At 39.2% G+C, this 266,746-nt stretch overlaps 3 protein-coding genes across 8 annotated transcripts; 2 read left to right on the top strand and 1 right to left on the bottom strand.

Annotated features, from left to right (window-relative positions):
* The first annotated feature begins 399 nt into the window (after nt 1-399).
* MUC6 (mucin 6, oligomeric mucus/gel-forming) lies at nt 400-59,139 on the top strand. Its single transcript, XM_075048659.1, has 30 exons — nt 400-493; nt 5,330-5,507; nt 7,024-7,136; nt 27,994-28,234; nt 29,754-29,880; nt 30,946-31,033; nt 32,196-32,305; nt 34,174-34,381; nt 36,584-36,706; nt 37,674-37,794; nt 39,547-39,685; nt 39,849-39,953; nt 40,304-40,376; nt 40,646-40,783; nt 42,255-42,416; nt 42,968-43,062; nt 43,715-43,847; nt 44,752-45,001; nt 46,111-46,163; nt 46,268-46,377; nt 47,151-47,302; nt 48,048-48,189; nt 48,660-48,770; nt 51,439-51,624; nt 52,077-52,316; nt 53,253-53,409; nt 54,168-54,311; nt 54,832-54,894; nt 57,716-57,889; nt 59,078-59,139. Exons 1-30 carry the CDS (start codon nt 400-402, stop codon nt 59,137-59,139), a joined length of 4,092 nt encoding a protein of 1,363 aa, XP_074904760.1.
* Nucleotides 59,140-80,510: 21,371 nt separating this feature from the next.
* AP2A2 (adaptor related protein complex 2 subunit alpha 2) lies at nt 80,511-129,217 on the bottom strand. Of its 3 annotated transcripts, XM_075047874.1 has the most exons (23): nt 129,034-129,217; nt 115,231-115,299; nt 105,365-105,507; nt 104,537-104,730; nt 102,007-102,136; nt 100,918-101,019; nt 99,332-99,440; nt 98,677-98,827; nt 98,073-98,241; nt 96,786-96,923; nt 95,293-95,475; nt 94,173-94,270; nt 93,768-93,999; nt 92,752-92,925; nt 90,696-90,859; nt 88,876-88,953; nt 87,889-87,971; nt 87,029-87,118; nt 86,080-86,203; nt 85,185-85,301; nt 84,909-84,978; nt 84,116-84,250; nt 80,511-83,311 (listed from the first exon to the last, which is right to left on the bottom strand). In XM_075047874.1, the coding sequence occupies exons 1-23, from the start codon at nt 129,098-129,100 to the stop codon at nt 83,234-83,236; spliced, it is 2,898 nt and encodes a 965-aa protein (XP_074903975.1). In that variant the 5' UTR covers nt 129,101-129,217; the 3' UTR covers nt 80,511-83,233. The 3 variants fall into 3 exon arrangements, with proteins under 3 accessions (XP_074903975.1, XP_074903973.1, XP_074903974.1); XM_075047872.1 differs by lacking the exon at nt 88,876-88,953; XM_075047873.1 differs by lacking the exon at nt 88,876-88,953 and having other exon boundaries at nt 98,677-98,824.
* Nucleotides 129,218-135,247: 6,030 nt separating this feature from the next.
* CHID1 (chitinase domain containing 1) lies at nt 135,248-265,173 on the top strand. 4 transcript variants are annotated; one of them, XM_075047045.1, is made up of 13 exons: nt 135,248-135,308; nt 138,626-138,767; nt 140,186-140,335; nt 141,190-141,322; nt 142,308-142,352; nt 143,692-143,798; nt 145,282-145,343; nt 154,633-154,725; nt 183,560-183,661; nt 186,046-186,201; nt 259,424-259,504; nt 262,797-262,839; nt 264,913-265,173. In XM_075047045.1, exons 2-13 carry the CDS (start codon nt 138,642-138,644, stop codon nt 265,009-265,011), a joined length of 1,197 nt encoding a protein of 398 aa, XP_074903146.1. In that variant the 5' UTR covers nt 135,248-135,308; nt 138,626-138,641; the 3' UTR covers nt 265,012-265,173. The 4 variants fall into 4 exon arrangements, with proteins under 4 accessions (XP_074903146.1, XP_074903149.1, XP_074903147.1 ...); XM_075047046.1 differs by lacking the exon at nt 135,248-135,308 and adding an exon at nt 135,444-135,659; XM_075047047.1 differs by lacking the exon at nt 135,248-135,308 and adding an exon at nt 137,884-137,938.
* Nucleotides 265,174-266,746: the final 1,573 nt, after the last annotated feature.

Below are 266,746 nucleotides of genomic sequence, written 5' to 3'. Positions count from 1 at the left end.
GTTCTGGTGGGCTTGCGTGCCTGGGGCTTCAGTTTGTGTCCTTTTGTCATCCTTGCCCCTCCTTCAGGCGGGCACTCAAACTCGTCAGGTTAATGAGCAGTTTGTGAGCCTTTAGGCTTGGGGGTCATTCGTGGAGTAACTTCTCCTTCCCTGCAGACACGGCCCTTGTTTGATCTTTGTATCAGAACAGGGAGCTGTGCACCCTCCAGCACACCCTCCCCCTCCTGTTGCTGATGTCTGAGCTGATGGGTTTTTCACCTTTGTTCCTTGCTGTGCAGGGTTTGTCTTTAAGCAGAACTTGCCCCACCACAATGTTTGAGACATTAACTCTTTCATTCTCTCACAATAACCCATGGGTCAGTACTGGATGATGGGGCAGATGACACAAAACTGGGAGGAATGGCTAATATGGCAGAGGGTTGTGCTGCCATTCAGAAGGACCTGGACAGGCTGGGGAAGTGGGCTGACAGGAACATCATACAGTTCAACAAGGGTAAGTGCAAAGTCCTGCACCTGGGGTGGAACAGTGGCAGACACCAGTGCGGGGGGGGGCACACAGCTGAAAAGCAGTCCTGTAAAAGACCTGGGGGTCCTGGTGGACACCAAGCTGAACATGAGCCAGAGATGCACCATTACAGCAAAGAAGGCTAATGATATCCTGGGCTGCATTAGGAAGAATATAGCCAACATGTCAAGGGAGGTGATCCCTGTCCTCTATTCAGCACTGGTGAGGCCACACCTGGAGTGCTGCATCCAGTTCTGGGCTCTCCAGTACAGCAGAGACACTGACATATTGGAGAGTCCAACAATGGGCCATGAAGACAATTAAGGGACTGGAGCACCTCACATATGAAGGAAGGCTGAGAAAGCTGGGACTGTTTAGCCTAGAGAAGAGGAGGATGAGGGGAGATCTTATCAATGTATATAAATAGCTGAAGGGAGGGTGTTAAGACGATTGGAGCCAGGCTTTTTTCAGTGGTGCCCAGTGACAGGACAAGAGGCAATGGGCACAAATGAAAGAACAGGACGGTCCATCTAAACATAAGGGAATGTTTTTTTACCATGAGAGCGAGTAAGCACTGGAATAGGTTGCCCAAAGAAGTGGTGGACTCTCCATCCTTAGACATATTCAGAAGCCACCTGGACATGATCCTGGGCAACCAGCTCTAGGTGGCCCTGACTGAGCAGGGGAGTTGGACCGATTCCAAACTTAATGATTTTGTGATTCTTAGATGTTTTTATTCACCTTCTAGCATTACTTTTATAGCCTTTGTAATAGAAAGGAAATAAAGTGAAAAATATGAAAGCAGGAAGGAATAAGAGACATGCCAAACTGAAATTCAGAAAAAAATTTGAGGATACACTGTTTAAGATTATTCATGAAGACCTATTTGGATAGCAGGTTATGAAGAAAATATAAGATCATTCTCACAGCAAAAATAATTTTTTTTAATCCCACTCATAGAGAATGGACCCTGAATATAAACTTCGTGTTGTGTTGTAGAAGAAAACAAAGTTTCCATCCTCAAAATTCTCATAGCAATTACTAGATAATGCCTGATAATTAGTAATATATCTATAATAGCGTTCTTTTTTCCCCCACTTATTTTTAAATGGAAGTAGAGAACCTGCTTGGATACAAAGAGCCCAAATTAACTGGTAAGACCTATTAAAAGTGCCAAAAACCCAAGTCCTTTTAATTAGTTATGTATTGGGTTTGCGTGGCAAGGTTTTGGTAGCGGAGGTCTACAGGGGTGGCTTCTGTGAGAAGCTGCTAGAAGCTTCCCTTATGTCCAACAGAGTCAATGCCAGCTGGCTCCAAGACAGACCCACCACTGGCCAAGGCCAAGCCCATCAGTGATGGTGGCAGCAGCTCTGGGATAACAGATTTAACAAGGGGGAAAATGCTGCCGTGCAGCAGCAATTGCAGCCGAAGAGACAAGTGAAAATAAGTGAAAGAAACAACCCTGCAGATCCCAAGGTCAGTGAAGGAGGGGAGGAGGTTCTGCAGGCACCAGAGCAGAGATTCCCTTGCAGCCCGTGGGGAAGACCATGGTGAAGCAGGCTGTCCCCCTGCAGCCCATGGAGGTCCATGGTGGAGCAGATACACACCTGCAGCCTGTGGAGGACCCCATGCTGGAGCACGTGGATGCCCAAAGGAGGCTGTGACCCCATGGGAAGCCCGCGCTGGAGCAGGCTCCTGGCAGGACCTGTGGCCCCGTGGAGGGAGGAGTCCATGCTGGAGCAGGTTTCTTGGCAGGACTTGTGACCCCATGGGGGACCCAGGCTGGAGCAGTCTGTGCCTGAAGGACTGCACCCCATGGAAGAGACCCATACTGGAGCAGTTTGTGAACTGTAGCCTGTGGGCAGGACTCATGTTGGAGAAGTTAGTGGAGAACTGTCTCCCATGGGAGGGACCCCACACTGGAGCAGGGGAAGAGTGAGGAGTCCTCCCCCTGAGGAGGCAGGAGCAGCAGAAACATGTGATGAACTGACCCCAACCCCCATTCCCCATCCCCCTGAGCCACTGGAGGCAAGGTTATAGAGAAAATTGGGAGTGGAGTTGAGGCCAGGAAGGAGGAGGGGGGGGGGGGGGCGAGAAAGTGTTCTAAGATTTGGGTTTACTTCTCATTATTCTGATTTGATTGGTAATAAATTAAATTAACTTCACCAAGTCGAGTCTGTTTTGCACATGATGGTAATTGGTGAGTGATCTTCCTGTCCTTATCTTGACCCACGAGCCTTTCATTATATTTTCTGTCCCCTGTCCAGCTGAGGAGGGGGAGTGATAGAGCAGCTTTAGTGGGCACCTGGTGTCCAGCCAGGGTCAACCCACCACAAGTTCTTATTTCAGACAGGCAACACTTTACTCTGAAAACTCTCCTATAAGTTCAGCAGTTGCCCCAAAGAAATGCCTCCAAAAGATGTCAAGCAGCCATTTTCTCCACATCTGCTCTGCTTCAGAGGATTCAGTGTGGTCCTTGGAACAAAATTTATACAAATATCCTGAAAATTTCTTTAGATACCATAGGTACAAGATGAGATAAACTTGGCTGTTAGACCAGCAGTGTAAAGAAAAAAACGTACAGAACTTCCAGAGATATCACAATCTGGTATTAAAAACATCATCACTGAATGCAAGTACTAAATAGTGACTCAATGACTGCTAACAATATGTAAACATACTCTATCTATTGATTGCGTAGTTAAAGTCCTAGAAACTCAGCTAAGAGTAAACATTTTAAATTTTACTAGATTCCTTGATAAAAATTATGCTGGAGATTATCAACCTACTTAGAATCCTGGATTTCAGAGATAGCAATGTGCCTGTTGACCCTCTAAGATTTAAACTAATAATACTTACAGCCAACAAAAATTAAAAAACAAATAACCCAACCCTGAACACCACAAAATTACTACTGATCTACAAAATGAAAAATATTTTTTTAAAAAAATTCCTATTATTTCATTTCCTGCTCTTGGCCTAGAACATATGAACTCAACTTAATCTTCTTAGCATGATTGATTTAATTTACATCCAAAAAATGATGCTTTTTGACACCTCACTGGTAACTGGATTTTAATGCAGAGCATATATACTTTTGAATAAATTACAGCAAAGAATTTAAGGAAAATTAAGACTAACGTTTGAATAGTCAAAACAGACCAATCCCATGGTGAATTCAATTTGATACACTCTATCTACATAAATGACCTTTGTGTTTTATTAGTATCTCAATTATTGTGATGTACTTCAACAGAGAGTTTCAAAATTGCATGCTACAAATAAAGAAGATTTAGGTTCAAATTAAACTGGGGAAACAGGGCTGGGGGAGGTTTTCACTCACATGCAAGGATGTTATATCCTTCAATGTATGGACAGCTATAAAGACAACACCGTCTTTGATAGCTGTTATAATTTGTTTTCTACCAGCAGGTACCCAGTGTTTACCAAGATTATTTTTTTTTTTTTTTGAGACATCTCAATATTCTCATTATTCATAACAGATTTTAAAACCACAGTAGTAAAATTTGGTGTTAAAAATCAGTCAGGTTGCCACGCTCATAAAGGAGAACAAATGGAAGTGCTGTAGGCAGTGGCAACATACACAACACTGAGACAGAAATCACAAAAACAGACCCAGGCCTAAACCAAACTCCACTGGGTTCACACAGGTCAGCATCACTGGCAGACATGTATACTTTGGTGTAAAACAATTTCGGTATTGCCCAGTGCTTACCTGATGTTCCCACTTTGCTGCATGCCATAACCAGCCAGCCAGGGTGCACCCAGTCCCACCACACACTCCTTGAACCACTTACAGCAAGTATCCCTTCTGAGCCATGGCTTCAGGGAGCTCCAACAGACTGATCACAGGCATTATGGATCACGGGGTGATCACTGACTCCAAAAAAGGCATCTGAGGGACACACCAGAGGGCCATGGCTGTAGGGAGGTTTCAGAGCATGGCTTTCTTGGCCTGCTGACAACAGAGACCCCATTCACCCTTCAGCAGCCAGGGACACCTTCCAGCAACTAGCAAAAGAAACTCATGTTCAGGCAGTTCCCTATCTTCTGACAAAATACAAATCCTCAAGATGTACAAGAACAGGATGAGGATTTTAACACTAACAGTACCTCAGCTCATTTCCCCATGAAACTTGCCATCTAGGCTCTCTCTGGTATTTGCACATGACATGTCACAAAACACAGTGCCTGGTAAGCCACGTCAGCCCATTTCCCCCCTCAATTTTTTTCAAAGTACAAAGCACAGCATACATTTTGTCCACTTGCCTGCAATTTAGTGTGTATTTTATAGTATTCTGCCTTAAAAGAGGGCAGGTGAGTGCTAGAGCAGAAAACGGCCTCCTGCTTCCTGATAGCAGTTGCCTCTGGTGTCAGGTGCAGCCCTAAGGAGAGGCTGGGGCTTTCCCTGAGAGCATCTGGGCATGTGCAGGGAAGGGAAGGTTCTGGAAGTGGGGAGGGAGGGTTGCAGCAGAGTTGAGTGGAAAGTGCTGTGAGGGAGTATAGCCTGCAGGCAGCATAGTCTGCATGGTGCTGCTGGGAAGAGTAAGGAGCAGGTATGTCTTCTGAGAGGTGAGAGTACTGAGAACCCACAGGGGACTGTGCACAGGGTGGCTGAGGCCATGGAAGTTTGCTGAGGGGAAAATGTGCCCCAGGTTAAAAGGCTGTGCTCTGAGGATGCTGTGGGTGGAGTTGTGTTTACAGTCTTCCCCCTTTTCCCCTCCTATTAGTTTTTTTTTTTTTAATTGAAAGCATTCAGAGCCTTATTGTTTAAAATGGTAATTGTTCTAGTCTGTTTTTCAGGAAAACTCAGTTTTATTGAGAAGGCCGCTGTAAGGCCTCCACAGTCTGACTCCACTTACCACAGTGCAATATTGAAAGTTCAGATGCAGCTGGTTTTGGTTAAATTCTTGAGTCCGAGAGTTGAAAGCACTCCAGTACCAAACACACCACCCTATGAAGCACAAACAATTGCTGAAGGGTAGGGAATGTTACAGCAGGTGTTTGCAATGTAATTGTGAATTCTTAAGTCATTCCAAGTAAGACTATGACAAGGAAGCTGGGGTTTCCCCCCACCACCCCCTGCTAAAAGGAGCCTATGAATAGTCCAGAATTGATAGAGATCTTAGATTGTGGGGTTTGGATCATTTTCCAGAGAAATACTGAAAAATTAAGTGACTCACTGTATCTTGAGTAGTAATTTTGTTTATAATTTTCTGTGTGTTTGCAATAGTTCTGAGTTGCTAGACATAAATTTTGCCTAACAGTTTCAATTTGTGTGGTAGCTGGATATGCTGCTTTTAACATGGCTAAAGTGATCAGCTAACCTCTTTCAGGATAGCCTGCTGTAAAGGCATTTCATTATGAGTTTATCAGTTAAAATGGTTTGAGCTCACAAGACGGTTTTCTTAACCAGGCATCCCCTTCATGCCTGCATGAGCCTACATTGCTGTTGGAACTTTGAGAGTAATTTTCAAGACTTGAGTCTGTCTGAATATGCCACAGCAGCCAGCACAGCACAATTATGATTGATTAGCTTGGCTTGTAAGTAAGCCAGTAATGAATGATCAGTATTTAGTATAATGTTCAATAGGATGGGCCATCCAAATGGAAGAGTTAACTAGTCATTGGAGAGAGGGAGATACTCTTTTGCACTGTATTTCACTCCACACAAACAAGCTACTACAGCCATAATTACAGGGTTGGGTTGTTTGTTTTGTTGTTTGGGTTTTTATTATTATTATTCCACTGATGAATGCTTCTGTATCTTTTTGTTCAGTTAGCATCAATATTATTGGATAGTAGGCTTTCAGTGCTTCAGGTCCATCTAAGTTGGGCAAGGCTGAGAACAGCTCCAATGTCACATGTCAGAATGTCACAGATAATCACCAGAAGTCTTGGTTTGTCATATTAGAAAGGATGGAATCACATCTCAGTAACTTCTTACTATTTTTGAATGCTTCTGCCTATATTTGCTTTGGTGTCCATAGAATTTCAGTGTCAGAGAGGTGGGGGAGAACTTCAGTATTTTTTTCATAATTTGAAGTAGAAACCTGGTAAAAATTGAGCAATAAAAAAAAGAAAATGTACAAGCCTAATGTTTAGATTTTGACTCCAGGGCATTATGAGTTGAGTTTATCTGATCTACTCTCAGGTGGATGCTATATAGCTCCAAACTTCTCGCATGATCCCAAAGTAAGGATATCAACAAAACATGGTACCATATGGAGTACTCCAGTTCCCAAAGAGTACTGGAAAAAAAATCCCAACTAAAATGGGAATTTTGATTTGGAGATGCCTGTCTCAGACTCATGATTTCATGAGCATCTGCAATATCTTTACTGATGGTAAGTTGTTGGCACATTTCAACACTTGATCCTGGCAAAAGCAACAAGAAGTTGATTTATTAAGATCACAAGTCACAGATGCTTTATAACCACCCTCTTAACAGAGCCGGTATAATTTCCACAAGTTCTTACACTGTTCTGCTTTTGTAGTGCTACATTGGATACAGCAATTGCAATACCATTTTGTATGGGTGATCAGACAAAGGTTCCCTGGTTCAATGAGGTATTCCACTCAGTAGCAACCTTTAGCCACCAGTCTCAAGGTATGTTACTGGTCTTTATGTGGATCATCATTATTGTCAGATCCAGAAAGAGTTACCTTGTTGATCTTTTATGTCTCCCAAGTCTGCAGAAGACAGATGGGGAAACTATTATGTGTCTTTTCTAATCCCTCTTCTTTAATAATGTGTACATTGTAGATGCTGATACTTAACAGTACATACTTTAGTAATGATGACAGTTTCTTATCCTTCCCTCCTTGCAACTATCCGTAAGTGAACATTTCCTTCGTCAGAACCAATATCCTGACTGCTCTAAATCCAGATGCTTCAAAATGGGCTGAATACTTGGAAAGGCAACATGAAAAGGACAGATGGGTTGCATCTTCACTGATAATAAGCAATCAAAAACCCAGAGTCAACTTGCATGTGTATATTCTTGTATTTGTTTCCATTAGAGAATGTTGCTGTAAATATTTCAAAGCCTCAAACACTCAAGGATATCCTGATGTGGAGAATCCTCTTTGTCATTGTTGAGATACCTGTTCAGCTTGATGCTTGCTAAAAAGAATTTTAATCATGGTCATTTAACTACCTTCTACTGGTCTCTTTAAGGTTTGATTCAGCAAGTAGACAGTATTAAAGTGCTAAATCTTGACCATCATATGCAATGTGATTTTTCACATATTGTTAAAAAAATTAATCTTGAGAATTACAATCTCAGTGATGCAACTCAGTGTAGCAGTACAGACAGCATTGTCCTAAGTGCTCTGCTGCTTTCATCTGTGAAATTGGAAAGAACTTTCATACAGGGAAAAGCTTTATAGGCAATAAATGTGCCTTCAGAAATCCAGTGGATTCCCTATCTGACTTAGTGTTATGAAAGCAATTGTATATGAATGATCATAAAAATGATTAATGTCCTTGGCACAGATTGTCAAGAGAATGGCCAGGAGTGTTTATCTTGTTTGCTCCAAGACAAAGTTCTGTCCAAGTAAGAATCCCATGATACAGGTTACCTTAAGCCAGTGCCTTGATGTATTCTAGCATTGTCACATGAAGTTCTAGAAAACAGTAGAAAGCCTCCATCTCCTAACAGCAGCTGCTCCATTGTTCTTATTGCTTACTCTCTGTGCTTGCACCCCAAATAGGATGTGAGGAGAGAGGTCTTAAAAAAAACTGCATTCGGGCTTAGCCACTGTAAAAACTGCTGGAAATTACCATTTCCTCTGTCTCATTCAGGATCATTGTAACTAAGGAGCAGAAGATAGGATTAGTTCTGGCAAAATGGACAGAAGTGTTTCAACAGTTACTAATGTACTTTAGCGTAGTAACATTTTAATATAACAGTTTGTAGCTTGAGCCCTCCTCAAGTTTTCCTTTCTGCAGAAAAAAACTACCTCCATTTGTCAGTATAGGCTGTATTATATAAGTATTCTCACATAGCAACCACTGGCTACAAACAATTCTTTCTATTGTCTGTCATTGGATATAAGGATATAAGGCTACTAAACATCTTTCCAAGCAATGATGTGGCATTTTTATTGCTTGACTGGAAGAAACAGCATACATCTGGATGTGAAGTTTTCACTATATGGGAAATGGCAGGCAATGAAAAATGCTGCAGAGCACTTTCTCAGCAGTCCATTACAAGTATATGATATATGTCCTTTGTTATCTATACTGCCTTTACATACAATTTCAAATCCAATCCCAGGCCTTACCTTCAGCAGATTCCCTTGTCTGAATTCAGTAATCTTAAAAGCCTGTTGAAAGCTCTGGAAAAAGGCTGTGGTCATCAGAAATGCTCTTCTAGCAAATTGGTAGTCTTTTCAATAAGCTAACCTATAAGAGGAACAAGCCTACCTGGGAGCCAGAGAGAACTGCCATGATGCTCGCTACTTGTCATGCATCATGTGCAAGGCATTGACCGCAACATTTCTATTACATTTATAAATCAACTCCTTAAAAAAGAGCCCTGCTGCATACATCTTTCTCACCTTACTGAAATAATAAGAGATTGAACCAATACCTGGCAGACATGTAGTCTTGTTTCTCAATGTGTTACTGGAAGAACCTCAAGCAAGAACATAAACGTGGTACAGAAGAAGATAGGTATAGCAGTAGTAATTAGTAGGAATGCATATGTTGTTTGAAACCAAATTTGACTCAGTCCTCAAAATAAAGCTGTGTGAGAAGTCCATCTTCCTATACGAAGCCTAGCAGAAGTTAATGAGGATGGTCTGAGAATTAAACTGTCTTGCACCTGTGTTTGCTGTTCTTGCAGGAGAAGAAAGGATAACACAAAGAAGGTCCTCCCATTCTTTTCTGACTCTGTATGAAACATCTGACATTACAATGTCTGCTTCTTATTGAAAATGCAGAGGCTGCCAAACCCCAGAATAACCAGAAACTTACACTTCCTCAGTGAGGGCAAGGAATACATGACATTTCCTTAAATCTGCACGTTTACATAGGCACCACTCCACCACAGTGAGGGGTTGTAGTAATTGGTGAGCATATACGTAAACATTGTAAGCTCTAGCTTTTCAGGGAAGATCAATGAAACACAAATAAATTGAGTTCTGCCTGGATGTGTGTGGAAGATAGATAAAGATGATAAAAGAAAAGCTAAAGTTCCACTTTTTTTTAATTGTCTTTACATTCTGATACTTCTCAGATATAAATTTTCCACTGCTTTTGAGACTTGGGGAATATTACCTTTAAAGTACATGAGAGTTTTATCATGGACTTCAGCAACTGCCAGCATTCATGGGTGTATTAGTTTTGTTTAATTAAAAATATGTAAATACAGGAGCAGTTCAACTTGCCAGATTTCCCATAGGCAATTTCAATTTCTCATATACCTCATACTCTCAACAAGCAAGTACTCTGCTGATTCTCTGTTGAGAAACTAAGATAAGTATGCTATATACAGCTTGGCAGTCACAGGCCTTGGAACGACTGTGATGTTAACTCAAATGGAATTACTGACATCATACCAGAATTACACCAGTGAAACAGAACCTAGCCCTGCATTTTTTTTTTCACATGCTTTGGGCCACATTAAGAGCTTTGATTGGTCAAAGTTTTCAGTTCTGTATAGAGTTGTCAGCATCCCTGACAGCAGCACAGTTCTCTGGACTCTCCAGAAAAGGTAAAAAGAACAGTATGTATATACATACAATATGTATATGTATATACACTTATATACACAGTAACTATAGCAAGACTCAACATATTTTCCACCTGCTAATAATAGTTAAGTCATCTAGCTTATTTGGATAAGATCTTAGATGCATTTAGCAATGTATGGTCTGACTACTTAGGAAAATATCAGCATATCGCACTTTAGAAAATACATTTGGCAGATATCTTGTTCATATTGTGTTGTAGATACATAACATACATGCATGCTTTTGTTATTCCTCCCTCTGCTTGTAAACTGAACACTGAGAAACTAGAGATTTCACGTCAATAATTAAAGTAGTGGAACATGCACCTGAAAGGAAGGAAAGTTGAGAATAAAAAAAGTGGAGAACAACTAATTGAGAGTACCTACTACTAATTTAGCAATTACTTTAACAAAGAGCATAAGGGAGTAGTGATACAAGTGTAAGGACTAAAATTAAGTCTGGATCCTACCTAAGCTCTGTGAAACAGTTCTTTATATTTGTCCTGTACATTTACATGAGACACCCACCGCCTGACTCAAGGGGAGAAAATCCAGGCTTGAGATATTAAAGACATAACTACTTGGCACAATGCAGCAATGCAATGCTATATTACGCTCCATTTAAAAACTGAAAAATGAAGCTTCCAAATTGAAACTGGCAAATAAAGGCAATTTAATATTTAGTTCTCATTTTCCAACTGATTCTTCATACTTTATTATGTTTAATTAATCTTCCTTAGGAAACTCAGAGTCTTAAAAGTGCATGTGCACTTAATTACACAGAACTTTCAAATAGTGGGGGGTTTTCCCTATGAGAAAAAATGTTCTTACTGCAATAGTGTGACTGATAATAGCATATAGATTTGATTATACTTAATTGCACACAGAAGCAAAGAGCTTGCAGTCTGAGACTGTAGCATGTATTAGGGTGAAAAATGGGGACAAAAAAGTCAAATCTTTGTGAGAAAACATAGTGCTGACATCTTTATTCTACATGAAAATAAACACAAAATGGCTGCCAGTCTCTCCATGCAGTGAAGTCTTAATACATGAAATAATCAGCTGACAGAAAGACACATGACAGAAATACATCTGTCTGGACTAAGAGGCCAAGCAGCTATAAATAACAGTTGCAAGCTGCAGCTGCAGTTCCATCATATATTTGTACTAGTCAAAAGTAGACATGCAGGTTGTTCATTCTTGCTGCAAGAGAATGTATGATATCTATGAATGCATTCTTCCTATGATTCTCCATACATAGTGCTCCCTTGGCCATGGGAAAAATAGCCATACTGTCCCTTGTTCTTGGAACTGTATGCATGGAAACTACCTTCATTAATCCCTTCATGCTTTTTATACCCTTAACTTTGTTTCATTTTCACAATAACAATTTCTTCTGGAAACCGCTTTCCAGTTCTAATTTCGGAACCAGATATAAGTCATGTTTTTCAAACCTGTTCTATCATGATTCATAAGTCTAAGAGCTTTGGCAAAGTGAATATCTCTCTCTCTTTTTTTTTTTTTTCCAATCCAAGTCAACGAAAACACATAAAAAAAAGAAAAATAATCAGAATGTATCAAGTAAAGGGTAAACAAAAGTATATGCTTGACCATATTATCTTAGCAGATACGTTATATTAGCATCAATTGAAGACTGTGTTCTAAAATGCACACACATTAAAGGACAAGTTAAACATGTGATTGCCACTGACTTCCTGTTCCCAGCTCTTAATATATGTGTAAATATAGGTTTTATTTTTCTTCCTTGCCAGTAGAGGTCAAAGCTTGTACTTAATGGATTCCTGGTTCACACAATATATTTACTTTTCATTCCATATCTGGTAATAAAATCTGTCTGATTCTTAAATTAATAGAGCTGTGATGTAACAAGTGGCAAATAACTTTATTTTTTCTAAGTCCGGTTTGAATATCAATTACAAACTACAGATTTAGCTCAGCTGCATGGCAATTATGAGTATAGCAATTAGGAGAACTTAGGCTGTTTCCTGTTCATATGACTCAAAAAACCAAGTTCTGACTAAGCTAGAAACATTTGAACCACAACTGCTTTCATGTATAATGCTTTCCATGCATTTGCTGCTTCATATGAAGTCAAAATGCAAGCTGCCTAGGAGAACTGTTGACGTATAATTCAGGGTAATTCCTGAATTTCCCTTGGAAAAGGAATACTGATTAAATGTTAAAGCCTAAAAGCTGGAAAAAAAAAAAATTGACCTGCACTTTCCCAATTTTTTGCTCATAGGATAAATGTTCTCCATGCTAATACAACCCAGAGGACAAAAAATATGTTTGGAATTAAAAACAATAAAATTGGTATCAACATTTTCTATTTGGGAAAAAAAGGAGCACAGCAAGTTTGGATTTAGTTCAGCATAAAGCCTAATCTGTCTCTAGACTTTGATATGAGGTCATCATCAGTAGTCCAGAAATAGCAAGAAGGAATACCTTTATTCTCTCTACTAGAAGCAAATGAAAATGAGAGAATCAGTCTTCCTCTGCACACTACTCAATCACTAGAAGATAAATTTGACATTAAGAGATACTGCACAGATTTGTTCACAATTATAGTGTTTGAGGGAAATTTTAATTAAAAAGTCATACACGAGTATGAAGAGATAGAAGACAGACATGAATAAAGGAAACATTCCCTCTGTGGTTTCACTTTCCACAATTGTATCATTCTTTTCTTTTCTGTCAGCACTGTAGCTAAAATGACCAGAATTTAGGATTAAGTGTTACAGAACAAACTGTGCAGCCCAGACTGCTCCAGAGATCAGAATGCAAACCAGTTTGAGTCCAGCATCAACAACATAGAATTCAGGAGCAGAAGAAGAGAGTGTGGGAGATGAGAGCAGAGTTTGCTTTCCCTGTGTTCCTGTGCACAGAAGGGATAACGTGGTATCACGTGAGAGCGCACTCTGACACTGACAGGCCTTGCTTTGTTTTGTAAGGGTTCCTCCCCCCATGTTTTACTCCAGAAACACTTCAAATAAGTTGTCCAAGTTTGTCTTCAGGGCAGCAGATATGCTTCAGAGAACTGTGGGAGTGGCGGGCTTTCTCAGCCTCTCACGTTGGCAGGATACAAAGAGTAAATGACACCCGCTGAGGTCCCCACAGCTATAGGATCCGAGATATTCATCAAAGTGAATGCCAAAGGCATAAAACCAACACGGGGCGGTCTCGGGCCATTGTCCCTAACAAATTATAATTAAAGGTTAAGTACCAGTTGATGAAGTCTTTACCACTTAGAGGCATGTGTTTTAAATAATTTTCTACATTTTTTTCTTAACGAGTATATGGGAAAGACTTGAATTTACAGTCATTTAAGTACAAAGGTACTTTTGGAACAGTGTAAGAGTGCTACTTTTGGAACAGTGAAAGAGCACTCTTAGTTATAGCTTGCTTTGTATTCACTTTTTGTCTAAGTGCACAGTAAAACAAGAAATTAAATCCTCCGTAACACCTATAGCCACTGTCTCTGTACATTGCAACAAAACATAATTTACATTGTTAAATGAAATTTTTACATTTGAGTACCTGGTGTCAGATACCCAAGGAAAGCAGGGCTGGCTCCAAGTGAATGGCTGCCCTAACAGTCTACTCAATAGCATTTTTGTGGTTCTGGTTTGAAGGCTGTACCTGATAAATTCCAGAATTATCAAATATCCAGAATTATCCAGAATTCCAGAGCATTTTCTAGATACCGAGAAAGAGAATTCTCTTGATTTTGGTGACCGAAAGGAAAGCAAGAAGTGTGGATTTCTACTAAAACCATAAGGTGGATTATTTAGTGTCTGATGGCACAATCACACTGGGCTTCTTTTAGGTACTGTCTGGGGAAGAAGTTTAAGTGTACAAAAAGCATGAAGAGAGGCCAGTAGAAAGGCACACAGAATGAACATAAATATCAGGGGATTCTAAAGGTGGCACATAGGCTGAGGATAAGGGCATAGCTGGTCATGGGTTTTTTTGTGACTATTTCTCAGCCAGAGATTTCTTATTTACCACAATTGGAACATTCTCAGAGTATTTTATTGTCTCTATTTTACTGTCAGTTTCTTTGGAAAGCATCTTGGCAGCAGGGGCAACCAGCTGGCTATGCGGTGCCTGCCTGATTGCCTGCCAGCTACTCAGACAACAAGGCAGGAGCCCCTGAGAAGCAGCAGTGTTTGTGATCCTTTGCTCCGTGGCTGTATTACCTGAAAGATAACAATGAGAAACAGGCAGACAAAATGGGAGCTTGTTTTCTGATGTTTAGCATAGTAATGCCTGTTATGTTAATCTTTTGGTTTATTTTGAAGTAGTGGAATGGTAAGGAAATTACCTTGTGTAAGGTGAAGCACTAATGCTTCCCCATTTCTTTCTGACTTGACTAGTCATTGCATCCCTCTTTTCCTCCCTGTCATGTGTTCACAATACTGAATTTTCTGGCCTTTATTTAAAGAGTTTTTTGTAAAATACCTAATACTGACTACTTACCTTTCTTTAATTTTTCACTTAAGCTATTTTTTGTGAGAACAGAAGACCAGGACACAAAATACTCAGTATGTGTTACAGCATAGGAATATTTCCTTTTAACTCCTTTCCACTGTAGTGGAGGGATCAAAAATATGCCGCTTTTTTCCGCAATAGTACAGAGAAAAGGTTACTCAGTTCTTTTTTTTGGTTGTCCATGTTCAGGACAAAATTCTCACTCATGTGTTGTTTAAAGATTTGTTCAGTCTGTAGCTAAATTCTTTTTATACTAATAATTTGCAAATTTTGCATGAGAGGTGCAGTCAGCATACATTCAGTTTTCCCTATAGGAATTTAGTGTTTCTGCCTTATGTGGCAGAGATAATACTGTTCAGTCAAAATCTTGAGTGATATGGATGTGCTTCTGCTCTTATCGAACGCAAAATTCTTTAAGGAAAGTGAGATATTTCTGAGGAGCTTCCCCTTTTGTGACTATTGCACAGTGTTTAATCTTCCACAATGTGATCTTACCAAGATTTAAAAATTTATTAGATACTGAGGGAAACATTCTGTCATACCTATTGTGAAATTTCTAAGGCAAATTTGCAGTGCTCTTTTGGACAGGATACTGGATAAAAATTGGCCTGAATTCTCCTTCATGTGGCAATCCTATTTTCCAATTTCATGTTTGAAGGATTTCAGACTTCTTTCCAAGTCTGTATTCATACAAGATATGTTCATATATGAATATAGTTCAGGTATGCTAATAGAAAATAAATAGGGTTACCTTGAGACAGCCTATACCAAAAAAACCCGCACAAGTTTCCCTGGAATGTCAAACTTTCCTACTGAAATTTTACAGTCCATTTGATTGCAGATAGACACTGAGATTGCCCTGCCAGTCATAGTGAAGTCATAAAGAATAAAGAAAACCCAGTTGTATTCAAAAGCCTTATTTTATCTAATTCTGATACAGCATTTCTAAGATTCTAAATGTGATGTTCATTGTACATAAATGATGCTATAATAAATATTCTAAAATGTTTGTTCAGGGGCCATGGAAGTGGAATGTGGAATGTTTTCTTAGGGATCTTCATAAAAGCATCAAAATACTCTAGGATTGGCATACCTATAATTTCCTAGATGAATTAAACTGTGCAAGGTGTTCTGTTACTTAGTTAAAGTGTTATGACTCTCTCAATATGCATAATTTCTGGCTTAACATAAATTCCTTTGACATTTCAAAATCTTCCAGAAGTATACATGATGCTGGAAAGTAAACTATACCTAAATACTGAGAAACTTACTGGATAATGTATATGGCCACAATAAGCTCTGCTTACCTGTACAATGCCAGTTTCTGATGATTAATGATGTTAGTAAATCAGTTATAATTACAACATGGAAAAAAACCCCATTAAATAAAGGCATCATTCTCTCACTACAGCTGGATAGACAATTTTTCACAAAGCTCTTCCGCATAAAATAATTATCTATGTACTGTGGACTTAGTCACTTCTCATAGTCCTGCAGCAAATGCTTTTTTCTTGGTCTGGAGTCCTGACATAAAAGTAGTTGTAGACAGATGCTTTTGTTTAATTGTATTTACATCATCATTGGATGTCCTCATAAAATAACAAGTTATTTGTGTGTAGATGTGGTCAAATGTTCAGTGTAAAATTCTTTCTTAAGTGTCTGGGGTTTAATTAAACAGGGTTTTTTTCTCACTGAAAAAAATGTTCTTGATTTTTTTCCTTTACTTTGTTTTCTTATGAGGCAGATGCAGAAAATTTTTAACAAAAATTTTGGAATTTAGGGTCACAATTCTATTATTAACAACCATATACTTTGCCCTTCAGTTGCCAGGGAGGGGCAGGAAAGAAAAGGGAAAAAAATAAGGCAGACCTTCATTTCAATTAAAATTTAATGGTTTTATTTTAATTACAACCAGGTTGAGCCAGGGCTGAAATTACGTTAAAGGATAGTCACTGTCCCTCCTGTGCTTCTTCCCACCACTCAGAAGGTATAACTCTGAGAACATGGTGAGAAGCCAGTTTTTAAGCAAAGGAATGATACCAGAGAAGGACAAAACAATAGGAATCCAGGAAAGTAATGAATTACATCAAGTAAGTATTGCATAGGTGAAACAGGAAAGGCTGAAGAGATTCATATGGAGAGGTAATCCCTACCTTTTATATTTTATGAGGAAAGTTCTCTTCTAATTAGACTGTATTTTCTTGAAGTAATTACTGTGCTAGTGAAAAATGACAGGACCAAGCAAACAAAGTTGTTCTTGTATTGTGTCAGTTCAGTGATGGCAGTGATACAGTGAACACATGCAGTGCATTCAGTGTTTCACCTCTGATACGGAGTGATCTGAGTGTTGTAACAGAACTGGAATTGATCTTTTGGGATGTTGGTGGGAAGGTGGAGATTATCATCAGAGTTGCCAAAGTACTATAGTGCAATAGCCTTTCCTATCTCATAACACAGATTGCCGTCTGCCCTTGACAATGCTAAGGTGGTAGGCAAGAGCTTACTTAGCTCCCTTGCAAACTCAGGAAAGCAGCTGTACCATAGACAGCCCTTTTTACTAAGGCAAAGTTCATCGTTTTGCTTAAAAAGTCACACAAGGGAGACATGAACACAGTCACTCAGGAGAGTGAATAAAAGTTAAAGAAAGAAGAGTTAATAAAAAAAATCTGAGATGTGTATCTCTGTTCATTCATGCCTTACCATCTTTTATCCACACATTCTTTCCAGCAGTTCTAAAACTCCTGCACTTCATTCTCCCACTTTGTGTACTGGTCCAATATTATTCCTCTCTTTATCAGATGGTGATCATAATTTGTGTATTATTTGTCTTTTTGCTTATTGCTTTTGGGTATAATACCAAATTTGTTCAGTAAATGAAGTTAAATGTGTTTGAGCTGTTACAAATAGAAGCCATTATAAAAACCTTGTAAGAATGATAATTATAAAAACCTTGTAAGAATGATAATGAACTGGAGGACGTTTGTGTTCTTTCTTTTCTTTCTAAATGGCGTTTAGGTGTGTTGAACTTGATAAAGGGGAGATCCTGTTTGGCCGGTACTCTGCTGTTGCAATTTCTGAAAGCCATGGGAACGAGGGAGGGCATTTCAATTCTATATATAAAGCATCCAAGCTTGAAGAGGTAAGCCTAGAAAGTTGCAGCAGTGGCACTGCCCATTTGAAACAGAGGAGAGTACTGAAAAAACTCTCCAGTTAGGGCATGCATCATGTTTCCGACAGTAATACTGCTCATCTTCTACAGTTTTCTGCAATCTGCCGGTAAGTCTAAGATGCCTGTCTTCCTATTGGTATATGATTTGAAAGAAAATACACATGTATTGAAACAAAGTGTGTGACTCCATCATAATATTACAACACATGAGGTTCAGGTCTTGCTCTCCTTTCCCACAACCATCAGAATTAATTTTACACATTTCCTTCTCCCTCACTGCATCTTAAAACACAACTGCATATTTAATAAATACATGACTGAAATAGAACTATTTGTTCTTAACTTTTTTAAGAAATGTAGTTACTGATTTGTTGGATCATTCCCTGAAACTGGTTCCTTAGATACAGGGAATGTTTTTTTAATGGACTTATGTTTTGTTTCCAAGCTGCTGAGTGCCTGCATCTTTCAGATGTTTGTGATGCCATGCTGTAGTGATGTCATTATGGAAGCTGTATATCTTCTGTGTGGAGTGTTGATCAAAACCTTTTTCCTTTGTTAAACAAACTGCAAAAATTATTAAGTATGAGCTATGTGATGGCATTACTTTTTTGAAAAAATGATGTGATAAAAAGAATCCTGTGCTGGAAAACAGGCAAATAATAGCAGTCTAAAAATTTTACATGACTCTTAAAGTATTCCTCCAAATATTATTCAGTATAATTCTTTAGTCTTTTAAAGGGCTCTGTCTTACTTTTTTGATCCAGCCCATCTAAATATCAAGAGACTCTGTAATTTTTTAAAAAAGACTGACAAGGAAGATCATTGACTCTGTAGCTACTCTACTGCCTTACTCATTCCTCTTCCTGTAGTGTTTTCAATAAATTCCTTGAGAGTGAGCCTTTTTTGCCATGATTTGGCATTGCTTAAGGTAGTGGTTTCTTTTTCTCTCTTCTGTATATTCTCTGTAATTACCAATTGTTACAGTTCTGGTTTCAAGAACAGGTTGCAAGCTGCTAGAAGGCATACTTCACTTGCTTTAGTCTGAACAAAGTTAAATTTATTTCTTCTGTATTGTGTTTACTACATTTAATGAACCATATAGTTCAAATTGCGTAAGGACATGTATTACTCTTAAATCACTGACTTAAACTGTAGCACTAAAAAAAATTTAAATATAAGCAACTTAACCCTTTTGTAGACTCTCAGAGCCAATTTCTAATCTCAGCTATACTGTTATAAATCAGGTATAACTCCATTCACTGTATGAGCACCATTGTAACCAAGATCAAGTGAAGTACCTGAACATGGGTCCTAACCCCAAATGCAGATGCCTGCAAGTTCTTAATCTACATGACTTCATATGGTAGATAAGTAGATGTATTACTGTAAATACTAATATTTGCAATCAAATGGAAAATTACTGTCAACCCCTCCACAGCCACAAGCTTTATGTATAAACTTGGCAATTACAAATAGGGCCTCATCTATAAAGGATTCTGTTGTCTAGGATGGCACTTCAGTTGAATTTAAACATAAAAGCCTAACAGTAGGATCTAGAAAATTCTTACAGAGCAGTCTTCTCACTTTGGGATGTATCAACATTTGGGGGCCTTGAAGTGCCATGCGAGGTTGGAGACTATGAAAACAATTAGAGATTTCATTCTGTCAAGTAAGATTTTGAAATCAGACAATTTTTGGAGGCATATCTGAGCCATAAGAGGTTGGTCTGTATGATCTAAAACTGGCCAACATGCAGGATGCTCATTGTTTCAAACTCTAGATCCAAGTCTTGTCTCTTTAGAATGAGTTAAATCAAAGCAAGGACTCAAATTCTACTCTTCATGGATCTGCATCCAAATTCCATACCTTGAGTCTGTCTCTAACTAGAAAATATTCATTGTAAGGACATATATTTGATGCAGAGTCTGATGGAAACTGGAAGACCCACTTCCTCTTTCCCCTGGTAACCCAAGAAAAGGAGTATACATGCATTAGCCCAATTAAAAAAAAAACCTACAGAAATTTAAAACCAGATTAAAACTGTTAGTTCTAGCTTCTACTTAATAAGAGATGCTGATTCATTGATTAAATTGAGGCTTCACCACTTTAGCTATTTCAATAGTCAAAACTGTGCATGGGTCCTTAAGGGATGTTTGTGTACAGTTGTGATATTTTTTCTTACTGAGTATGTAACTAGGAAGTTACCTTGATTTATGCTGTTCAGCCATCTTGTTTTGCAAGAGACAAAGGGAGTTAATAATTTCATATTGAAGAGAAACCATCATGAACATGTACAACTGATGACTAGTATTACAGCTATGACTCTAGCACTACCCTTGCTGTTAAATTTCATTTTAGGCTTATATAATTTATTTTAAAGCTCTTGTCTTTTCCAGAACTTCTAACATTTCAACATTTATTTTTGTCCCAAATGAGAAGATAAAAACTGAACCCCTTACAGAACAGAAATCCTAAATTATTTCTGTTTGGAAGTACAAAAAAGATTTCATTTCAGTGTTTTGCACCTAATGGAAATGTTTTGTTTCCATTCATTGAGCTGATATAAAATACTTTGATTGAAGTCATTACAACATAAAATTATATTTCCCCATAGGGACGTCTCATAGTAACTGTAGCACAGGAACAAAATGACTTATTTCTTCACAGTAAGTCAGGTTCCCCGTCTGGATTGTATTGCTGTCATGAACTAGACAGACTGACCACACAGAAACTGCATTTTGACAGACATAATTCTCAAGGAAGTCGGGCTAGCTTGAGTAGAGTAGGAATTGAAAGTAAAACTTCCTTTATTTAAGAAAAGTGAAAGTCTATTTACAGTTCTATTGAGCTAAAGCAAAATCAAGTATTTCACGTCAACTCAAAATCATCTCATTTCTCAAAGGAAAACCAAATACTTGCAGTAATACTAAAGTGTCAGTAAGGAAGATTTCAGTAGTTTAGAAATCTCGTTTACCACTGGGACAGCCTTTTCAATGGAAAATTCCTAAATGGTTGCTAGATACAACAGCTGCATGGGGCCACAGCACTTGCTGCATCTATACAATCTGCCATTTCATGTGGTTGTGAATGGTTAATAACATTTCCAGGATGATTTTATTAATCTCTTCAGATTAAATGTGAGAAAAAGAACATAAATGGTGAGAATAATTACTGTACTGTAATTTGCTTAATAGTTTGATCTAACAGGATACAGAGTGTTTGGCAGATAGTCAGCAAATGGCTCTGTATTTGTTTTACTAGCTATTCTTTAAGCAAAACATTAAAGTGGATTTCATATCCTTAGTTATTTTCGGTATAACTCTTGCACACCTCCATATAATCCAGGATGATTATTACATTCAAATTTTTAATCTAAGTACCAAACCTAGGGTATTTGTAACATTTTGTAACTGTTTGGTATGCTTAGACTTGTGAATTTTGAGTTTGAAAAGCTTACAAATAAGCTTTGTAAACCAAACTGTCTGTTCTGATCTGAAATATGTGTCCATAAAGTATTAGACTTTTTGTTTTACATCAAGCTGTCTAGATAGATCTCACTTGAAATAAAATTTTAGGCATATCTTCAGTTCCTTCAAATCAAGTATCCCCTGAAGGCAGCTGTTAGACACTCTTAAATCCCATTAATGTAGTGTTTGTAGTTTGGGATTAAACTGTAGCAATTGCAAAACTGTTAAACCAACAATAATAGATTATTGAACTACTGGACATACCAAAACCAAGGGGTTCAAAAAAGGCAGCAGCAACTCTAGGTGTAAAGAGTGTTAGCTTGATAGCCACATAAACTGACTATTACTTTTTGTGGTGTACTTCGTGTGATGTGTGGTTCACTAGGAACTTGGAAGGACAGGGTAAGAAGCATGCTGTATTCTAGAGACACCTGCTGAGTTGCAGGCTGACCATGGAGGTTGTACTGAAACACTGGCAAAATTTCAAACAATTATTGGCCAGTGCTGGCCAATTATAGAGGACAAGGCAGTGTGAGTAGGATCTACAATGATTTTCTGATGAGTGTGTCAGACAGCGGTAGAAATTGAAGTGCTGGCCATGCAGTGAGTATAGCAGCTTGCAACTCAACAGCTAATGAGATCACTTTGTGCTATTGCTTTCTTGTAGAAATGTTCTTTTTTAGTTTGTCAAGAAGTTATTATGCAGGTAACTTACTCCAACTTAGAAAAAATACGTTACATTGTACTCTTGAGTTTCATTTTTTGTTTGTAGAGCACTGTCCCATTGAAATGGACACAATATCTAGGAAGAAGGATAGAGGGAATACATCTCACTGAACTTCTGCCTTGGCATTTACACTGCAGATAGTCACCTAAGGTTTCCTTTACACCAATGGAGAGAAATAATTTTTTGTGTATAATCCATTTGTTCCATGATAGACATATTTTGCAGACAAATTGTACTCAGCAAATTTGTACTTACTTTCACAGCCTGTGAAAAGAGTCTAGACAACTGGCAGAGATGAATGTCATTTAAAACTATGAGAACATTTGGGGTAGGAGCATTTCTGTCACTGAGCTTACATCCTTGATTTATTTCCCTTCTGTCTAGATATTCATTGTATATAATTCCACCAATGTAGTATTTTAGCTCCTAAAAGCTTAGATTAGTTTATCCAGATAACATCTTTTTCATTAAGTATTATTTCAGAGAAGAACTGAGGCATAGACTGATGGGGAAGTTTGAGCTGTCTGGATCTCAGATCCAAAGCAAAGGCATGGGCTGAAAGTCTTGTTCTCCAAATTGCCCTCTTGTGCCTTAATCTAGCCTCACATATGAGGCAGAACCTCACTTACTTTCCTACAATCCTTGAGATACCACATGATAAATATCACCTCACATTCAGCAGCACAGTGTGGAGTTGGCTAGAGAGTCTATTACAGTTAGTGTGCTCCCTAGAGGCTTTTACTCTCTTCCGTACATAAAGAAGCAAGAAGAGCCTGCAGACCTGTAGTATATATATAGATATGTATGTAGACTTGGCCTGGTTTATGTGATTAAAGAAACCTTCTGCCATAACATTTTCTCTGTTGCAGAAGATCCTAAACATATAATAGAGAATTATATGGTTTCTACATGATATTTGCTCCTCCTATCTAAGAAATATTGGACCTGACAAACTTCAAAAATGAGTAGCACATTTCTGAAGTAACCCAGGCCCTTTTTCCTACAGCTTGCTTTGGTTGTTACCATCCAGCTATTGACTTTACGAAAGCTCACTCCATGCACGCACCACCTCTGTCCCTGCACAGGGCTCACTACTTGTAGACTGGCTATGGCAGCCCTTCTCAACATCTGTCTTTCTTCACACTTTGGGCAGGAAGCAAGCTGCTAGGCAAAAGAACCTTTAGGTATGTATGAGGACATGGTGCAGTTGTGCACATGCAGAGGTCTGGGTTTGTGACAGAAGAGGGACCATACTGTACTCCACATTTGGAGTACACACATAAATATTCCTTGGCTTCTTATAAGCAGAATAGGCTTTGTGAAGAGGTGTGTGAAAGGGAGCAGGTAACAGCTTTCATCATTCTGCCTTAACGTGAGCAGCAAAAGCAACAACTAGGGCTGGGGATTTCCCATTCTTTGGCTACAGATCCCATGATTCTTGTGAAGAACATACAGGACATTACTTTTCCCATATTTTCCCAGTTTGGGCTGTTTCCTCCACTACTTCTACCCAGATGGTGTGTTGTGGTTTAACCCCAGCTGCCACCAAAGCACCTCACAGCTGCTCACTCCCTCTCTCCCACCCAGTGGGATGGGGGAGAGAATTAAAAAAAAGAAGTAAAACTCATGAGTTGAGATAAAGACAGTTTAATAGGACAGAAAGGAAGAAAATAATAATAATAATAATAATAATAATAATAATAATAATAATAATAAAATGGCAATAATAATAATAATAATAAAAGAATTGGAATATACAAAACAAGTGATGCACAATGCAATTGCTTACCAATCACTGACCGATGCCCAGTTAGTTCCTGAGCAGTGATCCGTCCCCCCAGCCAACTCCCCCCAGTTTATATACTGGGCATGACATCACATGGTGTGGAATACCCCTTTGGCCGGTTTGCATCAGCTGTCCTGGCTGTGTCCCCTCCCAAATTCTTGTGCCCCTCCAGCCTTCTGGCTGGGCATGAGAAGCTGAAAAGTCCTTGACTTTAGACTAAACATTACTTAGCAACAACTGAAAACGTCAGTGTGTTATCAGCATTATTCTCATACTAAATCCAAAACATAACACTGTACCAGTTACTAGAAAGAAAATTAACTCTATCCCAGCTGAAACCAGGACATGGTGGAATAAGAATTTTGAATAAGAATTCAAAAACATGAGGAAAGATTTATCCCACATTTTTTTAACAGGGAACATTGGATTTGTGGATGAAGTACAGGAAATCTCATATTGCATAGGATTTCTGGCAGCTTTTGGTAACATTTTACTGGTTGCAAAAGAATTTTTTATTACAAGCTGAATTATGTGGTTTTCCACTATAATTTCCATTCAGTTTTGTGTGGCAGGATGCAATTCATATGTGCGGACCCTGCTTTGACTTGTACGATATTTAAAAATAAATAAATATACAAATATTCAACTTCCTTGTGCTCAGAGGATAACTTCTTCCTGTTGTCTTTTTCCTTTCACAGCTTTTGAAGGAGATTATTGGCCCCATTTTTTTCTCCAAAAACAGAAAGAATCTCTCCAAAGAAGTAAGTGCCTGACCTGGTATTTAATGTTCACATTGCAACTATGCATAACAACTTCATTCAGCATCAGTTCTATATTGCAGAAGACACTGTGTAAAACACATAGTAAAAATAAGTCCTTGCCTCAAGGACGGTACCTTTTAAAGCATTAGTTTTAGAAATTCTGAATGAAGAGTTTGCCTATAAAAAGATGGTATAATATATTGTCTCACTCTGGTAAGTTTTATGCTAAATTGAAAGTGCTTTAGTTTGCCATGCTGAGGTTTTGATGCCTAAAGATAGAAACTGTGGGGAGTTTAGTAGCCTTCTACATTTAGAAATTTGCTGTTGAGGTCATTTGTGTGATCTGTTTGATTTTCATTCCTGCAGATTACTGCCTAATATTATTGAAGAATTTAGGAAATAGATTCTTTTGATGCTGCAAAATCCAGGAAATGAAATAAAGCTGATTCTCCATATGGGCTAGGTCTATGAGATTATTTTAAAGATTGCAGGTTAAAACAAATGTATGTGCAAGTGAAAGATCAGAATATGGCATAGTTCTTCCTCGCCTTTATAGCCAGCAGTCAATGGGGAGTCAGGTTATGGACAGATCTCTGCTTCAACATCCAGCTGTGCCAGCTGAAGCTATTGTTGCCACAGTTCTGGTAGTTTCCCAGGAGTTTTCCCTTAACTCCTAAGCATGGCTTGTGTGTGTGCAACCAAATCTGTAAGCAAAATTAACTCCAGCTGCCTACTTACTGCAAATTTGTGCTAGTCCTTCTGAGTCTTAAGAAATACAAAAGGTAGTTAACATACGACTATTGTACTTGCATAAAAAGGTGTGCCATGCCAAAGCACAAAATAATTAGCATATTATAGCTCTAAAGTCCTAAAAATACTAGCTATCAGAAGTACTGTTAGAAAGGCAAATATCATTAAAGTGTAAACTCATAATTAAAATGGTAAGTTTTGACAGAAGTGATTGTGGTATTTTCTGTTACAAAGAAATTTCACTTCAGTTTAAAAGGAGGCTGGAAGTACTTGGAAGCCAGAGCACAAGGCGGGTAAGCAGACAAATCCCAATAGCCTTGCAAAATCCCCTGAATTGAAAATAATTGGAGTCTGAGAGAATATCTGGGGAAGTATTCATGCTTGACCTGGTGGGACTCTTCCCTTGGGCAGTCTCTTAATGATCACTGCTGGAGTTAAAATACCAAGCTACATCAACCCTTGGTCAGAACCAATACAACTTTTCATGTTCTTCTCTGAAGAAATGTGAGGCGCTGACTTTTCAATTTAAATTTCATTCATTAAATATTTAGTTTTCCACATCCATGACAAGAATGAATAAATGTCATCATGCTATCATGATACACTGTATTTTACAGGACATGCTGTTCCTCTGCTAAGACAGGATACAGAAGGCTATAACCCTTCTGAAAACACACAATTTTCACTAGAACCTTTCTAAAATAAATATGGATATCAGTTCTAGTATTCTGAACAATTTTTGTATCATTCTATTTACAGACATTCTTCCTAGTAATCCATAATCTTAATGTTTTATGTTAAAATACTGTGCTTTACTGTTGCACATTGTTAAAAAGCAGCTCTGTGTACTCCAAAAGTTGCTGCATTTCAGTGGTTGACAATAAAGTTCTTAATCTAGTTTGGGGAAAATGCAGAACAAAAATGTAGAACAAAAAGAATGATATAAAATGCAAATTTATTATAATGAGAAGCATTTCTTTAGGCAGAAGAAGCAGAGTGGCTTGAATTGGGTGAATTCTCATTCAGCATAAGCACGGAAAAGCTACATGAAGTTCATCCTAAAGGTAAAAATAGCTGAGTACTTGTGATCAGCCAAAAAAAAAAATTCAGCAACTCATCTCTGTCTTCTGTCTGTTCTTACAAGAGGAACAGTAGGGCATGGATATACACAAATTAAAGGAAAATCCCTAGATGCCATTTAATAAAAACTGAACTCAAAAGACAAATTTATAATCTAGTTTTAAACTTTCTTGAGTTATTGACCTTCCAATTTGTTATTTTTCTCTTATAAGATTTAAATAAAAACAAGTACATTGAAGACACTCCTATATTTATAGAAAGGGGCACCTATTGCACTCTGACCATGTGCAACCCCAGGTAATCATTCATTGGCACGCTCTGAAAAAGCTGGGGTTTGCTGGTCAGTATCACTTAAGCACAATATATTAAAATAGCTGTAATTGGGCATGAAGGATGAATGGTAACAATTAGCCGATTCCTATTTTCCAGTCAGACGATCTGGACAGCACAGCAGCATGGAAGAGGAGTACTTTTTGCCAACAGGCAACAGCTCGTTGGGAAACAGTATTTTCCACATGACCTGAATAAAACCAGTAGCATTCTGTAGTCATTTCATCACTCTTAAAGAATAAAAAATGTTTGGGCTTTAAAGCAGTGAATACGAATTGCAGATAGACTTTGCTAAACTTAGCTGATACTTTGTGCTTCTAAGATACATTCTAAGGTACCTGAGCTTCATATAACTCCATAAGCAAAAAATAATTTAAAAATGAACAGTAACGATCTGAGTCTGGAAATACATAACCAAGGATTTTACTTACTTCAGTAGTTCTGTCAACTTCAGAGGGACTGTCCAAGTGCTTTAAGTAGGTATAGAAATATCTAACATCAAGCGCTGGAGTTGTATCTCTTTCTTATGATTCATTTAAACCTCCTAAGATCTGTCCATTCAGAAGAAAAGTGATTACTTTTTAAAAATGAAAACTGATTAAAACATTTCATATATTTACAAAGCTGGCTGGAACTTTGTCACACAAACACAGAGCCAAAAAAGTGGGGACTTACAAGTTGGGCTTTGAGGACTATCTTTGGATATCTAATGATCTGACTGTGCAATGAATCATGATACAGTGATGCCATAGATAGCTTTGTAAATGTTGTGCTTGAGATGTTAAAGGTCTCTGCAGTAGCAAGCTGTCATCTTTGCAAACAGATCGAGCAGACTGAAATAAGAAGGTAAACCTTTATATTATCCAAGAAGGAGACGGAAGGGTGTTTCCCAAGCTAGGAAGCTAAGGACCTCTCCTCTGCTTACAGTAAATAAGAATGTTGCTCTGACTCCAACTATTGTATCAATTCCTGACTTGAGATAAAATTTTGAGGTTACGAAAAAAAATGGCTAGGATGTTGTTTATGTAATTAATCTGAGTAGAAACTTACTAGCTTTTCATGCTATTTATATTTGAAACAGCAATCAGAATGAGCAAATATGCTGTTAGGAGACCTAAATCCATTTTTCTCTTTCACTTTTATAGTTTTGAGCAAGGATTCCTGTTCTACCTGGGGTGGAGGGCATTTTTCAACCTTTGATAAATACCAGTATGACTTCACTGGGACCTGCAACTATATCTTTGCAACTGTATGTGATGAAAGCAGCCCAGACTTCAACATTCAGTTCCGCCGTGGGCTGGACAAAAAAATTGCAAGGATCATTATTGAGCTGGGACCTTCTGTTGTCATTGTTGAGAAAGGCAGCATTTCTGTCAGGAGTGTTGGGTAAGATTCTGCAATGAATGGGGAAAAAAGTGTTTAAAGAAGGCCAGGAGTTATATAGCAGTTGCACTGAAGAAGACCATTTTGTATCAGAAATGAACTAACAAATTATGGAAGTTCATAATTTGAACCTAGCTGGACTCTACTCCCATTTCTTCCTATCAAGCATACTCTCTAGATAAGTATTTCATTTGCAGTTACTTGAATTGAGCTTAGAGTACATTTGTGTAGGCCAAGAGATAAACTAACCTTCTCAGACCAAAACAGCTGTCACATTGAAACTACAGTCTCCTGGATAGTACCAGTCTGCTTATGTTTATCTCTACTACAAGCACAGATGGGATGGCTTATACCCTTTAGTAGATACTACTTGAAATTCCTGTGTTTTGCTTAGAGTTCATTTGATTTGAGACTTAGATAACTCTGAAACCTCTGTGCTAAAGATAACACATACATAGAGTATAAGACATATATGAACTATACAACCAACAGAGAAATATTGGAGGGCCTTACAAAGAAGTCCTTGCTTATGAGACCACTAACTGTTCACGTTATTGCAAGGATTATTACATCCAAAAAACCAGTGTTTTACTGAGGAATTACACTGATAGGAAACTTTGGGTTCTGCGTCATTCATTCTTCTAGACAAATTGCTCCCATACAAGGAAATTTCTCCAGTAAAGTTTTCAGCATTTTTATCAGATAAGCAATGTTGACTTTTTGTCTCTGAGTACATGCAGATATGGGAAATAATTGACTGTGGATTGTCTGTATCTTATCGTAGTTACCTGGGTACAATAACCATCACAACAAAAAGACAACTTGCAGCTCAACCTTAATTTAGCAAACTGTATTTAGAAAAACTTCCTTTGTTAGTTTGTGCCTGTTCTAGTGTTGCACATAGCCCTGCTTCAGGTGGAAGGCTGGCCTGTGCAACTTCAGGAAGTCCCTTCCAAACAACTTTTCTATGATTGTATCACATTCTTAGTGAGTACTTAACAAAATATATTTGTACTTTAATGTTTTTAGTTTGTAGCTTTAGAATTCAGCCACAAGGATGAAAACCTCATTCTGCTACAACATTCCTATTATGGGTTTCTCTAACCTCGGCAGTTTTCAGTTGTAGCAGTAATTCCTATATTAGCAGGCTGTAGTCCATAGAAGCTCTTCAGGATAATCAACAATAGTTCTACCACACAAACTGTATTGTTACAAGTTCTTGAAACATATAACTATGCCCTAATAGAACCAAACCAAGTGAAGATGCCAAGTTCTGTGCAGACATTTTCACTATGATAATCCCTATGCAACCATCTCCTGGTGATTCTTCTGTAAAACTGCTGACATTCAATCAACAGAAATTTTAATGTATCTTGAAATTTTACAGTTACAAAGGAAAAAAAAATCTACTTCATGTTGCTACAAGTACTCAGATTGTACGTGTATTATATCTAAAAAAGATAACTAGTACCTGCATAATATTGGTATGAGAATTTCAGTCTTTCTTCTCGCCTTATTACAGTGTCATTAAGTTGCCTTACACCAGCAATGGAATTCAAATAGCACCTTATGGATGCAACATTCGTCTGGTGGCCAAGCTGAGGGAGATGGAACTAGTTGTCATGTGGAACAATGCTGACTATCTTATGGTTAGTAAAATGTTCTCATAAAGCAGAAGTGGAAAGTCTCACTGACTTACTGGAATGACAAGATCTCTTTAGACTTAATGGGTAGTTAACATTGGTAGTTAACTAAAGCCACCAATGCTGAGATTTGTGGATGCTTTCACAGATTTTCAACTTTCTTTAGACTATTCCAGCAGCTACGATGTTCTGCTAATGGGATGCTGAAGTTGTTTAAAGTTGTGTAGAATTTAATAGCGTATGCCATGGTTTTGCCAGTTCTACTGTGCTTCCCCTGGACATCTTTTCATTTCAAACATATGCTGCTACTATGAGTTCCTTTGTTTCTTGCCTTTTTCTGAATCTTTTCATGTTTTCCCTCCAAAATCCCTGATATATTTTAGAGAAGAGGATACATTTTCTCTGTGTGACCTGTGATATTAATGCCACAAAAGACACTGAATTCTAGATTGATAAGTTTGCTATAACAGGGAGATTCTTATGTAATAAATTGTCTGGGAGATTTACCAGCATTACTATCACACATATAACAGGAAATGCTACTGTGATGGGTACACACTGTATTCTAAATATAGTCAGGTTACTTCCTCTGATCTAAGGTTTTCATACTAATACATTGATTGTAGCCCGTGGTAATACTACCACCTTCCAGAGCAATAGATAATTGAACAACCTTCTTCTGAAAATAGATTTTCTTCCTGTAACCTTCAATTTTTTAAAAGAACAAACCTGAAATTTGTGCTCTGTCAACAAAGATATGAGCAAGGAAACAGCATCATTTCCTTTTCTACTTTTTCTCGCTCCTTAGAATACTATCCCCCTTCAATTCTCTGCAAATGTCTTAGAATCGTATTCTTTTATTAAATCAAAAAATCGCAACAATCACTACTTGCCTATTGGGAAAAGAAGTAACTGCTTCTAAAACTTCTCCTCCAATCAAGTCACTGAAATTAATGCAAAGGACCACCTTTAATTGGATCCTTGAATTGAATTTGTTTGAGAAAGGTAATGCTGTATAGATAATTTTACTTGGGGTGATCCCTTTAAATGTTCTGTTTTATTTTATTTTAGGTTTTGACTGAAAAAAAATACATGGGGAAAACCTGTGGAATGTGTGGAAATTATGATGGTTATGAATTGAATGAATTTGTGAGTGAAGGTAAGATCTAAGGACAAGTCAGATGGAAGGGGAACTAGTTAAACTGAGTCAAGGTGGAAATTTCATACTGTACTTATATTGCTCTGACTGCTCATTCAGTTTCAGAATTGAGTAAAGCACTCCCATAAGTCACCAACATACATATCATACGATTATGCTACACACTATTATTTGCTATGACAATAATATTGTGGATTCCTCAGACAAGTGATAAGGACTCTTTTATATTTTAGAAACAGATTATTTCTAAACACTCTTTCACCTAACTTTCAGAACAGTCTAGGTTCATAGCAAGGCACGGTGAGGGAAATTATTATGTTAGGCAGAAGCAAGAATGAGGCTATAATACAAAGAGCATAGTAGACAAGAACATTAACAAGTAGTGTGTCCCAAGAGTGGTGGATCTTTAGAACAAAATCGTTGCTGCTGAGGACTTGACATCTGCGCTATATGTGGTTTGGGGGGTTCACTTCAGAGTCACTTTAATCTGGTCTGTTGAAGTAATGCTCATTAGCAGTTGGAGCTTGTTACATGTGCTCTTGTATCACATCTTCCAGCTTGGTTTCATCTTAAAGGAACGCGGTATGCCAAGACCACTCCACAATGGAAATCAAATTGTACAGGGTGGGGATGTTTGGGAGATTTGCTTTAAAAGCACACTGCTAATCTGAACTACAGTGCTAGTGTGGAGACGTTAAATTGCACAGTAAACTAATCTCAGATCAACACAGCCAGATGCAGTTTTCTATACACATCACAGAAAAGAGTTCTAAAAAGTATACAATATTTTGGGGGTTGTGATGCGTTTAACCGCACATGTAGGGGAAAATATAAGAATGGGAGATGAGGAGAAGAGGCATGAATTAGCAGCTGGCAAAAGATAATACAGCTGGCAGAAAAATCATAGCAGCTGGTATCATGTAAGGTAGTAGATGTGATAGATTAGGAAGTAGCTCAGAGAAATGATCAAGGTGATAAAAGTATGCTTTACTGAGTAGACTCCAGTTAAAGGGCAAAAGAGGTAGCTGTTATCATCAGAAAGATTAATTAGTAGGACCTTTCACAGTCAAAGAGTAGAATCTGAGTTTTGCTAGATCACAGCAATAAGTAAACAAACCCATGCAGGCTTTTTCCTGACAAATTATAACCCTTCGATTCACAGGTAAAATGCTGGATACATATAAATTTGCTGCATTACAAAAAATGGATGATCCATCAGAGATCTGCCTGTCTGAGGAGATACCAATTTCCACCATTCCTCACAAAAAATATGTAAGAAAGATCTTCTTGGCTCTTCTGTTGCATGATTCTTAACAGAAGTGGAAAGGTAGATAGAAACTAACAACAGAGAGGCAATGGTGTCATAAAACTGACTTCCATGAAAATGGATAAAGTCAAAATTTGTATAGCATGATATGAGAAAGAAAAGGAGTTCTCTGCATTAAAATACATTTTGAAAAAGGCCCATGGGCATTTTTGAGGCTGGATTTATATTGCTCATATAAACCTACGAGCATTTAGCTCACAGCTTTCTGAAATTTCATGCAGGTCACCACAAGAAATTCATGATAACCAGTGAAGCTTTAAAGAACTTTTTATTGAACAACTAGAGACCTGACATTATAAGCTGTACTGACTTGAAGACATTCAATGATGCTTTAAACATACAGCCAGATAACAGCATTCGTAACAGGGTCAACCACTATCAACTGCTATCACTTCCAGTCCTAAATGAAAAGAAAATCAGCATACCTGAAACATGATGTGTCCACGTAACTATGGTTGAAAGAGGAAGCTTGGTAGCAGCAAAGAACAAAAGGGGTTCTATTTCTTAGATTTTGCAGATACAGGAATCAAAACCTACTTAGGATGATTCTGTTAAGTTGGGGAAGCTCGAATTTTCCTTTTCCACACAGATTTTACAGAATCACAGAATGGTTTAGTTTGGAAGGGATCTCTTCAGATCATCTAGTCCAACCCCTCTGCTCAAGCAGGGTCAGCTAGAGCAGGTTGTCCAGGACAATGTTGTAGTAGGTTTTTAGTATCTCCTGGGTGGATCTTCCAGGCTGAGGAGATGGAAACTCCATAATTTCTCTCAGCAACCTGTTGGTTTTTCTACCTAGGAGGTCATAATGTCACCATATACCTAATGGCAAGTGCTCATGGCTATCCTCTAAAAAACTTTTCACTTTACATAGAATGATCATGCTCTTTTATTCCGTTTGTGCTTCCTCACAAGAATATGATCTTACTTTGCAATCCTCATGTACTTGTTTGTATACAGTATATAGCAGAATGCTTAAGAAGTTTTCTTTTGAAATAGGAGATTTTTCTTCTTTTTTCCTTAATAGTTTCATCTTATTTTTCTAGCAATGCAAGAATCTCTTAGTTTGAACACAGAAACCATTCCTCTTGCTAAATTTTAGTTTTCATACTACAGAGGAAGAGCCAGCTAGAATCCTACTGAGACTCTCCTTTTCCCAGAATAGAAAAACAGAGAAACATTCTTTTTGTAGTATTTCTTTAACAAGAAAAGCGAGAATAAAGAACAGGAGTTTCTGTGGGTCCTGTGAGGAAGATACTTTTCTGAAGAAGAAGGTTGTAAATATTACTTGTATTCACACTGAAAAATTACTTTGATCTGGTAGAGAACTTCTGTTGGCTGGGAGGTTTAACCTTTTTACTTGTTTCTCGTTGAGACCTTATACTGCAGTAGGCAACGTGATAGGCAATACAGATGTATCAAATGTTTGCTCAAAGGGGAGTGAATGTTGCTGTCTTCACATTGGGGATGTTGGTCCTGAAACTGAATGTCCATGAGACAACACGCTCCCTGCCTGTAATGTTCTCAGCCATTTTTAGGGGGATGATGGTACTGAAAGAATGACTTAATTTTCAACTTAATGCGAAATGGAACTAATTCAACATATCAAAATCCTTCCATTATACAATGGATGGATATTCCCCGCTATTCATGAATTTCTCATGCATTTTAAGTCAAATACAAATTAATAAACTGTAGAGGGAAAAAAAAAGGCAAACAAACCAACAAGAAAATCGTAACTAGCAGTGATATTCTATTGTGGTTTTCACATGGGGGAAATACTACCAGGAACAATTTTCTTTCTCTTTTTATTTAGGCCATTATCTGTTCTCAGCTACTTAACTTGGTGTCACCAACCTGCAGTGTGCCAAAGGATGGGTTTGTCACTCGTTGCCAGCTTGATATGCAGGACTGCAGTGAGCCAGGACAAAACAATTGCACTTGCTCTACACTGTCAGAGTATTCGAGGCAATGTGCTATGTCCCATCAAATGGTGTTCAACTGGAGAACTGAAAACTTCTGCTGTAAGTTCAAATGTTTCATTCATAGGATATTGTACTTAACCTTGCTATATCTTACATAGAGGGAGAATTATGATTATTTGGAATTAAAATCAACTGATAGAAAAGTCTCTATTGTCTTGAATCAAACAAATTATTTTCTTAAGAGAACAGTGGTCTTTGGTAAAGCATTAAGGAGAGGATGGAAACCTCAAAGGAGAAGGAGGAAGCATGAAACATAGCTCCTACACCTAGATCAGTAACCATAAAAGAGAGAAACATTCACCGAGTGAAAACTGTTGAATTTCTCAGACTTCAACAGGAGACTTTACTCTCTCAGTACAGTTTTTTCATTACTGTACTTAGTAAATTTTTCAGTGAAGAGAGAGAACTGTTAAATGGCTTCTGAAGTCTTTGAACATTTTTGCTAACAAGTGCCGTAGCCCCTTTTATTCAAAGGAGATTTTCAGTAGTTCATTTTCAGGTGCTCAGCCTTCTTAATTACCACTACTGTTTGGAAGTAAATAGGAAGCAAATCTTCCATTACTCTCCAAGCTGTATGTGACTAGACATACTTTTTTTCAAGTGCCTGTTTGTTATGAAAGTTCTGAATAACTTTTTGCAGTCTTTTTGAATCCACCTGAAACTTCAGTCTATAGTCAATGTTATGTAGCAGGATTCATTGTTTTATAAGAGAACATGCTGATCATAAAAAAGTCAAATGTAACTTAAATTGATGTTGTTATTTCTATACCAACTCACACATTAAATTACCAGAGATGCAGCTCATGTCAAAAAAGAGGAGCGTTCAGAATTGACCTTGCTTAATATGATATTGTCCTTCAGAAGCATATAATCTGATCATATTTTTATTTATCCTTTATATGAATATATGATTATGGGTAGCAAATTTGTAAAGTAAATTGTTTTGACAGGAAAATATTTCTTCTTATCCCTTGATTCTTATGCTGTTTCAAAAATCTTTAAGGTTGGCTACCATCTAGATTTTAGCATAAGAATAGTGAAATCCCAGCTGAATTATATTCCTGAAGTCATTGTTTAACTTGCCATAGTCTATCATCTCACCATTGTTACTTACGAGGCTTTGCATCATTTCGCCCTCCCTGCATCTCTGGTGCCATATTCTTCTGTTTTCCTCTTGATCTTCATGTAGTGGCGCCACTCTTCATTTCTTGTTTTGTATTTAACATTGAGTTTTCTTTCATTCTTTTCTCATACTTATTGAAAACTTTCCCTACTAAGCTTCATTATTATCCCCGACATTATAAAATTGTACTTCTTTCTAAAATAATTTTTCCCCTCCTATTCTCCATCTTATATAAACTGGTAACCCATTTTACTCTTTGGTTGGTCTGCAATTGGTTTTGATCCTTCAAAACTGTAAACTCCTCAAGGCATTTATAGATCCAGATAAATAGTCAGGCACTGCGTGCATTCACGGAACTGTATAATAATTCTTACTAATCACAGTACAATAATAGCCTGGTTTTCTCCAAATCATAGCAGTTTTCATGTTGCCAGTAGACCATTACTAGGATTGGTAGTAAAATGATAAAAGGCAATGCTTAAAAAAAAAAAAAAAAAAGAGGAGGGAATTGGAACCCTTGTTTCCCAAAAAACCAAAGCTGAGAATCTAAGAATTTGCAAATAAATGCCAAATATACAAAGGTAATGAACTTTTTAGTCTTCATTGTTTCTTTGTCAGCCTTATCTCTAACTACCTCTATTTCCCCACCTCACTTATTTTTACTCTTTCAGATAAGGAGAAATCTCTGCTTGAATTTATCACGTAATAAAACATGTTCTGAGTTCCATATATTAGAATTGCTAGGTAGCTGCATTCTGAAAAGCAGATAATGTCTGAGAAGCAGGAACTATAAAGAAGATCAAGAGTTACAGTCTTTAAATCCTTCGGGTACTGCAGGAAATCTGATTTGTGATAGTTTATTAGGCTGCAATATAGCCTGTTTGCCATTCTTGGAGCTTCTGAAAGGAGTTTCTAGTAAATAGGCCATGAAAAATGAATAAAAGCTAGAGTGAATATGATGGTAATGATGAATATTCAGATGATGAATTGAGTATTGAGGCAGGATAAGAGAACATTAGTGCCAGAAATCACAAGGTCTTCTTCATCCTAGGTGGTAGACGAGAGATTCTTCAATGTTTACACTTCAAAAATATTAACAGTTTCACTGTTTGTTACAGCTGTGGGAAAATGTTCTGCTAACCAAATCTATGAGGAATGTGGTTCTCCATGTATTAAAACCTGTTCCAACCCAGAGTACAGCTGTTCCAGTCACTGTACCTATGGTTGCTTTTGTCCAGAAGGTATCATTTCTGTATTCGTCATACCCTAAATGGCCCATACAAATGTTTTTGGCATATATCCAGCCAAGTGGAATAGACTTTAATAATGAACTAGCAGTGCATTTCAGGGCATTGTGCTGCTAGATCTGCTATTTCTCAGGTAACATAACGTAACTGGAGTCTTGAATAGTCATGGTCCTTTGAGATCACTATTTGCAAGAACAGAGCTGTGAAAGCATTTTCCTCACAAAACCATGATACATGAGGGGATAATTATATGCTATCTGCTTAAAGTTCTGTACTATAATATACATTGAGTAAGCTTAATTAATTTCCTATCCCAAACAGGTATCTAGCCTTTCAGGGCACCAGCAAGAGGTAGCATACCTCAGAGAAGTTCTGCAATATTATGGGCATTTTGTAAAATCCCTTTAAAATAGTTCAAGATGAACTTCCTACAAAAATTGTAATTATGACTATCATTTACATTGTTTCTTGAAATTTCAGAACTGAAATACCTTCCAAGGTTACTGTGATGTGGGTATTTACATCAATATCATCACTATTTTATAGTAGTCAAAAGTAATGTGGTGTGAGCTACATATTTAAAACCAGACTTAGTACTCTAGGAAATAGAATGTGGCCATTCTTCAAAATTCCCAGCTTCAAGTGTCATAGCAAAAAAAAAAAAATAAAAAATTGAAAAAAATAACATTCAAGCTTACTGTTATTTCAAATTAAGTTCAAATTTCAAATGAAGACAATTGTCTGCACTTTCATATAACACAGTAGCCAAATGCTGTTATCACTTGAAAAGAGTCAGTTTTATTTTAATTAAGACAAAATTTCTTGCATGTTATATCGCTAACTATGGGCACTAGCTGTGCAAAAATAGCATTCCAAGCTGATTTTGGAAGGCATTCAACCTATAATAGCTTTGGTGCTAAGTGAGGATACAGAAAAGTATTTATTTTATCTTCTTTTGCAGGAACTGTTCTGGATGACATCTCAAAGAATCGAACATGTGTTCACATTGGGCAGTGTCCATGTACGCTGAACGGGAAAACGTATGCTCCTGGTGAGACAATGAAAGCAGCTTGCAGGACCTGGTGAGTAGCAACAGGTACCTTCATGAGTGGATGGAGAGTATCCTCACCAAGTGATTGGAAAGTTTAGCCTAACTTTTCAGAGGGCGGCTGTGTCACAGTTTAAGCTCAGGCAGCAACAAGGCACCATGCGGCCACTCACTTGCTCCTCCTCCCCATGGGATGGGGAGAAGAGAAGGATCATGGGTCGACGCAAGGACAGGGAGGGATCACTCACCAGTTATGGTCATGGGCAAAAACCAGATGCAACTTCACTCCTGATTTTCTCTACCTCCTCCCCACTAGCAGCACAGGGGGACAGGGAATGGGGGTTCAGGTCAGTTCCTCACACGTTGTCTCTGCTGCTCCTTCCTCCTCAGAGGCAGGACTCCTGACACTCTTCCTCTGCTCCAGCGTGGGGTCCCTCCCATGGGAGACAGTTCTCCACGAGCTTCTCCAGTCTGAGTCCTTCCCACAGGCTGCAGTTCTTCATGAACTGCTCCAGTGTGGGTCCTTTCCATAGGCTGCTGTCCTTCAGGCACAGAGTGCTCCAACGCAGGCTTTCCCATGGAGTCACGGCCATCTTCGAGGGCATCCACCTGCTCCAGCGTGGGGTCCTCCCCGGGCTGCAGGTGGGCATCTGCTCCCCCACTCCCCTCCATGGGCTGGGGGGGGACAGCCTGCCGCCTCCCCAGGGGCTGCAGGGACATCCCCTCCTCTGGCGCTCCTCCTCCCCTCCTTCTTCACTGACCTCGGTATCTGCAGAGGGGCTTCTCTCACATTCCAATCATCTCCCCCACTGCAGGTTCCCCTTCTTAAATATGGTCTCCCAGAGGCACTACCACCGTCACTGATGGGCTCGGCCTTGGCCAGAGGCAGGTCCGATTTGGAGCCGGGGAAGCTTCTAGCAGCTTCTTACAGGAGCCACCCCTGCAGTCCCTCCCCCGCTACCAAAACCCCGCCACACAAACCCAATACCAGCTGCAAATGTGTCATACCATCTCTGAGGCCACCTTTGAGTGCCACAAATCATACATTTGTAAATGAAGATGTATATGTCTCATTTCCTGATTAATCTGTAGAAAATAAATGCTCCTTCAGTCCACACAAAACAGTAGCATTTTTATCTCCTCTGTGAAAGTGGAGGTAAAATTAGTACAAAACAAATATCCAGTATTTAAAATTTCCTTCTGGCAATCTCAGCATTTCTGATAATCAAATCAGTGCTGAAAACTAGATTTCTGTTTTGCAACAGAAAATAATGACTTAAGACAATATTTTTTAAATCTGGAATTTTTTTCCAAAAAAAGTAGAGTAATTTTTTTGTGTGTTACTTCTTTTGCTATCATAATTCTAATAAATAATGGAATTTGATCCTCAGAACTGCAACAATGAATGCACTTTTCATGATTAATCTATTCAGGAAAGTTTACTGACAATCCATACCAGAGTTCAGCAACTTTGAATTAAGATTAACGTCTTCAACTGATATACACAGACAAAGAAAATCAAAGCATAGAAAGTATAAGGGGAAAAATGATAGAAATTACATCTTCCATTACTAGGAAATAGCTGAGTTTTTAGAATGTAAAGAAATTTCAAAACAATGGAAATGGAAGTTCAGAATATATATGTATGTTACACTGTGTTCACTAAACCAATTTTGCATGTTGATCGGCTACAGCAAAACTTCCAGACAGGAGGATCAAATCCTCTGCTGGTAAACAGCACCTTAGTATGAGAATAACCTTATACAGAATTTCTTGTTTTCCTCAGTAAATGTACAATGGGTCAATGGAACTGCAAAGACTTGCCCTGCCCTGGAAGGTGTTCACTGGAAGGAGGCTCCTTTGTTACCACGTTTGATTCTAGATCATACAGGTTCCACGGGGTTTGCACTTACGTTCTTATGAAGGTAATTTCCTGCAGTCTAGAAACACATTATATCAAATGGATATATTTTAGTCTGTCTTTGGTTTCCTATTGGAACACAAACTGAGGTCTTCCTACGATATACATTTATTCTACAAATCATTGTTATTCTGACACAGACTTCCCTTTTCACTATTTTCCTCCAGAGTTCCAGCCTGCCACACAATGGAACCCTAATGGCTGTATATGAAAAGTCTGGTTATTCTAATTCTGAGACATCACTCAGTGCTGTAATTTACCTATCTACAAAGGTAAGTATTCCCTCCACAGGTTCTAGCCAGCATTTCAGTAACCAGATTAGCAAAATAAATACTTAAAGTCATTGCTAGTAGCCTGAAATGAAAAATTATGGGGGATAGATACTAAAGGTACATTCCAGTTCATGCATAGACAGTAAAGTTTTCAGTTGCTGCATCAACTCAAGTAGTTAGAGTATTTCCAAAGTGAAAACTGAAAGCAGTATGGAATAATATGTGAGAAAAAGCTTGAATGAATCTTTCACTGTCATATAGGTCATTGACAATACAGTTGCTTAACTTAAAGAACATATAAATACCATCAGTAAGATAATTACTTTTGATTCCATGTCCTTTTCTTACAGGACAAAATTGTGATTTCTCAGAGTGAACTCCTTACTGACGATGGTGAACTTAAGCCTCTACCTTACAAATCAGGTGAAGAAAAGGGAATATATGTAAAATCCAAATTACATTAAATGTCTGTTTTACACAACCCAGCATCTTTTCTCCTGCAGCGCCAATAGCAGAGGTTTCAGAGGAAGGTTAACATGTTTTCCATTGCATCTGTCCCTCTGCAGACAGTTGTGTGTAGAAGGAGAAGACTTGTAGACAGAATGCTAGAACACTTACATATACATTATAATCATTACTTTGTAATATCCTACGCATCAAAATCTCATTTCTAAATTTCCTTGTTCTTTTAGGAAACATCACTATTTTCAGACAGTCCTCGATATACATTCAGATGTATACAACCTTCGGGCTGGAACTTGTAGTTCAAACATCACCTGTGTTCCAGGCCTATGTAAAAGTTGGATCACAATTCAAAGGCAGAACCCTAGGTAAGAAATCTAGTCCCCATGTGAAGGAGAAAATGTAGGGAGTGTAATTTTGAAAGCTTAGTACTCATCCTTTAAGGAGTAAACTTTCTTCTCCCGATTCAAAGAAAATACAACAAAAATACCTGCATTGGAAAACTGATGTGCTAAGAATTTGTTTTTCACTAATAACTTTAAAATTAATCAAAGAAATTAGATGGGTGACATTTTTCATTAGTAATATAATACTGTTCTTCACATGTTTTATGTATGCCTTTTTCAATATATGCTTCACTACGCAATGAAGGGGCAACAAATTAGTCTGTGTGGTCTCTACATCTTGGAGCACATGTTTCTTTTAACACAGTGTACGATGTCGTGGTTTAACCCCAGTCAGCAACTAAGCACCACGCAGCCGCTCACTCACTCCCCCCCCACCCAGTGGGATGGGGGAGAAAATCAGGAAAAGAAGTAAAACTTGTGGGTTGAGATAAGAACAGTTTAATAGAACAGAAAAGAAGAAACTAATAATGATAATGATAACACTAATAAAATGACAACAGCAATAATAAAAGGATTGGAATGTACAAACCATGCGCAGTGCAATTGCTCACCACCCACTGATTGACACCCAGCTAGTCCTCGAGTGGCGATTCCCCGCCCCCCACTCCCCCAGTTTATACACTACATGTGGTGTCACATGGTATGGAATACACTGTTGGCCAGTTTGGGTCAGCTGCCCTGGCTGTGTCCTGTGCCAACTTCTTGTGCCCCTCCAGCTTTCTTGCTGGCTGGGCATGAGAAGCTGAAAAATCCTTGTCTTTAGACTAAACATTACTTAGAAACAACTGAAAACATCAGTGTTATCAACATTCTTCTCATACTGAACTCAAAACATAGCACTGTACCAGCTACTAGGAAGACAGTTAACTCTATCCCAGCTGAAACCAGGACAACGATCACTGTAAACACAATGAGCCTAAGAATCTAAAAGCTTCTCAGCTGATAAGCACCAGATGGAGATGTTTATGTTTATTGCACAGCAACATTAGCCACAAAGGCATATCCTGCATTCTAATTTATATAGGGAATTACAGAGAGGCTTTAGCTTTTAAAAAAGTCTAAATGTATATTCTTTGTCATTACAGATTTTATATACACAAGAAAACACGTGTTAACTGCAGACGTATTTCATGGCCTTTCTCTTTTACATGATTTAAAACCATTGAAAAAGCCTTTTTTCTAAAAACAAGACAAAAACTTCTGTATCAATTTGTCATTGAATAGAAGTGGACAATCCTAACTTGATAAGGCAGAGGCTTAGTGACTGAATGTGTACATAATCAAGATTCTCTGGCTGCTTGATCTACAGTATTCAGTGACACTCCATGTAGAACTTTTGAATCAATTTTCTCACTATCATAGAATGAAACACAGACCATTGTGTACACATTCTTTAATTTTCAGCCATCCCTTCCATTTCTGATGTTATTAGGTTTGTGTGGTAATTACAATGGAGACACTACAGATGACTTCATGACTAGCATGGATATCATTGAAGGGACAGCCTCCCTGTTTGTAGATTCCTGGAGGGCAGGAAATTGCCATTCTGCTTTAGAGAGAGATACTGACCCTTGCGCTTTGAGTCAACTGAACAGTAAGTAGATGATCTTGTTGTAACTGATCTCTCCAGCTAGCTTTGACACTTCCATAAGCCCATACCAGGGGAATGAGAGAGTTTCAGAGAAGCAGAGACTGAGATGATTGAACATCACAAATTCTGTCACCAACAAGACTTTTCTGATTTCCAGAATACGTATCTAGTGAAAGCATATCAGATCCTGTTCTAGAGATCTGGGATTGAGATGGTGAATGAGAGGTTTTTGATGATATTTCCAGTGAAATTGCAATGTCCATGGATGTCTTAGACTTGCTCAGCTGTGACTGAAATCCAGGCTTTGCCTTCTCAAGTCCCTATTGCTATTGGTCTTAAACAAAAAGAAAAAAAAAGAAAAAGCCTTACTGAGCTGTTTGAACAAAAGTATTGTCTGCAAGCTAACAAGCTAAGAAGTTGTCCTTTTATTCAATAAATCATTGCCAAAAGCTCAGCTAAAGTAGTGTGTCCAGGATTTTTTTCATTTCTTTTTCATTTTTTAATTTCTTTTTCCTAACTTTCTCTGTTTAATGTCCATGATTTACTTTCATTAGAAATATCTGCTGAGACTCATTGCTCTATTCTTACCAAGAAGGATACAGTGTTTGAGAAATGCCATGCTGTGGTGAACCCTATTCCTTTCTACAAGGTAGGAGATTATGATAGATATTGTACAGAGGGAGTCCAAATATGGACCAGAATGTACTCATATACAGTATCCCACTCATTTGGATCAGCAATGCATAGAAACTAAGGAACAATGTGGTTTTGAAATTTATGTCCCCATCACACTAAAAGTCTGTTTGTTCATAAGCACCAGTCCTATCCCTATGAATCAGAAGGTATTTTTGCTCATGCTGCAGTTTTCCATGTCAACAACTTTAACTGTGCAAAGTATTGATTTTCCCATGTGCATAATTGATCTCATTATATTTGTCAATCTCCACAAAACATTTGAAAATTAAAAATGAAAAACAGTGAATAAACAAAGGCATTTTTTAGGTACTAAGTATATTTTATTCATGTCAATCAGGCAATTGATCTGATATTTTTCATCAGTTTTAGTTATGCAATAATATATATTTTGCATGGCTTACCTCTGCGATTCAGCATACAATCATTTAGGTTGGAAAAGACTGTTAAGAACATCGAGTCCAACTGTAAACCTAACACTACCAAGTCCACCACTAAACCATGTCTTTAAGTGCCACATCTACACGTCTTTTAAATACCTCCAGGGTTTAGTGTTCCCAAATGTCTGCTCCCCCATAACGGAGTACTGTCCATGTGTTGGGTTTCAGAGATGTGTCTACCAAGCCTGTAATTATGAAGAGACCTTTCCTTATATTTGTTCTGCTCTGGGATCATATGCACGAACATGCAGTTCTATGGGTTTAATCCTTGAGGACTGGAGAAACAGTATGGACAATTGTAGTAAGTAACCGAACCAACTCTTAATAGTCTGCCATCAGATGAATGCATGCCTACAGGTCTATCTGTTGCCATTTAGAATATTCCCATATTTGATTCACCTGTGACAAAACTGGATAAGAGCAAGAACGTATTTTAAAACTACTTGTTAGTCGTTAAAAAATAACTATTTACTGCTCAAGTAGGCCAACCAGTAGGTATAAAAGCTATATTCCCAGGGGCTGCTGACTTCACAGACGTATCATAACACAACAAAAAACATAAATGGTAAAGCAGTATTCTAAACAGTGTCCAAATCATCTTAAGTGTTATGAGGAAAGGAGTGAACAGAAAGAAGAGGAAAGCAGAAATGGGATAAAAGATACCCATCTTTTGTATACCCTTCTAGTCCTTTTCAGAAAAGGATTTTACTTTAGGACTACGTGAAAAAGATTACTCATATGCTTTAAGGTGAGCATGTGGATGCTTCCAGGACTTGATAACTGAGCGATGGAATAGACAGATAAATAAAGCTCTACTGTGCTGTAAGATGAGAAAGAACTAGGAAAAACTCTGGTTGCAGATGTGATTTTGCTATTTATGCAACTTAGACATAGGCATAGGTTTCACAGTTACTCAAAAATACATTGGTATTTCTGCAAAGCTTCTCTTTGCATTATTTTATTCCAAGATACACAAAGAAGCAGTAAAATATTTAACCTTCCAAAGAGCTACATGGTTGGTGTTAACCCCTGGTCTGCAATATTTTTTGTTAGAGCTCCACATCCACTGGAAGAGAAGCAATAGGAAGCATTAAGCATTGAAGCTGTTAACACAATATATGCAGCACATTATGAGCACAGTTTTCTTTCACAAGGAAGAGGATAAGTAAATGAAGTTTAACGTACACTCTTGTCTTGTTTTACAGCCATTACTTGTACTGGCAATCAAACATTCAGCTACAACACTCAGGCGTGTGACAGGACATGCTTGTCACTCTCCAACCGAGCCCTGGAATGTCATCCAACTGACATCCCTATTGAAGGCTGTCATTGTCCTGAAGGAATGTACTTGAACCACAAGAATGAGTGTGTTCGTAAATCTCATTGTCCCTGCTATTTAGAAGATAGAAAATACATCTTGCCTGACCAGTCAACAGTCACTGGTGGGACTACCTGGTAAGTGTGTGAAGTTTAAAGATTAACAAACTGAAAATGAAGATGAGGGGTCTTCATGTGTCTCTGTGGAGGGTTAACGGCAGTAAGCAGCTAAGCACCACACAGCCGCTTGCTCACTCCACTTCAGCCAGATGCAGAAAAGAATCAGAAGGGCAAAAGCAAGAAAATTTGTGGGTTGAGATAAAGACAGTTTAATAACTTTGTTATTAATAAGCAAAAATAAGCTTATTTAATAAGCAAAGCGGCATGTGCGATCAAAGCTAAGTAAGGAATTAATCCACTACTTCCCATCAGCAGGCAGATGTTTAGACATTTCCACGAAAGCATGAATTTGTCATGAATAACAGTTACTTAGGAAGACCAGTGCCATAACTCCAAACATTCCTCCTTCCTCCTTCTTTACCTGAGCTTTTATTGTTGAGAATGATGTTGTATAGTATGGAATATCTCTTTGGTCAGTTGGGGTCAGCTGTCCTGGCATTGTCCCCTCCCCACTTCTTGTGTAATCCCAGCTTACTCACTGGTTGGGCAGTGAAAGAAGCAGAGAAGGCCTTGACACTGTTCAGCAATAGCTGAAACAACATTGTGTTATCAACACCGTTTTGGTCACAAATCCAAAACATAGCACCCTTGAGCTGCTACGAAGAAAATTAACTCCATCCAGCCAAAACCAGTACAGTCTCCTTACTCTTAATAGCAAAGGTTTATTTTTTAAGACATCTTTTCTGCCCTTTCCTAAACTACAAAGATTCTTAAATGAACAAAAAGCATTTGACTTACCTTAAGCTTGGAAATGTTAAGGAAAAAATTAGAAAATAATACGTAAGATCCTAGCGCATCTGGACAGCTATATACAAACCTCAAGAATGACTTGATAGGCCATCAGAATAGTGAATGGCCTACTATTCATTTTCAAAACTGTTGTTACTGTATACTACAAAAAGTAAAGAGAGGCAAGTTGACTCACGTTCCATCTTGAAGGATGGGGAAGAGCTAGTAACATAAATGAAACATTTCCAATGGTGAGAAACATGAAGCCATTTTGCAAAAAATTAAAATTTCTTTCTTAGGAGAGAACTGCACTGAAATTCCTTTTTCCCCCCCCCCAGCTACTGCGTTAATGGGAGACTAAGTTGCACAGGCAAACCTCAAAATCCTGCAGGTATGGGTCTGATATGGTCTACTTAGAAACATATTCTTTTCCCCTATGTGTAAAATTGCTACTTCACAATCTCTCCAATGTTTGTTTTTCTTTCTTTTTCCTAGAAAGCTGCAAAGCTCCTAAGAAATATGTATCATGTTCTGACAGTTTAGAAAACAAGTATGGAGCTGCATGTGCACCTACCTGTCAGATGCTGGCTACTGGAATTGAATGTGTGAGTTTCATAACTCTGGGGTATTTATCCTCTTGAGAGAGGAAGAATGTTCTAGTTTTTACTTAGAACTTGACTATGTTCCTTCTAGTGAAATGAAAAGAGATATTTCTTCTAATGTGATACAGTTAATCATCAGACTTCTTTCCACAGGCTGTGAACACTAAAAATTTATATATATTAAAAAAGTTATTAAAGGAATTAAATTGCATGAATTAATAAATTAAATTCTATTAAATGAATAGAATAAAAATCTATTAAGGATTCTTAACTACATGGCTATCACCTCTGGCCCAGGTATGCCATAAGCTGCATGTCACTGGAAACTGATAGAACATGTGGTTTGTGATTCCTGTTCTATTCTTTCCACCTATCTGCTGCTGATGGTCACAGGATGCAGGAGACCTAGGCTAGGCAGACTTCTAGTCTGTCTTGATAGGGTTTTCTTATGCCTTTATATTAAAGAAACAGACTAATTGGAAGAATTGTAATAAGCTTCCTCAATATAAAGAAACTTCGGTTGTACTCTGTCTGAAAGATTGGTAGCAATGAAAGATAAAATTTTCAGATTCATAAGTATGTTTAATATCTCATATGACAGGTATATCTTACAACTTCAGTGAAACTGGTTCAATTGACTAGTGTATTAGTACGACAAAAATCACAAAACTGAAATCAAGTCAAAACTAGAACTTAGCACAGGTTCACTCTTGACACTATTCATATACAAGATAAAATGCATCTTACGTTTCTCTTCATTTTGCAATCCTTACCAGATACCCACTAAATGTGAATCAGGCTGTGTCTGTGCTGATGGGCTATATGAAAATCTCGATGGCAGGTGTGTTCCAGCTGAGGAGTGTCCGTGTGAATACGGTGGTCTTGCTTATGGAAAAGGTGAACAGATCCAAACTGAATGCGAGATCTGGTAAGAATCACACAATTTTCCACTGCGGAACCTCTGTTTCAGTAAACTGTACCACTACATAACAAAAGCGTTTAGCTGACAGGAGAGTAGGAAACGGCAACAGTTGAATGAAAGGAATATAGTGACAAAGCACAGAGGTGATAAAGAGAAGCTTAACAGTTGACAGTATATATGTATAGATAAAAGAGTCATGGTAATAGCTTCAGGGATAATTTCTGCCATATGCATATCCAGGAATATGGGCATTCCGTAAGGCCTGTAACTGTAAACATAAGGTTAAGAATTAACGGCTCCACCTAAATAAAGATGAGGGCATAATCTTCCTTCTTTTCTGTAGATAAAAGCAACCCCTCCAAAAAATTGTTTCAATTTCTTTAGTGGCATTCTCAAAGTACTTTATCCCCTTTCCAGTTACTAATCTAGTATTAAAAAATCACCACCACCTGAACTATACAGAAGAGTGACATCTGTTCTCATTAAGAGCAAAAATAAACAAGTTTTATATTCCTTCTTTCATGAAAAAAAGAAAGCAAAAATGACTTAAGATTTCTTCTTTATCATGAATTAATTTTCTAGGCAGTCCATAACTTTTAGTTATTGTTCTTACATTAATTGTAACTTGGTCACAGCGTACACAAGTCAATTAAATGAATATCTTATCTATAAAAGTGCATGTATCTAAAAAGAAGCAGATTAAGGTGGCATTTCTTTGAAATCTGAGTATGGTTTCTCTTCTCACTCCCAGCACTTGCACAAAAGGCAAATGGAAATGTGTTCAGAAGTCAAAGTGTTCCTCAACGTGTAATCTGTATGGAGAAGGCCACATCACCACTTTTGATGGACAGCGTTTTGTGTTTGATGGCAACTGTGAATACATATTAGCTATGGTAATCTGCCTCTTACTGCTTATTTTGGCAGTGTCTTAGCATCAAGAAATAGCTTGATTTAAATGGCTAATGAAAATACCAAGATGCATCTATAACCAATAGAACATTTTCAATCTTTATAAACAATGTGGTTTTATATTTTCTGCTTATTTCAATACTTAAGATGAAAAGACTTTACTTCTCAAAACACAGTTTTTTCATGCAATTACAACCAATTTTAGATTTAATAACATGTTTAAATAGTCATTGATATGTATGTATTCTGTACCAGCCAGCTATATCTTTTAGGGAAGTGATGTCAATTTGACTCCCAAATCAGAGGTTATCACCTCCCAAAACAGGCAGAATTAGTCATGACATGTTTAAGCTTTCTTTACTTTTTTATGCTTTTAAGTTTTAAAAGTTGGAAGACATGAGAGACAGAGTCTACTGGGTTTTTGTGCTTTTTGTGGTTTGTTTTGGTTTTTTAGGATGGCTGCAGTGTTAATAGACCTGTTTCCTCTTTCAAAATCGTTACTGAGAATGTAATCTGTGGGAAATCAGGGGTTACATGCTCCAGATCCATCAGCATTTACCTTGGGGTAAGATCTTCATTCTGCTGTTATCCAACTGAATAACTATTTTAAGCCTATGTTTGCTTCCCTTTTGGAAGCTATAGCTGTGTCTTTGAAGTGATGTCTTGTAAGTGAAATTGTGTGCCAAACCTACAGCTTCAGTTTTAGTAGGAAATGCCAACAGGTTTTTTGGTTTGTTTTTTTTTCAATTCTCATGTCAATGTTTCCGAAGTTCTTGCCTATATAGAAGCCATCAAATTTTGAACCTTACTGACTCAGTAGTGAATTGTGCAGTCCAAAGATACTGATTTCCCTCCCCACCAAACTCAGGAAAACAATAGTATAAAATTGGGGAATTCTCATAATGGATGATAAGCAAGATCTCCCCAAATTTCTCTAAATCCAGGTAATATCTGCAATTCAAAATATATCCAGACCTTACCTGAGATATACCCATGAACCTACAGTAATGAGCAGTCATGCTCATTTCCACTGCTGTGTGGCAGCTTCCACAATTGACTAATTTTTACTGTTCTCAGTTCTATGGGACAGTAATGCCCAGTAATATCAGATCATCTTAGAGTCCTTCATTATCTGACAGAGAGAGGAATATGGACAGATGAGATTTTATCCCAAGAAACAGTCGCTACAGCAGTACACATTTGCCACATTACTGACTAAATACTGGCAGTTCCAGCTGGTCAGTGCTGTGGTGAAAAAGTTTGTTTGCTTAGGATCCAGTTTCATAAATGCATGCTTCAGACAAACCTTTATGTTAATAATCTAAAAACTGAAACACTGCAGTATGGCAGGAGTAAAGTTGTAAGAGTAAACATAAGAGTGGGAGATAGTAAAAGAGCCTAAGACAGAAAGCTATTTTCTCTGTAACTTTTTGATTATTCTTAGGAACACATGAAAACATACTTCCTCTACTATGCTGGCTCCATGCAGATGTCCATATTATTTCCACCAAATGCAGTCACAGCACTAGCACATCTAACAATGAGGGTGGAACAATGATAGATATTTTTGTTTCCTGTGAAGATTTGCATATCCATACAAAATAATTCCAAGGGATTAAAAAAGCCTGTAAAATAGAATCATAGAATAGAATAGAATCATAGAATAGTGTGGGTTGGAAGGGACCTTTAAAGGTCATCTAGTCCAACCCCCCTGCCACGGGCAGGGACATCTTCAACTAGATCAGGTTCCTCAGAGCCCCGCCCAACCTGACCTTGAATGTTTCCAGGGTTGGGGCATCTACAGCCTCTCTGGGCACCTCTTCCAGTGTTTCACCACCCTCATCACAAAAAATTTCTTCCTTATAACTGGTCTGAATCTACTCTGTTTTAGTTTAAAACCATTACCCCTTGTCCTGTCCCAACAGGCCCTACTGAAAAGTCTGTCCCCATCTTTTTTATAAGCCCCCTTCAAGTATTGAAAGGCCACAGTAAGGTATCCCCAGAGCCTTCTCTTCTCCGGGCTGTAGAACCCCAACTCTCTCAGCCTTTCTTCATAGGAGAGGTGTTCCCTCCCTCTGACCATTTTTGTGGGCCTCCTCTGGACCCACTCCAACAGGTCCATGTCTTTCCTCTACTGAGGACCCCAGAGCTGGGCGCAGTACTGCAGGTGGGGACTCACCAGAGCAGTGTAGAGGGGCAGAATCATCTCCCTTAACATGCTGACCCACGGTTCTTTTGATGCAGCCCATGGTATGGTTGGCTTTCTGGGCTGCAAGCACACATTGCCAGCTCATGTCCGGCTTTTCATCCACCAGAACCTCCAAGTCCCTCTCAAAAGGGATGCTCTCAATCCCTTCATCCCCCAGCCTGTATTGATACCAGAGGTTGCCCCGACCCAGGTGCAGGACCTTGTACTTGGCCTTGTTGAACCTCATGGGGTTCACATGGGCCCACTTCTTGAGCTTGTCCAGGTCCCTCTGGATGGCATCCCATCCCTCGGGTGTTTCAACCGCACCACTCAGCTTGGTGTCATCTGCGAACTTGCTGCGAGTGCACTCAAGCCCACTTTCTATGCCTTTGCTGAAGATATTACACAGTACTAGTCTCAATACAGACACCTGACAGACACCACTCGTCACTGATCTCCAGCTGGACTTTGAGCCATTGACCACTAGTCTCTGGATGTGTCCATCCAGCCAATTCCTTATCTATCAAACAGTCCATCCATCAAATCCTTATCTCTCCAATTTAGAGAGAAGGATGTTGTAGGGGACCATGTCAAAGGCCCTACAGATGTCCAGACAGATGACACCCGTAGCTCTTTCCTTGTCTACTGATGTAGTCACTCCATCATAGAAAGGTCACTAGGTTGGTCAGGGAAGACCTGCCTTTGGTGAAGCCATGCTGGCTGTCTTGAATCACCTCCCTGTCCACCATGTGCCTTAACACAGCTTCTGGGAGGATGTGTTCCATGATCTTCCCAGGCACAGAGGTGAGGCTTCCAGGTCAGTAGTTCCCAGGGTCCTCCTTTCTACCCTGTTTAAAAATGGGGGCAATGTTTCCCTTCTTCCAGTCTCTGGGGACTTCACTTGACTGCCATGACTTTTCAAAAATAAATGGGAATGTCAAGACAGTCTCTAGTAGCACAGCATCTGATCTTCAGCAATGTGACACAGAGTAAGGAAAATACTGAAACTTGATAAGTTATAACATCCAGATAAATTTTCTTCCAGAATTTGACATTAATACTGCGAGATGAAACCTTCACTATTTCTGGGGAGAATCCTGGAGTACAATATAAAGTGAAAAAGAATGCCCTTCACCTGATGTTTGATATCATTATCCCAGGAAAATACAACATGACCCTTATCTGGAATAAGCACATGAACTTCTTCATCAGGATCTCCAGAGAAACACAGGTATGGAACGGCAGAATAACTTCTTCAGTAAACTGTCCTTCAGTTCAGATTGAACTGTGCATTTGATGACAGTTGGCTTGCCTCTCCATGATGGCAAAGGTATTTCAGAGATGCTACTAGCAATTAATTTCCATCATCTCCAAAACAGCAGAGATTTTCACTAGAGGCTGATTTTTAAGTGATTACCCTACTGCATTTAGGAAATTTTTGAGCTAGTGCTTGTATTTTTTATAACTGCATGGTTGAGTTTGACCTCTAAATGATGACAGTTTAAAGGAGAAACACATTCATCCGCTGATGAACAGAACCTCATGCATAAGACACTAAGAATGCATAAGAGAGTATTTGTAGATCTCATTCACTACTAAAGCACAAGAAACTCTCAGTAAGCAAAAGGGAAGGCAAGTAATTGTAACTTGCTGAACTGACAGTGCTGCTTTCATTTAATCTAGGAAACTATATGTGGTTTGTGTGGGAACTATAATGGCAATATGAAGGATGATTTTGAAACTCGAAGCAAGTATGTGGCATCAAATGAATTGGAATTTGTCAATTCTTGGAAAGAGAATCCTCTCTGTGGGGATGTATACTTTGTAGTGGACCCCTGTAGCAAGAACCCTTATCGTAAAGCATGGGCAGAAAAGACGTGTTCCATCATCAACAGCCAAGTCTTTTCTACCTGTCACAATAAGGTAAGAATTGATTTGGCCTTCTTTTTATTTATAGGCATAATCTGTATTCTTCCAAAACGCTCACACTCCAACACCTGATTTTCTCTTCCCCAGAATGTTTTAATAAAATACATATAAAATGTTCTACGGCCCTCATTTACATTAATCTTCATCCTTTCTTATTTGCACTTCACCACTGGTTTTGTAAGCACAAAAGCTAAGTATGGCATTAACTGATGAGTTAAAAATATCAGAATGAAAAAAGAATGAAGACTTAAGTATCAGAAATTTGTCAGTCTATTGATGACTGATGCTGATCAATGCAGTGTTTACTCTTTGGAAACCATTTAGCCTTTGTTAGAAAACCAAGCCTAAGAAAAGCCTGAAAACCCTTGTTCTTATCAGTAAATCAACAGCATTACTTAGAAGATGCGAATCAGCCCAAGAGCAAGATATCATCAACCTTCCTATTTGTTTTAAGTTGCCCACTTTAGGGAAATGAAGGTATCACAAGGTTCATCAGAACCAAGCCTTCTGAAGGAAAATCTCCATTTTCAGGAGGTGAAAATAAGTGAGAAATGTGGATAATGCTGCAGTGCTCATGCATATCCATGGAGGGTGTACAGCTGACAAACTTAGACACTTGTGCCTGAATGGATATGGGGGTTTGTGGGATTTTTTTAGCTGACTATACATAATATGTTCAGGACTAGTATGAATTTAGACATACATATGTGGCAAAACATCATCAGTTTCTATTGTTGATGTGGAGACACCTACATTCTTGCAAAAAAGATTTGTATGAAGTGGGATTGTAATTGCTTTCACAAGTGTTCAGAGGAAATACGAGTTACTGTCACTTAATGGAACACATTGTTTAGCCCAGGGAAAAACACCTTCTTAACAAATAGGCACAAAAGAATCCTACAAAATTCATTACTTCATTTTCCAATGCAGGTGAATCGTATGCCTTATTATGAGGCCTGTGTTCGAGACTCTTGTGGTTGTGACATTGGAGGGGACTGTGAATGTATGTGCGATGCCATTGCAGTATATGCCATGGCATGTTTAGATAAAGGTATCTGCATTGACTGGAGGACACCTGAGTTCTGTCGTAAGTTTCTTTAAGCTCTCTTTAAACAAATTTAAGAGATTGTTGTTGTAACTCTGAGTATATTAATATGGCAACACAGGTAACTGCTTAATAAACACCTCCTAAGTTGCATTTTCTCTATGGGCAAATAGTTGTCTTCAGTCACCCAGGTTTTGAAATCTGTAGTTTTCATTTGTACTAAATTAACCAAAATATTCTATCTCTTTTTACCATGGAGTAATGAAAGAGAAAAATAATGTGGTCACAGAAGGCAGATTGTTTCTTCTGCTGCCACTGTATAGCAAACTGTCAGTTAGTCAGCAGAGGGAGTATGAAATTGTAAAAGAATATGTTTCATTTTAGCTATGATGAAATCACCTTCTGTGTGGATGTCAAGGAAATAAAGACAGCTGTGTTGGCTGGAACACTGTAAATCAGGAAAAAGATATCAAGGTGTTCCAGAACACCATATATGGAGGAAAAAAAGAGGATGAGTGTGTTATAAATCAGTGCTACAGTTATCATCTTTGATGGTTTCTTTTCAACATTTCACTATATTATCCATTAAAAATTGTGGAAATGCCTGCATAGTGCATTTGCAAAAAAGAAACTGACTTCACTGGAGCATAAATTTCAATTTACATCAGAAGCTAACAATTTCAGTAACAAAATTTTTTATTCAAAATGTTTATTAATTTTGTCCTCCCTTTAGTCCTTTGAAAATTACATGCCATTAATTTGAAAAATTCTGATTTCTCTCTTGCTTTTACCTTTTTTAGCTGTCTACTGTGAGTATTACAATTCTCATAAAAAAACAGGAAGTGGTGATGCTTATTCCTATGGCTACAACAATGACAACTGCACCTGGCATTACAGGCCTTGTAATTGTCCAGATCAAAACTACAAATATGTCAACATTGAAGGTAATAAGCTATACTAGTGTAAAGCAGGAAACAGTAACATAGTAATTATTTTCAATGTTGTTTTTAAAATCAGTCATACCACAGTTAAGTAAGGTATTCTAATTGTTGCTATCTTTGAAGCAGTTTTGGTGATCTTTACCTTACTACTACTGCTTTAAATATATGATGAATTCAATACCTGTACTACATCTAGCTCAGCCTATCATGAAGAGAAAATCTCTGACTTGCACCAAATCAAAAGAATACTCTGTACTTAGATAAGAAAACATGCGGTGAGAGCAGTTAATATCTTGATTAGACAAATGGATATAGTTGGAGAAACCAAAAAAATTACTACATAGGCAGACCCTTCTTCTGAGGATGACATTGGAAATGCTTACCTGAATAGATGATGTTGCAGTTGATACTTTTTTTAATAATAGAAATGTAAGATATTAGATTATAATTATTATTATAATAGTATAAATTAAATGCTATTCTCTGAGAAATGTAAAACAAACTTCTCCTTCCCTTTCTTCAGGCTGTTACAACTGCTCTCATGATGAATACTTTGACCACGAGAAGGAAAGATGCATGCCATGTGGTAAGCAGTGACCTATATAGTCATTATCTTTCTCTACAGTAACTGGAAAACAATACTAAAACATTTGTGTATTCTCAAAGAAGGTCTTTTTCCTAGTACCTCTCAGCTGAGTGTTCATCCAAACATAACTTTCCTTCAAAGTAACCCTATTACTGTACTGCTAGTACATAAAACTTTAGTTGGTAAATAAAGGAATGGAAAGAACTAATTAAAAGAACGATTAGGGTAGGGAATGCTGTAATACAGAAGCTGGATGACCCTGACTGGTTTTAGTTAGCAACATGAAAAGTTATATTCATTTTAAATGTAAGTACTTTTCAAAATGTGGGTCTTCCTGAAAGCGTATTGGTGTTGTGATCTGCTGTGTGAGGGACTGGCCCAGCAGAGCTGTGGGTCTCAGATATATTCAACATCTTTCATAAAAAAAGAGAACCTATGGAAGAGGATCAGAACTAGCTAATGGACTCGACTTAGCAAATTTCTTTTTAGAGATTTTTTTAAAAAATATTTTAACTTATGGTTTATTACCATATGGTTTACTTCTATGAAAACCTATCTTATTAAATAATGTTTTGGATAGACTCTAGCTGCACAGTCTGGATTTTCATGCAGATGTAAAAAAACCTCAAGGACAATTTTTCTCATATTATAGAATTCTAACTTGTGTAACCAGGATCTCAGTTAGTGATCTTATTTACATACAAAAAACATGTTTCCATTATCCCTGAAAAGTGAGGTGCCCTTAAGCATAATAATCATGAGAAAGGTAGCAAAAACTTACTCATGTTCAGTATTATTATGAGATGTATTGATTTCTTTGTCGTTGTTTAAGTTCTTTGATGTGAAGTTTACCATTGAAATATGTAACTTTGAGCATTTTCAGGAATATCTCACTAATTAACACAATCCTTTGAATCCAATCTGAAATTTGCCCTATTTGGAACATTTTAATATGCTTTCGTTTACAAATTTAACCTGTTTTACCTTTACACAGCAGAAGATGAAAGAACTAGTACCACACCTGAAACATCTTCACCTTCAACAGGTTAGTTTATGTAGTTGACCAAACTAGTACTTACGCACTGATATATGTCCTGATACATGTTTATGAGGTAAGCAATATCCTCTTTTGCGTGATATAGTAGCGTCACCAGTTTCACATGTGTAAGATGCAATAATGAAAAATAACTTGCTATCATAATTACCACAAAAATTTTCCTAGAAATAATTCTTAGACATATTAAAAAAATAAATTACTGAGAGAACAGTGTTTCCTGAGTATACTTAGGCACTTCCAGATATCAGTAATGAAATATCTGTTAGTGAATAAGGACTTGTCTCTGATGGACAGTGGGCTTGAGTGTACTCGCAGCAAGTTCGCAGATGACACCAAGCTGAGTGGTGCGGTTGAAACACCCGAGGGATGGGATGCCATCCAGAGGGACCTGGACAAGCTCAAGAAGTGGGCCCATGTGAACCCCATGAGGTTCAACAAGGCCAAGTACAAGGTCCTGCACCTGGGTCGGGGCAACCTCTGGTATCAATACAGGCTGGGGGATGAAGGGATTGAGAGCATCCCTTTTGAGAGGGACTTGGAGGTTCTGGTGGATGAAAAGCCGGACATGAGCTGGCAATGTGTGCTTGCAGCCCAGAAAGCCAACCATACCATGGGCTGCATCAAAAGAACCGTGGGTCAGCATGTTAAGGGAGATGATTCTGCCCCTCTACACTGCTCTGGTGAGTCCCCACCTGCAGTACTGCGCCCAGCTCTGGGGTCCTCAGTAGAGGAAAGACATGGACCTGTTGGAGTGGGTCCAGAGGAGGCCCACAAAAATGGTCAGAGGGAGGGAACACCTCTCCTATGAAGAAAGGCTGAGAGAGTTGGGGTTCTACAGCCCGGAGAAGAGAAGGCTCTGGGGATACCTTACTGTGGCCTTTCAATACTTGAAGGGGGCTTATAAAAAAGATGGGGACAGACTTTTCAGTAGGGCCTGTTGGGACAGGACAAGGGGTAATGGTTTTAAACTAAAACAGAGTAGATTCAGACCAGTTATAAGGAAGAAATTTTTTGTGATGAGGGTGGTGAAACACTGGAAGAGGTGCCCAGAGAGGCTGTAGATGCCCCAACCCTGGAAACATTCAAGGTCAGGTTGGGCGGGGCTCTGAGGAACCTGATCTAGTTGAAGATGTCCCTGCCCGTGGCAGGGGGGTTGGACTAGATGACCTTTAAAGGTCCCTTCCAACCCACACTATTCTATGATTGTATGATGTACAAAATCCCACAGAAATTTCATCACAGTTCTTAGTGGTGACTGGCTGCATAACACTTCGACAATCTAAGAAGGTCTTCATGGAAATGTATACCAAACCCCTATAGCCTGATCCTGGAAAGGAATCTATATATATTCTGATTTTAAATTTGTTAGAAATTCCATTAATTCTCCTGAAGACAGATGGTATTGGGAAAACATTACACTGTCAGCTGTGTGAATAATAAAATACAATTTCATCTCTGCTTCTATGCACAAGTATTTCTGCAAATTTCACTTTAAAGTGATGAAGAAAAATGTATAAAACTTCTGCAAGAATTCCTGTTTAATGTATTCACTGCACATAACAGCAAAGGAATAGATGGCTTACTTCTCTCAAATGTTTCATCTGAAAGGTAAATGTTTTTAGTAGTAGTTACTACTAACAGTTATTAGGACAGTGTTTTTACTTCAAAAAATAATTTTCAATTTATATAGGTATATTATAAATAGATTATCAAGAACTATTTCTTATCCTTTAATTTTGATTTTTTTTCTCTTAGTAACAACAGTGCAGCCTAAAGTAACAAGAAGCTCTACCACAAGTACCCTATCAACAGTACCTAGTATTTCTTCTTCTGCAGCTACTTTATCAACTGAGACTACAAATCCAACAATAACATCAAAAATCACAGTTCCAAGACCTTCATCAGCATCACCTCTTGTCACAATAAAGTCAAAAACTGGTAGGTTTTTATTGTTACTGTCTAAAATAAATTATAGTAAACCCACTCTATACATAGCTGAGAGATCACTCTGCTAGGAAAGCATTGCAAGCTGTCTTGACATCCAAGCATAAGACTCCAAATCATGAAGTAGACAAAGCGGCTTCCAGAAAGGAGTTTGTAAACCAGAAATGTTCAGAAATGTAGATTGAATGTGTGGAAAGAGCAAGGATATAGACACTAGGTTAAAAATACAACGAAAAATCACTTGCGTGACTCATCTGAGAAGCACATTAGAAGTTCTGTAAGCAGTGAGCCAGCTCAGCTCCAGTTAGATATATTAGCTCAGTTTCAGCCTCTTTTCCACAGCTGGGTCAGTTATGCAGTTATATTCAAGGAGCGCCCAACCTATTAACTCTGAATAATGTAAGCAGACTCAAAAGCAGAATCACACAGGTATCAGTGCAGCAGCTTTGTCTAGGATTCTAGAATCCTGCTCTCATGAGGATGACTCCTCAGCATAAATTACTTTCTGATTCTGTGGCTCGTGGGGACTCACAATAACATGTAGCTTCCCACCAACATGCATTTCAACTAATAAGCCAGCCTGGACCGAGGCTATTAGGGAAAGCAGACTTAAAAAGAGGTCCAACAGGAGTCAAAGCACAACTTCAAAGGCTGTCATTGTGACAGATGATATGTGCACTGGGACAAGGAAAGTCCTATAGTATGATGTTATTTAGCTTTGTAATACAAAAGCTTCTGTAATACAGAAATATTTAGCTTCTGTAATACAGAAAGCTGAAACTGTGGCTGATTTGGAACATAAGGATAGCCAATGAAATTGTCATTTGGGCAAAGCCCATACAGACCTTAGCCAATAAGTGACAACAAAGCTAACTTCTTAGAAAAATTATATAAAAAATAATCTAATATAGGAAAAATACAGAAAATGAGAAAAAAGAAAGATATGAGGCAATAGAAAACAAATACGAGTAGAGAAAGATTTGGCAAGCTTATGAGAACATGAATACAAACAATTACACAGAAAATATTCAAAATATCAAGGGTGCAAACTGCGTCTCTGGAATATGGGTAGCTTGTTCATAATTTATCTATTTTTCATTATTCAATGTCTTGATTATTCACATTATATTATTTACCTGTACTCCGAAAGAACATACAACATCAATTTTTACTATGCCAAAGATGACTACAACCATCACTACCCCTTCCATAAGTACCTCAACAAAAAGAACCACGACCACTAAACTAAAGCCTACACCTGCTGCCTCATCAGCCGCTGCTTCGACAGAGACGGAACAAGTGAGGTTCACCACACCACCCTTCAAGACCACTATCAAAAAGGAAATAACAACCACCTCAATACCTACTGAAACCACATCTCAGATCACAACTTTCAGCAAGCCTAAACTAACAACAGTAGGTAAATATCACTTTTTCATACCTGCCAGGTAAAGCCATCACTCACAAGACACATATCAATGTATTCCTTATTAAAAAACCAAGCATTCTTTCTAGTTGTCTTAACATTGCAAATAGATAGGAAAGGACATGGATAACTGAAGTGTGACAAAAATGGAAATTTATGTGTCTTATCAATGGAGCAAGCATCTGACAACCAAATATCATCTTAAACGTAACATTTCTCTTCAAAACCATACTCTATACTTCCTCCAAATTTAGGCAAAATCTATATGCTTCAAAGTAAGTTCTTGAAAACTCACAGATGGCAGAATATGTGTTCCCCCTAGCCATTGTAACAAATTCTTCCAAAAATAAATATTAAAAAAGGGAAATTACACTTTGGGATGTCAGGTACTCCATATGCCAACAAGGACAGTCTACTCTGAGGCTGTATGACAACATGAATTGCTAGGTTAGCAACTGATACCAGATGCCGGGACAGTGTGCAGGGGGAAGTCTACTGTAGTGGGAGGGCAGGTGTACACTCTCTCTCAATCCACGCGTCCCCCACAAAGTACTGTTGGGGTGTACACATCTGGGTCTTCTTGTGCCAGCAATTAGAGCTTCCTCTAAGGAAGTATCACAACCCACTTCAACTAGGAACCTTACCAGCTCCCAACCATTAGTAATGTCCATTCTTCCTTACTTTACAGAGAGTGAGGGAACCCAAGCAACCACTCTGCACCACCAAGTCCCAGTAGGTGAGTAAGAGGGAGCTGAGAGATGCCCTTGGCCTAAGATACTGCTTTACTTACCTCAGTTTTCCTAGATGATGTTCTTGCCCAGTCTGGAATGCCTTGGAGGGGAGACACACATCCAGAGAGGTTGTTCTTCCCTCAGGAGCTCCAGCAAGAGGCAGGGGGTGCTGAATTGTCAGAGGGCATCCTTCAGGCCCAGTTCTTGCCCCATATTTTTTTTGCAGGGGGAGCCATTGTCCTGTTTCTCCCTCTTGCCCAGTAAGACACAGTGGGGTTTGGTCCTGCCTTTCTGACCCCCACCCATACCCTGGCACTTCTGCCTGGGAATTGCCCACCTCCTTTGCCTTCCACTCTTGCCCTGCCACCCTCAATCAACCTGTGCTTTTCTCTCTGTAGTTGTCACTCACAGAAGACCAACAAAGCAACACCTTGTGCAGCATCTCACCACACAGAAAACCACCCCTGCTACATCCGTCAGAGGCACCATTGTCCCAAGAGAGGCCAGCCCTGCCAGCAGCCCAGAAGTCCCACTGACAAGGATGTCTCCAAACCCCAGCTCTTTACCTGCCACCTCAGCCTCCTCTGCTTCTTCCCCCTCCTCAACTGTGTCATCGACACAGTTGAGACCATCACATCCTGGTAAGGCTCCCTCTTGCCCTTCCTGCTGCTCTGACTGCTCCTTCCAACTCCCACCATTCTCTCCTAAGCAGCACATCCCACACAGGCTTCGGTTTTGGTATTCATTCTCAGTTCCCACTGCTCTTGCCATGGGACACCTGGGACCCAGGCAGGTCCTGGGACTGGCCCGCACATGACCCTGACTGCATCCTCCTCCCTTGCCACTTCAGGGGTTTGGGCCTGGGGCACAGGCCTTTATCAGGGTACAGACATCTGTGAGTTCCTGCCCTACAGCTAGCAATGAGAGACAAGCTAACACACACTCCCTCCCCTTACAATGGCGCCCTGAGAATGCACAGTGCAGGGAACAGAAGGTAGTGAAACTGGAAACTCATCTCCAGGTTACACCTCAGGACAGTTTTGGGTGAGAGACAGAACACAAGGCATGCTCTCCATCCAATCGATGCCCAGGCCCCGGCACACACATGACAAGTGTGGGTCAACAAATGCCACCTCCTTGGCCAATGCTGACCCGGGGTGCAAAAAAGACACCACTGGAAAGTGGGCAAGAAAGTGTACACTCAAATCCAGGCTAAAGTTCTCCCACTTAGACCTATTGGGCTCCACATGCCTGAGCTACCTTGATGTTGAACTGGACAGCCTCATTTGAGGAGATGCCACAACATGCTTTCCCTAGAATCCTTCCCAAGACTCAACCATTCTTTTCTCTCGTCCCTTTCTTTGTAGCAAGGGAGCCAACCAGAGCTAAGACTCCAACTAGTAAAGTAGTAACAGGTGAGTGCTCTGGTCAGGAGAGAGCTAAGAGTCATCTATGGCCAATGCCTATCCCTTCAATAGCCACGGACCTCCCATGGATCCTATCCAGCACGGTCTGCACCAGGCAAAGTGTAGACTACCTATCAAGCAGTGGAATCGCACATGAAAGTAGAGATACCTCTTCCCTTCTCAAGAGCTCCAGGAGGAAGGAGGCAGAGAGAAATTACTAAAGGACATGCTTCAAAACGATCACCAGCCTGCAGTTCGCAGAAGCAGCAGGACAGAATGGAGCATATTTGGTGTCATGGGCCAATTGATTAACTTTTAAAACAACCAAGACTAGTGGACCGATCCTGCCTTGCGTAATAATATACTAGCACAAAAATTCTACCCCAGAACAGCTCACATAATTCGTGTTCCCATCTTGCTCATTGCCAACAACTGCTTTGTCCTTTCTCCCCGGCAGCCTTCACCCACGAGAAGACAACCGTGCCACACATTGTGCCACCTCTGACCACGCAGAAGACCACCGCCGCCACCTCCGCCAGCAGCACCGCCAAGACCTCTGTCTCCAGAGAGGCGATTTCTGCTAGCACCGCAGAAGTCCCTCTGACAAGGACGCCTCCAAGTCCCAGCTCGCCGTCTGCCCACAGCAGCCCTCTCAGCACCCGGCTGACATCTGCCGCCACTTCCACCGTCTCCTCCACGGTGGCGCCAACCGCCAGCCCCAAGCCTACGCCTACGACCCTAAGGCCCAAGCCCTCTTCCCCGACGACGACTGCTCCAACAGAGTCGCCTGCACCGGAGTCCTCCACACCCTCCACAGCCAAAACCAGCGCCCTGCCGTCGCCTGCTGCTTCTCCCTCCTCAACCGTGTCCTCAACACGGCTGAGCTCCTCACAGTCTTGTAAGGCTTCCTCCTACCCTTTCTGCTTTTTCTGTCTGTTCTTCTTCCCCGCTCTTACTCTTGTTCGTTCCTTCCTTTCTTCCTTCCTTCCTTCCTTCCTTTCACCCCTCCTTCCTTCCAACAACTTCCAGATCTGGTGCTTCCGGATTTGTTTTGGTACTTAGCCCTCCCTTCCTGCTGCCTTTGCCCAGCCTGGTACCTGCTGCAGCCCTGGGCCTGCGTACTGATTCTGGTGGGGGTGGAGCTCATTTGCGTTCTAGCAGGTTGTCTAGCGCTGTGTTTCAGGTGTGTGTCCAAGCTAGTGTTGACAGTGCACAAGTGCTTTAGCTATTGCTGTGGAGTGCTAGCACGGCATCCAGGACTTCTCTGGTTTTTGCTCTGCCTGATGGGGAGTGGGCAACGGGTGGGCAGGAGGTGGTCAGGGACACAGCCAGATTAGCTGACCCACAGGGTCAAGGAGATAGTCCACGTATCACAGAACGTCATGCTGAGTAGTAAAATGGGGGGGAGGGAGGGGGTGTGGAGTTTTTCCCCCAGTAGCCATTGCTCAGAGACTAGCTGGGCATTGGCCGCTGGTGGGGGGGGGGGGGCAAAGTGATTGCCTTTGCATCTTACGGGTGGTTTGGGGTTTGCTTCTCCTTTAGTTTCTTCACTTCTGAAACCCCTCTGTGTCTGCACCTGTGTGGGCTGTTTTGCTTTTACATTTCTGATTCGCTCCCCATTCCCACTGAGGGGCAGTGAGTGAGTGGCTGGCTGGGTGCTTAGCATCCAGCCAGGGTCAATCCACCGCTGACTGGCACACACGCTGGCCCCAACTGGGTCTAAGCAGGATGGAGAGGCTTAGGGAAGAAGCCAAAAGCCCAATCCTCTCTCTTGCTCAGCAAGACTCAGGGCGATACGGGGCTGCTTTTCTTGCCCGAGGCCCTAGCCCAGCGTTTCTTCCCATCTCCTTCACCCTACCCTCTTGGCTTGCCACCCTCAGTCAGCCCGTGCTTTCCTCCCAGCAGACGTCACCCACGAGAAGACAACCGTGCCACACATTGTGCCACCTCTGACCACGCAGAAGACCACCGCCGCCACCTCCGCCAGCAGCACCGCCAAGACCTCTGTCTCCAGAGAGGCGATTTCTGCTAGCACCGCAGAAGTCCCTCTGACAAGGACGCCTCCAAGTCCCAGCTCGCCGTCTGCCCACAGCAGCCCTCTCAGCACCCGGCTGACATCTGCCGCCACTTCCACCGTCTCCTCCACGGTGGCGCCAACCGCCAGCCCCAAGCCTACGCCTACGACCCTAAGGCCCAAGCCCTCTTCCCCGACGACGACTGCTCCAACAGAGTCGCCTGCACCGGAGTCCTCCACACCCTCCACAGCCAAAACCAGCGCCCTGCCGTCGCCTGCTGCTTCTCCCTCCTCAACCGTGTCCTCAACACGGCTGAGCTCCTCACAGTCTTGTAAGGCTTCCTCCTACCCTTTCTGCTTTTTCTGTCTGTTCTTCTTCCCCGCTCTTACTCTTGTGCGTTCCTTCCTTTCTTCCTTCCTTCCTTCCTTCCTTCCTTCCTTTCACCCCTCCTTCCTTCCAACAACTTCCAGATCTGGTGCTTCCGGATTTGTTTTGGTACTTCGCCCTCCCTTCCTGCTGCCTTTGCCCAGCCTGGTACCTGCTGCAGCCCTGGGCCTGCGTACTGATTCTGGTGGGGGTGGAGCTCATTTGCGTTCTAGCAGGTTGTCTAGCGCTGTGTTTCAGGTGTGTGTCCAAGCTAGTGTTGACAGTGCACAAGTGCTTTAGCTATTGCTGTGGAGTGCTAGCACGGCATCCAGGACTTCTCTGGTTTTTGCTCTGCCTGATGGGGAGTGGGCAACGGGTGGGCAGGAGGTGGTCAGGGACACAGCCAGATTAGCTGACCCACAGGGTCAAGGAGATAGTCCACGTATCACAGAACGTCATGCTGAGTAGTAAAATGGGGGGGAGGGAGGGGGTGTGGAGTTTTTCCCCCAGTAGCCATTGCTCAGAGACTAGCTGGGCATTGGCCGCTGGTGGGGGGGGGGGGGCAAAGTGATTGCCTTTGCATCTTACGGGTGGTTTGGGGTTTGCTTCTCCTTTAGTTTCTTCACTTCTGAAACCCCTCTGTGTCTGCACCTGTGTGGGCTGTTTTGCTTTTACATTTCTGATTCGCTCCCCATTCCCACTGAGGGGCAGTGAGTGAGTGGCTGGCTGGGTGCTTAGCATCCAGCCAGGGTCAATCCACCGCTGACTGGCACACACGCTGGCCCCAACTGGGTCTAAGCAGGATGGAGAGGCTTAGGGAAGAAGCCAAAAGCCCAATCCTCTCTCTTGCTCAGCAAGACTCAGGGCGATACGGGGCTGCTTTTCTTGCCCGAGGCCCTAGCCCAGCGTTTCTTCCCATCTCCTTCACCCTACCCTCTTGGCTTGCCACCCTCAGTCAGCCCGTGCTTTCCTCCCAGCAGACGTCACCCACGAGAAGACAACCGTGCCACACATTGTGCCACCTCTGACCACGCAGAAGACCACCGCCGCCACCTCCGCCAGCAGCACCGCCAAGACCTCTGTCTCCAGAGAGGCGATTTCTGCTAGCACCGCAGAAGTCCCTCTGACAAGGACGCCTCCAAGTCCCAGCTCGCCGTCTGCCCACAGCAGCCCTCTCAGCACCCGGCTGACATCTGCCGCCACTTCCACCGTCTCCTCCACGGTGGCGCCAACCGCCAGCCCCAAGCCTACGCCTACGACCCTAAGGCCCAAGCCCTCTTCCCCGACGACGACTGCTCCAACAGAGTCGCCTGCACCGGAGTCCTCCACACCCTCCACAGCCAAAACCAGCGCCCTGCCGTCGCCTGCTGCTTCTCCCTCCTCAACCGTGTCCTCAACACGGCTGAGCTCCTCACAGTCTTGTAAGGCTTCCTCCTACCCTTTCTGCTTTTTCTGTCTGTTCTTCTTCCCCGCTCTTACTCTTGTTCGTTCCTTCCTTTCTTCCTTCCTTCCTTCCTTCCTTCCTTTCACCCCTCCTTCCTTCCAACAACTTCCAGATCTGGTGCTTCCGGATTTGTTTTGGTACTTCGCCCTCCCTTCCTGCTGCCTTTGCCCAGCCTGGTACCTGCTGCAGCCCTGGGCCTGCGTACTGATTCTGGTGGGGGTGGAGCTCATTTGCGTTCTAGCAGGTTGTCTAGCGCTGTGTTTCAGGTGTGTGTCCAAGCTAGTGTTGACAGTGCACAAGTGCTTTAGCTATTGCTGTGGAGTGCTAGCACGGCATCCAGGACTTCTCTGGTTTTTGCTCTGCCTGATGGGGAGTGGGCAACGGGTGGGCAGGAGGTGGTCAGGGACACAGCCAGATTAGCTGACCCACAGGGTCAAGGAGATAGTCCACGTATCACAGAACGTCATGCTGAGTAGTAAAATGGGGGGGAGGGAGGGGGTGTGGAGTTTTTCCCCCAGTAGCCATTGCTCAGAGACTAGCTGGGCATTGGCCGCTGGTGGGGGGGGGGGGCAAAGTGATTGCCTTTGCATCTTACGGGTGGTTTGGGGTTTGCTTCTCCTTTAGTTTCTTCACTTCTGAAACCCCTCTGTGTCTGCACCTGTGTGGGCTGTTTTGCTTTTACATTTCTGATTCGCTCCCCATTCCCACTGAGGGGCAGTGAGTGAGTGGCTGGCTGGGTGCTTAGCATCCAGCCAGGGTCAATCCACCGCTGACTGGCACACACGCTGGCCCCAACTGGGTCTAAGCAGGATGGAGAGGCTTAGGGAAGAAGCCAAAAGCCCAATCCTCTCTCTTGCTCAGCAAGACTCAGGGCGATACGGGGCTGCTTTTCTTGCCCGAGGCCCTAGCCCAGCGTTTCTTCCCATCTCCTTCACCCTACCCTCTTGGCTTGCCACCCTCAGTCAGCCCGTGCTTTCCTCCCAGCAGACGTCACCCACGAGAAGACAACCGTGCCACACATTGTGCCACCTCTGACCACGCAGAAGACCACCGCCGCCACCTCCGCCAGCAGCACCGCCAAGACCTCTGTCTCCAGAGAGGCGATTTCTGCTAGCACCGCAGAAGTCCCTCTGACAAGGACGCCTCCAAGTCCCAGCTCGCCGTCTGCCCACAGCAGCCCTCTCAGCACCCGGCTGACATCTGCCGCCACTTCCACCGTCTCCTCCACGGTGGCGCCAACCGCCAGCCCCAAGCCTACGCCTACGACCCTAAGGCCCAAGCCCTCTTCCCCGACGACGACTGCTCCAACAGAGTCGCCTGCACCGGAGTCCTCCACACCCTCCACAGCCAAAACCAGCGCCCTGCCGTCGCCTGCTGCTTCTCCCTCCTCAACCGTGTCCTCAACACGGCTGAGCTCCTCACAGTCTTGTAAGGCTTCCTCCTACCCTTTCTGCTTTTTCTGTCTGTTCTTCTTCCCCGCTCTTACTCTTGTTCGTTCCTTCCTTTCTTCCTTCCTTCCTTCCTTCCTTCCTTCCTTTCACCCCTCCTTCCTTCCAACAACTTCCAGATCTGGTGCTTCCGGATTTGTTTTGGTACTTCGCCCTCCCTTCCTGCTGCCTTTGCCCAGCCTGGTACCTGCTGCAGCCCTGGGCCTGCGTACTGATTCTGGTGGGGGTGGAGCTCATTTGCGTTCTAGCAGGTTGTCTAGCGCTGTGTTTCAGGTGTGTGTCCAAGCTAGTGTTGACAGTGCACAAGTGCTTTAGCTATTGCTGTGGAGTGCTAGCACGGCATCCAGGACTTCTCTGGTTTTTGCTCTGCCTGATGGGGAGTGGGCAACGGGTGGGCAGGAGGTGGTCAGGGACACAGCCAGATTAGCTGACCCACAGGGTCAAGGAGATAGTCCACGTATCACAGAACGTCATGCTGAGTAGTAAAATGGGGGGGAGGGAGGGGGTGTGGAGTTTTTCCCCCAGTAGCCATTGCTCAGAGACTAGCTGGGCATTGGCCGCTGGTGGGGGGGGGGGGGCAAAGTGATTGCCTTTGCATCTTACGGGTGGTTTGGGGTTTGCTTCTCCTTTAGTTTCTTCACTTCTGAAACCCCTCTGTGTCTGCACCTGTGTGGGCTGTTTTGCTTTTACATTTCTGATTCGCTCCCCATTCCCACTGAGGGGCAGTGAGTGAGTGGCTGGCTGGGTGCTTAGCATCCAGCCAGGGTCAATCCACCGCTGACTGGCACACACGCTGGCCCCAACTGGGTCTAAGCAGGATGGAGAGGCTTAGGGAAGAAGCCAAAAGCCCAATCCTCTCTCTTGCTCAGCAAGACTCAGGGCGATACGGGGCTGCTTTTCTTGCCCGAGGCCCTAGCCCAGCGTTTCTTCCCATCTCCTTCACCCTACCCTCTTGGCTTGCCACCCTCAGTCAGCCCGTGCTTTCCTCCCAGCAGACGTCACCCACGAGAAGACAACCGTGCCACACATTGTGCCACCTCTGACCACGCAGAAGACCACCGCCGCCACCTCCGCCAGCAGCACCGCCAAGACCTCTGTCTCCAGAGAGGCGATTTCTGCTAGCACCGCAGAAGTCCCTCTGACAAGGACGCCTCCAAGTCCCAGCTCGCCGTCTGCCCACAGCAGCCCTCTCAGCACCCGGCTGACATCTGCCGCCACTTCCACCGTCTCCTCCACGGTGGCGCCAACCGCCAGCCCCAAGCCTACGCCTACGACCCTAAGGCCCAAGCCCTCTTCCCCGACGACGACTGCTCCAACAGAGTCGCCTGCACCGGAGTCCTCCACACCCTCCACAGCCAAAACCAGCGCCCTGCCGTCGCCTGCTGCTTCTCCCTCCTCAACCGTGTCCTCAACACGGCTGAGCTCCTCACAGTCTTGTAAGGCTTCCTCCTACCCTTTCTGCTTTTTCTGTCTGTTCTTCTTCCCCGCTCTTACTCTTGTTCGTTCCTTCCTTTCTTCCTTCCTTCCTTCCTTCCTTCCTTCCTTTCACCCCTCCTTCCTTCCAACAACTTCCAGATCTGGTGCTTCCGGATTTGTTTTGGTACTTCGCCCTCCCTTCCTGCTGCCTTTGCCCAGCCTGGTACCTGCTGCAGCCCTGGGCCTGCGTACTGATTCTGGTGGGGGTGGAGCTCATTTGCGTTCTAGCAGGTTGTCTAGCGCTGTGTTTCAGGTGTGTGTCCAAGCTAGTGTTGACAGTGCACAAGTGCTTTAGCTATTGCTGTGGAGTGCTAGCACGGCATCCAGGACTTCTCTGGTTTTTGCTCTGCCTGATGGGGAGTGGGCAACGGGTGGGCAGGAGGTGGTCAGGGACACAGCCAGATTAGCTGACCCACAGGGTCAAGGAGATAGTCCACGTATCACAGAACGTCATGCTGAGTAGTAAAATGGGGGGGAGGGAGGGGGTGTGGAGTTTTTCCCCCAGTAGCCATTGCTCAGAGACTAGCTGGGCATTGGCCGCTGGTGGGGGGGGGGGGCAAAGTGATTGCCTTTGCATCTTACGGGTGGTTTGGGGTTTGCTTCTCCTTTAGTTTCTTCACTTCTGAAACCCCTCTGTGTCTGCACCTGTGTGGGCTGTTTTGCTTTTACATTTCTGATTCGCTCCCCATTCCCACTGAGGGGCAGTGAGTGAGTGGCTGGCTGGGTGCTTAGCATCCAGCCAGGGTCAATCCACCGCTGACTGGCACACACGCTGGCCCCAACTGGGTCTAAGCAGGATGGAGAGGCTTAGGGAAGAAGCCAAAAGCCCAATCCTCTCTCTTGCTCAGCAAGACTCAGGGCGATACGGGGCTGCTTTTCTTGCCCGAGGCCCTAGCCCAGCGTTTCTTCCCATCTCCTTCACCCTACCCTCTTGGCTTGCCACCCTCAGTCAGCCCGTGCTTTCCTCCCAGCAGACGTCACCCACGAGAAGACAACCGTGCCACACATTGTGCCACCTCTGACCACGCAGAAGACCACCGCCGCCACCTCCGCCAGCAGCACCGCCAAGACCTCTGTCTCCAGAGAGGCGATTTCTGCTAGCACCGCAGAAGTCCCTCTGACAAGGACGCCTCCAAGTCCCAGCTCGCCGTCTGCCCACAGCAGCCCTCTCAGCACCCGGCTGACATCTGCCGCCACTTCCACCGTCTCCTCCACGGTGGCGCCAACCGCCAGCCCCAAGCCTACGCCTACGACCCTAAGGCCCAAGCCCTCTTCCCCGACGACGACTGCTCCAACAGAGTCGCCTGCACCGGAGTCCTCCACACCCTCCACAGCCAAAACCAGCGCCCTGCCGTCGCCTGCTGCTTCTCCCTCCTCAACCGTGTCCTCAACACGGCTGAGCTCCTCACAGTCTTGTAAGGCTTCCTCCTACCCTTTCTGCTTTTTCTGTCTGTTCTTCTTCCCCGCTCTTACTCTTGTTCGTTCCTTCCTTTCTTCCTTCCTTCCTTCCTTCCTTCCTTCCTTTCACCCCTCCTTCCTTCCAACAACTTCCAGATCTGGTGCTTCCGGATTTGTTTTGGTACTTCGCCCTCCCTTCCTGCTGCCTTTGCCCAGCCTGGTACCTGCTGCAGCCCTGGGCCTGCGTACTGATTCTGGTGGGGGTGGAGCTCATTTGCGTTCTAGCAGGTTGTCTAGCGCTGTGTTTCAGGTGTGTGTCCAAGCTAGTGTTGACAGTGCACAAGTGCTTTAGCTATTGCTGTGGAGTGCTAGCACGGCATCCAGGACTTCTCTGGTTTTTGCTCTGCCTGATGGGGAGTGGGCAACGGGTGGGCAGGAGGTGGTCAGGGACACAGCCAGATTAGCTGACCCACAGGGTCAAGGAGATAGTCCACGTATCACAGAACGTCATGCTGAGTAGTAAAATGGGGGGGAGGGAGGGGGTGTGGAGTTTTTCCCCCAGTAGCCATTGCTCAGAGACTAGCTGGGCATTGGCCGCTGGTGGGGGGGGGGGGCAAAGTGATTGCCTTTGCATCTTACGGGTGGTTTGGGGTTTGCTTCTCCTTTAGTTTCTTCACTTCTGAAACCCCTCTGTGTCTGCACCTGTGTGGGCTGTTTTGCTTTTACATTTCTGATTCGCTCCCCATTCCCACTGAGGGGCAGTGAGTGAGTGGCTGGCTGGGTGCTTAGCATCCAGCCAGGGTCAATCCACCGCTGACTGGCACACACGCTGGCCCCAACTGGGTCTAAGCAGGATGGAGAGGCTTAGGGAAGAAGCCAAAAGCCCAATCCTCTCTCTTGCTCAGCAAGACTCAGGGCGATACGGGGCTGCTTTTCTTGCCCGAGGCCCTAGCCCAGCGTTTCTTCCCATCTCCTTCACCCTACCCTCTTGGCTTGCCACCCTCAGTCAGCCCGTGCTTTCCTCCCAGCAGACGTCACCCACGAGAAGACAACCGTGCCACACATTGTGCCACCTCTGACCACGCAGAAGACCACCGCCGCCACCTCCGCCAGCAGCACCGCCAAGACCTCTGTCTCCAGAGAGGCGATTTCTGCTAGCACCGCAGAAGTCCCTCTGACAAGGACGCCTCCAAGTCCCAGCTCGCCGTCTGCCCACAGCAGCCCTCTCAGCACCCGGCTGACATCTGCCGCCACTTCCACCGTCTCCTCCACGGTGGCGCCAACCGCCAGCCCCAAGCCTACGCCTACGACCCTAAGGCCCAAGCCCTCTTCCCCGACGACGACTGCTCCAACAGAGTCGCCTGCACCGGAGTCCTCCACACCCTCCACAGCCAAAACCAGCGCCCTGCCGTCGCCTGCTGCTTCTCCCTCCTCAACCGTGTCCTCAACACGGCTGAGCTCCTCACAGTCTTGTAAGGCTTCCTCCTACCCTTTCTGCTTTTTCTGTCTGTTCTTCTTCCCCGCTCTTACTCTTGTTCGTTCCTTCCTTTCTTCCTTCCTTCCTTCCTTCCTTCCTTTCACCCCTCCTTCCTTCCAACAACTTCCAGATCTGGTGCTTCCGGATTTGTTTTGGTACTTCGCCCTCCCTTCCTGCTGCCTTTGCCCAGCCTGGTACCTGCTGCAGCCCTGGGCCTGCGTACTGATTCTGGTGGGGGTGGAGCTCATTTGCGTTCTAGCAGGTTGTCTAGCGCTGTGTTTCAGGTGTGTGTCCAAGCTAGTGTTGACAGTGCACAAGTGCTTTAGCTATTGCTGTGGAGTGCTAGCACGGCATCCAGGACTTCTCTGGTTTTTGCTCTGCCTGATGGGGAGTGGGCAACGGGTGGGCAGGAGGTGGTCAGGGACACAGCCAGATTAGCTGACCCACAGGGTCAAGGAGATAGTCCACGTATCACAGAACGTCATGCTGAGTAGTAAAATGGGGGGGAGGGAGGGGGTGTGGAGTTTTTCCCCCAGTAGCCATTGCTCAGAGACTAGCTGGGCATTGGCCGCTGGTGGGGGGGGGGGGGCAAAGTGATTGCCTTTGCATCTTACGGGTGGTTTGGGGTTTGCTTCTCCTTTAGTTTCTTCACTTCTGAAACCCCTCTGTGTCTGCACCTGTGTGGGCTGTTTTGCTTTTACATTTCTGATTCGCTCCCCATTCCCACTGAGGGGCAGTGAGTGAGTGGCTGGCTGGGTGCTTAGCATCCAGCCAGGGTCAATCCACCGCTGACTGGCACACACGCTGGCCCCAACTGGGTCTAAGCAGGATGGAGAGGCTTAGGGAAGAAGCCAAAAGCCCAATCCTCTCTCTTGCTCAGCAAGACTCAGGGCGATACGGGGCTGCTTTTCTTGCCCGAGGCCCTAGCCCAGCGTTTCTTCCCATCTCCTTCACCCTACCCTCTTGGCTTGCCACCCTCAGTCAGCCCGTGCTTTCCTCCCAGCAGACGTCACCCACGAGAAGACAACCGTGCCACACATTGTGCCACCTCTGACCACGCAGAAGACCACCGCCGCCACCTCCGCCAGCAGCACCGCCAAGACCTCTGTCTCCAGAGAGGCGATTTCTGCTAGCACCGCAGAAGTCCCTCTGACAAGGACGCCTCCAAGTCCCAGCTCGCCGTCTGCCCACAGCAGCCCTCTCAGCACCCGGCTGACATCTGCCGCCACTTCCACCGTCTCCTCCACGGTGGCGCCAACCGCCAGCCCCAAGCCTACGCCTACGACCCTAAGGCCCAAGCCCTCTTCCCCGACGACGACTGCTCCAACAGAGTCGCCTGCACCGGAGTCCTCCACACCCTCCACAGCCAAAACCAGCGCCCTGCCGTCGCCTGCTGCTTCTCCCTCCTCAACCGTGTCCTCAACACGGCTGAGCTCCTCACAGTCTTGTAAGGCTTCCTCCTACCCTTTCTGCTTTTTCTGTCTGTTCTTCTTCCCCGCTCTTACTCTTGTTCGTTCCTTCCTTTCTTCCTTCCTTCCTTCCTTCCTTCCTTTCACCCCTCCTTCCTTCCAACAACTTCCAGATCTGGTGCTTCCGGATTTGTTTTGGTACTTCGCCCTCCCTTCCTGCTGCCTTTGCCCAGCCTGGTACCTGCTGCAGCCCTGGGCCTGCGTACTGATTCTGGTGGGGGTGGAGCTCATTTGCGTTCTAGCAGGTTGTCTAGCGCTGTGTTTCAGGTGTGTGTCCAAGCTAGTGTTGACAGTGCACAAGTGCTTTAGCTATTGCTGTGGAGTGCTAGCACGGCATCCAGGACTTCTCTGGTTTTTGCTCTGCCTGATGGGGAGTGGGCAACGGGTGGGCAGGAGGTGGTCAGGGACACAGCCAGATTAGCTGACCCACAGGGTCAAGGAGATAGTCCACGTATCACAGAACGTCATGCTGAGTAGTAAAATGGGGGGGAGGGAGGGGGTGTGGAGTTTTTCCCCCAGTAGCCATTGCTCAGAGACTAGCTGGGCATTGGCCGCTGGTGGGGGGGGGGGGGCAAAGTGATTGCCTTTGCATCTTACGGGTGGTTTGGGGTTTGCTTCTCCTTTAGTTTCTTCACTTCTGAAACCCCTCTGTGTCTGCACCTGTGTGGGCTGTTTTGCTTTTACATTTCTGATTCGCTCCCCATTCCCACTGAGGGGCAGTGAGTGAGTGGCTGGCTGGGTGCTTAGCATCCAGCCAGGGTCAATCCACCGCTGACTGGCACACACGCTGGCCCCAACTGGGTCTAAGCAGGATGGAGAGGCTTAGGGAAGAAGCCAAAAGCCCAATCCTCTCTCTTGCTCAGCAAGACTCAGGGCGATACGGGGCTGCTTTTCTTGCCCGAGGCCCTAGCCCAGCGTTTCTTCCCATCTCCTTCACCCTACCCTCTTGGCTTGCCACCCTCAGTCAGCCCGTGCTTTCCTCCCAGCAGACGTCACCCACGAGAAGACAACCGTGCCACACATTGTGCCACCTCTGACCACGCAGAAGACCACCGCCGCCACCTCCGCCAGCAGCACCGCCAAGACCTCTGTCTCCAGAGAGGCGATTTCTGCTAGCACCGCAGAAGTCCCTCTGACAAGGACGCCTCCAAGTCCCAGCTCGCCGTCTGCCCACAGCAGCCCTCTCAGCACCCGGCTGACATCTGCCGCCACATCTACATTTTCTTCTGCTTTGGCCTCAACCACCATCCCAACCTATACACCCCGCACTACTTCCACATTTAGTTCTGCTAAGAGTACTACATATTATTCCTCTCAAAACACCACATTAACTCCACATGGCAAAACATCTTCATTAGTAGTTCCTACCAGTATCTTTGCCAAGTCCACTCCAGTTTTGATCCCAACTGTTTTATCTACAACAATTACTTTTGCTCCCAGTGTTATTACTACTGCTTCTACAGAGTCAGTTGAAAGAACTTCTTTGCGAACGACAACATTAACCACTACCCGCACTACATCATCTCCTTTCATCTCTAGACTTTCAACATCCTTGTCTTCTGTTGTACCATTAACAGTGCCCCAAGGTAAAGCACATCCATGTTATTTCCTATATCATGTTTTTGTTTTTAGCACATCTTTCCTTTCATGAGTGTATGAATTCTTACATTACATATTCTTTGGCTACAATACCATTTGTATGCACTGGTGCATTCTTTTCTTTTTGTCCTTTCTGCAGTTATTTTTTGTAGAGTAGTTGTCCAAAATCTTTGATTTTGTAATAGGTTTCCTGCTATATACTGATGTAAACATTAAAAAGTGTGAGTTAAGGAGGCTGAGAGGATGTAGACCAGGAGAGTCACAGAATCATTTGGTTTTTAATCTTAAAATCCCAGTAAAGCAATTTAAGAAAGATGCCTTTTATTTGGACAGGCTATCTCTTGACTTACCCTGCAGTCCTTCTGTTAGCTCTCATATACTCTTTCTGCACACTTGAGCATTCTTTGGTATCTCTTCTTCAGGATACTGTTTTCTCAGTTTTCAAGGTACAGTGATGTTTTTTGGCTCCTGTGCATAATTAAAACCTAATTATGTTTTAACTAAAGGAATACCACATTCTATAATTTCTGCACCATTTCATGTAAAGGGAGGCACACACAAAGCAACATCCTCGCTCCTGGTTTGAAATGGAACTGTCCTACTTTAGGATCTAAAGTACAGGAGTCAGGAACACTCGTGTGGTTGAACAGCAGATACCTATAAATTTTTAACGGTAATCTCTGTAGGTAGCAGAGGCCTAGTTTTATAGTCCTGTTTAGAAACAGTGATAGGTTTAGATACAGGTTTTATTCAACAGTTCCTAGGATATGGATTAACCCTTCTAAGAATAAACAAGAATGACATATGCACTGTTCAATCTGTGAATGGAAGGTAGATTTCCTGTGTGGTTCTTTTTTGTATGTTGTTTGTTTTAACCAGTATTTGAGGACCCACAGAAGAGTTAACATCTCAATTTCAGCTACTTTGCATTCTCTTTTGGGAGGGTTCAACAAAGGAGAAACTATCTGGAAAGTGTACATTTACCATATCATACTGCCTTCTTTTCTATTGCCTTCTCCACTGTCATATATCACTTTCACCATTCGTTCTCATTTTCTGTGTGTTTAACTCATAAAGAATGTACAACCTCACCTCCCACGAGTTACGGCCTTCACTTGCCTTGTCTTTTTCAAGAATTAGGAGGGACGTGTGGCATTATAATAGGCCTGCCCTTTTCTACTCTACTTAATAATGATTATAAGTATTTGCATCTTTTTATCTTTGAAGCACCTGTTAAAAATTTTTCCAGACGTATATGCTATTTCTTTAGTTGTTGCAAGTCTTCACACACAGTCCTCCATTCCATTGTTGCTGAACCAGAAGCTTATCTCTAACAGTGACAAAAAATGAACAAAGAGGAACACCATGCTCAAGTCATCCAAGACATCACCTACTGAGTCTTACTGCAGAAGACTGATTTACACAAAAGGTCCTAAATAGTCAACTAAGGAAACTGTATTTGTGGTTAACTACTACTCTCAAACAGTGATGTGAAAATTGATATATAACAGCGGGTACAGTCACCTGTAGCAGAACCTTTCATCTCTGTTTTCACCATTAACCTTGGCAGCAGTGCGCAGCTTGTACAGGTCAGTCAGCTCAGCCACAAGGCATGGCAGAATTACCTACCTGCAGAGCAAGCGACTGAATGCAGTCTGTCCTTCCTCCCACCATTTTACAAGTAATGCAGTACCAGAGAGGCTGGTTTCAGGGTGTTTTTTTAGCAGAAAGGAGGCTCAAATTGACTGTGTGAGCATCAGGAAATGACAGTTTGTCATAAGGAGATGGGATTTGCCCCACTCCCTTGGACCCTGCTTTCACAGACTGCATCCTCGTAATTTTCACCTCACAGAAGAGGAATCCAAGTAGGAACTCTCATAAGCAGGATTTTTCCCCAGTATAATTATGGTTTTGGTGCCTGTTTTAGATTTTGTTCACATTCTTTTTCTAAGAGAAGTGCTTCTGAACAGTATCTTCCTAACCATACCATTACTGGGTTTGTTCCTTGCAGTTAACAGGCAGTACCTCCCACTATTTATTTCCTAAGTTCAGAAAGCTGCTAACAAGTTCTTCTCCCTTCTCTGCACATTTTTTCAGCCCTAAACTGAGCCATTCTGGTAGCTTTCAGTTCAGAAAGATAAGTTAAATACTGGTCTAGCTCTTCATTTGTGAGATACAGGTATAGTACCTTAGTCTAGCATCCAGTTATTAGTTGCCTTCTTTTTCCAAGGACACATCCCCAAATTCCTTCTACAGTATTAACTGAGTCTTCCCTGAAACAATATTCAGGTTTCATCCATAACCTTTTTTCCAAGCAGGGAACCTGAATGTGCTCAGAAGAGCATTGTACAGGAGCAGCACAAGAGGTGCATGAATTGCCTTCATAGTATTCAACATCTTTGCTCTCCTTAATATAAATTTCAAACACAATCTTTAAACTCATTAGAAAACCTGTGTTTGCAGTCAGCTTTTTGCTTCAAAAAGTGCTTAGTGTCTTGCTGCAAGTCAGTAGAAAATGCAAGATCTATACATATAATCATTATCCAGTACAGAGCATTATACATTCCATCTAGTAAGGAAAGACTGATTGTGGGCAGGTATTTAAGTTGTGAACTTCTGGCTGCCTATAAATAAATAAATCCTTAAAATGTCTACATTAAGCTTTTTTCAAATAAGTAAAATCCATTAAAAAGTCTTGTAACTAGAAATAATTCCACCAGAATTAGCCAGCTGGTTATTTTATTGGCATCTTTGTGTTCTTAGCAATGGATTAGAGTTTTTTCCTGCTGGACTGAATTTGCACTATATTCTTAACAGGAATATTTTGCTCATTTGTAATTCCACCAACTTGCATTTTCTTAGTTGTCCTCCAGGGTAACTCTCTCATGCACCTTCAGTGCCTAGTTTAAAACCATCTCTTGCTGTGTTACTCACTTGTGACTTGTTAATTGTCCCATGTAATAGGAATGGTTTTCCATGAAACCCAAGTATGGAGGCTTTTGGCATCCAGCAAAGGCTACTCGAGAAGACAAAGATAAATTTCTGCTATAATATTTTCTTTTTACATTTGACAGAGCGTTGTAGAGAACTCAAATATGAAGAAAAAATAACTTACAAAGGCTGTTCTACAAATGTCACTTTAAGCCGATGTGAAGGATCATGTCCATCTTCAACAAAGTAAGGATAGTTGAGAGATTGTGTAGTACTAAAATTGTTTCTTTTTATTTGGCCATCTCTAAGTAGTGGTATTTGTTAACTGTCACACCTTTGTAATTCAGGGAGAAAAATGTGGTTGGCATCTATCCAGCAATATAACATTGCAGTGTAAGCCAGCTAGCTACAAACAACACTAATAAGGCCATTTAGTACTAGGGATTTACAATTTAAACAAGGGATGTTGTCTCACTTGAAGTTGGTGGGTTTTTTGTGGGTTTTTGTTTTTTGTTTGGGTTTTTTTTTTTAACAAAACAAAACAGGGACCAATACTGCAGTTTTGGGGGGGCTTTTTTGTTGGGTTTTCTTGTTTGTTTTTGAAGACAGAAAAGGTCAGTTAGACCACAAATACCTGTTTTCAAATAGCCAAGGCAGCAAAGTAAGAAATTTGTCTCACCTAAATACATAATGTCACTTCAGTTGTCTCATAACATTCTCAGGGATATTTTAGTTACAAGTGTGATGTCTGATTGGTCATTAGGAGACTACTCAGAGAATCAAGGCTTCAGTAAAACTAAAGTCACTGCAGCAGTACAGCAGAGTTCACAGTTATTTGGGAAAAAAATTAAAATTGTTATATTCCAAACAATCCAAGCAAATTACAATGTTCAAGAACAGGAAAGCAATGAAGAGTTTTGCTTTTGCAAAAACTAATTTAAATTAATGTTGAAGCTAAAAGCTATCCCCTTCAAAGTTCAGGTATCCCCCAGCATTTTGAAGACTGAGTAATTGACTTTGCATCTTGAGAGTTTTCAAAAGTGTTGTGAAGCCTGGAGGAAGATTTTTAGAGTTATTAAGGTTCATCACAATCACTAAGAAAGTTGTGGTTAAAAAAAGTTTTGTTTTAATTGAGACCAAGCAGACTTTTCTCCCCTTTACAGAGATTTTTCAAAAATATTTTTTCTGTAACTATCTGGTTCCCATAGCTGAATTCTAGCCTACATTTATACAACTATTTATACAACTTCCCACCAACCAAAAAAACCCCCAAAAGATAGGAGCAAGTCCATCAGCACAGTTGGTTGAATGCTGTCAGAAAAGCAACAGTATAACAGAAAAACAGTACTATCAGAAGAGAATCTAAATCTCATCTGCTTATTCAAGCTATCACTTCACCCACCTATTCCTGTTAGTTCAGCAAGATATGTGGAAATCTACCTCTGCTTTGTTAACTGACCTCACTCACAACCTAGAATCAACATTACAGTTGTGCAGTTTTCAGCTTAGATTCTGGTGCTGACAGTTCAGAGTAAAAGGGATTTTCCTTCCTCCAGGAACTGTGCAAAAGGAACATCCACAATTTAGCATCTTTGTTAAACAAATCATACCAGGGACCTTTTTGCAAACTGTAAGTAGTCCAGTGCACAACTTGAAAAAAGTTTATAGTTTATGATTTTCAGAAGTGCAAAAGGAGAATAGGGAAATCAAATCCTGTTAGTTTTCCAGTAAGGTCTGAGGTCTAACAGCTCTAAGACCTTTGAAAAGTCTCTGAACTCCTACAGTAGTCATCATGAGAACTTGAGTCAATTGCTGCTCTGTTTGTAGTTCTGTAGTTGACAGAACTGTTAAACTCTAAGGGTTGTGCTCTCCTCTCTAAACTTTCCACCATAAGAAAAAAAAAGTTCAAATACTTGAAAAGCTGCAAGCCTAAAATGCTGTATACAAATCCTAACTGATCCTCCCTCTCTTCAAACAGGTTGAATGTTGAGAAGATGATGGTCAACACAGCATGTGGCTGCTGTAGGCCACTGCAACTTCTTAAGAAGGAATTCCAACTACCATGCCAAGACCCAGATAACCCTGGAAAAAGGCTCATTACAGAAATAATCGTATTTGGTGGCTGTGTTTGTAACTTTGACAGTTGCATACACTAGCCAGACCTCCAGATGGCCTCAGATACCAATTTTTTTTTTTTAATTAAACACTGATCACAATTTAACATTTCCACAGCGACTGCTCATTGCTGGGAGTTCTCTTGTATTGATTACACGGGATAGCCCTGCAGTGCTGCTTCCTGAGCAGCTACCTGGAGTGTCAATGAAGTTAACTGATAAAATTATTCCTGATCAGGAAGGGGTTGGGGGGTGCAGGGGAGGAAAAAAAAATAATGAAGAACAGGCAGGGTGGGGTTTGGGAGGGAAGACCATGTCAGACTGTCTGGTCTTGCTCAGGGCAATATTTAACCAGAGAATAAGAACTGACCTAGGCACTGTGTGATAACAGAAATTTGACTTTTGAATAAAGTAGAAGGAATTGAATTTGCTAACTTATTTCTCATCATTTGACCAATTATTTTAACTGAAAATAGTCTGTTAGGTTCACTATAGTAGAACTAGGACCTGTGGAATAGCCCATTACTTCACTGGAGAAGAGTGAGGTACTGAGGTGACCTGTTCCCTTTTAAAGTGGAGACAAGCACTTGGTGCTTGCCATCCATACACAGCTGCTATCAGAAAGCAAAGCACTACATGAACCAAAAGCTAATTGTGAGGTTTCTATATGCACCCTTAGTGGGGTGGGACATTTCTAGAAACATCATTAACACAGACACATAGTGGCTTTCAGACAAAGCAGAAATTTGCAGGGTATTTCTCTGCAAGAAATCAAAGACAATATGTGTCTGACAGGATACAGGTGGCTCACTCACAAGCGGTTTCTACTTGCTGCTAGTATTCTTTACTACTTTGTTTGCAATTAATTCAAGAAAAAGTTGTATGAATGCACAAAAGCTCATGGTGCCCAGGTGCTTTTTTTTTCTTTTAGCAAGTTTTAGAGAAGTGCTAAGAAGCTGAAACATACATTTAAAGCTTGAGTGAGGTTATTTAGCAGTTTAGATACTCTTCTTTTACAGCAACATCAACTTTTTTACAAGTCCTGCCTGTGTTAATACAGGTGCATGCTTCATAGCCTCAATTACACTCCACTGTTACACCAGTTTACTGCAGCATGCACTATACTTACTGTTGTTAAACACTATAGGAAGACAGATGTTACATCAAGTGGGTTTTTGGGGTTTTTTGTTTTTGTTTTACCACTTATTTGTAACATGTGACCAAACACATCAAAACAAAAAAGCCATAAACACACTCAGTGGGGGAGCAGAAATCTGCAGGCCAGATAAGACTCAACTGAACACAACCCACCAGTAGTTTGCAGAAAAGAATTTACCATTACACATCAATTGTTCCATAACAACCATTTCAGGCAAGTATTCTTTACAACTCCATGCCCCCAGACAAAAAAGGACAGTTTGATTATGGTTCTAATCATTTATTTAATCTTAATATGTTCTTCTGATGAATATAGTCTAATATATAGTCTTCTATATGAAAATTCTCCACTTAATTTGACAAGAACTTTGTTTTATACAAATAAGACAATCACCATAAGTATTACATACTGGAGTGTAGGTCAAGAATGAACATATGCTACCTGTTTTGCTATTCAGTTATTTTCACATGTCAATGCCTGAAAATACTGTACTTAAAAACAATAACACTGTTTACTGCAGAAATTACTTTGTCTGCTTGACAGAATACATCACTTTGGTAAGTTAACCACTCACAAAAAAAATAATCAAGTGTTTGTCCTTAATTTGTTCACTTTTCTGCTCACGGCTTCATTGAGCTGACATTTAATACAAAGTGTGAGCAGTCATAAGCTTAACACAGTCACCACTGAAAAGACACTTTCCCCTCACCCCCATCCTTCCCATGTTTTTAATGCACATTTTAGCACAGATTGAACCAAAGCAAAGTGAACTGAAGTAGTGCAGTGTCTCAAGGTGTCCTTTAATGAGGGCACAGAACATTTTCAAGGGGACAAGATACACAACAGGATTTGAAAAAAAAAAAAAACAGAAACAGAAGCTCCTCCCTGTCTTTGCCAAGACTCCCTTTAGTTCAGCACATCAGATTTTTAATATAGCAGCCAACAGCACGATTAAGATAACAGGTGTAATAAAGAGACATATGGCATCCAAAGGACAAAACATAAGGTAGTCCATCAGTTCTTTGCCAACTGCCCAACCTGACTGCAGAAACTACTCATGAAGATTTTCAAAGACAAAGTGTGTGATCAAAGAGTCTCAATTAGCTACCTGAAACACCATAAAACAGCCAATTGTTCAAGAGAACTTTTGCAGAAACACCAGGTCTATAGCCAAGTTTTCAGTCATAACATCCACAGTTACCAGCCATTTCTGGAAAAACAAAAACAAAATCTCCCCAAATCCAAACACCACAGCCAAACCTTTGTGCCTCATTTTTCACCTGCACTCAAGTATGATCACTAGCCTTCAACCAAACCAAATTAATAATCACCCAGTTGTATCATTTAACTCAAAGCACTGAAGAAAAAAAGCAAGGCACACTCAATCATGCAGAATCCTGTCCCCTGCTGTGCACTGGGCAGCATGACAGGAGCCTCATTTATATATATTTTCAAGGTCATCACTATCACTCAAAACGTTTATTTCATGGGCACACTTGGCTGTATGTGCTGTGAGACACCAGTCCCAGGCTTCCTCTAAATAACCTTGAGGAAATCTTGATCTGAGCTTCACTTCTCATATCAGCAGTAGCTGACTTCATTCATCATGACCTGCAGCATTTGCTGACAACTGCCCACAGTTTCTAACTGCACTACCTCAGCTGCTTTGTTTTAGGAGCCTTTGTTGCTCCTCAAGGCTTGAAGAGTGTGAGCCAAAGTTGTGTGCACTTATTTCTGCAGAGAGGCTGCAAAGAGTTTGCTGATGTGGAACAAGTTACAGAGGCTTTGGTTGTAAAAACCACTATAAAAGCTGAACATTTTGGGGCCTTCTACTCTCAGTCTCAACACAAGTCTTCTACACCATGTTGGATATTTGTACCACCGCTGACAGACAGGAAACTGTTCAGATATCAGTTATTCAACCTCTCCAGTTTTAACATTACTGTGCACTGGGGAAAAACCCTACTATTTAAAGTTACATTTTCATCTGAAATAGTGCATGCCTTACGGCCCTTCAAGGGCCCATTTCTTCCCACATCCACTTTTATACAGTACCAGACTCTGCAGTTAGTTATATCACATCATTAGAACTATTACTTGCTAAATCTGATGGAAACAGAAAAAAACACAGGACAGAATATTCGACTTCAGTTTGACTAACAATGGACAAGCATGTACTCATTCACCCCCTACCAGAGAAGCTCACCTCATTATTTGAGATAAGCAGAAGGATTAAGAATACCTTTTGTGTTCAGTCCACTTTCCAAAGATCAGAAAAACATTAAGATGTAAAGGATTACAAGAGTAATACTTTAAGACTCTGGTTCTGTGGCATTTTTCAAATACAAAGATTGGTGACACTCAAATGTTCACTTTAATCAGATTCAAACACATCTTGGAATCTGCCCTTCCATCTAGTACAAGGCTTGTGGCAATGTTCAAATTTACAGAGTTTTGAGTCTACATTAACATCTGAATTAACCATTACATCGGTTTCTTTCAGCTCAGAGCAGAGGGAGTACCTGTTAAAGGCACTAAGGGAGAATGTTACCAGCCATTTCCAGTTGAAATCCTTGGTTACCACATATAAATCGATTTCCCTTTAACAAGTTTAAAAGCCTGACCTCTGCAAAAAGAAAAAGCACAAAACGGCACTCCCACCCTTTGTGTAACACACTAAAAGCCATTTTTAATGGGAAAAGTCGCTTTCCTGTACTGTACATTTTATAGTCTTAATTTCAAACAAGGGTCAAGTCCTATTAAGGCAGGGAGCCGGTATTGGTTAACACTGCAGTACTCAGACAGTGATGTACAAGACATTTATTTGCAGTATGATGACAGCGATATAAATGGAAAAACCCAAACTGACATGGTTAATATTAAAACTGTTCTGACAGCAATTCACATAATCTCTGAGATACAGCTTCTTTACTTGTTCGTAGTGTGAGCCTATACATCTGAAAAAGAACATAAAATATTATTTACTTTTTAAACACAGTTTGGCATCAAATGAACACACAGTCAGCTAGTGAAAGCTGCCAGTTACCTCTTACTTGTTTTGTTAGATTTGGTAGGAAAAAAGACCTCAAGTTAAAACATTCAGAGGCAGCCAGCCAAGTAATACAGCTTTTTCAAACCATAGGCTGGAGCACACCTTCAAACCCTTGTTGAAAGTTACCATTGTTCCAAAATTTTTAGGCTTTAACAGCAAGATGTTGTCCAAAATTTTTCTTTAAGAGGAGTAAATGTTGTGGAAAAGTCTAAACACTCTCTACCACCACTTCTTCAGAAGACAGGAGTCTTACAACCCAAAACTTATTTTTAGTCCTCAGTTAACTTTGGCAAAATCTCTATCAAAATGCTTGAGGAAAAATATTCTTAGCATTGTCTTTGTTTGCTTATGTTTTCTCTTTTAACCAATCATTCTTTTATTCATTTAAAATGGCAAAGGTAATTATCCTTAATTTTGTCCCAAGGTGCATAAAACAGAAACATTAAACGTTTCAAACCTTCAAGAGAAGGTGAGACTTCACAGAGTCTGGAATAATACAATGATGTCTTTCAACAGGAAAGAGAATTGCTATGAAGAAGCAGCTTACCAAACTGGGCCAGGATCAGCTGCTATAATTTCATTTCATATTGGAGTCTGCAGTCACAATTAGCTATTGCAATAGTGATTTTAAATAAATACCTTAAGAAGTTACAGATATTTATTTCAGACAAGAACTTGTATTTAAGCTGTAGATACTTAAACAGATTACCTGTGCCTGGAGGTTGGGTTCAAGGCGCAGCAAGCATCCAATCTGAGTAGTTTTTGTATGGATGATACCAGCACCAACAAAGTTAGCAGGATTGGGATCTACCTCCTCAAGTAGGGCTGACCCAAAGCCAATTATCTATGAAAGAAGCCCAGAAGATTTAGATGTGGGGACAACAGGACATCAATACCAATTCTACCCAAGCACAGCCACCACCAACTAGGAAAACAAGTAGGAAACTAATTTTTATTTGAAGTGTTCAAGACATTAAAGAATTATCCAATACCAAATTTATTACAACAGATTTTTTGAAGTGACAGAGTGACCCTGATAATGAACTGTTCCTGGAAAAAAAAAAATGGTTCTTCTCAAAAACAACCAAGAAATAAGTTAAATTCAACGCAAGTCTCTCCTGTTTTTGATAAAGCCATTTCTGTCTTACACTAGTCACTTCTGTTTTGCCTAAGGCAGCCAGTTCTACAAAAAGTCACTTGGTTTCTTTTCTAACTAGTAACTCTGGTCTAAATTAAGGCTTGAAGTATCTTCCAATTCAGTTTTAAGCACTGAACTGGTGTTTTCTTAAATAGCTTCAAGTTTTCAGCTGCTATTGAAAACTATCTAATTCAAGCCACATTGAGAAACAGTCCATTTAACCCAGCACTGCTAAGGGTCTGTTACACAACATGGCCCTACGCTTTAACAGGATGACGCAATTGCCATATAAACCAAAACGTACAAAGTTTGCTTATACCACTACCCTTACATTACGAATTAAAGATACCATACTACCACCCACCTTTGCTTTTGTGATCTCTGCATCCATCGGGTGTTTTGCTTTAAAGATATTCTGTACTTCTTGTTTTGGACTGCAAGACAAGGCAAGATGAATACACAGTATAACACCTGTACTATGTACAGCATTGTTCAACAGCAACTAATTATATCGGGAGAGTTTGTAACTCACAGGATTAAGTATGGGTTGGGGCATGCAGCAGCTACATTCAAAATACACCCGTTTTCTTCTCTTGGCCCACCACAAGAGCCCCAAGCTCAAGTACAGACAAAGTCTTACTTGCTCAGTTGCTTCCAACGCTGAAAAAAGTCTTGAGAAGACATCTCTGTCGGCTGGAAAAATTTATTCAGTGTGATGGGTAATTTTACTGAAAGGTTTTGAAATGTTCCACCATACCTGCATATGGAATAGAAAGAACACAGTGTATGCAGCACAGTGTCAGCAGTCTCTCAGCATAAATCAACCAAGCAACCGAAGATGAACACTAAGGTGCAATTGTTTGCAATTAAAATCTATCAACTGCAGATAACGCTATTTCTAAGATACAGTTTAAATCCACTGTTTAATAAATTTATTTGCTCTGCTTAGATGGCACATGAAAGTGAATTGGCAGAACTCCTAATAAGGATCTCGGTTTCAGCATAGGTTGTTATCTTTCTAGATAGCACCCATCAAAGGAGTGAAAACACATCCCTGTGAAAACATACCAGTAAGAACCACTTTAGACTAGAATAACAGAATGTAGCCCAGAAATCAGGATTCCCCAAAGGCTTATGTTGAGTGGACATAAGATTCTATTTGGCTGCATACATTTCCAGTCCATGTTGTTTGCAGAAGTGTTCTTGGTTTCCAGAAGGGAGACATTACTGCATATATTCCTGTCAAGATTTCTTAAGCAAACAGGAAGACTGCTGTTTTATACAGATAGCAGAAAAAGAAGTCAGAGACATTTTATCAGTAGTGGCTTCTTGCTTAGTTTTTTTGTTTGTTTTTTTTTTTAATCACATTGTTCCAAGTGGATTCCCTACCTCCCCTAGTAGCTTAAAGCTTAGGTAGATCAATTTTTCAAGTAAGTCATCTACCCAAGACAGCTTTATGTGTCCATATTCTACACTTCAGTCAGAGGACAAGGCCAAATCTAACATCCTTCACCCAATTAATTCATGTGTTTTACCTGAATTGAATGTTCAGGATTGGAGCTTCCATAAAGTCTGACACACATTCAATGTTCACAACCTGTTGAACCTGTGCACCTCCATCCACTGTGGGGTCAACAGGTTTTGTCTGAAGATTCAGGCATAAGAAGTGGTTAAGGAAACTGATCAATGAATTGCTAACTTTAAAAAAAACCCCGCAAATCCTCCAATAAGCTACATGAGGAATTAGCATCGTGTCCATTCATTCTCTACATGCTACTGAATATTCAAAACTCAATTCTTGTACAGCAAAAAAGTTTTGGTGGTTTTTTTGGGGGTCCCCCCATACTGACACACAGTAGAAGCAATAGCCCACACAATTCTCAGTTATTTGGATATTCTTAAAGAAAGATGCCCTCAAAAAGCTATGAAAGCACTGAATTCACAATAAAAACCACTGGACTATCTCATTTCAATGTGAACATTACAGTGACACTGAGTCAAACAAGCTTGATTACATAGTCTCCCAGAAATCCTAAATTTGCAATACCAAGCATCAAGGACAAACTGTAAATTAAGAGCTTATTTTAAAGTATCATCATCTTTATGTACATGTATTCTTCTACCTCCTTCTCAAATCTGAGGTTATCTGCTAACACAGGGCTTGAAGGACACCACATCTATACCCCTGCTACTTCATGACCGTGGAGAAAGCTACAGAATTGCATTACGCATTTGTCCAGCCTGATTTCTCCTTATTTCAACAGTAAAATTTGTGTTTGTAACCAGACCTTTAAGGAGAGAATCTTCTATCTCTGCTCAAAACTTGCTCTTTCTACAAGAACTTCAGACAGCTATCAGCAAGTTTATAATTTCTTCATGTTCAAGGACACCATGCCTTGATCCAGCAGCTTTATTATAATTTTGTGTGGCATAAAACACAAAACCCAAATAAGAACAGACACAGGTTACTGCATTTAAGGATATTTGACTGTAGGTCATCTGAGCAGATTACTGTTGGAGTAAAATTCAAGAACTGTGTTGATGTCTTATTACCATAGAATATGAACATACGTCCTAGAAAGAAAACAAAAGACATGAGGATTTTTAGGTATGTCATATGTAATCATACTGAACTACTTGTGCTTCAAGTACCTAATACATTGTCTTTCTACCTTTCTTTAAAACAGTGTTTAAAAAACAAAGCATAATTTATATGGTTTATCTTCCCAAGATATTCACAGTTCAAAATTAAATAATAGATAAAACAAACCATCAGTCCTCTCCCACAGTAGCCATCACACAGGCAGTTAAATAATCAGCAGAAGTCTTTTAGTTGCCAGAGAACGTTACTTTCTATATAAAGAAGCTATTATGGTACCAAGAGTGATGCAGAAGATCAATCCTAGTGCTGGCCTGTGTTTGATTCCCAGCTCTTTCCTAGATGTTTTTAGTATCTTGTGCATTAACGTACTATGCTAGACATGTCTGAAATGTCTTGTGTATCATATTACAATAAGCTATACTGTAGGATACAAAAGTTGAGGAGAATGGTCCTTTATAACCCTGGCTGTACCAGCCTTACAACAAGGCAGGAAGAGCTGGAGCTTACAGTACCACTTAACACTCCCATTTCATCTCAGCTACCAAAACAACCAAAAAGTTTAAGGAAACAAGAACCCACACAGAAGCCAGGGACACAAGAACAATGAAGATCTTAAGACAGGTTAGGTCTGAAATCACATTTCCCTCTTAGAGTAACTGAAAAGCAAGTCCTATGTGCAATATCATGCTGGCATTGCCACTGATAATGCAGACAGCTAACCACCTGGCCTGAAAGATCTTACCCAGGTTCTGTCGAAATTCAGATTTCAATCCAATTTGTAGCAACTGATTCTCAAATAAGACCCCATTATTTTTACACACAAACCTAGGGGAAGAGAGGGAAAACGTGTTTTAAATTGAGCCATATTAAACAATACTTAGAACCACATAATTCAGGGTTTACACAGAGGATGAAGATTGTGGTTAACCTAGAGTGCATCAGTCTGTGAGAGAGGCCTTTACAGAAAACTGCAGTTAGAAAAGACAATTTTACAACCAAAACCACCACTTGTAGGACACTAAAAGAACTGAAGTTATTTGATAGGATGTCTGAGAAACTATGAAGGAAGCCACAATATGCTAGATACACACACACACAGAGTCTATAAAGGACCAGGCAACAGACTAAGATTTTTCTTATTCATATTCTTGACAACTTCTGAAACTCATTAGGTTGGTGCAGAATTGAAAAGTTTGAAGCTCTGACCGTTTAAACCTGAAAGAAAAAAAGAATCCCTTGTTTTACCAGTTTTGTATCACAAGTCAACTGAGAGCTGTACTTTTTTTTTTTTTCCATTTTGAGAGGGGAAGCCCATTCTGCAGTGATTTCAGTCCTTTCTATCACCCTTCACTTAAAAGTAGAAGAGGTGGTCAGCAAACATTAGCCTTTTGCATACAAGGCACTTAAAACATACTCCCAAATCTCAGTACTTTTGACAAGTTACTTTTATGTTTTTCCTTTATTTGTGAATAGTTACAAAACTTAATATACAACTGACATTGCCTCATTTTAGAGCAGTGTGTAACAGCACTGGCTCATAAAGACAACTCTAACCTGTGTATTCATGAGCTTGTCAAAATCCACAGCATCTACAAAGGTGTTCTAGTCACAAGTCTGACAGTACATGTTTCTCTAGTTTTGCTGGTATTACATTAATGCACAATATAGTTTTGCTTTATAACTATATTCTGGAAGTTGCCCAGCCTTGCAAGGTTTTAGTATTGCTTACTTGTGAAAAAGCTCATCAGCATCATGCACAGTATCAGCTGGTTCCTCAGAAACTACCTCAGATGAAGCCAGGTCAGGGCTAGTTCAGGCAGCACAAAGGAAGAAAGGCAGTAGCGACAGAGATAGGAGTTAGTAAAGACAGCTTAGTGCTTAGTTATTTCTTTTACCTCCTTCCTCAAAAATGGCACTGCTGAGTTCAATGCATGAAAAATTTATTAGCTGCCCTAGCTCAGTACACCTAGAAAGGTTTTAGGCATTAGGCAATGTTCTCCCCCACTTCTCTCCCCCACCCCACCCCTCCCTGATTGTTAGGAACCAACAATTCTTCCCAAAGACAGGAGACAGCTGAAGGTGTTCAGTAGCTTAAATTTCTACCTCTTAAAGAACAAAGTCCTTTTAGGTGTTTAACTGTGACAGCAAAAAAAGTTTTAGTCCAAAACCATAAATGTAGATGTATATTAACTACTACCAATGTGTGCTTTGAAGCAGAGGTCTCATCAACCTCAGTGGCACTTCTATCTACAGCTGCACAGTCAGTTCTTAAAAACACACAAGTATGAAGTGTAGGCAAGAATATACAGGCACACAGAGAATGACTTACCCAAGTAACAGATTAGAAACAAAAGTGACAACAGCACTAAAAAGAGGCAGGAAACTGTAAAAGGCAACTTCTCAGTATCATTAGAGGAGCATTTCATCATCTATAGACAGACCAAGGGGTTGGGCAATGCTATACTTTCTTCTGCAGAAAGAGAAAACTCTTTTTAGGTAACTTCTGCTTATGAAGCTAGTAGAATTGGTTTCCTTTTTTTCCCCCCTCAAAAAAAAAAAGCTCTAACAAGCTTATGTAGCTTCTTGAAGTCTTGGGATTGTGTAGCACGATTAAGCATCGCTCATTGCCTTCCAAGAGAAATATAGGATTAAGTCTTAATCCCTGCAAACCTGCAACAATACATCGCCTAGTATAAAATTTTGATGAAAGTCTCAAAAATCCAGGCAGATTACTTTCACTAATGTCTTTCATATTAAAATGCATCGGAACTTTGCCATATCATTCAAAATTTGGTCCTCGACAACCGTAACATAGTATCTGGCCAGTAAGATGACAGATTTTTAAAGACATTCTGTGATCTTATACTATTTATTTCCAAAATTTTAGCCGAATAGCATTTGAGTGTAGCCACAGTGACTTTTAATATTAGCAGAATTAATAACACATTGCACCTACACTGTACTCGGTAATGTAATTCGGAAGATAATTGTATCAAATCACCTTAAAAAAAAAGCACTTGTTTTTTCCCCCCTTTTCACACCTGTTTGTCAGACAGTAGCAGAACAATTTAAGTATATCTTGAAATTCTGAGAGCCAGTATCTCTGGATATAATCCATCTCACTGTTCCATTATCAGCTTGCCATAACCAGACAGACACAAGAATACTTTATGGAAATAAGAATAAACATATTCTATAAACATGTAAGAATAAACATATCAGGCCAGATAACCCCCAAATTCAAGATATATTAAGATACACAAGCAGCTTAGTTTAACAAAGCAGCAAAACCAGCATGAAAACTAGGCAATACTGTGTGGCTAATATCCTCAGGTTGATTACTACAGACTCAATTTTCCCATGAGCAGAAATATTCAATAAAGATAGCACATCCAGCATAGAGTTCAAGAACACCTCCCTTGCTGCACAACTACCACCTAGGAATGCATTGAATAAGCTGGAACAAAACTGAAAGTTATCGCATGTGGTTTTTTCTCTGTTTTAACAGACAAATTATTCTTCAGATTCCTTACAGTGTGACTCAATTACCTCGCAAAGTTGTCATCAGAACCAGGAGCAAGAGGTGCAACTGCAGAAGCTGAATCTGAAAATACATCCACCAGCAGGCTGCCACTAGAGGACGGTGGGGGAGCTGAATTGGTGAGAGGGGCAGCACCCAGACCCAGCAGATCCGCAGATGGAGAAGGAGTAGACTAGGGAAGACAAGACACTTTGGTGTTACACTACAGCAAAACTATAACAAAGCTGTCTTTTGCATAGACAGCTCTGCTATGATAAAGTGACTCTCCCCACCGCAAATCAAGCTTTGAATGGATGTAGGAGGCTTCATGAATGCAGTTATCAACTTGCATTTCAACTTAAGGTTATTTACAGATGTGGCTTTCTTTTTTCCTTTGAAGAGAGTTCTGTCCATCTAACAGTTAAATAAAAAAACCCCACGATTCATCTGTGTAGAATCTGATTCTGCAGAAGAAAAGACAACAATATTTTTCTCCCTCTCAGTTTCAAGGGAAATTAAGTACTGCAGGGAATAAAATTCAAATGTGTTGCTTTTCTTTCAAGAAGAATCCAGCAAGAAAGGCAGTGGCTTTTACGCAAACCTAAATTAAAACATCACAGCATCTTTAAAACTGATTATCAGTTTAATCCTGGGTTTTTGAAGCTTGGCAAACCTTAGAAACTATGTAAAACGTAACCAGCAAAAAAGCAGAGTCTGTAGCTAGTTCCAGCTGCAAACACTAAAGGTAGAGGCGAGACCTTTAAAAAATTTTTTTCCCCAAATAGAACAAATCAAGTCACCAGGACAGAGTCATGCAAGAGAGGCTGCATATATGTGCCCAAGTCATGTGCAAGAACAAAGCACAGACTGTTAAACAAAATGTTCATGTATTAGACATTAGCAGCCTACAATACACCAGACATGCTGAAGGTAAGTCATGGGATGCATTTGGATTGAGGGTTACAAAAACAAAGGTTTCAAACAACTCAAAAGTTATCATATACTCCAAAGACTGAATTTGATGCAGTATAACACAAAAATTCCCTGGCAAAACAATTTTCAGAAACCAGCTGGTAAGAACTACTGAAAAGAAACAGTTGGAATTCCAATTTGAAATATATATATTCTTGGCTAAGCTAGGGTCACTAACATAGCAGAGTTTTACGTGGCTGTAACTCGTAAAGTGAAGCTCAAAGCATAATGCAATTTTAACTGCCAGTCACCTCAGTCAATTTGGCATGCAAAGAAAATTTGGCAACTTTTCTGCTGGAAAGGTATTTCTGTCCATTCAAAGATGTTACACTTGGAACATCTGCTCTTACACACTGCAATAACTAAGAGTTAAAGGATTATGCTTTAACAAACTGGGCAGGGAGTGTGCTACAGTATTTCCTCATCTTAGGTAGTCTACTACTACATCTCAAATGTAATTACAAGTTATGCTAGTCATTAAAACCAGAAACAAGTATTACATTATGGGAACAATTCATCCTACTAGCTTTAACTGACAACAAAATGAGAAGTTTCAGCTCAGAATAAATAAGCCTGTGGCCTTGTCTACCATAACTGAACTCAAACAGTACTGTCAAATAAACAGTAACAACATTACATTGATTTAAGGACACCTATGTTAAGTGTTGTCCACTTCTAGTAAAAACAGTAACAACCCAAAACAAGATGCAAAATATCTACCATGTTAGACAAAGCAGAGCAGACGACACTTCGAAATTCAAGTTACTCCCTTTAAATATGTTAAATTTTATCATCTCACCTTCACTGCAATTTCACCAGCAAGGAAATTCCCATTTCTAAGTTAACAGCAGTATATTTCAAAGTAACAACGTAAAAGCAATTTTTTTAGGCTGCAGATAATTTGTCCCCATTTACATACGATTTCCAAAGCAAAATTGCATCCAAGCATGCGGTGGGGGGAAAGCAGCTGTATGTTCCCCTGCTACTTTAGAGCAAACACCCATAGTCTTAAAACTTGAGATGAGAAGTTTTAAACCCCTAAAAAGCCACCTTAAGGTTCTTTTCTCACTTGCACAGTGTCTGAATTAGTGAAATAACAGCTTTTCAACTCACAACAGCACTGGCATTGACAGAGGCAGGTTCAGCACTTCCATTCATATCAGAGCTCCTCTCCTTTTTGATCTCTTCCAGGTCAGTAACTGTGCCCGGGCCTTTCTTCTTCTTGAGTTTCGCCAAAATAGAAGATTCTCTCTCTGGAAAGGGAGGCATTTCTTCCAGCACTGTAGCCTTATCACAGAAAAAATGTATTAGTTAAACTTACAGAAAAAGTCAAACCAGCTTCTGAGTCTTTGAAGAGATACACCCTTATAGATTGCATAAGGAAAGAGCAGAAGTAATTATCCACACAGAAGACAACTATGCAGTTTATTGTACAGTGATGGAGTAGACTTGCTTTAAAAAAAATATTTTTTTTAAACTTTCTGAAGTCCTCCCAAAGCAGTTGTTTAAGAGAACAGGAGCATATCACTTCGCTGGTACAGTGCTATTAAATTAAATAAAAAAAAAAGAAAAGAAAAAAGAAAAAAGATCATAGTAGACCTAATGGTCCTTAAGTCAAACAGTCCCAGACTGAAACCATAGAAGACTACCCAAGGATCTAGTCAGACCTAAGCATTCATTAGCTGTCAAGACTAAGTGTGCCATGCTCTGCATCAGGTTAAAACACTGTAAACTTCGAGACAAAAAAAAAAAAAAAAAAAAAATCAGCACAATTACAAGTTTCCTGCCTACTATCAAGCAAGCCTTCAAAACAGAGCACTAGCTTTTTGGTATCCGAGTACTGTAGGACCACGTACTACATCAGCTTTCACTGGCTTCCCAGCTCCAGATTAGCATGCTTCAACAGTCATTTGTCCCACTAAAGCAATAACAACTTCGGTTTTAGCTCTAAATTAAAGATGACTGTAGCTGAACTAGCTAGATTAAAAGAATCAGTGCCCACATTATGGATCCCTAATCCTGCAATAATATTTCTGAGCAATCAGGTAAGGTTTAGTGGAGTTTACTTGTTGACAGAAGACACAGCTAAAGAGTTCTGCAGAATTAAAAAAAATAACCTTTATACCTACCAATATATCAGTACTGGCAATAGTACTGAGCCTCAAATACTCAACAGCTCTCTGCTGCAACTCAACATCAGCATTCTTTAGCTGACTGTCACTGCGCAATACATCTTGAATGGTAGTTTTGATTTCTGGAAACAGGTTCACAAACTTGATGTAGGTAGACAGAAGCAGAGCTCTGGTAGGAACACTACACAGATGAAACTTGGAATGTAGCAAGTTGAACTGGATGAGGGGACTTAAGATGGGAAGAAAAATAATTTGTTCAGTTTTTGTAGACATGGTAATTCTTAATGCATTACTATCTAGAGCTGAATCTTTGTTAACTGGCCTTTAGGAATATTAAATAGACATTAGATCCTTTACAGAAAGTGTTACTACTTCAATTCAGTATTTTAGAAGGCGTTTTACCTTGATCTTGGATCACCTGCTATCAAATTTCCAAATTCTCCCAAGATGTAGCCACCTACTTTTACAAGATTCTCATGGCATGCTGGAGCTTGAAGGGCCTGTAAGAACACATTAAGAGTCATCAATCTGTAGTGTATCAAAAAAAAAAATTTTTTCTGTCACTTCCATGTCCAGTTTCCTAGTCTACATTCCTGTAAGAGACCATAGGTCTAGGCACTACAGAGCATTTACGAGAAAAGCATGATAGGTGGTATGACTTTATAGAAGAATCTCCAACATAAGTATTACTTGCTTAAGAGCACTCTTAAGCCCATCTAGCAGCACTGTGGACTTCTGAGGACAGATACAACTGCTTAGGTTAACCCTTACATCTTTAGGGGTGTCAGAAGGATGTTAATATACTTAATTTAAACCTTGCAGGAATGTGCTGAAGTTGTCCAAGACAAAAATACTGTCTTTGAGTATGAAGAAACACATAGCAGGGATGAGTTCTGAAAGTCAGCTTAAATATTTAGTAAAGAAAATTAAGTAGAAAGCCCATATGAAGAATCCAAATAAAGTCAGAGCAACAAGACCAGACATTTGAAAGTGTTCTCCTTTGATAGCTCAAATTCCAGTTTTATCAGATCCTGAACACAATGAATGGGTATATGCTTCCAGAAGGATTATCAAGTTATCATTTTGAGTGTTTTGGATTCCTGCATGCAGAAAACTTTAATAAAAAAGGCAAAATAGCCACCCTGTAAAAGGCTTCTATTTGTACTACATTTCAGTAATTTTCCAGGTAATGCAATTTCCTTACTAAGCCATCCAATCAATGCCATCCACCAAAATAACAAAAAACCCAGCATAACACACCCTGCCCTCCCTCACCAAAACCAGAACAGTACCAGGTGTAGTCTACATTAAGCCAGATAAGCTTCTCAACTTAATACAGTCACTGGCTCTGAAAATCTATGATGCTAGTCTTACAGAAAGCTTCAGCAGCATTTTGTGAAATATTCAGGATCATATTTCTCCTCCTCCCTAACATGGGGAAGCACACACACTTGCTAGATCATGTGGTGTTTACTTAATTCCTACCTCATTTTGAAAGTGAATTGAAAGCATTTATTCTTACCTCAAAAACAGTCTTTGCTGCATACCCTTGAACATCATCCCTGTTGATGACAATCTGAATAACTCGATACCATACTTCTTCACTAACATAGTCACCAGCAATGCGAATCAGATTCAAGATTGTATCCACATACCAAGTATAATCCACTGCATACTTCTCAGCTAGAATTGCAACTTTGAGAACCTGAATACACATAAAAGAGAATAAAGGTTGACTAGCTTCTACTATAAGCTGTGTATCAAGATTCACTTTCATATACACCTAGTGATACCCCACGGTAGCCCAGAAGCCTCAGCTTCAAATGCATCAGCTTGGTCACTTGCTCCCACAGTTAAGGTGAAAGATGAACATTTAAATTCTGTGCCAGAACACACCAGTTGCCAGGTACCTAATGATTTCCCCATAATGCATTCAAATATGTTGCATCTGTGGCTTTTCAACTGTGTACCTAAGCAATCAAGAGCAATTTATTGAACATTTTTTGTTTGCTATAAAACCACCATCTAAACCATCACTGAGACAGGACCAAATAGGAAACTGGAGACCTCTAAAAGAAAAAGAGTAGAAACTCAAGCTAGCATAGACAGACCAGAGTCTCCAAAATATAGCATGACCTGAAAAAGTCAGCTAAGATTTCTATATCCTGAAGCAAACAATCAGCACAGAAAGAGACATCCACATAATTTGTTATCAGTTGCATTTATACTGACCTATTCTTTTAAGAGTAGTAAATTAACAGAATGCAATTCACATTATCTGCCACATCAGGGTAGATTGCCAACAGCAACAGGACAGCACAAGAGGTAACTCAACACTGTATTCTATGTTAACTTCTTCACTCAAGAAACTTCAGCACTTAACTAAGCTAAATAATTACCATAAGTACAGGTTTTGGCTACCATTCTAAGAAGGCTTTTAAGTGAGTATTTCAACTCTTGCATTTTTTTTTCCTGCTGGGAAGGAGATAGTTATCATGCCTCTCTTTTAGCTGATTATAAGGTATTGTTTTGGGGGATCCTTAGACTGAAAGTTGTCACAGCATACACAGTATGAAGTTCTACCTACAAATAAGTATTTATCACACTAATTTTCGAAGCTATTAAAGAGTTGACTAGAGTAGAACATAACCCTCAGATCTAGAGATTGGATTTGCTCAAGCATTGATAAAATTCACTTTACTTTCTATGTGCAACACCCTGAGACCAAGATTAGTTTTTAAAATTCCTAGTTTCCAAGGGGTTCCCCGCCCCATTACTTTAATTTAAATGAAGAACATTCTTTGCTATTAGACTACAAACTTAGGGTTTGGGGTGGGGGGTTGGTTGGTTTTTTTTGTTTGTGTGGTTTGGTTTTTTGTTTGTTTGGTGGTTTTTTTTTTAAACCACCATGAAAAAGAATCTTTATCACAGACTGTGCAGCATCCCAATCAATAAATGATACATATGGTGCCAAAGCCAGCTATGAAAAAACTTAAGGAAACACAAATATCTCACAATTTCTTCTCTAATGGAATAATCAGCAGTCTCCAAGTAATTCAGCATTTCAGCCACAATCTGTTGGGCATTGCTTCGGTCACACATTGCGTACAGGAGATCTACAGCTCTTTGTCGCACACTTACATCTCTTTCAGTCTGCAAAAGGACACACAGCAAAAGGTAAAGATGATTTAATCTGTATTGGGAAAGCACATGCAACTTACTGAAGAGATGAAACTTACTATAATCCATAGTCAAATTCAAAACAAATGCATTTTCATAATCCTTCAGATGCACAATGAACTTGGATACGCCCTTTACAGAAGCTATGAGTTTTTCATGTTATTCTCACTTTCAGTCACCCAGAAAGAGGTCACTGGAGACTCAGACAGCTTCCTGCTTTTAGATAATATTACAAAAATTCAAATCATCAGGTTTTCTTTCTATAGTATATATATTCAAATCTGTGCAAGTGATGAAAGGAAGGAGGAGTTTGTACAGAATACTCCACTGCTACCCTAACTAGGGTGAATGAGTTTGTGATGCACTGGGTAACTGGCACCACTGGCCACAGATGCACTAATAAATGGCTGAAATTGTCAAATTGTCACCAGGCCAATGAGCAATTAGCTACCTGCAGGTTTAGTGTTGGGCTTGCCTTGTATCAACAGAAGCCCAGCTAGAACAGATAGGTACTTTAAAGTTAGACAAATGTATTAATATGCTACAGCATGAGCTTGGAAGAAAACATGTAAACACTGAAGTGTACAAGTAAATTTACATGCAAATTAGTATTCCTCTTTCGACTTCTGCTTTTTCACATAAACATGGCCTGGGAATGTGTCTTTCCGGTTTCTTGACTTTCTGATTCTGCAGTGGAAGTTGATCTGCTCTACTGCTCCCCATCACCTGCTGCAGTGAAGGAACAGTGTCTGACACCAGCAAGACAGTAATAAAACGAAGTCTTCCCAGCATTCTGTTTTGAAATTCCATGTTTTGAAGGAATTATTCATCTTCAGTCTACAGCTTGAGGAGATACCAAAGTGTTACAGGGGCCAACATCTACAAGTATTAGATTTACTAGTCAACTGCAGAAATAAACTGAAGCTGACCTCTATCATTGCCAGCACAGCAAGATTTTGCAGGATTAAGCTAAAGACCTAAAGCAGACTTCTGAGAATAACTCATTTGGTCCCCAAGTGTTATTAGCTTAACTGGGGACAGGGGCTTGGGGCAGTGGGGGAGAGGGCATTGAGATAGGGGAGAAGACAACACTCAAAACAGACTGCACAATTAAATATTTACCTTCAATGCATTGATAACTGTTTCTATGTGTGTTTTCACAGCCTCATGTGAGAATTCAGAGCTGGCAAGCGTGCACATGCTTTCCAGTGCTAGGTAACGCAAATTAGTTTCTCGGTGCTGCAAGAACTGACCTAGCTGGTTACAGGCACGGACTAGTAGATTTGGCTCACTGCACAGAACAGGAGAGAAAGTGAAAGTGTTAAAAGCAACAGGTTTGAGAACACCAAATACAGAATACTATTTCTGCAGTGGAAATTTCTTAAAATGCCTCCAAGTGTCTGCTAGAACACCCCACCAGTGAAACGACACTGTGAGCCCTGCTCAGACACTGTGAGCAAATAATCTTTGTTGGATTAGAGTGGTAGGGTCAATAAAAAACACAAAAAAAAGCAGCAAGAAAAAGCAATAAAAAAAAATATGCTGACAGCGACACAGTTCATTAATACTGTTCAGTTCCATTGCTGTGGATGTGTTCCAATCTAGCGAGCAACTTCATATTCTGCTCCCCATCCCCCCCAGTAAAATTTCATTTAGTGTTCAAGACAAAGCCACAGCTTTTCACATTAAAAAATCCTCTCATAATAGAATTATTCTCACAGCTCACCTGTCATGATGTATAATTAAACTTATTGCCTCAAACAGCACAGCATTCTTTGCATTTGAGTGTTGTACTTTTTTGGACTTTGGTGGCTCCTGCGCTTTGTTAAGAATAGTTTCCAGGCATTCTGTTAGACGACCACGTACCGCAGGGTCTTCTGGAGAAGAAGAAGCCATTGGACAACTTCATTTTGCTCAACACCTTAATCCCTACCTTAGGCCTTCCACCTTGCTAAATCTGAATAAACTGAAGTATTCTGATACATTAAAAACAGTTCACCTTCCCCCAACATACAGTCAGCAAAAGAATTCTAAGCCACAGTTCTATTTGGGTGAGAACAAAAGCCAAATGTGATCTGCGCTATAATATATGTCAAGGTTTTAATATAGTTGATAACATTAAAGAATGTTTAAAATAGCAGTTGCAACTTGTTTGTAAGATGCACACTGGTTTGACACTTTGCTTTAAGCTATGTGGCCTTTTGAATTATGTTGTGTTTAATTTTAACAGTCTGAAACACTCAAGAGTACGGACTTCAGCATCCTTGTCTTCAAGACAATGTGCTTGCACTTCAAGTTATGATAACACTATGGCACAATAGCTGTTTGGAAATAGGGTACTGCATAAAAAGAGATGACCGCTGTTGTGATTTGTGCATTACCTGGAGGTGGGTAGCACTGTAACAGCCTCAGAAGTTTCACAGATAACCAAGGAGCAGGAACAAAGTAGTATGTATAGTCCTGAAGATCTGTTGATGCAGAAGTTACGATCTGTAAAATAAGCAGACGGCATGTCAGCCACTGAAGTTAAGTGATGTGCAATCATGAGAAGGAGCCAAAGAACACTGTAGGTCACCTCTGACAGAGGCTTACAAAACTATGTCACTAGCAATGTTTAATTCAGTAGATTAATTAGGTGCAAGTTGTCATACTACAAGTATACCATCAAGTTCCCTAGTAATAGTAATTCAGTTTTACAGATACAGTAGTCTAGGAAGTCTCTTATTGAAAGCACACTTGCTTTTCTTAGGAATGAAGATTACCATCTTGTTAACACCAAAACGTTTAACCAGAAGCTTGACTTTCTTTGGTTCAGCAATTCATGGATTCAGCCAACAGAAAGCCTAAATACAGTGTTATAGTTGACTGCTGATAAGTGAACTTGGAATCCAAGCACAAGATACTACGACAACTAAAGCAGAAGGACCAACTGACACCTTCAGTAACATTCAACACTGCAGAGCAAAGAACAGATAGCTTTCCCAGAAGAAGTTTATACGCATAGTGAAGCGTGCTAAGGATTAGATTAGGTTTCAGATGAAGTACCCCTCTTCATGCATTTCTTTTCCCCCTTTGATTCTAGGATAAGCGTAAGTTTGGCACTGGCTTTGCTCAAAGAAACTATCTGATTCTTGCTGCTCCATTACAGAACAGCTATGCACTTCCTTCAGCACTCCCTTGCTTTTAAGTATTGGACAAAATCTTCATATTTGAAAATAAATTAAATTTCTCTGCACTACAAGTAATTTTGGGTATAATACCACATAAATCTGGGTCTAAAATACATTTGTGAAGTACTATCCTCCCACATCTTGCATACTTTCTGAAAGACAAAAATCAAACAAAACCATATGTAAGTTTTCCAGCATGAAGATGCTAACTTACTAAAATGTCTCTCCACTCCTCCCTGCACCTCCTACTCTTGCTTAACCCCCTACACCCATTTACAGAATATCAAATGCTTATGATTATTAACCTCACAGCAGCTCAAAAGAGGGAGAAGGGAAGAAGATTCATCTTATAAGAAGCTTAAAGTTAAAAGTACAGGCTGTATTTCTGAGGGTTCTGTGCAGAAGTTTGCAGGATCAGTCTTTGATTCAACTACTCTTTGGTGTTACAGTAACATAAAGTGAGGATTAAATACTCAACTGCATCATGAGGATCCTTTCAAATACAAGTAGGTGAGAGAGGAAGACATGTTTTTGCTACATAAACTTGGAGCATAGCAAGGATTACACCAAGAAAGTTTGAGCAAGCTAATACAGTCTTCTACCCTTGTAAACAACAAGTGTTAAAAAAGGTTAACTGAACCAGCTATATGAAGTGAAATTGAATAATCTTCACTTTTAATGGTACACTAAAGTAATCTGACCTAGAAAGCTGAATAAATAAGCAACAGTAAGCTAACCTAGAAAGCTGAGTAAATTAAGCAACAGTAAAGTATTATCAGGGTTATCATTGGACTCACTCTGCTTAATCTAGACACTGCCAAGGAGACTGAAGTTTTAAACTCTTCTGGGTTCTTCTGTGCCAAAGTGGTTATCAGACTTGTAGCTGCAGTAACCACACCCTGGAAAAAAAAAAACCCAATACGTTAGACTTTGTACCAGTTTAAGATGCTGCCCATTAACACCTTTCACTTCAAGTATTTTTTGATATACAACAAAACTAAGTTTATCCCCACGACAAAGCCCCACATTAAAAAGCCCTTTATTTGGCTAGCAGCTAGACTAATTACACATCTTCAAAATCCAACAGGATTTTCAACAGCATGATACTGCCATGCTTGTAGAGCATTTAATGCTATTTTTGTATTAGCTTTGTCTCATATTTGGATATTACATCTAAAATTACAGAGAGCTATATTTAAATAAAGCATGGATGCAAATTGTCTTATTACACAAGAGAAGCATGAGTAGAAAAAATAGGATGCAGCAGATCATCCAGGAAAGAATTCTGATAACCCAACATGAAGAGAGGGCTTTGTATAACACAAACATTTATACTACTGCAGACTAAAGCACTCTTATTACTGCTGAAGCACAAGTCTTAATGGCCTTACTTTATCAAAGTAACTAGACAGAGGGAAAAAACAAGAGACTCTTATCTAGAAGAACAGGTTTTTCTGAACCAGCAAGATAAGAATGACAACATGGATACCACAGGACAAGGAAGTCCAAGCACTAACAAATCAGGCCTCGCATTTTTTGTGCAGGTCTAGTCTTAAAAGGCCTAGGAAAATTAGTATTAAGCCTATGCAATATGACTTAGGATCACAAGGTACAAGGTTAATTTAGTTACAGCCAGAGCAGAAGAACTTGTGCGTACCATTCTTATATCTCCAAGAAAAAGGTAGGTAAACAAAGCTTTATTTAAAATTAATATAGATAGCAACTAAAAAGGGACAACTCCTTCCATTTCCTTCTGCAAGCCTGAAGAAAACAGCAAACCACTTGCTTGCAAGACTCAAGAAGAAATAAATTAATAGTGTATTTAACAGCAGAAGTGACATCATTCTCTATAAATAGGCCCAAGAAGCATAATGAAGCTGATTTACCAAGTGCTGGTCATTGAGGAGATGCACCACTCTAGACGTCCAATCTCCCATGGGGACAAGGTCAGGAGAAGTTCTATATAAACGGAGCAAGCATAAGGCAGCACTCTGCTTCACACTATCCATAGTATCTCTGCAAGACATAAATATGGATTTAAAATACAGTGGTTAAGTCACAGCAATACTTGCAGGCCAGCACTATGCTAGTATTTGTGCTGACTCAGCATCCCTAGCCAGGTAGCATCTTTCCAACAGAAGTTGAAACATTAAATTCATTAAATTCTTCCTTTGTTACAGTATTTTTTGTTCTTAGTTTTGTCCAGTAAGTGTAACTAGTCAAGTTTTCAACCATTACATAAGTCTAGTAGCCTCTATAATGATTCTTTGTATCTTAGAGTGACATTTCACATCTTTTTATCATAACTGAAAGTTCATCATTAGATAAGCACAAGCTCATCTAATCAGGAGCACAAGCTGCTTCCAAACTGACTCAAGTCAAACAGTTAAGGTACACTACATTATGCATGTGACCAAAGCTGGATCTCCTAATAGGTCCTGTGTATCAGATACAAATCATTAACTGCTCAACAGCTTCAGTACCTACAGCTAGCATGCAAGTCAGCTTGCTATCACCAAGCATGCAACCCACAATTCTATTCACCTTGCCATCCATGCTGCTGGCACAGAAATGGACCATTTTAAGAGCAGCCTGATACTATTCTAGTTCAGTGAACTCCCTTTCACAAAGTGGTCAATTAAGCATTTTGTATGTTGCACAAAGAGCTAAAAAATATACAGAGCATTAGCATTGATAGTTTTAAGAGGCAATTTATACTGTGCAATCTTGGTTAAATGTTCAGAAACCTCTACATCCCCAGTAGAAGTTCAGTCCACCTATTCTTCATGAATTTACCAGTTTTCCATAGGATGCAACTGTACCTCGGTTAAAATAAACAACAAACCAACCTATTCATTCCCTCCCCATCCTCTCTCTCTCCAATGTACATTCAAGCAAAGGGAGCTACACTAAAGTTGCAAGTGTAACTAACTGCTGATTCTGCATGGGTCACTTAGATATAACATATACACATACACGTTTTATATATATATTCTCTTAGAAATGCAGAAGAATGAGGCCCTGAAGGCTGATCGCAGAACATAAACACAGCTCAGAGTTCAAACAAGTCTGAACTGAAGGTGCTGCGCTCTGTCTATGATTGATAACCCTAAGGGAAATTTTTGGAACTTTTTAAGGTTAGCTTATTAAAATCCCTGACTCATCACTGCAATGTTGTTTCCACCATGCTACATGGAGAATAGCACCTGGCAAGGGCAGTGCAGGACAAGACAACAAGCCTGACAGGGCTCCAGAACATGTCACCTCTAAACCTGCACCCTTGCATAGGGAATTCCATGTCTAAGAAAGGTAGAATTATGGGTTAGATTCTCCCCCATTTCCTCTACTAGGCCAGACCCATACTGAACATCAGGTGCCAGCTGCTTATTCTTCTTTTACTGGCCCATACTACATTTCAGCTCTGCAAAATAGTAAGTGTTCAAGCGTGGCATTATAGAGACACTATTTCAAGAATTCAGAAGTCTTTCCCAAGACTTTTGCCACAACTAGATATCACGTTATATCCTTCCTCTTGTCGCCAACTCAGACAGTGCACACAATAGACACAGTCAGAGTTAGTGTTGCATAAGCAAGCACAATTCCAACGTTTACAAGCTCCAGTGCTTGACATTTAGAGTATTAATACATGAATATAAAAAAGTAACATGTTGTGCAAGAACTGTAAGACATTAGTTTGTTATAAAACAAGAACCATGCATATTGTAAAACACTTAATATCCGTAAGAGTTTAAATGCACTGTTTGCACTTGGACATTTTAAGTTTCAAAATAAATTAGCCCTGCAATCACAAGTTTCATTTTAGATTTACTTCACTAGAGTTCCAAACATTTGCCAGGTCTGTTTAGAGACTCCTAGCTATACAAAGGTAAAGTCAGAAAGTTGGTGGTGACTATTTGCCATTTACAGCAATTGCTGTTTACATGGCTAGTAGAGGAAGAAAGCAAGCTCACACAACAGAATATTCTCACATTCCTTATGAAGTCAGGACCATTTAAAGAGCAGCTTCAGTTTATAACAAAATTTGTAGTATAAACATCTGTTTAGGTTCATTTATTTGTTCTTTGCATCAGGAGAGATAAAGGAAGTAAAACATACACATTTCAGGGGAGTTCACTGTCACACATTTAAACAGAACAGAAACAGGATCAAAACGAAGCTGTAAAAGCCTATTCAAGATACTGATATAGTCTTAATTTCCATGTTGTATTTGTATGCTTATACAAGCAATGCCATGCTCAGGTATATCAAATTATCTGCAGTTACTGGAAATTGTCACTATTTGTGCTGCAAGCCCACAGCTGTATAGCTTTAAGCATGGATTAAGCTGCTGCAATGGAACCGAGTTGCTGAAAAGGCTTATCAGTGTTATATTTGAAGGAGGCATGTCATACCTACCCAGCTACAAGTATTTTTGGAATTTCTCCAGCAAATGCTTCTGCCATCTCCCGGCTACCCACATTAGCGATACAATGCAGAGCAAGTCCCATGAAGGTGGGGTTGCGGCTGGCCAGATCATTCTTGATCGCATTGTTTATTAGGCGAATCAGCTCACTGTTAGAGTTCACTAGTACGGAGATGAAGAGATATCCCTGTGATTCAGAAAAAGGAAAATGAAAATCGAATTTAGCTGACTTAAATTATGTTTTCTGTTAATGCCACAAGTAATTCTTTGGGACGTACAGTTCTGGCAGAAATAGCTATTTTGGCAGATATAGTTATTTAGATAGCAGAGCGAAGGCTAGAAAGATTAAGTAAAGTAAACAAAAATGATAAGTTTAGTGTTACCCTAATTTATCAGTTTTTAAGTGTTCCATCAATTTCACCATATACTCAAAAGATCATTTTAAATGAATGGGAGCAAATCAAGAACTTGGCTTATTATTCAGACACTAGTAGGTTACATGTACCTGATAAACACAACCTTACCTAGAAAGATTTAAAGAGACATTCTGAAAATTAAAAGGTTATTTACCTTTTAATGTAAGACTCAAGGCAGTTTCTTAACAAGAGTAATAATTTTATGCAGAGTGCACATATCAGCTTTTACAATTAGTACAAGATTCCCTGTGCACAAAAGTGGTTAAATTTCAGAATCACTGCTAGATCTAAAGTAAGGCTTTAAGATGGGGTCAGGGGAATGAAGCAAAGTCCTTTACAGACTATCCAGCTGAGGCAGAATATTAGACAGAATAGCTTATCTTTTATAGAGACTGAATTACTCACAATTTGTTTCTCTGTATATCTATTGGAACTGAGCAGGTTTACAGCCTCCATGTGACCAAAGTCAATGTCATGCCCCAGGAGAAAGATGAAAAGCAGTTTGCAGACATATTTTTTCTTACTGTAACCATCCAGAGCCTTGTCACCTGGAAAGCAAGGAAACAAAGAACAATTAAGCCTGTATTGTTCCTATACCTGGCTCCCCCACTCCTCAGTTCCACTGAGGTACCCTCATCATATCTTACAGTAACAAGACTGAACAGCTGTACCTAGCACGAACTGAGTTGTACTGAGGGACAAAACAAGGGTTCAGCTATTGCCATACTTGAATTTCACAAATTTTAAGTGTATTATTTCAGCTTTTATTCACTCCACAGTGAGCAAAAAGCTAAATATATCCACTTATCTCTGACTTAAAGGACTGTAAGTCTTCACATCATTTTTGTGCTAAACACATGAAAGTTATCACAAACCATCATCAACAGGTGCCAGACAATCAAACAACTCCTGCATTTTAAAAAAAATTATTCCCAGTCATACAATACAGGTAGCTTGTAGCTCTTCCTAATGATCTGAGACAGAAAAATGCATAACTGAAAAAGCTGAGCTGTTACTGAATCAACAAGACATTCACATGATTAAATATTTATCTAAATCTGAAATTAATTTGTAAGGAAAAAAACCACCAAAACCTGAAGCTTTTAGTGTTAATTCCATTTCCCATTATCTAGATACTAAAGGACAGTCATGACGATGCTATCAGCTAGTCCCTGAATTATCCTGCTATGTCCTTGAAGTATTTTCTTGCTAAGAAGCAGTACATATGTGTTTACCCAATTTTGGCTTTCCCATTTCTGTTAAGAGCAGCTATATGTCTACCATACAGGTTCTCTTGTTCAACCAGTTATCAAACCTTTATCACAGTAAAAGGTCTTAACACACTTCCTGAAGTGCACCACAGTAAAGAACTCAGTAGCAACAAAATAAAACAGTAAGTCTTTTTAAAAAGATAGAATGATAGAGCTATATCCCAAAGTACTGAAAAAAACGCATGAAATGAGAATACCACAAGAGCTTTAAAGCATTTGTAAAATGAAAGTATTCACAATTATTTCAGTTTTAGAAGAAAAATGCACCCTAAATAGGTTTAGCCTTATGTTGTAGGACTGCTGTATTTTAGAAGCTTGTAAAAGCTATGTGGAACAGTACAGCAGCTTACAGCTCCTCAAGCAGACAACTTCTTTTCCTGAAGAAAAGGGCATGTGAACATATACTTTTTGCACAACATTCTCTCCCTACCCCAAATCAAGAGATAAAGGAGTATCCACTAAATCAGGCAAGCCTGAATGCTAGCGAGTTCAGTCAGGGTAATAAAATTTTGATAGATGCTGCTGCCTAAAAGGCTATATAAGCACCTTAGCCTCTGCACTCTGGGCCCAGAATAACTAGTCTGTCAGATCAGTGTGTATTCCTTAGTGATGGGCAAGTTCAGCCAGAATAGTACTGCATAAAGTAAAGCTTAAATAAGATATCCCTAACTCATTGCCCTTACCAAAAAAGCTCAAAGATGCTTTTTTAAAACAAACAAACAAACCACAATTCTGATTTATGTAGTATGCAGCTAAATATTTAATACAGAATCTTAGTAGTATAGAAGTTTCTCCTTTGTCCTTCTCATCCACTGGTGCGGAAGCAGGTTTGATTTCTCATGCCACATGCATCTACAGCTCCCATAGATTTCACACTACACTCACTGACTGTATAAAAACAACAGAAACCTTATCACTATAAGCTTATAGTTTGTGAAGGAATGAGCACTACCATCAATGTGTGAAGCTATGTAACATTAGTGAACTAAGAGAAAGCATACTGGCACGCTGAAGTAGACAATGATAAAAAGTTATGCCTACAGGCTGCAACTATGCATTTTGGGGGGTTGCTTTCTGTTTCGACTCTAGAAACTTCTATTATTTAGTTTTATTTCAACTGAGAAAACAAATTTAAGCACATGACTGCCATTTTAATATGGACAAGGATACCCTTCAAATCTGAGTCTTTAGACACCCTTCATTTGAGGGGTTTGGTTGTTGGCTTTTTTTTTTTTAACCAGCACAGACAGCATATCAGTTACCAACAAAAAGAAGCTTTACCTTCAAGCTATTTTTATGCTGTGCAAAGAAAAGTTGCCTTCAGGTCCGTACCACCAAAGCCAATACACGTCACATTTTACTTAGATACATGAAGGAAGTGTTACTGAAGATACTCATGACAGTGAAATGCTGCTATACTGGATCCTCTGACAACAGCCAGCTCTGCAGAAAGCTGCCCAAAGACATGTTTTCTTTAAGTCACATTTACAGTTTGCTGCCATAACACTATTTTCCTGCTGAGCCAGCAAACAAGTCCAGGGCAGTATGCTTTACTAGACATCTGAATTAACATTAGGGAAAAACAGAGGGAGACATCCAGATTTGGGGGGAGAAAGTCTGGGGTTGGTTTTTTTTCCCCCTTCTTTGGGACCAATATGGCCAGAGGGAAGAGTAGATATTCAGCCATGCCAGCCTATCTGCTGTGGCCTTCAAACTATGGCTTGAGCAGCAGATGAACAAAGTCTTCTGTATTTATAACAGGGGAAATAATACCTCCTGTTATATTATTTTCCCAAGAAAACGGTACTCAAGAGCAGAAGCTTCTTCCCATCCCATCACGGTAGGGAGATGCAGATCAAAGACAGCTTGCTTCCTTAGGAGAGGCAAGAAAAAAAAATTAGAGGAAAAGGCAAAGTGACAGCTTTAGTTTTTAAACATTTTTCAGCTACTTAAGAAAAGTTTCTACAAGCTCTTAGGATTTGACTTTCAATTGGTCTTCTGCACAAGATCTGGAAGGAAAAGAAATAATCAGTGAACAAACCGGGGGCACGGGGGGCTTTATATTACTTGGCAATAAGAACATGCCAACTCATGACATGACAGCTGTTTGCAGGTGACTGACTAAAGGAACAGGTGATGCTGGATACCATTACCAGATACTATTATGATTCACAGAAGGGGACACTAAATAAGCTGAATCCATTTTAGTCAGTGTTCCTCTACTGGATGAGATCTACACAGTTGAGGACTTGCTATGGTATTTAATAGCATTCACACAATTAGTTGCTTCTCTGAGATACAAATACACAAAAAGGCATCAGAAAGCAGCTTCCACAGAAACTTTACCGTAAGTGAAAACCCCAACCAGTCTCCAAGACTGGAGTTCCTAGGAGTCCGAGATTGAACTGCAGCTGCCTGTTAGCGTACAATCCATCAGCAATACACAAAAGTCACAAGTATAAACCCTATTCTCTCATCTTCTCAAATGATGCTGGCGTTGCCTTTGTGAGATCAGAAGAGAAAAGGGAGTATAGAACACTGCAACCCAATTGCTTAATGAAGAACATAAGCATATGAAAGTATGTATACTCTAAACCACATTGACTTTCACAACAAAGTATCTTATAAACTTAAGCCAAGTAACAGTTACTAGAACTCTTCTTTAAAGCCTTTAGTTCCCAGCAATAATAGAACATCATTGTCTGTCCTGGTTTCAGCTGGGATAGAGTTAACTGTCTTCCTAGTAGCTGGTACAGTGCTATGTTTTGAGTTCAGTATGTGAAGAATGTTGATAACACTGATGTTTTCAGTTGTTGCTCAGTAGTGTTTAGACTATAGTCAAGGATTTTTCAGCTTCTCATGCCCAGCCAGGGCACCTGACCCAAACTGGCCAACAGTGTATTGCATACCATGTGATGTCCCATCTAGTTTAGGAACTGGGGGGGGGGGGGGCAGGGGTTCGCCGCTCGGGGACTGGCTGGGTGTCGGTCTGCAGGTGGTGAGCAATTGCCCTGCGCATCATTTGTACGTTTCAATCCTTTTATTACTACTGTTGTCATTTTACTAGTGTTATCATTATTAGTTTCTTCTTTTCTGTTCTATTAAACCATTCTTATCTCAACCCAGGAGTTTTACTTCTTTTCCTGATTTTCTCCCCCATCCCACTGGATGGGGGGGGGAGTGAGTGAGGGGCTGCGTGGTGCTTAGTTGCTGGCTGGGGTTAAACCACGACATTGTCTTTTTCAATTGCTGTGCTAGTTAATGAAATTTTAAGAGCATTGCAGTCAAAGGTCTCACTGTAGTTGCCTACCTCCAGCTGTGTTTTGAAGAAGTCTTTGATTCAGATTCTTATTGAAATTTCAAGTTTAACTATGCAATTCCTCTCCCTCCCAAGCAGCATTTACAAAGAGTTATAAAGGTTCTATTTTAAACATTACTAACAAGTCTCATTGCTTAAGTATGTGCTAAAATAGTACAGCTTCCCCCAGCTTCAAGCAAACATCCGAATAAGATCAGAAGGAAGTTTCACATGTTCTTTTATCTTTACTGCCATACACAATCATTTCTTTTAACTCAGCTCATTTTTAAATGCTTTTGGGAACATTTGCAAGTACTGCAAATCAAGTCAGCAGAAACAGGAAGGATTCAGAATGCACGTCAGCAGGTTTTGAGCACAGTGGGCATTTCAAAGGCTACTTGCTTTCCCTGGAAAGTTTTAGTCATTTTTCCAAGAAAGAAATTATTAACAGCTGATCAGCAAATGGTACTATTATTAAGAAAGAATTAGTACTTTCACATTTCTGTGCATCACCTCTCTACCATTTAAACAGGGAAGTTTGGGGTTTCATTGCTCATAGATCTCTTTCACACAGCCTTCCAAAAAGGAAGAAATAAGGCACAAATGCATTATGAGACCCTTTGGTTCCCAGGCAGCACCTTCTCTCTCTAATTTGGACTATGTGTTGAAAAACAACAGCTGCTTTTGTAACTAATTCACATATTCAAAAACCAGCCTGCTGCACAGCTACAGAGCCTGCTACCAGTCAGAGGGGACAAGAAGGCAGTTTAGTCCTGCGGGATGTTCACTGTGGGGTAAAGGGTAAGAAAGCCTGACAAGTCTAGTCTCACTAGCATCCAGATGATTGATTGCTATCTCAAAGACAAGACAATCTTCACTTTAAAAACTGCAGTCATGGCTTATGCAAAACAGAATGGACAACACCCTTAAGTGTTTCTTCCCATTCGGTGTGCTTCCTTCCTAGGTTGACACTGACCCATGTTCATGCAGTTGACAGCAATCCAGTACTATACTGTATCAGAAGGCCTACTACTAGCTTAGAGGCTAAGAAAAATGAAGTTGCTTTTTATGAATGCATCTACACCTTGAGACAAGATTTGTCCTTCCATAAGAGTGACAGTCCAAGCCCTCTAAATATTTGAATATATAGGAAAAGGAAAAAAGGAAAGCAGGCTGAATATTTGTGTTAGACAATCCATACAAATTCATAAGCTAAGCATTTAGTTACCATACTACTACCAACAGAAGAGAGTATTACTAGAGCAGCCCTACAACTCAGGTGGTATTTGAAGCCTGGTTTCACTTCCAACAATTCACTTTGTCAGTGAAGACAGCTTATTATCTTACTGTCTGATTGCCTTCATACATCTCTTAGATGATCAGAAGACAGTGTGACTAACCAGACTCATCATAAATATAAAGACTACATTTTCACAGCCTGCCAGGAAAGCAATTTACTGTTACACAGCTTCCGTTTAAAACAGGTATTTAGAGGTTTTCTTGAACTTCCTGCAAAGGGTTACTGTGTAGTTTGGGACAATAGAAAAGGCTTGCCTGAATTTGGGAAAACAAGTAAGCTGAAGTAAAAAAATAATTAGATTATCAACTAACTAAGAGATTATCAACTGACACTGGGGTACTTCCGCACAAGCCAAAAATCTGTAACAGAAACCCTATTAAGCTATCAGAACAAAACTACAATCTAATGACAGATCTGGAAAAAAGAACAAGCCTGAATCAAGCAGGGAACAAATTTCCTTTGACTGTAGGAACAGCTTATAGATTTGTGGGCAGTTTCATTAGTACACAAATTCTGCTCTGAGAGATCAAAATGACACAACAAATTAATAAACCAGATGTTTTTTCATTTTTTTTTTCCCACTCATTTACAAAGCAATTACGACAGCCAGACTTCTAGTTTGACTCAAGCATGGGAGTAAAATCAGCTTACAGTCTAAACATGTAAAACAAAAGGAATAGTATTTCTCCACTTCACACTTAACTCCTACAACTTCTGCTTTATTACACTGCTGCATTTTCTCTCTACTATATGCATCTTATCTCAGTTAATGCAGAAGCATTTAAAGCAACTGTCAAGGACACACTGACCTCAGAAATAGAACTTCCTCATGCTGAAACAAGAGACAAAGTCACCTTAAGTACAGAGATTCTAGATGCCTTCTGAGCTTGGAGCACAGAACCCAGATCAGAACCCAAAACCATAGCACACATTCCATCAGTTCAAGAAAAGTATTACTTTACCGGAGACATGCAGTCTCATCCCAGCCTGTTAAGTACAAAGGTACTTTAAATAGCAGGTCACCCAAACATAAGGCAGGTAACAGACTTGCTGGCTACTTGCATGACAGAACAAAAGTAGAAATACTTAGCCTCTGTCTGTAACAGTAGAAGAATGTATCTTGCAAGTTACATAGGGTGGGGGTCTAGACACTGCAACAGAGTATGCTGAAGAGTGTAAAGGTCCAGAGGAAGGGAAGGATACTTGTAGTATTCCAGTCTCCTATGCTAGTCTCAAGCAAGAACATATCCATGTCAAGAGGGACTACTGCCAGCCTTGCTTCTTATGGTCAGACTTTTCCCTGGTTACAACAATGCAGCCAGTCCAACAGCTGCATCTTTGGCCAGGTAATTAACCCAGGGCACCCCATAATTATTTAGCAAGGGACTCCATCTTAAGTTCACAGTCACACATTTGTCTTAATCCAAAATATTTAAAAACACTTTAAAAAGTCAGAGCTACATAAAAAGAAACTGAGTTAAACTGAATGATCTTCACTTAAACCAAGAATAAAATGTATTATGAAGGTCTGTTTATTTTTATACAGCCCTTCTGCAAGGAAGAACCATGCAGCACAAAGCCCTTGTAGAACTTCTGCAGCAGAAAGATACACAGCTATCACCTCCTCACACTCTCAAGGCCTCAAGCAGTTACACACGTTGTCCAAACTCAGCTTCTTCCAAATTGTGACATTTATGTCTAGTTTTCCTTCAGGCTACATCAAATTGTCTTCAGTTAAGTAAGATTTTTCACCTAAAATCCATACAAATTCAGTAATTAAGTAGCCATAATGAAGATCAGCTTATGGGAAGGTTTAGTCACCTTTCACTGAAGCTACTGAATGAGCACACACTGACATTTATTCAAAACTATTTAAACTGTGCTTAAAAGATGCTACAAAAGGTATGCAAGCTGAAGTTACTGTACTACTTCGCTGAAAGCACCTCCATTCTCTGATCACTGCCTGATTTGTGGTTCTACACAGCCAAGGGTTCCTATGATCATTTCTCCCCCACATCATGATTAACCAGGGAGGAATTTACTGTGCATGTACTTTTAATTATTTTTGTATTTAAGCCACAAAATACCTTGCAAAACTGAGGAACAGAACTGGACAGGCTTTTATGAACACAGCCAAACAGTAAGAACTGGACTATATCCCTGCAAGTCAGTAAACAGCCTTAACCATTATGAACTTTTCTGCAATTCCTTACTACATTCCTCTACGACAGCAAGTTTAACTCCAGCAGTGAAGTGAGCAGGTCTGACAGAACCTTCTTCATGCTTCAAGAACACTGGAACAGACAGCAGGCAGCAAGGTTCTACAGCAGCTTCAATAACTTTAAAATTTTTTGCCTTTTCAAGTTTTCAGACCTTCACTGCAAACTGAAGACTTAGTCTGTTCCAGTTTCATTAGTGAAAAATTGATTAGGTTTTGCAAACAAACTAAAGCTTGCCCATCAATCAAATCAAGATAAAAAAGGTGGTGTACCCCAAACTTAAATTGCTGAAAGAACTAGATTTCTGTGTTAGTGTGACTGCAGCAAGGTTTCCAACTACGCATTAGCCTCTAGTTGTTCTTGATCACAGAAGGGCATAGGTGGAATAATTGTTAATATATCTACAGATCAAGAGAAAACAAGCAGTCTTTGTGGCTGTATCTTCCAGATTAATCAACTTAATGAAATTAGTTGAAACAAAGTAACATGAAACTTGGACTAACCTCTTAAGTGTACAAAAACCTCTTAAACACTTTTTAATTAAACTCAGTCTCTATCTGGAAGATATACTTAATTCATCTAGCACAGATCTTGCTTGGAGATTAAACTGCTTTATTTAAAAGTTACAATTTTATGCTTATATTTACTAGGCAATAAAATGATCCCCTCTGATCACACAGCTGGAACTAAGAAAAATGGCTGTTACTCTTGCGTGCAGGTTTCTAGCAGACCCTTGAACTATGTGCTAGTTGCTCAGTGTGCATGCATACTTAGCATATGAAGGCAGTATCTGCTGGTCACTGTCTGGAAAATGGACACAAGCTTTAGATTTTGATTGGGTGACAGAGAACAGTCTGTAGAACAGGCTACGCAAAGCCTGCTACTTCTGGCAAAAATCAGACCAACATCAGTGTTAGATGGAAACTTTGCAATGAAAAGGAATTGAAAAACGATGTGACAGCATAGGGAGGTGACTAAACAAAAGTTCCTTTTTCTATTTACCCTAGAAAAGCAGCCATTAAAATTTCCTCAGTTACCCTACCACTGAAGTAACAAATCTGAATAAAGCATACTTGGATATCCAAGAGAAAAATGTTAGCACAGAGGCATGTGATGGCTTCTACTTTAGAAGCATTTCTTAACTTTTGAGTGTCTTGCACTGTGGTCACCTTTTCCCCTCCAAGCTGTTGTTGACACTCAAGTTTTTGCAGGTCTTCATATGCCTTTAAGAGACATACCACTTAAAAAGTAGCAACAGATCCCTATGAAGTTCAGGAAAGTTTTTTCAGGCTTTGTTAATGCACTGAGTTTTCCAAAAGGACACACTAGTCTAAGTCAGGATAGATAATTAAGGTAAACAGGTTTAATGTGAACACAGCAAATTCTGAAGCCGCATATGTGACCCCCACACTGCAACACCTTATCTAGCTACGCACACAGCCCTGTATCTATTTAAATGGAACGTTTGCCACAGCCACTACTGCCAGAACTCTATTCAAAAGCATCTCAACCACCCCCTCAGAATCTTTGAGGCCACATACACAACTTGAATACAGTTACAGCATGAGTTTTACCATGTGTTGTTTAAAAGTTAAATGCCTCCTGGAATGCATGAGGATGGAATTAATCACTGCATATCTTTTGCTTCATACAAGTAATTTATATTGCTGTTGCTTATGGGAGTGGTCAAGATGTATGGCATCATCAACTACATATTATCTTAATTCTGCTAGAAGATAGTCTAACCCATTACTTCCCTGAAGGGGTCAGCAAGGAGCAGGGAGCAGAGAGAGAGGGGAAGGAGAAGTCTAAACAGATACTGTTTTACCAGAAATAACTACATCCACCCATGTTTCTTCAGACTAGTTCACAGCCTTCTGGAAGAAAACAGGCTGAGTAGTTACATGGTAAGGATGCAAAGTATTAGAAAAAGTTTGTGAACCCTAGCTCAATTCTTTGATATAGGAGGGACTTTTCTTCTGTTATGGCCAAGAATCACAGGACTGTCAGGAAGTCCTGTAGTTAAGAGAACATTTTCAATAGTTATTCTAACAGCCTGCTCTAGCATTTTGCTTCCATCAGCAGTTGACAAAAAAGTCTAAATATGTAAAAACAAAACAAAAACCCATAGAGAAATGTCATATGAGGAAATATGTATAGTTTAGTATGATCAAGTCACTTACCTTTAAATTTTGACCGAATGTTTGCTAGTTCTTTATTTATCCTCTTTATCTCCGCTTCTTTACTTTTGCCTGAAATCAAAAGAACACACATCAGGATACAATGCTTTGGACAGCCCTCTGTCATGCTAAGCTTCTTTCCACCCAAAAATGCTGTGTGGACATACAAACATCAGGAGGAATTATTACTTTCCCTTTCCAGTAGTAAGACTAGATGAAGCTAAACATCACAGAGGTAACTTAAGCATTGCTTTATAGAGGAATTTGAGAAGCTAGAAGGACCTCCCTGTTTCAAGAAACTTTGCAGACTTTAAATGGTATCCGTTGCATACAATTAATCTGAGATGCCTTTATTACTGACTTTCACAAACACTTCAGTTTTTCTATTCCTTAAACTGGCAAGAGAAAACTGAATTTTACTTCCAATTTAATTACTAGGTTGACAGTTTGATTACTAGGTTTGCTCTGAAGGAAAGAGTCTCCTAAACACAATCTTACAAACAAACAGCTTGTGTTATTCCTCACCCTAAGGACAAGCCAATTTACTGCTCCTCTATTGAATGGTCATTCAGTTCAACAGCTTTAAAAACATTCTTAAGAGACACTGAACAGGAAAAGCAGTAAACTTATGAGTAGCCCAAAGACTCAAAAGACCTCAGACAGATAGGATACATGCCCAAGTTCAGACTTTCAAGATGCCCCATGAAAGTCACTTGAAAAAACAGAAATAGTTAAAATCCACTTTTTTTTTAGGTGATTTTACCACCTTAGGCTTCTTAGCACAGTCTATATTTCATATCAACTTTTGATTCCAAGAATAATTATTAGGATTTCTAGTGCCAAATCAAGTTAGATATCCAGAGAAATAAACTGCAGTTTAAAATCTGATAATGCAAGCTTATTCAAGTAATACTTGCATAGTCCAAACCAAAGCAGCTTATTACTTTTTAGCATTTTAGGTTTTGGTGATTGAGATTCTATAGAGGTCTGGGTCCATCTCCTACATGAGTGAGGATGGTAGGGTAAAATATCGAACTCTGGCATTATATTCAGTTGCATGAAGTTTGAAGGAAGCAAATAAAGTCCACTTCAGCTATACAGAACTAGCCATCTAATTGCACTGGAAATTCAGACCTGTTCCTACTCAAACTTTCAAGCAGTTTCCAAAACATCAACTAGCAGCAGAAAAAAACAACTTCCTTTACTCTTCATATCACATATACTTGGCTATGAAGGTTATGAATAAAAGTTTCTTGGCGCTGTTTGAAAATGATCCAACCTTATGAGTAGTGGGGATCAGATGCCCTGCTTTCACACCCCACCTTCCCCCACACCACTCCAATCACTACAGCCATGTCAGTGCAAGGAAGGTATGTGACAAGGCTTGAAGAGCAGTTCAGGACCAGCATCCTGAAGCACCTCCAAATCTCACCCCTTTCTTCCACACAACTCACAACATTTAAACATCCTACTACATTTGCATATCCAAACCTCCTGTGTCACCCAATGACTCTTAATCACCCCTTTACCATTCCAAAGATGATCTGACAACAGGCCAGATGAAAGGTGATTAAGTAACTCAAGGAAACAGGTGCCTCAGGATAGGTCAGTAGCAAAGTGTAAGGGAATCCCATGCCAAATACAAATTAATCCAGATTTTGTAATTTCTTGATTTAGACTCAAAAAAAGAAACTGAAGTTATGCACTTCCAAAACCAACTTTTGCATAAGATGCAGAAAACTGGTTTGTATTAATATGCCTATAATAATGGCCACAAGAATACAAACACGTGGCAAAACTAGCACACTGTACAAATGAAAACAAGTTAGGCCCAAAATACAAGCAACTCTTGGATTTGCCTTGTCATTTTAACAAAATACCTATAGATTTGCTTAAAATGGAATTTTTCCATTCTACAACACTGTTTTATAAAGGGGCACTGCTCAAAACACTGAAGTGCAGGGTGCCTGGGCAGGCGCTCCACATAGTAAAAAAACCCCAACTTCCCCCATATCCAACCCTGAAAAACTGCTTGTACCTACTTGTCCACTTACTGCTTTTAAGAAGTTAAGCATTTGCAGAGCTCAAGAATTCACGATACCTGTTCTGAAACATAACTTGTAGTTGCTATCTGTAAGCATCTTGGGTTTCAGATAAAGCAGGAGATATGTCCACAGTTTTAATTCCACCTAGAAACTCCAATTAACCTCTAAAATGACAAGGTGGAGATCACAGTATACTTCCATCAGTTTAAGATGCATCTGTTGGGATCACAAAGTTTAACCAGTTTTCACTAATACATTATGCAACATGAGTTTTCTTCTAGTTTAACATGCCAACCTAAAGTAACCTGGTTTTAAAGCAGTAACACTATTTACTCTATAAATAAGCAGCAGCGCATACAACCTGAGGCTGGAAGTATCTTCTACTATAGATTTTAGATTTGTCTTAATTGGATTAGATTATTTGTCCTGTGCACATGGCAGAGATACCAAAGCATTCATGTCTAAGATACTTGCCAGCGTTTGGAATTCACTACTAGACTGAAGCAAGGCTTTTGCTCCTGGGTCCACACTCCATGAAGAGGGCCACAGTAACATATGCCAAAAGGGTGCAAGTGTTTATGTAAATAAACAACACTCCAATTTTGTACACTAGCACTCTTTAAAAAGACTTGAAAACACTTCTCATTTTCAGCAATTCATCTGCTCCAGATGAAAATTTTCATTTTTAAAACTATTCAAAGTGTTACCAGTGAGTCTGGAGATTTTGTACTTCATTTAGATTAATGGGGCAGAGAACATTAACCTCAGTCTGGGATATTGCTAACCCAAGTAGGATATTTAATTACCTAAGTTTGGAAGCTAGGTCCTTGCTCTCTTTATCTTTAGGTTCTGTTTGTAAGGAAAGCACGCTGCAATATTTACTTTGAATTATTAGCTGCTGTTTCTCTAACCTCAACAATAAGCACTGATGTTAAAAACAGTGGTAGGAAGGGGGAAAAAGAGTAAGTACATCAGCCAGTTTTTCTTAACCCAAGACAAAAATCAATGCCATTGTATTTTTTTTTTTTTTTTAATCACCAAAACCTCTGGGCAAACCTTTCAAGCAGCATTATCTACCCATTATGCTCACAGATTATCAGTTACTGCTAGAAACTGGATTCTTTGTGTCCTAAGTAAGCAACAAAGCATTAAGGGAAGCCTGACTAAAATACTTCAGGAATTTGTGAAGTCAGCACCTTTGGTAGAAATGGACTGCAGCCTCAGCAACACAAAAAGCAAAATCCCACCCCCTGCGCACACAGCTGTAGCAGTGAGTTGACAGGAACACCCATATTAAACAGCAAATTCACATCTGAAGGTTATTCTCTCAAAGTTAAAAACTTGCACAGCATATGAAAAGCCTGTTTTGAATAATTCTTTCAGGTTGTTCTATTTTGAATACAGTATATAATCTCATCTAGAACTCAACCAAACATAAATAGCATAGCAACTAGCTAGTGATAAAAGTTTGACTCCATACATTGGAAATCCAGTTGAAGGATTAAGTCTTAAGCTGTCTCCTTAACACTGATTACAGTCTACACATGCCTGAAATTGGAGCTTTAGAGAGCAGCACTAGTACATTGCGTGTTGAATGTCACTGAGGACAGTCATGTAACAATGCTTAGGATAACTCATGAGTTAAAACCAGGCTGAATTATCTAGAAACAGATTTCCTGATCTCCAGCAGTTATGCTGCATGGTAACCTTATTCAAACTTACTTTATTGTTTACATTGGAGGACAACAAAGCAAAACAAAACCTCACAGTGGCAGGTAGCTTCAGTTTGTTCCACGTACAGGGAAAAAGAAAATAGAAGTATAAAAAAAAAAGGGACCAATTTTTACCTAGATCTTCTGTCCCACTAGGGAAGGGGGAATAGGAAGGGGAGCAGGGCTGTTAAAAGAAAATGGGTTTGATTAACTGAGAAGTTTTCATCACATTACTCAGCCATGGTAACACTCACTGAAGAATTTCTACATGTACATTTGATTTTTACCATCACTAGAAACACTCAAGTAACCTTAAGGATGGTTGAGAAGGAAGATAAGACCACTAATGATGACAGTTGAAGGAGTACTGTGCTGCAGAACTAGAGGCTTACAGTTCAAAGCTTGCAAAGGCAATTGCTCTGCCTCACTTCCATGCTGTTACACAGCTCCCAGTTTCAAGAAGTTAGAGCTGTATTCCAACAAAATATGCTGTAGCCAAGCTATTCAACTTTGCTAGGCTTAATAAAGGTCATGTCATGTGTACAAACTGATGGGTAGGCCAGTATTTAAGCCAGAGCACAAGATTATGTTCCACATTGGTTCAGGCCACATCCTTCTCACTTTAACTTATTCAAGATTTTTCCAGTTTAGCAAGACTATGATAAATATCCATAACAAGTTATTAAAAGAGGTGATTGCAAACCAATAAGTTGTGACTATTTTGCAGACGAGTCATATACTGTTTATAGCCTTACAGCCCTAGTATATGACTGCTATTAATCTTCTCCAGGATGAGTACCTGAGCAAACAGATACCCAGCCACAACACTGTCCAAGGCACTTACAGAAGTGATTACTTCATATTTGGCAGTTTGCCAGGCTTCAGGCTCCACTGTGCTGCGTACTGCCTTCATTAGGCAAGGTAAAATTAGTCTGCAGCATACCATTATCTTTAATTACCATCTTGTTTAACAAAGATAGACTGGGGAACATCAAAAGCCATCCAGCTCTTCAGAGAGCCAATTACTATTCTTAAATCTCTCAGTAGTCCAGGCTACAGTCAGAGCTTCAGCACTGCATGAATAACACCTCCATATCTCAGTTTGGAGTTTTGTATTACAATCTACAGAAAAATGAGAAAACAAGTTATGGGAAAGGGATCTGTTAAGTCCGTTCATTTGAAGAGAACACTTGACATACCTCAATACTAACTTGGCAGCAGGGTTGCAAGAGTGAGTGAGTGCTTCAAGGTTGGAATTAGTAGGCTGCTTGCGACTCACTTAGACAGTGACCTGCTCCATCAGGATTAACTTGTTGCTATACTAACTGTAGACTGCCTAAGCCAAGTCAGAGGCACAAAGTGCATATCTGCTGGTTAACTAGAACCACTACAAGTTCTTAGCTTTCATACAAACCATTTAGAGTCTGGTATGTTTCTTACCAAGTCTACACAATTATTTCCTGAAGGAACAGAGAAACACTTTTCTATACAAGTGTCTACACAAATACTGAGCAGAGCAGATTTCTGCAGGCAAGTTCTTGAGAGACAGGTGTATTGATAACATTTAAAGCAAAAAAAAATTGCTTCAGAAAAGTTTAGATGTTCCCAGTACTCATCTGACACCAATCTCCTTATGGCCAGCAGGCAGTGTAATTGAGCTCACCCAATAATTCCTTTAATTTGAATTTATGCACAGGTCAGAACTGTTATATTGTGTTACCTCATAGCCTTACTTGCCCTGTGGCCATCTGACAATCCTATGATTACAGATGTGCCATTATTAGAGTGAAGAACTATAAAGCATGTTGTGTAGGAGGCTCTATTAGCATAAGAAAAAGCTTGCCAGCATTCCGTCATGCTTCTTGAAGGCAAATAGTAGTGATGGTTACTATTTGTGGCACTACCATTTGTGTAACAGAACATGTCTCTCTATTCACATTCAATTATCGAACAGGACTTGAAGACAGGACAACTCTAGTTCTCTGTTTAGGAGAGCAGTAATACAAATACCGCTAAGGCTAAGAGCAGCAGCTTCTCCCCTGAACTCCGTAGTGGCTAGGAACACCTACTTGGGAAGAACAGAGTTCTTACACAAAAGATAAATTCTCAATTTAAAAGATGTTGTTAAGATGTTTTCCTTGACAGCAGTGAGTCGCTGTTTTCCAAACATAAGAATTTTTCTGTTTTGTAGTTTTCATTAGCCTCTAGGTTAGGAGCAACTAAGCTGATTGGTAAATTAAGTGGGAGAGACACCACAGTCAAACTGCTACTAACTTCCCTTCAGGAAAATAAGTTGATATATTTTCATAATCAGTTTGATTCAAGGCTATACTTCTTAAGACAACAACTCCATACTGTTCCTCAGCACTGCTTTCCTCCTGGCACACATATTCCTGCTACTATCTTGTACTGCTGCAGGTCAGATAGGGAGCCAAACAGCTGAAAGTAAGATTGCTTTATTTAATATCCAAAGAGGAACTCATACCAGCTTTACTACAAGCGATAATGCCAGCAGAAGACAGCAGAATACATGACGAGGTAGAGAGCAAGTTCACCACATTCACCATCCAAACACACTGTAGCTGGCATAAAGCAATCAAATTACACCCTTGCCTTTCCTATTGCTAAAGCAGCCTACGAGCATGATGCTAAGACAATGCATTCTTAAACCCTGTTGTCAGGGGACAGAGAAAGAAACTGGTTGAAAGAGGGGGCCCAAATCAAAACGAACACTAACATCTCTACAGTAAAAATGGTGCTAATACTTATAAGAACATATTCACACAAAAGTAATCAGTGCATCCATTCTTGCCTTTGTGAAAGAGCTTTTACAGTACTTACATCTCATATCAGCAAATTAAACCACTACTTTTACTTGCCAGCAGGACAGACACTCATGTTACAGCTCTAGAGTATAGATTAGCCATTTGCTATGCAGATCATTAGCTTCATGAAGTAAAACACCAAACCCATCCTCCACCTCTCCCCTCATCTCTCAGCTACTTATTTAGCACAGCAGGGAAGAAGGCCAAAAGGGAGGCACATTACACAGCAACACATTAGCGTGGTCTGTTTCCTGCATGCCTGCCCTCACATTACATGAGTTTGTCTGTGTAAATTCCTTCACTTGGCTAAACTATCTAGATTACTACAATAGAGGTGCAAGTTCCAGGTCCACCTGAGTATGTCTGAAGGAGGATGCTGGTGCCATTGTTTACAAACTCACTGTGCAAATAATCTAAAGAGACTACTATAAAATACTGTACCTTCACAAGATGGTAGTATGGCTTCAGTTTTGTTCAGAAATTGACCAGTTCAAGGCTGCAGACCAAGAAGCTTTTTGCTTAATGATGTATTAACATCCTGTTATGAACAAAAACATGAGTGCATGCTGCCCTTTCACAAGATATGTTTGATCAGAGGAAAGAATTGCCTGTCATGCTGAAGATCACAAAAGGCACAAAGGCAGTTGAAGACTTATGCCTTGGGACATCCCATTGTGATTAGATATCCATCACTACAGACAAAGAGATCAGTGACCTACTGATCACATTTAAGAACTCCGTAGAGTACATTTTCTAATATTCTGCACAGTAAGTGAACTACTAGCCACAGAACTGACTTCTTCCTCCAGTACGCTGCTAGAGATTTGTCCCTATAACACTTCTTACGAAACAGCAGGGAGTCACAGGCTTTACTGTAATCCAGTAATCCATTAACTCCTTGTCCTCATAAGGGAAGGGAAATAAATGCAAAAGAGTACATAGCTGCTTCCAAAACCTATCACAATTCAGATACTCTAATTGCAGCAATTTAATACAGTTTTAATAGTTTTAGGTGCCTACCATGGATGTTTTTTTTCTAACTAGGCACCACAAGTAAAGAGAAACACTACAGCTCAAACTGTGAAAGAGTTTGAGGATTAGCTAGGTAATAGGGTCTAGCTTAAGACCAGATCTTTCCCCAAATGAACTGAAAGCTTACTGAAAGCTCATATCTGAGTGACTTTATGACCTATAGAACATCTATTTGGCAGTTTAGCTGACAAAACAACATTGACTCCTATCAAAAGAGAAGCTTTAAGCTAAGATACGCAAAACCAGAAGTGCAAGGTTAGGCTACTACATAAAGCAGCTCTTTCTTCCTTGACTGAGCAGCATTTAAGTAGTCATTTCCTTGAACAGTATTTTCATGCTGTACAGTTACACTCCCTTCAACAGGGTAAGGCAGTATTTGCACTGATTCAGTACAAGTCACTGTGGACCCTCTTCTACCTTAGTTCACATTCGAATAATAGAAGAACAGTTTGAAGCTTATCCAAAGTCTCCTAGTTTAACTACCACTTCTAAACTAGTATTTCAGGGGCCTTAAAAAAAATCCTGTATCAGCTCATTAATTGATGCAGATACATAATGGTCTCTGCAATAGTCCTTAGCTTCCTCTTACCAGTCCTGATGGACAGCCTTTATCCAAAGGATTTCAAATTCAGCAGATATATTTTCCAGTGTATCTGATGTAGAGGTCAGATGTCACATGAAAGATTCTATCTCTTCACTGCCTCTCACCTATTAATCATCATCTTTGCCTACTCTACTCTTTTCTCAGCCAAACATCCACAAATTCAATAAGTGTAAAAAACCCCAAACAAACACCCCCCAAAAACCCCAACAAACAGCCCCTCAGAGTTTCATGAAATGACCAGAAGACAGAAAAGCCATGGGCAGAACACTAGTTTCGTTTTACACATCCTCCTCAGATTAATCTCATGCTAATTGTGTTTTCCTTAAATCAATCTCCTGCTAATAGTAGCAAGTGATGCAAGACTTAGTGCTCATGCTCTCACAGCTTTTTCAGGCTAGAAACTGTCTATATTAGGTGAGTGGCCATAACCTGCAAGAGAAATAGGAGAGCAAATCAAGATGCCTTGCCTTCAAATTTCTTCAGAGATAAGAAATCCAAGGAATACAAGTAATGAAAAGTAACCAACTGTCTACAGAAGTAACTCAAGCCCTACTTTAAAACTATACCCAATGCAAATAACTTACACCTTAGAGGAGCAATGCTGTAGCTTTAGCCTACACACTGAAAGCTGTATTACTGACATACAGCACTAAAACAAGCTGTAGGTGCCCAACTCACCCTATGTGAAGTTTATTTTACTGTGTGGCTGTTCTCATGGAGAACAAATAACTCTATACATACCCATGTGGTGCATGCCCCTCCCACAAACACAGGTAATACACTCCATTATCCACCATCCAGTCAAAAGGGTGATCATCGTATGATGAATTTCATGCACCAGCCTTTTTTAATCCCCACTTGCTCATCGGTAACCTGATACACCAGTCCCAATTCAGTGAAGCAAAGGTGCTGAAGTCAGACTTCAAGAGGCTTCAGCCTCTGGACACTCTTCCTGTCCAGTACAAAGAAGAATTAATGCATTAAGTTCTATGAGAAGAGATAGACCTTTAATATATCTGTTGGGCTTTATTTAAGGAAAAAATACAGCCAAAGGAGAAAGGAACAGTATCTTGGAACAGAACATATACAGAAACATTTGGAGAACAAACTAAAAGAATCCCTCCTCCCTCCGTCCAACTTTTAAGGTGTCACTGAAAAGGTAAGACAGTCATCTAAAGTAGTGAGGGAAATGAAGAACTGTCTTGTCTGCCAAGCCTGTGGCAAAAGCAGCTTTTGCCTCTACGTAGACCCATTTCATCAACACAAGAGTAATGACTTCCTGATTTTACAGTGGAGGAGGGGGTTACCAGTAGTACACTTAATATTGTAATAGAAACTATTTCTACACTGCCACCTCCAAAAGAAAGGAGAAAAGCAACCTTTCCTAGTTTTCAGAGTGAATAGCAGACAATATCATTGTTGCAACAGAATAGGTTGAGTGACAAGTGACTTAAGAGCAACTTCATCACCAGTTAAGCATAAAGCCATAAACAGACTCCTGATGATGTATGTCAGCTAAGACAGCTGGAGAGTTTATAAAGCACCACCTTGCATAAGCCAAATCACTTCAGCAGCTCTGCAGTACATAAATAGTATGTTAAATCTTTTTTTGTGTATTTCTTGCAGGAGTCCATGTCCTTATAACACATGGGGATTTTGTTCGGTTTTCGTTCATAAAGCACTTCACCCAAGCAGTGACAAGGACTCTTCCTGACCTGAATTCCTAAGTCTGGATGGCACTTCACCAAACCACAGGATTCAGAGCTTTCCAGCTCCACTACTACCACAATCTATCTTACAGCATAGCAACACCTTGCTATTTTCTCAGTGGGACACATTAACTAAGTGCTAATTAACTGGGCTATCTTAACCAAATACTTCAGTTCAGCTTTCAATCTATAGTTTCATTGTTTCTTCTCTGGTGTCTACGAAAGATAAGCTAAAAAGTTATTTGCTATACTATTTCATATATGTTATAAAACTATCCAACTGAGCAAGTTTCTAGAAAAGCCCATACATCTACTGGCAAGCTGTCATGCATCTAAAAGAGTTTTCTTAAAAACTTTTTTTCTGCCATCTGCACCAAGACCTCTATACAGAAAATACAGAACCTACAAGAAGCTGCCCTGAAACAAAATCCTGGAGAGCCATCGGGAACTGCAAGACAATTCATTTTCTTATACTACCAGATTTTGAAAATTCACTTGATAATTGTATGAATAAAGAACATTTTGCTTTGAAAGTGTCATGCAATATTACAGTTTCACAGAGACTAGAGCAAAGCCAAGGCATTAGGCAGCACTTTTGCCCCTTAATATGTTTTACAACTGCTGCTACAAGTAGTATGCTGACTTTTCATTTAAAAAGAAAAGCTTTACAGACTTGAGAAATCAGCATAGTTTAAGCAGACTTTAAAAAGTCACATCGAAAGTAATTCTTATATTCAAAGTCATATGGGGCATAGAAGCATTTAACGCACAGATCAAGAAGTTTAATAGATAACCCAACTGCCAAAAATATGCCTAACCAACAGAGACATGACAACCAACCTTTTAAGGACAGACTGGCAGTGCGAGCTGTTTGCTCACTCACAATCAACTAGAGTTTTAAGCACTGGAAACTGCTATGAATTAAGACTTTTTTGAAGCCTTGTGAAGGAAGACAAGCATCACTCTCAAATGAGTAATATAATACGCTTGTAAGAGAATGATGCATTATTTAGTGCTGCAGACATGGTAGGTACAAATGCCCAAAAAGAAGACTTGATGTAAGAAGATTAAACATTTCCAAAGGTAGACAGTCTAAATTTACATAAGTATCCCCCTGAAGTTTAAGTTATTTTATTACTTTGAAATCACATGCTGTGCATCCACCCGAGCACAGTTAGCACACAACTGCATTTTCATTTTTCAACAACATCTATAATGCAGATTCCTTACCTGTGCAAAATCTTTCAGAAAAAAGCACATGCCATGTTTCACCATTACTCAATCTGGAAGGGCCGTAGGCAAACTAAAAACGTCAGGCCCTTATGGTAGTATTACAAAGAGATAAATGAGTCCAACAAAGCCAAAATTAGGACTGAAATTCAGAATATCAGCAAGCATTTTGCACATCAGTGCAACTGTCAGATATTTAACCTGTTTCTAGCCTTAAAGTTGGATTAAGAGCTGCACTTGCTGTCTAGCTTCCCTCCCATGTCAAAACAGGAACATTTTCTTAGATTTACAAGTCAAAAGATTCCGTTAGCTAAGCAGCTGTTACATTTTGTTCTTGACAAATATCTAGCTCCCCACTCTGAAGAGGGAAAGATGGAACTTAAGCCAATACCAGTGCCTACAAAGCAGAGTCTTTAGAGAGCACTCTCAAGTATTTTGGGGAATCTTAGTCACCATACACCAGCCCATGGTTAGCTGGCAACACTCAGAGCTCCCTTAAAGGAAAAAAGATTCAAATGCCATTAGACACCTATTTGGAAGCTGCATAGACCACCTACTAGTGGGAACTATCAGCTCTTTTGCAGCTATTTGGAAGATGTAGTTACTTTCTTCATAATGAAGATGAGAAAAATACAAAAGCAATCACAGCTCCCAAATAGCTGTCTGGACAGGGACAAAACATTTGAGAAATATCAGTATTTGTTTAAACAGTGAATGTGTTAACATTTTATTTGTTTCACAACCAGGTTACATCTTTGTCACTCTTGCTGACACTGAGAGCATGAGAGATTTGTTGTCCAATCTGGACAGAGAAGTGGTTGTTCCATCAGAGTTCCCACAGTGCCTATGCACTGGCAAGCTTATGGGGTAATCAGTAGTTAATTTGTTCTATGTCACTCTACTACCTTCAACCTTGTTATTCCACATCTCTAAACGTAGGTTAGGAACCTAAGAGCTTGAATGTTTCTCTTGTATTCCCTTCTACTGAATTTCACCAAAAACAAGAGTGGACAAATGTGTTAACCAACTGCCAGACATAAGAGACATTGAAGAACAAAATCATACTACTTCTAGCTAAACGAATGAAAAAAATTACTAAAAAAAAAATGATGAGTAGATACAACAGCAAGTCTTAAATGCTAGGACACCAGGTGAAACTATGTTACACATGCAGCTTGCATAGAATACCAGGGCACTAGAAAATTTTCAGTAAATAGTTGGGCCAACAAACAAAGCACAAGAGCATTCATGTAACCTTGAACTGATACACAACACATTTTATAAGCCACCTTCTACACATACAAGAGTAAAGTCTGAAGAAACATAAGGACCTGCAACTCTGTTCTGAAAAAAACATTGAGACAGCTTCTGCTGTTAAGGAATATTAGCAACCTTGAATTTTACATACAAAGCCCCTGTTTAGATGACTAGAAGTCCAAATCATCTAAATTTAGTTTAACAAAACTCTGCATTTAAACAGTATCATTTTAGCCGTATAATTTTCTCCCCAGCTTTTTGTACTAGAAGTCATCAACATGAAGAGTTTTCCAAGCTGGTGTGGTTATCCCAATACAAGCCTAGTTAGATCATCACTATTTGCATTAAAAAATCCTCCAAATCCACTTCCACCTTCGAAAGGAAACCTTACTGCCATTGCTTTTAAAGTAGCCTCAAGTAATCTATAGACGCACACAGGTGGACAAAATAGAGCTGTTTCATCACACCAACCACAGTGACCTTAGCCCTTCCCCAGGCAATTCCTGCCACATCATACACTTAGATCTCTAACTCAGATTAATATTAAACTGCTATCACATGCAATTCTCAGTGAAAAAGAAAAGCTGAGCACTGAGGTGTGCCCCCAGACATACACCTTCCCCCCCCCCCCCCACACACACCAAGCAGCAGCACATTTTACTCCTCCCCCTGTGCTGCACACTCACAGGCATGCTCCCCCTTCATCCCTCAGGGGAGCGCTTACCCACACCCCTCTCCATCCCATTTCTTAATTACACAGATCCTAAGAGCTGATTTCTGACAAAGCAGAATTTTAAAGCCAATTTAAGCCAAGCTCAGGCATACCCACAGAAGGCCCTGCTCGCAGGCACCCTTACAGAGGCCTGCTTTCCACCGGTGACGTTTTGAACTGAAAGCCGTTCACGGATTTGGAAGCAGACCAGACGCTTCTCTCCGGCCCGCCACAAACCCACCCGCACCCCGAGCACACGCCGGTTTCGCTTCATCGCCTTATAAACAAGGACGACGGCGGGCACCAGCCTCCCGGCACCCCCTTCCACCGGAGCAGCCACCACAACACCCAGCACGCCCCCGCAACGGCGGGGAGAGGGAAGAGAAGAAAATACCCGAACCAACCCACCCAAAATGCACAAACCAACCCAAACCCACAGCCCAGAAGCCTTAGGCTGTCCCCCCCCCGCCCCGCGCCGCCTCCCCCGCCGCCCCCCAGGGCGCGTCGCCATTTCGTGAGGCGGGAGCGCTCCGAGCAGCCTGCTGCGGGGGGCAGAGGGAAGAGGAGAGCACTGGGGAGGGGATCGAAGGAAAGAAGCCCCGGCCCCACGGGGCAACGGCCCATGGCAACGGCCGGCCCGGCCCAGGCCCCAGCCCCACCGCGCCTCAGCCGCCACTCACAGTTCCGGATATCGGAGATGAAGACCGCCAGGCCCCGCATCCCATCGCCCTTCGACACCGCAGGCATCGTGGCGCACGATCACAACCGCCCAGCAACACGCCAAACCGCCACAACTACTACCGCCGCCGCCCGCTCTCCCCGCGGGGCTCTTCAGGCCGCTGCCACCGCCGCCGCCTCTGCAGTGCGCAGGCGCCGGGACGGCTCCCGCGCCCCCGCGGGCGGCCGGCGCGCGAGGCTCTGGCGCCACCTGCCGCCCGGAGGCGGCGGCGCTGCGGGCCGCGGCGGGCCTCCCCTCCGCCGCCGCGGCAGGCAGTGTCCCGGGCCTCTCCCCGGGTATCCCCGCAGGAGCCCGGGCGATCCTGCGGTCTGGGAGGGGTGGCTGCTCGGAGGCTGAGCCCCGGAGGTCGGCGGTACCGCTCCTGGGACACGATTACCAGTCGCCGCCATCGGGGCAGACGGGCCCAGGCTGACGTGAGGGGTGGCAGGCAGGCGGTCCTTCCCCGTGAGGGGTCGGGCAGGGCGGCTTCAACCGCTGGATCCGCGGGTGAATCCACTGCACGCTCCCTGCTCAGGAACGGCCTAATCCCTTCCTCTCCCCGTGCCCCTAATGATCGAGAAGCTTTATGTTTCTGAAGGAGAAATACCGGGCTTCGCAGGTGCCTCAGAGGGTGCAACTTCTGACGGAGAAGGAGAGGGACGGCAGATCAGAAGACAAGAAAACTTCACTTCTTCAGTAAGCTTTGAGCAGTCTGTTAATCTAGGATCTTACTTCTAAAATGTGGAGAGCGGGGTACAGACTCTCTATGGTACGGTACGTGAGATCATGCTTTCCACAGGGTGGACTGACGGAGGCTGTGCCTCGGTCCTCCAGCTCAAAAGCGGACCAAAACAGTGCACTGGATCTACTTCACGTACCCTGCATAGTCACTCCGAACGTTTGCAGGCCCAAGAGCTACTATATGCAAAGCCATCCTTTGTCACATACCCCTTGTGAGCCTGCTCTCAGTTGCATAAGTGACGCAGTTGTTCTGCGTCACATGTGGCGATTCACACTCCTCTGACTCCCTGGGCGTGCAGGCATGCAAACCCAGGGCCATGTGTTTCTCATGAAGGCTGCAAACATGCAGAGCGACACAGTCCCATGCCACATCTACTCCTGAGACTGAAAATATTTCAAGGTTAAACTGTCTTAAACATGCCAAAGAGGTAGGACTGCGCAGAGCATTTAATCTCATCAGCCAAAAATAGATTCAAATGGTGTCAGAACTGGCCTAGTCTGCCTATTCAAAAGTATGCTGAGAGTTTCAGTCATAATGCAAGTGACTAGTATACTTAGTGGATTATAATGACCTGTAGAATCATGGGGTTTAGGGCTGCTGGAGATCAATCAGTCATTTCACCTGTTTCCCTGAATATTTCAAGCCATTTTATTTCATCTGTTGTGTTCTGGTTTGGCATTTTGTTTTGTTTTTTTCTTTTTTCCCCTGAATTGAGCCCAGTATCTAGCTTTTAGCTACAGTGTGTCTTTCAGAAAGGCACTCAGTCTTGATCTGACACCATCAAATTCACTGTTTCCCTGGGTAGTTTGTTCCCATGATTAATCCTCCTCATTCAGAGCCTGTGTCTTATTTAAATTTATCAAGCTCTAGTACCTTTAAGGTAATGATACATTTTTCTCTCATAGATGAAGAACTACATAATACTTGGTACTATCTCTCTGATAGTGGCTGTACACCTCAGGTCATTTCTGAAGTGTCTGTTCTGCATGCTTTCAGGATACATTGTTACATATGCTTTTTAGTTGTGTAAGCATCTATTAGAAAAACAAGATGACAGTATGTGGTAGTCACGCATACATCCGTTTCCCGTGGATCCATTTTGTAGACCAAGTGCAACTACAAGCAGTCGTGCACAACTAGTCTTATATTCAACTCAGATTTTCTGCATCTGTAGGCTTACATGAAGAAAATTCATCTTTTACATAGCTTTACAAACAGATTTTGATGCTTAACAATAATTTCCATTTACCTTGAAGCTGAAAACTTAAGATGTCACTACGTAGGAGCTTCTGCTAGCCAAAATGTTGAACTAATTTCTACTCTTAAGAGCACAGTGACACCTAAAGGCTAAGTGTATCAGTCCTGTCTGGCTGTATTCCAGTCAATACTGCAACTGCAAGTCATGTAGGTACACTTATTTTAACTGGTGTCTTAAAATATTCTAGCAGAATAGCTGTGGCAGTACCAAGTTAAGCATGAGCTGCAAATTCTGCTTGAGAACTGGGGTAAATATTCAAGTAGTTAACCCATGTGGAGCTCTCTAGTTTTATAACTATACTGCTAAATATTTCATTTGAAGTGGCTCAGCATGCAGTACACATACCCTGGTTATTTTATGTCAACCTCCTTTGACTGACTTTTGAGGCTTTACAATATTCATCCTTGCTCCCTGTCTTCATTTTGCCTCAACAAAGGCTTATGCAATTATGGTGAATGTGCAGGTATATGTCTGCCCTTACTGCCTTATAATTTAGAACTTATTAGACCATTTCAGACAGTTTTGACAGGGAGAAGATACAAATTTTATGTTAATAAATGGTTAGCTAGAGGAAAGAGCAGGTAATGGTCTCTAGATGCCTCTTGCCTGAAAGAAACATTGTAATGTGAGCTCAGCTGTTACTACACAGCACAGAGTTTGCACTAGGCACAGCCCTTTACAAATGCACCGAGTTAATAAATCTGGAAAATGTTTAGTTTGAGCTTAGCATCTATAAAACACCAGTCTGTGAAAAAAACAGACTTCAATTAGTTCCATCCATCCCAAGATGCTGTGATTTTTTAAAAGATTTCTAATTACGGTAAAATCAGCATTAAAAGGGAAATAGTCTCAAGAAATGCTTTCCTATTACACAAAATGTTTTACAGCACATTTGTTTGCCAACAAATCCACAATGTCTATCCCTTCTTTCCCATGTCATACATTAGTTGCTTTAATCATTTTCAGAATTTCATTGCACTTTGGTACAAAGACTTGAATAATTACACTGACCTTCATAAGACTATTACCATTAAACTGAATGGATTCAGCTGGTGAGTATCCATTTGTGGGAACTACAAAAAGGGAATTGTTCCTTTCCCTTTGTTACTTCTGTCCAATTTGTCTCTCACCCCATCAGTTATTGCTTTCTTCTGCTACTCATGGTCATTCTAACCATTACTGGAAGCAAAAAGAGCTAAGGAGAAAACAGAATTGGTGGCTCCTCCACATGTACACTCAATCATGTTTCTCTACCTGACACCTAACATTCATTGTCTATTAACAGATACAACAGTTTTATCAGCAATGCCTTCTGCCATGTCAGAGTATCTGATGTGCTGCTTTCAAGATTAAGAAATGCAAAGTTAGGAGAATATCACTATCATGAAACCCTAAACATCTAGAAATTTGGGACAGATCTGCCTAGATCTTTTCTTTCTGGTGAGCTCCTCAATGACCAGAAGGGGTTTACACTCGAAACACCAGGTTTATATTAAAATGTAGAATAGAATACTTAAGCTTTAAAATAAACCCTAAGAGAGTAGATGAGATAAAATAAGGGTGAATAAAGGTTTTGCAAACAAGATGTCCTTTGCTACCTGCATGCTGGCAGAGTAATGTGAGTTGCTGGCTTTGTGAGTTGCAATAAACTCTATATAATTCCTTCTAGTTCATGGGAGGTTTTTTCATTTCATCTCTGAGGTCCTTCTGCTATTTCTCTTAGCTTTTTTCTCCTTAACTACAGGCTTCCACTCATTTCTTGCTGCCACACCATTTTTTATTTTCTGAGTATGCACAATTACTTGCCAGGAAAACAGCACACTTCTACTCTGCCCCAGGTGTCATATTTTACTAAGGTTCTGCTTTTTTAGAGGAATAGTAGTGTGCAGACTGAAAACACAGAAATAAAACTGATATGGCCTATCACAGGCAACCATACCCCATTTTTAAATTTCTTTGTGCCTCTTTGAGCTGGCCACAAATGCATAGAATTAAAGCAAAAGACTTATAGTCAGTAATAATCAAAATCAGTAACTGTTAGAGCATGAGGAAAACCCCAAACAGAAAACTGGTAAGTATTTTATGTAAAATACTCACCTTTGAAGCTTGGGGCCTTTTCATTTCTAGAAAAAAATAAAAAGTTAAGAAGCGTGAGATATAATTCCAGGGAAACCAAAGTGAAAATTAATGAGTTACGATTAGTTACATAGGGGGAACTTAGGTGCTGAGATGCCCAGTGTTGTGGCACCCAGCCTTCAAGTACCTGGCTCAAGGAAAGGAATTCATAGTGCCAAGTTCAGTTACTGAATTTGGGAAGTAGTGCATGGGGTAGACAGTGGGAGTTAAACAAGATGCATTCATGATTCCCATAACAGATAGAGATTCCTGTCTCTTTGAAGAACATTGAAAATGTAGAAGCACAAAGATCACCTTATCTTTTAGTCTTTGTTAGTGGAATGTCAGCCTCTGGTGGGGACTGCGCAATACCTTGCAGATGTGTTAAAAATGTGGGTGCATCCTTACATAGAGGAGATAAGATCTGTGATTCTCTCCTCAGTGGCAGCATGTACCCTGTCAACTACTTGCAGCAAACCTTTGGATCAGTCCTGCTAAGGCCACAAGAAAGAGAGTCAATAGGAGAATATGATGGGAATGCAAGACAGGAAATTATGGATTTCATTATGGAGAGACTGGAAACAAAACTGGTTTTTCATGCCCTCATGACTTATCTGTTGTTCCTGCTATTTGGAAGTGTAAGCTGGAAGCATTTAATGTTTGTGAGAGCGAACAGCATGTTACGAAACAACAGAAAATCTGGTACCACATTTATTGTAAATTAAGTACTACAGTTATGCACCTTTTAAATTTGGGGTAGTTTATATATATATGTGTTTCAAACATGCCTGTCAAGCAGTCCTATGAGATAAAAAGAAATCACTTCTTGAGTGAAAGCTGAAGGATTCAGAGGTGTTTTGTTGACACTAAAAAAGTGGGATGAGACATTCCTTTTTCCTGCTCTTTAGTCTGTAAGCACGTGTGTCCGAATGTGCTAGTGAGTACCAGTTTCCTTTCTGAAGTCCTTGCTAGAATTTAAATCTGGGTGATTTAGTGCATAGAGAAAGTGTACGTGTTCTTAGCACTGGCCAGAGAGACCATACAGCTGGTTCACCAGCAGACTTCTGTTCAGAGGAAAAGCATTTCTATTTTTCTTTTCAGTGTTAAAGAATGTTCATGAAGATCTTCATTATACAAGAGGGAATGAAAGAGGAGGTCAGATCAGGAGAAAATAAGATAACCTTTCAGTTCAGCTTCTGGCAGGTTGCACCAAGCTGTAACCAACACAGAAAGCAGGTCACAGAAAGGCTTCTGTTGGGAAGTGCACTGCCAGGATATGTGAGGCTTGCCACTACATCACGACATAGTACAGACATTTTTATCAAGTCTTTTTATATAGTATTTAGTCCCTGCAAGCAGCCCATGAAATACCAGGCTTACATCAAAACCTCCACTGCAGCAAAAATAGTAGTAGCACAGCCATGGTGTATGTAAAAAGGAACTGTAGAAGGACAAAACAGAAGATAATAAAAACCTCAATTTGAAACATAAACTTTTATTTTAAAGCATGTTAATGGCCATCTGAGATTTGACCCCTCCTTTCTGGACAGCTGGAGTTAGGAATATTGCCTGCTGCCTCTCTGCAGCCTTGCCTGCACTATCATTTTGTCTCCAGGCCAGCGCACGTATTTGAGCCCAAACTCCCTCCCTCCCTACGCTATTTGCTACAGCTTGGAACAAACCAAGAGGCTCTTTAAGGGAATTTACGGTTAGACCGTGACTAGCATTTGCTTTCTGGGTACTGATGAGCGCCAACGCAACCCGCACCCAGGGACGGCCCAGCCTCCTCCGCCTCCTCCTTCTTCTCCTTCTCCTCCGCCGCCGCCTCCTCCTCCTTTCTCTTTCTCCTTCTCCTTCTTTCTCCTTCTCCTTCTCCTCCTTCTCTCTCCCGCGCCGCCTCCGCCTCTCCCGGGGCTCGGCCGGCCTGAGCAGCTGCTCCCGCGCCTCTCGCCCCGCCCCGCGGAGCCGATAGCAAGCAACAGCCACTGCTTCGCCGCCATGTTGGCGCAGCTGCCTCTTAGCCGCCACCCGGCGGCCTCTCCCGCTCCCCCCCGCCCCGCTCGTCAGCCGGCGGGGCGGTGCCGTCCGCCTCCACTTCCGAAGCGGCGGCGGCGGGCGGGCGGTAGGTGGTGGCAGCGGGCGGCTGAGGGCTGCCTGGGGGCAGGGAAGGGGGCGGGCGGTAGGGCTGCGCCCCGGAGGTTGCGGTGGTCTTCGGCCTGCGCCGCAGCCGGGGTGGGGTAGTGGCACGGCACTTGAGGGTGGCCCGGGTGGCCCCGCGGGGTCCGAGCTCGCGGGTGGGCCGCGGCGGGGGCTTGCCCTGAGGGAGCCTGCTGGCGTGGCAGGCTTGCACGCTGTTGTCCCTGAGGTCTGCGTGGAAAGCTGTCGTATCTCGAGAGTCGGACGGATGTGGGAGGCAATTTTTACTGTCAAAGTAGAGCACCTCACAAGAGGAAAGGGAGTAATGTTTACACAGGTTAGAAACGGGTTTATTTTCACTCCTGAATCTAGTTTTTGTTGATTTAATTTAAAAACACATCAACACAGTGCTTCCTGGGCTTCCTCTACTAAGTGGTGCGGGCTCCTGCAGCAGCAGTTAGAATCTAGTTTCTTCTTTAGAAATAAAGTATAAACATTAACTCTGATTTCCATATAGTTATTGTGCCAGCTTCCAAGATTATTTAGTTTCTTTGGTTGCTTCTTTGGGACAGCCTAAATTATGCCAGCTTTTCTCCCTTTTAAAAATAAAGGTGCATTTAAAACCGCTGACTGTTACCTCATGTGGAGACTCAGGTTAAACAACATTTGTGACCTGGCTTAGAGAGAAACCTGGGCTTCACATCAGTTTGCCAAAAGGTGTTTTAAACCTTAAGTTGTCCATAGTATCAGTTGAACAAGGACATAGAGTCAGTCTTCAATTTTGCTTGCTCTTTGCAGTGATAGGTTAAATAAACAAGAGTGCCAAGCTCATACAGTTCTACTCAGTTTAGTTAGATTGAGGAGAATTAAAAAATGATGCAGGAAGGTTTGCAGAAGAAGACCTTGATAGGGATCTATTTTCATAAAGCTTGCAAAATTCACGCTTATAGTTTCCATAAAGAGCATTTAAAGTCTGACTAATTCATCTTCATGTAGTAGAGTGATGCTGTTTACTTAATTTTCACTTAACCAATGTTGTTAAAGAACAAATTATTAAAATAGGGTTCCAACCAAGAGTCAGTATTGGACTGTCACTGGCAGAAACCATTTTGCCACAGGCTCAGTTCTTCCTATAGATCTAGGAGTGGATGTTGACTTAATAATTGGCAGATGGATATGATCACGTCAAGGAGATGAGCACATTTTGATGTCTAATTAGAGTTCAGTGATTATTTTTTTTTTTAAACTTCTGTTCTTCAGCTGATAAATGTTAACTTCTCTTCAGGGAAATGGATGTTGTAGCTAATTGTTTCTGAAAGTGAAATCAAACACCTCTAAATCAATATAGACCAGCTTCTGGAAGAATTGATATCCTGTCCGAATAGTTAAGACTTGTATTGACTATTCAGGCTCTCCTTTGTTCCTCTCTGCAGTAGTTTATAGACCCTGCCAAGCTAGATGGAACAGAGTAGATGCTAGCAAGAGCAACCTGCTTTGTCTAATTTTTAGGATGTGGAAAACAAGGGGGTTACCAGTGACCTTGAAGGCAAAGTAGAAGCATAGCACCTTAACTTTTAATAGTAGTGAATTTCAAATGGTGTAGCAGTTTAGCTTTTACCCCGCCCTCTGGATCCAAGAAGTATTAGAAGGCTTTCTGCTTTTATTTTGCATTCTTTATAAGACTTGACTAAAGCCTTCAAATAATTTTGTACATGAGGTTTTTGATGATCTATGTTCTTTGGTGCTAGTGGCATTGTTTTTTTCAAGTACTTCTGCTGCTGTCATCCTTCTGCTTCGTTCTCTAATCACATACTTCTCTGCGTTTTCCTGCAGAATCCCTAACTCCTGCAGTAAATATCTTTGCTTTTTAAAACCTCACTGCTAAGCCAGCCCCATCCTAATATGCTTAGGTTTATTGAGTTGTTGATCTCATCTCTGCATTACCACTGTTGGCCTCAAATGGCTGCTGTTTCATTGAGTACACTTCCATTTAACCTTTAAGGTTCCTTCTGCCACCATGTTACTGCCATAGTACTCCTTCAGAGTGCTCAGTCTGCTGTTGTGGGATCCCTCACCTGATGCTTTGTACAGAAACAAAATAGTCAAACTTTGGACAGCATTTGTTATCAGTGCCCACAGAACAAGTCTTGTAAATATGACTTGAAGAAATGAGTTCATAAGTCTTTAAAGTGAGTAGTAGAAATGTTAATTCTTCAGGCTAATACAGGAAGCACGAGAATTTTTAAAGTTTGAGAAAACTTCAGAAAATTATGGGAAAGGTAACCTTTTTTTCTTCTCCATTAGTGTCTCATAATTATGAGAAACAGCCTGATATGTACCTAGAGCCACTAGTTTATTATAGGTGAAAGCTAGTCCCAGTTTGATACTCAGGACTTCCAGAATTAGTAACAGGTTGCTTTTCCTTCATTCTGGTATTTTACCTCCTTTAGCCCTGGTTCCCCTAATGGTAAATATTTTTTCTCTGTTTTCTTCTTATCCACTTCTGGGAACTAGGCTGGAAAACCAGTGTGACTCATGGATAGGGAGAGGTTGAAAAACAAGCTCTGGCTGTATTTGAAATTTTTTTTGTAAAGTCTTTCCTCTGAGAGAACTAAGGTATGATAGATAAATAACACTGAACAGAACTGTTCTTTATTAATTCTCAATTCTTTTATCTGAAACTGGGGCAAACTGTCAAAGTAATTCTTCTAGTCCAAAAGGATTCTGCCCCCTCTTCCCCCCTTTTTCTTTTTTCTTTTTTCTTTTTTAATTCTGCGTGTATCACTGACTTGGCAAGCAATTTAAAGCAAAGTTCTCACCGGTTAGAGTAAAGACACATAGCTGTAAACATATAGCTATAATTCCTTCTGTCTCGTAATTAATTTGTGACTTGCTGACTGGGTTAGGCAGGAGCAGAAACAAATGGTATCTCTTGTCTGCTATAGAAAAAGTAAGGTGGTAGTATAATTGTCCTGGGCAGCAGACATTTATCTCAGTTTTAGCTGTAAACCATTATACTTCTTTAGGGATTCTTTAAAAGGGAAACTGCAAGTGTCCAACCCACTTTCTCTGTGATACACTTATTAAAACAAGGGACAAAAAAAGATGTTTGAGCCTAGGAATCTCTTAAAATACTCTGCTGTTTTGCTGCCAGAGCAAAAGCACTATTAAAACAGTACTGCCTTAATAACTCTGATTTTAGAGGGAAGAAGAAAAGACAATTGCCTGACTTTTCTTAGACAAGAAAACTGAATTAAACTTATATTATTCTGTTCATGGAGATTTGAATCCTTATGTTTTCAGGGCAGGAGAAATTGACATGGGGAAAACCACCATGAGGTTTCTCTGTACTTCACTTTCTCTTACCATGATTTTCTGGCTAGCTGAAGGTACCCTGTCAAAAACAGATGCAAAGAAAGGTGCTACAAAAAAACTGGAAGAAAAGGTAAGAGAAATAACCAAAATGCTCGTCTTATCCAACGTGTGCAGTGAACTAATTGAACTTTGGTGAATGGACTCTCATTCTGTCAAAACTGAGTGAAAAGCAACCATGCGTTTCCATTGAAGCTTATGCTCACAAATAAGACTACCTGAAACTGTTCTTTCCTTCAGCTTTTATGTGTGTCACAAATGGTTGACTCCTTGAACCAATATGATGTAGACTTCTAGAGCTTTATACCCTATGCGAGTTGCAGAAGCAGGAAGTTTTTGTCACCTCTTGCATAGCTAAAGGAGACATACTTCCATGGCTTTGGAAAGGGGGATGGGGAGCAGTAGTTTGGGCCAAGAGCACCAGGTCATTTACTGGTGGAAGGGAGGGTGTTCTCAGCCTTGCCAATGGGAAGGCTCTATCCTGATAGAAGACTTTGAGGAGCCTTCTAACCAACAGTTCCTTTGCAGGCAGAAATGATTCAGAGTCCTGTAGCAATCTGAGCAAGCGCAGCCAACATGCTGAAGTCTCTCTTAATTTGCTCAGCATGTTCTTGTTTCCTGCCTGTTTTCTTTCAAAACTGCAAGAAGGCACAGCACTGCAAGAGAAAGGGTGTGTACAGAGAGGAAGTATATTTACCAGTGCATATACCAAGTATAGGTACTTAGTGTTGCTAAGCATGTTAGGTAAAAATTAGACAATGTTAAAAATCCTCTCCCTTACTTAAATTGTAAGTATAGGTAATCCTTTATTATGCAGATACATCTGTCTTTGTTTGTATTGCTTGCTCAATGTCTACCAGGAAGAAAATCTAGTCTGCAGGTAGTGAGGATAATACTAAGTGTTAAGACAGGCCTTATCCCTAAAGTCCTTACACTGAATCAATAGATGGTTTCTGCATACTCACCATGCACGCTCTATTAGGCCTTCTCACTGTTTCTGTCTGCTAAAACTTTGTGCTGTTTTAGTTGAAGCAGGCCTTCCTTAAAGAAAGGTCTTTATAACCTGGGCCCTCGGTAACCATAATGCAGCATACTCAGTCTAAAATATATCCAGTTTAGAAGTTGTCTTCAAATTCTTGGTTAAGAACTCCTAGCCCCTTTTTATCATTTGGGGGTAACAGGCCAGAAAGCATCGACTAGAGAGCAGAGCACCATCAGCTGTGGTGAATTATGTTCTTTAATCTTACGACTTATTGATTTTTTTGTTTGTTTATATGTTGTTTTCCTTGCAAACAGTAAGTTTACTGATGATGAAAATAATTTCTGAGCAGTTTCCTGTTTCAGTTTTAAATCAAACTGCTCTGCATCATTTAAAATGAGTGCTCAGAGTTTAATGATGTGATTTTTCTTTTTTTTTTTTCTTTTTGAAGTCTGTTATTGAAAATGGCTGCTTTGTATAGCTGGTTCTAAAAAACTGTCTTCTCCCTGCAGACGCTGCATTCTGATAAAAATGTGCGGGACCGGGGACTGGTAGTTGTGGATCCAAAGGCAAAGGATATTATTCTGGAACACAGAAGTTACTGCTCCAAGAAGATGAAGGAAAGGCATTTCTCAGGAGATGTTCTGGGATATATTACTCCCGTAAGTTAATAAAACGAATAAAATTGGTGCTTTGAATAAACATGCAGCACGGTGCGCTAATCTGCAATCTTGCATCCTGGTGTTAAAAGCATTTTTATAATAATGGGAACTTCTGGTCAATACAGTCAAATATAACCAGAGGATTGTTTGAGAGCAGGCTTGAGATTCAAGTGGTCTCAAACCCTTGTTCTCCCATCCATCTCTTGAAGGATGTCTAGGTCACATAGTTTTTCTTCTCACTGGTCAAACAGAGGTGGTAGTATTCTCTTGTCCTTGATGAGCCATGTGAAGTTGCAGTAAAGTCGGAACAGGAGGGCTACTAAGTGTCCTCATACCACGCAGCTACCAACTTGAACCTTCTAAATAAACAGTAAAAATTTTATGCTGCTGTCAAACTGATCTCTTTTGCTATCCAGTCTTACTATTATTGAGAGCATTCTTTCTTGAATAATAAATGTTTCTTCCTTTTCTTTAGAGGATGTTTTTCACTTGTTTCAGTCTTACACTGCTCAAAAGAGAAATAGCTGCCCTATAAATTTTCACCTTTCTCAAGTTCTCTTGAACATAAATGCAGAGTCTGTAAATTCAGAGGTGTGTTGGAATCTACATGCAAATTCCTGTAGTTCAGGTGAATTTGCACAATTCAAGTATTGCCTTTCATGTAGCTGTCAGTTTCCAGAGTAATTTCTTAGTTAAATAAAAATAATATCCCATAAGGTTTCCTCAAACTAACAAACAGGGATCTAGGAAATTATTACATTTGTGTTAAAGAATTTGTATTGGTCAAAAGTAAAATGAACTGTATATCTTGCTTTTGAGCCTCTCACTTTTTTTTTTCTCCTTTCTTTTGCAAGTGGAACAGCCATGGCTATGACATTGCTAAAATATTTGGAAACAAATTTACACTAATCTCACCAGTCTGGTTACAAGTGAAAAGGAGAGGGAAGGAAAGGTTCCAGTTTACTGGGCTCCATGATGCTGATAAAGGTGCTATTTTCTTTTTCTTTGAATGTGCATTGCAAGTAAGATTACTGGTCTTGTTGCAGACTAGGTAGCTTTGGCAATATATGCCTGTGGGTTTTTCTGACTCTGTCTCATGGTGAAGTACTTTCATCCATTCCTTTTTTGGGGGAGTTTTCTTCAGTGAACTTCTTTCTGTCCCCATGTGCTTCCACATGTGTACATCATTTATCTGTCTAAAGAATAAGTAGAAAGATGGCTCTTTGACAAGCTTGTCTACAAAGCCCCTCTTAAAAAAAAAGAAGGGACAAAGAATCTGTACGGGCAGAAATGGTCTTTGGTGTTTGCACTGTGCAGTTGTTTACCTGCTGTGGGTTTTTTTCCTTTGCAAAAACCTTTGGGTGAATTTGTTGTGGGCGTGGAAGATAAATTTGATCTGAAGACCATTTTTCCCTTCACTATCAAGAAACTGGTAGCAAGTTCAGATTTCAGCTAGTATGTTCTTAAATAATAACTAAGTAGCTTATGGTTTTGAACTTGATTGAATGTGGAATCTTATTTGGAACAGCTACAATTCTTACCATGTTGGTGCCTGCTAGCAAATTCATTTTAGTGCAGTGACTGCCAAGAGGAGTGGATGGGACACTTGAAAGTACCAACTTTAAAAAAAAATAAAAATTCCTTCCAGGTGATGCTTGGTGTCGTTGTTCTGAGTAGGCAGTAAGATAGTTTCCATGATGAGGCAGAACTGTAAGCAGCAGGGCGGGGTTGGATAGGGACTATTGTAAGATTGTAGTAAATGCTAGTTATGCTGTGGTAGAGCTGAATAGCTTCAAATTCTGTGCATCAGAAGATGTTTCATCTGTGTTGGTTATGAACTAGTAGCCTGTGGCAGGAAGATAGGTATAATGAAACTATGCTACATTATTTGAAGAATGCTTGAAAATATATTGTCAATGTCAACATTGTTTATATTTTAACAGTTGTTCTCTTACTTGATACTGTTTGACAGGCTGGATGAAAGATGTCAGAAAAGCCTCCAAAAACATCAAAATAGGTGAGCCTCTGTTTTATGTTTGGTTTTTATCTTCTTTAACTGCTAGCAGAGCAAAAGAAGGCTTTGTTCCAGGTGTATATGGGAGAAAGGGAGGTTACCTTAGCATAGCTGTATGAAGGAAAAAATCTGAGAAGAAAAATAAAAGCAGTTAACTGTAGAAAATTAACTGATGTGTTGATCCTGTTGGTGCCCTAAAGTTTTGCCTTAGCTTCTTGTCTCTGGATAAACCCTGGATCACAGGGCCCTCTCTGGAGAGGGGTACTTTGTACATAACACTACATGCTTACCTGGGGGAGCAGTCTTCAAACTTGTTGCTCAGGGGTTCTGCTTAGTTAAAAAGAAAAAAAAAATCCAGATCTGAGTCAGTCAGACTTTCCTGCATGATAGTAAAGTCCTCCTTTGGCTTTTCTCCCGTTGAAGCTGGGAACTCAAGGGATGTGCCACGGTGCATGTTTTTAGGGAAAATGGCAAACATTGCTATAGAGATAGTACTGTGCTAGACTTCTTACATTTGTATGTAGCAAGAAATCTATGGAACTGTGAAACCCTTCTTGATTCAGAAGGGAGTATGAAACTTGAAATGCATTAGAAAAATTGAATGCTCAGTCAAATATTTTAAATTACTTCAGCTGCCAGATGATAAAGCCTTTGAAATCTCTCTAGACTCTTCTAAAATACTCTTTTACATCCTTGGTACTTAGAAAGGGCTTAGATGTGGCTCTCTGTGAGTTGCTGGCTTTTCCAGTGTGCATGATTGGCGACTGTTCCAACAGCAGCTTTTCTGACTCTTGTCTGACTGTTTTTAAAGTTTTGTGTTGTTAGAAAAAAGAAATTATGTGAGCACAAGTTCCCATGTTTTCCAAAATAAAAATTTGTCGTAGGGTCTTGAGATGAGTAGAAGAGTGAAGTAATATAGGGCTGTGTACAGAAGAGTAAATTAGAGTTTGAAGTGAACTTTTCTATCTTGTTCTTGTGGTAGAAGAGATGCACAGCTTACAGAAAGATTGCTGTTTCATGTTGGTGTTCTTTTAAGACTATACTTGGGGCCCAAAGTGATTGTTCAATTAAGATTGTTCAATCAAGTGAAGGTATCTTTTCATAAAACTTGCATCAGTACAGACCTTTAACTAAACATAAAATGAACAAGAATGTTCTACAGTGTCAATTTATCTGTGCTGCTGAAGTTGATCAGAGTAAAAGAGCAAATGATCTTAGTTATGGGATATGTTGTTTAGTGGCATCTCTGCCTGTAACTGCTGTATTCTGTTTCTGCAGAAATATTCCAGTGTAGATAATAAATTCTTAATTTTCACTACTGATTGACGACTTTGCTTGATAGTGCCTCGAATTTTGTTTGATGGCTGGACTTATCAGGACTTTGAGAGTGTTTTTGGCAGTGAGGATGAGATAGAGGAGCTTACCAAGAACATGGTTCTCCTAGCCAAGGTAAAAAGAATTTTTGCTAATGCTTATAAAATAGTGTGAGATGATATTTGATTCCTTTTGTAATGGGTGTTTTCTCATTTCCAGTAGTTTTATATTCTACAAAATAAAATTCGCTTAAAACAATAATTAGGCAGGATTCTTAATAGTGTGTCCTGGTGTGTGTCCAATTCCTGTAAATACGAAGTATAGCAACACTTAAGTGCTGTTAACTACAAGTCTAAAGTGAGACTATGTAAGTCTGATCAACATAACCTTGTTAAGTTACCACTGGCAGCTGCATTGGTGACTTGTGCCTGCTATAAATTGTGATTGATAAAACCTGTTCCAAACAGCTGGCAGGCTGAATGTTACTGACACAGTAGTGGATACCTGATAAACTTCTCATGGAGGTTGCCTGGTGAGCAGACTGCTTTCTTTTAAATTTCTGTTAAAAAAATAAATCTATTAAGCAGGGGCTAAACTGGTTAGTAGCATTTTTTGATAGACAGAAAAAGGGCCATGGGCGCAATGAGTGCTGTTTTCTGTGTTACAGGAGTACATTCAGGCCCAGTGTGCTAGAGCTAATGAGCCACTTCTAATACCAAGAATAACTCACTCAATATCTGTTACTGTACAGTTTTGCTCAGGTCTGATAAAGCAGTTTGCTTAAAATGTTAAGAGGCTGGGGAGAGGAGAAGGGGATTTCCTTTAAGGAATGGTTACTGTTTGCTAAGGTTTTCTGGGCAGCCCCTTAGCTAATGGCTTTAGAGCTATGCATGTGTAGGACTAGACGAGTTGCACCTGAAAGACATTCAACTTTAGCAGTTGATTCATGACAGCCTGCTTAATTACCGTCATAATAAGTCTTCTCACTTGCTACGTGATGTAAAGAAATCTTAAAGTGCACTAGAGGAAGATGGATCTAGAGGTAAACTGAATAGTTTCTTAAAATTTATTACTGATACATCAATTTTAGGTCCTCAGCAACAGTTGGCCTCTTAAAGAAAGGGTAGTCATGTACAACAGTATCCTTGATCATGCTAAACATAAATTATCGCAAGTGAGGTTAATTGTGGGAGATGTTTGGAATCATGCCTATGCCGAGTTAGCATTTACATCTTTAGACTCAAGAGTTCACAAGTTTTTTTCCCTATATACATGTAAATGTGTGTCAAATGATTTGCTTAACAACCAGCTTTCATTAATGGCTGAATTTTCCCAATCTGATACTGGTTTATCCTGTAAGGGTAGAAGTCATGGATAACTAATAGAGATTTTCAACTTCTGCATGTTTGTTAAATAATTTGTGCTTCTCTGACTTCTTCATGAAAAGCTGCATTAAAGGTGAAGCTGGTATAAGAATACAAAGCATGTTCGATCTGTAATAGTACAAGGAAAAACTACAGTAATTGTGTGCTTTGATATTGTATTATCATCTCTGATACAAGCATAATGAATAAGCACGGTGATTGACTGTATATTGTTGTCAATTCCCTTTATTTAGAACGAAAATTTTGATGGTTTTGTAGTTGAAGTTTGGAGTCAGCTGGGAAATCAAAAGCAAACGTGAGTATAAGTCTCTAGGATGCAATTCTGAAAAATTGGCTCTTTTAAAGCATCTTTTTAATTTGTCCATGTTGATTTGAATTTGTCATAAATAAATACACTTCATTCTGGGACAACTGAAGATTGTTCCACTTATCCTAGAATGAAGTAGAAGAGTCTACTCCACTCTACATGAGCTCAAAGATTACATAATAATCTTCACAGTGGACCTAGCGGACCACATTAGCCTTTCATATTTGAGTTCTGCAAGATGTTACTGTTGTGCAAGGGTGAAGAGGGTACCTCAATTGCATGCTTACTCAGATGTTGGCACTGGCCTTTATTCTAACATTCATTGGTTTGGGTTACTGGGTGAAGCTTGGAAGTGTGGGATGCTTTCAAGACCACCAAATTTGAGTTGATTAGGAAACCTTCCAAACCTTTATATAGATATTTTTTAGACATACTGAAACTAAAACCAATATCCCCAACCTGAAGCAAATCCAGGGAGAAACTGGCTTCGAGTTCTTGCAAGCACAGTATACTTCAAACTTTGGAGTAGTTTATCTACTTTTTGATAGCTCTGCTATGAAGTTCCAGTGAGTCTGCATTTATTGTAGCTGCTAAAACTAAAGGGCTTATCCATATTAAGCTGTTTCCTGGCATACTGTAATCTGTTTTCCTTGAGCAAAAGCCCCTTGGCTGTCTTAACACCTTGGACAGAGTCAAGGTAAGGCAAGCTCCAAACTGCTGCTTTAGAAGGAGAAGGCAGAACGTGTGGTGAAATTAAATGATTCAGTGCAGAAATCTGAAGATTTTGTGTTAGCTCCCTCAGGAAATTCAGGCTTCAATTCCCTAAAGCATAGTATTCCTACCAGCTCTCCATTGCCTAAAATATCTGGGGGAAAATAGCTTAAAAGAAAGCTCCCCAGAATGCAGACTTCATTATGGAAGACTTTCACCTTTCAAAAATGTTTACTTCAGGTTATTCTGTTTAGGGCAAATGTTACTGACTGCTGGCATATAATAGTTACTTCTGGAACTGAGTGTGCTATTAACAGAGTCTTACCTTTCCCCTATAAAATCAACACTTGGAAACAAAGAATTGAAACTGCAGAATCTTTGTAGCCTTGTCAGGGGCTCCACCAATTGCACTGGAATGAATAATCCTTATGCTAGTTGCTCTTGCTTATAATTATGTAATTTGCCAGGTTGTTCCTAAGAGTTGATCTTTATACTGAGCTCTGAACTTACTGCAATGTCTTAATAAGACAGCCAACAAGGTGATTGAAGCAATTAGTAACTGCCGGCCAGAAGTTGGGTGTAGTGGTGTAATGGTCAGTTTATCTACTGTGCTTACTGTATTTCAGTAAAATTGATACTTTTCCTATTAGTTAAATTACACAAATATAAGACAGACTGTATTACTGTAATTTTAAGACTCATTGAAGACCAATTTAAACACACTAGCATCAAAGTGCTGTGTTGCAAATGGCACACATGAACAAAGCATACTTTTTATTAGCTCCAGGGTGAGTTTATTTGTGGCATGGTAAAAATGTTACTCTTTGCTAGGAGTAATGCTGGTTCAAAACAGTATTGCTTGTCCCATCTTGTGTGATAAGAACTATTTGTACTAGAGGAGGTACTGCTGTGTAGTTGCTCTAGCCTTCAGTACCTGAGTGTTATTTAGGTGAAGTATAGAAGCACCACTTAGATATTCACCATCTGTCTGTTATTGATAGACAGGAGTCAGAAGTATTTTCCACAACTTCAGAGAAGGAAAGGGTTATTCTCATAGTGTAGAATGGTAACTGTCTCCTTTGCTCCAAGTCAGTAATGTTTGATCATATGTGGACATCTATGAACAAGGCTTTAGGATTATCCTAACTAAAAATGTGAAAGATGATGTTTGGCAGAAAAACATGAATAGAAGCAACAGTTATGAACTGCAGATTTTCCTTCTCTTCAAGACCAGTTTTGATTTAAGTGCTTCATTGTAAACTCATCTGTGTTTTTTTTCCTCCCTTTATTGCCACTCCCCTGTAAACGGTTAGGGTGTTTAAGTTGCAGAATACCTTGTGTTGGGCTTGGCTCCTCAGAGACAAGCATCCTGAATAAGGCTAATCTAGGCAGCAAGCTGAAGCTAGGCTTCTGTGTGGAGTAACAGTTGTTTTGAGAAAGTGGAAGTACGTCATTACATTAAAATTTTGTCTCATGATGCTTGTAAGTTATGGGACCAGTGTCTTCATTTTGAGATTAAGTCAGTTTTTCTATCACTTGCTCTAAAACTGGATGGCTTGGGTATCCAGTGCCCCAGGGGTTTTCCCTATCAAAGTTTTTTGGAGTGAACAGGTGCTTTGAACAGGTCTTAAGGGGCGGAATTAAGTGAACTTAGCACCTTGGCAAGCCTGTATTTTTATTGCACATTGAATGCTGTTACTTCGGGATCTGTTAATTTCCTTTTGATTAGCAGAGCGGAGTTATTCCTGATAAATGGGTAAGCATGGATGGTCTACTGCTTTGCTTGTCCCTGCCAGAAAAGAATTGGAGCAGCCGGTGACCTCTTCAGCCCACAGAGTGGCAGTATTGTAACATGAGTCATACCTGATCTTCCTTGTCAGATAGTGTCTTTCGAAGTGACAACCACCACCAGTAAAGCATGTTCTTAACCTTGGAAGGGTGGGGGTCAGTTGACAGGTAGATGTCAACACAGAGATGACCCCTAATCCTTCGGAGATGTGAAGCGTTCATAGAACTGCAATTATGGATGCTCCATATAAAGCATCTGTTTTAACTGTTAGGTACGTAGTCTAGGCTTTCCTGATTCAGATCCTTCAAGGTCAAACACCTGAAAGTAGCTTAACCTACTTGTAGGTAAAGGAACAAAAGATCATAATGATGCTCCTAGGAACAGATAGTCTGCCTTTAAATTGCTTTCAGAGCTGTCTGACAATGCAAAGAGACCTGCCTAGCTAATACAATTTATTCCTATTATTTAGTGTGAACATGTTTTAGTTTAAAAAGAAAATAAAAAATCAGTTTGTCTGTTTTTTCTGAAATACAGGGAATAATCTCACATAAGCAGTTAGCAACAGGTTATTGAGACTCAACACAGGTGCATAAAATTATCTGGGGATATGCTGCAGCTTCCAGCTTGCCTTATGAGATGTCACAGTGGTGGTGTGGATCTAAGTAAGAAATACTTCACTTAGAATCATTATGGTATTTATTTTTCAAAACTAAAGTAATTGGATACCTAGCTATTAAATTAATAAATAATAAAACGGCACTCAGTTATTCTACTGCATCCTTTCGTGTATCTGTGTTGAGGGGAAAGCTGTGGAAATGATTCCTGTTATTTTTTTAATAGTGTTATGGAAAAGTTCCATGATCCCGTCCAGTGCACTACCTTAGTGGTGCAGGAGCATTTAATATAGCACACGTTTCTTTATCAGACTTAAAGTGACTAGAGAGTGGGATTTGCTTATGGAACATTTGTGCTTGATATGGTGTTTCAGCTATGAAAAAAGCATCCACTCTCTAAAGAATGTGCAGTGGTACTTTTTAGCAGAGTGCACCAATATTGCTTGAGGTGGGTGAGTCTGCAAAAGAATCTGAAACCCCACAAATTGGTGTCCTAACTCACTAATAAATTGGGTTTTGATTTAAGCACTACTTCATATATCAGAATGCTGGATTAATTGCAGCTGAAGCTTTCTTTTCAGTAGACCTCAGCTGAGCAAGTATCCCCATGAGATACCTTTTTTCAATAGCTGAACCTGAGTTCTGGTTGGATTAAAGAGGTATGATGACATCTTCGTAACACATGCTTTCCCCATTGTCTGGATGTTGGGACTTGAAACACTGAATTACCTAAAGACCATGTGACAGTTAAATTTTGTAAGTATCTCCATATAACAGGGTACCAGTGTTAGCTCTGTGCAAAGCTTCTGTAACCCATAAATCCTGTGACCAGCCTCTTTAAGAACCCGTGCTCTCTGAGCATTTTTAAAATGAAGCAAATTTAGACACTTCTGTGTCAGCTCTTTACATGTTTCTAGAAAATCTTGATTTTTTTGAGTACTCCAACATTAGAAACAAATGAAAATTCTTCCTACAAAGCCTGAGGTGTTACTTAAAAAGAGCCTTCAGTTTCTTGTTTATCCTAGCTGGCATTACAGATGAGGTGAAATGTTGCTAAGAAGTTATGTTGCTGGCATCCACTTAGACGTGAAATTCTGTGGTTTCAGGCTTACCATGTATCTTCTGTTTTACATCTTCTTAAGCAGAACTAACTTTATCTAGTTGTGTTTGTTTTCAAGAGCAAAAAGTTTTCTAACCATTCTGGTTTGGTGTTGGACTTGCTCTTTAATGCTCAACAGACTAAAGTCTTAAATTATATCAATCCTTTGTGCTGCTTTCTTTTGCATATTCATTTAAACTTTGATTTTACCAATAGTATAAATTTCATACAAGAGAATTATGTGCCTAAATATAGCTGCCTGGTTTCATGTTAGATATCATAAGCAGCCTGGTCTCTGGCTGTTCGTGTAGGGTCCTAGATGCCTTGAGTCTTACACAGCAATCCTGCATGCACGCTTTGTATACCTTTGGACATATAAAATGGCGTTAGGTTCTTATATTTAGATGCCAAAATACCACTGGTTCTGTCTGAAGAACCTGAATTGTCTTGATATGTGTGTGTGTACCTAAGTTTTTAGGGGGGTTATACTGACCAGTTCAGGCTCCTGTAGACATCTAATACAGATACTTCGATGTACCTTCTATAATGCTCGTACCTACTTCTTTCCTGTGATTTCTGGGAATAGAATTATTGATACACAAATCACAGTGAGGTCAAATTTAATGTGGGGTGAAAGACCGCATCTAACTGATGCTGCCTCCTCTCATGCTGACAATCCTTGCATACTGGAAAAGTATTCAGCTTCCCATCTTTTATTCTAAAACATAGGAAATTAGTCTCCTAACAAAAATCTACATCAGGCAAGATATCCTATGCAGCTGATACCTCAATACTAATGTGTTTTCCTGCTTCTTATAGTTTAAACCTGCTTCTTAATTAAATAAGCATCTTTTATCTAAAACTTTCTTGACTGATTTTGCAATAAAATATTCCAAGTTACTCATCCTGTGGCATTTAATTTTAGAAATGTGCATGGCAGAAATATTGAGATAACTGAACAAGCAAAGGTTCTCCTGCTTATTTAGTTAACAGCTAGACAGGACGATGTCTCTCTTACTAATCTCATTTGTGGGTTTATTGGTGTTTTTTTTTTTCCTCCAGAGACCTGGGTCATGTTGTGAAAAAGGCATGAAGGTACCCACCAGAATCTCACAGCATTACATAAAAGTGCATACGTTATTCTGATCAATCTGGCATTAGCTGACAGATGGCACTGCCATCACACAGAATCAATCGAAAAATGTTTTGGGTTTTTTTTTTTTGTTTGGTTTTTTTTGTTGTCACCACGTGCTGCAGGCACTTGGCGTCATGCAGATGACCTTCAAACATCTTATTAATGTTGGTAGGAGTATAGGAGCAAAAAGCTCTTTGGCAGTTCTATCCTTCATGTTAGTACCTGAAAAATTAATCTATTAATCAAAGATTTGCCATAATTCACTCCAGTTTCTTGGTATTAACTAGGCAATGAAATGGCACAAAAGGGCAATTTCATCTTGAAGTAGACAGCTTTATTCTGTCCCATTTTCTTGACAAGGCGTACATTTTAGGGAGTACTGACTACCAGCTTGTGCAAAAAAGTGGCTGAAGCTGGAAAGTTGCAGAGTTCTGAAGGGACACGTAACTAAAGGGAAGGATATAACAGCCTTACGTGTCTTCTTCAAGGCTTTTCAAATTCATCTACAGCCCACTCATGTGCGCTGAAGTAAACTACTACAAGGTGTCCCAAACACAATAGACTAGCAATGCTGGAAAATGGGAGTTCTAAAAAAATAAGCTTCCCTTAAACTTTGGGTGATTAAAATTTGGGGGTCTGCATACTTTATAGGGGACAAGATACTTTGAAATCATGAACACTTGGAAAATTGACCTACCAAATAGTAGTAACAGAAGGCCTGAAATAGGAGGAACAAAGTAGGCCTTAATTAGCTCAAGATAGAGTCTTAAAACTGTCAATGTTGTAGTAGCTACTCTGAAGTTAAATTTGACAATGGTGAAGTCTCTGGTAAATATTTAATGAAGCCTTTTCAGGAAGACTCATTCTATTCCTACTTTCCTGCACCTCATTATAATGTTTAAAATGTCAGTAGCTTTTCTTTCAAAATTACCAGTGGTAATATGGGAGAATATTGTGTTTAAAACACTGGAAAGCACTGTTGGGACACATTAAAGTTTTAATTTATAGCACAATAAATGAGTATTCTGCTGTTGCTGTTTGGGGGAGAGGGGAAGAGTGCACATTTGATTTACATAATCTGCCTTGGCTGACAAATGGAAGTGAGCCTAAATTAAGTCTTTAACCATTAATTCTGTCTAATTTGCTAGAAAGTTTTCAGGGCCCAGAGACCTGGCTTGGCAGGTTAGTGAGTAGATGTTAATCTCAGTTTCTTGAGCAAGAATCTAGCTAACCCTTTTCTTCCTGACCTCCTCCAAGTTGAGGCTAATTATCTTTTGGCCAGAGCTATACTGCTTGGATTTGGTGGCAGGAGGAGAGAAGTGGCTGTTTTAATGGAGTCTGGTTTTAGTTAGAGTTCTGTCTGCTAGCTACAAAATAAAACCAGCAATCCAAACTGCACTCCTGCCCCTTTATCAGGCCACAAATCCCTGTCCTTTGTTTACAGTTGTAGGTTGTGGTTCTACTCTGTATGCCTTTCTAGTTTTAAAATTACTGCTTTTGTGCAGTCACTGTTTTTGTGGGTGTGTCAATGTTTTTGTGGATACATTCTTAGCTCTGCTGGCTAACCACCTGTGTCTGACGTTGCTGAAGATGGGGGAAACCTTGAATTTAATATTCACTTGAATTGTTTTTTTCTCTGCATCTGGTTCAAAATAATACCGGCTGCTTTTCTTCTTATGCTTCAAACCATTGCTATCTGGGTAGAAAAATTTTAGGAGCTGAGGCAGATATGTGAAGATGCAGAGTGGGAGCCAGGGTGTTAGTCTTGTTTCTAAATGAAAAAGATGTTATCTTGCTCTGCACCTATGTTAGGTTCTTTTGTCCTGTTCTGCCCCTCCTTCTATCCCCTCACCTTTTAAATAATTAATTTTAAAGTCAGCAAATATTTTGCATGGTGAAGATGTCTCAAAGTTCCTAGAGCTAACAAAGGCAGCCAGGCAGAGAAGAGATATCCCTGCTGATGAACAGTGTAGAATAATCTCAATGCGAGAGGAACTGATTCTTTGGTCAAATTTATCTTATATGTAGCATCTCTGACATCTAATAAAGTGTGCAGTCATACTGCAGTTTGGGCATAATTAGTGAAAAAGGTCACTTAGCCATGAGACACAAATCAGTGGGAAAGATGGCTTAGCTAGTTTTAATACTGATTATAGTTTTTGATAAGATTGTTATGTGGGAGCTGTGATGTGTATGTTGGAGTCAATAAATGTCTGTTTAGTTTAGTGTTGTAATTTTTTAATGTGTTCATATGGAAAAGGATTCTTTTTTGCTATAATTGATTTGTCTGAATAGTGACAGTCTTAATGTTGAATGCATATGATAAGGAAATAGGAGGGAAAGCTGCTACTTTCCCAGAGCAAGAATGGTAGAAGTACATGCTGCAGACAGACCAAAAGCTGATTCCTGTAGTCTCATCTCTCCCCCTGGGAGAGAAATATAGGTGGCACTGTGACAGTTTATTGTCAAGAGCTGTTCAACACAGCCAGCTCTCAAATCATAAGCACAAAATACTGATGGTATTGGGAAAGTGATAAAATTTGCTTTGTTTGTTTGCCAGGATTTTGAGAGTAATGGCTTTTGTAGCATCCTTAGGAAGTTTTCATCAGGCATCAAACCATATCAGGGAAAATGAAAATACTTGGTTACCTTTGGATAGCGCCTACATTGTGCAAGTCAAGGATCATTACTGTGATGGATAATTTTATTGGAAGATCAGTGATTTCAGAAGAATATCTCTAGGATGATACTGCCTCAAAAGGCATGACTACCAAAAGTTGTTTCTGAGACTTCAGGTCTAATCCAGTTCAAGTGGAGCAAACAACTTGGATGATTGCTTATGTGTATCCTACCTTTCCTGCTTTAGTACTTTTAGCCTACTGGAATGGGTCGTGAGGTTGCTTTCTACTTGGTTCAGGTTTAAGCATAGTTCTGAACAGATCTAGAATTCTGTGCTAATACCATCTGTCTGACTGCCTTTGTGGATCCACCCTGCCAGTGGGTAGATATGAAAGTTGACTTTGTTCTGAAAAATGGAATGCCTTAAGGAAGGCACACAGAAGGCCCATATTTATAGTGCAAATTCAAGGTAATATTGGACTCCTCTTACGATAACAATAGCCATTAAACGTTTTTGTTTCTGCAGTCTGTCTCTGAAGGATTTTCTATTAACATCACCCTTCAAATAAGGAAGACTAAAAACAGTTTACATGAGAATTTTGGAGTTTATTTTCCTATTGAAGTGTTTAGAATATGGATATGAAAATCATCTTTTGTGAAAGTCTTTAAATGATGCATATGGAAGGTGATACTTCCATCGAATGTTTATTTTGTAGCTATACAGTAATATATTGAGAAACAAAAGGATTATTTATACAGAAAAAAACAGCAGCAGAAAAGTTTCTAAATACAGGCCTCAGAAATACCGCTTGAAGATTGCATGTCTTGCTGTGAAATCATCTTTACAAATTCTCAGACCTCATATGTAGTAATACAGTGGCAACTTGAATGTATTCAACAGCTGCTTGTTTCAGAACAGTGTTTGGTTCTTCTATTGATCTAATTCTTTTTACTGAATATGACCTCAAGAGGTGACCTGCTCTGATGAGATATGATGGTTTTACATGCTAACAATGCATAGTTAGATTAAAATAAAACTAGGAGACATTTTAGCCCCAAAGTGACCACCTGTTCCAATAAAACTAAGACTGTCTGCAGCAGTTCAGTGTTCTTAGTCCTGGAAGAGGGTAAACCTCTGATCAGTCTTCCTAATTTTTTTTTCTGCTATGGTCATTCACTACAAACTGTGTTTGGCTATCTTGCCAGCTGTGTCTTTTCAATTATTTCTACTGTTGCTTGTTAACTTGCTCTTGCCACTGTATAGCACCAGTTTTACTGTCTTTCCCTCTAACAATATATTTGTATTTCAGGGAGTTGATTCACTTGCTCATTCACCTTTCTGAAGCTCTGCATGAAGCACAACTTAAACTCATACTGGTCATCCCTCCTGCTGTTGCAGCAGGGTGAGTATTCCTATTTAGATGGCAGGTTTCAGATGAGAAATACTTTCTTGTCTGATATACAACAAATTCAAAACTTTGTTTATAGCTATGCAGCTTAAATGGATAAGAAATTGTTTGAGTTTTGTAGTCCTGTCTTCATGCCTGTTGCACTGAATAGTCTTCGCAACTATGTGTTTTTATACATACCTCATAACTTTTGATGTCAAAATAACTTGCAGAGGGACCTCCTATTGTGGTGTTAACCTAAAATGTCTGGTAAGAACTTCCAGGAGAACAAGAGCAGAAACAGTTGTGGAGCTTAATGACTTGTTGACAAGGGGTGAAAAGAGCGTCATAAAGGTAGCATATAAAAGAACTTCGTGAGCCTCTGGGCACAATTTCAGCTATGATAGATAATAGTTGAATTTTCTTAAGTAAAAAAACCAGAGCTACAGGAAGGAATTACATCTATGATAGGCCTGTGGGTTTTTAAAATTATTTATTTTGACTTGATAGTCCATATGTACAGAAAATGCATTTAGTAAGAGGATATTTAGAATTGTTAATGATTCTTTTTATTTGTGTAATGATTTGAATCCGATGGATGTACCAGTTTATATGCTCTTCTGGCTCAACAGCAGTAAGCAGTTCTTATCTTTCAGTGTTTATAGCAGAGAGATAGTTACTTCCTAAGATTGTTTTTGTTGAAAAAACCCATGTGGAAAATGAGAATGAAATTTCATTATATGTGGAAGGAATTTGAATCCTCTTTAAGTTTTTACATTTTTAGGAAAAGATTCTACATTGTCTTTAAGTGATGTATAGTAAAACTAAAAAAATCACAGTTTTACTATATCTCTAGTCTTTTTCTGGAAAGAAATTGCACTCCAGTATTTCGGTATTTCAGGGAGATTACGTCTAGTCCTTCAGGGTTTTGTATGATCAATCAGTGATTACATCCTTGTGAGCGTGAGCAGATAGAACTGAAGACAAGGGTGGAAGGTGATTCAGAATACCAGCAGAGTGATGTGACTTCATTATTGTAATTTCAAATTGAAATGTGGGCTATACCAATGCTATACGGCTTTATTAGCAAGAGTTTTGCCAGTATCCATCTGTCATTTGGTAACATTTGTTCACATTTGGATGCCGTTCCAGGTCAAAAGATGCATGGTATGCTTGCATTGTGAGCATAGCTATCTGTTGTACTACCTTGTGGAAGAGTGTTTATGGTATAAAATAGTGCTACAAGGATCTACAAGGAATACATCATGCCTTCAGAGAACTGTGGTAATAAGGGTTATCTTATCCCCAAAACTACCAGGTTCTGAATCTCTGTATTCTACTCTCCCCTTTCCTTGCTTCTCAAAGGTAATGAGCATCCCTGTTACAGTATGGATAGGCCAAATGTTAAAGTTATGTATATGTCATGGGTGATGGCCTTTTACTGTCAGAGTGAGAAGCTCCAAATCCCTATATAGTTGTTTTTAAGGGGTTTGGTGGGTGCTCTTGTCATATGGAACTGTGGAATAATGAAGCATAACCTGTTGTAGAGGATTACATACACGAAACAGTCTTCATAAAGTAATTGAGTATGTTGGAGTGGGTTCTGCTAGCTGCAGAATAGGTGACAGATGGGACACACATGCTAATCCTATGTTGTGCTTATTCCTTATTTCTGAATTTTACCTAATGGAATAGGTATCTTCTGGTTATGCACGTATTTTTGGCTTACTGGACTTGACTTGCTGATAATGATAACTGGGAAAGACTTGTAATATTTGCATAGTTGGCAATGCGAGATTTTTTTTTTCCAAGTTTCCTTTTTCCTTCAAGCTGTTTACCAACCTTATGCCTGCACATGAAAATTCGGGATAGTAAGTCAATCTTAAATAGAGAGCCATTATTAGGTATTTTTCAGGTGAGAGTTAGCAGACAGCTAAAGAAAAATATTACACTGTCTCATTTTTCTCATTTTGGGCTATATAACAGTATGGACAGGCTCACAGCCACTACAGTTTATGACAATTTAACAGCACAGTTTCAGGATGGTGTTGTACAACCTCCTAAATTTCTTGTAGACTGTCATGATCTTTCAGTGTACATTCATTTTCAAGGTGCGAAAAAGGCTGAGAAAATGGAATGCTTGAGCAGGCTTGTAAATGTCTCTTCTGTGGCTGGACTTTTCTCTGCAATGGTCTCAAGTTTTTGTTGAGTTTTGTGGGGAGGTCTGATAGCACGAGGGGGAAACAAAGTATTTCTGCCTATAGATATTCATGCAGAGCTTAAATGCTGCCTGCTGAAAAGATTCAGGGACCCTATAGTAGGTGGCTAAAAAGTTGTGTATGTTCTGAGATCAGTTAGCGTCTGCACTGTAACTGTGATGTCGCCTCTTCTGTAGGTTAGTGATGTAACCTTGTCCAAACCAGTTCCTGAATATAGGACATGTACTTTCTACAACTTTAAGATTTTAAGCCCAAAATAATACTTACCTGTAATTTTGTTCTTCAATAGCTGCATGGAATCTGATTCCAGTTTATTTTCTGTAAAACTGTGTACTTCAGGATGTTTTTTGTTGCTTTATATTTTCCTCTATTGCACAGTGTAACTGTTTTATATCCTTAAAATGAAGTAGCTAGTTTAATGCAAAAATCCCTTTGCTTCCATGTGTGGCTGGCCACCAAATTTTGATAGGCATAGAAGGAGAAGCAGTGTTTTGAAGACTATGGCAAAAGCAAACAAAATAAATTCCATGTAAATCTGTGAAGTAGACAGTCCTGTAAAATAATATGTGTGCAGAGCCCTTTTCTTTAGGGACTGAAGGGCTCTGACAGCCTACCTGCATTTTGAGGATATTCCTTCCTATCACTCAAACCCCTCTGTTTCTACCTCAGTTCTGGTGGGTTTTGCATCATGTTTTGTGAGAGACTTTATTCATAGAACAGTACTAGTTTCTAGTGCATTAAGGGAGTAGATCCAAGTCTCAGGACAACACTAGACATGCTGTTGTTTCTTTTTCTCTAGACATGGTGTGGCTTGTTCCCTTTTCCTCGCACTCTGTATTTTCCATGGTCTTCCAACGTCAGAATACACACGCTATAATGCTGAGGCAGTTTGGCATGCTGCTACACTCCAAATCTTTTAATGTGCAAAAAGCAATGCACTATATAAATGGGGTCAAGAATTTATTGTTTGTCCACTTAGTGTTTTAATGGTCTGATAGTCCAAATTATCTAGGTAATACAGAAAAGCCTCATTAACATTACAGCTAGAATTGTTATGCAGAGCCTTCCCACTTTCTGCCCCTTTTCTATGGTGTTATGCTTACCCTTCCACTGTTCCTGTGGGTGCTGAGGTTGACACTCAGTATTCCTTCAGCAGAAAGATGAGTTATCAGAATGGTGGGGTTTTTCTCGGGAGCAGTGTCATTTTCATGCCAGAGGTTTCTTCTTTGTCAGCCTTCGGTTTCACTTGGGGCTATTTCACATGTTTTCTTACCACAGCCTGCTTCCTCTTCCTTGGCTCTCAAGTGAAGTTTGAAATTTGTGCAAACTCCTCAGGTCGGTCAGACCTTTTCCATATGTGGTATTCCTAGAGCTGGGGACAGTACCCACTTGACCACCACACAATTATTTGGAAGAAAGTTCAGGCCATAAGACGCAGAGGATTTTCAAAAGGACGAAGCTTTTAATCAGTACTGTTTCTCAGAATGAGGCATCACATGTGTTGCAAGTAATTAGAGCTACAGGGTACGTATGTTGTTCCTTACTGTCACGGATGTCTTTGCATGGCTGTTGAGAGCCACTTTTGTGGCTGGTAATACTTGAGTCTTAGGAAGCCAGCTTTCTCTGTCAAGAGAAGGTTGAGAGTCACTCAGATTTGCTTCAGAATATAAATGCTTAGGAGCTTCTTCTGATGCATGGATGGCTTTGCTGGTAAAATTTTCTACTATAGGGAGGGTTCCTGAAATGGAACCAATAGCTTTCAGCTATTGCCCTCTGAAATGCTAGCATGGCTCCCAGTAAGCCAAAGTGTTACCTGCCTTGTTGTATTACTCATTGCACCCCAGAGCAATAACTGCAATACTTTAAAAATACTTCTTTAAAAATAAAGACATGGAAACTAAGTCCTTAAAAATCTGTTCGTGGCTCATGAAATAACCTTTGCAACATTTACAGACCACTAATACTCTGATTTCTTGCAGATGTGTCTGGAAAATTGTGGGCTGGTATGCCTTTGCATCACACAGATGTTCAATGGTCATAACAAATACTTTGAGATTCTTGTGCTTTGGTTAAGTCAAAAATAATGAGAAATTACTATGTCTTCTTTCCTCTCTGTCATTTATTCCAATTTTTCATGCTGCCCTCTTATGATCTACATTTCATCCCAATTGATAGTTCTGTTTTAAAGCAATTTTCTGTTGCTATTAATTGTAGTCTATTACAGATGACGCAAAGGAGAACACTTCAGAACATTCTTCTAAAATGCTTTGTCAGTCACTTCATCACACAGATGCTTTTAAAAATGCTAACGCATGCTCTGACAGAATTTAAGTAATTGCTGTAAACAGTGTTCACATGTAAGTGCATTTGCTCCTTTTGGTGGTAGGGAGAAAGTGGAGAATAGTACAAACCTTAAGATTCCTGTTCATCGTGATGCCTATTGACATTACCAGATTCAGTCTCGTTGCCAGAAGGACCTTAGTCTTTTTTGTTTATATACAGTCACGTGGGGCTCTACAGTCTATTTTTTCTAAATCCTGAAACAAGAGTTGAAGCCACTATAAGCCCTCTGGATTCTTAAACACATTTTGCCTTGACCAGAATTTGCTTTGTTATGGTAGCTGTATATTTGACTATTTCACAGTCGAACACTACACTGAGGTTTGGACCTTGTGTTGTTATTTCCCCTCCTGCTGCTGTCCTGCATATTGACAAGATAGTAGGTTCACAGTTCCAAAACTTTTCTGAACTGGGGTTTAGAAATGCCCTTTTAGAGCTGGGAAGAGCTGTCTATCTAAAGTGCAGGTTTTAACCTGAAATATGTATTAGGCCTGTCCCTAAATGGCCTTATCTGCAGAGGAGTAGTGAAATATTCCTGTTTTCTAGGTGTGGGAAATAACACCTGTGGTTTATATGAAAGAATCCAAAAATCTCATTCCTCTAAACCAATTATTTTGTTTCTTTATGCATTCCTAAAGTTTCTGGAATTTATGAATAAACTTTATTGCTCAGGAGAATGCATTAGTCACATTCTTTTCAATTAATACTGTTATATAAGCCACCTGTCTGTGTCTTCCATGTATGTCTTCCTATTGCATTAACTAGAAAAAACCCTTTAACTTCTTGAGTAAATAGGTAGCTGAAAGTATGTGCATAAGTTATGGAAACATCCGAAAATGGTCACAATGTCCATGCATGCTTTAAAGCTTAGAAGTATATTGGATTTAATGATATCAATAAGCAGAATCCTGAAATTTTCTTTCTGCTGTACCTGACTTTTTAGATAGTAGCTGTATTTAAAAATTTTTGATTTATAGAATAAGAAGGCTTCAGCTGTTATTGTGTATTAAATATCTCATGTCTTGAAACTCACTTTGGGTTTTAACACACATGGTTGAAAGTGTGCTTTAATGCGTCTTATATTCTTTATTTGTTGGAATCACTGTAGACTGTTAATCAAAAATACAGCAAAAGGCATGGAAATAAGTGCCATTGAGAATCAAATAATATTTTAGAGTTCAGCAGCTGACAAAAGTCTGATAAAGGAGACATGATCTGTATGTGGAATACCCTAACCAGTTGGGATGCTAGGAGCTGCAACATTGTTCCTTTTGTGTTTTACCCTGATTAAAATTTAGAGAGAGAGCATAGTTAAATGTAAGCAGTTTATCTAGGAATGCGTTACGATCAAAGCAGTCTGGCAGCAAATGCTATCTGAAAGGAGGCACTTTTGAGAGCTAAAAATACTGGTTTGCTTAGGGAAAGAGTCTGGAAAATGCAGCATTGCACATGAGATCAAGTACATGATGCAGGAAGGAAACATAGTGGGTCATCTCTTTAACTTCTCAAATTCAGCTTTTGCAAACAAAAACTGAGTGAGACTTGTCCTCTAACTGAAGCTTGCTTTCATAGCTAAAGGATCTGTGAAGCCTTTGGTTTTTGATTTGCTTGTGAAATGTTCTGGGCTAAAAGAAAACTTCACTCGAAAAAGAATTTTATTTATTTTTTTAAATCCAGACATTTTATATATTCCTTTACAGCATTTTTTTATGTAGCTGTTTACAGCATTGTCCAGGGACAGTTGCACTGGCATAATCAAGGGGTGGGAATGTGTGTGGAGGCTGATCGGGAGGTAGGAATATCTCTAGCAAGCTTTGCTGTCACAGAGAATGCAAGTAGAGCTACCATGGTGGCAAACACAGATTGAGATAGTTAGTATTTCCCTCCACCTGATGTCCAGGAATTGCGTGATTTTCCTGCAAACATAAGTGATTTGCAAGAGAGAGGAACAGCAGGAGCCAAAGCTATGCTTTAAAAAGTGTGTGTGTTATACTATGACTTTCCTTTGGGGTGGGAGACTTGTGGTTGCATATGTCTGAAGAGAGGCGCTAGGACTGCTGCGTTATGGAAATGGTTGCTAGAGCAGATGGTTTGCTGAAGTCTTCCAGCCTGTCTTTCAACAGATTGTCTCAAAATGTTAGTGTTACTACTTTTAACATGCATGGATATGGATGCATGGATGCATGTATAAAGTATATGAGTACCGTTTCTAAAATGGCGATGGGTAGCCAGGCATATTCTGCCCATTGGTGATGGGGGGTAACTCCATTTGTGCTGAGTAATCCTAGGCTTGGTGAAATACCTGGCTTAAATATGTGCACTTCAGTGATTATTGTACTGCAGAAATTATACTGGTGAAAGCTGTGTGGGTGTTTTTATACCGATATCATAAGCCTCTTTCTGAATAGGATAGCTGTGCTGGAGTGAACTACCTTTACGCTTAAATATGCTGTTGGGGGGGTAGGGGGGGCACGGGGAAGATGGCAAATGGAACTTGAAATTTGGTTGCACCTGTTCTCTTAAGTCTGTAAATCACAGGGACTGAGTTGGTTATTTTATTTGTTTCTCTATACTTACAAGTTTTATGATACGTTAGGGGTGCTTTTTCAAAGGCAAAAAGTGAGGCTTTGAATTTGAATAGTAACTCTTTCCTGTCTGCAACTAAATTGAATTTAATCTGACTAGATTATTACATATTTTGTCCAGGTTCAGCAACCATGTTATCCGTGGTGTTTCCCAGTTACTGTGAAGAAAGCAATGAATAAAGAAAATTCTTAAGTTTGTTTAGATGAGCTATCATTGGAAAGAGCATCAGTAATACTCCTGTTTTCTTCTGTCCTGAGAAAGAGCAAAGGCAGACAAAAAGCTCTCAGGAGCTGGAGATAGGATGTTATCTTCACAGGGATTCTGAATCTAGCTGTGGTTGCATAACTATGACCTTTCTGACATTTGTAGTTTATAATGGACATTAGACATATCGTGTAACTGTGTTAAGGATCAGCTTGGTATACACTGAGTCATTAAAAGTGGTTAGTTTGGCTAAAACCAGTGTTAAATAACTCTGTATTTACAGACAGGTTGTTGGTGGTCACTTGACTTTTATTGTCCCCTGCAGTATAACCCTTTGCACAAAGTAGCAATAAAAAATGGCATCAGCTGTGTCACTTTATAATATATCAGTGTGCTCTTTACTTGCATTTTGATGGTTAGGATATGCACCAAGCAATTTGTCCTGTGTGATGGATATCCTTTTAAAACACCTGTCTTTAGGTTACAAGACAGTAGCCGCTCCTTGAATAGCAGGTGATTCTTTATCTCTTGAAGTTGTTTGGAATCTGTAAATGAGAACAGGGAAAGTCTCAAGTAAACAAACTCAGTTGCCGAGGAGAGCAGCTCTGGTGCTGGCAGGATCCGCAGCGGAGCACTCCAGCGCGGTGCACAGGGGCATTCCCAAACAGGGGAAGCTCTGGGGAGCTGGGAGACCCGCCGAGAGCCCACTGCTCGCGCCACAGCGGCTGGCAGGACCCGGCCAGGGCCGGGAGCAACGGAACAAGTCATGTCTGTCCCCCACCCCAAGCCCCTAAGGAGTGTTAGTGACCAGGAGTGTGGCTAACAGGGCACAGCGCGGCAGGTTGTGCACCAGTTTGCACAGCAGGGTGGGCAGGAAGGCTGCTCAAGCTCTGCCAGCTCGACCGGGAAGCAATGGTATCCACCCAGCAGAAAGCCATGGCCTCTCCAACCTCTGCACCCGCCATGACCGACACAGCTTCCCAGACGGTGCTCCGATGGGAATGGGCTGCCACCCAGGTGTCAGGCTGCAGGCTGTGCCCTACTCTTACACCAGTACCTAGCAGTGAGCACACCAGTGGGAGGTTCACCCAGGTAGAGGAACTCTTCTGCTTAGTGACAGAACACCAGGAGGTGAGTAGGTTGAGGAGTATCATGGAGCCGAGAGAGAGAGATTACTGGAATCACACTCTACCTTCCCTGGGACAGGCCTGTCGGGCAGACAGGGCACGTGACGGGGAGGATTCCCCATCCTCTCTCCACCTGACTGAACATGGTGACTCAAGAGATAGGGGACAATGGCAACAAGTACCTGCCTGGTGCAGCAGGCTCGTCTCCTCTGTGACTACCCCACGTTACCAGGTGCCCTTGCATAATAGGTATGAGGGTCTGCAAATAGAACTGAACAATGACAAGGACGATGGTTCATCTAGGTTGGAAGAGTTGCCAATGTTAAGTCAGCCTACACTCTGCATCAAAACTGCTTCCATAAAAAAAAAAAAAGACATGTCACCTTCTTAGGAAGTTCTCTCCTGCCAGAACAGATGGCCCAATATGCAGACCGGACCCACTTCTTAAGGAAAGTCTGCTGCCTCCCTGGGGCCTGGGTTAAAAGTGTGATGAGGAAACTTCCTACCTGGGTATGTCCCTCGGATTATTATCCATTATTTATTTTTCATGTAAGCAGCAACACAGTTGCAACAAGAAGTCTGAGGGCAATCAAGAGAGACTTCGGAGCCTTGGGACAACTGGTTAAGGGATCAGGAGCACAAGTAGTGTTCTCCTCTATCCTTCCAGTTACAGGGAATGATGAGGGAAGAAACAGGAGGGCCCAGCAGATAAATACTTGGCTCTGAACCTGGTGTCACTGGAATAATGCTGAGGGTTTTGATCATGGGTCGGTCTACATGACACCAGGTCTGCTGGCAACAGACTGGGTACAGCTGTGTCAAAGGGGGAAAAGGATCTTTGCGCAGGAGTTGGCAGGGCTCATTGAAAGAGCTTTAAACTAGATTTGAAGGGGAAGAGAGATAAAACCAGGCTTGCTAGAGATAAGCCTTGGAGTGGCATGCCAACATTTGAGGGACGGTGTGATAGCTAGGTCCTTTGGTCTGCCGTCTCAGTGGAGGTAGGGGATGGAGATCCACATGACAGCAAAGACGCAAGGGTTATTGATGTGTTAGAAACCACGGAAGCACCTGAGAACAGTCACATAGGAATCAGGGTGTCGCCCCCCAAAAAGGTGGCAGGATCAATAGCCCAACCGAAGTGCATTTACACAATACCCACAGCATGGACAACAAACAGGAGGAGCTGGAAGCTGTCATGCAGCTGGAAAACTATGATATAGTTGCAATCACAGAAACATGGAGAGATGAGTCACGCAAATGGAGTACTGCAGTGGATGGCTATAAACTCTTCAGAAGGGATAAGCAGGAAAGGAGAGGTGGTGGGTTAACCCTGTATGTTAGGGAGTGTTTTGGCTGTCTAGAGCTTGATGATGGTGATGAAAGGGTCGAGTGTTTATGTGTAAGAATCAGGGGGAAGTCCAACAAGCCAGATATTGTGGTAGGAGTCTGTTATAGACCACCCAGCCAGGATGAAGAGGCAAACAAAATATTCTATAAGCAGCTGGGAGAAGTCTTAAAATTGCTAGCCCTTATTCTCATGGGGGACTTCAACTTACCAGACGTCTGCTGGAAATACAATACAGCAGAGAGGAAACAGTCTAGGAGGTTCCTGGAGTGTGTGGAAGAGACCTTCCTGACACAGCTGGTGAGTGAGCCAACTAGGGAAGGCATCCCGCTGCACCTCTTGTTTGTGAACAGAGAAGGACTTGTGGGTGATGTGACAGTTGGAGGCCATCTTGGGCACAGCGATCATGAAATAATAGAGTTTTCGATCCTCGGAGAAGTAAGGAGAGGGGCTAGCAGAACTGCCACCTTGGACTTCTGGAGGGCAAACTTTGGCCTGTTTAGGGGCCTCGTTGACAGAGGAAGTCCTGAAGAGCAAAGGAGTCCAGGAAGGCTGGACATTCTTCCAGAAGAAATCTTAAAGGCAAGGAGCAGGCTGTCCCTATGTGCCAAAAGACGAGGTGGTGGGGAAGAAGACTGACCTGGCTGAATAGAGAGCTTTGGCTGGAACTCAGGAAAAAAAGAAAGTTTATGACCTTTGGAAGAAGGGACAGGCAACTCAGGAGGACTACAAGGATATTGTGAGGTTGTGCAGGGAGAAAATTAGAAGGGCCAAAGCCCAACTAGAACTTAATCTGACCAGTGTGGTAAAAGGCAATAAAAATGTTTCTATAAATACATTAACAACAAAAGGCAGACTAAGGAGAATCTCCATCCTTTATTGGATGTGGGGGGGAAGCATAGTGACAAGGGAGGAGGAAAAGGCTGAGGTACTTAATGCCTTCTTTGCCTCAGTCTTCAATAGTAAGACCAGCTGTTCTCAGGACACCCAGCCCCCTGAGCTGGAAGACAGGAACGGGGAGCAGAATGAAGGCCCCATAATCCAAGGGGAAATGGTTAGCAACCTGCTACACCACTTGGATATACACAAGTCTATGGGGCTGGATGAGATCCACCCAAGGGTACTGAGGGAGCTGGCAGAAGTGTTCACCACTTTCAATCATTTACCAGCAGTCCTGGCTAACCGGGGAAGTCCCAGTTGACTGGAGGTTAGCAAATGTGATGCCCATCTACAAGAAGGGCTGGAAGGAGGATTCAGGGAACTACAGGCCTATCAGTCTCACCTCATGCTGGGGAAGGTTCTGCTGGAGCAGATCACCTTGAGTGCCATCACGCGACACGTACAGGACAACCAGGTGATCAGGCCCAGTCAGCATGGGTTTGTGAAAGGCAGGTCCTGCTTGACTAACCTCATCTCCTTCTGTGACAAGGTGACCTGCTTACTGGAGGAGGGCAAGGCTGTGGATGCTCTTTACTTTGACTTTTGTAAAGCCTTTGACACCACTTCCCACAGCATTCTCCTGGAGAAACTGGCAGCTCAAGGCTTGGACTGGCATGCTCTTTGCTGGGTAAAAAACTGACTGGATGAGGAGGCCCAAAGAGTTGTGGTGAATGGAGTTAAATCCAGCTGGTGGCTGGTCACAAGTGGTGTTCCTCAGGACTCAGTATCGGGGCCAGTTCTGTTTAATATCTTTATCAGTGATCTGGACAAAGGGATCAAGCACACCCTCAGTAAGTTTGCAGATGGCACCAGGTTGGGTGGGAGAGTTGATCTGCTGGAGGGTAGGAAGGCTCTACAGAGGGATCTGGACAGGTTGGATCGATGGACTGAAACCAACTGTATGAGGTTCAACAAGGCCAAGTGCCGGGTCCTGCACTTGGGTCACAATGACCCCATGCAGTGCTACAGGCTTGGGGAAGAGTGGCTGGAAAGCTGCCCAGCAGAGAAAGACCTGGGGGTGCTGGTTGACATCCGGCTGAATACGAGCCAGCAGTGTGCCCGGGTGGCCAAGAAGGCCAACGGCATCCTAGCCTGTATCAGAAATAGTGTGGCCAGCAGGAGTAGGGAAGGGATCATTCTCCTGTACTTGGCACTGGTGAGGCCGCACCTCGAGTACTGTGTTCAGTTTTGGGCCCCTCACTACAGGAAAGACATTGAGGTGCTGGAGTGTGTCCAGAGAAGGGCGATGAAGCTGGTGAAGGGTCTAGAGAACAAGTCCTGTGAGGAGCAGCTGAGGGAACTGGGGTTGTTTAGCCTGGAGAAAAGGAGGCTGAGGGGAGACCTTATCGCTCACTACAACTACCTGAAAGGAGGTTGCAGCGAGGTGGGGGTCGGTCTCTTTTCCCAAGTAACAAGTGATAGGACAAGAGGAAAGTTGTGCCAGGGGAGATTTAGATTGGATATTAGGAAAAATAACTTCATCAAAAAGGTTATCAAGAACTGGAACAGGCTGCCCAGGGAAGTGGTTGAGTCACCACCCCTGGAGGTATTTAAAATATGTGTAGATGTGGTGCTTAGGGACATGGCTTAGTGGTGGACTGGGCAGTGTTAGGTTTACAGTTGGACTTGATCTTAAGGGTCTTTTCCAACCTACATGATTCTATGATTCTGTGAAATATCTCGACTTATTTGACATGCCATTGAGAACTTTTTGGGGGTCTTTTTTTAAGGAAGGTTACATTACTAAGAGCTTGTTTTGTCATACCCTGAACATAAGATGAAGCTACAAAAAGCACTGGTTACTTTGTCACTGTTAATAGTTTTAGAATTACAGACAAAAAGCCTGTTAAAGTAGTGATTGCTGCATTTCTGGGGGAAAAAAAAAAATCTGCTTAAACCCTCCAAAACTTTGTATGTATCATTCATATTTAAAATGCATGGAAGACAATTTTAAAAACAGATAGTTTCAATTGTTTAAGAAGCCTCACGTAACACAAGGCAGCTTTATACTTGAGTAATTTTATCAAGTCTAGCATGATAATACTAGATGTATATCAGACCTTGATCCTTGGTTTAAGTAATAGTATGAAAAATAGCTGCTGTTCTTACCTGTGTCGTAATAACATGCTTACCAGTACAAAGCAGTGATCATTGAGCAGTATGTTTTCATTTAACCTTACGGGGCATAGTGTTTGGGATTATTGGCAAGAATGAAGAACATTGTAAACAAATCATTAGAGCTATCACTGTCCTCATGAAATTCTCAAAAACATTACTACTGGTAAATTGCATACAGTTTAGCTAGAATAAATTGTTATCTCCTGGCCAGTTTCTGATAGTACGTATCAAAGTAGTATTTAAATTAAAACCAAGCATGTTTGTCTCTGATAAAAAGGTGCACTTAACCTCACAGTTTCACATCTGGCAGAAGGACTGTAAAGCATTAGTGGAAATGTGAAGTATAGTTCCTCGTCTCTAAAACAAAAGCTCTCAGTACGAATTTGATGTAAGTACCAGCTTTCTTAAAATGGTCCACTCTGCAGATGTGCAACTGTCAGACTGGGATGACATTTCAGGTGGGACCCATCAGCAAACCCTGTATGGAAGAAATAAAACAAAGTCTCTTAATGCTTTAGTATGAGTCATATTTTCTAGACCTTGGATTGTTCTTCTCTGGACTTTCTCTAAATCTTCTACATCTTCCTTGGTTCCCTGAACCATATATTTTAAGCCGTGGCCCTTAGATTTTCCAGGAAGAAATATGCGTCCATGTGGTGTAGAGCAGAATGTATAGGGACAGCACAGATCAACTGTGTGGCACATGCCTAGCAAGTCTAGTATATTCTGGATGCATTAGACCTGGTGTATATGCAGTATAAAAATCAATCTTTGCTGGTCCTCTGCAGAGTCTGCTGGACCTCTGTAAAATCTGGGCCAAAGAAGTGGTTGGGCAATATATCTTGTATGAAAGTGACCTAAAGCATTTTCCTAAAACAGTAAGGCTGGTGGATTGTTTTTAAGATTGTGGAAGATACCAGATAGGTAAGTATACATTTAACAGGCAGTGATCAGATCTTGAAGTTATTCCAGAAGCATTAAATATTATCTGGAATTAATGCCATGAGATTAAGTAAAGATGGATATAAAATATTATTTTAAGGAGGGAGAAGTAAAACGTGGAAATGCATGGAAACTTTCTGGGCAGATCTGTGTTGGAAGAGGCTCAGACAGTTTCAAAATGCTGAGGCAACAGTGCTGTGGGATGTAGGGAAAGGGAGACCTTTCATTTTGAGATGATTGGCAGGGAGCTTTCAGGGCGACAAAAGGTAATTACTCTGCTCTCAGTGCTAGGCAGGTCTTGTGGAAAACTGAGTCTGGGTGCTATATTTATAGGAGTATGTAGAAAAATTAGAGTGTGTAGAGGAAAGCAAGAAAAATGGCTAGAAATATGGATAATGTCTCCTTTGAGCAAAGTTTGAAGAACTGTACTTAGTACATTAAAAAGAGGAAAAAAAGTGTCAGGAGACATAATAAGTCTCCAAATGTGTCAACAGGGGCTGTATAAGTGACAGTGATACATTGGTCTTTACATCAGCTTGGAAGAGAAGGATAAAAATACTCTTCATGATAAAGAATTCTTAGGTTGAACACTAGAAAAATAATGTCAGATGGCAAAATACTGTAGAAGCACTTAGGAAAATTTTGGAATCTTCATATGCATTTTGAACTTGATGATTCACATCTAGGTAACAGGTGATGCACAGCTGTGTGAGAAGAAAAGGGAGAGCAGCACCTTTATTAATTTCTTTGGGTGGCAGAATTAATGCTCCATAAATGCCTGTTTGGCAGAAGAGTGCAAGGAAGCAGAGCTGGGCCAGCGGGAGAAAGAAGAAAAAGAGTACACTCTGTTGTGAAACTTTCTTCCTCTGTTCCAGGAACAAAGCAAACACTCATAAATACACCTTCCCCCTGTTTCTCTTGAAGAGCAGTGGGCAGCTCCATGTGAGGGGATACTCCTAGGACTCAAGCTGTCCTTATTCTTTTTTTAATAGATACTTTTGAAGGCTTTCTTTGTTAAGCCTTCCTACTAAAGTTTTAGGTAAGCTAGAAATCTAGGGAAGTTTTTCTTTTAATTGTGATTAAAAAAGGGGTGGGTGAGGCAGACACAGCAAAGGAATGGAGAGAGCTGAAGATACCTAAGTCAGGTTTTGGCATTCTGTTCTTAAATTGAGACTTCATAGGCTTGCTTTTAGCCTCAATGAATTAAAGTGACAGGTAAATATTTCCAAAATAATGTCTAAAGCACTGAAGGGGCCCATGCTGTTAAGTTTATAGTCTTATGTGAATTTTCATGAGTTGTCTAAAATTGACAAAATGTGCCTATGACAAAACATTTTCTGTCAGATACTGTGCTGGCTGTTTTCTCCTTGCTCTGAAAAGTTTGCCACATCTGTATGTGAAGCACAGCATCTCAAAGTGTGTTTCTGCTTCGCATCCATTCTCAGCTAAGTGCGGTTATATCCCAAACATCATTTTTAAATGCTGCTTCTTACTGTGGCTGATCTCTTGTTTGATTGGGGAAAAAAAGGTGAAAATCATAGCAATTCTTACATTTCAAACAGTCTGAACTCTTAAGATTTTGTAACTGATTTGGGTTATGCTGAGGTTAAGTGTTATAGACATTGCTTTTTTAAAAAGCAATGACAAGTTGCTGGCAGAGGATATTTTTGGTTTACATATGCATTATGAGACAAAGGACTTTGAGAAAAATTGAAAATATCTCGAGAGCCATTACTGTATCACTGTTTTTAGAGTAGGGAGATTATAAAGCCTTGACAGTGTTTTACTGTGATTCAGCAATTTTCCTCTTTTCAGCCTCAGAGTGTTTTTGATTTAAAACGTTAAAGAGAATGCATTTTATGTTCAAATGGTGGTTAGTACTATTTTTAAAATCTTCATTAAAGTATATTCATTGTTCTAGGAGCTGGATCTGTTGACATTCCTGAACAAGGTCAGGAGGAATGTTCTGTACTGGTTTTGCTTTAGTTTTGTGGTAGTGGGGGCAGAGGGTGGACAAGACTGATTCTAAATTCCTGTATTTTTGTCACAAAAAGACTAGCTGTCTTGTTTGGTAGCTTTGAAATAGCATTCTTCATTCATTGAACAGGAAGTTTGCTATGGTGAGATGTGAGTATATGGAGTTAGCCTAACTTCTTCGAGGAGATTCCTGGGGAAAAAAAAGAGGCAGTTAACACAGATTCCTATTTAGCGTCATGCTGTTTAGGCAGAATTATTCCAAAATTGATAGTAATCTGGACAAATATTTAGTCTTTTGTAAAAACATATAGCTGAAATCCTTCTAGAACTGTATGGGGGCTGTAAAGGTTAGACTATACTAATCCTTTCTTTGGGAAGGAAGAAATTGTATTTCCAGGAAAACAAGACATTATCATGTTAAAAAATTCTTTTGGTGGAGTAGAAAGTGAAGAGAAAACTTTTCTGGAGAAATTGGGAAACTTTTTCTAGTGTGTCTGCTGTTTATGAAGAGATATTTATGTAACAGGGTTTTCTTCCTTTAGACCACTGGTTGACTGTTCAGAATAGGTGGATTTGTCTTTGTGTTTTTCATTTGTTGTGAGAATCAGCTCTCTCTTAGACCTCACTATAAGTTTTATGGATCAAGATCCACCTTTGTATTAGGGGGAATCCTAGAATTGTTCTGTATGCAGCAATGGATTTGGGGGCTGGACACCCTCCAGCATTTTGAAGTGATTGATCTTTTTAAAATGTTCTTGCTAAAGTTCAAGTTATTACTACCTTTGTTATGCCAAACTTAGTATAATCTCTTAAGATAAATGCTCAAACAATATACGTTTGCTGTCTGAACTTTAAAAGAAAGCTAGACAACTGAATTAATGGAAGTCACTTGTTAAGCAGCTGGAACCAGAGATGGCTGAAAAGCAGGATTTCCAATTTGTGCCAAAATATCCTGCAAACCAGAAGTTTTGATGTTCATGTTCTTCAGCTTACTCCACTGTAATGCTGTTTTAATACCTGTTTGTTCTTCAGAGAGTTTGCAAAATACTTCTCTGCTATGCAGCAGCCTTGCTCACAACTTGTTACTTGCTTGTGAAATGTGCAGTTAAATCGGTAGTTGAGCATGTCTTTTGTTTTTCACTTTTTTAGATTCTAGGCTTTGAAAAGAGCCTATTAAAGTTGCTGCAGTCTTGGCAAATAATCTATATCAAATTTGTTTGTCTTTATTGGCTTCTGTAGCCAATGCTACAGCAGTAGTGCAGCTGCTTTCATTTGAAAGCTGCAGGAACCCAAATCACTTTGTTCAAATATTTGAACATAATGTATGCTCCTTTGGATGTTCGTATTTCCATATGTAAGAGTAAAAAAAAAAATATTTTAAAAAAATCTACAGCCTCTCTCCCTGTTAGTTAAAGCTTCTCTAGGTACATACTGTCAGTATTTTCCACTTCTAAACTTCCACTTCTCCAAAATTAAGGTTTTTAGTTACTCAGTTTATTTTTGCTGCAAAAAGTTTGTGGACGTGAAGGACTCTTATTAGCTTCACCTCTTACTTTCCAGAGCTGCTGTGCAGTAACAGTTACCAGAACCTATGCAGTCTTCATTACTGCTATCCAGCAGCAGTGGATATCAGCTTAGTTTTGCTATCCTACCTCTTGGGGGAGAGATTGGCAGCAGGGCAGACAACTTGTCCCTCCTTTTACTTTATACTGTCGTGGTCCTTTCCTATAAATATGCATATGTACTTGGCTGAAAAGTAGGAAGAGTAAGATGGAAAATTGCTTTTTGACCTCACAGTTGCCCAGCTCAATGGATCCAACAATTGACCAGTGTTTTGTATATGTGATAAAGGAAACAATTGTTTTAGTCTCTTGGAGGTTGATTATGAACGGATACTTGTAATTATTAAGGTAATCTGTGTTTTTCACCAGGAGTCTGTCATCTTTAGAAGTTGCTGCAGATTCAATTGCCTTGCCATAACTTTGTGTATACAGAACGTTATGTTTGTGGGTTCACTATTCTGGTATATATGGACTGTTTTCCTTAGAAGCATTTCTAGCAAGTAGTAATTTTTATGCAGAATATGCAAGTAAACAACAGGGTAATTTTTATGATAATGTCTGGTAAACAAATTCAATTAAATTATAAACAGCTTCTAAGATGTCTCTGTTTTGGAGTGAAATGGGAAATGTCACTTACTTTTAACATCATTCTCATGCAGGACTATGTGGGCCAGAATGTAAAGCCTTGAAATTTTGGTAAGTAAATAATGCCAAGGATCAAAACAGCAGGAAACCTATTGCTTGTTTCAGATCGAGTTTTAAATTACCAGATTATGTCAAATAACAGCATACTAGAAAAACCCCTTTGTAGACTAGTGTTTATTAAGTACAATTCTGTTTTACCAATACCTACACTTAATGTTGTGAAAGGTTAAAATTTTTGTGAGAAATCTGACCATAATAATCATATTTTGTTGGAATCAATAATACTCTTGCTGCAGTTTCCTGATCTTTCTCCATGTCTGATTATCTTTCTTACTTTTCCATCCAATTTGACAAATGAGGTCACATAAAGCAAGCAATTCTAAAAATGATCAGTGTGTACTCATTGTAGAGTTAGCTAGTATATACACCAGGTATGCTCTCCCATGGTTGTTGTTGCTAATAAAGAAATTTGTTGCTGGAAGACAATCCCTTTGGGCAAGCAATATACAGAAAATGGGACTTGGGAAGGAAAATCTGGAAAGTATTAACTATGCACAGTTTCCTATTTGTTGTGCCTAGTTGATAATAGCACATGGCCCTCCATTATTCCTGTAGTTGTCAATCTTCCTGTGAGTAGCCTAAAAAAAAAGGCACTGTCAGGAATATGGAGAGTACAGTTACATATCAAGAGGTTTTGAAATCCGGCTCTGTGCATAAAATTCATTGCTCAAGAAGGCATAGAAATGACTCTTAAGTGGGATGTCTAGGCTAGCTGACTGGCGTTACAGTTTTTATTGCATATTAGAGAACCTGTAAAATACGTGTGACTTGGATCACAAGATATGGCTCGAGATACAAGTTTATATTGAGGGAAGCAGAAAACTGGGTAGGAAATGACTACTGACTACTGAGTAACAGTTACTGGAGAAAGTTTAATAACCTCTTCAAATCATAGTAATACTATTGAATCATACTCAGAGTCATGCTGTTGGGCTTATGGGTTTTGTTGCTTCCCTGTGTAAAGGCTTAAAGTATAGGTATGTCAGTCACATCTCTTTTTAAACTGAATTCTGTTAGCTTCAGTTAATCTGGATGCTTGTTAACGGCTCTAAACTACATCTGTTTTCCTCGTCAATGACTTCCCTGGTTTTGCTGCTGTTTGTTGGGCTGCCAGCTCAGTACAGCATGGCTCTGACTGCAGCCATGAAAGGTTCAATGCATTTTGTATAGATTCAGAAAGGACTTGAGAGGAACAAATCTATTCTTAGAAGTGGCTTTTTAAAGACTATGCCTTACTATATAAAATTAATGCAACCAAGGTCTGACTGCACTGATATGTGCTGAAGCAGGTGTACACATCAGTTTTTAAATTCCCTCTAGGGAGAATTATTAAAATAATCTGTAGATCAGCTAATGATGGTCAAGGAGAAAAAAGAGTGGAATATATTCCTCACCATGTCTAGCGTTTGTAGCTCTACCAATTCTGAGCCAGCTGCTGTAGAGCAATTACTGCATAAGTTTCAGTGTGAAGTTGGAAAACTTTCAAAAACAAAAAAGAGCATTTTAATCTTTGCAAGGAGGAATTAAGCTTACATTTGGTGTGTTAGAGTTTTTAAATTAGGCTCGTATGCTCCAGGGTACAAGCTTGTTTTGCATGATGTTCTGCTATTGGAGCATGGCTTTCCTGGGCATTAAGCCCTGGCATGAAAGGCACTAGAATAGTTTGGAAATTAGGAGAACCAAATGGTGACACAGTGGATGTTCATTTATGCATAGTCTTGCTTAAATGACTCCTCTGAAGAGGCTGAAGTAACATAATGGAAACAGCATTGAAGGAGAGCAGTTAACATCCCCCAAAATGGAAACAGTAAATACAATGACAAGGATCAGGAGAAACTTTTTCTTCTTTGGTATTCAGATTGTCTGTTGTTGTCAAACAGGTGAATTTCTTATGTTGGCTTAAGAGTTTCAGCTAAAAATTCTTAAGGTACTTGAAAAATGTAGTGTAAATGGTGCAGACTGGTCTGCCAGCATGCCTCAGCTCTAAGGACAGCAGTTTTCAGGCTCATTTGTCCCTAGATGTCTGCTGGGATTTCATACTTTATTTTCAGGACATATAATTTTTGGCATATTTCTCCTTCTTGACTTCTGCTACGGTTTAAACCAGATGGGCCACAGGTAATTAGTTTGGCTTCATGAAAACTGTGTAGGCTACTCCATGACAAGAACAGATCCTGTGTTTCTCCCTATTTGGAGAGCAAGTACTGCAAAGGCAACAGCTGGGATGAGATATGTATATTAAGGAAGAGTGCCAGCCCTCAATGTTCTGCAAAAATTTCATTTGGTACATAAATACCATTTTGTTTCCTGATGAAAATACAGCAAGTTTTTCCTTGTCAGTCTGTTATCGTTTACAGTCCCCTAGTGATATGAAGCACTCGTACTGTGTGAAGTAACCACTCCCAGCTCTTTTGTATTGTGAATCTGTAGCACTCGGTTAGAAATTTCTTGCTTGTCAAGCTGGCTAGGTTTTGTTGTTTTTTAAATGCCTATCCTAATCTGAGAATTTGGTAAAGAGATTCTTGCCATTAAGAAAACTTGAACATGGTCAGTAATGCTAATAAAATCAGTCAGATTTGTGTTTTTAGGATGCACTTGGTGGAGATATATTTTTATTTTAAATTGTGATCTCTTCTGTGGACAACTGACAGATAGCCCTTATGCTCTTTAAAGGCATATGAATTTTACCATTCCTATCATGAAATCAATGCAGCAGCCAAAAACAGTGCACGAGTAGGGTTGCCGGTTTTTATTTCTGAATTTAAGCTACTATCCTGAATAGTAGAGAATATTATTGGAAGGTGCATTATCCTAAGGCAAAATAAACTATAACAACATGACTTTTGGTAGAAGTTTATCCAAAAGATCTTAAAATCTACCAATGAATGAATGTTATTACAGTGCTCCCAGACTACCTGCACCATTGCAAAGTTCTCCCTAATGTCTTGCCCAGGCTTGCCAAAGTAATTATCTTGGGACATTCAGGCTGTTCCAAATCATTAGAAATGAAATGCTAAATTTTCATGTTTCCATTAAAATTCGCCTTTCTTCATTTGCTTATTCTTTCATAATTTTTATCTCTTGGAATGATGTTTCTCTGACTTATTAAACAGTAAGGTAGTCTTTCATATTACATGAGCAAAACGTGATTTCTAGATGTTAAGAAGATGGGAGTTAGTTGGGAGGGGAAGGAACCTCCTGCTTTTGTCTCTGCCATCATCTGTCTCAACATTTTTAGTGTGTGAAACTGGGGGAGTGTTCTAAGAGTAGAACCAGATGAAAAGCCATGACTGGAAGAGTGTATGTGGGCAGTGGTGATTGCACTGGTTTTATGGAGTTACCTTTCAGTTTGATTTTTATTTCTCTTTTAGAGGAATAGGACTTTCATACAGATTGTCAAAAAAAAAAAAAGAGAAGATATTTATACTAGCTTGAAATTTTTGATTTTGCAATGTACAGTCCATTTGTAATATTGATCTGGGTTTGTAAGGCCATGAAATCGGATACTATGTTTAAGCTCTGATTTAACTGAGATTTGGATCATATCATTGCATGCAATTCTTCAGTTCTTGCAAATTTTGTCCTGAGAAAGGAAATAATGAAAAATAATGCTATATTACAAATGCGTGTGAACATATTTGAATACTAAGCATGTGCATTTTCAGAAATGCTTAACGAGTAACATGCATCTCTGTAAAAGCCTTGATACCTTGTCTGCAAGGAGGTACTCACTGAGGGAGAGAGGTCAGAGGTGGAGATCATGCTGTGCTTTTTAAAATCTCCAATCAACTGCATGGAATTCAGCCCCTACTATGTATTACATCTATTTTCATCTGTCTGAGAATCTCTCTTTTTTGGTTAATCATTCAGTATGGTCACATTCTTTTTTGACAGCAAGGATTAGATCTGTAATTACTGTTCACGGCTTTGAACAGTGGTATCATGTCAAGGTCCTGTTGTTGACTTGCCTGCTTCATCCAATACTACTGCAGACAGACCTTAATTCTATTTTTAGCACGATTTCTGAGGTAACAAGGTGTCTGTAAGCTTTATCTCTTCCATTCTTCATCTTTCCGCAAAAGCTTTTTAGCATTTGACCAGTTTCAAACAAAATTGACATAGACATAGAGTTTTATTAGTCAGGTCCCTGCGACTTCATAGGCAGCTGGACAGATGAAGGTGACCCACCTTTTTTCCCCAAGACCCAGCAGTGAAAGGGCATTGTAAATGGAACATCTATAAGACAACAGAGAATCTATTTGCAAAACATCCATGGAAACCAGGATCCACATAGAACTGTTTTCTAAATATTGATAGTGGAGAATTACTTCAGTGAGCTGTCATCCTTACAAAGTTCTGGAGAACCAGAAAAGAAATAGAGTAGTTACAAAACTGCCAAGAGGATTTTTCCTGAAAAGAAAATGGTTTCAGATTTAACTTTATGCATTTCACTCCTTCATTATCAATGCCAATAATTGTGTAGTGAACAGGGTAGAGATTTTAGCTCTTTCCTCTATTTGCTGTAGAACAGACTGGATGCAGGAAGAAATGGTGAATTTTTATTCAGTGATTGTGCATTAGCTGAGTACAGTGGTCTGTGTTCATAAAATGCAATAGCATTATACTTTAGTGCAGCTAACTGCAAGGAGCTATGGAAACCAATAATATTGGATGGTGAAGAAAGATGGGAAGATTTGCAAACAGTTGCTTTACAGAGAAAACAGAATTATACACAACAAGAAAATTAAGTTATTACTGAGAAGATGACTTCTGAAATATATACAGGAAACAAAACTAGTCAGTTTTCCATTATGAAGGACTATTCAAAGACATCAGGATACTGAAAACTTCTCTTTTATAAGGGAGGGAGAAGGTGAGGTAACCAAACAAGAATGCAGTTCAAACTTGCAGGGAATAGCAGTCAGTTACAAGACCTTTTTCTTTTTCGCATTTCATTTTGAGAGTAATCATAGTGAGACAAGAAGTAATTGAGAATGTAGATTCATTTGAAACTAAATGAAAGTGACTTGCATGGTTGAAGTATTTTTTCCAGTCTTTCAATATGAAAGACTACAAAGTCAAAACCTTATAGAAATACTTAACCACTAAAGCACTAATGGGAATTTTGATACACATGACCATATGCTATTTGGAACATTCAGGTAATAGACATTCTAGGCTATGAAACAAACTCCCCTGTGGTTATTTTAGACATGAAAGGATAGAATGGTGAAAAGGGACTGTGAAATTCTAAGCTGTGTATACAGAAATACCAAGGAAAATGGGTGATTCTTCTAAGTCTGTGACGTCCCTATAATAGTTTCTGTATATATATATATATATAGCAGAGTGCCATCAAAAAATACTGACAAATTGTTGCAAATATGTGCAAATAAGACCTATGTTCTCAGGGGAATAGTTTTTCCTGTCTTGTTGTGTTGTCTAGCAGAAATTTGTGTCAGGAGCCTACAAATGGAAACAGCAAATCTCTCAACAAAATAAGGAGCTTCTTAGGTCAAAAGTGACATAGCTAAGAATGGGAAGAAATTAATACTGGGCCTTGTAAACAAGGTTTCAGCAGCAAAGTCAGTATTTTATCCAAGAAAATGCATCTGTTAAAAGCATGTGGTGGAAGCTTTATCACCTCTCAAGGAAATGGGCTAGTCTAAAACAAAAGTGTTGATGTGCCTCAGGGACAGCTGTTGTTCTCTGTATAAGAAAAGGATTGTGTCACTTATTAGAAATATTCCTGTATCTTAAACATTATGCTCAAAAAGTAGAGTGCTTTTTCTCTCAGTAACTCAGTGGTTCCCTACAAAGGGACAGGAAAGATGGAATATTTTCCATTGGAAGGGACTTAAAACGATCATCTAGTCCAACTGCTGGTCACTTCAGGGTTGACCAAAAGTTAAAGCATGTTGTTAAGGGTATTGTCAGTGTTTAGGAGGCATTTGGACAGGCTTGGGGGATCAACCGCTTCCAGCATTTGACCACCCTCTCAGTAAAGAAATCCTTCCTAATGCCCAGTGTAAACCTCCCCTGCCACAGCTTTGAACCATTCCTATCACTGGATACTTCGGAGAAGAGCTCAGCACCTCCCTCTCCACTTCCCCTCCTCAGGAAGCTGCAGAGAGCAATGAGGTCACCCCTCAGCCTCCTTTTCTCCAAACTAGACAAACAAAAAATCCTGAGCTGCTTCTCATAGGACATGCCTTCCAGCCCTTTCACTAGCTTTGTTGCCCTCCTCTAGACGCATTCAAGGACCTTCACATCCATCTTAAATTGTGGGGCCCAGAACTGCACACGGTATTCAAGGTGAGGCTGCACTAACACTGAATACAGCGGGATGATCACCTCTTTTGACCAGCTGGTTATACTGTGTTTGATTCACCCCAGGATGCGGTTTGCCCTCTTGGCTGCCAGGGCGCACTGCTGACTCATATTGAGCCTATGGTCAACCCGCACAAGCACCTGGGATAATGTCCTATACACATCATGATGCACATTATATCCAGGCCTCAGCTGAAACGAATGATTTGTTGTATATGTAGTATCAGAGCTGTGTTTTTACTGCAGTTAAAGTGCCATAAATTTCATCTCTGTGGTGAATTTCTCCTCATGGAGTAACTTTTACAGTCCATATAGATGCAAATTTTGCGAAGATTAGATGGCTGTTTCCAAACCTGATTATTTGGGGATTTTGCTAGTATATAGTAAGTTTCAGAGTTAACTATGTTGAACAGTGATATAAGAATCATGTAAGAACACTAGTGCATTTGAGCAGAATGTTAAGGAAACTGAATGACATTTGCTTAAGGTATTGAGTTAGAAAAATAGAAATGCAAATATCATATGAAGTGTCTGGCTCTTAGAACAGCAATAAAAAGGATTTAGTATAAGCTAACATAAAAAGAGTACCCTTTTCTGCTTAAATTTACTTCTTGAATCCAAATTGTTTCGTATTTATAGTGCATGTTGCATAATTTCAGTATATTTTTAGGCCAGTAGGAGCAGGTTTCTTTAAACAGCAGATTTGTCTTGTGTTAAGAAATATTAGTTGATCAGCTTAAATAAGTAAGTTTTAAATAGAATGAATGGCTTAGACTTGTAATGTTGTGTGATTTAGTATGCTATTCACTTACTTAGCATGATTAGCTAGATTTGCTGAAGCCTTGGGCTGCAAGCTGCAAACTTTCACACAGATTTGCTGAACTTGTACCGAATTTGTATCTATTCAAGCAAGACAAGGCCTTCGGAGCCAGCACAAAACAGAAGATGAGGAGGGCACAACTGTCAACAGCAGCTGCAACTAGACAAGATAACAGCTTGCCTGGAGACAGTGAAGGAATCCAATAAGGAGTCAGAAGATCTCAGGCCAGAATTGCTATTGGACCAGAGGGGGCGAGAGGCATGTGGAGATCACGTGAAGGATGGATGCATAGTCTGTAAGGGTATAATTGCTCAGGGATTTCTTTGTTCAGGGTCCTCTCCCTGGAAGCACCCAGCTTGAGCTGATCCTGCTGCTATACCACTCTATTAAATTACTTATTTTTATGAGATTCAGTACCTGAGACTCTGCTTTGGGAAACCTAGGGTTCGAACTGGAGAGTGACTAACACCGGACTCCTGAACCGAGCTGCTCTTCTTTAACACTTGTATTCAGTGTTCAACTTCCCTCTTAACAAGTACATTTGTTAGACTCCAAATGAGATGTAATTTTTGAACTGTGTCATTTGGTGAACTCAAAGCAAATGAAGCAGTTCAGAAGTTGGGGTTAATTCCATGCAAAGAGACTTTTCAGATATATTAAATAATTTGCTTTTCCTATTATTCATGTTCATATACCTGACTTCTGCTCCTTCACATTTGTAATGTTGATAGTGAGCAGATAAAATCATCAAGGTTTTAGTCATCTGACAGTTTAATAACAAGCTGTCTTTAGTATGTATATTGTACAGTGCTGATAAATGATGATGAAGTTTCTGCCACTTCACTGAATATTTTGGAAACAGTATTCAAGGCTTAGAAGAATGACAGGCTTTTGGCTTAGACTTGGAAACTTCTATTCTCATGGACTTTGCATATTTTGTGCCAAGTGTCTTGACTTTCTCTGTGCTGGTTTTCTCAATGATGTAGTCAGTGGAACATACCTGCCTTTGAGTTAAGTTTACGATTAAATATCAGAATGATTGGAAAACCTCAAATGAGAAGCATAATAGCTGTTGAAAAAGATTTAGTTTTTATCCTTGAGGGCCAGTTTTCTTGACTCAGAACAATTCTGAAGGCATGAGTCAAATAGTCTTGGTTTTGCTCCAGTGGACAGTTTTCCGAAGTGCGTGACTAGAGCAGAATTGACTGGTGGTGCTGATTGAGCTGGTGAATGGTGCTTACTTCCCGTGAAGAGTGGTGGTGACGGGCAAAGCGTATTTATTGCTGCTGGGTTTGTTCCAAGTTCAAAATTTATGACCTTGCTCCTTGCTCCTCAGATGGCATTCCTTTGTAGCGGAAGTAGTTCAATTACAAGCTTGTTTTGGAGAAAATGATGACAATATCCATTTTAACCTTCTTTATTTTTTTAATATTCCTTGACAGTTTATATGAAAAATGGATGTTACAAGTTACATATTCAAATTTCATTAAAGTACTACCCAGCATAATCTATAAAGCAATCCAATTTGCCCTAATATCTAATACACATTATAATTACTTTTTATGCTTTTCCCTTCATGAGTAATCACAATCAATTTACTGAAAATGTGTTTTGCTGGAGTTTGCGTTGGGGAATTTCTTTGCCTACAGACATCCAGGTTGCCGTGACATTGTTTCAAAGATGTCTTTCATTTTCTTTATTCTTGTAGAACAACTGTAGTTTGCAATTCCAATAAATAACAAGCAGACAACTATCCAAAAAACTGAGGTCCACCAATAGGTTCCAGAAGTGAAGATTTGTTTTAATTTGTTAAAACCCTGGAAGGAAAGGGATGGGATTTCTCCTTAGTACGAAAACTGTATCACTGGTTCTGAAAACTTGAGAATTCCAGAATGCTGCTATGCTTCATACAGATTACAGCCACATAATCCAGTGTATGTTTGGTCAGGTTCATTGACCTGACTTGCAAATATCATTTGTGCTTTGCTCTCTTATAATATTACAGGCATGTTAAATGATTTAATCTGCCGCACTTAGTAACATGTATTCCGTTAACCTCTTTCCTAACGTGGTGGAACAGACAGTGTCCTTGTAAACTGATAAATGAACACTGTTATGCTCTGATGATCCACTCGGCACATATTGTTGGATGGAGAAGTTGTAGACTGATCCAAAAGAGATAAGGGTCAAAATAAGTGATTTTTCAGTTTATTACTTGCATCTGTCACTGAGCATCTTTTTGTTTTTTACATTTAAGATGAACGTGAATGGTTTTAATGTGTACCTTGTTTCAACAGGGGCTGTCTACTAATTTCTAGATCAAGTAGCAGTTTCTGATATTATAGGGAAGATCTGGATTCTTCAGTCTCTCTCCTCTACTCTCTGGAGGAATCATGTACAGTCCTTGTACATGCCTCTCGAGTGGCAGAGTCACACCACAGAGTTTGTAGCTGTTAAACCACTTTTTTTTTTCTTTTTCTTTTATTTTATAATGTTCCCCTATGCACCCTGGTCTCCCAAGCTGTTTAGAACAATATGCTACTTCTCTACCTGCCTGTCTCATCTTAACATGCTTCAGAGCCCGGTTGCTGAGGACATGGTTCTCCTGGCAGCAGCTTCTCCTTTTTAGTTCAGTCCCATCTCTGCAATGTGTTTAAGGCTGCCTTATGTTCCCTGCTCTGCTATGTGTGCTGCTAGTTTGAAGTTACGAATTCTCTTCTAAAGAGATTCAACATTTTCAGGCAACTTGTGTGCATTGTTTCTGAGTTGAATGGTTGAAGGAAGTCAGTAGTCTCTATGAGTCCAAAACTATCAAAAATATACCACCTCACCCAAAAAGCTAAGGCAGATATTAACCCAGTTAATAAGCAAAAAAAAGGGAGAGGTAAGAATTGTGTTCCATATTTCATACAACGATATGCAGAAGGCATAACTAGACTTTTATCTAGAGAAGGTCATAGAATGGATTCTTCCCTCTACCAAAGAAGAAAGAAATGGGTGTGTGTTTGTCGAAAGAAAAGAGGTTTGTATAGTCTTTTGCTAAAAGCAGGCAGTTGTATTTGCCTTCTGCTTTTTAGGACTTCTTTGGAAGGGAATGAAAAGAAACTAAAGTGTTTTTCACCAGTGAGAAAAAATTTCTTAAGTACAAGCTGAAATTATCATTCTTTTTGAGATTAATAAAAAAATTACCTTTGGTTTATGTTTTTTTTATCAACAGCTGCACCCATCCATTTATTTAAGTATGGCTGAGATAACTTAGTTTTATCAAAACCAGTTTGACAGGCCAAGTAATTAAAGGTTTTGTAAAAGCCTTTGGAGTTCAGTTGATTGCTACCTAAGGCAATTTGATTAGTCCACAGCCATTGTAATCACTATTGTAACCATGCTGGAAATGCTTATTTGGTAAGTATGCTGTGAAGTCTGATTCTTCCCGCTGGCATCATAAGTAGTATTGAACAGGTTTTTTTCTTAGACATTTATTATAAGAATGGCACTGAAATGTCTCTTTTTGCCACCTCAGAATGAAAGATTTTTCTTACCTGATCAAATGGTATGAAAACCGAAGGAAAGAATAAGGCAGGTTATTGTAGCAATTTATCTCTTCCTCTTGTTTTTGTTTTGCTTTGTTTTAAAAGGACTAACCAACCAGGAATGTTCACAAAGAAAGAATTTGATCAGTTGGCCTCAGCAATAGACAGCTTCAGTCTCATGACATATGACTATTCAACACCACAACGGTAAGAGTCCATCTAACATTCGAAGAAGATTGCTGAAAGAACTGATTCCCAGTTAAGTCACTATTAAATCCACAGTATGTGTTCATTTTTTTTAGTTAAGTGCATAGTGTGTTTTAACTGTATCAGATACTAAAGTTTGGATTAGTAATTAGGATAGGTGATTTTTGAACAAGCCAATAACTCAGGACATTGTTTAACAGAAGTGTATATTTGGCACCCAGATATTGTGAAGTGAAAGAATTATCCTTTTACTAGTTCCATGTCACTTATTCTTTTCCAGGCCAGGTTCTTTTGTTTTTAGTTATTTAGCACAGTTCTGCAGGATAGGTACACAAATAACCTAGTATATGTCATTGTTGAAAAAATTAGCTTTAAAGCACAATTGACAACTCATTTGCTTCATTCTATGGCAGCACCACTAATGTGGACATGCTTGAATATTTTTTTCCATTTTTCTACTAGTCCCTGCCTTCTACTCCCTTGTACTGGTACAGCTGCTTATGCATCAGTTCATCAAACCAGATCAGGGAGCTGATCTGACTCAAAAATAAAACAAAACCCCACTCTTGTACATGAATATTCATTTTCAGGAACTTAATTAATGTTTTTAACTGTGTGAAAGTGGAACAGCAATGTAGTTGAAAGATCCTTAAACTCTACAGAGACTGTTTATGTTACTATTCTCCAAAAGCTTGGTTCATTTTGCCTCCAAATTGAAGGTAAGGATATGCTTTTGGAATTCCTAGGAGATTCTGTATATCTTGCTTCAAGCTGGTTGTCCAGAGTTAGTATGTGTGGTAAACCGGCAGATTTAGAAATGGCATCATTTTTATGTTTATTACATCGCTAAAACCTTTGTCACCTGTAGTATATTAGCATTTTGATAATGTCTAGACAGGTTTAACAGGAATTTTTGTCTCCTCTGAAAAGAATTTATATACCTCCTTCCTATCTCTCACTAAGCCTGTGTCTATATCTTCAAGCCTAGCGACCTAGGGGAGAACAAACACAGGCAGTAATGTGTACTGAAGTTAGAACAGGTTTTTTTTACTCTCCTGCTGGAATATGCAGCGTAGACATAGCCAGTTTAGCTTTCCTCTAGGTAAATCTGATATCTATGAGGATGAAGTGCTAAGGGTTTTTGTACAGGCTATAAAAACCATTTGGAACCCTGAATGCATTTTGAAATGCTGTGCTGTAGGCTGCATCTTTCCTGTGTGGCAAAGCTGCACCATGCTTTATGCCATGTTAAAATCACAGGTTCTGTGATGCTACAGTCACATCTTCATGCTTCCACTGGTGCTTTAAGTTACTTAGACCTGACTTAGAGCTGCTAATCTTTTTACTTGAAAGGAGGAGGGAAGCATTCTTCGGTTCACACCCGTTGTATTTGAAATAAATGTAGTTTCTGAGATGTAATGCTTTTTAGTCTGAGAAAGGATTTGATAAAAAGAATTCAAATATTTTTTGCTTGAATTTGCTTTGGTTGGTCTGAGTATATGAAATACAGGATAATACATATGTTTTCTCACATTTTTTTTGCCTTTAAATATGCACATAATTTCCAGCAACATTCCTATACTGTATTAACACATTGAGTTTTAATAGCACAGATATCCCAAAGGCTTTGAGGCAGATAATTAGTAGGGAGTAGATGATGTTGATATTTGTAAGACTAGAATATGCGTTTCCTTTTATCATGTTAGTGAGTGCCTTTTATCATGTTAGTGAGAGTTTGCAATTAAGCCTGCTCTCATCTCTGAGAAAGCAATGGAATGAGCATGATATCCTGATGCTATATGTATGATAATTCAATTACTCTGTGTGTTAAGGCTCTACTCTTTTCTTAATGTAGCTTTTTGTTAGGTAATTGCCTATTTGGGATTTTATCCATAAATAAGTGTTAAACAATCATTGAAACCTGTCTTGCTTACCAGTCACTGATTTTGTAGTTCTTTCTGTAAGTAAATGGTGGATTTTGTCCCAGTATGTTGTGCCAGTTTACAGTAAAAAAAATTGAGGGTGGTATTAGAAAACTACTGAAGTCATACAGAGTTTTGAATTATTGTGTGGGCAATGTGCCAGGCCCAGTGACAGAGAAAATGTGCTAGGTAGAAACCTTTTCTTACCCACCATAAGAAGTTTTGTGTTCCTTCACCTTAGAAATGAATCACAAAGTCAAGAGTGGGACAAATGCATTTTGTGCATCAGTACTTCAAGCCACTGAAGAATGTGCATTTAACCTTCATAGGATTGTAGGTTAACCTTCACTGATTTTTGTGTGCCATGGTTTGCTCTTTACAGTTGCACTAGTCAAAAAGAGAAGACTAAGAATGAATGTATACTTTTTCTGACCACCTGTTTGATTTTTGCTAACTTGACAGACCTGGTCCGAATTCCCCTCTTCCCTGGGTACGAGCCTGTGTTCAAGTACTGGATCCTGATTCAAAATGGAGGAATAAAATACTTCTAGGCCTGAATTTCTATGGCGTGGACTATTCTGCTTTGGGAGCCTCTGGGGAGCCAATCCTTGGTAGTAGGTAAGACTCCTCTGGATAGTACTTATGTATGATATATTCTCACAAAACTCAGAAATTCACAAGTATTCTTGTTTAGAAATATGGATGTGTTAGTAACATAGAAATGGCAAAAGTGATAAATCTGCACATGAAATAGTAGCTCACCAGTTAGAGTAAGACCTGTAACTTCTCTTCCCTGTACAGAAGTGCAGATAGATGGCACAGTTATCCTGTCAGAACTCCTATGGAAAAATAATTTGTGTAGTTTTTACTTGTTCCTCTATCCATGTTTGTACATGCAGTTTGTGATCTTTGTGTTAAAATGTTCTGCAGTAGTCACTTAGGCTCTGTATCATTTTGGGGGTTCATGCAGTTGACCTAAAGATTGTTTCTCTCAACTCCTGAAGTTGTTACCTGTTACTTTGAAATTTGATGTTGGTTTCAAACAGCAATATGCCACCAAGTTTCTTTTGAGTAAAAAAAGCTGCAATAAGCTCACCTGGAGACAAAAACCTATAATAAGATAAAAGGAAGTATTCCAAAGGCAGCCTGAAACTTTATATTGATTCTCAGAGGAAAATGGTTGTTTTAGTTTTGGGTAATAACCACCTATAATAACAGTGAGCTTTGTAGAAACACAGTCAGGGTATAGTACATCAAGCCAGAAGAAAAAGCAAGAAAAATGGTGTGAATTTGGCAGGAAAATCGGGTTTGTTCAGAAGTTCGTTATTAATTTGTAGAATAGAACCAAACCAAGTGGAAACAAACCTAAAGCACAAGAGGTGACTGTTCTCACTTTCGCAGGTTACTAAGTTCATTACACCAGGATATTTCAATATAGTAAGTATTTCAATGCCTAAAAAGCAATCTCTATCTGAGGTGGATTGTGTAAGGTAAGGGACTGAATTTTTTGTGTCCGTGCCTTCAGTTACAGAAACAGTTTGTCATCATTGCACTTGCCTCTGCTGTCTTCCTGCTTCAGCTTGGCTGTTTGCAGGCGTATAATACTGTAGACACAGTTTTCTCCCAGTGCTGAATTGTGCCTGAATCTGGCTGAATAACAGAAAATGACTAACATGTGGGGAAAATAAAGCCATTGTCTACAGTGAAAGGTATATAGTGAGTATATCAGAATGGCTTCTCTAAAGTTAGTTGTAGTGGTTAGGCAGGAAAAATACTCAATATTCAAAGCAATGTTGATTTACAAGCCTATTTATACAAGCTCAGCACAATGAATGTAGCTTCACTGTAATATTTACAGTTCCTTTTGCAGGTAGCAGTATAGTACTATCTAGCAGAATTACAAGATCTTGCTTTTTTTCTGAAATGAAACTTTTGGAATGAAGTTTTCACTTGAAAACATACCACACACTAGGATGGCATCTTCCTTTACTTTTCATAGATTCTTCTGGACTATATTATAGTATTAGTTCATGTTGCTTTTAATTAATGGCAAAAATGTCCTAGCCAAGAGTTATGTATGGTTAATCTAACTTGTACCGAAAGAGGCTATGTTTACCTGTATGTAGAGCACCGGCGCACAGTATGGGACAGTATGTTTTAATACAGAGAATGGTCCTGTTAACATACTCTTCACTGGCAGACCACAATATTGTAATTTTTCAGGTATCTACCAGAAGCAAGGTTCTGGACAAAGTCTTTAAGAGACTTTGAGTTTATACATAAAGCACATTAATTTTCACTTTGCTGCTTTACCTATTTAACATTGGTCAATGGTTAACTTTATTTTTCCAGAAATATATTTTTGAGCATGCACAGTTATGTATTAGTCTTTGCTGTATATGTCATGTAGTAATGTAATCGTAAAATACGTTCAAGGTAAACCAGCTTCATCACAGGCCAAGCTTCTGACATAAAACAGAAAAAAGATTATTAGTGTAAAATAAGCTTTCTGCCACTTGATTGGTAACAGGCTGTTTGTAAGGAAGTCCAAGTTTCTAGCATCTGTGAGTCTTTGAAAACTATCACTATCACATCCAATTGAATCCCAGAATGGGCACAGCTTGTTCAGAGATGCTCTCCCCGCCCTCCCTACAGAAAAGTTTCCCTTTTATTCCATTATTAATGCTCTGGCTACATCAGGTGGTTTTTGTTCTCTGATAAGACACATGGCTGAGGCTGATCCTATTCCTTCTCATTTTTTTATCTGCTTCATACTACATAAACAGACTGCTCAGAAGCTGTGTCCAGGGTAGAAGTGGATGGCTTGATTACTCATTTTTCTCACCTTGGCTTCTTAGTTAATTTGAGCTTTCAGTTTCTTGGTGACTGTAATCCAGTGTTAGTCATAACCTGGAAAAAGTGTTGAAGGATGGAGTCGTGGCTCCTTTAAAGCACCATCCATATGTTGTAGTGATAGTGACATTAAGCTGAAGTACTAGTATTAAAATCAATTCAAAATCTATTCAGGTAAGTGCAGTATGGTGGGTATCAACTTTTTTGTTCTAGATTTTTCTTCAGATTTTTGCATCTGAAACTTATTGTATTTACAGGTCTCCAACATGCCAGTATTCCTTGGCACACTGTAAGGTGCACACTGATTTGTTGAAGCATATTCATTGGAATCTGATCATCTTTGATAAGAGAGCTGGAGAATTGGCAAATACACAGTAGCAAACTGTATATTCTCAAGTTGTTTGATGTAAATGTAGTATGCACTTAAATTGATTATTAGTATAGCTTATACGTAGGATTGCATGCAGAATGCAGAAACCTTTGCTGGTCTCATGTTTGTGTTTTTCTTTAGGATAGGAATTATGTGATGGAAGGAGGCCCTGAACATAGGTAGATTTCATTCACTGAATATTTTTTCAGTCCAGAAGTTCATAAAATAACTTTCAATAGAATTCCTATTCACATAAAATACTATCTGGCAGTGGGTTTTTTTTATTGTGGAATGTAATCTAAAGGAAGAAGTACTTGGTTACCATTTTGCTGAAAAGATACACAACCTTTCCATGTAATATCCTTTTTCCTTCATACACGCCATAAAAAGTAATACGTATATGTGTATGTGCTTGTGTACATGTGTGCGTATATATATATTAGGATTAGATTAAATGAAAACAATATTTCTTTTATGGCACAATGTATTTTGTCTTTGGGTGTTGTTACAGTAGGAACTACAGCTTATATTTGCAGTAACAATGTGTTTGTCTTGCAGCTAGGTCACAAGTATTACTTGTTAATACAATGATTCAATCTCAGAGATTATAGCACATTCTGGTGCTTTAATCAACCAAGTACCATTGTTGTTTAGCTGCTGGGAAGCTACATTCCTGTTTATATTTAGTTCTGACATAATTTGTATGAAATGCTAAGCCTGAAATAAAGGTATTGTGCCTGTGATTCCCCAAATCACCTGTAGTGCTTCTGGCAATGTTTTCTGCCCTCTGGCTGTCAAGTATCAGGTGTCCAAACTGCTAAGATGCAGTCATTAAAACTTACCACTGTATTAAAATCCTGTCAGAACATAACCATCTGGTGTCGCTGACTTGTTGCTCTAATCATCAGTTTGTTCCAGCATGTCCTCTATTGATACTGCAACCTGACAGTATTTCTTCTTCACCTCAAAAGTGTATGTCTTGGGTAAATAATTCTTCAGTATACCCTGAAGCTTAAGAAACTGTTTAGCCTTTCTGCAGAATCTTTACCTTTGAGTCCTTTTTGAGACCTGTAGTCGGTCAGCAAGCGCCTGAATCTCACAAGCTTCTTAACTTCCGATGTACTTTTTTCACCTTTAGCTATCTGCTCTTCAGAATCTCTCTTAATCATTGGGACATTATATTTCAGTTGCAGTAATACCCATTGTTTTCTTTTGCCTTCTCATGGGAGGTTAGACAGCAGTGCAGTGGTGTTTTCCATTCCATGCCATCTAAAATCTGTAGCCCTTATGACCTGGGCCAAAAGGGAACCGATACACTTCATTGCTAGTTATGAATTAAAAGCAATGTAAATCAAAGGCTATCGTGTGGCAATGGTGCCATTTATGTTTAATAAATCAGCCTTCTTTATTATCACATCCCTGCTAAGTTTAATGTGTTAAAGACATTTTGTCCTTTTTTTTGTGTAGTGCTGAAAGAGGGAAAATACATCTCTGATGTTCTGCCTGTCTGTATATAACTTTTGAATGTATTCTGCATCTAAGCTGCTTTTGTTCCAAATGTAGCTGTTGAAAATAGGTATGTGAATAACTCCATTGTTGTGAGACAATGCTCTGTGTGCTTACCTTTTATTTAAAGGAATCTGAATAGAGATTTTTATGTTAATTTTTAAACACTCAAGAAGATTGATACAATAAATTGCCAGTTGAAGCGAGGGAGAAATTGACAATGCATTGTGCTGTTCAGAGATAGAAAATAAGATGACTCACAAGCTATGTGAGGATGTGGAGTTCTACTGAGAATTTTATTGGCTGCCTGCCATTCTGTAAATAGCAGGTAATAAAAAGTGGTACTTGGAAACAGTTAGAGGTGAGCTTTTTCCCTGAATTACCATGGTGGTGTCTTTATTAGCAGCAATTTAAGAAGATTTGGGCCAGCTGTGACACATGATTTTGTCTTACAGAAGGTAGCAAAAAACGTGTGCAAGGGATGCTTTTATTCTTCAAGTGTCAAGGCTTTTACAACATTTCATGCTGTAATTCTCTCAGGATTTCCATTACTTGCCTGCATACCAGGATTCCGTCTCCTGATTTAATCCATTTTGCTCATAGTTTATGTAACATTGGGGAGATATTAATTCTTCAAATAAACCGATGACTGTTTAGCTCTGTAGGGTTGAATATCCTCTTGATCTGTTGTACACCTCTCCACTTCACTGGAGAAACCATTAAGCTCTTTCTTCTTAAATTGTACTGCTGGGTCAGATGGTGAAATCGTGGCAGTGATAGGAGGAAGTTACAGTTGGGGCTGGAATCAGAAAGTAGTTATTTCTATATTACAAATGTCTAAATAATTCAGGAGTGTTTCAAGAGGTTTATTCTATTAAATTCCCTCTGGGATATTCTGTTATGTGTGGCTTCCATGGTATATCTGTCCCTCCCTCCCTTTAGGAATGGAAGGTGAGTGGCAGCTGTTAGCTGAAAGTGAAAGACTAGTTAATTCATATAAAGTAGACAGAACATCTTACAAAGTAAAATTATTATCATATTTCAGCTTGTCCAAGTTGTAAATATGATGTTAAATACAAAAGCTGTTATAATTGGTTTTTACGTAGAACACATTCCTTATTTCTTTTTGAAATGAGGGAAAGGTGGTTTGTGTTTATTATGAAAATGATTGGTTCTGAAGTTCAGTAGTACAATGGCATATTGGCTGTGGGTAAGTGTGCATATCTCAGTGCATTTGTTTTAAAAAACATGTAGTCAGTTGTGACGTATATTTTAAATGGTGGACATATTGCTGAGATGTGCTCTTCTCTGTCTCTCAGGATCTTTTTTAATAGTAAATTTGCTATAGGCAATGTTTAGGCAGTCAGATGTTGACAAAATAATAATGATATAGTTCTTTACTGTCTCATTGTTGTACTCTAACCATTAGAAGATAGCATTATGGAGTTGGGAAAAAGATTTCTGTGGTTTAAAACAAACAAAGGGAAGAGCCAGAAACCTTTACTGTAAGTTAAATTTACTTACATTCATAGATTTGCATGTGGTGTCTGCACCCACTGTAAGGTGAAAGAAACTCATTGCTTTGGATGCCTTATTTGGGCTTGTGAGATCACTAGTGGTGGACCTAAAACCACTCCTAGCCCTGACTGAACCTCTTCAAATATAAGGTGATTAACAAACGTAGAACAGGTAATGCTATGTGTGTTTCCAGATTCCTCCACTATCAATCCCTTAGCTCCCATTGCCCCATCCTCTCTCACTCTCAGTGCTGAAAGGATAATGATTAATTTTTGCCTGGAAGTGACTGTCCCCCACAAGATATTAATTGTGTTCAGTTCAATTGCAAATCAGATGAGGATGAGTGTGAAAAGGGCCTCCTGAAAATGCTGTGTCTTTGTACGAGTTAGCCTAGAGCTGGCTAACTGCTCTGTGCTGACTTGTTGGATTGTGTGCAGTATAGATTGCTCTGGGAAGCTTCTGATTCTGAAGAAGTCATCCTCTTCTTGAGCCAAAAGACAGCAGCTCAGATGAAGCTTATCAGTCACCCTGGGACCTAGCCACCACAGACAGGGATGCATGGACTAGAGTGTTGGCTCCAGGAAGCTGGATATTTTTCTCTTATTTCTAACCTGTGAGAGTTTTTGACCTTTTCCTGAGAAAAATACATAGTGGGGTTTTGGGTTGTTTCTTTGTTTGCATGTTTGTTTTTCTTGGTCCATCCTCCCTTTCCCCCCCGACTGGTTCATGTCTAAGTTACTTCCCCCATTGGTTTTGATGAGGTGGACTACTTTTTTGTTGATTATTGTGTCTGATGATTGAAAAATTGGGCTGGCTTGAAAAATAATGGAATACATGTTTCTGAATACAGATACTGTAAGACAAGGCTTGTTTATCTTGCAACTTAAATAGAGCCAGACTCTGATTGTCTATTCTCTTTACTAGAAAATTGACAGTAATGAGATCATTTGTATTTTGTTGAAGGAGGGACATTGTTTGATGTGTAGTGTATGCTTGGTTTTTTAAACAGACAGGCTTTTCTTTTAAGTCTTAAAAGAAAGCAGCTTGGAGTTTTTCTTATCTTAAACTGATTTTGCAATCCTCATTGCCTAATATAAACAGTAGTCAGTTCAGTGAATTGAATTGCCGTGATTGTTGGGGAAGCAGTCAGAATTAAAACAAAGATATGACTTTTTATAGGCCTGTTGAAACTAGTCTGAATAACATCAATATTGATGTAAAAGTTGGATTGAACTTTCTTGGTAACACAAATATAATTTCAGTTGGTTGGATTTATAGGAAGACAATTATATATTCTTTCTTTTGCTAACGAGCACCACTTCCAAAGCTTTATTTAGCAAGATCTGAAGCTTAGGGTAAGTCCTGAGAAAGCACAATTCTTTGCTTTTTTTTTTTTCTGATATGCTAAAGTCATGTCTCCATTACTTGGTTATGTCTATGCTGTCAGGCAAGCTGGCACAAAATTGGTCCTGGGGTCCCGGTGCTTAGACAATGAGTCTTTGGGGCTTTTTTCTTTAGGATGACTCTAGTGTGGTCCTGTGGACTCATTAGCAGTCAGAGTGTCTCTTCTGCTGTTGTTTCATCCAAAAAAAAAAAAAAAAAAAGGCATCTCTTTCATGCACTCTGAGATTGCTCCATGATACAGACTGAAGTATGGTGTTATTTTTTCTTGTAAAAGCTCAGTCCTGATGTGATCTAGAAGTTTAATGTAGGCAGAATCATACAATCTAAATGCCTCCTTTCATTTTGACACAATGCATTTAAACAGAACAATTTAAAAAAAAAAAGGTAAAGGTAAAGTTACAAAACATACTGATTACTCTTTGCATAAGGCAGTGGAAAAATTTCTGTAAAAATATTTCAACATTTCTCAAGGCTGGTTGGTTGTGCACAGATGTTTCAGAGGGCAAGAATAAATGTGCATGTTTGTTACACTTCTAGCAAAAAGTAGCAATTGCAGCAACAAAGTATGCAGAGTGATCTAATTCCTGATGGAAGGACTTGATAACAGAGTCAAGAGCCAGCACAGAAATAAGTAAAACTTAGGAATAGGCTTGAAGCCTTCAAGTAATACTTACAGAAAATACCAATGGCGCATATAACTACACAGTCTTTGAAGTAATAGAAGTGCAAGTATGTTCCACAACATTAACAGCTTTTGATTTGTTCAAACAGCTTGTTTACACTTGGAGTTATACAGCAGGTGATTGAATGAGAGTTCTGGTGATAATATTCAGTAACAGTATAAGGTCCAATAAATTTTTTCTTTACATTTTTATAAGATATTTCAGTATATTATTAACACCAGGAAGTAGAGAGAGGTGGGGTGTCGTGTGTTGTCGTCCATCTGTCCCCCCTTTAGTTTATGCATATTTTGGGAAAATGGATCTAGAAATATTGAGTAATAAATTTTAGCTAAAATAGTTTTTGGATTTTGTGTTCTAAAAATAGGAGTGTTGCATTTCAGAATGTTACTGAAACGTAGTGTTGTTCATGGCTAAAATGGAAATCAAGGCAGACTCTAATAGTTAGCCTACTTCTAGGATAAAAATACAGTATTATGAAAATTATTACAAATTAGTTATTTGGAAACTCTATGAAATTTACAAGATTATGCCCCAAATATATCTATATATCCTAAACAGTTACCTCTTTCTTACAGTTTTATGTATGTCATTTCCATGTTTGAATCAAATGGTGGTTTTGTTACCCTATGTTAGAAAGAAACTGTCCTTGATAAAAGTAAAAATATCTCTGTATACCACATCTTTGTAAACCTTTTGCAAATAGCTTCTGCCTTTTGTTATTTACCTGCCTTTAAGGTTGGGGAGGGGAAGGAGAATTCCTCTAGAATGGTATTCATGTAAAGTTCTAGCTAGCTGTATTACCAGGCTTAGAGCAGGTACGTGCACTTCCCTGTTTGCGAGTGAGGATGTTGATCGGGCAAGAGGGTTAAAATGGAGTCTGTAAGTTCCGTGACCCAGTTTCTGTAAGATTGGGGATAGTCCTACTGCCAACCTCAAATACAGGGTAGGGGTATAGAGGGCAGGTGGTGCTTGCAATCTTGAATATAAAATTATCTACTACAATGGTTAAAACCCAGAGGAGGTCATCTTATCGTTAGTGTTTCCTTGTATTTACCAAAACTTAGAGACATCAGTGTTTTACAAGATTAATTTTTTTCTGTTTCAGTGAGAGTAAAATTTCCCTGAGTCCTGGGGTTTGAGTCCCAGTAACTTATTTTCTTAAGGTGATTCCAGCTGAGGAGTAGTTGTGGGTTAGAGCTCTGTGCTTAATATGCTGATCACTTGGAGCCATAAATCTGGAACGGTAAATTCAATGAAAGCTGTCACTTTCCATATTCTTGTACAGCTTTGAATTCATTTTAATGGATTTAGCTATAGTTACCTTTCATTGGATTCTGTATTTTATAGTAATGAGGCACTAGATAGTTTGAGAAAACTCAATATAGAAGTGGAATATATTTAGTATTGACAGTGTGAGTGAAGTTATGATTGCTACTGGGAATAATAATCAATAGAATTGGTCCTGGATTTTTGCAGTTGTGGATTATGAGCATATGGGGAGAAATCAATGAGACATTCATTCTTGGGGAGACCTTTATGTACCAAAACTGGGAAACTAATATGATCATTGCAAACTGGTATTGCTGAGCCCTCATTACCCAGTGAATACGTGATGAAAACATCATGGGTAGCATAGTGTCTCTGCAGTTAACACTGAAATTTTGAGTTATAAATATGACGTGGGTGTCTCATATCACCTTGATTGCTGCTTACTTACAAATTAAAAATCTAGTTTCTTCTGTATTGGGATCGCACTGTTAACTTTTTTTTTGGACATTAAGTCTTAGCTGGGTCTAGGCATTCTGAAGTGTTTAGTTTACCCTGGTTTTGTTTCTGTACTTGAGTTTGCACATTGAAGGCCTCCTGAACAATTTGCTTTTTGCTGATGTATGCATCCTTGGGAATATATATATTAGAAGACAGGCGAATGGGTAGAATAGTTAAGGATGAATGGTAAATTGTTTGTCACTTGTAGTTGCTCTTACATTTGACCCTGGAAACCAGTATTATAAGCGTTTGTATGTGTAAAGTGGATATCATGTTGCAAAGGTTTAAATCATAAGTGTCAGTGTCTCTGTAAGCCTTACTTGAAGATGCCAATTGCAAAATTTTTAGAACTATGAGCTGATAAGGGCAGCAGAGTGCTTCTATTTAAAAGCATAGACAAGTATAGCAGTATCTGTGTGATACTTGTTCTGATTTAGAAACCATTATACTCAAGAATATTTTAGCTGTTCTTTTTATTCTTCCACACACATCTAATCATGAAAACTGATCCGTCTGGTGATGGCAACTGTCAACCAAAACCAGCTTTGTCTTAAGAAAACCTATAAAATTTAGGTCAGGAGAAACTAAGGTGCTTGATAAGTGTGAAGTAAATTTAATCTCTCCTCAGATAAAAAAAAAAAAAAGCTTTGTACCACCAGTGGTAGTATGCCAAGTTTACAGACAGCCCCACCAATACATTTCAATCAGATCTGAATACCCCTCCAAAAAGGAAGAGTTTTCTTCCTGCTCCTTACCCCTAGAGTCTTCCTTGAGAGAATCCATAAAGGGAATATTAAGCGTAAGATATACTTGGAACCCTATAGATGACAGGCAGCATTTATTTAGCAACTGTATTAAGAATAATTGAAAATCTGTGGTTTTTTTAAAGCAAAAATCTGATATTAAATCGTCAGCTTGCCTAAAGTAAAACACTGCTAATTTGCAAAGAAACTGTTTGCCATTAGTCTTGTGAAATGGTCATTATCAAGCTGCATGATAAAGGAGTGATGGCATGCATTATTATGTACAGTAAGGTCTTCCAGGATAAGTAATATTTTGTTAGAATCTGTTTTATAGTACCATAAGAAACAGATGTATAAATAGGAGTCTATTAGGAACATAAAATCTTCAAGTGCATTAGGAGATAGATTTAAGCAGTAGGGAGTCTGTGGCAACAACTGAAACAATTTGTTCTGAAGGACTCCTAGTAATCTTGTACTTGAATAGGAAAAGAAGTGGTCTTTTAGCTGCAGTAAGGAAAAGTAAATGTCTTCAAAAATAGTAGTAGTTTGGGAGCATGGAAAAAAATTTTGTTTTCTAGAGCTGACATGGAGCTATTTGTTTCAAATGACATTAATGTGCATATTTTGACATGTGCTGTTAAGAATTACGTTCTAAATAATTTTCCATTCACCTTCTCCAAGTTCACTGCAGTTAGTTACTAGAATTCCCTTCCTAGCAACGGACACAAATTAAGATCACCCTCTCTGCTCTGTTACATGTTGACAGCTTCTCATTTGAAATTAGACTGTTTCTGTTCACATAGATCTGATGGGAAGTTATGTCTGGAGTTTTAATGCTGTTATTTCTGTACATTCTGTGTAGAAAAACCACTGAAGCAGTCTAGTGTAATTCACTCTGATACCTATAGAAGGTTTAAAATTTTAAGAATGGGTTATTTCAGAATATTTTTTTTCCCCTACCTCCTTAGTATCCAAATTCCAAAATGTGCTCACAGACCACTAGAGTAGTATTAGCTAATCTAGGTCATGTTTTCTGCTTGGCTGTTTATATTTTGACCACTGTTCTGAATCTTTCTTGCATTCTGACATTGATTTATCTGCTGTTCAAATGTCTCTGTTCCTCCTTGCATGAGTTTGGAAATCTCTGCCATTATAATATTTTGGCAGCTTTAATTTCTTCGGTATCTGAATTTTAGTAATAGCATGTTTCTTGAGCTGAAAATTTCTAAGCAGCTGCTGATTTATACAATAAAACCTTTTTGCTCACAGGATAAAAATTTCAGAGCTTATTTTCACATGAAATTTTCAGCTTGAAATCTTTGTTTTGATTGTTATTAGGAACAAGAAACACATTTTAACATTTAACTATTTTAGCATATTTTACACATAAAGCCTGCAGCTCAGATAATCCACATCCATTGAAAAACTACTGATTCATGAAAATGAGTCCTCGGCACAAAATCAGACATAAAGGCAAGAAGAGTAATGGGAGAGAGAAGGCTTTTGAAATGAACCTTCCCTCATTTATATAAATGCATAATGTGAAAAATGCTGGTATTTTTATTTATTTAGTACTATTATGTCAGTTTTAAAGCTGATTTTACTTTCTGCAGTCTGTATTCTCTGGTAGCCAGTAATAGGTAAGTTCAACTAGCAATATTTATAGAAATATGGGGGAAAAACCCTTGCAGAAATAAGTCTGAGTCATATTTTAAGAAAAAAGAAAAGTAGGTTGACTGTTTCTATGCAGGTGTTTGGCCTTGAAGAAAGAAATAAAACCCATGAGATTGTGGCGTAAGTGATAGAATTATATACTTATTTACTGCAAAATGCTCAAATTCTGAATTTAACATCTTTATAAAGCTCCTCATTTCAGTATGTGGAACAATGCTTCTCTGTATATAATCTTTCATAGCTGTTAAAGGTTGGAGCATCTTGCCATTTAATACGGTTATCTTTTTAAGGATGCATGAAACCCAGGTAGTTTTAGTATTAGGATATTAGGTGTAATGTACATTGTGGATGACCATGTTATAATGCTCTACTGCAATGGCACAAAATGTTCCCAGTTTCCCTTGTTTTCTCTTTCCTTTAGTGTTTTGCCATTTTAATTGTTGTAATGTACAGACTACTCTTCTGTAGCCATGTTTCCAGGTTTAATAGAATAATAAAGCAATCATTATCAATGGAACCTTTATCTGGAATTATTGTTCCACTATTTTAACAAACACGAATACCTTCAAATAGTCAGTTTGTCCTGAAGTAGCCATCTAATTTAAGGGATGCATTTGCGACCTTTGACCAGAACCTTTGAATCCCATTTTCTGAAGCTATGCCTTGCCTTTTGCACCTCCATTGAACAGTTTCTATTTATGTTTAAATACAACTTTTATTATTCGAAGTTGAAGCCATCCTTTAAACAACCTGACCTTGTGACATAAGACTTTCCACCTTCAGAATGTTTTTTTGCTGGGACTGTCAGACTGAGGCTTGCATCTTTCACTACTGGCTACTGCCAACATGGTATCTGAGGAGAACAGTGCTGTGTAAATGTTTTCTTTTCCTTTGGCTGTATTTTTGCTAAATCTATATTTCCAGTCAATATGCCTGATAACTAATGGTGCTATGCCGGGGGGGAACAAACCCCCCCATCCTTTCTAAAGGAAACTAATACAAGACTAGAATTGTTCTGGAGTTTGGAAAGCAAATGATAGGAAAGCTTATTCAAAACAGCCAGGCATCTATGGAGAGAGACCCTTGTTCTTTTGGCTAGCAAGATAAAAATTCAAGGTTGTGTTTCTGAAGGGAAAGCAAAGGAATATGATGGTGAAAAGGCAGAATTTTTAATAGAACTAAACCTGCTCTTTTTCATTTTCTTTCTCAGCTCTGCTGTTGACTTTGCTGTGAAACCTTAACAGTTTATTTAACCTCTTCCCCTTTATTTGAACTATAAGAAAAGCAAACATGTATGTATTTTAGTTCTAGGAGTATTGCAAGTAAGAGATCTGCATTTGAACTTTGGCAAATATTGGGATTTTTAGTACAGATGAAACAGGTTGGAATTAATTTCAATATGCAGTTTGTGCTTTTGCAGTGATTCTGTATCTAAAATTGAAAAGATCCCACGTAACATAAAAAAACCTGTGGTACATTGTTCAGAGCAATGGTGAATATAGGTAATGCAAAATTCAAGAACACTGGGCAGTAATAGTTTAATAAATATTTGGGTGTCAGCTAGAGATCTTAACTGGGCTATGCTTCTGTTTTGGTTTGGGGTTTTTTGAGGTGTTAGAAGGAACATGTGATCTTTTCACTGAAAGCAAAGATGTGTTTTTCCTTACCCAATAATAGCTCTTCATAGTTTCGAGTTTCTTGTATTACTTTAATCATATACATTTAATCAGTTATTTAATGAGTCCTAGGCATTATCTCTTGTTCTTCTTGATTCCTGATTCTTCTGATTTCTCTTAAAGGCTCTTCCTATTACACTCACCTACTGCCTTGTACCCTGCAGCTTCAGACTCTTGCTAGTTGTTTGTCTTCGTTTATTGCTAAATATAATCTTCATGAATGGAGTCGCTTCGCCTTTTCTCTCCAGACAATTTGTCCGGAGAATAGATTTTTGACAGGGAGAATAAAAAGGCAAATGTGGAGTATATTAAACAAGCAAAACCTCCACCAGGATTGCTGTAAAGATGGGGAAAAAAGTAATTTACTCTCATGAGAAATAAACTGAGCTTTTGCATCCTAAACATGTTTCATGCTAACAGTGGTTCAGGTAAATAATTTCTATCATGCAAGTGACAGTGCAAGAATCATCTCATGAAATGAGCCAGAGAACTCAGCCTTCCTCCAGCCCTCCAGTGGATAACAATTCTGCCCTTTGTTCCCTTCTCTTTATGGTTGCCAGAGCTACTGGGAGAGAATAAATAAAGGGAAGTTGTAGAATATTCTGCCTTATTTGATAGCCTGCTAAAGGGGAGCTTTTCTGACCATTTTTTACAGACTTTAAAAGAATGAAGTAAGTTTAGAGTTTGGCAAGTGAGTTGCTTTATTATGGTGGGGTTTTGGCCTTTATTAAGAATAATTATGGAATATTGTGGAACAAGGGATCTTGGTTTGGATTTTGAAAATGTGTTTTTGAAAATGTTGACATTTGATACTTTCTCATTCTTCACAATATTAATGTAGCATTTTCCTCCATTACAGCTAAACAAGGAAGGTAATTTTATAGTGTCCTCTTTGTAGTAGAAAGAGAAGATTGTCTTGAAACTATATGTTCAAGGATGGTCTGGGGGTGTTATAATATTTTCACCTACTTTGAAATGACTTTGAGGAGATTCCAAGTTATTTGTCCTTCCCTGCACCCCCGCCCCGTTAGTGTACAGAGTAGAAGTTTTGAATGTTGTCCATTCAAGAAAGAATAATCTTTGTCAGAGAAAGAAATACAATACTGTCTTGTAGCAGTACTGGAGGCCCATTGTAATGTTTTTTTTTCTACGCGGGAAAGTAGTAACAGTCCAATAACACTACCAGTACTGTAAATCTTGTTATACTGGGCATGTTGTTCTATTTAGGCTTGTTATTTGATGTGCAATTTTTCAGCTATTTATTCAAAATCTTGAATACTTCTACTACATATTTTTAATTTGTATGTTCACCTCATGGAAAGTTCACCATACCCAAGCATGATCTCTTATCCTACACTGTGCTAAAGCATATTTTAAAAAAGTGATCTGTTTATAATACCAAATTCTACATATTTTACAAACTTTGACACATTGAAATAAGAAGTTCTCAAATAAGAACGCTTCAAGCTGATACCATGTGTCACATTCAGAGTGGCTTAAACCTTCTCCCAGTGTTGCAGCACCAAAAAGGGATGTTCCTGGTGCCAAAGCAGGAATTTACCTAACCCAAATAAGGAATCGGAGTTCCCAAAGAAAGTGAATTAGATTAACATCTGAAATTCAACTCAAGTTCTAGTGAGGGGGGCAGAAGAGCATGTTAATCTTAAAACAAATTGGAAATATAAATCAAATATTTGAAGTATTACAGGACTTTTGATCACCTTGACCTGCTTGTATTGAAAAAGAGCTTTATTTTAGGCAAGAACAACTTTAAAAGGAAGCTAAGCAGAGAGGGATGAGGGAGGGATGCTAATCATTTGCAATTGCATAGTAGAAATATAACAACATTTGAAAAGCAGTAAGACTGGCTGAATAACTTGCATAAAATATATTTATTTATTTACCCATGCTATGGCACTGTTAAATTGCAGAATTGTGCTTCCAATTGCTAGGAAATATAAAATGTATAAAACCAAATTCCAAGTATTCATTAGAGCAGTGTGCAAAAAATGGCTGTTTTGAGAACAGAGCTAAAGTAAATTACGTACTGAGACATCAAGGAGCAGTTTTTGAACTAGCAATGAAAAATAATATCTCTTTACAAACTGCTTGAAGTTGTACTGAGCTCTATTTGCTTTTGAGGTGCCTATGCGTGTTTCATATATATTAGTGTTCAAATACATGGTTTGGTTTTACTTTGATAAATTTCATATCTTGAATATTCTACACTCAGTCATCCAGATTATTCCTATTTCTCTTAATTTCTTAAGAAATTAAGTTTTATGATTTACGTTGTCTCTGCTGGTCAGCTTGTCCATGCAGTTGTTCTCTGCAGTGCCTTTTGGATATATGAACCACTTTAAACAAAATTTGACAAAGACTGAAGTTGTCAAAGATATGAAAACTTTTCTGAATACAGGTGACTTAGGATTGCTGTAAATTATAAATTTGGTTGTGAAGAGAGTAAGCCTTCCTACCATAACCTGGTTGCTGGTTGCCAGAGAATCCGCCTAAAACTCAACTGGGAAAAGTTTGCATTTGATTAGGTAGAGGGAAATCCAGGTAGAGATAGGAAATCAGATTTCATGACTTGTGCTGTGCATGGAATTGCTTTCTATAACTGTAGACCTTGATTTTTCTGAGGGGAGAAAAGTCGTAGGAAACGTCACTGTTTTCAGTACTTAGGGTCACCTGTCTGCTGTGAACCGTGTACTTAGTTGGGCTAGAGTAGGTTATGTCTGTGCATTTCTCACTGTGATTCTTTGGATGTGGATTGCATGGAATATTGCAACAGCTTTTTGACAGGTAGACTTGGCTGGTGGGATGCTTTCTGCTTCACTGTACATAACTTTGGGAAAAAGAACTTTATTTGCTTTACACTGACCTGATGCTCAAAAAGATGATAAAAGTGTATCTGCTGTCAATAGCACAGCAAGCAATATTCTGCTGGAAACAAAGTGTGTAAACTTTTATTTTCTTAATACTATTTAAACTGACAAGAATGATACCCAAATCTGCAAGCCTGTCTAAATGGTAACTGATATCAGTAATCACATTTAAGATGACCTCAGATAGCTCCTTTATTAGCTGCTGTATCAGGTACAGATTTCATCTTTCAATGGCTATCACTGACTTGTTCTGTTTCCTGAGGAAGAGAGTCCTTATATATTACTTCTGTCAGCTCTTCCTGATATCCCAGCTGAGCAGAATTAGTTTATCCACATGAAAGTTTCAACAGTGACTAAAAATAAAATTTTATTCAGTTTTAACAATTCTGCTCAAAACAAGCCAAGTTACTTTACAAAGCTGTTTTTAAATTATAAAGCTTGTTGTTAAGGCACTATTACTCTCACGTTTGGGAATTAGGTCTTTAAAATTGCTTATTTCATAGATGCAGATGTATTTCATAGATACAGATGTAATATTAGGTAGATATCTAATAATCACTATATTTAAGAGGAAACAATTCAAATTTGTGCCTGCCTTTTGTTTTTCTCTTGCATTAGTAGTGCTGGACTTACTTCATTTTTCTCTCAACAAGCACTAAGTCTTGCTTTTCTCCTTATAGTCTTTCATCTTTAAATCCCACCAAAAACTTAAAAAAACCCAATTTCTGAATAGAGCAAAAGATTTTTTGCCAGAGTTCTGTCATAGAGTATTTGCACTGTAGTAGCATGTAGGAAATGTAGGAAATGTAGGAAATCCAGATGTGGACTCCATAAGCAGAGTAGAAATTAAGAATGCACTGTCTCACCCTTAATGATTTTGGTCCTGTATAGGTACTTCACTAGCCCTAAGTAATCTTTCAACTTTTTTTGTGATTTTTTTTCCACAAGGTCTCTACCTTTTATAACTGCAAACTGTTAATAGATTTTACATTCCTTAAGGAAAGAATTTGGAAAAAGTAGAGGTTTTGGGGGAAACAAACAAACAAACCAGGAAAAAGAAGACTGGAAAAGGGGTTCTCGTCACATTCAAATCTCAAGTAGATGAAAGGAGTTGTCAGTGAAGAATGGTACTTAGCTAGGTTACATTTTTTTTATTTATTAAAGATACTGTTCTCGGAGAACTAAGGCTACTGATGTAGTAGGTAGTTTTCTGGCAAATGAGTAAAAAGTGGTAATTCTATTTGTCTCAGTCTACTGTATTCACCCTTCTTTTTTCCTTCTTCCTTTCAAAACTGTTTGACAGATGCTAAGGTTAATGAATTTTAATTTTAATTTGGCCATTTCCTTGGGTTACTGACAGTTCCTTTTACACCACACGGACCTTTCTTTTCCAACTCCTTGTTTCAGTAAGAAGCAGAGCATCTGATGGAAACTTCTTCGTGAATAAGTGAACTCAACTGGAACACAGCCAAACACTGTCAGAACTGGCTCCCTGAATCCCAGTCTTGTGTTTTACCATGGTATGAGAGATTAGATTCATTAACCTCTCATTAGAAACATGTCAATGCTAAAATCCCACAGTATGCTAGATTCAGTCTATTAGAAATCCCAAAAGGCCAGTTAACATAAAAGAATTAACATTTCTTATTCCAGAAGTTAATAGTAGATTCCTCATTTGGCTCCGTTCCATTTAATTGATATGGTAACTTGTTAGGTGCTTTTTCCTTTAGAATTAGAAGAAATTTTATTAATCCAGACATAACTGTTTGATAAAAAAAGCTTTTATCATAGTGGAAATACAAGCACTTGCAGTATAAAAATGTTTATTTAATTATTACATTTTCTACATATGTATATAGAGAGTATTGCATGTATAGAAAATGGTATATATTTTACCTATAACAACACTTGCAAGAGTTATCTCTGTACCAGTGATATCTTAACTTAGACAGCACTTGCTGTTTATAGAAGGATATTAAATCCTATTTGAGCAGATCCACATGCATCCAGATATTAAAGCACTGTGTTTAATTCCAGATAGAGTTCAGAGTATGAGGTGGAATGAAACATCTTTTCCATTGCCTTTTGACCTAAGGAGCTTTCTCCTCTAATGAGAATAAGCACTGCAAAATAATTTGAGTAAGACGGAATTCATTCTGTATCAGTCATATTACATAGCTTCTGCTTAAGCCTGATGTGAATGCCAGTTAAAATCCATAAATAAGTAGCAAATGACCCTTTACTAGCAGTACGTTTGTGTGTATTCATCTGCTACTGTGAGCAAAAAGAGAAATTTCCATTTTGTGTGGTTATTATAAGAAGCATGAAATAAAATGTCATTCCTTGAAATGGAAAACGGTATTTTCAAAGATGGTGCACATTGTTATGCAGAGCTGCGCTTATCAGCCACCATTATTAGGACATTTGGCTGCTATTTCAAAGCACATAGGAGTTGAACACAGGGTCATTAGTAGGGAAATGAGAAAGAGAAGGGTGGAACCATGCTCTGCCCTGCCTGAGACAGAAACAGGAATAGCCACTAGAAAAAACACAAGATCAAGGGGATCCTATATCCTCCCCCTGCCAGACAGAAGGCAGTAGCTTAAAGAAAAAGAGTGAATGGAGGCAAGTCCATGCTCAGGATGGCAGGCAAACCCCCTCCTTGTCCACCTCACCTTCCCAGGTGCTTCTGTACAACAGGTATGAGGTTCTGGATGTGGAAGGTCAGTCAATTGATGATATGGATGATGGTCCATCTACACCAGAGATGTTGCCAAGGTAAGAAAGGACTACCCCCCGTTATCACGACCACCTCTGTAAGAAAGAAGAGACGGGTTATAGTGGTAGGTGACTCCCTTCTGAGGGGAACAGAGGGTCCAATAAGCCAGACTGATCCTCCTCTTATGGAAGTCTGCTGCCTCTGTGGGGCCCGGATTAAGGACATCACTACAAAATTTCCTAGCTTGGTACAGCCCTTAGACTATTACCCATTATTGCTCTTCTATGTGGGTGGTGATGAAGCCACAACACATAGTCGAAGGGCAATCAAAAGAGACTTCAGGGCCCTGAGGTGTTTGGTAAGGGAATCCAGAGGACAGGTAGTTTTTTTCCTCTGTCCTTCCAGTTGTGGGCAGTGATACAGAATGAAACAAACAGACCCAGTCTATTAATACATAGCTCTGTGGCTGGTGTCACTGCCACATTTTGGGGTTTTTCAGTCATGGGATAGTCTACATGGCACCAGGCCTGCTTGCGTCAGATGGGATTCACCTTTGCTCATGAGCTAGCGGGTCTGATTGACAGAGCTTTAAACCAGACTTGAAGGGGGAGGGGGACAAGCCATGGGATGACACACTAAGGTTAAAGGGACAGGGTGCTAGCAAGGGCCCTCAGCCTGTAGCTTTGAGACCTGCTGGGTACACTGGAGCACACTTGAAGTCTTACAGAGATGAGACAGGGGCTCCTCAGGTAATAGGAGCCAACAGAGAAACACAGGTGAAATACCTCAAAGGAATTAAGGTTGTTGAGGGAGAAGCCGCTGCCCGAGCTTTCACACACCAATCAAGGAGTCCCACACAGAGCACCTGAGACTTTAACTGCCAGGACTGGAGTCCCTTCGCAGCCAGCGACTCCAGTAAGCCAGCAGGTGCCCACTTCGACTCCTCACACACACACTCACCCTCAGGTGCAGCTTCTTCCCTCAAGCTTGACCCTAGGTTCCCTGACGCAGAATCTCTAATCAAGGCCTTCAAAGTAAAAAGCATAATTAATTCTGTTGATGGTGCACAAATTTAGACAGCTTGAGCTGTGTGCCTCTGGAGAGGGACCCCAAGCACTAGAATCTCTGTGCAATTATACCCTTAAAATCTAAATTCCTGCCCCTCACACCATAGTCTGGTCCAATAGTAATATTTAGGTCTGGGGTCGTCTGTCCTTTTTCTGTTTCTACCTGGGTTCTTTTTACGCTAGTTGTTACTATGTCTCCTTTTCCTGGCTCAAACTGATTGGGGTGCTTCCTGAATCTTATTCCTCCAATCAGAGAATAGGTCAACATTAAGCAAAAGCATTAAGGAAGCTCTGAGCTCTGCTTTGTCATGAATGACTACTTGTAAGCAGTTAAAGTCCTTAAAGCCCTCCAAAACATATTAACAGCCTCTATAATTTATATACATTCCTGTGCTATTACAGCCTCACAGTCTTTTCCCATTATTGCCACGTGCTGTTTACATCTCGTGTGGGTATGCTCATGTAGCTCCACCTTCCACAACAGTGTGTTCCCCTAGAAAGGTGGCACGGCCAACAGCCCAGCTGAAGTGCCTCTGCACCAATGCATGCGTCATGGGCGACAACAGGAGGAGTCAGAAGCCACCGTGCTCTGGAAAGCTATGATGTACTTGCCATTACTGAAACTTGGTGGGAAGAACCCTGTGACTAGAGTGCTGCTGTCGGTGACTACAAGGTGTTCAGAAGGGACAGGCGAGGAAGGAGAGGTGGGGGGTTTGCCCTGATCTAGTTGAAGGGCAACCCGATCTAGATGAAGATGTCCCTCCTCATTGCAGGGGAGTTGAACTAGGTGACCTTTAAAGGTCTCTTCCAATGCAAACCATTCTATGATTCTATGAAATGCCTTGAAAGGAACATGTTTAAAAGTCAGTGGGGCTGGTGTGGTTTTGCTGGACCAAAGTATTAATGTGCATATGGCATTCATTAGTACATGCATGCTTTAGTCTATGCAAACTCAGTTGTTCTGTGAAACATGCTGCTGTGCATAACCCATATAGATCATTAAATGAAAATTTAATTTCCATAGCCAGCTGAGGAATTTAGGACCTAAATGTACTTTGTATCCCAGCTTTGTGTCCTGGATTCAGCTGGGATAGTTAATTTTCACAAGAGCCCTGTGAGGGGGCACAGCCAGGACACCTGACCTGAACTAGCCAAGGGGATATTCCATGCTGGCTGGGGGGAGGAGGGATCGTGGCTCAGGAATGGGCTAAGCATCAGGTTCTGGTGGTGAGCAATTGCATTGTGCATCACTTGCTTTATACATTCTTTTATTAGTAGTATTGTTATTATTACTACTTCTTTCCTTGTGTTGTCCTATTAAACTGTCCTTATCTCAACCCACAAGTTTTTACCTTTTTCTTCTGATTCTCCTCGCCATCCCACCGGGGCAGGGGGAGGAGTGAGCGAGTGGCCACATGGTGCTTAGTTGCTGGCTGGGTGTAAACCATGACGCTTTGATTCAGAGATTGCTGCTAATAAGAGCAGACTTAATTGGTCTCTTACCTCCTGTATTAACAAAAAGGGAATCCAAAATACGTAAGTTGATTGCAGAAGATGTAAAGCAAATCAATTCCGCAGATTCACTTTATTTTCCATTGTTTTTGGCATTAATCCTACAGCACTTTAGATAATTTCAACCACACACCTTAGGCAGGATATGATAAGGTTGTACTTTTTTGGTGATGTAGTCTATTCAAGACCTCTGCTAAACAAAAAGGGAGATGTAAGTAGCACCCCAGGACATTTCATTTCCATTGAAATTGCTAAACAACCTTAAATACCATTTTATGTTTTCTGTTAACAAAGTTACACTACTACAGAGCAGCTGAAAGCAAAAGAGACAGTATATCACACTGGAAGTATATTGTTTTTATAGTCCAAACTAAGACATGGAAAGTAGTAATCTTAAAAAAACACATGTGAAACTTGTTTGATAAGTCATTTATAAAATGGCTGGGGAAGCTTGAATTTGCATTTATTGGCTTATATCTCTCTTGAAGCCTATTTTATAAAATACGCAGACAGATTTCTGTGGAGCCAAGTTTAGGTGTTAAGACTGATTTTTGTATTTGGGGTTCATGGGATTTTTCAGAATCATAAAGAAATAAAATAAGAAACAGCAAAACCCTGATAAGAATCAAAACCAGACATTTTTTTAATCAATGAGGGCCTCCTGTCTTGGTTTGCAAAGTGAAGTGAAATTTTTAGTTTAAGACATGCTCAGATCATTGGGGTGCTTGGTTCTTTGAAGTAACTGGTATGTAGGTATATAGAATCATAAGAATCATTTAGGTTGGAAAAGACCCTTGAGATCATAGAGTCCAACCATAAACCTAACACTGCCAAGTCCAGCACTAAACCATGTCCCTAAGCACCATGTCTACATGATTGATGCATTTAATTAGCCCTTAGGTGTGGAGGTAGACATACAAGTTTTGACATAGAATTCATAATTTGTTTATTTAAAACATGAATGAGGTGGCAGAACAATCTTTTAAAGGCACTGAGGGTTTTTTTTTGCCTGTAGCAAGCTCATCAGAGTGCTCTAGACATTTCAGCATTACTCACAGGATTTCACTGTGCCAAGAAGTATTTCTGACATTTCCAGTTAAGTTAAAAATTGAAACTTCAAACAGATGTTGTTTTTGAAAGAGGGCAAAGAAATGTAGGACAATGTAGACTTTCAAAGTTTTGACTAAGGTGATTAAACACTACTGATGTGTAATTATTTTCATTCCCACCTTTTGATAAACAGATATATTTTTGCTTGTCCATGAGCACTATTTTTGTCCCTGGTTGTCTAGGGGAATGTGACATCTTCACCATAAATTCATGTCTCAAGACAGCCTTTTCTTTTTGTGTTCATGTTCAGATGAAAAGCTCTCCATGACTCACTCAGTGCCTCATATTCATCAGATCTGTGAATACTGTTAGGAGAATCAGGTGTTACTGGGATTGGCATGTTTTGTATGCTGGTAATGCTTAACTTCCCTGTGACAGTCAGCTCTGAGACAGCTGAGAGTCTTGGCGTGTCTTCTTGGGGTTATGGCATGGATGGGAGCAAAACAGCAGGCACTGAATGTAGAATAGGATGAAGTAAGAACAACAGAAGGGAATGATGTGAGATTATGTCAGTACTTCAGTATCCATTAATAGAATTTATGGAGTGCTGTTTACCAAGCATTGGTACAACTGATGGCACACTTGGCACTTTCTAGTGTGTTGCATCATTGTATTTCAGTAAGTCTTTTGGCCACTGATGCCTGGTCCCAGGGGTTACGTTGGTCTCCTTCTGGATGTCAGTCTTGCAATTGTGTGTGTTTTAGTCATGTTGGAACAAGACCGCTGCAGTAGGGTGTATCTTTGGAAGGGCAAGACTGAATCAACTATCTGAATGGAAAACATAGAAGTAGTGGATTTATGAGTGTTTTCCACAGGAATTAAATGTATCAGCATCACTAGAAAAATAGGTTTTTAAAATACAAAAGGATAGCCATTATAGTTTCTGGAAGAGTAAACTGTGATCTTTTGCTTGCCAGACTTGTTTGAAAGAGGTATGTTACAAGTAATAATTTCATTTGTATTTGGACATTTTTTTTTCTTCTTTTAGAAAGCATCTGATAAATTGCCTCAAAAGATCATAAAGATACATAGTGGTAGAGAAGTTAAACTGTCCTTGTTATGTATAGTGGCAGTCATCGAGGTAATAAAAACAAAATGATCAATGTATGGAATAAGAAGTTATTAGCAGCATGATTTCTTTAAAATACTTTTTAAAAAAATGCTTGAGTGATTCCAGAATCACACTCAGTAGAGAAGAAATGTTTTAAATATAGATCTTCCGATTACACACTGTTGTCAGTATAATTTTAGGGTTTTGTTGTCAATTTAAACTAATGTTTTATTTTGAAGAGGTGGATGTTAGAATATTAAAAGTTTGGGCTATATTTAGAGTTAAGATATTAGAGAAGCTTTCTTCAAAGAAAATGCAGGGCAGGAATTCAGTTTGTTTTATATATTTTGTCAAACAACACAGGGTTGATTTCTGCAGCAGAAATTGCACCTGTCTCAACACAGCAAAGTACAAAAATACATCTCAGTTGCATTGGTTCTTGAGACATGTTTGGGTTCTATTGTGCACAACCTAGAGAATTCTTTGTTCAGTAGTTTGGTGTTTGTAGTGGGGATTTTCTTGGGTGGATTTGTTTTGTTTTGCTTTGTTTTAAGGGTAATTTTGCTATTATTCTTTACAAAAAGCCAGGAAACTTTTCCCTAGAATGTTAAACCCAAGAGTAGCTGTAGAATAGCTATAAAGGACCAGGTCTCTTCTGTTTGCTGGTGGTTCTTTGTTGCATGTGTGCTTTTCAATATGTGGAATTCCTGACCTGCACGATTTTAAAGTCACCTGTGAGATGTGCCTTTGTATGCCCAAGTGGAACTACCATAAGATTTGTGATGAGTTTTAATTCAAGAGATTTCTGCTTTCTCTGGTGCTAAATACCAGAGGTAATGCAGCATATTGCTTAAAAATAATGACATATAAAAATCATACTTGTCCACACTTTAATATTACTTGTCTACTTTTATGTACAAATAGAAACCTTGGCTTACTTCGTAACTTTCTAGAAAATGCAGTTTACCAGGAGCTTCCATGGGGCCTGAAAAGCAAAACTGCTTTCCACTCTGTTTAACCCCAGCCAGCAACTAAACACCACGCAGCTGCTCACTCACTTCCTCCCTACCCGGTGGGATGGGGGAGAGAATCGGGGAAAAAAAGTAAAACTCATGGGTTGAGATAAGAACAGTTTAATAGAACAGAAAAGAAGAAACTAATAATGATAATGATAACAATAATAAAATGATAATAGTAATAATAAAAGTATTGGAATATACAAGTGATGCACAATGCAATTGCTCACCACCCCGCCTACCAATGCCCAGCTAGTCCCCGAGCAGCGATCCCCCACCCTCACTCCCCCTAGTTTATATACTAGACGTGATGTCACACAGTATGGAATACCCCATTGGCTGGTTTGGGTCAGCTACCCTGGCTGTGTCCCCTCCCAACTTCTCATGCCCCTTCAGCCTTCTTGCTAGCAGGTCAGGAGAAGCCGAAAATAACCTTAACTTTAGACTAAACATTACTTAGCAACAACTGAAAAGATCAGTGTGTTATCAACATTCTTCTCATACCTAACTCAAAAACACAGCACTATACCAGCTACTAGGAAGACAATTAACTCTATCCCAGCTGAAACCAGGACACACCCACACAGAGTATCCTGTGGCATTATGTGGGCAGTGTTTTTTTCCCAGGGTTGACATGATTATGTATATTGTTCTGAATGTGTTCATTTGCAGACATGTGCTGCATTTCGGAGTGAAATTTTCTAAAGCTCCTTGAGATTTGGTGTGGAATGACATTATCGCTAATACAGTTTTAAGGACCTTAAGTCTCCAAAGTCTTTAACTGTAAACACCTGCTGGTGCTCTACTCCTGTATTTTTGGCACTGAAGAGATACTTTTGAAGTTGATGTGCTTCTCTGTTGGATTTTAGAGGTTTAGGTTTTTTTCCTTTTTTCATATGAGACAAACTATTGTACCACTGATTAATACATAACTTGTTTCTTAAATTGCAATGAGTATTCTCACAAGGGGCAGTGTCTACTAGTGATACACTTAAAAAGATGCAGTAAATGTCTGGGTTCCTTAATGCTTTCTGTAAAAAAAAAAAAAAATTTGCCAGTTTTCTACTGCTTCATCTTCAGGGAGTTAGGTCTCCATTACACACAGTATATTTTGTTAAGAGGCCAACTGAAAATGAAAGGAAGTTCTTCCTGACCTCTCTGCTCAGTCACAGTTCAGCTTTAATTTTATATTCTTTCAGCTCTAGATAGCTTGAACACCTAGATCTAGCACAGATGGCAACACATGCTGATGAAATTTGCCATGACCTCTGAATATCATGGGACCACATAATTTTCTTTCTCCTTCTAGCACCTCTTTCTTTTAGTGGCACTTTGTTGCAGCTAGGAAGGTTCTTTAACTGATGATAGTGAAACAATGAGCAGTGTAATTTGGTGAAGGTATAGGTTGCTGATCATACATTGTATCAGCTGTTATTAATTTCCATGCGAGCTGTTTCTGCTTTACATGTGAGTGGGCATCACAACCCCTTATATAACAAATATTTTGAAAGGTTTGCGAAAGAAGAGTTGTCCTTTGGAAATATCTTTTTAGTTTAAACAGTTGTCAGATCAATGTTTTCTTTACATACATACTCTCCTAAGTATTAGGCAAGCCTAGAACATATTGATCGTAGAATCATAGAATCATTTAGGTTGGAAAAGACCTTCAAGATCATCGAGTCCAACCATCATCTGTGCCCACTAAACCAGGTTATGGAGTACCCCGTCTATGTGCTTTTTGAATACCTCTAGGGATGGTGACTTAACCACTTCCCTCAGCAGCCTATTCCAATGTCTGACAACCCTCTCAGTAAAAAATTTTTTCCTAATATCTAACCTAAATCTCCCTTGCTGCAACTTGAGGCCATTTCCTCTTATCCTATCTCCAGCCACCTGACAGAAGAGACCATCACCCACCTTACTACAACCCCCCTTCAGGTAGTTGTAGAGAGCGATAAGGTCTCCCCTCAGCCTCCTCTTCTCTAGACTAAACAGCCCCAGCTCCCTCAGCCGCTCCTCATAAGACTTGTGCTCCAGGCCCCTCACCAACTTGGTTGCCCTTCTTTGGACACACTCCAGCATCTCAGTGTCTTTCCTGTAGTGAGGGGCCCAAAACTGAACACAGTACTCGAGGTACAGCCTCATCAGTGCCGTATACAGGGGAACAATCACCTCCCTACTCCTGCTGGCCACACTATTTCTGATACAAGCCCAGATGCCATTGGCTTTCTTGGCCACCTGGACACACTGCTGGCTCGTATTCAGCCTGATGTCAGCCAGCACCCCCAGGTCTTTTTCTGCCAGGCAGCTTTCCAGCCTGTAGGACTGCATGGGGTTTTTGTGACCCAAGTGCAGGACCCGGCACTTGGCCTTGTTGAACTTCCTATGACTGGCCTCAGCCCATCGATCCAGCCTGTCCAGATCTCTCTGTAGAGCCTCCCTACCCTCAAGCAGATCGACCCTGCCTCCCAACTTGGTGTCGTCTGCAAGCTTGCTGAGGGTGCACTCAATCCCCTCATCCAAATCATTGATAAAGATATTAAACAGAACTGGCCCCGATACTGAGCCCTGGGGAACACCACTTGTGACCTGCCGCCAGCTGGATTTCACCCCATTCACCACAACCCTCTGGGCTCGTCCATCCAGCCAGTTTTTCACCCAGCAAAGAGTACACTTATCCAAGCCATGAGACACAAGCTTCTCAAGGAGTATGCCATGAGAGACAGTGTCAAAGGCCTTGCTGAAGTCAAGATAGATAAAATCCACAGCCTTTCCCTCATCCACTAGGTGGGTCACCTGGTCATAGAAGGAGATCAGGTTGGTCAAGCAGGACCTGCCTTTCATAAACCCATGCTGACTGGGCCCAGTCCCCTGCTTGTCCTGGACTTGCCATGTTAGCACTCTCAAGACAAACACTTCCATAATCTTCCCCGGTACTGAGGTCAGGCTGACAGGCCTGTAGTTGCCCAGATCCTCCCTCCGACCCTTCTTGTAAATGGGAGTCACACTGGCAAGCCTCCAGTCATCTGGGACCTCCCTCATTGACCAGGATCACCGGTAGATGATGGAGAGCAGCTTGGCAAGCACCTCCGCCAGTTCCCTCAGTACTCTTGGATGGATCCCATTGGGTCCCATAGATTTGTGAGTGTCCAGATGGCGTAGTAGGTCACTAACTATTTCCTCCTGGATTAAGGGGGGTATATTCTGCTCTTCATCCTCACCTTCCAGCTCAGGGGGCAGAGTACCCTGAGGGTAACTGGTCTCTCTATTAAAGACTGAGGCAAAGAAGGCATTAAGTACCTTGGCCTTTTCCTCATCTCTGGTTGCTCTGTTCCCTTCTGTATCCATTAAAGGATAGATATTCTCCTTGGGATTCTTCTTACTGTTAACATATTTGTAAAAATATTTTTTGTTGTCCCTTAAAATAGTGGCCAGATTTAGTTCTAGCTGAGCTTTTGCCTTTCTCATTTTCTCTCTGTATGATCTAAGAAGATCCCTGTACTCCTCCCAAGTTGCCTGCCCTGATGTTAACAGGCGTGACATTTAAGTTAGTTGCACAGCACACTTTATGTGACTGCATGACTAATCTATACTAGTGAATCCATATACGATACTAAACGTTGGGAACTCTTAATACTAGGGAAAAGAGGTTTCCTAGGGGAAGCTTCAGGATACTTGACTTTCTACCTAAAGTAACAGTAAGCACTCTCTTGAAGATGTCTTTGTCAGGACTTGTGTGTTAGCTGCTTTTCTGTTTCCATTTCTGGTCTTACTGAGTGATTCTGCTAAACTTAGTCTTGCTTCCTTCACCTGCAGGAGAACTTGCTTTTAAAGCAAGTGTTGAGTAATCTGCTTGTGTACTAACTGTGATTGCTTAGCAGGCCCTTGCAATGTTTTTTGCTTAGCTGAAAGTTGAAGACTGCTTCCTAGTTGTTTACTGCCCTTTAGATCTTTGCTTTCCAAATTTGGCAAAATAATTCTTGCAACTTTGAAGTATTAAGATGTCCAGAATTTCCAACAGTGATGGTTACTGGATGATTGATTCATAACTTGGCAATTGTTGCTAATCCAGTGGTTCCATATAGGTTCTGAATAGCTCTTTTACTAAGCCAAATCCATATATGCATACAGTAACTATCTCAGTAACTAGGTTACATGCAGTGTTTATAAATGGATGCGGATCAGCTGTATGTCCTTTACAGCCACTAACCAGCAAATACATTATTGTGTATTTTTAGAGCTAAGTCAAGTCTAGCCTTCCAGTGGCTGCCAGCAATCTCATTTTCAATTACTTTTACATTCAATGTTCATTCTTCATAATAGAAGCTCATGTAAGCTTTCCATTTTTGTCTCATTCTAGCTGTGGCATATGCATAACTTTTAATGCTATCTAATAGCAGTGAAATTGCAAATACACACTACAGGGCATTTTCTTACTGAGATTTGCTAATGTCTGCAATTCATAAAGACCTCAGTGGTGAAACTGACTGTTCCCCTCCTGTCATTCAGCCCTGCATGGTGAATTGACATTCAGAAGCTTGTAGCTAATTACACTGGATAATAAGTATACTTCCTTTAACAGTGGCTATTAGCAGAGAGTGTACTAGGCATTTTATGTATTCTTTCAAGATGATGCAATTTTGGAAGTGGTATCCAGGGCAAGGTGGGTCAACATTTCTTAAATGATGTTAAGCATCACCTTGAGTGGTGCCAAGGAGCCAGTACTAGGTGGAGGGGCATAATCCTTGTGTTGGACCAACAGGAGCATAACTGTCTTACATCAAGAGAGTATTTCAAGATGCAAGAGGTATTATTAAGGCATAGTATTTTAACTTCTGTAAAATGAGAATTAGCTTGCCTTTGGGTAATAACTGGTTTACAGGAGACAGCAAGTGCTTGTATCTGAATCACCGCCTTGAATAACACCGGCCACAAAATTTTGTGTAGGCTTTGTATGCGTTAGGACATTTTGACTTTCATTGTTCATGTGTCTGATGCTTGTTAGGTATTCAAAGCGTTTTACATGGTGACACAGTGGTTTTTGTAAGTCAACCGTTGTAACTTAATGTGTTCATAAAAAGACTCAGGAGACAATTACCCATTGCTTTATAATCTAAGGGTGATGCTTACCACCAACAAAGAACACATGTGTACTACATCCCTGTAGTTGCCGTGCTCTATCAGTATTCTCAGTGCCCTCTTGGCTGCCTTGGCAACGATTGCGCAATGCACTGATGCTTGACTACTTCTCACCAGCATCCTCATTTCTTCTGTTTCTGGGTGTTTTCTTTTTAAATCATGGGCTTTAAGTGCCTTTTTTTCTTTCTTTTTCGTCTTTTTTTTTTCCCCCTTTCAAATTTCATAGATACAGTGAAAGATGTAGCAGTTATCTTGGGGCTGAGGACAAGTGGCAGAACATGAATGCCTAGGATTTAAAATAGATTCTTAAGCAGTCTTCCTCTCTGAGGAAATACAAGCTGGGTACAGGGATGATGGAATGATACGTACTCTGTTAACCATGCATGAGCGTGCTGTACTGATGATGCTGAAGCACAATGTTGAAGGGCTGAGGAAAAGGACAGAGGTATACACCATCATTTACAGCTGTTCTTAAAAGTGGACTGCTCTACACTTAATTTGAACTGTTACAGTGTTCAGTTGCAGCTTCAGTGCATGGTAGTGTATACAGCTTTCTTCTTTTTTTAATGCTTCTGTTGGAGTGCTGTGACCTTGCTGTATTTCAGCTATATGCAGAGCTTTTTGTAATCTCGGGTCAAGTTAGTGTTCCACTGTCTCTAGGTCGGTGAGCTATTGCAAGAGACAGTCACAGTCGCTCTTACTAAGCAGAAGATTTTAGTTAAATTCTTTATGATGTTTCTTCAGCAAATTTGACTTCTTCCATCAAACAGGTTTCCTGTACAACACCTCTGTTGTCCATCTTCATTTGTACCAAATACTGTCACAATCAGTGAGTCTCAACAAACAAAGAATATAGAGAAGGAAACCTCATATCTGGTAATATAAGAAATACAAGCTCAGGGACTGAGTGTTTCATGAGTGACAGTCCACTCTTACATTATTAACCCAAGCTGACTGTTGTGAATTCTTAGTGATTTACCTTTTTTGTTTGTTTGTTTTTAACCAGATGTTCCTTAATTGCCTTATGTATTGTATTACCCTGTAATGGAGTGTTTTTACAGCCCATGCTGCTGGTGGCAAAGTTTAGTTGTTTTTTTTTCTTAATGGAAAATTGCTTCATAAAATGACTGATTTCCTTGGCAAAAGATATTCTTGAATTGTTTATTATATATGTACGAGATGAGAACCTTGTGTATATTTTGTACTTGAAATATTGCATACAATCAGTGCAAAGACAGAATTTGTAAAAGAGGTAAGTTGTATGCTGTGACAGCAAATGTCTACTTCAGGTGTGACTGGGACTTTTCAGGTACTGAATACATTTTTATGATAATATATGTAATTTTGCCATGTAGTACAGTAGGTTTTTTTCAATTGTTACATGATATTTCAGTGTGCTTATTTTAGAATTCATGTGAGTGCCCCCATTCTTGTTTCAGTTAAAAATATTTAATGAAATGACCCATCTTGTACCAATTAGATACTATTGCATGGAAAATATGCTTGTATAGCAGTCTGCTAGATTATGAAAATGTAAGCCATTAACTTGCAAATTTATTGACGGAAGTATCTTTTAGACTTCAGTGTAACGCATCAACCTTTTGATTTTAAGCCAGAGAAATAACAGCTCACTGTCTCGTTCTCCACACAGAGCCAAAAAATAAGGGTATGGGCAGGAATAACTTCATTGCTTTTCTCCTTAGTTGCCATTGAAAAAGGCCGTATGAAGTTATGGGTAAAATATACTTTATTTTCTTTCTGTTCTGTGACAGCTGTAAAATTTTCCCTGAAGTGTGTATCCAGCTGGAGATTTTTCATTATTTGCATGCAAATGAATGGTCAAAAAAAGGAAAGGTTGGCTGGCAAGTAAAATATTTCCAAGGCAGTAATGCTTAAGGAACAAGGGGAAAAGGATGTTTATTAAGAATGCATGCACCAAATTCATCTACTTTCTGGGATTTAGAGGATAAATCCTTTGGAACAATGCATGAAGGGGTGCACTTGAGCACTTTAAGTGGAACAGGCAACTATGCAGTATCTTTGAGTAGGAAATAAGATAAAGACGACTCTACTTTTATAGATTTTGATGTCTGCTTTTTCAGGAAGCTCAAGGGGCTGCAGTACTGTTACAGTGAGTGTGTGCATGTATTTATATATATTCTGCCAACATCATTTCTGTACTTATATTAGTAATACATGTTTCTTGCCCTGACTTTAAGGACTCTACTGATTAGCGGTTTAATGAATTCAGTGAGGAACTGGACTCTGCTCATGATTCTCTTATTGACTTGTGTAGCCTTTGGCAAATTGCCTGATATTTGTGTTTCTAGTATTTGAAAAATGTTGGTACTTATTTTTGTATAATGCTTCTGGGGTGAGCTAGCTTTAGAGTGAAAAGTTGCTGGATAAATTAATGTTTATTTCTATATATTAAACCCATCAGTCTAGGTTTTCTTCCATATTTAGTTCCTCAGGCAGATGCTCAATTCAGTAATATCTTCTTTCTGGTACAGTTTGCCAAATTATTTTCAGGGGACTGATTGTGGTATTGAAAGTAGAGAGGAGGTAGAAGGCAGGAAATTGCATATTTTTTTCACATACTCATACTTTGCCCCCCAGTAGAGCAGAATTTAGCTCCAAATACAGTGGTGCTTCTGTTTTCTAGCAGAATGTCCAGACAGGCATGTAGTAATGGAAGGAAAAGGTGATGTGTTATGACTGCAGAAACACACTGGGAAATACATCGGCTTGAAAGTAAGAGAATACCATTTTTCAAGGAGGATTTTAAATGAAATATTAAAATAATGGCCTTTGATTTTTATTTGGGGTAAAATTTGGTCCTCGTGCCTAATCAGCATTCATGGAGAGCAACTGACTTCTTTGCTAGAAAAGATGCTAATCATTTTATCTACATGAGAAAAACAATGGATGAAATAGCTCTGAAACACTCAGTTTTCCATGCTTTCTGAATGCTAAATACCTGGATAAAGGCATGCTGGGTTTTTACATCATGAAAGTTAGTGGGTCTGTAGTAGCAATAATGCAAGTACTTAAGTTTTGAATTGGTTTCAGTAGAGGCATACGGAACAGTAAAAAATAGTCTTACTTGAGAGTATTTTCCTTGGCTATGTCATTAAAAAATTACTAATCCAAAAATGTATAATGTACATAAATTGAGAATGTGAATGAGAGATCAGAGAAGTTCCCAGCACAGCACCATGCCAATTATATTTTAATGTTATGGACTACTGATGGATGCATATGCACAAGATAGATATACTCAGTCCCCTTTTTGCAAGTAAACATAATACTGATTTTGTGTGTGTGTGTGATCTTGTAAAAGAAAAACTACAAAATTCTATCCAATATAGGATGAAAGGAGTGGGTAGGTTTAACAGAGCTTAATCAGAATTATCAAAATGAAAGTATTATGTATAGAAAGTTATTTATAATCAAATAAGATAACACTTGCATAGGTTACATGTTGAAGAAAGATTTAAATGGGTATAGTGAGAATAATGTCCTACAAATTTGAGTCTATAATAAAAAGTGTGGGACCACAGTGCTTTTCTACAAATTCCACACGTGTCTTATCAGGAGCTGTCTGTGGGCTCGCCAGGCTCTTCATTCTTATGAGTGCTTGTAAAGACAGGCTCTGATGTAACAGAGTATTTGCAGAAATACAAACACACAAGGCATGGTGCAGTTCAGGATTCAGACTTGTACATTTGTGTGTACATGTAAGTGCCCACACGTGATCTGTCTGCCTAAAAAGCCATTTTAGTAAGCGAAGCCTAGAGGTATGCAGCCACTGGAGGACTGCTAGTGAGATCAGTAGTCCTCTGTCCTGCTGCCTGCTTTCTCAGCAAGCTGTCATAGGGCAACCATAGTGCCAGCATGCAAGTATATGTGGCTCTCCATCTCTTTAAAGCTGCCATCTGCCCATGAACCAAATTCCTTCACAATGTGCTATGACAATCAATTACTGTATGTTAGCAAAAATTAATAAACCACTAATAAATAAAACTAGTGAAGAAAAGCAATAATGCTCAATGAAACATTTATTTAAACAGTGAGAAGATCAAATAGTAGGAGACACACTTAGACAACATACCTCACTCACACATGACTTGTTACAGTTAACTGCTGTGTATAGCCCATGCTATGGCTACACCAGAGATGTTCCACTCCCATGTACCTTCCATGACAGTTGACTGCAGGAGGGCACCCATCATGGCTGAGATAACTGGTGAGGGTGGGGTCATGCTGATCACTCAGCATATAAAATTACTTCATCCTAGGTCCAGCAACAAGGGTGAGACTCCAGTGCTTCTTCCCTTGGGGTTTTGTGGGTGTCTCCCTTGAGGTTGTGTTTCTGCATGTAAGTTGTGCCTACTGGTGGCTGTTCCTGCAGGGTTTTTTTGAAGAATCTTGGCCAAAATAATACAAAAAGTTTACCTAGATTAAGCAACTAATCTGTCCATATGTCATCCAGGTTTTTTTACTGCACATTTTGATGCCCTTTGATAAGAGGACATTTTTGATCTTTTTGCAAAAAATAAAACTGTACATAGCAGATACAGACAGGAGGGGTCACCTCAACTAGCAGCAAAATAAATTGTCAAATTTCTCTCAATCAGCTTTTCCCATCAAAACCAGCAACTGTTTCAAAGAAAAGATAGCATTCTCTCTGTTTTGTTGTTTTTAGTATACAAATCTCATTGCATTCAGATAATTAAAATGCCATAACAGTTTTAACATTTCATTGCCTAATTAACAGCAATAAGGGCCACACTAAATCAGGATGAATCTGTAATTTCAGCACTAATCACACAAGTGTGAGTGTCAGCATCATAATGAGATGCACAAATCTGGAGGTAATGAGGCTGTGGCTGTCTGGGAAATTAAAGCAAGTGCTGGCACAAATTGTACAGCAAGGTTTATTCCCATTTTATTAATTATATGCTCGCACAGGGAATTGTAACCAACTCAAATAACTTTAATTTGTGAAATTCATGCTCCAGCTATGAACTTGACACCTGAGCATAAAGTTGGGTTCCCTATCTCTCCCTCAGTGCAAAAACGAAAACCAAAACCCCCAATGCCCTGAGATGTTTGTTTAGATTTGAAGACTCTAACATTCTAGCATGTGACGGTACTGCAAAGCTGAGGGCAGCACTGCTGCACAATGATCATTTAGTGGTGATGGTACTGTCCTCCTATGTAGGATGTCAAGATTTTCTAAGGTAGAAAAGGGTTTCAGTAATGTGGAAGTTAATAGCATGACAAAAAAAAAAACATTTGGGGCACAGATAATGACTGGTATGAGCTAATTTCATCTCTTACCCAGTGTACTAAGCCTCTTTGATTGATGAACTGAAAAATACCAGCTTGACTGTTGCCGGTTAAATGAAAGTATAGTTTTGCATTCTAACAAAAACTGTTGCAGTGCTACAGACTAAAAAATACTGATTCAAACTTGTTGATTCATATGAGGTTTGTTGGTTTTATCAACAGATCATGTGAGTTCACCTGTGCGTTAGATCAAGGTGATTAAATGATTTGTGCTGATTCTATCCTGAGGATGTATTATAAACTTCTGGGTAATTTGGAGGTTTATATAGTGTCTCAATAAACTTTTTGAAACATACACACATTTTATGTTGATAGCCAAAGATGACAGTGATGTTTCTCACACTGTAATCTTTTATATTTAGTTAATATTCATCACCCAAATATCATACCTTAAACTTTGGTTCTAAATGCTACTAGACTGGTACATGGAGAATTTTCTGTAACATGCTCACAGAATCACTATTCATTGTATCTATATTCAGTTTTTGTATTGCATTAACATTTCTAACCAAATTGTTGATATCAAATCTACTGTCATCACCAAAAGGATTGTTTACAGGGTGTTGAATGAATTCTATTTCCTGGGCTCTGTTTGTCATGATGTTGCAAAGTTGTAAAGGTGTCAGTGAGGTTAATGGTTATCTTCAGAAGCATGATAAAGCATTTTACAGGAAGAACACTGACAATACCACAGTGGGTAACAATTTATTCTCTTTCACTAGATAAAGGTTGGTACTACCAAGTAACTCTTTGTATCAGGAGTTAATAGCTTAAAAAGTTATTCCATAATCCACAGATTCTTCTGCTTCTCTAGTCATATTGAATGCAGTGTTACTTTTTGTACCAGCCAGCAGTGCTATATTCATTAAACTTGAGAGAGAGATGCTATTTCCAGTTTCAGACAGTCACCAGGGAGAACTGCTGTATATTACCTTATAATGGGTCAAGTTCTTGGTAAAAGACTGTCTGAACAGTCATCTTGTGTGTGAAACAGCTATATATTGTTTTAGATGAGAACTATCTTTCAGTCAATCACAACAAAACCTTGATGCATTTGATTGCTTCTTTGCTTCATACTGGCTTGTGGTTTTGCTACAGTTTCCAATCTTGTTAGGTCTTTTAGTACTCTGCATTAAAGGAAAATGGTAGCCTTTTAAAACCTACAATGGTACAAAAAGTTGCTTCTCCAGCTGGGTTTTCTTAATCAGCCCAGCTGGACTTAGTACTCTGCAGATAGTCTATGTCATTAGCCAACACGTGGGGTTTATCAAGGTACAACTGAAAACATAGTAATGATTGCCAGCGTAAACCCAGTACTCACATCTTCATATGGTATTAACAGATGCTATTAGAAGAGGTTCAGTATGGTCTTTCATAAGAATTTCTGACTGCTACTTTAGGAGAAAATTTTCTCTGCTTAATTTCCTATTTGGCAAAACTTGCGCTTAAGAAATTTGACTTAAAAGTTGAAGTTTGACAAAACCATGATTCTGACACATACCATAAGGCTGGCTGTTCTGTCTCAAGATGCCATCTGTCAGGATCCTTGTTTTTAGGTTTCCGTGCCCTGGTAGAAGATATTGGAAATCACAAAGCTGTCAGAGTTTTTGCTCTAAAAGGGCAGGTGATAGACTGCAGTGAAACCCACACAGTCAGTGGCTGCATGCTCTGCTCTGAGCTTACCCATAGTCTTTGGTGCATAGCAGATGTGTCCTCTTGACTCTGTCATAGAAGAAAAACTTTCAACGGAAGTTACGTCTTTTTCTCAATTTTTGTTCTCCTTCAGATTTCCCCACAAAGCAATTAGACATTTTCTGAATTCATCCTTGTCGCATAGCTGTACATCTTCTGTGACCTTTCTTTGGCTTTATGAATGCTCTGTTGACCATTATATTGCTTCAGAATTTATTATTTGCATCCCAGTACTGATTGCTATGATCAGGTGCTGAGACTCAAATTTTATTTTAAAGCTTTGCATATCTGTGAATATCCAGAAGGCTTGGAAACAAAGCACAAGGCGAAAGGAAGCTTCAGGATATGTTTTATCTTAATATTCATTTTGATTTAAATATATACTGATTTAAATATATCCTGATTTAAATTCTCTTACGCAACATATTTTTTTCAGTTATTTTGGTTGGATAGAACAGAGGATGTTGATTGGGTGGTATATCCCAAAAGCTGTCAAAAAGTGCCCCATGACCTTGGTTCCATGCACAGGATGAATTATGTCTAACCACCATCACAGCTCCTGAGAGCTTCAAGAGTTTGTGTTTATCTCAAAGACGGAACTGAGATCCAGGAATGTGAATTCTCTCAAATCTGAGAGGCAAAACTGTAGACAATATTCTCTTCCCAGGTTCTGATACATTGCATCTATGCAGAATTAGTATTGTAAGGATGTTTGTAAATTTGTACACTGCACTGGTGGAATTCTAGGAAATGATCAGAAAACAAGTGAGAGTATAGGAGGGTCTGGAGTAGAAGCAGCAGCTCAGCACTGAGAAATGAATCTGTTTTTTTATCTACAACTCATAGGTGGCAGTGCTAATCATATATCTAATTATTACATCTTTTCTTCCTCTTCCCTTGTCCTTCTATGTAAGTAGGCTTAAAAGATGCCTTTTTGAAGGGTAAGAAATATTGGAACACTATTAAAAATTGAATACTTACGTTTATTGGTAGAGATGATCTAAAGTCATATGTGTAAGACTATAAAGCAGTAATATGAACTGAAGTTGACCTAGTTTTTTATTACGTGATAAGCTCATACTGGCTTAAAGCACTCAGGGTTTTGTACCATAAACTATTATTCTGAAATGTGACTATCTTGTTGAACTGTGGTTAAAATTCTTTGTTAATTCATTCATTATTCAGAAGACTCTAGCCTTAATAGTAGCTTAAGATACATGTAATGTATCTGTAATGCATTAATTCACTTTCAGCATTGATCAACGTTTAATGTGTAGTTAGCAAGCAGATTTGACAATCTGCTAGGACAATACTTTCTGTTGCATAACTATTGTGCTTATATCTCACCAAATCCAGGGCAGAGAGAGGCCACGAGAGAAAGATTGTCATAACTGCACTGTTGTTGTTCCACAAGCAACAGTAATGTGCTGCTGGAATTCAGAGTGTAATATTTGTGCATTGTATTAATATCAAGTTGGTTCTGGAAGGCAAAGTAAAATGGAATATGCTATGTATAACACTGGCTTTAGAATTTGAAAGTCAGGAATGCATAGTTGTGCTGCATAAGGGACAGACAGTTTTAAAATGAACCTTAGATGATCTATAAGAATAACTGAAATTAGATCCCTGCTAGAATCACCCCCCTTCCTTTATTCAGCTTGCACACTTATAAATAAATAAATTCACATGCATAACAAGCTATTCTCAGCTGTTCTGATACTGCTCTTCACTCAGAGCCTTTGAGGAGTGCTATAGACCTACTATATAAACCTACTTTAGAGCAGTGCTTGAGGGCTTCATCTGTTCAGGCATATAGTGTTTGAATATCTACAGAAGGAATAGATGAATGAATGAATAAATAAATAAACACTGTATGCATTTGCTTCTTAGGAATTTCGGCAAGTATAACCCTGTTTCAGAGGAATACTTGGCCTGTGCTCTCACTGGTGAAAGCCTGGGCACTGCTGTCCAGAATGCATATTGATAAAATAGCTGTATTTGGTTAGTGTAGGTTTGAAACCCTGAAATATATACCGTATTCAACAGATTCTAACAAGCAAAGTCTTGATGATATTCCTTATGTCACATTGACTTTCTGGGTTGCTCTGAGAACATTGGAAGAGTTGACAGTCTCATACGGACATCTGCAGTACAGCATGGCAGTCAGGCTGTTCATATGCAACAGTTAAGAGCTGTTTTAGTGAGCAAAGTTACACTCTTGATGTATTTAAACACAATTTTCATATTACAAGCAATTAGAATAAATTGTTTATGGAGAAAATGAAAAGTTTCTGCACGTCAAACATGATAATTTTATCACGTGAAATAGAATTCAAATAAAATGACATCATATCTACAAATAATTGTGAAATATCATCATTCTTATAATTCCATGTTTGGTTGCTAGATGTTTTCCAGTGCAAATACTTGCTTAGCCATGTAAGATTATGAAACAGCTGCAGTAAAGGCTTGAACAAAGATGCTGTAGCAATCTCTAGTCAGCCCATCAGAGTGCTGACGTTCTGAGGTCACTACTTAGGAAACCAAGACACTTGAAAGGCTTTTAATTTTTTAATTTTCCATGTGTTTTAAAAAGATTCTTCAGTCTGAAGCTGTAACCTAATCTAGTGTTTCTCATAGGAGCTGTTAAGAGGTGAAAACTGCTGCATTATCACAGAGTACAAAACTGCAATAGGAGTCTCCTGTAAAAGGAATATCAGACAGGTGGTGTTCGGGAGTAGATGCTGCTGTATACATGGGAAGAATCACAAGCATCACTGACAGCAACAGCTGTAGCAATTAGCCAATTAAACAGTTTTTATTGATGATCTACGATAGCTAATAAACTTTTAACAAGCTATAAAACACCCCATGGATCAATCTTGCTATTAACAAGCTGGATCATAACCAATACTTTTTAATTCTAACTAACATTATTGTTTGGAAATGGAAGGAGTAAGTGGACTGTATGCCAAATGTAAGAGTGGAGACATCATTCCAAATAAATTCTGGTAGTTTAGGGAATATTTATAGTCTACTTAAGCAGATAAAGCAATCTCTTTGAAAAGCAGGGCTTGGGGGCATCTTTTTAGCTTTCCATGTCATTAAGCCAACAATGAGGCTTCCAACCATGGAGTTACAGTACAATCACAGAAAAGCTGATAAAGAAAATCAGGCAGGTTTTGGGGGATAGGGTGGTGTTTTCTATAGTTCCATGTGACACAAAACCATCTTTAGGGGAAACACTGTTCAAAAATACAGGGCTTAAGTAACTTTAGTAACTACTTGCCTGGTACTATATTTTTATCTGATTGGCTGAACGTGATTTTTCTCAACCAAAATGGTTATTTAATGTTGCACACTGGCTTTTTGGGTTTTTTAAGGATAAATAAATAGAAGGCTAATAGGGAGATATTTAATGATTAAGAAGTTGTAAAAAGTAAAATGTTGACAGATAAGATACTGCTTAAAAGTTTCAAATACCATATGTAGTAAAGAACTCAAGAAATATTTAATCAGTCTTACTGCTAAAGGCTAAATTCACTGGGATTCCTAGAATTTCAAGTGGGTGACTGATATAAGATGTAACTGTGAATTCTTGGGAGGTTCTTGCCAAATTTCCAAACAGTGTCAACGTTAATAGTTTGCATTTTTGAATTTCTGATGTCACATTTACTTGTGGTCAGTCCAGCACTGTTATTTCAGTGATACCATTACTGAAATGTCAGTTCAGCTGAAAATTCAGATTTTTTTCATGAAAATTGCTGTGATCCATGTGTGTGCATGTATGTACATTCAGTTCTGCACTTAAAGGTGGAAAATAATTTTGCTTAATTTATATCCTCTTTTTAGTTCTAGGCATGAAAAGCACTTACCTCAGTGTAACATAAAGCCCATACGTTAAGAGTTCAAACATGAAATTCTTGCACAAAAATGTAGGCTTCATATGTACTGTACAATGTCTCTAATACAGAGTTGTTTCATGTCCTGGAGGGTTTTTCTTTATCTTCCTCATTGGCACAGCATTCTAGTGGAAATTTTCTGCACCTAAAGTAACTGATGATCTCAGAGTATTTTTCTAAGTATTTGCTTGAATGCTTTATAAATATGTGTTACAGTCTGCAAATGTTTGGTGTTGGCACTAAAAATATTTGTAGATATAGCTACCAGAGAAATCACTCCCAGTGTAAAGTATGTGAAAGACAGTGTTACTCAAAAAAACGCCTCACTTACCAGATGAGAAATACTGCAACGAGGAAAGAATCACACTTGTAACCATCATGGCTGTCCCAGCAAAAACTGCACTTAGGCTACAATTGTTTCTAGAAAATTACCTCTGGTTTCTTGGAAGTGAGTTAATTGAAGGTATAAATAAATAATGAATAAAAGCCACTTTACTAAGAAAAGTTTGGAAGTTTGGATTGAAATCTGTTACTACAACAAATTAAGACTTATCTGCAGGATGAACAGGAGCAATACAGAGACTGTAGGTAAATGAATAAATGTTGGCTTCAGTTGACTTCAGCAGGTCTTTTTTGTTCTGAAGTCACTATAAACAGTCTAAATTTGAAACAGTAAAGCATGTAAAATTACACTTGCTGGTGATTATGGTTCCATCTGCTGTGCAGTCAAGTACTTAAACGTTTTCATTTGAGCTGTAACCAAATCTTTTATCTGGTGCGTGTGTTCCAAGAAATACTGGAATGAGTGGCTAGGTGGAGTAAAAGAAAAATACATCTGTAATAGCCTGTTCCTATGAAATAGAATGAGTACACAGATAAGTTCTCCAGAACGGCTCACCCAACTCTTTGAAATAAGTTGAGATGTTTATTTTCCACTTGCAGCAGTTCTAATTAATGTATTTAATGTGGTGAGATTTCCGCAGGGATTTCACAGAAAAATTAAGTTTCTGCAGTTGGGATTCACCTTGGAAACTCTTTGCAGGAGCTGGAAACAAAAAGCCTGGGCAAGCAATGGAAGTAATGGCACAAGCACCACTTGGTTCTGTTGCTGCATGTGCAGATTGCTGGGTTTGAAGTTCACATTATCCTTGTGGTCATACCTTTGCTGGGGCTCGGTTGGTTACAGTGCTGTCATTCTCCTTGCCTCCCTGATAGTTTTTTTGGAGGCAGATCCTTGTTTGTTCCTGGTAATAGACGGTACCTTTCAACTGGTTTCTTTAGGTTCCCAGATGAGCATGGATCCTGCAAATTCACTGTCAGCACACACTCTCCCTGAGCTCCTGTTATACAGTTTCATTTTGCAGTTTGTCTTATCAGATATTTGTGATACTTACAGGAAAAACAAACAAGTAAATACCCACTGGGACTTCCTAATGAGTCCAGTAAAACAAACACTCTTCACTTTAGCTAGAAAAAGAAATCTACAGAGGGCAAAATAATGAATGCCTATGTATTTCTTATGGATTTTATTTCCTCAGTAAGTATTATTGGAAGTTAACATCAGAGCCTCTAAAAGTTGATTATTCCCCTCCTGCACATAGTTTTTACTCTTGTGCTTAGAAAAAAAAATTGTCCCTTTGCTATTTTCTCCCGAAAGAGCCATTATGTAACCCCTCCTTTTTATAATCCTTTGTCTCTTTTTGTCTCTCTTTCCCAGGCAGCCTTGTCTGAGGATCAAAGTTCATTCATATATTTAGAGTCTGTTAGAATTTAAACGTAAAGTGAGTTTTGTCTTGTGTAGCGAGCCCTTCTCCTAGGTTGCTCCCTCTGAATAGTTGGTCAGCAAATGATTCTTTATTGCATCTGACCTGGGAGGCCAGGTGCCACTCTGATAGAGAACTGCAGAGTGTGTGCGCCCTGAGGCCGTAAGTGGTGCAACATTTTTATAACCTTAGGCAAAATTTGTAAGTTAGTGACATTCTCTGAATTGTCAGAGGTAGTTGATGGAAATGCATCTTGAAGAAAAGAAATTTAAAAGATTTATTGGGGGGTATGTTCTATGACCCGTACTGCAGAAATAATGGGGAAACACACTGAAAATCTTACTGCGATGTTGCTTTTGGATAGAACATGGATGGAATGGTAATGCAATGGCTTGTTAACGCAAATGGAAGTGATATGGTATTTGCAAAGGCATGGCTGTGAAAGAAGCAAATGAAGACATGTGTCTTCATTACTTTCACAAAATGAAGTTTGTCAATGCAAGGATTCTGGAATCCGTTTCTGTTTAAGTCTATAAATATTGCACTTCATTATGAGGAGGCAGGCTGCATGCATCATAGTTTTTAAATTGCTATTAAACAGCAAAAATGTGCTTACAAAAGCAGAAAAGAAACATGAGGTACACTGGATTGTCCAACTTCTGGTTTTCATTTGGATTACATTTGTAAATCCTATTTCTCTACTTTAAAAAATCTTATTTTCTATGTTTACATAGTTAACTATTTTGTTATTCTTTTCACTTGCACAAAATGACAAGTGGCTTTAAAACACTGGGATTTTTTTACACCTGTGTAGTGAAATGGAGAAAATGAATTGCATTGAAATATTTCAGTTTTACAGATGAGACATAGTTTGAGTTTGTTCTTTTTCCTGTTCTACCTACATTGCACTATCTTCACAAGTTAGATAGGACTGATGCAAAAATTGTTACTTTCGGTGGTGTTTAAGATGTAGAATGTTTAGGCTGGTATTTGCCTAAAATATTAGGAAGAAGAATGATGAAAATTATGCTCTCAACTAGCAAAGCTTTATGCTGCCAAAACCCTAGTGCAGATTCCTTTATCTTTTTGCCCATTTTACTTACACTGATTGAGTAACTGATTTAGGCACTGCCAGTAAAAACCATGTCAGTCCTGTAGGTGTATTTTCATTTTGGAAGGATGACAAAGTGGGGTTAAATTGTGACATGCTAGTTACTTTGATTATTTAAAGATGTACCATTTGATGCATAGTCTGGTCTTGACAGGGAAAACACTTTTAATATTTTATAGTTTTATGTCTGATCCAGAAATGTTGGTTGCATTAACAATTACAGTAAACGGAAACTTCATGGGATTGTACATTTACGGGAACACCAGGGTTATCCTATGCTATAGCCCAAAACTGCAAAATGGCAAGAAATATGAGTGCTTTGTGATCTCTAAAGTGTTTGTTATTTATGGAGTTTTTGTTATTTTCATTTCAAAAGTAAAGAATTCCCATCTTTCAGTCTCTCTTTCAAGTTCCTAGAATTTTGATCAGTCTGGACATCTTTTTTGAATCCTCAGATTTCACAGCATCATCTTAAGAATTATCACTCACACTCATGATCTTGCAGTTGTGAAATCTCTGAAGCATGTTGCAATGAAGTTACAACCATAATGTTCAGCCATGGTACCATTGTAGTACTGCCTCCGTTTATGATATTGAGTTGCTTAAGTAAAGTTTTAGTATGCCAGAATTATGTTCTTCAAATTATGTTTGGAGTTTTGCAAATAATGTGTTTGCTGCTTTTTTATCACACCACTTGGAAAATAATTTTGGTGTTACTGTTTGTTTTTAATAAAGGAGAGAAGTTAAAATCATTGTAACAAATGTGTTTATGTATCAACTGATATTACATTGGCACTGACTTTTTTAGAGTCAGTTTTCAGTGGTAACGAGTCTGTTGAAACTTGGTAATGCTCACAGTGGGAGAAGTGAAAAAAATAGCAAACAATTAGAAAATGTAACTCATCTCTATCTGCAGTTGACTTGCTGAAATACCATAACAGTGATTAAAAATAACAGCCATTTTATCAGTGATCTTAAATTCCTGTTAATTCCAAGGATTAACAGACTTTTAATTTAAGAAAATATGATCATGTTTAATGACTAGTTAGTGTTACAGAACTGATATATAAATGATAAATCAGGGCTTACTCTCTTTTTAAGATGTTTCTCAGCATATTTGCATGTTGTAGCTGCCTGGGAAAGAGAGACAAAAAGAGACAAAGGATTATAAAAGGAGGGGTTACATAATGGCTCTTTTGGGAGAAAATAGCAAAGGGACAATTTTTTTTTCTAAGCACAAGAGTAAAAACTATGTGCAGGAGGGGAATAATCAACTTTTAAAGGCTCTGATGTTAACTTCCAATAATACTTACTGAGGAAATAAAATCCATAAGAAATACATAGGCATTCATTATTTTGCCCTCTGTAGATTTCTTTTTCTAGCTAAAGTGAAGAGTGTTTGTTTTATTGGACTCATTGTATGTTTCTAGAAAGCAAACGTTCTACCAAATTTCAAAACCCTTGATCCGTTAAGTATATTGTACAATCAAGTTGGCAAATTATATCATTAAGATGCCAGATCTGCTGCAATTGAAATTAAGAACCTGGTTCTATTTCTCATGCTTTTCTAAATACTGTAAAATTAACATGCTTACTTAGATTTACCTTGAAGTTTGGTATGTCTTCTGGCAAGGTTTGTGCACCAAATCAGCACTTGTTGGAATATGATTCGGTATCTCATCTGCTCTTTTCTAATTCCTCCCCAGGCCACAAACTTTTCTGGTGGTTTAGAGGTTCTGCTGGTGCTTGTTCGCATATGGAGATTAAACCATGACTAATAGAACTGTGCCCCAGACATTTTTCATTTCCTACAAGTCTCCCTCATCTACTGCAATGGCATCTACTTGCCCTGTGGGAAAACAAAATTGAAATAGGTGCTCAAACGAAGATAAATTGTACATTGAGCTAACTGATTGCAGTATTTATGGGCAAAGTAACACAAATGATTTCTGGTTCATTATTTATTTCTTGGTTCAAGGGGATGCGTAGCAGGCAATGGCATTGGCTGAGTTTGGTCAGAGTCTGGTTAAATGTGACCCTTAGTTGAATGTTGCTGTATGATTTGTTAAAATGTACTTGATACATATCATAGCCTTCCAAGTGCTAGAACTGGGAACTGCATTCAAAATACTTTATAAAGTGAGTGAAACAGTTTATCACTGGTAGTTCGTGTTTCTGTGGTCCTTTCTTACTAATTTCTAATATTCTGTTTGACTTCTTGACAACTGTTGCATGCTAGACTGATGCTAACAGAGAGCCACCTATAGAAACACCAAGGTCATTTTTCTGGGTGATAACGGCTTATTCAGAACCAACACCGTACTTTTCTCATAGTTATTATTTTGCATTTATTGGCATTAGATTTTGGTTGCCATTTTACTGCCACATAATTCATTATTGTGAACTTCTGCAACTCGTTTCAGTCAAGTTTGGTTTTAATTGGCTCTGAATATTTTCATATCATCAGCAAATTTTGCACCCATGCTAATTGCTCCTTTTTCAGATTTTTATGTATATAGATTGAACAGCAAAGGTCACAACACAGATATTTGTGAAATGCTGTAGCTTACTTCTTTCTGTTGTAAAAACAACCACTTACTATTGCCAGATAAAAAGTCCATATGTCTACTAATTTGATGAAAAAGCCTTATTCAGTGTAGAACTGTGGATTCCTACCGGTATCTTCTTTCCATCTTGAGAGGGTTTGAAGTCAGAAAAAGCCAGTCTTCTGAGATGTCAGAAATATAAAATTATGGCAAAAGTTCATACAATAGCTGTTCTGCCTTTCATTGATGCATCAGTATGCCCAATATTATTTGCAGTCTGCCTTTGCACTGCCCTTAGTAGGAGATACATGCCTATGTCTTTTGGTCACACAGATTTGTCTCCTTAGGCTGAAGCAGTTGTTGCCTTCCAATTCAGTAATTTGACTTGCTCACAATTAAATCTACACATGATGCTCTGCTCCCATTTACCTGCTGACAGAAGATGCATAGCAGAAAATTGTAGGCTGATGGGCCCACGCATTACAGTTCTTGTAAGTGACATCGCGTACCTGCTTTGGGGCTGAACCTGGGAATGCTCAGATCTTGCACAACACTTGTGCAGCTCTTTCCTGTATATGGGCCGGGCTGAGAACCTTGGAGAAACACTGCCCACCAGTTGTAGCTTTGCCATATTCTCTCTGTTGATCCCTCTGTAGACTGCAGGTCAACATGGAACTGGAAGTGACTGGATGGTGTGCAGTTATTTTCCAGCATTCCACTGCCAGCAAAAGCAAGTGATGCGCAAGTTTTGAGTTTGAAACACCTTCACTCCTCCTCAAGCTTAGTGCTGCAGAAGGGCATGAGCACCATCAGGCAATCTTTGAATTAATGAATTTTTTTTCATGAGTGAATAATGCATAAACCCAGCTCTTACTCCCACCAACAATCCATGTTGTTTTGTAATGAAATATGCATTTCTTTTATATTTGAAAAACATAAAGTACCTTCATTTTGTGGGTAGTGCAAAATTTATGATCATCTTAATTATTCATTTCAATGCTTTTTTAAGTTTGTAGGTATATTTAAATGACATGATAGATGACCAACCCATCCCTTATCAACACTTGAAATAAAATATGATAGATTTGGAACTCTTAGGGCCTGAGCCTTCTCTTTTCCCAGTTACTTTAGATATGAGCTCTAGAGTCTGCAAGCTAGGTTGCCCAAAGCATTTAGGCGCTTAGTTCTTACTGAAGTCTTCTGTAACAAAGGATCTTAATGGAAGTAAAACCTGTGAAAATGTTTGAGGATCTATGCTTCACCACTTACAAAGCAGTGCTCAGTACATTAGAGGATCAGACCTAGCATGCAAGTTTTGTGTTACTGTGCCATGTGCAAATCGGAGATAGAAACATTCAATTTGTCTTTCTCGGCCTTGTATATATACCTTTATAGTCAGTATTTTATTTATGTATTTTGATGAGGAGGATTTTTTTTTAAAAGAACATTTGACATGGTGGAATAGAAATTTAGATTTAAGAAAAAACAGTAATAAATTATGATTTATCAGATCTGGATTGTTACATCCAAATGATAAACAAGAATAGCCATGTACTGCTTCTGACTTTCTTTCGGGGGTCCTGTATGAACACAGCTATAGGTCCTATGATTTTGGTTTGTGCCGTTTATATGCTTTGTAAATTACATTTGTTGATGACAATCTAAACAGGACACGTGGAGAAAATTTGCACAGACTACCATTTTGAGTAATCAAAAAGTGAGATGAAGGGATGTTTATGTTTGCTTTTAATAGGACTTCAGGTTTTCCCTGAAAGAAATCCTCACATATATCTTTCAGACACTGTTTTCTAAATGCTTCAATTTAAAAGACTTGATATTTTTGACAGTCAGTTCTTTGGAGGCTGTGCACATTGGTTTTGAAACAGTCAATTGCAAACCACAGGATACAGTTCTTTCAGCTTGCTGAGCTGTCATTGCAGCAGCCTGCCACTGCTCTCTTTTTCCTAAAATGAACCAGCTTGACCATGTGTATGCTTCAACAACCACTCATTTGAAACTTATCCATGATGATTACAGTTGATTTGCCTGAAATAACTTAGCAAGACATTTTGCTGGATTTAGGAGATAAGACTGTACTTTAACTTTGTTGTTTACTGTTTTTAACAAGACTATGTTGTTTTCCGATTCAACTGTGTACTTCTTCAGTTAGCAAGATTCTTCCAGTGTGCTTGTGTTCCTCTCTCTCCGGCGTTGGACTTTGAGAACCTGTACCATTGTAGATGTCTTTGTTCACTTATTCCTGTACATCTGATTTTATGACAGAAAGAAATACTAATTTTTTTTTTTTTCCTAGTAATCTTCCTTTCACTCAATTTACTGTCACTGTAGGAAGGGAGCTGCCCAGTATTTTGATGTACAGATAGTTCAAATGCAGCAGCTAATGCTGTCACAGAATGAGTGTTTAACACAGTGTAAGCACTAGACTACAGTGTGTTCTCCCAAGTAGTTTCTTATTTCCCCTGAAATCATATTTAAATTCAACCATTGCCCTGTCTGACACATAAGTCTTAACAGAGCACATATTTACTTTTACAGGCTTCTCTTCTGCATTTGACCTGGTTCAGCTAGGGAGCATTCCACAAATCACTTAATTCTCTTTGCTCACATGCCTCTCTGGGATGGCCAATGCCAGAATGTCACTCATCAGCATTTTCTTTGAAGTATTTAATGTTCTGTTAGTGAATTAAAGCTGAGTTTGACATTCAGTGCATAATGAATGTCTTGGGGGCCACTTTGAGGTACTGCAACAAGGCTCTTGCTGTCCAGTTCTATTTTGCATCATCTGGGAGGCTTGCTGAGGATCAGACTTCCTTCCCTCTGTTGTAAAAGTGCACTAAACCAGACCCTTTTACTGTTCAATTCCAACTGTGAAAGGCTTGATCAACAGTTGGTATCTTTTTATTGAATGCTTATTTTAGAGATTCTTTAGGTGGCTATTTGTGGCCAAAGAAAAACTGTAAAGCTTTACAACCATCAAGCATCTTACCATCAAGCATCTTACCATCAAGCATCACCTCAGGTGCCTCACAACTTTTGCTTTTTTTGTGGGGTGTTTAACCTATTCCTAATGCCTTTGAAAAGAAGATAGAACATAGCACAGTCCAAGCAGATAATTTGTTAGATTTAATTTTTATTTTCTGTTAAACCTTCTATACTGGGATACTGTTTCAGAATTTTAACCAAAAATAATTCCCATGTGTCAATTATTGGCTCAACTGGACTTCAGAGTTATATTAGAATGTGCTCAGATCTGGGAAGACTGATCTTAGTACTACTGTGTCCAGTGTTGTTCTTGTTCTTTGTCTCCCAAGTGTTTGCTCAGTTCTTTCTAATGGGAGATGGTAGTGCTGATGTTTATTAGACAGCGTGACTTTCCTGACTGTTGATTTTTCCAATGTCTTGTTTTACCTTTGGAATTTTTCCCAAGTTTCAAGGAGGTAGATGGTATTTCAAGAAACTAAGTCATGGATTTACTGAAGGGTAAATATCAATGAATGCCTGCAACAAGGAAACAAAAAAATCCCCTTTCTGTAAAGATCAGTATCAGTCACACTGTTTTTATAGAATAGAATAGCATCATAGAATCATGTAGGTTGGAATAGACCTTTAAGATCATCAAGTCCAACCGTAAACCTAACACTGCCAAGTCCACCACTAAACCATGTCCCTAAGCACCACAGCTACATGTCTTTTAAGTATCTGCAGAGATAGCGGCTCAACCACTTCCCTGGGCAGCCAGTTCCAATGCTTGGTAACCATTTCAGTGAAGAAATTTTTCCTAATATCCAACCTAAACCTCCCCTGGCACAACTTGAGGCAATTTCCTCTTGTCCGCTTGTTACCTGGGAGAAGAGACCAGCACCCACCTCGCTACAACCTCCTTTCAGGTAGTTGTAGAGAGCGATAAGGTCTCCCCTTAGCCTTCTTTTCTCCAGACTAAACAACCCCAGTTCCCTCAGCCGCTCCTCATAAGACTTGTGCTCCAGACCCTTCACCAGCTTCATTGCTTAGTTGAGAGTATTTTCTAATGGTTGCTAGCTTTCCATTTACATACTGCAAGGAGTTTTAAATTATTTGGCTTATACAGATGGAAGAACAGGGTGAAATCAGACTTCTGCCAATCAAGGATTGCTGCTGAGTCTTTTGTGGTCCTTTCCTATGTTAAAAAAATTCCAGAATTTCTTTATGAACGGTACATACAAGTTAGACCTGAGTCTCTTTAGGTAAGCCTCTAAAGGAACCTTGGAAGTACTTCCTGTGGGTATGATATTCAGTCTGAAGTTTCAATGTGTGTTATAAAAGTAGGTGTAACTTGCTGGGGATATTCCATGTTCACAGATGACTTGCCTGTAACCATAAAAGAGAGGTAGGAGTAGCAAACCAGCAGCAGAGTGTTTAACTCTGATAGCTGTCCTATGTGCTAACTCCTAGATCCCACTCCCTCAAGATTTACTAAACTGATTCAAGCAAAACTTGCTCTCAACATCTAGTTCAGCCTTGTAAAATCATCATGAACTTCAGCAAGTTTCAGCACACAAACTAGGTGTTAATTTTTCTTATGAGTAGTATAGTGAAAAAAGGTATTTTATTCTTCTGTCTCTACAGATATAATCCAAATGTAAATTGAGTCATTTTTGTTCACATCTGATATGAAACAGAATTTGAAGATTGATAGTTTTGTTTTGTACTCAATTTTTCATACATCCATGTATGTATATTGCCTTTTTTAGTACTGATATTTTAATAACCATGCTTATTGGTATTTTAGTTATCTTACAGTCCTAATGTTTCTATGTTGGTCCTTATGTATTATATACAGTTCATCTTTCCTTAATCTATTCGGAGTTCTGAAGATTCTTACAATTTTCAGTCTCCCAGTTCTGTCCTTTCCTGATCTCTTTTTCCTCGTTTTCCTGCCATATATAATCTCCCTCCACAAGTTTCTTCTCTCCTTGATTACAGGCTAGTAATCCCTCCTAGATTACTACAAACGTAATGACCTTGGTTTTGTACTGTGCTTTTCTCTGTGTTTTTACACATTTTTTTCAAAATTAACTACGTGCAAAATTTAACTCAAAATAATTTGGTCACACTAACTGTTTTCTAATACATGCTTGGTTTACTAATGATCCCAATTCTTCAGTTCTTCCAGAGGTTTCCCAAGGCATGCTTATTGATTTGTGAATTTTAGCATAAAAAACCCAATCATTTTAAACATAAGGTTGAAGCATCGCACACATTCTTAGAACTAGAAAATTTATTTTCTTTAAAACTAGAAAAGCACTTTGAGAAGAATCCTTAAGAGATCTAGCAAAATTCTTATGAGAAGAAGCTAACATTTTATGGAATACTTTAGAATGTAGCTGGAGTTCTGAGAATCAAACTTGATTTTGTTTAAAAACAGGTAGAAGGGACAGGAGAGATAGAGGAGTGTACCATTACAATGACATCTGTACCCTGCCATATTTCACTTTGGTTTTTTGCAGAAGACTCAGACTAAGCACCAGCAAACAGTGACTCATATAAATAACCATTTGATTTGCAGAAATAAACAGGAGTTCTAAATTCAGCAAAAATACTTAAGCATTGCAAAGGTAGAACTGGGTGACTGAAAACTGCAGGAATCTTAAGAACTCGGGATAAATTAAGGAAAGATGCATGAAAGCAAGCATGTATTAAGGCCCTTATCAAATTAAGCTAATTTGCAAAATGAAGTTAGTAACTAATATATTTAGGCCAAATTATTTCTATCCACGAGTGGATAAACTTAATTTTTAAATCAGTGCTGTATGCACTCATTTATTTTACAATAGAGCATATCTAAAATATACACTACTGCGCTTGCCCTGGATGTTTTAAGTTTCCTAGAAATCAGATTGCCTTCTTGTAAGTATGAAATTACTCTTTGAAATTACTCTTTGACCCTTTCTGTGGAGCTTTTTTTCTGAATTGGAAAGTTTGTTTCTTTCTGAAACAAAAAAAACAAGTAAGTGTGCTCAGGACCTACTTAAATTATTTTTCCTGTGAAAAAAGTGAAATATGTATTTTGTATTGTATGTGAGCACATGCAATTTCTATATCAGTTCTGAACTTTGTAGAATCTGAAAGTGTTATGAGCTTACTGAAAACGTCCCTCTTATTTATGAATTAATATAGAACTTACTGGAGTGCCAAAAGCAAGTATTTCAGATGTCCTACTGTATCACCATTGTTCTGTGTATTATGTTTCCAAAGGTGAACATTTTTCTCACTTTCCTGTAATGCAGCTAAATCTGACTTTTCAGCTTTGTTTTGTTTGAATTCTGACACTGTTTAGCAATAGAATTAAATTCTTACAAATGCATATTTAGGATACTCATCTCCTGGGACACAAGTTATTATTCAGGTAATAATTCCTTATAATAATTATAACTTAATTAGACTTGACACTTGGCATATAGTGTGGCTGTTCATAATGGACTTTTAAAAATGCAGTGAGAAGAAAGGTAAAGATACACTGCATATAGACTGTAAAAAAACAAACCAACCAAAAAACCACCGCTTATAATTCTTTTAGTGAGAAACATTTTTAAGTAGTGTGGTGTATTTTAGTTTGGTTCTGGAATACACTTTTTAGTCAGTCTTCCGTATCATCTCCCATTTCTGTTATTTTAATTCACATTGTAGAGCAGTCTTGGAATATAAAAAATGCTGAAATGGAAGCTGAGATGCATGAGTGCATTTAGTTCACTCTCCTCATGAACCTTGAGTCTGTGAAACCAGATTAGGGCTAGTCCAAAGTAACTCCTCCTGAAACACACACTGTGTGAGTATCCTCAACACTAATTATTTCACTGTACAAATTTACACAGAGGAAGGAAGAGTCTATTTTTTCATTGAAGCAACTGTGTGCAGCATGTTGATGTGTTGGTGACAATCCTTGTAAAGAAATCATTTTGTGGGGGTGTGTGTGGAGACCCAAGAAAGGCAAGAGCTTTGGTCTGAGGGTCTTTGCCTCTGAACTCATGACAAGAACAAGGTGACAAGGCACTTGGCATCCCTCATAGCTCTGCTCTGGAACATGATTAGATAAAATACTAAATTACTTCATGGTAATCTTCTACAATATATCAAAGCAAGTTAGCCCTTTGACATTCACAGATTCCAAGTAATTTTAAGATTTGTATGTGTTCTCCCCTCCCTGCCCTTAATACAGGATTCCAAAGAAGAGTAAAGTATGGCTTGAATAACTGATTTCAAATTTACAGCCCTTTGTACCTATAAAGCAAAAACTTCAAATACTTTTTAGTTTTGGCTTCTGCAGCAAATTTGGTTTACTACATCTATTTATTTTTACTAAGTGTATTTACAAGTTATCATCAAAGCTCTCAAACTTACCCAACAACTAAGCAACTTTGTTGTTTAGATTGAAATCTGCTTATTACTTTATCTAAGAACATGCCAACCTAACTACAGACTCTTGAAATTTCCATGACACCTATGAAACTTCATCCTCATTTAGTTTCAACAGAAGGAAATAAACTTGTTCTCTGAGGTGGAATCTAGTAACAACCTTGGCTGTTACCAGTGCAGACCCACGATTTTTTACAATGGCAGACTTCTGTTCCTGTGATGATTTAGAATACATCACTCTTGCTGGTGACATAAGTTAACATCTCTGCCTTCTCCTCTGTGTGGAAGATGAGATACTCAGAAGGTTGATTGGATAATGCCAGTGAGGCATTTAGAAGATGCCAGAGCATTATGAAGATAAGAGTTATTCCACCTGTCCTTCAAAAAAATCTGAGGAGACCTTTGACAAATAATTTTTCACACTTCTGAATTTTTCATAATTTTATAGAAAATTCTGGAATGAGTAAATTAGTCCTTATGTACCTGTAAGATGTATTTTATAGTATTTTCTCCATTAGTGAAAGCTTCTGTTTTGTGTTATGAGAAAGCAGCTGCTTAATGACTAACTGTCTAACCAGGTTATCTTGCATGATAAATCAAAACAGCAAGGTTCATTAGCCTTCATAATGTTTTGCAATACATAAATTACGAAGTTATTAGTATGTTTTGCATACAGTGATTGCATAGTTATATTAAAATACACTTTCAGTGCAAAGTTAAGCAGTCAATTAGTCAAGTTTAAGAGGTGCTGAAGTTAAATTATTCTCTGCTTGCATTAATGAAAATCATCATCTTAGCTATTTTCAGAAAAAAATGTAAAGCTCCAGTTTCAATTTTTCAGCACTGGCCCATGCAGAAAGATTCTTTCCATACATAAGGACTATATTCTTCAGTATATGTGGGGATGGAGTGGAGTACCATCAATAATAGTATCCTGCAGTCTAACAGATCTCACCTCTGAGATGTGACTTTCCATTCTTGACTAATGAATGTATTGTTTTCATAGTAGCTGTGAAAATCAAACTGAGCAGCAGGTCACATGGTTGTCTATCCCCCTTTGAAAATATTTTAAGAGGCAAGTCAAATAATAGTCAATGCTTGTTTAAATAGTTCTGGAAATCCTAAGCCAGTAGACTTCAGTACTGTGTGGAAAAATTGAAGAAGTTTGTATTATACGTAGCTTTCTTACCCATCTGTGGAATGGCAGTAACATTGGAGGTAAAATGTAATGTCCCATATGCATCTGTTTCTAGAAAAATCTGTTTTGTGTGTATAAGTTGTTTTTATCCCTAATATATTTCTTCAAAACACTTTTAAACACTTCTTTGATCCTTTTCATTTATTTTCTTTTCTTTAAATATGGTGTACGAGTCTCATGATTAATTTTGACACTCTTGTTCTATCAGCTGTTCTTCCGTATTAATGCTGGAGCGGTAAAGATGGTGATAGTGCCCTAATTTTCACCCACAGGAGTTCATACAATATGTCCTCCTAAGAGCTTTCATGTGAAAATATTCAAGTATGTTATACTGAAATACTTCGTAGACTTTAAGATATGAATCTTTAAAACTCCATATACATTTTAAGAATAAAATAAGCTTAATTTTTTTTAAATATTTAATTTCTATTTAAGATTTTTATTAGATATTTTAAGGATTTATTTTTAAAGTATTTAAAATCTTTTGAGAACAAAGCAAAACCTTGAACATGTTTTTGTTATAGAATCAGAATGATATGCTTAGTAGTAGACACACAATTTTATTTGTAAGTTCCCTGAGATGCATCTGAAAATCAAATTAAACAGCAAAAAAAAAAAAAAAGCTGTTGCTGAATATACAATGAAAGATAACTAATTTTGACTCTTAAGTAAACATTTTGGGTTTATTTCTATATTTTTGTCTTCCCTTAAATGTTAATAAAATATTTTAATGTTTTGAGTAGTTTCTTATTTTATGATTTAGCTAAATTCTCTTTTGGAAATATTTGTGGAAGCAAATGCAAGTATTTGTGTTCTGCTAACACTGACTAGCAGAGAAGCAGAGGTAGGTTTTGCCAGTTTGTTCAAGGAAGGAGAGATATGATTGATTGGATACTGGCAAAATGGTAGGTATGTGTGGCTTTCTAAAGCACTTGTGAGTTTTGGGTTGACTCACAAGTTGTTTTGACTTGCTAAAGAAGTCATAAGGTCAGGAAAGGTGAAGGTGAATATTAGACACCAGTCAAGATTTTTTTTCTGTTATGTTTGAGGTTGTAGTTAGTGACAGATAATACAGTTATAAAATTCTAGTGATTTCCATCGATTTTAATTATTAGAGCTGAACCTTTTCAAGAAATGATTTAGCCTCTGGGTAAAACCAAACGTGAATACCCTGTCTTAGCTTTAAATCTAATTTTAAGTATCCAGTAACTCAAATGAAAAGGTAAGAGAACTTGGATATGTTACTTGTATTTTATTATAAACAACATAGATCTATTTGCTGGAATGAAACAGTATCTCTGGCTCTGTGAAGCTCATGTATTGCCTTTCTGCACTCAAACTTATAGAACCAATTCTTTACAGAATGATGTTTCTGTAAAAATTGAGCACCTTGCTGAATTCCTTTTGAATTACTCATCCTTTCTTTGTGTTAAAAATAAAATTTGAATCTGAATGATTGACCAAATTCAAATGGCAAACAGTATAATTTGCATTAGTTATAAGCTAGAGCAAAGTGCTCCTGAAGTTACACAATCTTGTCATAATATACTTCCCACTTCCCTAAAACTGCTCTTCCGTTAACTTGGTAACTTCTTAGCTTTCACTTTCTCTCTGTGACCAGGCATCCTTTTGCGGGACACAATGAAGATTATCTAAGAAATATCAAGAGATCTGTCTTAATTTATTTTTCTCTAGACATCTGCTAATGCTGTTGCAATATTTCTGAAGAAGTATTTATACATCATGTCATATTTAGTTGCTGCCCTTGTAGGAAGAAGTGACGTTTTTATTTTACAAAATCCCCACAATTACTGACTGGATTGGTATTGCTTTTGTCTAGTTTAATTTATAACATTATCCCAGACTTCTGTGTTTCAGAGGAAGAATTTGTTTCCAAATAGATTCTTTATTTTAATCATTAGCCTTCCCACCTCTGTCTTAATTGCTTAATGTTTATGCATCATCCTGGAGTGTGAAATGCTGTGACAATTTGATGGTTTTATGAATTCTTTCATCACTCTCCTACTCAGTATGTTCTTATTTTATTGTAGGTACAACTTGCAACAAAGATGATAGGTTTGAAAGTGGGGTTGCAGTTCAAAACTGTTCTGCTATGGGAGGACATTCTGTAATACCTGCCAGTCAAGTTCATTAAATTATGTTGTTATAGCAACTGGTTAACTTCTTCCATACTTAAAATATCTTGTGTCAAAGAATTAGCACTGCTTAATTGTATTTTATTGCAAAAGAGGCAAGTAATTAAAGAGGTTCTTTCAATGGCTGTGGGGCCAGAAAGAGTCAGAAACTACTTGTAATTGGAATCTATTTTGTGAATATAAATTAATAGGTCTAATAACCTGTCTCTTCATTCCCCAGGATCCAACAAAGTATCCAGAATATTTGAATTGTTGTTGCTTGCTCAGAAACATCGATGGATTAAAAATTAGCTCTTGGCCCCACTCTTTTTTTTCCCCTTTGTCTCTTCTTGTCAGCTTAAGAAACCTGTAATATGTATGATGTATTTAGACCTTCTCTGATGCGATATCCACATAGACAAATAGCCCTATAAAATCCATTTTGGCCTTTTTGGTGTGTTTCTCTGTATTTTGTCTGTCAGTTGTGTGCTGCTGCAGGTTCTTTTGTTTTTCCTCCTCGTTTGGTTCTCTGCATGGAAACTTTCTGAGCATTTGATCAAAGACAGCCGTCATCATAATCCACAAATGTAGAGCTTTGGGGGGGGAAAAGATTACTCACAACATAATATTTGGCATTTCAAGTCAGCAAGTGCCAAAATCAATCAGAAAAACTAGTTCAACTGATCCCAGTTATGGAATCAGAGCTTATTGAAAAGCCAAGAACCTGCATTTTTTTCATGGTCTGAGGAGGTAATTTTTCTTTTCAGGACTTCTGGATTTGATTCACCAACTATTTTTTGATGCTGAGTACAGAATCCATCATCTGACAGTAATAGTTCTTTGCTTAAAGAGAAAACTGTGCCATCCTGAGGAGGGGATTGAAATAAAAGAGATTCTGAAGTGGTACAATAGTGATATTGTAGACTACAATGTGTGTAAAGCAGTATAGAGTTTTATTGCAATAGCTGCAATGGAAAATGAAAGAGAACTGTATTACAGCTCTCCGCCTTGTGTAAAAGTAAGCTCCATTAACATAATGCCCAGCAAAAGTCATACCAATCCCAAACATAGGTCAGTAAGTCTTTCAGTGACTGCAGCTGGAACTTTTTCATCTAATCCAAGCACTATTCTCCATGTTATTCATGTTCTTGCATGGGAGGGTTTTGCAGTTTTACAGTTAACAGTTCCATCTGTTTCTCTTCATTTTCTAGCTTTGCTACCCTCCTCTTTTTATGTTTTCTTTACTTACGAAGGTCATTCATACCTCATCTCTGTGCATGCAACTATAGCAGGAGCTTGTGATAATTAGGTATGTAGGGCACAGGGAGTTATTCCCAGGTGGCACCTCTGCCATATGGTTTTGAAATGGCTCTTTGCAATGAAAAGTAAAGCTTTACTTCTCCCCTCAGGCCTGCCTTAAGGTAGAAAAGTTGGCTTCTTTTTGGCAATGAACCTATTCAGTATCTTGCCTGACTTAATTCAATAGAATCAATTTTTTTTGATTAAAACAATCAAATGCTTTTCTTGAGCCTTTGAAAAAGGCAATGTTCACTGATGAAATAAGAAGAAAAAAGGAAAATTGAAACCTTTTTTTCCCAACAGTTTTTTCTAAGTTGTCCTTAAAAAAAAAAAAAAGACATTGTTTCTTCATTCCACATTGTATCAGTCTCTCTTCCACTGTGCTTTAAGTAATTGATGCCTTGCAGGAGTTTTTGCTCTTTAATTTTGCTTTGGGCTTTCTGGGTTTGCTTTCTGTTACATGCATATCCTAGTGTTTGTTAATATTTAACTTGTTTAGATTTACAATTAGTAAGTGTTTAAAGGACATCTTTCTTCTACTAATTACACAGCTGTACTGGTGATTACTCCGTGTGTTGGATGACTTGTGTAGGGAATGCAAAGTGATAGTATTTTGAAAGTGTTATTGCAATTTAATATATTTGCATGTGGAACCACTTCAGATGCATAAATGCCCTGCTGTTTAACTTCAGCAGTTTAGTAGGATAAATTGTTAACACTTACTGTCTGAATTTGCTCAAATAATTGCAAAAAGCAAACTTCTATCATTCAAATACAGCAAAAAGATTTATTTTCTAACTTCCCCAGATGATAACAAAATTTTAGAATGTACACAGATCCCGCATATGCTGTGGCTATAATTCCCCTTTACACTGTTCCTCTAAATCAGCAATTTCTTCTGCAAACCGAAGATCCTTTGTGTACAGAGGGCTGTATAGCTGGTAGAGGGCCATAGTTATGGTTACTGCAAAAAGTAGTTCTGTTTAATTTAAAGATTACTATATATATATATATACATACCTGTTAGAGGTAAAATAGTATTGCATTTTGAGATTTCCAGGTAAAAGGAAAAAAATGTGGTGGCCATCATTTTGTCCCTTGATTTGCACTCCAAGTGCTGCCATTTGATTTAAGTAACAGTTCTTTGGAAGTCATTTCCAATATATATATGCATATTGTTTTTTGCCTTTAAAATTTAGTCTTAACCTTAACAAATTTTAGCAGCTGGCACAGATATGTTTGTTCAGGAGAAACTGAACAGATAAAAATACACAAATATTTGTCAGAGTTACAACAAAGATAAGGAAGACGTTCTGCTGGTTTTTCATGATGGAAAGTGCCGGGCTTTTCTTTAAAACTGAACACTGCCACGTGAACATGTATTAGTTTAACTACATATCAAGAGATTTAAAATCCATGTTCTCAAGTATTTACTTAACTGCCCTGATGAAGATAGTTTCTTGAAAGGGCATAAATCTCTACTCTCATTGGATAAAACATAGTTTATTACTTCATAGCCCATCTTCAATTCAAGTCATGCCAAAAATGGAGGAATTATATGCCATCCAGATTATTCTAAAGCATGTTAAAAATGTACTAACCCTCTGAGATTTGCATTATTTATGAGAGATTAATAGTCATTTGCATGACTTTGTCATCATTTTATCTTTTCAAAAAACAAAGGCTGAAAGTCTTATATTAGTTCTATTGGTGTAAATCCAGAATAAATCTATATAACTGTGACTAAAACATGGTCAATTGAGAGGAGAAAAATCCCTTTGCCAAGTATGAAAAATGAACTCAAAAGTCAGCAGAAATGTTCTTCTTTCCTCACTTAACTTGGTCCAAAAAGGTAGAAAAAAGTATACAGTTCATAGCTTCATAGGACACTGGAGGTTTGTAGAGTTTACTGATCTGCCATAGATTTTCCTTTAGTGTAGTTGCCTTCTTTAGTTACAATCCTCCCAATCAGGGATTGAATTTATGATTCCTTTCATATGAAGGTAAAACTATGTGCTGTATTGCACTTGATCATTTAAATTTATTACTGTGCATCTATAACTACTTCATGCCAACAAACTATCCCTGAACTGTGTTTCTTTTATCTTACAGAAAGTGTTTGGTGTTCAGGTCTTCAGAGGTTGAACTTGAGACATGGCAGGTGATAATTAAAAGACATGGAGTAGGTTTGAAACATTTTCTGCTTTGTGAGAGCTAGGTTGAAATACCAAAATTTAATTGACGTGTCAGCTAATTAAAGTAAAAATTGGAACAAAAGAACCCTGAAAATTTTTAAAAACTGTGTGTGTGATAACCTGCAAGTCATATTTTAGTCAGATTTGTCAGCAGTGAGAATTTGGCAGATTAACCTTAGATGTAAGAGCAAAACTTGCTGGGTTTTGGTCTGGGCTACCTCTAAAAGTCAGAGAATACTACAACATGCTTCCATTTAGGAACATAACCTGAAATAGGTTTCAAATGCATTAGTTCTAAGGGACCATGGGTAACATTTCTCAGCAAACTAGAGCAGCACAGTAAGATAAATAAAGCTTGAGGAACTCTGTAATTTCATAGCTTCTTTTAGACAGTTTATCATGATTGTTGTTACAGAATTAATTTTTTTTAAGGAATTATTTAAATGCCATTATTTTAATAAGTATTCTTGCATTTTGAAAGCATTTGCTACATACTTTTCAAGGGAACAGAAATAGGTACAAGTAAATGGTGGACATTTTGTGCTTGTTTGTCATAGCAGCATTGAAAATTACAGTCCTAGGGCTCTGATAGCTGGCAGTATGGCAGTGTCGTGGATGGAGGAAATAATACCATGAATTTGTTTGTTGGGCTGATATTAAGACCATTCTCAAAGGCATTTGATTTGTTGCATTCAGCAGGATGCTTGGGATCTCAGGATCTGCAGCAGAGCTGCACAAGGCAGTGGTGAATGCTGCCTTCTTGCTTCTTGGACCGTTCTTCCTTATATGCTTTATATATGTCTTACGTGCCGAAGTTCAGAGCCACAGTAGCAGAGGCTGCCTTCAGGAGATTTGAAGGATACAGATTCCCACTGCTTTGAAGGGAGAGGGCTGTTCAACAACTGGATTACTTCTATGGTTTAGCATTTTGTACCAACTTTGCATTCACGGGTCATGTTTTACTGAAAACCCACTAGTCATGAGGCCAGGGAGGAGCAGGCAGAGATACTGGTAGTGGAAATTGTAGGCCTGACATGATTGTGAGCTAAGGAATCTGAACACTCTTCTGGGGCTACTTCCAAGTGGAGACCTATGTCTGCGTGTCATTCGCAGCATCTTGTGACGCAGATGGAATCCAAATCGTGGTCAGCTTTCTCAGGCTACAGTCTCCTACTGTAGTTAGCTTTGTTCATCACCCGAAGTTCTGGTTCCTTGCAGACAACACTGCTTCTGTCTGGCCTAAACTATTTCTTCTGTTTCTGCAGAGAGAACAGAGTCAGTTTTACATACCCAGAGTCCTGCAGCCTGCAAGTTTTGTGGTCTGCTTGACTAGAGAAGGTCATCTGGGAGCTACAGTGCTAGATCTTCCCCTTCGGTCACAGCATCCTTCTCCCATCCTTGGTGCCTTCTGCTGCTTGCACCCAACATATGTTCCCATCCGTAACTGTGCCCTGCATGGGGCTTGGCCCCTGCCCATCTGTCTCAGCCCGGACCTTTTAGCAGCCCTGTGGCAACAGGGGGCTTGAGCACTTACCTACCTGGCACGGACCTTGCGGCAGCCATAGATGTTGTCCTCTGGTACACCAGAGCCAGGTCAGACAGGGCTGAGTTGGGGGCTTGGGAGAGCAACTGTGCTGCTCCTTTCCTGACACAGGGTGAGGAAAAGATGTTCCTGCTGGCTTTTATGGTTGTTAAATCTGGCCGGCGACATTGCTGTTGACCTTGTGTTTGTATTGGGATGGTTTTAGTTTAGTTCAGGAACGGTTGAAGAGAGATGCAAGAAGCAACTGGAAGAGTTAGTGATGTTCACTGGCATTAAGATCAGCTGACCTTTTAGGCAAGGACGGAAAAGAAATGTCATTTTTTTTATATCTACCTTTTTTAATGCAGTAGGCGTAGAAGAATTAAGAATATCAAAATAGATGACTGCACTCATCTTTCATTTTCATAGCTGGAGTGGATCAAATTTCATCTCCTATACACTGAATTGAGATCATCTGAATCTGAACTGGCTCCAAATCCAGTTTAACACAGTTTTTATAGCTAATCTTTGTACCACTGGATGAATATAGCTCATTTGTATATTTTGAGCAAGAGAAAAGTCTGGAAAGCTTTTATGATGTGTGTAAAAAAACCCCAACGAACCCAACCTGACATGCAACAGAACTAGCATAGTTTTAGGTTTTGTTATTTACAGCTGAAGCTGAACAGCAGATACATTAGTGTATCTGAACTTTGTTCAGCCTTACATCCAAAGATATACAGCCTCACTTTTTCATATACATTGCTATTATGTCAGTTCTTGAAAGAATGGAACACAGTGTTGTACCTAGAGTAATGTGTTTGAAGATGCTTCAACCTCAATCAAGTGTTACTTAAGCATTTCAGAAAATGTAGCCTTAAACTAGCAGTTTTATTTTCAAAGATTTTTTTTTTTTTTAGGATGAACCTGCTCATTCTTGAAACAAGCCTGTTTAGTTTTCATCATGTTGAGAAGTAGTTTTAAGCAGAGAGACTATGTCTCATCTCAGATTCTGTAGTAAACTAGATTATTGGGTGAGCTGGAGCAGAATTTAAGCTTTTATGTTAACTGTCTAGGAAGGACTAATACTTCTACCATTACCTGATGATACATTGCCTCATAAGAATTTATTAGCACCTGTGTTTCTTCTACGAAGGGTGGACATTAAGCTGCAGCAATGTCAGTGTGGTGGTTTGACCCTGACTGAGGAAAGAATCACCTGTTGGCTTCTCATCAATGCATATTTTCAATTCTCCTTTAGACAGTCATTCTCTTAGAAGCCTGGCAGCATTTTTAAGTATTTCAGAATTCTGTAAGGATAACATTTCTGTGACTAAGCTTTTTGTCTTCCACATAATAGATGATTGTTAGGTAACTTACACATTATGTATATTTAATTTTGACAGCACAATTATTTATTTATTATCCAATATAATTAATTTAACATTTCATTTACTACTCCTAGCCTCTAGTGGAAATTCATATGCTGAAATCTTTGGTGTTGAGATGATTCTCATCCTGGATTATGGTTGAAACTACCTTAGGAGATGGTGGGAGTAAACAATGCTTTCATTGCTCAGAGCAAATTCTGGCATTACACTATAGCATCTTCTGGTATAATCATTCTGAAACAGCATTGGTAGTCTGAGGCTTATCATGAAAAGAGGGTTATTTTCCCAGTGCTGTTATCCATGACTACATGGAGGCATCTAGAAAGATTTCAGGTTGATGCAGACCTCCACATTCTGTCCTTTTTTTTTCCATATGCCACAAAAGATGCAGATTATAAATCCTATCCAGAGAGGAAAAGTAAAGAACCCCCAGGTATATATCTATAAGAGACCTAAAGAGGCAAGTGATTTTAAGCTGACATTTTCAGAATGGGAAGATCTGCTCAAATTTTATATCCTGCAAGAAAGTAGGTAATTTACTGACAAAGTCTTTTGTGCTGAGTATTCTCCTTCATACTTTTTTTTACCCTAATACTTTTGTGACTGGAGTTAATAAAAATGAGATATTCTTCTCCTACTTTTTCCTAGTATCATAGAAACATTACAATTATTTTAAAATACAGTATAAAATTACTACAGTATTTTAATAACTAAATGCAGATTGTATGATTTGTCATACAGTGGTATAATAAGTACCACTGTTGAAACGTCTACATATTTTGTTGAAATTGTCTTTTCATTAGTAAGGTAACAATATGTTTTCAACTCTATTTAGGACAGTTTGCATGCATGCATAGGTTAAATATCTCACAAAATAGCCCTTGGCTTTTGATCGGCTCTGCTAGGAATAGCTACATTGTACTGGTGCAATCGAACACGTAACCGCCACTTTCCTATGTAGTATAAACAAGCTATATTGTAGGATTTAGACAATACAGAACAGGTGAATCAACTTGGTTGTCAACAGAGACAGCATGAGTACTCTGTGCTTGTATAAACGATGGTGGTTTTATCAAGCCATGTGGACAAGAGAACCTCTGCTGTGCAATGTTTTTGAATAATTGAGGAAAAGGGTTTTCTTATTCTTTTTAGGGGTGATGGTCATTAGTGTGTCCTGTAGGTTTTATGTTAGATATATCTGTGGGTTTTGTTGGTGATGGTGGATGGTATGAATTTGGAGGAAAATCAGTTTGTTTTCACAGTGTACTACATTTTAGAGCTGCAGAACATAGTCTGACAATCTGCTTTAAATGAGGCTTTTCACGTCGTCCCTGGTGTATAGCAGAGACAGTTGTGATGGCTAATGAAAACATTTTTAATTATGGAATAGAAGTGTGAGAGAGAGGAGGATCTACTTCATATCAACTTTTAAATTATTAAATTATATATATTAGAATGTTTTATACCTCTCCTGTTTTTTCTCTTTTCTACCTAATTTCAACTTAAAGCAGGGAGGAGGGGGAAGATTCTTGCTTAGAAGTGAGCACATAGGGAGAGTTCTGTCTGGTATAGCTCATAAATGAAGTGAGTCAGAAAAAATGTTAACCTTGAGGTGACCTGTTTCCTAATTCAAGAGAGAATATTGTTACTCCTTGTTTGCCCAGTAGCATGCCTACTTGGTATTAATTCCATGATGAATACCAAAGACAACATCAAATTTTTGTTGAATAGTCACATTTTCTGAAGTGTGTGCAAAGGCAATCAAGACCAAATGAGGATGTTTTTATTGAAGACTTTAAATTGACCAATACATGGAGTTCATTAAAAAAAACCTTTAAAAAAATTAAAATCCTTTGCCTGTGGAACCTCTAGCCTCTAGCTCATAGTAAAACTAAACTTTTTTTAGTATGACTAAATAGACTAGTTACTTGAGGTAGTCCGTAACAATATGCTTTATTTCATTTAGTTCTCTTGTGCTTTTCTGTGAGCTTGCCTGAATCCTGCTTTTTGTTCTAGCACTCTACCATTAACTTGTCTTCCACCTGACAGGAGGGTGCCCTTCGGCCAGAGCAGAAAGAGAAGTCCACATAACACCAGGCTTTTAAAGGCAACGAACTCATTCTTTCAAGACAGCAAAAGCTGCCAAAACCAAACCCCGCTATAGATAGTGACCTGTCATGCTAGATTGGATAAATCGGAAAGAAAAATCTGTCTAACTGAACAAATACAAGCAAAAAGATTAGCTGATACTTTAGCTAGAAAGTTGAGACTTGGCAATGGTCAAGAATGACAAAGATTTCTGATAGAAAATATGCAAAGTTGATGCATATGAACAGAAAGCAACTTAGTAAACTGTTACCATAAATAATTTGCACTGGGAAAAAAAGTTCACATTTTGTAGCCCCAGGTGTCTTGAAAAATAGAAGAACAGAACAACAACAACAACAAAGTATCATTACAAAATAAAATGGAGCTGTGGAACAGCAGTGTGTTATTGAAGGTATACAAACAGGTATGCAAACTTTCTGCCTCAATCTAGTTATGTCTCCATTGTCTGAGAAGTATTTATCAGCTTAGAAATACCTTGTTTTCTTTAAGGACATTTTAACGTGTTCTTCTCATATCTGTCAGTTTGAGTCAAAATCTTAAATATATAAATGTTCACACTTTCTTCTGCCTTGTGAGTACTTCTATTCTTTGATCAATATCTAACTGTAGCTTTGTTTTCTTTTTTTTAAAGAACCACCATTTTGATTATATTGAGAAAAGTTAGCATACACTAGAGTACTTTCAGCTGTACTCGCAGTTCGCTAGGGTAATTTGCTAGCGTACCGTTGCATACACTCTCCGATGGGGCTTTTTTTTTATAAAACCTCTGTGAAGTTAAATGGGAATGAGCACTATTAACGTGAAAACCTGTATACATAGAAATGCTGTAATGTTTGTGCTTTCTTCTGTAGCCGTAGTAAGGCACTGAAAGGTTTTAATGCTCATTGTTTCCCTGAGACAAGAGCAAAAAGAGGACGCTTCTGAAAAGCTTGACATTGTCTTCTGTGTCTCCAGAGTTTATAAAATAGGAATATTTGGCTGCCTCTCTGCAGTTGTGTCCACCAAAGTATTATTGTTTCTAAATTACTTTGAGAATGCTAAACAAGCTGCACTTTTGAAGAGCCTGGAGTAACGGTAGAAATGTTGCTGAGGTTCTGCTTATTTTCATTGGGCTGGTGCATCATGGCTTGGCTTGTGCATCATGGCAGCAATAAGTTTGTGTGAGGTTGGTGGGGAAGCATCGAAAAATGTCATCTGTTAAGTCAGTGATGAAGGATTGTGGAGAAATCAGTGAGAATGACTTTATAACACTTACTGAAAGCAGCACACCCACAGAGAAACTACTCTGTTGGAAACCTGTTACTATTAAAATGGTAAAAATACCATTATTGCCTTTTAAAACTGACAGAGCAAAGGTGCAGGCACCAACAGAGAGAAGATTAACAGAGAAAGATGATGCTTGCTTATAGATTTTTCATTCCTGTACTGCTACTTGGATACTTCAACAGCTTTACCCAAGACACCCCACAGTAATGAAAGTGAACAGACTGGTGTCTGTCTGCAAACTGTATTTGGTTTTGGTTTACATGAAATAATCTAAGGATCATAACAGAACTATTTTTGAATAACATACCCTGCAGTCAGAATAAATAAAGCTTCTAGAGTGTGCTCTCCACTCAAATGCATAAATCCTCAAAGTAAAAACTGTTGTAATGTTAGTTAGTGTGTACTTTTGATTCTCTAGAAGATAGGTAGCTGTCTTTTTCTTGGATAACCCATTTGCTTTTGAAAGAACTTGTGGGATTTGTGTTAATAAAATACAGGTTCTTTAATGTGCAAGAAAGGGATATAGTGGTCTACAACTTTACCACCTTTTAAAGTTGCAAGTTTATACTTATATTTTGTAAATATGGTGCTATTGAATATTGAATGTTGAGAGGACATGAGTAAAAAGTTGCTTAAGTGATCCTGATGGGACCAGTGTGGTGAAAGCTTACTTCATTGTTCCGTGTATTACTGACTTTTATTACTGCACACTATGCAGTACTCTATATATCTATCTACATACATATATAATATTATGTTATTAGTGACTCTGCAGCTAGGCTTTTCATAAATTTATGCATGCTCACAAAACTATTTTAAAGGCTAATATCTAAAGATTGTTAAATTGCAAGGCATCTCTACCTTTTGAAAGCTGCAATTTTAGGGATCGAGTGAGAACTCAAAATCTCTCTATATAATCTTTTTCCTTTTTCAAATTTTCTTCCTTTTGTGTTTTCATTTATTACCATTGAAGGCATCCTTTATCAAAAATGTTAGTTGGTAGCTTGTAGTGTATGCAGCAATTTTGCAGCTGCTCTTTAGAAATGATCTTCTAAAAAGCAGAGAAGGTCAAAAAAAATCTCATTTTTAAAACCTTTCAATTTAAATTTTAAAAGTGTCTCTACAGATTATATTGTTTCTTGACATTTTTTTCCCACCAGAAAGGAAATAGTGGAAGAAAAGCCTAAGCATGTAAGATGTGGAAGTGTCATGGTAGTTGAAATTAAACATTAAATAAAAGGGATTTTGACTTACAGATTTTATACATATATCCCAGCTGAAAAAATCTTGTTTCAAAGATTCCAATTTGTCCTTTCACACAGTGTTCTGATGTACACAGAGCAGTGGGGAGACTGACCAGTACTGTCTGGAAAATATGTACCAACATAGGGAATGTCCTTAAAAAACAGTACTACCATGAAAACTGTTTTGGAGGTATTTCTGTATATTTGTTTTGCATCAGAAATTTAAACTCTTGAGCTTTAGAATACAGCCTTTTATGTGATTTCTCATACTTTTTATTAAGAGATATGGCTCACTGAAAAGGGGTAAGATGGACCCTACCTAGTTGAGTCTAAAACATCTGTTACCATGCATAGGCACTGTTGGTGGTCAGTTATGAAGATGCAATTCCTGGTAGATTCAGGGTTTAATAACTAAGTTAAGTCTATTGTAACTGAAGCAGACCGAAAAGAAAATGTGTGGTATAGATTTTCAAGCTGAATAGTATTTTGTATCCTTTGACTGAAGCACTCAAGTTTGCTATAGTGGAAGATAAGCCCAGTTTGCTGCAGCAGGAGCAAATGATCCTTCCTTCTGATTAGAGACCTGTTGCTTCTAGTCAGACTTTTGTTCATGTGAGAACTGAGGCGAAAATGTAAGGTGTTAGAAAAGAGCATCAAAATGGGATATATGCTCAGTAGTGGTTTCCTTTTCATTAAGCTTTTTGAAGAGCGACTCAGGACTAGCAAAGCAAAGCACCTGAGGATTAAAAAAGTTAACCTTTGTAAATAAATCCTATTCTAAAAATTTTATATAAAGCTATATATTTTCCTAGAATGTATATTCTTGTTGCAAAAGATATACTAGAGACATGTTTCTTTATATTCTTGGTGAAAAAGCATTATCTGTGAAGATAAATACATTCTTCAGGGGGACTATAGATCGTGGGTTTTACCTTAGCATATTCCAGTGCCATACCATTTTTCGTGTTCTGGAAGAAAAGTTTCTTAGAAAAGGAACACCAGCCATAAATCCTGAGAACCTTTCTTCTGGATCCTTTATTTATTAGTTGAACGTGCAGCAAAGTGCAATAGTGCGTAGGTGTACCCATATTAGTGTTGTTCATAGATACACATCTTTGGCAGGACTGACTTTACAGGAACTCCATAATATGCACGTTTTGGCTTCTCATTTACTCTGTGGAAGGGAATGATTGTTTTAGTCCAACCCTGCCCAGTGGGTTTGTAACCAGGAGTATCAGAGTTGTGAGAGTAACAGTTGGTCTCTGTAGACCAAGAAGTGTCCTTTTTGACAAGAAGTATGGCAGTAAATTGCAGTAAAACAGTGCGGATTTGAAGTCTTGTATGAAAGGTGGCAGGCAGACTTAAAATCTTTTCCAAACACTTGTATTATGTGGCCATGTTTTTACCAAGTCGTAACTTTTAAACTTTCAAAGCCCAGTTGTGACACCTGAACTGATACTTTAGCTGCTTAGCTATTATCAAGCAGGAACGTTCTGGGGAATAAAAAGGTTGCTTTGGGTAAGTTAAACCAAGGCCTATTTAAATGAGCCAGAATGACAGTTCTCTGTTTAAGAACAAGTATTTGCAAGGTAGACATGCAGGCGACATCTGCCTTTTGATACTATTCCTGATAATCCATGCAAATTTATCATTTTTACATGCCGCATTGGTGCTTCATTAGAGACTAGCATCAATACTTCAGATACTTCATCCGTGCTGACCTCGTTTCAGGCTAGGACCAGAGAAACAGCATGACTTTCTCTGCAAATGGTCACAAACTTCCCAGGAAATACGTTGTGCAAGACAGTGAAGCTGAGTTTTCAGTGTTTATCATACTCTTAACTGCTCAGGCAGCTTGGTAAAAGAAGAAAGCTAGTAAGTTAAGAGCTGGCAGATGAGGAAGCAAATAAATTAGTCTGGATAGGAGTATAAAAGTAGATGTTAACTGGGACAGTGGCAGTAGAAAGAGGGATAAATTAGAAAGAGAGGAGAGAAAAATAGCAATAAATATGAGTCAGAAGAAGAGTGAGGTGAAAGGTGGAAGGAAGAAGGAAGGCTGGCTGTGATGAGCTCCCTACCCATCCCTTTTCCTCTTTGAGAAACTGGAAATGAATCTAGATCTCTGGTACCCCAGTCATAACCGATATCCCATGCTTGTCTGGTTCAGTGTGATGGAAAATGTCTCTTCTCATATTTTTTTTTTTAAAAATTTTATTTAAATAACTGTGTATCCAATATTTTTTGAGTCGAGTACTGCCTCAGCTAGGAGATAATATGTTAAGAGCACCTGTCAAGCATTAGTTTGAGTCAAGCAAGTGTGTTGTGATACAGGCACTGCAGTTTTACACAGGAACCCTTCCATTTACGATGCACATAGTAGGATAGCACAGAGATAATGGGAAATATGGCATATCTGGGAGATGTGGCCTATAAAGCTGCTGTAAGTTTTACTGCAAGAAAATGAATAGTGACTGGGGCAGATGACTACAGGAGGGGAATGGATTGTTCCCAGGTTAGGGCAGTAGAAAGCCTATGTGAAACAGCTGTGGTTTGTTGCTGCACCTCTTCCAGACTCTTCACAGCAACCTTGTTATCTGTAGAAAATACTTGACTTTCAGAAGTGTTGAGTACGCAGTTGCAGTTGAAGTAAACAGGAGCTTATTGTTTTGAACGTTGTACTTTGGATTTTTGTTGTCCTTAATAGAGACAATGTAAGAACCAAGTTAATACATTTCAAGTAGGTCCCCCAAAATTAATGGATAGTAGTGACTATTTTGGGCCTAATATTTCTTTTTTCTCCAACTCAAGCTTGGTGCTAGTCTTGTCACCATAGATGTGATTCGAAGATGAACTTTGCTCTTGCATACCATGGTGATAAGTGCCTAGAGGCAGGAGAAAGGAAAATAAATTCTCTGTGCCTGGTCATGATCGGTTCTCATTAAATGCAGTGCATGCCTGGACAGCTTTAAAATAATAATATACCTTATATATAATAGGCTGTAATAATTGCTTCAAGTTGCATTTAGAGCTTGTTCATATGTATGTTGAATACTCTTTCATTGTGTTGGGATTTTTAGCAAGCGAAATTAGGATTTCTCATGTGAAGTCATATGTTCAGGTATAAAACTGCATGCCAGGCTGTCTTGGCTGGTTATTCTTGTCTTCTGGGCTGTAACATCTTGGTCCCATGTTCTACATGAGTGTTGTCTCCTGTCATTACTGAAGTTGCCATTCTGGAATGAGGCAAGGTGTTAAAAGCTATCCTTAAATTTTAAATATACAAAACTAGATCTATTTACATATTTCTCTAGTGAGGCAACTTAAAATTTTGTATATCTTAAAAGGTTCTGAGGTTAACTTGCATTATTTGAAAAGGTGCGTTGTTACAGGGCATGTGTATATTGAGGAGGATTGCAATAGCTGCTACCATGTGTTTGCTTATACAGATACTTAAATAGCATGCCTGGCTCGGGTTCATTTGACTTAAATACAAAATGAAAATCTTTTCTAAAACTGCTAGGAGTAGGTAACAATTTACCAGTATATGAATGAGCAAGCAACAGCAAAAGAGAGAAGATATTCCCTGCAATGCTGAATGTTGTAATTGCATTTAGAATAATACCGAAGGAGAGAATAAATCTTTTTCATACTGAGAAGTACAATTTTTTTCTCTTTTTTTGAAGTATATAGTGAGGTGGAATTTCAGCACTGATGGAGTCAGGATAGTGGCTGATGAAAATCAGTTATGACATCTTTTATGTAGGAGATGGAAATTTCTTATTTAAAATAAGATGACTTAAAGGCAAATTTCTCCATGTAAATCCTGTCATAAGCAGAGAAATTATTGCAAGAATGAGACATATTGTAGAAGAGATGGTTTTGATAGATTTTGCAAAAACAGAAAAATAATTTTAATGCTACCTTATGATCACCGTGTTTGCCTGTGACAGCTTTATATAAACATGATAAACATAGAGTACTGATAATGGGACTTTGAATTCAAATTCCTGATACAATCTCCAAGGAAAAAAGAAACTGATGGTGCTTGTCTGTGGCCAGATAAACCCTCTGATGTTTAGCCAGGAAAGTTGTCAGCAGAGTTAAGTTCAGCCTTCTTGCTCCACAAAGATGCAGGTTAAAAAGATGCAGAAGAGACAGAGGAACATGTGATAAAGACTTCTCTTATTTCTGTGACACCCATGTGGCCTCTATCACTGGCAGTAGCTTGCCATCTTCTGGTCTTCTTACATGAGGCAGCAAGCAGCTTTATTTCCGTTGTGCAGTCAGAAATGCAGACACAAGGAGACACTGTGTCTACACTGAGATGATACTGTGAGCTAACCAAGAACATGAATTTAGAGCATACTAACTATTCCACACCTGTTCCCTATGCAGTTTTTGGGGTACAAGTAGTATTCTGTCGTCACTTTGCATCAAGTAGGTGTGAGGTAGGTCATTCCATGTTCAAAATGTCCATGTAAGACAATAATGCCAAGAAGCTAGTGGTGGAGAAAATTCATACAGTTACTTAGCAGTAACTTTTCCTTGAAAACAAGCTCTTTTTAAATTTCATTTTTAGAAGATTAACTAAGCCCCTTTTATAGAACTTTTCTGATCACATAATAGTGGCTTATAATTAAGAAGTGCACTGATTAGCCTTGGAGGACATAATTAGGTACAGCCTAGGGATGACTTCAGTTCCTGTGCTTTGGTGTATAGGAATCAGACTGTAGAAATATTGAAGCACTGCCTTCATGTGCCTTTATAGATTTGCCAATTGAGGAATGTTAATTAATTCATCGCTTTAAAAATAAAAGCCTAAAAAAGCGAACATGGATAATTGTAAAGCAGCTGAGGAAATTAATTGTTCAGCAAGAAGATATTTTTGATACAGTGTTCAACATCTAAACATGGTACAACTGCTTTTTCAGAAATTTCTGCAATGTAATTTCATAACTGCCTTTTAGAAAAGTTAATTCCATATCTATGTTTTTAATTTCTAGGTACATTGAAACCTTGAAGGAGCACAAACCAAAAATTGTCTGGGATGAACAAATTGCTGAACACTACTTCGAATACAAAAAGTGAGTTATATTTATTAACTTACTGTTCTGCAGGGCATGGGCCAGTACACAATGAATTGCCAGTTAACTATAGCATGCAACTGAATTCAGCAAATGGAAATTCTGCTGTTTGTAATCTCTATGTCAACACTGAGCTGCAGCATAAAAGAGTGCTTCAGGCGAGAGAAGTAAATCAGAGAAGGATTAATGAAATAACATAAGCTAAAACAATCTTTAGAAGAGAAGTCTGATGAGTCATATCTTTAGAAGTTATCCATCAAAGTTATCTGCTGAGTGTCAGTTAATCAGAGGCTATGAGATTAGTACTGTGAACTGTTGGGTGATTACCAATAACTCAGCCAAAAATAGTTCTGAGAAAAATCTGTGGTACAAGAGCCTGGTTTTACAAGTCCTGGTGATAAGATTGGTCAAGCAACAGACTTCCACTAAATGGAATGAACTGTAGAGAAATGTAATGAGAATAACATCAAGTGACTTCCAGATAAAGTTTTTAAAAGGACTCAGAACATGAAGGGAAATGGTAGTAACTTTCTTTGTCCTTCCTTTTTCATCATGACATGGCAAGAGGATTCCTGATCCTAGGAATCCATTTAAAAGATATTTGAAAAAAAAAAACAAACCAGCAATATCCTATTAAGCCTCAGTGATAATTTGCTATTTTTGTATGCAAATATACAAAAAATACAGTAAAATTATACAAACAAAAACCTACTACTTCTACAAAACTGTCTTGTATATTATTCAATGCATTGGTAATGTGAAGACACACCACTGAAAACAAGAATAAAACACATTTTATGGTGCTTTGAGAAAAAAAAGATCAGAACTACTTTGTTATTTCCAAAATACCTTCTTGGTTTAAATATTTTTAGATGTAAAAAAAAAAAAACACAAGCCAAAAGTAAAAGTGTCCTACCTTTATATTTTTAGTTTAATTTTCAAGGTTTCTCTCAGCCTGTAATTTTCTTCTGACTTCTCAGCAATGTGTATTTCTTATCAGAAAAAAAAAAAAAAAATTTACCTGTTGGTCAGCAGTGTTTTAATTTATCTTCTGTGTTTGTATGAAAGGACTGGGATCTGTGTTCCTTCATATTTAATCCTTTGGTATCCCATTGAAAATTACTTTGTGCCAAACAATTACAAGTTTTTTTGTGTTAACTAAAGAGGAATAAATCAGAAGCTTTGTTTTACTGATATTTAATGCACAATCCAATTGGAGACACAATGACTGCCGGATGAAAACTTGCTCTCAAAAGAGTACATTTGAGGGCTCTGTCTGAATGGCATACTTCTGGGATTAATTTCTGAAACACATTTTCTAAACATCTCCTTGCAAACTGAATGTGTGGGAAAGGGATAGCTTGTCAGTGGTGCTATATCATTTGCCTTTGAAAGCCAGTCTTTGGAGATTCTTGTTTGTGGGCTTCCTGGAGGAATTTCTGATGCATAAAGCACACTGGATCTGAAAATCACTCTAAACTTCACTTGCTGCGCTGTGCTTGGCAGGCAGCCATGTGGCTCAGTGCACCTGCAGTGGTTCAGGCGGCTGCCAGGGAGGGTTATTCAAGGGAACCCTTTTTCACTTACCACTTTGGTTTGCAAAGATTCAGTTACATTGGATGGGGATGGCAGTGAAGCCTGAAATATGCTTCACTGGTAAAGCATCTCACCTGGAAATCTTGCATGTCTGCAGTTGCTAAGAAATCAAATCATGAATCTTTAAGCAAAGCACAGCTAATGATTTTCATGTAGGAGGCAGAGGCTATTACAAATAGTTACAGAAATGTGTTGCCTGTCAGTGCTTGTCCCAGTGCACTTTACAGGTAAGTATGCATTTACATAAGTTGGGAGATTTTAGGAGCAATTCCAACTTGGTCTGTCTATGCACTCTGCATTTCCTCCTAGCCTAACTGGTAAAGTGGTGCTGTGAGACCACTTGTAACTCATCCTTCTTATTATTTGGGGTTTAAAATGCAGCATTGGTATCTGTGCCCAGTGTAGCTTGCCCTCTGTGTATATTTTATACTGCTAGCATTTAATTTAACCTGAATGATAGTAATTTGGGGAAAAGCTTTCACAGTTTGCATCTGACAACCAAATGTCTTCATCTTTTTCAGATGCGCATTTAGTAGGTACAACTGTCTTTTACTATCTGACAGTTTTATAATCCAGTTGCAAGAAGATACCTCATTGTGTTTACTTAGATCTAGTTTCAAACCATCTCTGTTGTGAGATCTTCTCTTGGATCCTCTATTTTCGCTGTCAGCCTTTTCACCTCTTCTAAGAGTTGTCCTCCTTAAAAGGGTAAATAAGTATCTTGTCTGACTCTGCCTGTATTGTATTTCATTGTAACCAGTTCTTGGACAAAGTGCGATGCCCAAAGAAGTTTGGGACTTTCATCTTAATCATGAAAGTTACCTGATTTCTTCCCAAACTTTGTGTTAGTTATTAGGAAACTGCTTTGTTCCTTAGATGTTTTGAAAGGCCTCATGGTGAAGCCTTTTAAGGAATCCTGTAGATAACCAGGGATTTTTGCTGTTGTAGTTGTGGCATGATGCAATTGCTATACAAAGACTATTCTAGCAGGTCTTTGACTCTATACAGTCTTGTTTTGAACTTTCTAACTTTCCAGCTGCTAGTGTTTTCAAAGCCCATTTAAGTAGGATGATTTTGTCAGGAGGACCTTTCTGACAAATATTCCTGTAATTGATACCTGCAGGACAATGACTCGGTTGCATACTTGACTTTTAGATGTGGTTTGTGTACCCTCTCTTAATGGCTTTTCTTTCCCCACCACTTTGGATTTATGTGCTGTGAGATGTTTGTATCTACAGTAGAAAAAGGGCAGGAGTAGGTCTTATCTGCAGTAGAAAAGGAAGAGAAGTAGAGAAGATTTTGGCCCTACCCTGCCCTCAGTAGACAGAGTAGCCAGAGTGCAAGTATGGAATGAATGGAAGTTGATGGCAAAAGTGTCTTATTTCAGAGGCAGAGTGCCTCAGCTTCCAGGGTGGAATGAGCACTGGGTGAGAAATCTCAAAGATACAAGGTGCTAAATGGCAAGTAGTTTCTGTCATTGATATGGGCTTATTAATGCTCATGTGCTGAACACACTAGCGTATCTTATTTTTAATAGCAATAACTTCTTCAAAATAAAATTGGCCGTTTTCTTCAGCACTGTTTTTGTTTCCTTTTAGTGTGAAGGAATAAAACTCGTTTTGAATTTTAACCTCACTAAAAATCCTATGGATATCTATTAAAGCTATTGTGTCTATTTGGTTTTCCTGTTTTGCAGAAATAAAGGAGGAGAACATGCTGTCTTCTACCCAACACTGAAGGTAGGTGCCACTTTTTCATGTCAGAGGGCTGTAAGAGGAAAGAGATGTTTACTTGACTTGTTGTATTATTGAGACAGTTCAGAAAATGTTTGTGGAAGAAGTTTACCCTCATGTCGTTGTTATGATTCAAAGCTTGAGTTGCCTGTACAAGAAGATTTTTTCTATCTCATGCATAATGGGGTTTTGCCATCTTTGAAGATTAGCCATGTCTAGAGATAAGACGCACTAGGGCAAACCAGTGCTCTGAGAGGATCTGTTCAAATGCACAGTTCATGTGCTAACAGACATGCTGATTGTCAGACAAGAGACAAGAAATTTTCCTTCTGGTCGCGTTGGCTGGAAGCTTGGGGAACTTTTGCCTTCCTCTGTAAGAGGATCCTGATTCTCCCTGGCAGCCTATATCACCCTGTTTTTTTCAGTTCTGTTTCTGTGGAACATATTTTAGTGTTTTGAAAACTTAAGCGTTTGGCCTTACTAAAGTCCTTTAGCAGGACGTACAATTTCTGTCTACACAATAGTCTGCAATATACTAGAATACAGGATAAAATGGTTACTTGCAGCCTTAGTTCCTAGGAAGCTATCTTTAGATTTTCTCAAATTAAGCTAAAGGCAGTATGTTAAGCCTCTGCTGGCTTTTAATATTGGAAGGGAATTGCTTCTGTAGTGAAAGTATATCATATTTACAGAGAACAGAGACATTTTCTATGGTTAAACTGGTGTGAAATGATCCAAGGCTCTGTTTTTCTGAACAGGATTGTTATCTTAAGCTCCATTAGTACAAGGGTATTTCCCTTCATTAATCTAATACTGGTGGAAGTACTAGCACATATGGGATATTGATTACCACATCTAACTATGTTCTTGCTAGTAGTACCTGTCTTAGAGTGTTAGAAAGTTTCATTGTGAGCCTGTCAGAGAAAAGGTAGATCGTGCTGCATGTTGTCATGCTATGTTCTCTTCGGTCTTGTTGAAGGATTTCACCCTGCTATTGTCAGTACTAACCAGATTAAGAGCACTCATTCCTGCACATTTCTTTCATTACTTCTTCTCTAGCAGATACTCAACTGATGGTTGGTGAACTTATGGAAACAGGTTTTCTTTCCAGTTTCAACAAGCTTGTAATGAAGTATTTTGAGATTTGTATGCTGGCACAAATAAAAGAGTTGTTCACATAACGTGATCAAGATGGTCGGGGAACACTTAATTTTATTACTCCATGACAAGTGTGTTTCTTCCCCTTTTTAATGTTATAATTACTGGCAGGTTGCTCCAACTTAGGTTTTTTCATGATTAGTTAAAAGCAGTCATGAGCGCTAGGCCCATTGGATCTGTTAATGATCCGTGTTCTGTTTTCTATGGAAATGAGTTTTAAACACATCCCTGCTGTGAGAAGTTTAAACATTGCAGTACCGCACTTCAAAGTAAGAAAACCTGAAAGTAAAAGATTGAAAAATAATTACTTTTACTGTCTGAACTGAAAGAAGTGCAGAACGTGAATTATGGCATTGCTTCCCTTGTAAACCAATGGGTAAACTAACTCTAAATCAATGGCTGGAGCTGAAATAGGGATACTTTTAAATACTAATCTCCCAGACTCTCTTTAAAATAGAATCGTAATAATGAAAATTGTGACTTTGTCCTGGGAGAAGGCATGGGTAGGTAAGAGATCTTGATGGTATTTGACAAGTTGTTCTAATTGTCTTTGGTGATAAAGTTTTATTTTACCCCTGAGACATTTTTGGAAAGAGTTAGAATTTCTGTACATTGTGAAATGATAGCCAAAATTAGAATAGTCCTTTGCATAGTTCATAAATCTGATTTATTTCTATGGCATTTTGTCTATCTAGCTGGTTATCTTTTATTAGGTCATTGAATTAACTGGTGCAATTAACTGTCTCATACTGAATGATTGCTTGCTAACCAGAGAGTATTTGAAATACAGGCTAAGTTCTTCAGTATCTGGTTCAAGGATAGATGTTTTTAAAATGTCTGATAATGGCATGAAGAGATGACAGCATGGAGTGTCTAATATCTCTGACTAAAAGGTAATTGCTTTATGTGTCTTTGTCTTAGTCTATCCAGTTGCGCTTAGAGCTTGCAAAAGAATTGGGCACTGGAATATCCATCTGGGAACTGGGACAAGGCCTGGACTATTTTTATGACCTGCTTTAAAACAAGAGATGATCTGGGAAAGACTTTATTTGCTTCACTGAGACTCCACCTTCAATTAATTTGGGTATCCTGGAGAGGTGATTTTTAAAACATTTTTTGTAATTTATATCATATCTGTATTAAACTTGCATTTTTCTCAATAAAGAACCTTTTCTGATTTGCCACACAGATGTGATTGTTGGTATCTGATAAAATTCAGAGAAAAAAAACCCCAGAAATTTCTCTTAAAGCTCCTGAATTCAGAGTCATTGAAAATAGACCAACATAGCTGGGATGGCATCAGGGTTGAAAATATTTTCTGAAATGTTTCCTACAAGAAATAAAATGGACAAGCTGATGCCATCTGATCAAAGTTTAAGATGGAGACCTCTCAAACAGTTGCTGGTAACAACCAAAGTAAGTGAACAAATAAATCCATCAGATTATGTCCAGCAAATTTAATATCTGCTGGACCCTCTGCATCTTGCTGTCTTCTGATAAGGTAAGTCAATGTAAAATATCAGGGGTGAGACCAATTAGATATCTTTCCTTCAAGCTGGCAGAAAAATCAAGCCCTGACAAGCTAAGCTGTTAGCTCTGTTTTTTCATGTTAGTAAATTCCTTAAGTAGTTCAAAGTCACAGTAATTTCAATTTATGACTTGTTTCTAAATCGGTTTTGTTGCAGGAGATGCTCTGTAATTTCTCTCTTCTGCCTAGCCTGCTTAGTGTCTCAGTTTACAGTATTTAGCACTAGTGCTTGATGCATTAATGGTTAGTTTGTGGGAACTATAATGTTTAGCACCAAAGGCTATAATGGTAGTGATTGATTACATGGATAGCCCCAATAGACAGAGCCCCAGAGCAGCTCTGACAACCCCTAGACTTAAATAGGTGCTGTGAATGTGATCAGCGTCTTTGTGCATAAAGCTGTCATTCTTTAGCGGTACACATTGGTGCTTTTGTCTCCATAATACAGAATTTTTATGAACCCAAAAGCTGTAACAACCCATCAGTTTAAAAACAAAGCCAAAAAATTGTGTCCGTGCTTTTTGTTTACAGTATTTGTGTTTGTAGAAATACACAGGCTTCAAGGCAGTTTCTTCTAAGGAACTAAGAGGTGCTGGGAATTTGATGAGGGTGTCATTGGTCATGAGCAGAGACTCAGGCAATAGCTCTGTACTCCCACTGGTGTTCTTCTTGCCACTTACAGTTGTCACAAAGATAACTGCACTCCTCTGTTTGCATCCACCCTTCCCAGTAATTAATCTCAGTGGGGAATTTATCTGCCCCTGCTGTTTTCAGCAGAATAAATCCCACTGTAATGCACCATCGATTAAAGAACTATTGATCTTCACCTCTCTGATTTAGTTCTGGCATCTCTCAACTTCTCACATTGCCGGTATCCAGCAGGGTTTACTAATCAGGCTTCTTTCTTCCATACCATTAGTAGTAAGATAATTTGCTACGTGAGTCCTTGTGTTCAATTAACTTGAACTTTCTAGTTCGTTCAAAAGCAATTTAAAGTCACTCTGGCAGTGGTATCTAGAATAGCACAAGAATTAAATTCTATTACACTGTTTTTTCTACTTTCAGTGGCACTACTGAACCAAAGTGTCTCAGGAAAAAAATAGTCTGTAAGAAATGGAAGGGGTTGTGATCTGAAGTGGCATCCGTTTTTGTATTAGCTAGTAGGTAGCTTTCAAAACTGGGTGTGGGGAAGAAAAGAATATTTCTTTTTAGCATGTTGTTTCCTCT

This window comes from Buteo buteo, chromosome 16 (genome assembly GCF_964188355.1).
Source record: "Buteo buteo chromosome 16, bButBut1.hap1.1, whole genome shotgun sequence".
Lineage (NCBI taxonomy): Eukaryota > Metazoa > Chordata > Aves > Accipitriformes > Accipitridae > Buteo > Buteo buteo.
The sequence above is the reverse complement of the archived record's forward strand: the minus strand, read 5'-3'. Positions and strand labels throughout refer to the sequence as shown.

Excerpts from the sequence above, each read along its gene's own strand:
- CHID1 (XM_075047045.1), top strand. The coding sequence starts at position 138,642 with ATGGGGAAAACCACCATGAGGTTTCTCTGTACTTCACTTTCTCTTACC. Across the intron at positions 143,799-145,281 it reads ACATGGTTCTCCTAGCCAAG|AACGAAAATTTTGATGGTTT; the intron begins GTAAAAAGAATT and ends CCCTTTATTTAG. Across the intron at positions 145,344-154,632 it reads CTGGGAAATCAAAAGCAAAC|GGAGTTGATTCACTTGCTCA; the intron begins GTGAGTATAAGT and ends TTTGTATTTCAG.
- MUC6 (XM_075048659.1), top strand. The coding sequence starts at position 400 with ATGGCTAATATGGCAGAGGGTTGTGCTGCCATTCAGAAGGACCTGGAC. Across the intron at positions 40,377-40,645 it reads GCCTCTACCTTACAAATCAG|GAAACATCACTATTTTCAGA; the intron begins GTGAAGAAAAGG and ends TTGTTCTTTTAG. Across the intron at positions 42,417-42,967 it reads CGCTTTGAGTCAACTGAACA|AAATATCTGCTGAGACTCAT; the intron begins GTAAGTAGATGA and ends TACTTTCATTAG.
- AP2A2 (XM_075047874.1), bottom strand. The coding sequence starts at position 129,100 with ATGCCTGCGGTGTCGAAGGGCGATGGGATGCGGGGCCTGGCGGTCTTC. Across the intron at positions 101,020-102,006 it reads TCCTCAATGACCAGCACTTG|GGTGTGGTTACTGCAGCTAC; the intron begins GTAAATCAGCTT and ends TTTTTTTTCCAG. Across the intron at positions 99,441-100,917 it reads CAGTGTCTAGATTAAGCAGA|ATCGTAACTTCTGCATCAAC; the intron begins GTGAGTCCAATG and ends CTTATTTTACAG.